We start from the raw sequence: 207422 nt of genomic DNA on the forward strand, positions 1-207422 counted from the left end.
TTTCATGTCTTCCAATAGATTATTATTACAATTATATTATGTATCTTATATGTAAGTCACAGTTGATTTTGAGGGCCAAATGGTGCATGGATATCAGAGGCCTGTAGGGCCTTTATTTGACCAGAGGCAAGTTTTTGGGTTGTGAGTTTGTCCCATTCTTGTGTACGCGATATCTCAAGAATACCTTTCGGAGAATTTCTTCAAATGTCTAGTTTGACTCACAGATGAACTGGTTAGATTTTGATGGTCAACGTTCTGAGGCGGTAATTGTAGTTATTTGTTTTGATGGCATTTTTCTGTATTATATACTTATACTGTAATTTATATAAATATGTTTTACTTGTACTCCGCCACCTTTGAGGAGGATCATACTTTTTTATTCCACTAAATTTATCTGAAAGTTGAAGTCACCAGCTACCAGCTAGCTGATAAAACAACCCTTTATTAATTTATTCAAAGTAATAACATGGAAATGCAAAAAAATATGCACACAAACTATAGATAGATAGATAGATACTTAACATGCATCTTAAAAATCACTAAGAAGAAAAGGAAAGCAACAAAAAACAACAACAACAGACCCACCCCACCCACCCAGGCCACTGCCTCTTACAGAATATCACTGTAAAAGGTTTCTGAGGTTTATTGAAGAGTGAGTACCAAGCTTCTGTCACTGGTTCTTCGCTGCGTGGACTTGAACAGACTAAACTCTAAGGTACGTCATCATCCAAGCAGGAAAAGAGAATGAGCTGGGAGGCTTAGTAGTTAAAATAATACTACTTATAATAATGATTATAATAACTTTATTTATAGAGCACTTTTCAATACAGAGTGCTGCACAGGAAGAAACTAATGGTTAAAATACAGATACGTACATAGATAGTAATGGTAATAATAATAATAGAGATAAATAAACAATAACCTGACACCTGAAGTGAATACAGAGATACACTGGATACTGGAAAAAGTACATTTTTAACTAAGACTTAAAAACATTATGTATTTATTTAACATTGACATTAGTCAAATTCGTGTTTTTGTATTTAATATTTGAGGGTCTGGGGGTTTTAAAATAAATACATTTAAATATAGGCATGGTTGGAATTTATTTTATAGTGTCTTTTTTCTAATTATATTGTTTTATATTATATTATTATAAAGAAGGCTGAGGTGAAAAAGCAACAGCATGTTGGGGAAGTGGCTCCCCCATGACTCTGAGTGATTAAACCCTCCTCCCGCTGGCTCCCGGCTCCTGGTCCCGGCTCTGAGTTCAGGCCTGAGGCCGGAGGTGCGGGTCCAGTTCCGTGTTTTGCAGCGGCCTCTCTCTGTGTGAGTGTGGCAGCGGCGCAGGGTGAAAGCGGTGGGAAACAGAAACACTATGGCTGCCTCGCTGTCTCTTACTCAGGTAACACTGTCTCACAACTCAAACATAACGACCGCAAACCTTCTCCGAGCCGTGTCTGCCCTGCCCGGGGACATTCCTGCGGTGTTGGCGGAACCGGGCCGGGCAGAGAATGCGGGCTCTCCCCGACCCCGGTGGCTCTTTTTCGGGTTTCGTGTGGTCCTGCTGTGACTGGGAAAAGTTTCTGCCTAATCTCTTTGGGGACTGCGTAAGGGCGTAGCTAGTTAGCTAGCATGCTAGCCACCAGCTAGTTAGTGTGCAGTGCTGGGCTGTTTTCGAGCCGCTATATCAGACTTGTGTTAAACATTTCAGCGTCACTTTGCTTCCTTCTCGTTTCTCACAGTGTGTAGCTACGGTTTGTGCTTCCTCGTTTGGCTGCAGGCTAATTGTTCTTGGTTGGAGAGGTGTTGATACGAGAGGAACCCATGTGTGGCTCTGTTGTGGCTCTGCTGTCATGTTTCTGCCAGTTCCACGTTCGCTAATATTGTTTTTCCTCTAAAAAACAGCGAAGCAAGTTCCACACATTCACGCTATGGCCTAGGCTGCGACTGTTCTCCTCTTGCTATGTGTTTACACTGAGTAACCAGTGTGTTGGAGGCTGTAACCAGAGGTAAACAGGCTCCAGGACTGGGTTAGTGGGTTGCCTGTGACCTTTGTGAAGTGAACGTTAACTGTTAGCATGTTAGCTGCTGTGGGAGTTAGGGTTCCATGATACCAAGGGAATAAAGAAAACAACAAATGCTGTTGACAGTAGTTTTGCAACCAGTTAGGGGAAGTGAACCTGAGCAGCTATTATCAGCATCTACTGTCACTAAATGTCAGTCTGCTGCTGCATTGAAACCCACAGACGATGTGTTTGTTTTCCAGAGTAAATGGGCACCACATCACATAATAAGTAGGTTACCGTGTGTGACTTGTTACCTGAGCCACTGCAGCCTCCAGACAACAGACAGGAGCTGTCTGCCACCAGCAGCACTGACAGCTCCACCTCTCTAACATGAGTTCAAAAAGCTGCTGACATCTCAGAGTTGCGACATTGACAACAATGCTTGTTTTAGTTGCTGTCAGTTTTTCCACCTGATCATTCTCACACTGACCCACTGGTTGGTGTTGGCAGTGACATTAAAGAAATACTTCACAATTAAATGTTGTTTTTAGCTGCAAACAAAGTTATATGACTTTTCTTTGATGAAACACATGAATTCTGTTTTACTCTTGAATTTATTACCAAGTTTGATAGTGGCTCATCCCCCCGCCTAGTGTTTCAAACACTCTTGGACCTTGCAGGGCCAATGCTTAAATTAAGCTCAGTCAACTGTTTCGGAGGTTTCTAAGTTATGACGTTTAAGCTGCTCTCAGACATGCACTGAACTCCAGATCATCTCCTGACATTATCTGGAGGGGCTGTTTGTGAGAACGCTCCGGAGTCTCTCTGGAGTTTCTCATGCCAGCCCCCGAGTAAAAACTGTTAGTTGATGACGTTTCAAACGTTTAGAAAAAACTAAAATAATTCAAATATCTCATGCTGAAAAAGTGCAGCCATACACGTAGATGACAGACAAAGAGAAGTTGTTGTGAACGCCTCTGACCGGAGAATCTCCTGCTATGTTCTTCATGTGTTAAAGGCGATCTGCGGAAAAAGACCAGTTCCTATCCAGCTAAAATTCTCTGGTGTTCATGCTTGGAAATAGTTGACACCCTCTAATCACACACCCCAAAAAGTTTAAAATTTGTTGTGATCTTGAAAACAGGTACAATTTCAATTCCACGTTTCTCATGTGACGAAATCATAATGCCAAATGTCATGAAGATCTTTGACGGTGTGGCCCCAAAGTGTGATGATTTAATGCGGAATGATCCATGTGTATTAATTGTTATGGCTGGATTAGGTGGTGCCATATCCAGAGCAAACTAGACTGGCCTGACACCTCCTGCTCTGTATTGTATGTCCCTATGTGCTGCAGTTTTATATGGGCTATAGCAGGGGAATGGTTGATGGGTGTTTTTCTTTTCCAGTGCTCAATTAAAGGGTCACCAGTACAATGAGCACAGTGTTACAGCTTCCAACAGTTCCAGGCACACTATTGTGTCTCGCAGAGAAAAAGAGTTGCAGTGGTCAGAGAAAGATAAGTGTCTGCTCACAGTTATCTCACTGTAAATTGGCAGTTGACGGAGCTGACAAATAACGAAGCAGATCACAGGCTGTATTTGTCTTGTGAGTCGTCTTGTTCTTCGAAGTCTGTAATGACAGACATCCACAACCAGATCTTTACACTCTTCTTGCTTTTTTATTTTACAGTTGACAGTCTATTTGCATGTCTCTGTAGAAATTCAGATTCAGCTTTTACTCACTGGTAAAAGGCCACTCCCCAGTTGATTCACTGGGTCAACTCCTTTCTTCCTACGCTGCAACTGATGATTAAAGGCACAACAATCAGTTGTCAGTTTCAGCTGTCCGAAAAAGGAAATGCTGAGTCTTTTCCTGTTCAGCCAAGCAGTAGACAGTCGTACTTACAGAGTAAAGGGGGGGAGGTGTTGAGGAAGGATATGACAAGGGCAAAATCCCAACATCCACAATCATACATACATTATTGCAAGTTGAGCCATTACAGCATTATAGAGAGAAACCCAACAGTTACCACAGAGAGAAAAAACCCTCCCTTTGAACAGGACGAAATCCCAAGCAAAACCAGGCGGCCATCTGTTGAAGAGAAATGGGGGGGTGAGAAAGAGAGACGAGAAACAGTTGTATATTCAATCACTTTCAGACAGGTTTTTAAAAAGTCTTTGGAATAAAGTCTTTGATGGTGTAAAATGCCACGCTAAGATCTAGCAGGACGAGTAAAGAGAAAAGTCGATTTCCTGAGGACATCAGTAGATAGATAAGATGGTTAGTAACGCTCATCTGTGCTCAGTCTGTGCAATGATATTCTCTAAATCCTGATTGGAAAACTTCAAATTATCTATGGTTTAATTAATTATGCAAATTATATAATTTGTTTGGTACAGCTATTTTCAGGATTTCAGAAACAAAGGGGAGGTTGGATATAGCTCGATAGTTGTCTAGAACATCTGGGTCATGAGTATTTTTTTTAAGCAGAGGTTTAATTACTGCAACCTTAAAACCCTGTGGGAAATAGCCTGTTACTAAAGATACATTGATTAGCTCTAACATGGAAGTGTTAATTAAATGTAAAACAGACACGTTGGAATAGGGTTGAAAAGACAAGTTGGTTGTTCAGATGAAGAAACTGTTGAAGTGAGATCAGAGAGATGTAAATATAATGCAGACAACACATCTGTGTCAGTCATGGGAAGTAAATAATGAATTTTTTTTCTGATGGTTAATCTTTCGCTTGATTTTATTTGTAAAGATAAAGAAGCTTATAAAGTAATTTTGCCTGAGACTTAAAGAATCAGATTAGCTGTTGCCTGGGATCATCAGTATCATCTGTAGCCTTGGAAAATGTAGCCTATATAATGTCCAGATGCCAACTGACAAGTTGGCATCTGGACTGGTCTGAGTCTGGTTTCAGACTCAGACCAGTCATCAGTGTGGTGTAAGATTTACTACTCCAGAAAATCTGTATGGCAAGGAAGCACAGAAGAGAAATGTCTTTGATACAGTCATTGGTGTATTTATCTAAATAGAACTTTGATTTACCCAAGATTAAACACCAACATTTTTAATTTTTGATAAATTGTTAGTCTTTTATCAAACCTCAATGAAAGATACATGTACATCCTGGTTCCACCTTCATAAAGTCATTTAGCTTTTTCTGCTTTCTGTTCACAGGTAGACTAAATGATTCATAGATGATTATACAAATAACAGATTGATTAACTCAGCCCTAATCTGACATTGTGACTGAAGTCGCTCGTCATACCTGTACTGTAGGTCAGGCTTCATAAGATGAATATGTTTTGGGAAAAACTAAGACGCTGTTTTTCCTTTAAAGGTAAAACCGGTCTTTTGAGATCTTTTTTTGCCACAGTGAGTTGAATCCAGTTTTGCACTTGTTCCACCTGTCTGAGCGGTTATCAGTCGCTGTGTTCATTTCTAGCCAGCAGACATTTGGAGAGTTCAGCTGTTTCAGTGTGTGAACTGTCTTTGCATGTGTTAATTCAATTGATTCAGAATTTTACCATATTGGTTATAATCTTTGTTTTTGTCAGCTGCCTTGGCTCAGTGGACGACACACTCACTGTCGCCAGCAAACACTTGCTGATTATTTCATCTTCGCTGAATCTTCAGATCTCAGAAAAACCTTTTTAATTCTAAATTTGTCCTGTCACAGGTTATTTGAGTGTAAGTTTAGGGGGTTTATAAATTTCATGCACAAACCTTAGCGAGCAGCGTCAACTGTGGTTGTAGTTTTACAAAGTTAAATGTATATAAATATATTTAAAATTGTCCAATCATTTCAATCCCACTGTTTTTGACATAGATTTTTTTCTCTCCCTCAACAGCTCTCCAGTGGAAATCCCATCTATGACAAATACTATCGACAGGTATGGAAATATATCTCTCCACAAATGAAAAATAATTGTTTATTCAGCTGAGACCATTAATAGATTTTATAAAACAGTTGTAGTTTTCAGTATATCCTTAACTAGTGAGCCTGTTTTTGTTGTCTGAGCTAGTCACTTCAAGATGATTTGATTTTTTTACTCTCACCATATTGTGCTTATTGGACTGGATTTTCCCTTTTCCCTCTCCCGATTCCATTAACCAGACTTTGTGTATCAGCCCAGTACTTATCTGGTATCAGTTTCAGTTTTATCTGTGTGAAACTAATAGACTTTAAAGACATGGTATTGGACCGGTACATAGATTAGCGTTCTCGCTGGTATTGAAACATCTCTACTTTAAACTATAACACCAGCATTCACTAAATGCAGTATTGCTGTGTAGAGTGATCCATCTTCTCTACTATCAGTTCCAGGCTCTGTGTCCAGTAAAGGAAGTACCTCTATGAATTAATAATGCTTCACTTTGCCCGATGTGTCAGGGGAGCTCACAGTGAGCCTCATGAAAGGGTACTAACACTGCTGGAGACATGGCTTTGGTTTATTATCAGTATTGATTCAAGTGACTGCACAGCCTCTCTCCCTTTACATCACTCACCAATCCAAACACTTCTTTCGTCAGTCTGTGTAATGATGTGCAACCTTTGACACAGCTGACTCACTGATGTTCTGAGATGGAGTGACCTCTTGACTCTGTGTTCTTGTGTGTGTTTATTTTTTGGGTTTGTGTGTTAACGTATGTGATTGTGTCAAGGTTGATCCAACTGGCAGTGGGCGGGTGACGGCAGCCGATGCAGCTCTGTTCCTGAAAAGGTCGGGCTTGGCTGACCTGGTCCTGGGGAAGGTGAAACTTTTGCATTATCAAGAGAGGAAACATTTCTCTCTGTTGTCTCTGCCATTTATTTATATTTTGATGGTCAATATGTACAATATGTGTGTCTCCATAGATTTGGGATTTGGCAGACTCTGAACGTAAAGGCTCTCTTAGCAAACAGGTAAGGACTGCCCTGTGGAGAATAACATGCTTTTTTTAATACACATGCTGTGTTTGTGATCACCAGGTTCATGTCATACACTGTACTTGTTTTCCCCTCAGCAATTCTTTATAGCTTTGCGGTTGGTAGCCTGTGCTCAAAATGGCCTGGAGGTGGCACTCAAGAGCCTTCATGTGGCTGTTCCTCCCCCCAAATTTGTAAGTTTGCAACTATAGACCTCAGCAGAGTCTCTGTCCATGCTGTTAATGCTTCAACATAACATTGTACATTGTTTACTGCAAACTAAGGTTAACTGAGGTTTGTTGATCAACAGCATGACACTAGCAGCCCGCAGTTAGCAGGAGGAGCGCCTGGCGACACACCCTGGGTTGTCAAGGTAAAGCACAAACAAGTTTGTAATCTGTTTTTCTTCGGCTGCCTTCCGACCTGCACTGAACTCCGGATATTTCCCTGAAATTTTAGGGAGCAGCTGTATGCGAGAACGCAAAAGTCTTAGACAGAGCCAGTGAGAGTTTAGCTGGAAAATGTCAGTAAACGTCACAAGGAGCAAGTGGGCATGTTGATGAGATGACATTTCTACCACGCAAAACTGAAAAAACAACACCAAACAAAAATTATACAAATATCTGAGGATCAAAAAGAGGTGCCATACACGTAGAATACACAGGCGTAGATTCAAGAGTGTTTGGTGATAAGGGCGATCGCTTGTATTGATGTGCTGTAAACAAAAACACATGATTTCTGCATCAGAATTTATTTATTATTTGGCGACACCACTCACCTGAATGTTCTGGACATTTTCCTTTTGTCGTGAATGCTATAACCAGACAATCTTCTAGTGCGTTCTTCATATGAGAACGGCAAAGTCTGGAAAATGTATGGTTCAAAAAGTTCCAAACCTTTTCCCAAGGTCATGTCTTATAGTGTACACCAGGAATCTATGTTTATTTGTAATTTGCCTTGATGTATTTTTCTTTTCTCATAAGAGATGACCACAACAATACAGAGTGAATACAGTGTAATTATCACATAGGGGTCTTTAAATTTGTGGTCACGTAAAATGTCAAACAAATGAAGTCAGCTGAAATATGACCCAGATGTTAACAGTCATTCAGTGTCAGTATTGTTGGTTCATAAAAAGTTACCAGAAATGCTGGTGGGATTTTAAAGGTTAGAGTGCTATTTGAGACACACACACACACACACACACACACACACACACACACACACACACACACACACACACACACTGTAAATGAGGCAAAATTATTTATTTTCACAGCTGACTGGCCTGAATATCTCTCTTGTTTGTTGAACTTTGTGGATACATCTTTGTTCTTCAACAAACGCATCTTTTCATGTTTTTATTATTGTTATTCCTCACCCTCTAATCGTTCTACATCTGTTGGGTTTGTTTGTTTTTCTTTTCAGCCTGAAGAGAAGATGAAGTTTGATTCCATCTTTGAGAGTCTAGGTCCAGTAGGTGGCATCCTAACAGGAGACAAGGTTAAGCCTGTCCTGCTTAACTCCAAACTTCCAGTGGACATCCTCGGCAGGGTATGATCCTTTAACAGGACTATTTTCTAATAACATAATAATATGTTTGATTCATTCTAAAAGTGGCAAAACTCAATAGGGAAATCAAAAAATCCATAGACTGTTACATTTTTCACATGTAAGGGTCTAAATGAGGACAAACAACACAATGCGAAAAAAGGGATGTGAACTCGCAAATCAGTTGGGTATAAAAATAAAATCGAAGAGGAAGTGAGAGTGGGTTTTGAATCAGGGCTTTAGGGGGTCTGTGTTGCTGTATATAATATATCATACCGTTGTTATGAGCCGTAAAAAGAACGTGTCTCTGTGTTGAAGGTGTGGGAGCTCAGTGACCTCGACAGAGATGGCATGTTGGACAAAGATGAATTTTCTGTGGTAAGATATGAGCTCATAATATGACCACAAAAGTTAAAGTTTGTTTGCAGATATTTCAACTCATGTTTTTATTCTGCTGATGTTTTCACATCTGTGATGTGTATAGCATTGATCTTTCAATCAGCTAAATCATATTTGGGTGTTCTAGAACAAGAAGTTGTTTTGTTTTGTCTACACAATTTGAATAAGGGTGCATCAGGAATAGATTTCAAAGTTTCTTCATCCATTTTCTCTTCGTGTAAATATCTGTTTGTACAACAGTACAATCTTGGAAGCTCATTAAGGCTGTGAAAATTGCTTCAATGGATCTAGATGCAACAAATTCAAGACATGTGGATGAAGCATAAAGATTGAGAATCCACAGGCTTGTTTATTGGTAATTGACTTTTATCACTGCATTTTGTTGCCCTATCCCAGGCCATGTATTTGGTGTACAGAGCGTTGGAGGGGGAGGCTGTTCCCATGTCCCTACCACCTCCCCTGGTTCCACCCTCCAAGAGGAAAAAACCCTCGGTGCCTCCTGTGGTGCCCCTGTTACCCTCGCCCCCCTCTGCCAAAGAAAGTCGCTCCTCCCACGCTGGCTCTAAGACCATGCCCCCCCCTCCTAAACCCGCCCCAGCTCCTGTCCCAGCACCAGCAGCTGCTTCTGTGAGTACAGGACCCATCTCTCCTGTGCATGCAGTACCTGAAAAAAACCTTTTGGATGTTTTATATCACTACCTTAGCGTAGCTAAGTTAGCTGCAACAGCAAACATTTGAAATGATTTCAAACTGGCTAGTTCAGTGTGTTTTTCAAAAGAACCAGGTGAGAGAGGGTGTGAAGGTAAGTTCATTTTTAGTTTGAGTTAATATGCCACTGTCATAGGTTGTATTAAATCCTACCTGTAGTTATGAAGTAAAGCAAGTGGTAGTTAAGTCTGTCGTGTGGACTTTGCAGTGGGTGGTGTCACCAGCAGACAAAGCCAAATACGATGAGCTCTTCAACAAGACAGACGGTGACATGGACGGGCTCGTGTCTGGACCTGAGGTCAGAGATATCTTTCTGAAGACTGGGCTGCCCTCTGCCACACTTGCACGTATCTGGTAAGAAACGATGGTAAAGCTCCCTTTACAATCCCCTGCCCGTCTATGAGTTACTGATCTGTACGACACCGTGTGGCTTTTTTGGTTTATTTACTTAAAACATTGTGACTTGGTCTTTTTTAGATTAACTGTATTCTGTAGTATAGTATAATTATTTAATCTATAAAGTCTATATAGTTCATCCTTGGATTTTAAATTTGTATCCCTAAGAATCCTTTCATAGGAAAAAGGGAAGAAACTGCAGGAGATTGATTCCTCTTTCAGGATGGACCGACGTGGAATATATTTGTTTTCAGAAAAGACAGAAAAAACAGTAAATGATGGAGAAACAGTATGACAATACTGACAAATTTGCTGGCATAAGGCTTTAAATCACATGCTGTTTTAAATGTGTACATTTAAGAAACATGGAAAAGGAAAAATGACTGAGTTGAAAATGAACAATGTTGAAAAAACATTAAAAAAAAGAAAAGAATTATAGAGATGCCTGGATACAAATGACATGCAACAAAGGGGATGTTGGTACATGATCTGTGCCCCAACCACCAGGACGCCCCAAAGCCTGAGATCAGTGATCTAAAAATAATGTACGGCTCAAATACAGATTTTTAAGTGATAGATAAAAAATAGCTGCAGTTTTCATAGCACCACAGTGCGTGTTGTCCCATCCGACCAGTAGAATATCCCATCAAATAGATTTTTATCCTCACACGACTGATTAGCTGCTGTCCTGTTGTGACCGTGGTGTGTATTGACTTCCATAACTGCAGGACATGATGATCAGCCAGGCTATCAAAAGCACTCTTTGCCTGAGGTGTTTATCGTTATTCTCTTATGTAACATACGTGCGTTCGTTAACAGGGAGGTTTGTGACATTGGAGACATCGGGAAACTGACTCGAGAGCAGTTTGCCCTGGCGCTCTATCTGATCAATCAGAAGCTGACGAAAGGCGTGGACCCTCCGCAGAGCCTGACCCCAGAGATGATCCCTCCCTCTGACCGACAAAACATCAAACAGGTGAGTCGCTCTGAGCGTTTAAGTTCGTGATAGTTAAGGATGTGTCGATCCTTTTTCCCCGATAAACATGATGATGTTCCTGATGATACAGAAAACTGGTGTGTTTCCTGGAATAAAAATGTGATTCCGAAAGTAGAATTGATGATATTAATTAAAACCAAACAAAAAAAACAGCAGTAGTAGTGACAACAGTCATGATGATAAAGTGATAATGGTGATTTAAGAGAGAGACATGGTCAGGTCATTCAATTTACAAATCACTGATTGTCTTAACACTGCAACCTGATATTACTTGTTAATTGTATATATTAGAATCTATGTATTTATTATTAAAGAATACAATTGTTAAAATTTAATACAATGCTGGAAAATCGAATTGATGTATGTTGTAAAGTGATAAAAAATCATTCATATATCAAATTGCTGTACAAAATCTAAAATAATTTTGCGTTAATTTCCTATTTTTAAGCACAACAAACACTGCTGTGTATCTATTTCTTTTATACTATTTACTATATATTATCTTGACAGACATATTATTTATATTATTAATCTAACTACAAATTGAAGAATCTGTTTGCCTGTATTTCAAATTTCTCGACAACTGCTCATCAGATTGACTTCTAACTTGGTGGATGTATTTCTGACATCTTAATTTCTCCCTTTTCCTGTTGTGTTTTGTTTTGTTTTATAGCTTGCAGCTGTGTGTCTTTCTTTTCCTCTCTGTTTGATGCTTTGTTGCTCTTCACATTTTTTACATTTTGCCCTTTTCACATGTGCGGTGGGACAATCCTGAGTGAGTGTGTGTTAGTTTACTGACTCTGTGCATCTCATTACTTTTAACAGGAGGCCTCTGGTTGTTTGTTGATGTTTTAAAATTTTCTCCAAAGCTGTTTCTTTTTGGGGGCTTTTTCACACAAATCTAAATAATGTGTTACATGAGTATTTGTCCCTGAGCTCATCATTATTAAATGTCTAAATATTTATGCTCATGGGAAAGCTGACAAGAGCAGAGGTGGCTGTTTCAAGTATTTAGGACTGCACTGACTTCTCTGTAGATTTAAAAAAGCTTTGGGTTTGTTTTATTTATGTTTATGAAATGTAGAAAAATTTGCATCTACCCACTATCACAACCCTTAAACCACTGTACATCCGGTTTCTGCCAGCTGTCTCCTTTTGTGGCTTCACATGTAGTTTTAGTAATGGTAATAATCAGTGTAGCGCTGTTGTTCTTTTGTCTGTGCTGTAACTTTCTTTTCTTTCTCACACAATGTAAATGTCCTTAGTATGGAGGATTTTTTTATCATCATAAGTGATTTTGCTGTTCTGTTTTGTGTGATAAATCATGTCTATACTTTCCGTATGTGATGAGTGTTAATTCTTAGCGTACGGTAGAGGTAGTTCACCATTTATCTGTAGTAGTGAGTTTATTCTACCTCTTGATTTTCCTCTCCCTTCCTTTCTCTCCAGAACAACTTGCTCAACTTGGCAGCCGACTTCTCAGCCATTAAGGAGCTTGACTCTCTCAGTAATGAGATTGTTGAACTACAACGGTAATATTTTATTCTCATAATCATTAAAAAACTGGAAACACTGCGCACATTGTTGCTGAAACCATATTGGTGCAGGTTACAGCATTTGTGGTGACGAAAGGGGGCCTGTTTTTGTCTGACATTTCCACTTAAACTTATGATAAATTGATCTGATCATCCTACCTAAGAGACAAGAAGACATTTTGGCTAGTTATGACTTTTTTAATCTATTCTCAAAAATATCTCAGTGTATATGTCAATTTGTATCATGTATCATTTTTTTTTTATAAAAACCCAGGACTCCCTCATGAAAGCTCTTACAGCAAGTGATTGCAAAGTATCCCTGTGTCCTATACTGACCAACAGGAGGCAGAGTTTTCCCCAACTGAGAATTTATTTGGCTGTGTGTATAGATACGCTGACACCCAGTGGTCAACTGAAAAAGTGACATCACGTTCACATTGAACGTTTTCTTAATGTAGCTGCATTAATATGGAGTATTAATTAATATATAGAGACTCTTTGGTTGAAATACCAAAATAAATACAATATATTCAAACACAATGAATGATTTATACCCACCGCTCGTCCCACCTAGTTTTCTAGTTTACAAAACATAATTATATCACTCTCACCCTCTCAGACGTTCTCTGAACACTCACAACCACAGCGTCAAGGAAGCATCCTCTGCATCATCTTTAATAGGCTACTAAACTACTTCAATAACAGATGGATTACATTTCTGTTCTTTTTTGACAATTCTGTGTGTTTCATCCTTGTATTAGTTGTAAATATATTTTGCATATATTTTGATTGTAATCTCACTGTCATTGTTTTTATGGATTTGATGTTGATAACTAAACAAAATGTCACTTCCCTATTCATGAAAGACGCAAGTGAGAAGTGAGAAGTGAGAAAATAAGTTTCCAAATCCCCCCTCTACCTTTTAGTTCTACATACACAGATGTCTGTACATGTACACACACACACACACACACACACACACACACACACACACACACACACACACACACACACACACACACACCAGATGACAGCCGTTCTGAGGTAGGAATCAGAGATGAGAGACACTGATAGAAGTTGAAACTAATGATACTAAGAGAGTAGACACAGTGAATAGATAAAGAAGAAAGATGATGCGCTTTTGTTATTGCTTCAAACTGTGGCAGCAACCCTCTGCTCGAGCTGAGGAGGTTGGTGAGGATGAGGATGAAGATGGGTAAGAAGAGATCAGGAGTGATGCTCAACTTGAGTTGACTGTAGATTTGTCCGAGGAGGATGTTATGTTACAAAGGGAATCGTGCATTTTGATGTGAGAGGAGAGCAAGAGAATCTTAAAATAGATATTTGAAGCTTTTTTTTGTTATTTATAGTCATTGAAATGGATTGGAAGGGAGTTTTAAGGTTGATGTATTTGTTATCTTTTGCCATTTTTATTCAGTCATAGAATGAAAGTGAATGGAAAAAATGAGTGGTATTTATTGTTTTTAAAGAAAGAAAATACATAATGCGTACTAAAATGTTCGTTGGACAGATAATGTTTTTCAGAACAGAAATACAGAATATATGTTTTATATATCCTAGCATTCTACTATATGAACAAAACCATTAACATTGATAGATAGATAGATAGATAGATAGATAGATAGACAGACTGTAGTGCAGATTTTAAGGGATCGATTGATAAAGTCGATCGAGCACAATAAGAATCTCCCTTTAAAAATTGAAAAACTAGTATTAAGTGTATTTTTTCCACTTCCATTCAGTTTTACTGAAAATCAAATATAAATCAAAATGTCTTTCATGAGGTATTTCTAATGATTTCCTCAATGTTGTTGGTGCTGTACCTCTACAGTTTATGCTGTTGTACATTTATTATGCTTTATTGTTTATATTTTTGTTGTTTGGAAGAACATTTTGGGGTTATTGCCTTTTGTCAGACAGCTTTGCTCTGTCTCTGGCTGAGTGGATGAAACAGTGTGGTAGAGAGGACGAGCGCACAGGCAGCACGAACCATCAGTGTTGTATTTTTGGCTCATCATCACTCCCTATATCCATCCTCCAGGCAGCCATCTGCTTCTAACTTTTCATCTCCCACACATTTGACTGAGCAGGCAAATGCTCCGTTTTTCCAACACCCACCCTTAACGCGCTCACAGTGCTGTACAGCAGCCTAGTCTCAACACGCAGGCTCTCTTCACATTGCGTCTCTCAAACACACACACACACACACACACACACACCACACACACACACACACACCTGCTGTGGCTGTCCGTACAGTGGAGTCAGGAGTTCAGGACATCATGGTTGTTCAGGGAGAGGAGGTGATGGCGGTTCAGGGGCAGGGTGAAGAAGGCTCAGCAGAGAGCTGGATAGGGCTGGGTGGGATGGGTCTCCCGACTCTGTCCTTGGTGGCTAAATACTCCTGTCTGTTGTGCTGGACCCCCAGAGAGAAGATCACTGTGGAAGAGGAGATCAAGGAGAAAGAGGAGGCCATCAGACAGCGCAGCAATGAAGTGCAGGTAAGGAGTCATCGTCTTACTTCGTCTATGAGTTTGTTTCTGTTCCCAACTCGGTGGACACAGAGAGAGAGGATTTTTACAGACAGATACATTTGATAGCATGGCTGTAGATGTTTAAGATACAGACTAATAACCGTCTTTCTTTCTCACAAACGTTTGATAGGACACACCTGCTCTCTGTTCCTGAAACCAAAATACAGATCAGACAAAACAGACAGTTAGAGCTGTAGGCGCTAAAGCAATTGTTCAGTTTTGTTGTGATGAATATACTGGATAGAACATACATTATGAATATACTGGAGGTGAAGAGATCAATAATACATTTAGCCAGCAGTCCTAGACACTTGTTCAGAAACACAGTTACTGTTTCTCAGAGACAGAGAGGCTGGTTTTGTGTTCGTGTGTCTGACTCGTCTGAGCCTGATAGATGGAGTCTATTTTGGGAGGAGTCAGACTGTTCAGCTTATGGGAAGTGTGTGTGTGTGTGTGTGTGTGTGTGTGTGTGTGTGTGTGTGTGTGTGTGTGTGTGTGTGTGTGTGTGTGTGTGTGTGTGTGTGTGTGTGTGTGTGTGTGTGTGTGTGTGTGTGTGTGTGTGTGTGTGTGTGTGTGTGTGTGTGTCTGGCGGATTTAGCTGAATTTCCTTAGCTGCACTGCAGGGTAGCCTCAATCAATTTTGGCTGTTTATATATGATGTTTTTGAGCTTTACCCCTGGAAATTAGATATTATTGATGATTTATGAATGATGAACTCGGTCAGTTTTCTTTTTGAAGGCAGCGTCTGTCAGTTCCTCCACACAAAACACGAACAGCGATGCCTTTTGTAGTTGTTTTAGGTCCAGAAGATATTTTGGCTAATCTACAGTATTTACAAAAATGAACACTGATCAATAAAAAAATCAAATAGAAGATATAGTCCGTTCCCTGTGTTCCTCCTCCTTTTCTCCACATGGGCTGTTTACCTGTGAGCAAACAAACCCTGCTCAAATGTGATTGGTCAAATTAGAAATGGAAACCAGAAGGCTTCCAGCCACAAAGTCCCTCGCCCACAGATCCTGTATATTTACATGCATCTGTTTATAGAGATTAATTCAGCCTTCAGTATCCTAGGTGTTAGGTTAAAGGGATAGTTCACCCAAAAATGAAAATGTACTCATTATCTACTCACCACTATGCTGATGGAGGGGTGGATGAAGTGTTTGACACTGTAGGATTTTCAGGGGTAAACAGCATTGCAGCCAAATCCAGTACAATTGAAGTAACTGGGGACCACTTCTTCAAACGTAAAAAAAACCCAGCAGAAAGAAAGCATCAAATGTCTCCATACTGCTCCTGTGACGTAAACCAAGTGTCTGTAAGCCCCGACATTCAAATTCGACACGAAACGGTGTAATCTACACCATGTTGTTACCCTAAATGTCCGCTGTTATCCTCAGCCCGGCCCGGCATTCACGCCCACACAGCGCAAAAGCTTGCACCTCTATTCTCTCGCCCAAGGGGCACGTGACAGTTTCTGCTGCATTAACTGCCGCACCCCTCCATCGGGAGATAATGGTAGATAAGGAGTAAACTTTCAATTTTGGGTGAACTATCCCTTTAAGATAATCATGTCCCTGATGGATCACCCATATTCTGTTCTTATACACATGCTCAGTCTAATATAACTAATATCATAGATCTCAGATAGAAATGAACATTAGCTTGAGTATTTTTTTCTATAAAACAAATGTATAATGTTTATTGTTACATTTGCCTCCCACTCTCAGTGGATTTCCGGGAGATTTTGTACGTGACTGGATGCAATAACCATCATTGTTCAGTCCAATGCGACCCATCTTTTCAGGATCCAACTCTAGCCTCATATCTTCCACACACAGACTCTCCCACACCACTTCACATCTGTGTGGACCTTCATTGCAAAGTGTAGTCAGATCTACTGGTTAATTCATGGTGGAGTCAAACTGATACATTTCTCAGGACAGGTCCTTCCTTTCCCTTATTGTAAATATTTTGTACACTGTCAATTCAAACTTTTAAGCCATTGCATCTGTATGAAGTTGAGCTTTTTAACAATGTGGTATCAGGTATAATTAGTTAATCATCTGGCTTACATTAGCTCTTAGTAAAGCCACTCTGATACATTACTGAATTCATCAGTGCCTTTTACAATTTCACCTGGAATTGAACAAAGCCAAATCCTTAAGCGTGGTCTTGAATTTTCTCCTTTGCTTTTTTCTGATTGTCTGATTTGTGTTTTCTTTGCTTTTACCTGTACAGGACTTACAAGAAGAAGTGGGGAGGGAGAGTGAGGAGCTGCAGCGGCTCCAGACTCAGCGTCAGAAGGTCCAAGAGACGTTGGACGAGCTGGACCAACAGAAGGGCTCCCTGGAGGAGCAGCTGGCTCACATCCGCCAACAGACCACCCAGGAGACACAATTGGTAGGTGTTGTTGGCTTTTCTTTTCATGGCGGACTCACTTATGTCAATACAGGATATCTATGTCATTAAAGAAATGGCTGATAACTGGCAGAGAGAGTTCATGATGGTTACATGTATCATAGATCACATCGCTGCAGTCGGAGCATGAGGAGCAGGAACAGATGATATGTCAGTATGAGGAGGAGCTTGTCCAGGCCCGAGAGGAGCTGCTTGCTCTGCAGGAGGAGAGCAGGAGGCTGCAGGAGAAAGTCCAGGCTGCACAGGAGCAGCTCACACCTCTGCAAGAGTCTGTGCGAGACTCATTCAAACAAGTTGCACAGGTTGGTTTGTGTGCATGTGTCATGCTCATGAATATTCCCTTCTCCACAGAAAGTTTTACTTGTGTTTCATTTTTCTATGAATCCCTCCATCTCTCTGCTCATAAGGTTCAACAGAAACTGAACAACCTTCAAGTGGAGGAAAGGTCAGTGACTGCCCAGCTCAGCTGGAAGAGAGCCCTGGAGGACAGCTCTCCTGTCATGGTCAATGGATCAGCAGGTACTGCAGCAGAGCTGCACCAGGGGGACCCCTTCCAACAGGACCTCTTCCAGGAGGACCAGCCTAGAGAGCTGAAGCTAGAAGAACCAACTGCTTTCTTCAGTTTTCAGAAAGAACATTCCGATCAAAAAGAGATAGAAGCAAATGAGAATGAAGAAGAGGAGGAGATGCAGGACAAGGAAGATGAAAGTCCAAATACTCCAGAGGAGGAAAAACCAAGATCTGATGCCTTGGATGATCTTTATACTAGTCTGGCCCCTTCTGATATGTACAATAGTCTATCAACCTTCCCCAAGCCTCTGAACACTGTCAGGGTAATAAATACATGTCTGCTTCAGCTATCAGTCATTATATAAATGGAAAGAAATCAGTGCAACTTCTTACTACAGTTGTACACTGCGTTGACATCATTATTATGAAAACACCAGTTCCTCAAAATCTGGTGGACTTCAGTTATGTAAGAAACCAAGAAATATTCTATATTTAAAATTGTATTTGTTTTTGCCGTCCTCTCTTTTTCCATGTCCAGGAATTCGGTAGCCACGAAGTTTCATCAGAAGTTGCAGATGATGAAGACAAATCATCGAATGAGAGCTCACCAAAGGTAGAGACCCTGACTCACTGAAGTTTAAATGTCAGTTTTCTTACATTCCAGAGTTTCTGTGAATTGTCATTCGACCAAGGACTTTTGTAAGTTGTAGTCAGTATATTTTAGTTCCCTCAAAAACACATTATGGATGCAAGGGGATCCGACCTGATCCTTCATAGGTTTTTTAAAAACACATAAATTCATACATGCAGCGTGGATGCAACCTTCACGTCATGCACTGTGGTGTGCAACATAATCATCAGAGCCCTGTCCCTGTTCAACAGGTGGCATCATCAGACCAAGAGAACAAAGAGGAGCAAGCAGAGACGCCTGAAGCCACCACCACCACCACCTCCTCGGTACCAGTAGGCCCCATGCCACCACAGACCAGCCCACCAACCCTGCCTGAGATGGACTTCTTTCATTCAGACCCCTTTACTGACCGTAAGTCCCAACAAACGTATTAACTGTATGTAACGGCTTAAACGTGAAATGTCAAGCTTCATGCTGAGGTTTCTGGTAAAAAACAACACCTTCAAATAGATTTCAATGTTTTTTCCTTCATAGATGATCCATTTAAAGATGATCCATTTGGAAAAGCAGATGTTGCAGGTACATTCTCTAAATCAAACCCCGTCCTGAAGGAGATGAACACAAGAATTAAGTATTTAAACATTCTGTATCTGTTGCGGTTTGGTTTCATCAGATCCATTTGGAGGAGATCCATTCAAAGGGACCGATCCCTTTGCTGCAGACACTTTCTTCACACAGACCTCCAGCGCCCCCTTCTCCTCAGAAGACCCTTTCTCAGCCCCAGCTGACCCGTTCGTTGCCACTACTGATGTGCCAGAGCCAGACCTGTTTGCAGCCAAGCTGAACAATGCAGCACCCGCTCCTGCAGCAGGCCCCGACCCCTTCACCTCCAAACCGACCAATCCAGCTTCAGCAGCCAAGGGTCCTTTCACCACCACAGAGAACAACATGGCTGAGTCTGACCCGTTCGGAGGCAAAGTCAATGCCACAACAGAGGCAGATCCATTTGGTTCTCAGGACGGAGAGACCGATCCGTTCAGCTGCTCGCCAGTCAGCTGCGATCTGGCAGTGGTGAGTAGTTCTGTAAAACCTGGCCCCAGTGCCCTCACACCCACATTTATCAGGAAGTCATTGGCCAATGATGCATGATTGCAATGCAATAAAGGTTTGTTATAAACATGGCTGTTAATAGTCCAATATTCATGATCTCAGCAGTTGTACATGAGGATATTTTTATTTTCATGACCGAATTAAACACTTGATTTATGCCAATAAACCCTTACAATTTATAATGTGAAAAACTTCTGAATGAAAAACAGAATGTTGGCTGAATGTGTAGGGTTTGGGAGGATTTATTGTCAGAAATGGAATAAAAAGATGTTTTCATTATTGTATAATCATCATAACCTTCAGGGATTGGTATTAATTTGTTTCAATTTTCAACTTCACTGGCACTAAAACCTACACACTGGTCCTTAAAATCATTGAGTTTCAAGTTGTTCAGTTGTCTTAAATTAAAAGGTAATAACAAACATTTTATTACAAATTTTCACATTAGGTATTCATATTATTATTGCAGTTTTAGTAAAAGAACAGAGTACGGTTTAATCTGTCTATTTGATATTGTATTGTTTTGCCTTCAACGTCTTATGCGGTTGTTTAAAATCTCCCAAGCAAAGAAAGAAAGAAAGAAAGAAAGAAAGAAAGAAAGAAAGAAAGAAAAAAGAAAGAGAAACAAATTAAAAAGAAGTTTTAAAAAGTTGGTGACATCTGGTCATTATACACTGTAAAACAAGACAAATAACACAAGTGAAAGTGTGTGTTTTTTAGTTTTTGCTTAATGTGACTGTCATGAGAATAAAATGTGAGTGGAAGTAGTATTATTTTTATTTCTGTTAATGATTTTCTTTTTTAATGCTTTGTTTCTAGAAGGACACTGCAACGGCCAATGACCCCTTCGCTCCAGGTGGTACGACAGTGAACGCCAGCTTAGATGCAGGTATGATGTGTGGTATGGTACCACCCTGTGGGAATACAGGAAACTGCAGCTCTTCCACATAAAAAACAAAGGGATTTTGTTACAGTATACAACATAACAGTATCAACAGTTTGTGTGTGTCAGTTTCATAAAGTCAATCTCATTGGTTTCAGATCCGTTTGCTGCTGTGTTTGGTAATGAGTCGTTTGGAGGGGGCTTTGCAGATTTCAGTGCCTTGACGAAGGTAATATTCAGATCATGACCTCTGCTGCATGCGGAAATGACTCAGTATGTGGTGAAACACAGTGAATATCAAGTGGCAGTCAGGCCATCCGTGCAAATAGAAACTAACTCATAAAAGTAAATATGAATTGACTCAAGCTGGAAGAATGTTGGTGAGTGTGTTGTGGTTTTTTGGAGGAAACCGCTGGAACACTTGTACTTTATTTTCCACCAAGGAAAATAAAGTACAAGTGTTCAATATCCGCTTGGTGGATATTTTTGCCTCTCAACTTTGAATATTTAAAAGGAAAATGCTTCAACAGAGTGTGACTGAATTCTACAAAATGCTGCATTCTTTAACTTTTAATACAGTCATATCAGATTAGTTTTGCATTATATTTGTAAACCACAAATCTTCTGTAAATATGCACAGATGTTACTGTAATGTTCCGTGAACGTTTCAACCAAATGACACCGTATGATGACCACTGCTGTAATTCCATCTCCAGTCTGCAGTGTCAAATCTTCATGTAATGTGTCTGTTTTGGAAAGAATAAATTTGATTCTGTGTTGACCTGTTTCAGTCAAACGGGGCTGACCAGTTCGGCATCAACAATAAGAACCTGTTCGAGGAAGACACTCCGTCTGCCAGCCCCGACATGCCCCCTGCTCTGCCCCCGAAAACGGGTACGCCAACGAGACCTCCCCCTCCACCTCCAGGTCAGCACTGGTTTATTTCACTGTGCACAAATCTTGGACTGTTGTCAAATAAGCTGTGTTGCTATCGGACATGTGGGGGCTATATTAAGAGTGTGTGATGGTTATTAGAAATAAAAGCTTCCTGTGTACATCTGACTGTATCTCACTTGTCCAGGTAAGAAATCATCCATCTCCAGAACAGACTCCTCTGACTCCTTCCATCGACGAGGGCACTTCCTCCCACAGCCTTCAGGGGACTTCTCCTCCTCTTCCTCCTCGCCCTCCCTGCCTGCCAAGGATCCTTTAGCCGACCCCTTCGCCCCCTCCTCCCCTCCTCGTCACAACGTACGGGAAGCTGACCGATTTGCCAGCTTTGACAAAGTGAGCACCTCCCTCTCGCCCTCTCCCTCACCTCCACCTGACTCTCAGTAGACATCCCCTCTTCTCTTTGTTTTCCTGCTAATACATCACATCAAGTTGTTCAGTGAGGTTACAACCACCAAGCAAATCAGGCCAGCTTTATAAATCCCTCCATCCACTGCCACTCAAAGGTCCCGAAGAAGTGAACTATTGAGCCGAAGTAAGGTTTCATATAGTAATACAGTTTCTTGAATCTACATTTCTGTTTATTTGATTACTTAATTTTCCTAAACAAAGTTGACACAAACTATTAAAACTTCTATTTTTGAGTTTGTTTTATTGCATACTGACTACTGCTGTTGTATATAGTAGCTCTTTATAATGAATGATATATTTCCTGGCCTTGTAATAACTCTTTATACTTGAAATTATTTTTTGTTTTTGATTTATATTTGGGTTGCACTTAATTTAAGCCCATGAGGTTGGGCTGTCTTAATTTATGAAGAAATGTATAGAAATGTCAGCATAGTAATTATAGATAGATAAATATATAAACTCTGTAACATATCTGTAGTTACAGACACAAGTTGTGGTGTAATTTAATTCTACACATAATCATACCAAGTCCCTCGTACTGGCTGACAGTGAATGGAGAGATGAGAGGCTGCTTGTATTTGGCTTTTATTCAACATCCCAACTCAACAGACTGACATGTGCATGTGAAATGGGTTTTTCCAAAAATATTAACCGATTGAAAAGTTTGGCTTTTCATGCAGCTTTTGACACTGACATTTTAAAAATTTCATTCCATTTCCTTGCGTATCTTGTGACCACACATTAGCCGTGCAAGTCCTCAGATATTGCATATAGATACATCGGCAATACGCACGATAGTGGCAGTGTATTCACCATTGTCTGCATTGACGTTGTGATCGTTGCTGCCATGATCTCAGAAGTAACCATAGGCTAACCACCTCCAGTGTTTCTTCTCTCTCCGCCGTGTTTTTTATTTACAGAATTCATATCTGGAGGTTCTATATCTGTGATGTGACCTCTAGTGGAATACTCAACATGCGTAGTACGCACGTGGTACACAGGAAGTATGTGAACACTTATGTCACGATGCATTTGGTACGAACGAGTGGCCAAAAAGAAAGTCTCTCTTCAGCCCTCGAGAGATTCAGAGACTGTTTCAGCTTTAAAGTTGAAGTTTTGTGAAGCTGTCATCATTTCACAAACTCATTGACAAGCTAGAGGAGCGCACACCTCAACCAAGGCTATTACACTATCTCGTAATCCATAGGAACTAGGAGACACAAGTTTACTGTTGTTGTGCACTCATTCAAATTTGTGCATTTAAAATATAAAAGAAGCAAAGTTACAACTTTTGGAAAATGAGTCTGTCTATTAGTCTAAATGTGGGTCAAACAAAAGTTTCCATATCAGGAATATAATGGTAGCTGTTTTAGATACTGCACAGAGATGCACTGTCACACTGTGGATTTGGGATGGACGACCAATATTAAGACGGTGTTGATTTTTGCGCTTCTTCCTTAACATGACTTCACCCGCATGTTCCTGTTGAACTCTGACCTGCACGCACCAACTGTGTGTTTGATCGGCTGCCTCTTGTTCACTCATACCACCGTCTCTGCCGTTCCTCACTAGCACCCCTCTTATCATCCCTCTGTTCATCCCTCTGTTCATCCCTCTGTTCATCCCTTCATTTACCAGTTCGCTCAGCCCTTGTCTGGTCATCAGTGTGTTGTGGAGAAACAGATCGCCTGTATTCTCCGTGTGTGTGTGTGTGTGCGTGTGTGTGTGCGAATGTCAGAGTCTTTACACCTCTGTCAAACAAGTTAAATAAAGAGTTGAATCATGGGCATCATCTCTGGCTTCTATGTGCATCCGTGACATCACTTTCTGCAAATGCTTGAGCTTTGATGGACCGAAGTTTCTTATTTTCAGTTTGTTCGTTATGAAATCGTGGCCATAACTTTAGACCATCGCTGAACATTTTACAAAGCCTGCTTTGAATTTAAAGGATCTCCCACATTTCAAGCTGCCCACCTTCCCTTTCATCTCTGCAGCTTTGACATTGACACGTGTTATTAATCGTCATAGATTCATAACAAACAACTTTCATGTCTGCAATTTACTGTAAACCTCCTTTTTCTTTTTTAAATGAATGTTTTGGTAGTATGCAGGGTTTTAGTTTGCAATGCGTGTGAGTGTTGTTCTTTCTCAACAATACAGATATTAACACACTGTAGTAAAACAACAAACAAGACCAACGTGGAACTGACAGCTGTAGTCTACAAACACCCCAGGCAGAATATATCCTGGTACACCCGGTTCTGCTGTGGCAAATGTGGATACTGTCTCTTCCTTTAGTTTGCCAGATAATATGGAGTTTCCGGAGTTATTCTCTACTCGGCTACTACACTACCCAAACATTTTCAATCGTTGGGGTAGTGTAAAAATAGAAAAAATAGACATTCCTTCATGTTTAATTCTTTAAGGTCTTAAAACCTGCAGGAACCCTAAAACAATTTTCCGATGATCTACAATTTGTAATTAATATAATTTCATTTTAGAGTTTTGAAGGTATTGACAGTTTGTCTGAATCCTGTCAAATCGGTTCAGTCATTGAAAGCAAAGAGAGAAAAAAAGAGACCAGATAACAAACATGTGCAGGGTTTTATTTTTTATATTCAGGAACACAATGCATCACGTCTCTTGCTGAAAGCATCATTAATGTCTGATTTCATCACATTTTCTCGCAACTGCATGTTGTCCACTAAATCCATCACATGTCTCTTTAGTCGTCATCATGCATGTTCTGCCTTCTGCACCCTGAAATCATCGGCTCTAAAAAAAATACCTGCTATCGCGATGTTGTCATTGTGTTGTCCTCTTGCATGGGTGAATACACACTGGATGACCTGCGATGCCTCTGTCTGCCATTCATTGCGTATAATGTGTCTGTTGTGTTCCCAGAATAGTGTGAGCTCCCTCTTGTAGCTATCGTGAACCTTTAAGAAGGATATGATATCGGTCACATGACTATCAATTATCCTCAGTGGAGGCACCAGATCTCGTGCTTTTATTCTTGTCACATGTCTCTAAATAATTTGTATGGACAGAGGCCCGAGGGACGAATGTCATTATTTTTTTATTTATTTTCTTGGTTGCTTTGCCTCAAATAGATTTAGCATTTTAAAGTGTCAGTCATGGGGCTGTTCACTGCCATGACTTACTTACTTACTTGTTAATTCACTGTGAATTAGTGTTAATCACAGCATTGTTTCTCCTGCAGTGGCACATAAACATGTCATCTTTAAGAAGGAGAGCTCTGTCAGTGGGTTTTCACTTCAGGTCTTTGAGGATGTGAAACTGAAATGACTGTTTATTAAATCCCACAAAATCTGCAATGGCCACTTTACAATTTCAGTAAAGTCAATAGAAATATTTAGGGCCATAAGCCAGAAAACATGTTATAAATTACAATTATAATAGTGTTGAGGATGCCTTTCACTGTGACCCACACCAACACGGAGATTTAAGCCTTTCACTGATGTATCAGGATATGCTGGTTGATAAGCAGTAAGATATCTGAGGGGGTGTTTCTCTGTCAGGGGTCTCTGGCAAATAACTTACAAATAAACCTCAGGACAGAAATTACAAAGTTTTGTTTCAGTTATTTAGTTTGAGCTCTGAGAGGTTCATTTTAAATCTGTAGAACATACAACAACCACATGATGACAGTGGCACTGGTAAATCATTATCGGAATAATAGGCTAAATTTTAATTTAAATTTTTAATTAAAAAAGGAAATATAAATCGAATATTAAAAATCCTAAGCTTAAGAAATACAGTGTCTGTTGCAGTCTACATCATTGTTCCCTTAATGACAGAAAACTGTTCCCTATATTTACGGTAGTTTTCATGTGTTAGTTAAAAGTACAGGACTTAACACAACAACAGTACTTTAGATATTCCCTATGAAGCTCATGATGATGTGTTATGATTGTGTGTTGTTATTAAGAGTTGTGTGTTCTCAGGCTCTAAGAGCGATTTTCATCTTTAAGAATTTGTTAACTACGTACATGTGTTTGTGTTTGTGTGTCTCCTTTCTTTGCATCTCTGCGTTCTTTCCTCCTCTGTGTGTGTGTCTCTGTGTTCACGGAGCAGTATCCAACAGAGGAAGACATGATAGAGTGGGCAAAGCGCGAGAGCGAACGGGAGGAAAAGGAGCGACTTGCAAGGCTCACCCAGCAGGAACAAGAGGACCTGGAGCTGGCCATCGCTCTCAGCAAGTCTGAACTCTCCTGAGAAGCTCTCCTCTTCCTTTCTTTCTTCCCTCCTTCCCTTTCCTCTCTCCTCCTTTCCCATCCTCCACTGGCCCGGCACGGCACGGCACAGCACAGCCTGGCCCAGCCCAGAAAGCACCAAAGCAAAAGTGGGGACTGTATAGGACTGATTCAGCAACACCCGCTGACCCCATCAGGAGATTTTCTTTCTGAATGAATCCATCTCTGCATCTTTCAGCAGCCTCAGCCCTCCTCTCTCTCTCTCTCTCTCTCTCTCTCTCTCTCTCTCTCTCTCTCTCTCTCTCTCTCTCCTCCCCGAGACTGTTCACTGTGCACTGGCATCGCAGTATAGTGTCTCTCTCCATCCTGTCGGCCTCTGTGGTTGTCGTTGGGTGGAGACGACCAAGGACAAGCGCGCGTGTGTGGATGGTTTTAAATGAAATGCAGTGAATATTGTCAGGTGTTAGGATCGTCACACTCTGTTGACCTCATCACACGGCGACAAAAGGCCACATTAACTCTGCAGAATGTAATTTATTTAAAGAGTAGACTGAAACAGCCTCGTCAAAAGACATCTTTATCCACTAAGTAAACTCACTACCCTTTAATAACTCACAGCGCTCTATAGCCTCTCAAACTATGTTGAGGATTTCAAATATAAGTTAATGATGGACATGACAAAATGCTCAATTTTTTATGTTGTGAAATGGGAGGTTTTGGAGCAGCTGTGACAAAATCTTTGCATTTATCTTTAATATCATCCAGTGTGAATAGAGTAACGATGGCAGAGGGCCTGTGAGATCTTCTTCTTTTTTTATTAATGACAACATTTCTACGTGTTTAACTGGAAGTTATTCATCCTCTGATATGTGAAAAACAAATTGATACTAAAAAAAAAAATGAACAAATCCATTACAGCTCTAATGTCTTTTGAATGGAAGAAGTGCAAAGCTTCGCCCTGCATCTGTTCTGTCTGTGTTATAGAAGGTTTATTTTCTGGGAGAAACTAAAGTTGGAGTGAAGCTACATCTATTTCATATTAACTACGTGTTCATTCATTTTCAAGGCACACTACAACAATGAAATGCATTTTTAAAAACTGTTATTCGGGGACCTGATGAATGGTTTCCTTTTATCAAGTTTGAAACCTTTGAAGTGTTAATCCTGACTCATCTGCACAGAGAACCTGCTGCGAGGTCAGAGGTCAGGGTCGGGCACAGAGCAGCCTCCCCATGTCTTTACTCAATGAAGCCCCAGCAGCGTGGATGCTGGTTGAGTAACTTGTGTATCAAAAAATCTTCCTCAAGTGGTAAATCTCCATGTTAGAAATCTCGATGTGCCTCTGCTGGTGCTTCTCTCATGAGCAACACAAAGTCAGTCAAAGTCTGGCTTTTGTTGTGGAGCACTTCTCTCTCTCTCTCTGTGTGTGTGAGTGAGTGAGTGAGAATCTGGTGGAGCCGCGATATCCATACACTGGACCAATGGAGAAACACTTGGACAAACATCTGTGTGATAAACCTAAAATGACATTTATTTGATGTGATTTTCACTGTTTGGGAGGAGGCAGGGTTCATGACTAATACTGCGGCCAGCCACCAGAGGGCGATCAAGATGTTTTGGCTTCACTTTTGGGGACCTGTAATGTCGTCCATCTCTATCTACAGTCTATGGTTAAGAGTGACACAGCAGGTGGTCAGTCAGAGATGCTTTGTTGTCCTCTTCTCCCTCCTTTGTTCTCCTCATCTTTCTGGTTAAATTTAATGTTTCTCCCAGAAAATAAACCCAGTGACTTCACGCTGATCATTAAACTGAGGGTTTCTGACAAGGGAAAGCTCGACTGAGCGCATGAGGTTTTTGTTTCTTTTCTTTGCTTATTTCCGACCAAACAGAGTTTAACACTTTGAACATCTCTTACTCGTCTGACTCTTTTTTTAATTTTATGTTCAGTGTGATCAGCATCATGTTGTTTCCTCTTGTTTGTGTGTAACCAGTTCAGTGTCTGGTTGATGCAGCACTGCGGTCTCTCATATTGGAGTCTACGTTTATACAGGAGAACCAGAGCCGCCTGTCTTCGCTGCTTATCGTCGCCTTGGCTTAACACATCCGATTGTTTCATTCGCTCGCGTTTAAACGCCTCCAGACACAAGACAGTCGTTTGTACAGGCTCCTTGAATTTTACAAATTAAGAACCACTGATGTTTCTAGGCTGATCCACAATGGCTTTTTAAAACTCAAGCTAATTGTATTTTATTTTGTATTTTCTAACGTGTAATAAAAATCATTATTGGGAGTTTGGCCAGAATATATAATGCATTTAATTGAAACAGAATAAATATTAAACATGTAGTTTTGCAGTTTGTGCGTTGTTATTGTTTTACATTGGTACTTTCCTTTAAAGGGACGATGGTGGATGATGTTCTAACACTAATGATGCCACATAATGAAAACACTGTCATTTCAAATGTGCTTTTAACTGTCAAATTTACTTTAAACTTAATTCAAAAGAGGACTTCACCGAATTTACACATCAACTTCTGTGTCCTCGTCAGAGAGAAAATAATTAGATAATATTTTTCTTGGCTTTAAGTCATTGTTTCATGACATGTACATTTCCCAGGGAAGGTCCAGTTGAGATGCATTGTGGGAAATTAAGGGTTCAGTGCTTTGGGGGTTACATTTGTAATGTAAGACCAAAAGTCAGAATATGTTTCAGTTTTGATGATTTTACTTTATATTTTGGAAATCTGTCTTTTGAATGTCCCTCCACATGGAAGTGTAATAAATCGCTCAACTCTTAAAGTTGAAATACTTACCAACAAAACTCAAAGCATCAAAAATGTAAGTGCTCCTCATGTAGAATAATTCAAATTATAATGTTGACAATCAAGTGTTGACAGCATTCAGGGATTATATAATTATTTGTATCATATTATTCAGTCCAAAAACATCTAAATATTGCATGTATGGTCAGAATGATATATTTTCATGCAAAAGGAAATCATTTGTAATCAATAGTAAGTCACTTTGAATACAGCTAATGCCCATGGTACACTTTTATTATCACTTAACTTTTCACGATGGATTATTTTCCAAAATTGGTTGAAATAAGTGGAAGCGTATTCTTGACCTCGGAGGCAGAAGCTGACGTGATATCTTCTACCACGAGTCTGTCCATTGAGTGGCTGCTCTGGCGCTTTCAGTCCCGTCACATGATCTTCATCAGTGAATGGAATTTGCCCAGATGTCATGAACATGTCAAAACCTTTCATCTGTGTTCACTGATGTTTCCTGCTTAGAAGAAGAAAGATCCAATACAAACTATAAAGGAAACTATCAACTAATACAATAACACTTCAACTGATTGAATGTAGAAGTTTTAATAATTTGAGGGATTATTATTATTATCGTTATTATTATTTACGTGTTCTATGTTTTTATTTACTTGTTTGTTTTCAAGACACGTGTAACTACAGTCTATGAGTTGTGAGAACATGGAGGGTGTTAGGACCTTGGAGCCTGCCGCTACATTCCGTACATTTAAATAGGAGGCTCGTTGAACCCTGATGATCAGAACAACTCACCTTCACAGCAGCAGCAGCAGCAGCTCCTCTTCCTCTTCCTCCTTCACCAGTGTCAGTGGGACCACCTCCTCCTCCTCCTCCTCCGGTCAGTGCGTCCATCCATGCCCGCTGTGCAGACCTCCTCTGTCCGGGTGTAGGCCTCCTCTGTCCGGGACACTCAGCTGTTGCACTGCGGTGGAATGAGTTTTATCACCAACTGGAGACGCAGCGTGAAGAAACATGACGGAAAGACGTGAGTCCCTGTCAGTACATGTCTGATTTTAGCAGTGAGGGGTGGAGGTGACTTGTGCTGATGTGTAGAGCACATCATGTCCAGGACACACACACACACACACTGGGCAGGTTCCGTGTCTGAAACCTGACCTGTGGAGTTGATTCCTGTTTCTGTTGTGTCCACGGATCAGATGAGTGTGTTCATGTCACTGAAACAACAGCACATGTCAACTTTTTACTTTCTTCCATCAGAAGGTAAAAGTCATGTGTGACAGGCCTCAGTTTCTGTTCGAACCTGTGCAGCTTCTCACCTGTGTGCGTTCAGGATTGTGTTTCCTGTAAGTGCTTCCATTACGTGTGCTGTTGCTGTGTGAAGCCTGTTAGACAACATTACAGTCACAGTGTGGTTAAGCAGGAACACAGTGATGTGGCATCAGCCTCTGAGTGTAGAGAATCTATTTATAAGTTTTGATTATGCTAAGATTATTTTATACAGCCTCAGAATCGAAAATTATGTGTTTTATTAATGGACGCTGTTGAATTCTGCTGTGGATCAAATGGTGTAAAAATTACAAAGTATAAAAGCCTCATCAAAAGAAAATTAGGGTCTTTTGAAAAAGAATGCACTTCCTGTACGTCTCGTTTCAATCTATCAGGTTGTTGTTGTCTCTTTAATTGTTCAATGGCGTCATTAGTCATCACAATTTGAAATGCAGACTCCACTTTAAAGTTCAATGCCTCATCTCATTGGATAAGTTTGAATGTGTTAATTTGAACATTTCCAGAGAAATGTCTGACACTGTTCTTGCTTCCAGTCCGAGTTGAGTCTCGAGTCTCCACAGTTCAAGTCAGAGTCCCGGAAGAATAGAGTCTGATTCCAGTCTGTGACCAGTCCCCAGTTCCAAGTCATGAAGTTTATAGAGAAAGCAAAGCGCACGTTTCAGCCTCTGAAGTCATCTTAACTTTAACTGTTACTGATGACATGCATGTTAATCTGCAACTGGTGAACACACATGAATAATGTGACTGTGATAATGTAGCCACGCATATCACATGCCTAATTAATAACGGATAATAAAAACTAACCACAGAAGTCTCCAACTTCTGAGTCAGAATGAAGGTCAGTGCTCAAACTCATGTGTCATGAATAGGAACTCAAGTTGGACTTATTATGAAATAATATAATATAGAAAATATACTAATATATCTTAATCAGGTTTTTACCTAATTCAACTGTGCAATAATACTTTTAAATATCTTTGCAATTTTGGTTTCATACAAGTGCAATCCTGTATTTCTTTGTGTTTATATTCTATCTTTACTGTCCCCTTTGCTGCTGTAACCTAGCAAATCTCCCTATATTAGGGCAAATGTAGGATTAACAGATCTAATCATATTGTTTTGTATCGTATCTTATATTCCATCATATCGTATCCTATCATATCGTATCTTTAGCTTTAGCCTCCACTTATTTTTATCGTTGTCTGTACTGGTAGTAGCAGTGTAGTAGTAGTATCTGTACCAGGCCCTTTGAGTCCTCCTTGAATCTTCAGACCAGACTTCAAGTATCCCAGCTAACACCTTCCTCCTCTCACCATCATGAGATCCATTCATACATTCTCTCTAAACTGACCTCTGACCTCTTCACAGGGATACTCAGAAGGCACAGGACATCCCTGACAGCCCCGACTCCCTAAACCAGTACGTTCACATTACTAACACACACACACACACACACACACACACACACACACACACACACACACACACACACACACACACACACACACACACACACACACATTCATTCTTTCTTTCTTTGTAGTCGGGAACAATCAGCAGGGTCACAAAGAAAACTGCAACCCTGTCCTACTCAATAACAGATTTAATAACATGACAATAATAACATGACAATAATAACATTTGTGAACATACTTTAAATTTGTTATGCTCACGGACTTTTATTTCTTTTCAGGTTGTCCGTCATTAACAGTCCAGACCTGGATCCCATCCTCACAGACTTCAGGTAAGTAGCTGTAAACCACTGGAGGAGCCCACATTGAAGTAAATACAAGAAACAGATAGAATTTAATCAGAGGTACAGTTTAGATGTTGACACCATTTTTCCAAGCCACCACAACCATCAGAATGTTTCAGGTCTTATCTGGAGACAGATCCTCAATAATCAGTGCTGAGAAGGAAGTAGCCTGGGAGTGTTCACGTACAGTCTGAGTTTCTATGGCTCTCACTATCGTGTTGCTTAAACAAAAGCTCTCCTTTCAGCTGGATTTCATCCCTGGAGCTCTCCCTCTTTTCTCTAAACAGCCTCAATTTTTTTGTGTTCCTCTGTTTCAGGTTACAGCTGCCGTACAACAAAGATGCTCTGGAACCTACAAATCCATCTAATGGGTAAGAGTGATTTAGAATATAGGACAAGATGTTGAATATCCCTTGTACGAAATCTCACTGATCGCAAAGTAAAAACTCCTCCACCAATTCTTCTAAATAATCTTGTCATGACACTTCTGTTCCCTCGTCGTTGTGTAATCCAGCTCCTCTGTGAGTCGGTGTGAACTTTACTTGACATATTAGTGACACGTTGCGTTAAAGGTCAGGAGAAGGTCACCGTACCTTAACGCAGCTTCTCCCTGCTGTTCACCTCATTAATAATTCACACAGAGGATGAAATCATCTCCCGACTCTCTCTGTCAACTCGTGACTGGGCGAGTGTGAACACAAACCTGTTGCTCATTCAATTGTCTGCTGTTGCGTGGTGTTTCAAGGCATGTAGAGAAGTTATTGGCAGAGTTCGACCAATTTATCTGTTTGCCAATGAAATCCGTCCGATGTGAGCCTTTCACCGACGTGTCGCTGACGACGTTGACATTTTGCTGATAAGACAACTTTTATTTTGATAGAATAAAAGAAAAGATGTGCATTTTTTTTTTACGTAAAGAAAAACAAGTATTGAAAACAAGTTCAATATTTATTTGGTCGTATAATTTTATTTTTTAATAATAGTTATTTATATTAAAACGTTGTGGTCAAACTGTAAAATATCAAGCATCGACACTTTCTTTGTCTAAAGGGTTTGATTAGGACATTTTAGGAATCATCAATTTATTTTCTAAATCGAACATCGGCTAATATATCGGTATCAGGATTTCCTATTATTAATATCTGTAAAAATCCATATTGGTCGCACTCTGCTCTAGTTTTGACTGTTCGAAATCTGAGGCAGGGAAAACTAAATAGAGGTTGCTACTGTAAATCTAGCATCTGTACTTTACAACTACAATTCGCTCGACATGAAAGCTTTAGAGATTTACATATTATTAGATTAAGTTAAAAGAAAAAAGCCAACATCAGAATTATAAATGATTGTGTGGCCCTAGTTTGTTTGGTCTTTTAATCAAATTCCCTGCCATGAGGACGGCTACATATCAGATCTAGTCAACTCCACCTGAAACTCTGCTCATCACAGCGCACATGAGAGATGGAGGCAACAACCGCATCTTTTGAAACATCTTTACAGTCCAGTGTAGAGACAGATGGATTTCCCCTCATGTTCCCGTGGTTACAATTGTGTGTTCATGGAATACCATGGGGGAGAAAAGGACGAGACAAGCACTTAGACACGGTCACATGAGTGTGAGCTTTATGCTTTCCTGAAGCTAGCAGTGTTACTAATCGAGTGTGTGTGGGCACATACGTCTATCTATAGTTATGAGGGCCAATTTTGCTTCATTGTTGGGACATTTTGGCTGGTCCTCACAATTTCAAAGGCTTGTTTGAGGGTTAAGACTTGGTTTTAGGTGCCTCACAACATCATCCAACTAAATCTTCTGTTGTTGTTTGAAGTAACACAGAGCAGCTGAAGTTACATAATGTGCGTTTAATTAAGAAAACGGAAATTTGTTGAGGCCCTAATGAGGTTACTAGACAACACGTTTGCATGACACACAACAGGACTCACATGGGCTGATTTAGCATTAAAATGACACATTTGTTCTCGGTGCTGACACATCAGAGTGTATTTTATCTTTCGTTCTGACGAGGATTTCGCTTGAGCTCACTCTGATCTGCAGCTGAGCTGAAGCATCTGTTTTCAAGTGTATGTGCTGTAAACACACACACAGCAGAAAGCAGAGGGGTGACTGAGTGTTGAGCTGCTGCGTAGGACAGCCACACTGGCTCTGACTTCATAATTCATTCATGCTTTCATATCAGTTCTGGTTGTATCCACAGTTTCTGCTCTGCTGCATCTATATGTTCTGCCTCTGCTCCCTCTGCTCGCTGCAGGGCTCTGTCTCTGCCACTGCAGCAGACCGGACCACCTGAGATCCCCACCGCACAGCAGCTCTCTCTCTTCTTCTCTCCATCTGCTTTTTCCGTGTTTCACCTTGAGCAGAAGAGAAGCACATGGTGGTCGTTGTGTCGGAAACGAAGGACGGTCTCGTAATTATCATACGACAACAAGTTACATGTCTTTCAGCTTTTCATTCTTCCCTTTCTCCCGTTATTTTGGCAGTTTCTCGTAAACAAATCCCCAAATATGAGTAGTGGACATGTAGCCCCTCCTCAGATTTAGTGTGAACCAATGAGAGCAGAGGCTGCAGTGTGTGTAGCATGAGGGTGATGATCGGAAGAGGTGTGTGTTTGTGTGTGTTTGTGTCTGTGTGTGTTAGCTGCAGCACAGATAGCCTGTGTATTCTCTTCCCATGTGTGGTAGTCATCCCAGTCTTATTAAGGGCTGCTTTTGCTACTGTGCCCTTCCTCCTCCTCCTCCTCCCTCTCTCGCTTTCTCTCCTTCATTCTGTCCAGTCGCTCACTCTTTCTTCTTTCTCTCCTCCTCTCTCTCTCTCTCACACGCCTGCCTTCCTGCCGCTGCTTTCTGCCCTTGTTGCTGCTGCCACAGAGAGAGACACACAGACCGTTACCCTTCTCTGCTGCGAAGGCCCTGCGCTCACTTTCAGTTTGACATTTTTTCTTGTACGCACACAGACACACACACACACACACGCACACACAGACAAACACGCACTTTGCCAGATGAAAATGTCAGAAGAGGATGAGACTCTGTCGAACGGGTAAGACACTTTGTTACTGCTGCGTTTTGGGATGACGTGTGTTTGTCAGCCTCCCTAAGATCGTCTGTTTGTTTCTGTCCAGTTTCAATGATGTAAAGGGACTGTGTGTGTGTGTGTGTGTGTGTGTGTGTGTGTGTGTGTGCGTGTGTGTGCAGCTCTGACACTCAGGCATGTGGATGAACTTGCTTGGGCTATAATAATAACAGTGTTGATCAACTAATGCATCGTCACTCTGGAACACACACTCTCTCGCTCTCTCTCTCTCTCCGTGTGTGTGTGCTGTGCTTGCACGTTAGCTTGTAATGAGCACATGCAGGGGTGTGTTTATGAATAGTGCTTGTGTGTGTGCTAAGTGGTGTTATCTGTGTGTGTGTGTGTGTGTGTGTGTGTGCGCTCATGTGCATTTGCCTGATAATGATTGTCCCTGTGCGAGTCGCTCTCTGGAGAAATAAACCCAGAATTTCAGACTCGCTGACGGAAAATTGAATTAAATTACCGGGACGATGTGTGGCATGCAGTCCGAAACCTCACAGACTCTCCTCATTGTCCCAGTTGTCATGCCTCGTCTCTCTTTCATAGTGTTGTCAATTATACCCTGGATGCAAAGGACAATGTCCCCTGTCTTCAGGCCTCCAATTGTCTTGAAGGTGTCAATAAATCATGTTTTTCAGTCAGATGGCACCAGTTGAGTTGGTTGTCAGCTCAAAGAAAAAGACCACGTCAGCATACTGTAGTTACTACTATGAATTTACCAGTCTGATTATTGGTCCCTTCTGAGTATAAATAATTTGAACACCATCTCAGATATTTCTCTAGCTAATATGCACACGTTGGTCTTTGTTGGATGAGCTCCAAAACAACATCATTAGAGAAGGTTAGAGGCATTTATTATTTATTAGGTTGTACTTGTTTGCTCAATGAAAGAAGTGATTAGACTCCAGCAGAAATGATCTTTTAAATAGGACTGAAAAATTATTTGTGTGAGGTCACGACTTGGTTGGTTGTAAGGTTGTGGTTACAGTAAAGCTTTGGTTAAGATTAGAGTTAGAGTCAAGGTTTCACATTTGTTTTTACTTTTGTTTTGTTGTTTTTACTTTTGTTTGTTAGTTTGTTAGCAGGATTGCTCAAAAACTACTGAACACATTTCAATGGAATCTTGTGGAGGGGTGGAGCATGACGAGAGGAAGACCTCATTCTAATTTGGAGCAGGTCCGAATATACGGACAGATCCAGGATTTTCTTTTTTCACTTACTGTAACATGGCATTATAGGGTGTTAGCCTTGGTGGAGGTATATTCGCTCTCCGATTGCCTTTCTAGTTTGTTTGTTTGGAAGGATTACCATGAAACTTAGTGGAGGGATGTGGTATGGGTCAGAGAAGAAGACAACAAATTTTGGTCCAGATCCACATAAGGGGACACATCCAGGATTTATTTGTTTCACTTTTTTGGGGGGTTTATCAACATTTTTCTTGATTTGTCAGAGAATAATCAATTGATCTTGATTTAAAAAAGATCTGAAATGTTAAGGAAACTAATATTTACGAGTGTGTGTCCAATACAGTGCAGTTGCAAATGAAAATTTGGATCTAGTGAATTTAAATGTGGTGACACAAGGGGACTGTTGGGCCTTGGTATGAACTCATTGGTCAAGAGCATGAATGCGGTCAATGATAAATATGGTTTGAGTATCCAAAGACCAAACGCACATGGCTGTTTGTCTTTTCTTAGTAAGCTTGTTATTTGAGGTTAAGGTGGCAGGAGGCTGCACCTTCACAGAGAGGAAACAGGAAGCTCTGGTTGGATTTAGTCAGTGGCCACTGGGGGAAGACATGTAACTCTACAGCATTATCCTTAAAATCAATGATGTAAACATGTACTCTGTGTTACCTTTATTTCCTCCTGCCATTATTATAGGTCATATTATTGATGCTGTTTTTATTGTCTGTAGGCACTCAATTATAAAACAGCTATAGTGAGTTAAATTTACTATCATTAAAATGATTGTTAATTCTTTGGTGGGGAAATGGTCAGTACACTGTTTGTTCAGCTAAAGACAGACGTACACGGAACATACATGTTGCTCTGACAGCTTGTTGCTGTGCTGTAGTCAGGAAGCTCAGCTTGCTGCCAGTCATATGGTGAACACAGCAGTCACCTGCATGTCATTAGGCAGAGCTGCAGCAGCGAGTGTGTGCTCCTTTATGGTGGCAGGCAGCCGAGCTGGTGGCGTATGAGATTTTATAGCTGCTATGTGTTTCTAAAGGGCAGGAAGTTAATGTCAATGATGTGGTTTAGTCACTGCTGTTACAAACATTAGCTGAAGATGTGTTCGCTCATATTCCTGATTATTAATCTGATGTTTGCAGCCAACATCGTAAAGTTAACGGTTGTAGTGCTTGTGCCCTGGAAAACTAAACTCGACTTCCAGCTTGAAACCAAATAGAAACCTGCTTTCCTTCTCACAGAAACACATCTGTGACGACCTAATGAACAACAACGTCACAAAAACAAGATACGCCACTTATGCAAGCGTTCCATTTAAATAATAACATAAATAGCAAAGAATGAATGTATGAAAATGAAGCATTACTACATCACAGACCAGTCATTATTCATATCAAAGAAACAAGTGGTCTTAATGCTGAAGAACATTTGTCAGACTCAGATTGACCATTTACGCCAATCATTTGTTCTGCTCATGATGCAGAGTGTTTTGCATACACCTTCTGGTATTTGCAGCCTGAAAAGGAAGAATAAAAACAACACATTTAGACCCAGTGTCAGTAGCAGTGCGTTAGCCTTGTGACGGGGGAACAGTGCATACTTCTCAGTCATGTCTTGTGCTCAGTTTGGCCACACTATACACTTTGTCACGTGAGGGTCCTGTGCACCGTGGAAGGAAGTCAGAATACTGCTTCCACTTATCATCAATTATCAGCAGCTTACATAAAGACGGTGCACATTATTCATATCAGCAACAGCATCTGTTCTTCACCTTTTTAATAAATGTGTTTTTAGAGAAGTGTATGGTTGTGTAAGTACAGAAAACGACGCTGAAAACATGCAGTGTAATGCAAGCAGCAACAACACTGAGAGCAAAATGCTATCGGGAGCAGAGTTCCCTGTCTGACCCACTCTGCCTCTCCAGTGAAGCAGCAGCTGATTGGAGAGGATTTAATAAAAGATAAATACATTAAGTGCGGTGGATATGAAGATTCCTTCCCTCTGTTGAGGGTCAGTGTTTGGAGGCTGCCAATGAGAACAGGGTCACTGCAGTAGAAACAGAGCAGAGCAGAATAAAGAGATTTGGGCTGTAGTACTGAGGCTTTTCACACAAAAAAAAACCCAGTTGAAAATGTTTTTAAGGGGTGTTTGTTTTTCAAATCCATGAATGTATCATCTCTTTATTGATTATAACTAGAATGGCACTCAGTAGAGCACATACTTGCACTAAGGCCCAACAGTCCCCTTATGAAACCACATTTAAATTCACTAGATCCAGATTTTCCACAGCAAATATGCATCAGGTTCTTCCCTGGGTCGTGCTCTACCCTTCCTAAAAAATACAATTTTGCGTAATCCTGCTGAAAAACAAGCAAACCCAGACAAAACATAACCCCCTTGGCGGAGGTGATAAGACAGATGCATCATAATGTCTAAGATCAGAAATGTGCTCATGCTTCGCACAGGTTCCACCCTCCTCATCCTTGTCCTGTTTGTTTTGGTTCTGCAGGGGCTCGAGGTCGGACCTGTCTCTGGCTCTGGAGGACTGTACGGCCGCCTTGGACCTGTTTCTCAGAAATGAGTTTGAGGAGGCGCAGACCCGGCTCAGAAGCAGGTAAAGAAACATAACCTGAACTATCTGCTCTTATGTACTGTAGCTGCCGTGTCTTACCTGGGGTGGAGCTCTGATCTAACTGTGCCTCTATGCACAAACACAATGGATGTGCGAAGAGTTTCAGCAGGAAGCTGCATTCACACACACACACAACATTCAAATCAATGATGGCTGGATTCCATTCCGCTGCGTCAGTTCCACGACCCTGGTATTGTTGTTAGTGGCAGACTACCTCACCGCCATGGCTTTACTGGAGGGCAACAGTCATTGTTAATGTAGCGACATGCTAAACGTACTAAGTTTACTAAACTAACCTTGGTTTTGTCAACGTTAGCTGGTCAGTCGAGTTGATGCCCAATACATGTAAAAGTGTGAGGATTGGACGTTTTCGTCTCAATGCGGCATACTCTCACTATAAAAAACTGTCACCCAAGTGCAAGGAATCCTGGGATTACTTGGCTCGAGATCCACAGTAACCTTTGTTACTCGGGGACGACAGGACGACGCATTTGGAGGAAACTCTGAGATGGGACAGAGGAGTTGTGCTGCTGTGACAAAATCAATCATCAGTATTGTGGATTCATCTCACTCAGCCTCTCAGTCTCACACCATCGCCTGTAGTTTTATATTCCAGCTGTGTCTTCAGGTCACTCATTATTGTCTCGTCATATCACACCATTGTTATCATTGTCCTCCACTCGGTGTCTCTTCTCTCTGCAGCTGTGGGCCCCTCCTTAACCCCACTTTCTTCTTTTCAGAGACAGTAAACAAGCTTCCTGTCAGGCTCTACTTTCATTTTGTATTATTGTGTTTGTATAGGCAAGTTTTAGATTTTAGCTTCAAGCTCAGATTTAATGATGCAGACTTTCATTGTAACATTACAGAAATACTCTGTTATATTACATTACATGTCATTAAGCTGAGGTCTTGGACCCTTCGGCATGGGCTGGGATTTGAGCCGCCGACCTTCTGGTTGGAGGAAAACCCCTCTACCCCTCAGCCATAGCCGTCCCCCTGTTCCCAGGTGACTATCCTAAACATGATGTGCCTCAGTATTTAAAACTGGGATTTGTGGAATATTTCCTCCTGGTTTGTTCTGTCAGAACACCAATGACTCAAATAACCTTGGCTGTGTCTCTGGAGTTAGAGCCAGCCGGGTTTAGTCTCGTTCCATCAGAGAGGAGTTACACCTTCCTTAGGCGATCAAATCTAACGGATACTTACCATCATTTGTCACGTCAGGTGGTCAACTCGCCACTGTGACTTTTATTTCATTACAATTTCAAATTGATGACTACCACAGTATGTCTATGTATTTACGTCCTGTAATTATTATTATGTCTGGCCAGTAGCCGGAGGAATTATGTTTTCGCATTGTCCGTCAGTCCATTCATCCATCTATTCGTCCGTCCATCCATCCACCTACCTACCTACCCACTCATCCATCCATCCCTCCATCTATGCGTCCGTCCGTCCATCCATCCATCCACCTACCTTCCAAATGTACCTTTCCCTCCAGCTGCTCTGTCAGTCCAGTGGGTCCTGATTTCTGTCTCAGCATTCTACCCACAGCTCAGTGTGATCTATCTCTTCCTCTTCCAGCTGCTGATGTGCACTTGAACGGACAGTAGTTGCTATTATGTACATATTTGTAGCTGTTATGAGCCCAGATGTTTGGATTTAATTTGATACATTCGGTAGGACAAAGCCAAAAATCGGTGCGAATTCAAACAAGAGGCACGTCTATAGGATATCTGTCCAGATATATTATTATTGTCTTGGTTGAGTGTCTTACTTAGGTGTGAAAGCATTTTGTGTGTTCAAGAAATTATAAACCATGCAAGTCCTTACCTCCGGCCTTTACCTATTTTAACAAAATAAGGAGCCTTTAATGTAAAGTATTTTTACATTTGAATACAGCTCTCTTATCAAATTGAGATGTGGCTCTTTTTTGTGTGGTTTGCACAAAACCCTGTAGCACCCACAACCCTCCTCTGCTCATACTTTGCAGCTGATGACCTGGAGTATCAACTTCTCTCTGTTTTGTTATGTAAGATGTGTTGATATCTGCTGCACTGAGAGAGAGAGAGAGAAGCTGAAAGGGATGTCTTGTAGTCAACAAATAACTCAGAGGAAGCGGAAAGTAGAAATGTTTCCCCTTTTGAAAACTGTGTCCTGAGGCAGTCAGGTGCACACACACACACACACACAGTTGTGTCCCCTAACCCTTACCGCTGACACTAACCTTAACCTAAACCTAGTCCTAACCTAAGCTTAATCTAACTATATAATTATTTACATTATGTGGACCTGCTTTTTGTCTCCATAAGTCCCCATAAAGTGACTGTGTGGGTCACACATCATGATTAATACTTGGAACACACACACACACATTGGATAATATGTAATTTCTTATGCCCTCTGTTTCCTATTTATGTCAAAGACAACTGATGCATATCCCAGCATGCGCTTGAATGAAGACAGGGTCAGCGATTGCAGGGTTAATGCTCTCACGTTAATCTAACCTCACCTGAGCAGTGTGGCTGCAGGAAGAGACAGGCAACGTACATTTTTCACACAGGAGGTGTGGCGCTGGGAACATCTTTCAGTTTTCCACTGAATTAACACTGAATTATTGGCTGTCACTTTCAGAACCTCGTTACATTGTCAGGTTATTGATAAAGGAGAAGAAGCTGAGGGGAAGCTGTGGCTCAGGGATTACAGCATGTCAGCCTCTTATGGCAATTGAGCCTTGGAAATACACCAGGGGTGCTGTACTCTCTTGTAGGGACGATAAAATTCTTTGAGGGATGTGTAGCAGTTTAAAATGCTTGTTTTCAACTGGCCTTGTCATGCTTGATTTCTGTTTTACAAGCTGCTGGCTCACTTTGATATTTCTGACCAGAGGATCTGTAGACTGAGAAACTGTGCGTGCATGAGTATCAGCCAGCGACAAATACATCTATCACCTGAACTGTCTCTTTAAACTTCTGCTGTATTATAGGATTCACATAATTGAGTTTCTCCTCCTCTCTAACATTGTAGAAACATGTCTGCTAAGTAACCAGTCAAGTGGTTTTAGGTGTTTCTTTTTCTCTCAAATCACAGAGGTATCCAACAGCCAGCTTAGTTTTATTTGCCAGCTCTCTGTTTAAACATGCCACCAGACAAAGTACAGCCAAGACGGCGCAATCTTATTCTTCCATCACGCTTTCTGGATGTATTACACACAGCTGCAGCAGGGAGTGGGCACAGGAGGTGTCTGCTAGATGAATAGCTGTATGACTTAAGATACAGGAACTGAGCAGATTCTTGGTAAAATAATGTGATACGCAAACACTCAAAGGTTCAATTTGCCATAAGTTATTTTTTACCTCATTTCAAAATGGAGCTGCTTCTTTGACTTTGATTCTGTGTCATTTATTACAATCAAAACCACAAGGAAATAATTATTTAGAAATAAATAAATAAAATGTGGGGTGTATTGTTCCTGCCATTGCTGCACATCCTTATTGTTACTAACACGTGCAGAACTGAATACAAGGCGTGCACAGACATGTTTCTGGGAAAACACAACACAGTTCCTCCTCATATCATTGTGCTGAAAACATGTGGGGGACGTGTGATCAAAAGGAAGAAGGCCGTCGTATCCCAGAGTTCTCAGATAATGCCGACTAACCGATATCTGAATGCTGCCGTGGAATTTTTGAAATTCCAAACCAAGTTAAGCACAGCTACGAGTGTTTCAATTGACCTCACAACTCCGGCATCACACAGTGAATAAGCCTGATGCAGCCGGCAAATCTGTACCTCTGTCTTCTCTGACTGTCGTCTGCTGCTTCCTGGTTGTTACTGAAGTGAATCTTGCTAACCAGCCTGTCACTGCCTAGGGCCAACAGTCTCCTTATGAAACCACATTTTAATTCACTAGAACCAGATTATAAATATCAGTCCCCTAAACTTGCCTGATTTCTTTCATCAAGATCCATAAATTATACTCTTTCTCACATTGTTACAACAAAAAATGGATCTGCCCCCTGAGCCGAATCTGCACCAAAATTCATTGGGTTCTTCTTTGGCTCATGCCCCAGCCCTCCACAAACTTTCATGGAACTCGGTTGAGTTGTTTTTGCATAATCCTGCTAAAAGTCCAACAAACGCAGATGAATAAGAACCGCTTGGTGGAGGCAATTATATCAATTATTTTAGGTTTAGAGTTAAAACCCTGTAAACTCTGTCTGTTACAAAAAAGAAAAGTTGATTCATCAATCATACTTGATTGATTGCATTTGTCTAAAAGTCACGTGCACCACGTTCTGCTTCTTTTTCTCTATAATGAACATATAAAATCTAAAAATCATTTATATAAACAGTAGAGTTAATCATGATTTAGATTTGATGTCCCGTCTTTGTGGGTTGTAGAATGGTTTGTTTCCATGAGAGAGCTGGTCACATGAGTCTGTGTGTGGTGAACAACAAAGAAATGTCAGCTATGCCGACAAACGACATTCCTCTCCACACACCTCCACCTTTATGTTCATGCTAAAATTCTTGTACTGGACGGTATGTTTACAATAAACAGCTCAATACAAAATCTGCTTTTACAACCAACAAGGCAGTTTATTTCGCCCATTGTACATTAATGCCAAAGGTTTTTGTTGTTGAGTTTGACATAATGATATTTAAGTAATTAGGTCTCATAATGGTTGAGAACTGGAGCGACAGGCTTCTCTAACTGGAACAACAAGTACAACTACTGGAAAAATCCGCCTGTCATCAGACACACTTTTACTCAATCACTTTAAACCCGGTTCTTGTTGAGCAAAGGGTGTGATGAGACATACATGACAACCATAGGTATAAATAGCTTTAACTGTTATCTCTGCAGTGGTGTGGCTTTAGTTTTCTTAGTATTCCATCACACTGCTTTCGTTAGTGAGAGTTGATTATCAGAAAATACAACTTTTCATGTTCTGTGCCCAAGTAGTTCCGTCTGTCTGAAGAAGAGCATGTGGCTCGACACGTCAGGGAATACTCACAATACTTCAGTAAAAGTACAAATAAATAGACAAGTAAACATAAAAGTACAACATTAACTTTTCTTTGAAATACTTCAAAGTAAAACTACTTGCAGAGAGCAGCCTAATCACTAATGTAATGGTCTACTACATCTGTATGTAAAGCAATGATCTAATGTAATGTTCTAAATACATCATTAACTGTGCCTGCTGTATATTTTCTTTAATATAACAATAATACAGACTCTGTCATAATAATAAAGAATGCTGCATATAAATGAATGGCTGAGTCTCAGTCGTGGCCTCTTCCAAATAATTGTAGGTGTAACTCAATGCAATGTTAAACTGTGGTGCAGTAGAAAGTACAGAATGTACAGACAGGAGTACCTGAAAGTACATCTACTTAAGTAAAGTGCAGAAACATGAAAAATGTACTTAAGCACAGTAATGAAGTAAATGTACTTTATTACATCCTACCACTGCATTTATGTTTATTTCTCAACACTATCTTTGGTTCAGCACCTGTTTATTTCTCATGTGATGTTTACGTCTACTACACTTTATGATCATGTTGTTCCATCTCTCGATCTCTGGTTAAATGACTTCTGCTGTGTGAATCTTAAATCAGAATTAGTATCAGGGTTTATTGACAAGTAGGTTTACACCTACAAGGTTTTTGCTGTGGTGTGTTTGTGCAACGTTAATATGAAAATATATATGTAAATCGTTCCTTGTTTAACCAAATGTTATTCTCCCGTCATCATCATTTCTCTCATCACAACAGCAGAGCATCTTTCTGAATCAGTGTGTTGTTTAAAATATATCACACCCTGTTTCATTTACTGAAAATTTAAAATATAAATATTGTGCTTTGTCATTTGTCGCAGAACCAAAGACAGCATGTACCACGCTCTGACCTACGCCACGATCCTAGAGATGCAGGCCATGATGACCTTTGACCCCCAACACATCCTGACAGCAGGAAACACCATGAAGGAGGCCCAGGCTATTTGTCAGCGGTGAGGCTTCCCTTCAGCACCACAGTGAAATAATGTCCAGACGAACAGTTCATCTCAGTATCAGTTCCTCCAGTAGCTGCAGAAGAGAGGTTTGTCTTGTAAAAGCTGTAGACGAGCTTTAATAAAGCAATCAAAAAGTAAATTTTCTTTTAGCTGATAAAAGGTGATTGATCTGCTTTATCTTTTGAACATGCATTATTAACATCAAACCATTGATCCTTTAACCAGGAAGATCCCATTGAGATGCAGCATCTCTTCTGCCAGTCAAGTAAAATAAGACAAGTTTCATATATAAATACAATCAGGGACAAAAACCCTAGAACACAGCAAACAGACAAAAGCACAGAAGAGACACAGGCACATATGCTGACCCACAGAATGTCACACCTGCCTGTCACAGTTTGTCTTTGTGCCACTGTGAGAGTCTGGACCCACAGGAGATCTAATTAGCCCGACGTGACAAACCTGCACTCGACTCTTTCTCTGCAGGTTTATTTTTAATGTTGTGACTGTTAATGCACAGTCAGCAGACTCAGCACCTTATGGGAACTTCATCCTACAGCAGCTCAGCATCCTGTCTTCACTGGAAAGAGGCTGAGTCACTGATGTGCCCAGGAAACGAGAGCAGAGCGTCACTGCTGAGAATCCTTAAGATTGTCAAAGCCACTGACGCCCGGTGATGGTTTTGTGTTTTGTGCTTTCAGGCACCGCAAGAAGTCAAGCTTCTCCAAAACCTTTACGGAAGGTCAGTAAAGGAAATGTGTTGCAATCAGTTACAACGTTCAGGCCGCAATTTCCATTGTGCTTCACGTTCATGCTGAGGTTAACTTGTCATTTTCACCTCAGAGGAACTGCATGCTGAAGTGTGCTACGCCGAGTGTCTCCTGCAGAGGGCAGCACTCACTTTCCTACAGGTCAGGAAAAGTTCTTGACACAGACCAACCACCACTGCATTGAAAACAGCCACCATTGATAAATGTACAGTATGTGTTATTGCAACTCCCCCCTTGTTCTACAGGATGAAAACATGATCAGTTTCATTAAAGGAGGGATCAAAGTGAGGAACAGCTACCAGACATACAAGTGAGAAACCCTACTCCAGAATGTTTATTCCCACTTTCTAATTCAAATTCCTATCTTCCTCATTATCTCGCTAAACACTTTTCTCCCTCTCTTCACCTCTACCTTACAGAGAGCTTCACACAGTCCTCCAGTCCGCTGGCTACACTCATGGTGACAACCACGGCCATTTTGAGGGTGGTGTTAAACTGGGAGTGGGAGCCTTTAATCTAGTAAGTAGAAAGTTTTATGGGGCATTGACGGATTAATGGACTAATGGACCAGTGTGTTTTGAAAACGACTTGTTTGCATTGCATTTTTCATGATGTTAAAGCTGCTCATAATTAAACTGAAACACATCCAGAGCAAAAGATATAGATAGATAGATAGATAGATAGATAGATAGATAGATAGATAGATAGATAAGTGTGGTTTGAGCTTCATTCATGTGGCACTTAATGATACATTTTTGATTATTGCCAAATTATGGGCCTCTTCTACTTGTTTGTTCATTTATGAGCATCTAAGCCATTCAAAATATCCTTTCCATGCAAAGACTTTATCGTTAGATCAGAGTGTACAAAACTAAATTTCAGAACTTGCTGTTTTAAGTGTAGTGTTGCCATTAAAGTCATTTGTCTGGTTCTGTTAGAGGACGTCACCGATGCTTGCTCACTGTTGGAGCTGTAGGGTTTCTCTATAAGTTGTCTAAACTCCTGACCTTACCGTGTAAAGTATGATTTGGCACTATACAAGTATAATTGAAATGAATTAAGAAATATGGTAAAAACATACAGTTAAAAAGTAGTGAAGAAGTAATTATCAAGGGTTGCAGGACATGATTCTGTGATTGTTCCCCTGTAATATTTCCCTCAATTATAAAACCTGTTTATTTACTTTACAACCCATAGCCTTTGTACAGTACATACAGGAAATTCAAGGTCATTTTTTGGAAGAACTTGGTGTTGTAATGATAAAGAAAGGATCCTGTTTTCCTGCAGCTAAACTGTCACTTCCTCTCCCTGCAGATGATTTCCATGTTGCCCACTCGGACACTGAAGCTGCTGGAGTTTGTGGGTGTCTCTGGTAACAAGGTGGGTTCTGTAGACGGGTGAGAGACAGAGACACTTGTCCGTAAAAGTAAAGGGCGCAAAGTGCCAAATCACATTCGCAGGTTTTGGTTGAAATTCCTTGAGTGATTTCTGGTAAAACTCTTCTAGCATCGTGTGTGAATGACTGTACAATTCTTCCAACTTAGTTGTTTGTTGTGAAGTAAGATTCAAGCTTTTGACACATTTAGTTTGTGCAATCACTTTACAAAATAAGCTGAAAACCTGATATTATTTTCCCAACATATTTCTTTTATAGTTGAGGAATCAAAATTCATATACAGACAGTAGGTTTTGTTTGTACAGTCTCAAGAGGTCGTCTGACATGATCTCCACACGGAGAACTTAAATATTTTTTTGTATCCTGCATAGTACAATGTGTGTGTGTGTGTGTGTGTGTATCCATGCAGGAGTTCGGTCTGCAGCAGCTTCAGGACGGCTGCGCGGAGAGCACATTCAGGTCCTTCCTCTGTAACATGCTGCTGCTCTGTTATCACACCTTCATGAGCTTCATACTTGGTGAGCAGTGACACACATGCACACACGCACGTACACACACACACACACATACACAGCTGTAGCTAACCACTGTTCCGTGTTTCTCGTGCAGGAACTGGAGAAGGAGATGTTGAAGATGCTGAGAAACTGCTACAGCCATATCTCAAAAAATATCCCACGGTTTGTCAGAGAGTTTCTTTTTAACTTTACCACATGATTTGAAGTATCATGTTTCTCAACTCATTGCTGACTGTCTTTCTCACAGGGATCCATCTTCTTGTTCTTCGCTGGTCGAATAGAAGAGATCAAGGGGAACCTGGATGCTGTGAGTCCACCAACACATACACACACATCACCTCCATCATGTATTTTTATATTTCATGTTATTAGAACGATGTCAGTGTTTCTGTGGGTAGGTCATTTAGTTTTTTTATTTGAATTTGAGTAATTTATGACTCATGCATTTTGATCTTTGTTGGTCATAATAATTGTTCATACATAACCCTCAAGCACTTCTTAAAAACAATTTAACTACTTTGAGTAGAATGGAAGACTTTACAATATACCAGTTGTTTTAAAACCAAGTGTAATGGGTGTGAATCTTTATTAGTGATGTGCCATATCACAGATTTCCTTTACGATCCGATACAAGTAAAACCAAGCGGTGTTGGTTTCCCGATACCAATACGATACTTTGTAAAAAGGATGTATTGATATTTTTGTATCGATCCGCACACCACTAATATTAATCTGTGAAGTGAATCTCCATAGACATATTAAACAACAATACTTTTCAAGAATCACAAACAAGTCGTCACAAGATTTGTTAGATGGGCATATAATGTAATTACCAAATTAAAAAGACTACATTCTAATAACGTACATCTGCATTTATTTCGTAAACAACATTTAGCAACAGATCAAATCTTAACATAAATGAACATATAAACCCTGCGTTCAGGTTGTCAATCATCATTGATTGATCCACCCATCATCTATATTGTTTATCCTTTGGGGGTCACAGGGAGGTGGAGCCAATCCCAGCTGCTATGGGGCGAGAGGCGCACAGGTTGGCAGCAAATCACAGGGCCACCATACAGAGACAAACACACAGTCACTCTCACATTCACAACTACAGCCAATTAACTCAACCCAAACCTGCATGTCTTTGGACTGTGGGAATGAGTCCTAGAAGACCCACACAAACACAGGCAGAACTTACATTCATTCATTTATAAAACAAGTTTAATTACGCTAAGTCGTGTGAAACATCTATAATTATTCATTGTGTCACCATATGAAGAGGGAATCATGATTAAGACGGTTTAATGTGTGTTCCCAGGCTATCAATCGTTTCCAGGAGTGCTGTGAGGCTCAGCAGCAGTGGAAGCAGTTTCACCACATGTGCTACTGGGAGCTGATGTGGTGCTACACGTACAAGAGAAACTGGAAGATGGCTTACTTCTACGCTGACCTGCTTAGCAAGGAGAACTCGTGGTCTAAGGTGGGCGGTCGCAGATGTTCAGGCTAATGCTGAGTTAGTCATGTCTAAATGTGGTTTCCTTTTGTCAGCCTTTCACAAAATAAGAGCATCAACCTGATTTTCAGCTCTTATCTGGAGTTTTTACTAGGGGGCTGCAGGAAAAATATCTGGTAAAGTCTGGAGCCTGTCACTCGGACATTTGCTTTCTCACATACTGACCATTATCTGGAGTTCAGTGCATGCCTGAAAGCAGCTATACAGTATTTCCAGCTTGGCCCCTTTTCTGTAAGTTAGGCCCTCTCTGTCTAAACTGGCAACAACAGCACACAAGGAGGATTCTGTTAAATGTCTGTTAATGATAAATAAATTATATTTCAGCTTCTAGTGGCTGAAAATAACACACATCATGAAACTCAATACTGAGAGTGAATTTGAGTTCTGTCTCTGACTCCAAATTCCACACAGTTGTAGTTTTATTTTTCTCTGTTCATCTCATTTGAAAAGGAAAGACAGCTTTGCAGTAGTAATCACCTTTTTTCCACTCCTCAGGCTACCTATGCATATATGAAAGCATCCTACCTTAGCATGATGACGGAGGATGACTGTCTAACCTTCGGGGAGACTGCGTTAACTCTGTTCAGGTACGAGGAAAGGAAATAATCTCACAGTTGATTTTCACATGCCTAATGCTGGTGCCAAGCTACACAAGTTTTTTTATTGATGGTGAACTGCTGCACAAGTGCTCTAGTAATTCAGAATTTGACGATTTAAAGTGACGATGCAAACAGACATAATGTGTCACGTGTTATCTCTTGTTTACAGTTAGTCATGTGTGTGAATTTAATTGTATATTGTATTATTTTTCAGGCAAGTTCCAGAACTAAAGCAGAAAATAGCCGGCAAGTCTTTACCAACGGAGAAGTTTGCGATCAGGAAAGCCCGCCGCTACCTCGTAGATAACCCCATTCCTCTTCCTGCCCCTCCATTGGTCAGTACTGGGTGATGCCTGCTTTAAAATTACATCTTGTAATATGATTTAGTTTTTGCACATTTTTTACATGGCAACTGTGTTTATATAGCTTTCGAAGTGCTTTACAGTACAAGTCACTTTCACCCATTCACACATTCATTCACATGCTTCTACAAACAGCGCTTTTTCTATCACGCACCATTGACACATGGACGGTACAGCTGTCAGTAGCAGTCTGGGATTCAGCATGTGGACTGGGGGGCCGGGGATCGAACCACCAACCATCTATTTAGTGGAACGACACACTCTACTTGCTGACCCACAGCTGGCTGTGTGTTGTGTTATCACATTAGGGAGATTATGTAGTTTTGTTACATGCAGACTTTGCCCTATAAGAAGCTATGCAGGCCTCCCCATTAACCTGGTGGTTGACCAATCAGAACAGACCTACCACCTCTCATGGATCAGGTAGCAGATGCTGTGATTGTACTATTTGCTTTGTAAAAGACATTGACACAGAACTAATGCTCATTGACCATATTGTGACATTTCCCAAGTCTGGAATCCAGCTAGGGTCCCTCAGAAAGAAAGGTTTTTTTCTGTGTAAGACATATGTCCCCTGGGTCCGTGTGCTGAGAGGCGCAGCTTTCTGACCTTATCATTCTGCCACAGTTTGAGTTGTGGCCAATAGATTAAAGTACTGTGGGCGTTTATATGGCAAGTATACAGTATTTCAATAATAATAATAATAATAATAATAATAATAATAATAATAATAGTTAAGTTAAAAATGAGCAAACCAATATAAAGATCACACAGTAATAGAGCACAAATACAGATATAAAACATTGTTACAGATGAGAAAAGAGTAAAAACAAGGTAAAATAAAACATTATAAAATGATTAAAATACATGGACTAGGAGAAAACACACCTATAAGAATGTGTCTGTAAGAGAGATTTTAAAGAGGATAAGGAGTTTGCCAGACGGATGTCCTCAGGGAGATTGTTCCACAGAGTGGGAGTCCTGACAGAAAAGGCCCAATCACCTCTGGTCCTCAGCCGGGACTGTGGAATGGTCTTCCCTATGGACCTCAGGTTACAACCGGACGCATAAGGTGTCAAAAGCTCTAAAGTGTACATAGGTGTGAGGCCAGAACAGGCCTAGAAAGTCAGCAATAATATATCAATTCTTAAATTTACCGGATTTTGTTTTTGTGTTGTGTAGGAGATGATGTACATATGGAACGGCTACACGGTCATTGGAAAACACAAAGACCTGACGGAGGGCATGCTGAAAACACTGGATGAGGCACAAGCTCAACTCGAGAGCAGCCAAAGTATGCAAAATGATTTACTTCATTCTCAAAGATCTTTCTAATAAATAAGAATGTCATTGTCATTTATCATTTTCTCTTCTTTAATACTAATATGCTAAGGTGGATTTCATTTATTGTAGCTGCTATATGATTGATATGATTTTTTCCCACAACTTTTGTTATCTCCTCACTGTCCTGTTGTGTGTTTGTCAGGGAGTGAGTTCTCCATGGACGATCAGTGTCTGCTAAGCCTGCTGAGGGGCTTGTGTCTCAAACACCTGGGGCACCAGGAGGAGGCAGAACACTACTTTACCCTGGTGCTTTGCAAGTACGTGTCTCTCAGTTTCAGACACAGACATGTACAGACAATATATAGAAACATAATCCAACCAGAAACAGACATATGCTCCAGTTTCTGGCAGGGTGCCATCTCCAATTAGCGTGATCATAGTCATTGTGCATCCTCTGATTAGTAAAGGCAGTTCTGTTTTGATAAACTTGCAGCACAAGAGTTGAATTGTTGACCCTGATTTTATGAGCCACACATAATGTAACCACTGAGTTTTGACATTGTTTGCAGTGAGACTCAGATCAAATATGACCACTACCTGGTTCCCAATGCCCTGCTGGAGCACGGCCTGCTGTTACTGGAGCAAGGCAGAAAAGATGAAGCAATCAAACTGCTAGAAGCAGCAAAGTAAGTCTTTTAAACACCACACACACATATTCAAGTCATCAACATGCCACACCCAATCCTGTTTGTGGTTTTCAATAAGTCTTACAGCATCACTTTATTTCTCACGAAACTTGTCAATGACTCCTCTTGCTCTGTTTCAGGCAAAATTACAAAAACTACTCGATGGAATCTCGGACACACTTCCGTATTCAGGCCGCTCTGCACAAGGCCAAGGGCCCCGCGGAAAATGGCATCAACGTTCCCTCCAGCCCATAACAGACAGAGGAGGGCACACAAGAGCAGCTCTCTGTCTCTGCAGTCCCACAATGCGACACATACTCCTGCCCATCCAGGCAGGCTATTTGTGTTTTTCATCAGGAGGACATGCTTATGTTTTCTTGTGTGTGCCACCCTCACGGGCAACTGCAGCTCTGTGTGGCCCTGACTGGCTTAGCCGGGTTTGATGTGCTGTCTTCCAGAGCTTCGTATATTATGATGAAACTCATTTCCTCGTCTGATTTGAAATAGAAACAAGTTGAGAAATGTGCCTATATTTAAGAAACATTGCTTCCAGCAGGCTTATTAGTCCAGCACTGTGGCCAACCATCAGGAGCGCTCTAGGGTAGAAAACAAGGCTGTATTTGTGTAGTACGTGCTGCAGAGGGCCTCCACTCGTACCCCTGGATAAGAATGTGCCAAAATTCAGGGTGATGTGGGTGTGGACCCTAATGGAGCCAGATTAACAGAGGGCCCACTTTAAATTACTGACACTAACTCCACCTGGACAGCAGCACCATTTGGCTGCTACAAAGAAATCCTACTTTTTTAATTTAATGTAAATGAGTGATTATTGATAAAATTGACCTGACTAGATGGGAGATGCACATCATTATGTGTTGACACCAGTTATCATATTATGTTACTCGCCAAATATTCCATGAAAACTACGAGACTGTTTTGTACATTTGATAAATGTTTGTTGTCAGGGTTCCGATTTTTGATGACCTTCATTAACACTACATAATCTTTGGTTCTTTGTGTTTCTCACAGCAAATGGAAATTTTAATGTTTATTCCAAGTTTTCCTCCTTTCCTCGAAACCAACTTAAACACTGAAAGACAAAAAAGAACATTTTAATGTGGGATTCTTTCTTTTAGTCTCATTTTGAAGAATTGATCAACTCTACAATCCTGTTGTATTAACAGTCACATGTAATGGTTCTTGCAAAAAGCTTTGTAAATCAGCAGGCTGTGCAATCTCTCCATAGTCGTAAAAGAATGCCTATCAGACTTGAAGCGGAGAGTTTATACACTGTAAATGGCATCGTTTACACAAATTGTCCTGTTTTAAGAGGACAGATGAATGTGTCTTTTAGAAAGGCAGACTCCCTCCTTTTCTCCTCCTGGTGTGTGGGACAGATTCCAACAGCACTTGAGCTCGAACAAACGGGCCATTCACACCGAGCGGCGAAGGACTGCGTGCTTGTCTGCTTGTAGCATCCCTTCAGTGGGTGAAGAAGCTCTGAATGGCAATGACCACAGTCCTGCTTTGTGAACCCCCTCCGCTGCTCATGTATCTGCCATGCTCGGCCAGAACCACCAATTGAAAGACTTGGACATCATAACCACAGTTCTCTGTCAAATAATAATAATAATAATAATCTGTATAGGAACAAGTACTTGTAATGATTGAAATGATAAAACAAAGACAGATGACCTCTGAATGTGCTGGTGGTGAGGTTATTTGAAGGGCGAGAAAACCCCAGAAACTCACCATGTCTCAAGTGCTGGAATTAGAGCAGCGCTGATTTATTCATGATCAGTGCAAGGTTTGGGATTCAAGACGATGACTGGGAGTCAGTTTCAATATTTTTAGTGGTGGAGGAAATGTATTCTTATTACTATTTCAACAACAGTTGCTCTCTGTAATATTCAAATAACATATTGTATTTTCTACTCATAATCAAGCTTTTTTGTCCTTTTCCTCTCTTTGGTTTTACTTGTGTTGCTGTAAGAAACAAACTAAGTTTAGTGGGAAAAAGGAAGCATAATCCACTGGGCTCAGCTACCACTGAGCAGAATGACATTCCTGTACATACTGAATGTTTCTATTGTAATTTAACATGAAATGTTGGTGAGCAACTAAAGAGCACATGCCACTCGGTGTTATCTGTTTTGTTTTGGGTCATGTGTGCACCACAAACAAAAACACAATGTGCAATGTTTAGATTTCAAATGTGCAGATCAAGAGGGGCAGCGCCTGCATGAACCTGCAAAACCTCTGTGATCTAATCAATAGGAAAGGAAGTCAGCTCTTCCTGATGACATGCAAGGCGATGGCAGCCAGACAGAGGAAACACAGAGTGAGCACATCATGACAAGTTCACCAGCAAGAGAAAGAGTCGCTGATCACGCCGCGTGTTTTCAAAAATGACAAATAATGAGTCGAACTCGCAAATAAAGCCTCTGATTCATCGATTTGAACTCTGTGTTTATGTTTTTAGCGAAGGACAATGTGATCGCGAATCCGATTGGCTGCGGCCGAGAGCTTCTCTGACGCAGTGAGAGCCGATTGGTGCAGTCGCCCGACGGGGGCGGTGCCTCGTGTGGCTACGTCACCACCTTTTGTCGTTGTCGGGCAGCAGCTGCGAGCTGGGAAGTGTCTGACAGCTTCAGCCGAGACCTCCGCCGCTCCGCTCTGTGCAGACAGCGACACGGACATTCCCTCCGCTCCGCTGCCTCCGCGGGTGTAAACTTCCCTGAGGTCGCTGCACTCGTTGCTTTTTTTTTTAGTATTTAGTTTTTAAGCTAACCGAGAGCCCAATGCTCCCCTGCCAGTGCTAGCTTGCGTTAGCGGGCTAGCTCTTTGTGTGGCTAGCTCGATAGCTGAGGGATGTTTTGTTGTTATTGAGCCCGAGCAGCCCTCCCGTCGTCTGGGGAGCGGAGCTTCGTCAGCTGTGTATGGGAGAAACAAACTAAACAACAACCCCTCCTCCGCTGACATTAGCCTCCTGAAACCATCTGTTAGTGTAAGCGACAGGGAAGCAAAGAGAGAAGAGTTTGACCGAACAGGAAGGAGATGGGAAACTGTCTGAAATCTCCGACCTCGGATGATATTTCTTTGCTACATGAGTCTCAGTCGGACCGGGCCAGCTACGCAGACGGTGCTGACCCCGACCAGGAGCCACCGCCCCCATATCAGGTAACTTTTACACCCACCAGGCCAATGTGTTTGTCTCATGATCTGAAACAATCCATTGAATACCCGAAGTCCTGTGTGACCCAGTGTGTCAGTCTTTTATTTTGGCAGGTGCATTATCCAGGAATCTGTTGGTCTCAGCAGTATGTGAGGCGCCATCAGCTGTTCACAGATCCAGCATCACCCTGCCCACTGAGCCTGTCCCGTCCCGGCCTTGACACTAATCCTCTTTTGTTTTATCCCAAGGTCCTGACTGTGCCTGCCATTTCCCTGAAGTTATTATTATTATCATTTATACGTTTACTTAAAGTGACAGCATCACCGCTTGCTTTAGTTCCAACTCTGCACTGAGCCATGTTATTTTGGCTCCTGTTCAGTGGAGCTGAACTAAGACACAGGGACTCTCTGTTATGGCCTGTGGTTCACTTTAACAGCATGATCTGTAATCCCAATGGACTTGAGACAGACCCCCCTTCTCCATTAAAGAGGGGAGTGTTTGTAGTTTTTTTGAAAACAACTTTTATTGCTGCTCCCCTTCCCTGATCTCCTCGAGGTACACCGGCAGCTGCTTTGTTTGTCTAGTGTCCTTATTTCCCGAATTAGATCATCCACAAACAGACCAGGTCATGTTGTAGCTGCAAATATGATGTGTGGTGTTATCGTTCCTCCTGTGTGTTTTTCTATGGTAAGAGGCGGCTGCTACGTGTTATGTAAGGCCTTGGCACAGAGTTGGCTTTTTACTAGGTTAAGCCAAGCCTTATTTGTAGATTTAAGATAGGTGCTTTTAAATGAATGGCAAACTGAAGGCGATCTCAGGTCAGTGCAGCATAAGAGCTCTCATTACAGAGGAACTACATACTTATACTGTGACCAAGCCTTGTAAACTCTTAACAGCAAAGATAGAAGCATAACGTGGAAATGTGCTTCTTGTCATCATTTCACTTTGATAATTCTGTCACCATACTTGATTTTAATACACATAGAATATTGAAATGTCATAAACACTGATGATTGGTTTCCCATTTGTAGATCTCACATTTCATTGCCGTCATTGGTGAAGTCATTGTAGTCTTTCTTCATCACCTCTGCCATGGAGGTTATGTTTTCACCACTGTCCCCTGTCAGGTGGTTTATTTGTTTGTCTGTGAGCAAGATTACACAAAAACTACTCAAAGGCTTACCACAAACCTGGTGGAAGGATGTGGTATGAGTCTGGGAAGAGCCCTTTAAATTTCAGTGTGGCTGTCCTGCGGATCCAGTATTTCTGTTTTTGCATTCTTTGGCATTGCGAGATATGGTGTTTTCAGCATTTGCACTGATTTCCCAAAGAATTAGTCATGGCCCTTGATGAAATAAATCAGGCACATTTAGCGAACCGATATCAATGAGTGTGTGAAATTTGTTGCATCTTGATTGCTGAGGGGACAGTCATATGCTGAGATATCCACTTGACTGAGTGCCATTCCAGTCTTTGTGATATTATTATCAGCATGGTCCCTGAAAACAATGAATTTGTAGTACTTACAATCCTAAATCTACTGAGAATCTATAACAGTGTTGTCTAGATACTGATCACATTGAAGATATTTTTGATCTTTTTATATGATCTGAACTTTACTTTTTATATAATTTCCATGTGCTAGTTGTTTTTTATGGTGTAAACGTTTGCTATGGATTACCAGTTGAAACAACAGTTTTTTTCTTTTAGAGAAACAGATTTAAAAAAACATTGAGAAACATTACTAAGACAAGACCGGGTCAAGTTCATATCCATGTTTTTTATTTATTATCGGAGCGGTGTTTTTCACAGAAGACTTGCATCATGAGTCAGTCAAAGATAACATCTGAGACTGAACATAGCAGGAAGTCCTTGACATGCATCTTTGTCCGGGTTGATACAAGTGTGTCATGTCTGGTGTACAGCACTACAACAGTAATTAGGTCAAAGCCGCCAGCTCTGGTCTCACAGTGGAGAGATGGTGTAATAAACAACACAAACACTGTATAGTGTCTTTCCAGCCATGACTAAGCTTTCAGTTGTGTACATGAGCCGTTTGATTATACTGGCAGTGCAGGACAAGCTGGTTAACTAACCAGTTAAAACCCTAGTTAAAGAGCTCTTTTAGACCTGCCAGTGCTTTTCTCCCTGGTGACCACAGTAATCAGCACCTTCACCAGCTGAACCCAGTCTGAGAACACAGCACACATTTTTGTGCGATCACAGTTCGGCTTAACCGGGCTTTGGAGGAGCTGTTTGTGTTAGAAGTGGGACTAAAGGCTCCATTATACGCAATTTGAAATTGAGATTGCTGTGTTCATAAAAGCTATTGGGTGTGGCCCTGGGTGCAAATGCCAGGATATGTACTGCGACTGGAGGTCTGTCCTTCACACCAGAGGGTCATGGTGAAAAACATGGTGCTGGAAATCACACCAGTGAAATCCAAAACAAAGACAATAATAAGCTCCAGCTCGGCTTAAGTTTCAGGAAATGAAAACAGTAGAAAAATGGCGATTTATAACGATTTTGTTATCACAGCCAAAAACACAAAGAGGACAGGGTGGATTTGTCATTTTATCAAATTGTCTGGTAGCAAATGAGAATAGACATTTTTCAAATCCAATCTCCCAGCCATTCATTGTATTTAAAAAAAAAATCATCCATGTTGAAAAAATACTATTATATTATAATAATACAATATAAACCTGACATTATTTACTCAAGTAGAATTGTATTTGAAGTGCTGAATTTAATATATGGCTCATGAATCAGATGTTAACATGGGCTATTAGCAGGTTTCTGTTGTGATTCTAAGGAAAGAAAGATAATGAGTTAGATCCTGTAGCGTCCAGGGAGTTGGTCCAGATGAGTTGCAAGCAATTGACTCATTGTGTAACTATTATTCCGAACTGTAACTTATGTAACCGGTAAACCGGCGACATGTGCTCCAGGCCGATTGGAAAAAACATGCAACTAATCACACCACTGACAAATTGTATGAGACAGTACATTGGGGAGCAGTGAATGACACTTTATGTCTGTCTCAACAAGTTGTGACTGGAGGCGTGCATGCGTTTCTGCGTATAGCGTAGATTCCTTGTGCGAACATGCCAGTTTTGATTTAATTTCAACCTTAAGCTCCACAGATTCCACAGTGTAGACGTTTTCCCACTGGGTAATAACTTGTGACACACAACGTCTTTTCTTGTGAAAGACATCATCATTACACAAAGTTTACAGCGTCTTATTAATATTTAAGGCTGAAGGTTTCCTTCTTAGTACCCAAAGGTACATTTGTTGTTCAGACAGGGGGTTGAGCTTCCCAGAGTTCAAAACAAGCTCCAGGAGACATCAAAACAAAATACATTAAAGATGTTTATGTTATCAGGTTACATTTTGGCATTCAGGTTATATCTGAAATCCTGCCAATTAAGCTTTTTGCTCTTCACTTGACACCAAATCCTCCTCCCCATCCTGTCAGAGGACTCTCCGACTCTGGGATGTGACTTTGCTCTGCTGCTGACTCTTCGGTTTATAATTGTAGCGTCTGACTTAAGTATTTACTACCAAATTTATTTATTTTTATTTGATTACGTGGATGGTACCACTGATTGGTGATTGTGAACCAAATGGTTTTATGTCTATAAAAAAATAAATGGTTATCTATGTATTCCTGAACACCATGTAACACCAGTAACACTGACTGCATTTTAACCCAAACATCTAAATTGAATTCTGAAAGTACAGAGAAAAACTATTTTCCTGCATTAGTAATTTAGTCTATAGTTATTTATATATAAGTTCATTTTGATAGTATTTTAAAAATACATCAAACAGGTCAAAGTTGTATCCAACCTGCAGTGGTTCACTCTTCAGACAACTCATCATGAGACTTATAAATGTCTGCTCATCCTGAGTTTGTCAGGTCGTTTCTGATCAGACCGTGTTCCCTGAGAATTCAGAGTCAGCAGTGAATTCCAGGAGTGTGAATTCCAGCCTCTGCAGATGGGTGTGTCCACTGCCTGGCCGAGGGCTGCACAATGGCAGTGATGAATAATTTCCTGGCTGAAACGAGGCAGTGCGTGGACTGGCATCTGCAGGGCTCAAGGCCAAGTCCTATGATGGACAGACGGGGCAGTATATGGAAACTATTCACACAAACTTAGACTGTTTATTCTAAGACAATATTTTGATAAAGTTCTTACTTCCTAGTCCACGTGAGCAACAAATAGTCAAATTTGTAACTGCCTTTATTGCTGTTTTTATTGTGACCACCATATATTCTGTGCTACTCATTCATACATTATATCTTGTAATAAAACACTTTAAAATGCAAACGCATATCTAACATGACTTTTAGCAGCTACCCGATTGTAAAGTTGTCTTATACTTGATCATTTACCTGTCATTGTGTGTTACAAAATTAACTTGTTTAATTCGTATAGTCCATATATATATTAGACAATATAAATATTGTCTAATATTTCTTTTAATTTCACATGAACTGGAATAATCTTAATTCTGTTATGTGTGCTATGACAAGAACTTTGAGATAATTTATCAGACCTTAAATGATCTTAATAACAGACTATTACACATATAGAATATAGAAATGGCCGACATAGAGACAGGATGAATGGAGGAGTGGATGGATTGATGCTGAAAACGAAGTGGATGAGATCAGACCACTGAGCCGACCATTTAGGTTAGTGGACCATGGCCATGTAATGTGTCGTCAAAATGTTTTCAAAGTGATCAAAGGGAGGCAGTATTGTGAAGGCTGATGTGGCCTGTACCCTGTGTATGTGTGCCGACCCATGTGTTGTCATGTGTTGCAAACAGCACGTTGTGTGGGGATTTTGAAAGCAGCTGGTGAGACGAGTGCTGAGTCATCGCTGTGGAACCGGGCTATGGGAGGGAGCGTATACGTGTGTGTTTGACTGTGTGTGAGTGGGTATGAGAGCCCTCTTGTGCATATTTTGCACTCTGGTATGACTTTTAATGCCCCAGTCTCCCTGCTACGTTTTCTGATCACATTCAGTTCAGCGCAAAGGTCTCGATTCTGCTGTCAGCTACATGGTCTGTCCTCAATACACTTTTTGACTGTTGCCGTTACCTCTGTGTCAACATGCTAAAGTAGCATCTGCTGCTCTGGTCAAAGTCAAAGCCCAATCTCCCTCAAGACCCGTCATGTCGTCCATCTTTATATAAAGTTCATGGTACACAAAGAGGTGAAGAGCAGGGAGTCGAGATGAGAAGGCTCGCAGTCAGCGGTTTGCTTTGAGCTCAGCTAGCTCGGTCAGAAGAAACAGGGAAAGCAAGTTTAGTTTTGTGTTGGTTTCTAATTAGCTTTCTAACCTGGAGTGGAAATTTGGAAGAGCAAAGGAGGAAGAATGTGAGAAAAGAGGTGACACTGAACAACAATTTTCTTTTTGCTCGGTTGCTGTTAGAGTAACAACATCCATAAAAAGAAATAGAATGCCAATAAGACACCTTCATAAAGTTTTAAAGATACGAGGAAATTCTCTTCAAAACTACACTTGAAGATGCAACAAAAACATGAGAGGAGTATGGACCCACTGTGTCTGTGTGTCTGTGTGTCTGTGTGTCTGCGTCTGCTGACAAGCAAGCCATTGTACTGACAGTAAGACAGTCTGTGGGCTGTGGCTGACCACAGAGGCCTGGATGTATATTCCCTTGCCCTCTTCAGGACTGGTTCTCACAGTCAACTTCTCATTTTCCGACAGCTGCCATTCTGGCCCCATGTGATCAGAAGTCAGGGTGGGTTTGGTCACTCTAGCTGCTTTCAGATATTGAACTCTGGAAAAAGAAATTATCTGGAGGGGCAGTATGTGACATCGCAAATGTCAGAGTTATTTGTTGTGGACACTTTTCTGAGTTTCTCCTGCAAGCCCCGAAGTAAAAACTTGTGTCTGTGTGAGCCCATGTGTAAAAACAGCAGGAGATTCTGCGGGGGATTCACCACGTGCAAGTGAGCATGTTCACGACCTTTCTTAGATGTGACGGATGCAAAACGGAAATGAAATGAAACAGAGGTGTCATACACATAAGACAGAGGAAGATTTCAACTAGGAAAGAAGAAGTAATACGGGCCGTTGTCGATATCCTGTTAACAAAAATGCATTATCTCCACAGTGAAGTGAGTATACGTTACGTCCTTGCCTCCAGCATGCCTTGTCTGAACGCTCGAGAGATTTCTGTGTTGTTGTGAACACATTTGACCAAAGAATCTCCTGCTGCGTTCTTATATTAAAAGCTTGAATTAAATAAATGAGCTTATTAACTTATAGCAATTTGTGAAATCCAAATTTAATAACCTACGTTTTTACTTAACTTTTTAACTCAACTTTTTCTCCCAATATTTTTACCTTTTCTTTATTCCACCCAGAAGGGGTATTATGTTCATCCTCCATGGTTTGTATGTGGCCCCTGGGAAGGCTTTGTATGAGCCTCTTTAACAATACTACAACTTCCTGCTGAAGTGAAGCATACACAGTACACATACCGTTATCATCGTGTTGTCAGCCTATCCTGTTCTCACATCAACAAGCACATCCTGTTAATGTGCATCCATCTCCTCCTATTGTTTTCTTGGTATTGTGTGTAGGTGTCTACAGGTCTGTTTTCAGAGATTTAGTTACTCTGCAGTCCCCAGACAGAGAGCTAAGATTTCAGAGCCTGCAAACGCTTCATGTTTCTGGTGTTGCTTCCCTTTAAGTGCATATTGACGCTGCTGACATATACCAAAAACTGGGCATTGTCACTAATGAAAGGGGGATTTGTCTTTAAAACAGGAAGTGCTCATCGCTCATACTGGGCTTTGAGCTCATTTATTTTGCCGCTTCCTTACATCGGAGTGCTGCGGTTAAGAGTCTGCAAAGTGTCTGTGTCACTCTGCTCGGAAGACTCAGGTTTCCACATCAACTTTCCTGATTTCGCTCACATCTGTGTGTCTCCATCTGCGTGCTTCTCTCTACCCAGCAACCTACACAGTGTATGAAAGCAACACATAGGACCCGCCCTGGGCTGGCGTCATTATGCCTGATTAAAAGTCTCTTAAATGTCAAACAAGGCCGCCAATGTTTTTATTTATTTTGGATTTATTTATTTTTGATATAAGAAGAGTTGGGTTCCGGATGGAAACCTCTTGCGGTCCGGATTCGGACCGGAGTCCGCCAGTTGCAGACCCCTGCTCTAACCCGTTGGCCCATCTCTCACATGTCACACCTAAATATCAGGCCTCTGGCTGCGGGGAGAATCTAGGCCGTTATTGAACTTGTGGGCAGAGAGTAACTCCATATTTCATTTCCCGACTCCTCTTTCCTCGTAATTTCTTTCATTTAGTGATGGATGATGGAAGACAGAGGGTAAATGCCTCGCCACATTATTTGTCTTTCTTTCTGCACTCACTCCTGCCTCCCTCCCCCCCTCACTATTAGCAGCGCTGGCCTGGCTCGCTGACAGGTCCTGCTGCTGTGTGCCTGGCCCAGAAGCAGCCTACAGCATGCTTGGCAAAGGAAACCAAGCTCTGTAATTTGGCTCAGCTCGCCACTGCCCTGCACCATCCGTCTCCCCTTCCTGAGTTGCCCTCTCACCCCTGCCGTCTCGCTCTCTATCTCTGTCGTGCTCCTGGTCGATCTGAGGTCACATGATGGAACAGTTGTCACGGGCCAGTTGGCACACTAGCTGTAAAAGAAAGGAGAGGCATATGACAACAATGACACTGCTGACCACTGTGCAGTTGACCATCCTCACACACACACACACACACACACACACACACACACACACACACACACACACACACACACACACACACACACACACACACACACACACACACACACACACACACACACACACACACACACACAAACACACACAAACACAAACACACATTGTACAGCAGCTGCCCCCTCTCAGGCCCTGTCTGTAGCTTTTATTCCCGCTGCGTGGCTGCATCAGCTGTTGAAGTTACGCTGACTCATGGCTTAAAATGCTGTGAGGCTTATCGCTAGCTAACATTGTAATTGTTGTTCTGCATTTTTTCTATGAAAAGCATTACTTTTCAAGAAATAAAAAAAGTCACAAAAAAAAGGTTTCAGTGCCCATTATGGCTACTAACGCATAAATAATATATCATATCTCTGATTAACTCGCCAGTGATGGCTATTAGGAGAGCCAAAAAGGAAGTCAAACAATTGTTTTCAATAGTTGGCTTTATCATGACATGAGTTCCCATTAAAATCTTATGTCACCGTCACTTCAGTTTGGTTGGTGGACTCTCTTAACAGTCAACAGAAACATATTTGTTGTAGTAACAAATAAGCAGCAAAAATCACACAAACCTTTACGCTCGTTCAAGAATTCATATTTCCATAACACAAGTCATTGAATGATAAAAATATAGTATAGTTTTTAAAAAGGAAAGTGACAAAACTATTGGTTAAGAAATGAATACATTCTTTAAACACGTGCTAATTAAAAAAGCTTGTGAGTAAGACATGTCTTTATTCTGCTTTTAAAAGAAGACACTGTTGTTGTAGACCTTTGGGCAGGCAATGAGTAAACACATTCTCTGATGGCTCTTTATTTCGGTTTCTTCCCTCCTATTGGTCTGATCTGCAGCTTCATTCAGGTTTGTGGCGCTTTGTGTCAAAAGGTCGTGGCTACAGTGTCGGTATACAGGTGGTTAATCAGAGAGCTCGCTTAACAGCATTAGAGTGGACTTAGCCTGATCCATGACATGGCTGTGGGATCCTTCAGTTGCCTGACATAAAGGTCTGGCACATTGGAGGAGGACGAGAGGAAAGAGTCAGAGGCAGAAGTGTGCGGTTGATGAAGAGAAAATGAAGAAGAGAAACTGGTGCACACACAGTCACTGTAGGGAATGTATGAGAATGAACCCCAGACCTAGACCACAAATTGAAAGAGTTGAGTGAATAGAGAGATGCTTTTTACAGAGGAGGAAGACACTTGGAGACCAAGGTTGTACACAGATATAAAGATGGATGCAGTTCTGTAGAAAATGACCTGTCCTCCCTGATGACCAAAGTTTTGACATACAGACAGACATAGAGAGAGAGACAGACGGGCAAATATACAGGCAGACAGACAGACCGAGGGACAGGCAGACAGGGAGACAGATGGGTGGATAAGACAGAGACACAGACATGCAAAAAAACAGACAGGTGGCTTTGGCTGCTTTGTAGTTTGGTGCAGGCCAGCCTGAAACTTCCACATTATCATTAATTCCCGTTAAACAGAGTTTCCATGAGTTCTTAAAAAGTCAAAAATATTTAATTTGAATGTTCATTATCTGAATTTCAGGCCATAAAAACTCTTAAATATGTTAAATAACACGCAATAGAGAAATGTTTGGGCTGGATGCATTACATGTCTGTGTGTTGTTCTCTCTCGATGATACAGATATTAGCGCACTGTAATAAAACTACCTTAGACCATTTCCCCTTTTCTTCTATTAGTTGGAAGTGTAAGTCATTCTGGGACTAACACAACCTGTGCTTTACATCGGTCTGAAATTTAATTCATTATCCATATAGATTTATCAGAATTAGTTTTTCTTTTCTTTAAATGTGGCCCTGTCTCATTTTCTGTAGGAGCAGATCCATGTACCCGTCTATCACCCAACACCCAGTCAAGCCAGACTGGCCACTCAGCTGACGGAGGAGGAGCAGGTCCGCATCGCTCAGCGCATCGGGCTCATACAGCACCTCCCGAAGGGCGTGTATGACCTGGGGCGGGACGGCTCAGAGAAGAAGATCAGAGAGTGAGTAGAAACCCGTCAGAAGATGCAGAGGAAGTTAACTTTGTTCAGAGCAACATGGTGGCACCGTCAAGAGAAATACTACTCCATCAAAGTGATCTGTGTATAAGCAGGGGTTCTGCAGGACTTTAAAATGCTTTAGGTAGAAGGTATGGAAACAGGATCGAAATGCTAATGCTTGGTGTTGTTTCTGAAACCGTTTCATTCAAATCACGTTTGCTCTTCTTTGAGTAATCACTTTGATGATGGGACAGCATCAGAGTGACATCACACAATGTTGCTTTCTTTGTAAATAGGACCCATCAACCCCATCCGTCTATGTCTATACACTATGTCATGCACCAACAGGCACATTTTAACAGGCAAAAACATTGTGACTAGTGTTCTCCAAGTCAATTAAATTAAATGAAGTATCATGTGAAAAGATCAAATAATTTTTTTACTTAATATTTCGGAAGGGCTGTATGTGAGAATGCAAATTTCCAAGTCACGCAAATTTTCCAGGAACTTTTCCTGCCAGCCCCAGAGTAAAATGTCCAGAAATTTTCAAATTTACAGAGTGTAGCTGCTTTGTACCTCTTCTTGTCTGCCTGTATATTGCTTTGGACTCTTTGGTTGATTTTGTGGATATGTCCAAATGCTTGTATGTTATTAATGCAATAATAAACTCCACGGCAGAGTCAGTAGCTTCTTCTCCCACCATCTTTGAGGTGTTGTAAACAAAAACACTGAGCTCTCTGCAGCAGAATTTCCATGCCAGACATTCCGGACATTTCCCTGTTGTTGTGAACACATCTGACTAGGACAATCTCCTGCTGCGTTCTTCATATGTAAAAGTCAAAGTCTGTAAAATGTCCAAACCAGACATTTTCACAAGTTAAAACAGTATTTTATTGTTCTCTTGGTTTTGTGTTCTTCATTTCCAGTCCAATCAAAGTAGATTGCAAATTTAAAGGGAAATAGTCATTGTCATTGTTTCCTCTGCAGGTGCGTCATCTGTATGATGGACTTCGTGTACGGAGACCCCATCCGGTTCCTGCCCTGCATGCACATCTACCACATGGACTGTATAGACGACTGGCTGATGAGGTCCTTCACCTGCCCCTCCTGCATGGAGCCTGTGGACGCCGCGCTGCTTTCCTCCTATGAGACCAACTGACACGCACACACACACGCACATATGCCCACAGATGCCTGTGGACCAAACTGGACACACACATACAGTATGCACACACTGTATCCTGGATTAGTAAGGTGGCAGTATCAAAGCTGTGACTGTAAAAGATTTATTGTGATCTCTTATGTTTGAGTGTGTGCACACATAAGCACGCATGTGTGTGTGCTTGCGTGTGTGTGTCTGTATATGTGTGTGTGTGTGTGTGTGTGCGTACCTGCACAAACACAAGTTCCTCACTTGGCCTGCTGGACAGGACTGCATTTGAGAAAGGATTGGAGGAAAGAACAGAGCGATGATGTTCAGGACGGGCAGGAAGGGGCTGGGTCGAGGGGAAGGAGTCGACGAGAAATGACAAGTGGACAATTGCAAATAAAGAAGTCAAGGAGAAACACGACAGAGCTGAAGATGCGTGATGTAAAGACTTCTATCAGAGTAAGAACATCTGATGGACTCTGCAGAGGCCTCCAGCTGTCCGTCTGTACAGATCTCTCACGATAAATTAAGATAGGTCGGTGGTTTGATCGATTGTCCAGTGTCCTGTGTTTGTTTGGTCAGTCAGCATAAGGGCTCAGTTGAACCAGTGTTTATTAACAACACAGACATGGCAGAGGAAAATACAGTCACGTGCTTTAGCCATTAATGTGACGAAGAACTAATGCCATCAAGCTTTCACTTCCTGTGACTCTGTGTGACAGTGAGATCTCAGATTATTGGTTAAAGCACGAGTAGATCAGTTAACGAACCATTAATACAAATCAGAGATATTTGCACTTCTTAATCAGAACTTGTGACAGGAGTTGTGACCATATGCATTCAGTAATTATGTCAAAGTGAAGTATGTGATTTGTTTGACCTACATTTTCATTAGCATTGATTCGTCTCTGTGAACCAGGAGTGTAATTTATTACCGGTAACAATAACCAAACTACTAAATTAATTCTAAGAGCGATTCCCCTTTTACTGTCCAAGTCGTGTAATTTTAAGGACAAGTAAAGAACTTATTTAAAAACATACACAAGGTTACGATCATCACATATGTCTTTACACACGCATATTTATATATATAAATTATGACTTCATTTCTTCATTTTCTTCACATGAATTCGATGTCTCAATCTCAACAATCTCTTCGCCACATTTTACGTCTGTTGCCTCGGGTCACCCAGTTGATGAAAGCACAAAGAAATGACAACTGTTCTGTTTTATTTTCCTTCTCCCTGCAGACTGTCGCCTGCAGGTGAGTCAGTGAGACTTTTGAATTACTTTTGAATTATGCAGGTCATGTTTAATTATTTGAGTGCCCCCTGCTTTGCAGGCATGATAGAAATCCAACAAGAGTTTGAAAACATGCCTTTTAGTGAAGGTTGTATGTGTACGTATGTGTGGGTCTATGTCCGTACAAGGCTTTGTGGCCTTTGTATGAGGTGGTAAGTCAGCACCTTAGTTTTTGCACAGTACTTTAATCTACTTAACTTTTTATGTTGTACTTTGTTCGCCATCAGTGAGGTGGAGTCTCATGGCCTATCAGCTGCTAAAACGTGGAGCAGAGTCCTGTTAACTTCAAGAAAACAAGGGGTGGGGGTGATATGATACAGACAGTCAAGGCTGCAGATGCTGCAGTCGTGCTGGAAGTCATTGTATGTGTGATGTTGTGAAAAAAACAAAAGATGTGTCTTTCATTGTCACAAAACTAATAAATTGTCAGTGTATCGTGGTGTTTGGCTTGGGTTTCTGTCTCCTATCACCTCGCTCTCTTCATCAGGAGGTTAGCTTCTGCCCACTTCTTTCACCTGCAACAGTCCTGTGGTCACACTGGTGGATGACCTGGATCTAATCGAGGCTGAGTGAGTGATTGGATTGTGGGGATAAACAACGTTAAATCCTGTCTCTGTGAAAGTGTGTTGATATCTTCAATAGTTCCTCAAAAAAAAACTTCAAACATAGTTCCTTCTTCTAGGGAAGACACTCCCAAAGTTACGTCTTCACAGATACTACACAGTGCTTTGGTTGTGACTTTGAACCAGAGACTTATTTATTGAAAAGATCCACTACCCACACAGGGAGGGTAAGTGACCACTCTTTTTTTGTTTGTTTTGTTTGTTTTAATTACAGGATTGAAGAGCAAGGTTTGCTCTTATTTGAATTGGGTGTGAGTGTTGTATGTTTGTTTATGGATGCTTTTGTAAGCATAAATATGCATATGCTATGTACTACAGGCAAATAATAAATAGACATCGCAACAGACCATACCTAATAGTGGGTGTTATCAATTTCCCTGTCAAAGAATTTAGATTTTATTATTTCATTGTTTCGTAAAATAAAACGTGCACTATAGTTTTACTATCAATAAGTGATATTTAAGGATTCATTTCTCAATCAATTACTAAATTGCTTAGTTGGTGACATTTTTATCCAAAATATGGAATCAAATTCTTTTAATATATTGGTTTATTTATTTGGTTTTTGAACTAGCCTGATAACAAATGCTTTTAAAAGTTTGATCTGGGGAGGGAGTTTACAGACTACACCATTCTTAGAATGATTTGTGGTTTTAGAAAGAGGTGGCAGGAGCACTACTGGGGTCCCTCAAACCACTGCTGCCCATGGAAGGGAATAAATGTCAAAAGATTCAAGGAAAACCTATGTCCAGAAATAATGGCATGAAGAACCCAGGGCCAGGCACTCAAAAATGTAAAAGGCCTTTATTTCAATGGGCTTTCAATGGGTATTTTACCTGGCCTCTAGGGCAGAGGCCTTCCCTAGAGTTGATTAGACAATTTTTTTTTTTTTCCCACAAATTTAAATGTCTTTAAATACACATTAACATCAATCCAACATATTGTAGCGAACGGATTAATGGAGGCAGAAGACGTTATCTTTCTGTGTATTATTTGAATAGCTTAGTATTGAATGCACAATAACAGGGTAGCTATGTGTATACATGGCACTAGGCCCAGTTTATCATATAAAACACATTGTTATACAATATATATAGTAGGGGGTCCCTGCTCTATCTCTCCATCAGTTTGGGGGTCCTTGGCCTGAAAAACGTTGAAGACCCCTGCTCTAGGGGCACTGCACTCTAATCTAGAAAACGGAAGAGATAAGGTCCTCCCACATTAAAACAAAATTCTTGGCCCCTAGGGGCATGAATGAACAAAATGAACAAAATGGAGAAAGTCCCCCTGCTGGCTGCCAAACGCCATGGTTGTTAAGGACGGTGCAGAAAGAGGAGAATCCACAATAGACAACAGACATTAAAATGCAGCAGTTAAGTAAACATATCAAACAATACTATTAGACTACAAGTGTACTCAAGTGATAAAAATATATAGTATCTACAATGAGGAAACCAATTTGAGCAGTTTTACACCTCCCAGAATGATCAACTGATGCCTATAACTGTATTTTGATGGTACCAGACTTTGAATGCAAAATTGGGACACCATTGAGAGCGATTCTATGTAGGCCTCACTAAAAGGAGGCTGAGGGATGGCCGAGCACAGGTATGCCATCCGTACAGGGAATCTGAATTAGCCTCTGGCCAAACACTAGAAGCCCAACATGGGAGCGATAAAACTTGAAGAGTGTCAGGTTTTGAAGTAATCAGCTCTGATGCAAGGGGCGGGGAGAGAATCAAACCCCTGAAACAAAGAGAGTCAAACTGGATCTATGTCCTTAAAGGTCCAGTGTTTAAGATTTAGGTGAAAGGGATCTATTGACAGAAATTTAATATAAAATAATCCATGTGTGTTTCATCTAAATTATACAAATTGTTGTTTTATTTACCCTAGAATGGGCCCTTTATATTGAAATACTTTATATTTACATGGGGGTCCTCTCTATGGAGGTCACATTGTTTCTTGTAGTAGCCCAAACTGGACAAACTAAACACCCTTTGTTTTTGTGAAAACTGAAGGTTACCACAGGTTCTCTGTCATGTTTGGAAGTGGAGGATGAGGTGAGGGGTATTCAGCTGCAACATGCAACTTCACCACTAGATGTCACTACATTCTACACACTGCAACGTTAAAGGCACCAGTTACCCTGGTCTCAACGAGGACTTGAACTTCTCATCTTTTTTATAACAGATCACATAGTCATCAGTTGATCATTCTGTGAGGTTTTTAGCCTAAATGTCCGCTGTTCTCCTCCGATAGTTATGTTCATGTTCTTTCAAACACTCAGATATGGGAAACCACACACACACACACACACACACACACACACACACACACACACACACACACACACACACACACACACACACACACACACACGTTGATAAATGTGGGAACAAGCAGGGATTCATTGCTGTCTTTTATTGTGTATTTTTTCTATAGCAGATTTCACAGAAAGAGAGAGAGCAGAGAGCAGAGAGAAGGGAGTTTGTCCATTTCACATTTTCTTTCTCATTCAGGGTGACCAGTAGGAGGCTCTGTCCTTAAAAGGCACAGTTAGGGTTGAATGAATGCCTCTTTCACACAGTGTCATGAAACTCTCAAAATTCCACATAAGCTACTTTCAGACTTGCACTGAAGTCCAGAGATCCTCCGGTCATTCTGCACAGGGGCTGTCAATGTCCGAGTGAGAGCCTCCAGACTTTCTCCGGACTTTCTCCGTCTGGCCCCCTAGTAGAAAGTCCGCAGAAAGTCCAGAGAAGCCGATATGAGAAAAACAGCAGGAGATCCTCCACAGGATTTTACTGCAAGTGTGTGGGGTTGTTGATAACGTTTCTAACACGTGAGAGATACAAAAATGAAAAAAGAAAATTACAAAAATAATACAAATATCCCAGAGTAAAAAAGCAGTGCCACACACTCATTAATTTTGACTCACAGTATTCACAAGTCACAAGGTACTGATGTGGGGTGTTAATGGAACACAGCAGCAGTAGTGACACCTCCTAAATGTCTCTGCACCCATAACAAATATCTGTGTCTGACTGTATGTGATGTTCTGTGGCTTACTGGTCACACTATGAGGCATAAGTAAAAAAAAGTATGAGACCTTGGCTCTCAGATTATAAATTATTTTAAAAATACATTTATGCGGCCACTTTATTAGGTACATCTGTAAAATCGAGTGAAATCCAAAACAAAAGCTCAGCCAAAGAGTTTACAAAAGCTAATGATGTTCAGTTTTGATTGACACTGTTAAAGGGATAGGTCACTGAAAAATAAAAAATTCACTCATTACCTACTCACCACTGAAGGAGGGGTGGGTGAGGTGTCCACAAAAAACTTTTGGTGTTTCAGGGGTAAACAGTTTTGCAGCCTGTAGCAGCCAATAATTTAATAACCGCCAATTATGTAGTAACATGCCAATAACGTAATAACATTGTTTCATTATTTGCCGGGTTTTCAAAAATCCGTTAAAAATGTAATAATTGTAGCCCATAATATAATAATAAATTAATAACACTTTCTTTAAAATTGATTTTTTTGGGCTATTGGTGTCACACTTCCATGACACTATTTCCTCTTTCAAATAACTATTATAATACAAATGGGATACATTATTACACTATGGGCAAAAAGTTATTATTAGTTTTTGTACTGGATTGCACTAGAAGGTATAAATGTACCAGATTTACACAGGGTTTATATTACAAGTATTATATTATCAATTAAGTGGGGGTAATTTTAGAATAAAATATAAAAAAAATTTAAAGTCCAAGTAAAAGGAAAGAGCAGAGTAGTAGAATCATAAGAAGGTTTCAGCCAATCCAGATTGTAAAACATTGAAGTGGGTGTCTTCATCATTTAGTCTGTAAAAGAGAAAACAAATAATGAGTATTTGACTAATTTATCCTAAGTGACAATAATGAAAATAAATAACAGCAATTATAGAGGGACAATATGAAACATCAGAAAAGATTACAGTAGTGCATATTTTATTATGGCACAGGGATCCATTGAAGTAAAAGAAAAAGTAAGATGATTTTAAATATGAAAGAAAATGAAAAGATAACAGTTACAGTTACAGTACAAAGCAAACACTAAGAAACTATTTAAAAGCAATTCGAGGATCACACAGCAGCAGAGCACATAAACAGAAATAAAAGTAATGTTACAGATGATAAAAGAGTAAAACAAGATAAAATAAAACATTATAAAAATATTCAAATAAGATCAGAACTATAGGAGAGAGCTCACCTATAAAAAAATGTCTTTAAGGGAGATTTATTATTTATATATACATATTATTGTTTAAATATAAATATATCATATTTTACTCTTGTGTTTCACCTCAGATAATGGTTTTATCACTATTCCGTTCTTAGTTTTTGCCTTTTCAACAAGAGAGAAACTTTTTAGAATAAAATGTATATTTATTTTAGTGTGTTGTCTTTACACTCAGTCCTGGGGCGTATCTCTCTGTATCAGGAGCCTTATGCCAATGCACTGCGCTATAAAACATGTACAACGATGGCCCACTGCACGATAATAAAGCGAGTGAAGCTGGTAAAATACATTTTATAGGTCGCGGTTTCTTTTTCTCCATATATCTGTTGCGCTTGTGATAATTTTGTCTCGTTGCCTTGGATGAATAAACACGAACGGCTGAGTAACGAAACCGATCAGATGATTGATCAGTTTCCAATACACAACCAATAAATACGTTCACAGCTTTGCCCATGGTGACACCGCTCCTCATCACCAGCTTCACTCGCTTTATTATCGTGCAGTGGGCCATCGCAGTGCATTGGCATAAGGCTCCTGATACAGAGAGATACGCCCCAGGACTGAGTGTAAAGAAAACACACTAAAATAACTATTAGTTTTATTCTAAAAAGTTTCTCTCTTGTTGAAAAGGCAAAAACTAAAAAAGGAAAAGTGATAACACCATTATCTGAGGTGAAACATAGTCAAATATGATATATTTTTAATGTTTTATTTTCTCTTGTTTTTACTCTTTTATCATCTGTTACATTTGTTTTATTTCTGTGTATGTGCTCTGCTGCTGTGTGATCCTCGAATTGATTTTAAATAGTTTCTTAGTGTTTGCTTTGTACTGTAACTGTTTCCTATTGTTTGCATTCAATTCTTCATTTAAACTTGTAATGCGTTGTAATTGTGTTTGAAAAGGTGCCACATAAATAAAGTTATTATTGGAGAATTAGACATATAACAAGACATATCAGAACGTTAAACATATTAATGTATTGATGCCCAATTTATTAAACATATTAACTTAACTCAATACGATGTAAACCAGCGGTAAAAACTGTTGAAGCTTTAAAATAAATCATGAATGTCTTTATTCATTCATTTATTCTTAAGATTTTCGCAAAAGTACAGTAATGCAGTCGGCTGGAAATGAAGGCATGAATCCGCTTTTCAGCTTGTGTCTGATTCATAAATGTCCGGAACCTTATATGGTCATAAATCTGAAAATGAGGTTTCGGTTTCGGTGACTGAAACCTTAATGTGGGCCTTGGAACTCAGAGTCTAACACAATAACACAACACCCACACTTGTCACTTCTGATTTAATCCAAGGAGTTAGCTGACCCAGATTATTTCCCAGCATTTCTCAATGTACCAGTGCCACCTTTCTCTAAGTCTGTTCCCCATCATACATTTTCCAGACCCCCTCCCACCAGCAATAAACTGAGCTACTGAGAGACATCTTGAAATTAAAATATTCTGATATAAAATCGACTCACTTGCGCTCAGATACTTGTCGATGTATTTGGCGGTGTCCACCCTGCGGTGGAAGTGCGCGAGCTGCGCGGCGGTGTATCCCAGGCCGTTGGTCGCGCGGGGGTGCGCGGTGCGCGTGATCAGCAGCTGCACCACCCGCAGGTGGCCCCCCTTGGAAGCCAGGTGCAGAGGCAGGTTGCCCTGGTCGTCCACGAGGTTCACGTTCGCCTCAGCACGCATCAGCGCGCGCACGGTATCCACAGACCCTTCGCGCGCGGCGTCATGGGTCACGGTGCGGCCGCTGTCCGGGTCGCGCACGTCGGGGCTCGCCCCCCCACCAATAAGAGCTTCGACCACGGCGGTGCTGCTCATCTTCACCACCTGAGAGAGAGAGAGAGACGTCAGAGAGAGACGTCAGAGAGAGAGAGAGACGTCAGAGAGAGACGTCAGAGAGAGAGAGAGAGAGAGAGACGTCAGAGAGAGAGAGAGAGACGTCAGAGGGAGACGTCAGAGAGAGAGAGAGAGAGAGAGACGTCAGAGACGTCAGAGACGACCACTGGGAGCGTCTCTGTGACGTCAGAGGCGACTTCTTTGCAGTCTGAGAAAGTTTTCCATGCTGGGATGGAGGTGATTACCCACCGCTAGTTTTCTATTATTTTTATTATTACTATATCTTAGTAACTTTCTCAGGATGAAGTGTATACTATATGCTGTAGCCTGCAGATTCACTTGAGAAAAGAAAAGAAAGATGTTATTTTTCCCTCTAAAAAACAAATAAAGCAAAACGACGAGTTCCTTTTTTTTCTTGGTATGAGCTATATGTCTCGCTTAGGCCACATTGTTCAATTTCCTCTCTTTCACAGATTCGATGATTCATTATCAATCTTACATGTATCAATGAACAAAGTCTCCTGGAAATATATGACAGCAGAAAGTAAATTAAAGCAGTCAAACTGGATGCAGCGTGATGGAGGTCTGTACCCACCTGGAGAGCAGTTCTCTTGAATGTATTGAATCCGTTGACTTCTGCTCCACTTTGCAGCAAAGACAACACTTTTGATAGATTTCCAGCGGCACAAGCATCGCAGAGCTCGTCAGTCAGACGCCGGTCAGTCATTGTTGCTGAATGAAGAAACCGACAGAAGCCAAAGCTTTTCAATGGGGAAGGATTTCCTCAGCCAATAGGGGGCTATAGTTGCATCTCAGTCTAACAGGTACCTCCCTTCGCGCTCTCATTGCCACTGGCACATTTGACCCTCTGTCTTGCAGGAAACATTCTCTATTTTCTCTTACACTATCCCAGCTGCAAATTGGGGGCGGGATACAACAAGAAATACATAGCTTTGACCGTGTGAACAAATCATTTGTATCCAGTTCAATAGCAGGTGTAAGCATATTGAGTGTGTGAAAGAACACTACAGTAGGCAATGCTTTTTAGTGGGGAAGGATTTCAACAGCCAATAGGGAGCTTGTTGCATCTCAGGATTTCAACAGCCAATAGGGAGCTTGTTGCATCTCAGGATTTCAACAGCCAATAGGGAGCTTGTTGCATCTCAGGATTTCAACAGCCAATAGGGAGCTTGTTGCATCTCAGGCTCCCTCTAAATGAGCGCTCTCATTGCCTGAAAAGAAGAACTTGAAGCGCTGACATTTTTGTTACATTACATTACATTTCATTTAGCTAACGCTTTTATCCAAAGCGACTTACAATAAGTGCATTCAACCATGAGGGTACAAACCCAGAACAACAAGAATCAAGAAAGTACAATTTCTTCAAAAAGCAAAACTACAAAGTGCCATTTAAATGCTACTAAAACATTATAAAAATATTGAAATAAGATCAGAACTATAGCAGAGAGCTCACCTATAAAAAAATGTCTTTAAGGGAGATTTATTATTTATATATACATATTATTGTTTAAATATAAATATATCATATTTTACTCTTGTGTTTCACCTCAGATAATGGTTTTATCACTATTTCGTTCTTAGTTTTTGCCTTTTCAATAAGGGAGAAACTTTTTAGAATAAAATGTATATTTATTTTAGTGTGTTGTCTTTACACTCAGTCCTGGGGCGTATCTCTCTGTATCAGGAGCCTTATGCCAATGCACTGCGCTATAAAACTGTAAAACTGTAAAATGTACAATGAGGCCCACTGCACGATAATAAAGCGAGTGAAGCTGGTAAAATACATTTTATAGGTCGCGGTTTCTTTTTCTCCATATATCTGTTGCGCTTGTGATAATTTTGTCTCGTTGCCTTGGATGAATAAACACGAACGGCTGAGTAACGAAACCGATCAGATGATTGATCAGTTTCCAATACACAACCAATAAATACGTTCACAGCTTTGCCCATGGTGACACCGACGAGGCCGAGACTGCGTAAATGTCTCTTTACGCACCAAAAGCTGCGCGTTTAAAATCACCTAAAGCTCCTCATCACCAGCTTCACTCGCTTTATTATCGTGCAGTGGGCCATCGCAGTGCATTGGCATAAGGCTCCTGATACAGAGAGATACGCCCCAGGACAGTGTAAAGACAACACACTAAAATAACTATTAGTTTTATTCTAAAAAGTTTCTCTCTTGTTGAAAAGGCAAAAACTAAGAAAGGAAAAGTGATAACATCATTATCTGAGGTGAAACATAGTCAAATATGATATATTTATATTTAAATAATAATATGTATATATAAATAATACACGTGTATATTTAAATAAAACGCATCCTCTTCTTTTAACCCTCTCTTAAAGACACATTTTTATAGGTGAGCTCTCTCCTATAGTCCTGATCTTATTTTAATATTTTTTTAATGTTTTATTTTCTCTTGTTTTTACTCTTTTATCATCTGTTACATTTGTTTTATTTCTTTGCTCTGCTGCTGTGTTAAATAGTTTAAATAGTTTTTTAGTGTTTGCTTTGTACTGTAACTGTTTCCTATTGTTTGAATGTCTTTATTCATTCATTTATTCTTAAGATTTTCGCAAAAGTACAGTAATGCAGTCGGCTGGAAATGAAGGCATGAATCAACTTTTCAGCTTTAGTCTGATTCATAAATATCCGGAACCTTATATGGTCATGAGTCTGAAAATGAGGTTTCGGTCACCTTGTAAATGTGGGACTTGGAACTCAGAGTCTAACACAACAACACAACACCCACACTTGTCACTTCTGCTTTAATCCAACCCTTACTCATCACTCCTCTCTCTCTTGCGCTCTCTCTTGCGCGCTCTCTCTCTCTCGTACCCTTACTCATCACTCCTCTCTCTCGCGCACTCTCTCGCGCACTCTCTCGCGCGCTCTCTCTCTCTCGTACCCTTACTCATCTCTCGTACCCTTACTCAAGGTACGCCCAACGACCAGTGCACCATTACGACAGGGAGGGAGCGCGCATCTGGCTACACTGACATTTTTGTTTGATTGCGCCACTTCACCTCTCTTCTCTCACACATACCCGTACTCATCTCTCCTACCCTCACCCCCCTCTCTCTCTCCTCTCACACGTACCCTTACTCATCTCTCCTACCCTCACCCCCCCTCTCTCACGTACCCTTACTCATCTCTCCTACCCTCACCCCCTCTCTCTCTCTCTCTCACGTACCCTTACTCATCTCTCTCTCTCCCAGTGCGTTTATTAGAGACGAGACTCTGATAAGAGAACTGTCCAGACACGGAAAGATAGTGTCTCAAGTAAAGAAAGTGTCCTCAGGATGCAGGTCCCCTCTGTTAAAACACGTGGTGTCCCACAGAAGGCATCTATTTATGATTCTGAACAACAGGACTGAGGACCTGAACCTGGTGTTTAAACTCAGAGTGGAAGAGTTTGACTACGTGATTTTTGTGACATCAAATAACACAAAGTGCTTCAGCTGTGGGAAGGAAGGACACCAAGCTAAAGTATGTCCACAGAGAAATAAAACAGCTGACACTCAGGAACAACAGGAGGGGACAGGGGGCGTCCAGCAGGAAGGTCAGGAGGGACAGGAGGGGACAAGTGGAGTCCAACAGGAGAGTCAGGTGAGTGAGGAGGGACAGGAGGTCACAGGGGAGATCCCAAAGGAAGGTCAGGTGAGTGAGGAGGGGACAGGGGAGGTCCCAAAGGAAGGTCAGGTGAGTGAGGAAGGACAGGAGGGGACAGGGGGGGTCCAACAGGTAGATCAGGTAGGTGAGGGGGAACAGGAGGAGACAGGCGGGGTCCAACAGGGCCAAGTAAGTGATATTGACATGGAGAGAGATGAGGAGGTGCTTAAAGTTCCTCATCTGAAAAGAAAGACCAGAAGCAACAGTGGAAGCTCAAAGCCAAAGAAAGGAACAGTGAAGAAAGGAGGGAGAGGAGCAGCAGAGTCCGAGTCCAACATGGAGACCGACTCTGCTGACAGTGAATCCTCCGACTTCAGGTCAGGAAGCCAGAAGAGCACAAGAAGCTACAGTGCGGGGAAGATAAAAGTGTTTCTCCAGAAAACTAAGAATATGAAAGGATTGAAAATAGAAGATTATTTCTCTGATAAAGAGCAGCTCTCAAACTCTGCCCGGCTGCACATGAGCAGCAAAGGCAGAGGAGGCTTCATCGACCAGGAAATGTATAGACTCAAAAAGATTGTTCAAAAAGTTAGGCAAGAGAAAAACAACGATGAAGATGATGAATAAAGTTTTACATCCTGATTACCAATCAGTCCTGTTTTTGTGTGGGGTTTTTATATTTTACAACATGAGTCTTTTAAACATTAGCTCTTTGAATATAAACGGAGCCAGAGACGCGGTGAAGAGGTCCCTGATGTTCCAGCAGATAAAACTTAAAAGAACTGAAGTGGTGTTTTTACAAGAAACACATAGTGACTCTAAATATGAGAATGACTGGAAAAGAGAGTGGGAGGGGCAGGTGGTCCTGAGCCACCTAAGCACAACCAGTGGGGGGGTGGGCATCATCTTCTCCAAGAGCTTCACACCAGTCTTTGGAAGTGGAGGAGGTGGTGGAGGGCAGACTACTGGTGGTGAGGGCAAAGGTTGAGCAGTTTTATTTTGTTTTTATAAATGTTTATGCTCCGGTCTCAGGACCCGACAGTCTGTTTTTTAAAGGTTTTAGACACAGTTTTAAGCAAAGTTAAAGTAGATGATTTTTTATTTTTAGGAGGAGATTTTAATTGCACAGAAGATGATGTTTTAGACAGGAACCACCTAGAGCCCCACAGAGCATCGCAGCGTGCACTGAGGCAGCTGCTGCAGGCCCATGACCTTTGTGATGTGTGGAGAAGGATGAGTGACAATAAAAGACAATACACCTGGACTCATTGCCGAGGGAATCTAATTTCCATGGCGAGATTGGACCGGTTTTATTGTTTTAAACATAATTTTAGCATCTTCAAAAAGTGCAGTATACTCCCTGTAGGTTTTACGTATCACACGCTGGTTGTGTGCAACATTTTTATCTCTAAATTAAAGTCCAGAAGTGCATACTGGCATTTTAACACGTCTCTTTTATGTGATGCACATTTTAAGGATGTTTTAAAGTTTGGAAAGTTTAAAGTGGTTTTAAAGAAAGAAAAAATGATTTTACTTCTTTAAAACTGTGGTGGGACTATGGGAAGGTGGAGATAAAGCAGCTCTGTCAACAGTATACTCTCAATGTCAGAAGAGACATAACCAGATCTATGGAGGATCTAGAGACGGAAATTGTGGAGTTGCTGAATTTAATAGATTCCACTGGAAATCAAGATCATATTAAAGATCTCAAGTCTAAAAAATCTGCTCTTACAGACCTACTGGGCACTAAGGCTCAGGGGGCGCTGGTCAGGTCACGGTTCCAGACGGCAGCGCTCATGGATGCACCATCGAAATTCTTCTTTGGACTGGAGAAGAAGAACGGACAAGGCCGACTCATCCACACTCTGCGATCTCCTGAAGGAGAAGAACTCAGTGACAGCAAGGAGATCCGGAAGAGAGCCGTGAGTTTTTATAATGATCTGTACAAAAGTGAATACACCGAGAACAATGCCATGTATGAATCTTTCTGTGGAGAGCTGCCCAAAGTCCCTCAAGACGTGAACACTGGGTTGGATGGCCCCCTGTCGATGCAAGAACTCTACACGGCCCTGCAGAGCATGGAGGGGGGAAAGGCCCCTGGCATCGACGGGATTCCGGTAGAGTTTTTTAAAGAGTTCTGGAACGAGATGGGGGAAGATCTTTTATCTGTTTTTAACGAGAGTTTTAGAGACTTGGTGTTGCCGATAAGCTGCAGGAGGGCGGTAATAACTCTCCTGCCAAAAAAAGGAGACTTACAGGAGATCAAAAACTGGCGTCCTGTGTCCCTCTTATGCACGGATTACAAGATCCTTTCTAAAGCGCTGGCAAACCGTCTGAGAGAGGTGATGGAGGAAGTGATTCACCAAGACCAGACCTACTGTGTGCCTGGTAGGTCTATCCTGGACAATGTGTCCTTAATTCGAGATATTGTGGACTTCTCTAGTTCATTAGGCATAAAAACTGGTCTCATTTCTCTAGACCAGGAAAAGGCTTTTGACCGGGTTGAGCACCTTTACCTCTGGAAGACTCTGGAGAGGTTTGGCCTCAGCCCATGTCTCATAGCTATGATCAAGGTTTTGTATCAGGACATTGAGAGTGTACTGAAGATTAATAGAGGCCCAAGTGCACCTTTTAAAGTGTACAGGGGGTGGGACAGGGCTGCTCGCTCTCAGGGATGTTATACGCACTTTCGATTGAACCAATGCTAAATAAGATAAGAGCTAACATTGAGGGTTTGATTTTAAATGATTTTAAAAAGAGCCACATTTTATCAGCATATGCAGATGACATCCTCGTCTTTGTAAATAATCAGAAGGATATCCAAGAACTCGGAAAAATTGTCAGTGATTTTAAAACCATGTCAGCTGCCAGAGTGAACTGGGGGAAAAGTGAAGCGCTGGAAGTTGGGAGGGGGGGCTACCCAGTCTGCCGGGGGGGTTGAAGTGGAGAAGAGATGGTCTCAAGTACCTGGGGGTATATGTCGGCAATGAGTCCATAGTTCAGAAGAACTGGGAGGGGGTGGCTGAGAAAATACAAGGGAGGCTTAACAAGTGGAAATGGCTGAAGCCACAGTTATCGTACAGAGGCAGAACATTGATAATTAACAACCTAGTAGCTTCTGCTCTGTGGCATCGGCTTGCCTGCATGGAACCACCGAAAGGACTCACACAAAAACTACAAGCCATTTTAACAGATTTCTTTTGGGACAGATTACACTGGGTGCCCCAGTGTGTATTGTTTTTACCAAAGGAGGAGGGGGCAAGGGCTGGTGCACATTCAAAGCAGGGTAGCCACTTTTAGATTACAGTTTATCCAAAAGTATCTTGCAGGTCCACAGGATGTTGTTTGGAGACAAGTGACAAACAGCATCCTGAGGGGGACAACTGGTCTGGTTTTAGACATGGCACTGTTCTTAATGGATTTTAAGCTTTTAAAACTGTACGGATTATCTCCTTTTTATCAGTCACTTTTTAAGACATGGAACCTTTTTAAATGGAAAAGGCTGGAACCTGCAAACTCACTGCACTGGCTATTGGAAGAGCCGCTAATCAATGGAGCCAGGCTGGATGTCCAGAGCAGCTCAACACCGGGCCTCACCAGCATGCTGTGCACCACCGGAGCTGTAACCCTGAGGAAGATAGTCGATGCAGCAGGTCCTGGACTGACCGACATCCCGGCTGTGGCTTCCCTCATCAGACAGAGGTCCATGCGACAGGCAGGAAACATTTTAAACTTATGGATTAAGAGACTCACAGACGAGGAGGAAAAGATGCTACAGGAGTACAGTACTGGAATAGAAACCCCCGACGACAGCGACCCTTTCCCAGAGTTGGGTTTTACTCCGAATCTGGACGGGCTCACAGGACCTTTTTTAAGTTTTTCATGCTTTTTATGACTGTAGAAGACTCTGTTCCCTTTTTAATACACTTCAGAATGTTTTTAAACAGTTTGATGAGCCATGGAGCAAGAGTGCCTTCATCCTAGGAGTTGGATATAGAAAATCCAACCCTAGCAAGTGGAAATTGTTAAACTGGATAGTAGGAGAAGCCAAACTGTCCATCTACAGCAGCAGAAAAAACAGAGTAGAGGACAGGGCAGGACAAGAAGCACTTCCTGTTTTTATCTCGTTGCTGAAGGAAAATCTCTCTCACGTACCCTTACTCATCTCTCTCTCTCTCTCTCTCTCGAATCACTGCGCAAGCCAAACAGCAGGTCCATCTGCAGCTTGGTGGCCAATGACTGCCGACGAAGGAGCAGGGCCTCTAGGAAGGCGAATAAACAAATTTAGTAATTCAAAGGACAAAATAACAGAATTTGATGATTAATGGGACCATACGCACCACCCTGTCAAGCCAAGGTACGCCCAACGACCAGTGCACCATTACGACAGGGAGGGAGCGCGCATCTGGCTACACTGACATTTTTGTTCGATTGCGTCACTTCACCTCTCTTCTCTCACACGTACCCTTACTCATCTCTCCTACCCTCACCCCCCTTTCTCTCTCCTCTCACACGTACCCTTACTCATCTCTCCTACCCCCCCCCTCTCTCTCCCGCAGCGGCAGGGAGGGAGCGCGCATCTGGCTACACTGACATTTTTGTTCGATTGCGCCACTTCACCTCTCTTCTCTCACATTTTACCCTCTGTCTTGCGGGAAACATTCTTTATTTTCTCTTACACTATCCCAGCTGCAAATTGGGGGCGGGATACAACAAATACATAGCTTTGACCGTGTGGCTCCTTATCACAATCGACGAAGATGGCGAAAAGATTCTCTGCTCAGAGGGCCTTAGAAATGATTTTTGAAGAGAGAGAAGCTTTGAAAGACAATGAAGAGGAAGAGTTTTTAGAATATGAAGATCATATTTGTGTCAATTCAGAGTCTGACAGAGAGTTTGAAGAAGAGGATGAGATTGACCATCAGCTCCAACAAAAGTCCGTCAGCAGCCAGCATGTGGAGAAAAAATGTAATGGTCTTTTTGCCCAAGGAATGAGCCACCCCGCATGGCTACCGATGTAATAAGGATGCAACCAGGGCCAACACGAATAGCGGTCACTCATGTGCAGAACATCAAGACTTCTTTTGAACTTTTCATCCCAGATTCCATCCAGAAAATCATTCTGGATTGCACTAATTTGGAGGGAGGGGGAATGAGATGGACCAAACCCATTTATTTGCATACTTTGGGGTTCTTATCCTTGCTGGAGTTTTCAAATCAATTTTTTTTAAATTTGTATAACTGTATAGAGATGATAGACAGACTGCATATGGCAAGGGCTAAATACATTTTATAATAAAAAAAATTAAATTAAATATATATAAAATTCAGCAAAAAAATTCCAGCAGCAAATGGTTTCAGCAGTTCACACAATCACACAAGGCTTTGGGGTTTGACTTTTTTTTTTTAAGTACCATACATACAAAACAAATGTGACTTCATTCCAAAAATACAAAGTTAACAGTAAGCTTAAGAAACAGCAAGATAATATTTTAAATTAAATAAATATAGATAATATTATATATATATAAGTAATATAAACTTACAAAAACTTCGAACATTTTATGTGTGTATGTGTTTTGTGTGTATGCATATCAACTCCTGGTGTTCTCCTTTGGCACCCACTGCAAGGGCCAAGTCTTCCCACTGTAATTAAATGCAAAAATCTTTTTTACATTATATTGAATGAAATTCAAAACTTGACAAGGGAGAAGGGCAATGAGACACAGCGAGCTATATATGCCATACGCATTAAATATTTTAACATGCACACAGTAAGCTGATTGGTGTAAATGACCTGATTATTGTAATTTTAACCAGCAACATTTCATCTCATCTGCTGATGACTTCAAACCCATCTACTAGTCAGCTGGTTGGAAGAAATAACCACTAGATGGCAGCAAACCTTATTTGGCATTTAGAACATAAAATTTCGTGCTGCCTCATAAAAAAAACCTAGTACAGTGGAAACTGCTAGTAATCACGTTAGTCCCAGGCCAAATTGAGCGGTTGATTATGTAAAAGAATTGCACATCTTCTTTAATATAGTCCCAGAATCCTAGGGAAAGGTAACAGCACACACACCGACTCACTGCTCACTTTTCTCTCTCTCACTCAGCTAACGTCTCTGATTTTCTGAAGTTTAAACATTGATTTGTTTGAAATGACGCCAGAATATCAACACTGATCATCACAAAATCCAAAAAATTCAAATGTCAGTGTCTGCATAGGCTACTCACTGTATGGGGTCTAATTTAGCAGTGAAACCAAAGCAGTTTGTTATTTAGCACAAGTCATATTGTTATCGCAACATTCAAGAAGTATATGTATAATACTACAATTTAATACCACAACTCTAAAAACAAATATTTAAATTTACATAATGTGATGTAATGTCATGCCAATTGTAGAAACAAGGTTCACCAACATCAATCATCTTTATGGAAGATTTCCAAGGTTTGTTACTCTGACCTATGTATTACTTACTTGTATAACACCTTACTAAAAATACATCATACACATATCTGGATCTGGTTGGTGAGTGGAGGGATGCTGGTTACTCCAACCTCAATAGAACAAAAACACATAACTGTCCGAGTAATGTTTTGTGGTGCATACTAGCAAATTCATTATTTGAAATATATATTAATAAAATACATCCATACAACTTTATTTTATCTATGCTTAAATGTGATGTTTAGGAGTTTTAAACACTGTGATATGGGCGGCACTTAGACAACCAGAGCTGTGTGCTTTGCTGTGACTATAAATGACTGAAACCTCTGATGAAGAAGAAAGTTATTTTCTGAGTACTCTCTTGCATGTAATGTGCCCATTATACTTCAAATCCATTTGATCCTCTTGTGTGTTTATTTGGCTTATAGCAAGGCATCCACTGCTTTAACTCAATCAGCATCTTATCTGCCAATAACATGGTGTCGACGTGCAAGGAAATCCCAATATGTTATGATCAATGTCATTTATTATGCACAAAAATTACATTAAGGCAGTTGCTGGAAATGATATGATCAACAATGCTCATGCAAAAAAAAGTTTGAAAAGTACAAAAATAGTGGAGCAAAATAAAAATGAGAAACATTTGAAGCACTTTAAGATACTCAAAGACACTTTATACAGGTTAAAAAAATATATATCAAAACACAACATAGATCGGTAGTTCTGAATAAGTGGGTTTTAATTAGTGATTTGAAAGTGGACAATTCTCTGCATTCTCTGATGTGTTTGGGGAAGGGGGGTTCCAGAGGGAGGGGGCGGCTATGGAGAAGGTTCTGTCACTCCAGGTGTGCTGCTTAGTGTGATGGAGACAGTAGGTTGGCATCAGGAGCGGAGGCTGCTGGAGGGAGTGTGGTGGTGGAGCACAGTGGTACAGCTTCACTTGAGAAGAACTGAAGGACACACAAAGCATAGTGTTAGAATTATGAAGATGGTTCCCTTTGGTTGATTTTTTTAAAGATAAATGTCAGACAGGCAGCTCAAAACTAGATATACTAAAGCTAACAGCTACCCAACAACAAGCTCAGGCCTTCTTAAGGCAGAGGCTGTTCTCTTTTCTACCCACATGTTAAAATGACAGTGTTGGGAAGGCATACAAATTATGTGGTAAAGGAATACATGACACCTTCTGACCTATACAAGAGTGGGCATGTCAGCACTTTGATCTTCCTCACAGACCAGCCACTCCCATGACACAGACAGACACAGTGAGGCATATTGTACCGACATCATCATACAACAGGAATGTCGGCCATGTTTTTGTTTTCGCAGACGGGAATTTGAGGCACGTGATGTGGGCACAGGCCAATGCAAAACAATGGGCAGTCAAAAACGTAGGCATCTCACAATTTGAGAGGCCAAATTGTGAGATTACTACGTTTTGCCCAGTGGACCAACGTAGCTATTACACGTTTCGAGACGAGACTGGGTTGACTGAGCATAGTATTAAGACTGTTTAACAGGGTTTGGGATACTGTAAAATCGCCCTGCAGTGTGGAAAGAAGCAACAATAGTACCTGTTCTAAAATAAAGACCCCTCAGATCCTTCCAGCTATAGGCCTTAACTTCCCATTAATGCAAATTCATGGAGCGAATGGTAACAGAAAGGTCGTCATATTTCCCAGAGAGTAAAGCACTTCTGTCTCTTCATCAAAGTGGGTTCTGTAGGGGAGCTAATACAATAGACTCTGAATTGTGCTAAGAATCAGATATCAGAAAAGCACAGACCAACAAGGAAGTAGTGATAGCTGTCTTCCTGGATGTGGAAAAGGCATATGACATGCTCTGGAAAGAAGGGTTATTTATTAAATTTAAATCTTTTGGTATTGATGGTAGACCATATAATTGGGTTTTGGACTTCTTACTTCACACGAAAAATACAAATAAGAGTAGGTGAAGAATAATTCAGTGTATATACAGTGGAGAATGGAACGCCAGCATGTAGTCCATTGTTATTCAACATAATGATAAATGACATTTTCTGTCAGGTCGATCAAAGCGAAGACAAAATCTTTGAATGCAGACGACGGGGCTCTGTGGATAAGACGTCGTAATGTATCATATATAAATAAGAAAATGCAAGCTGCAATAGTTGAAGTCGAAAAATGGGCACGTAAATGGGGATTTAGAGTTTCTGTAGCAAAAAAACCCAAGTAATTAGTTTTTCAAGACGGCATAAAATCACACACATTTCTTTGAAACTATAGGAACAACTTCTTGAGCAAGTAAAAGCAGGGGTTTGGGGTTTGGTTTGATGAGAAGTTGACATGGGATATTCATTTAGAGAAAGCTCAGAATAAATGTAAAAAGGTTATTAATATATTTCATTGTTTGGCTGGGCAGGAGTGGGGAGCAGGTGGAGCCTCTCTTCAAAATACATACTGGGCGCTCATGAGATCTGTCTTAGATCATGGGTGTATTGCTTATATTTCAGCGGCAGAATCAAATCTTCGGACGCTGGATGTATTACAAGCGCAGGCCCTTATAATCTGTAGTGGATCCTTTCGATCATCCCCTGAGGCAGCGATGCAGGTGGAAACGGGAGAGATGCCATCAGGGAAATAGAAGAGTCAAGCTAATGTTTGCATACTGGGTCAATCTCCAGGGGCATTGTAATATGCATCCTGCTAAAAACATTCTAACAGACTTGTGGGAACATAATGAGTCAAATTTCATGAGTTTTGGGTGGATTGGTGATGTAAAAGTAGAAAACATAGGATTATGTCATTTAAAACACAGCCCCACAGTTCCAATCTCTTCCATTCCTCCCTGGTTATTCCCATTGTCAAATATAGACGTCAACATACACCAGGAGTTGAAGGATAAGTCAAAGCAACTTCCAGTATGACAAATAGTCCTGAGCTATTGTGATCAGTATTTCTTAGAGCGAAAATATACAAAAGACATGCAGGGAGGAAGGTAGGCTGGAAACGAAGGGAGGAAAAGGTGTCATCACTTGTTTGAAAGTAGGTCATACAGGACTCAAGCATACATTGTATAAAATTGGCAAGCACCCAACTGGAAAGTCTCTACGGAAGGAAAAACACCATGACTTTTCATTGTCAGGTGTTTTAGGAAAAACAGCTGGCAAGATTTACCATGAGATTATTAAATTCACAAGAGACACAGATTTGGCTAAAAGGATATAAGTTTTGTTGTGTTTCTGCCTAATCTCTCGTTCCACACTCCAGTTCAGCTGGTAGCGGTTATGCACCTCTAAGCTGGTTTGCTGCCAATAAACACTGAAGACGAAGAAGAAGTGTTTGGTGCAAGGCCTGTGTGGAGTTCGCATGCTCTCCTCGTGTCTTCCTACAATTCACAGGCATGCAAGTTAGAAGAACTGGAGGATAAATCATCCATAGGTGTGAGCGGCCTGTAGTTCCTTCCTGTAGCTGTCTCACTGTACAACCACCTCTGCTCCCAGTCAGGGATAGTACTATAAACCCACTCAGGTTGAACTTATTTCAACGTGCAATTCAATAGCTATGTGCAATCCTGTTACACTGCATATACTACACACTGAAATAATACTTATAGCAGTCCAATACATCAACATAAATAACTCCATTATGCACAAATAAAGATTACATCCTCATGCAATCATTGTGTGCCACTGCACTGTACTCAAGTATATTTCTCTATTAACAATATTTCCATAGTGAAAGGTGTATATGATGTGCATTTATCCTCTGCTCATACTGTATATATATATATACTCTGTTGTATGTTTAAGTTCTATTCTATACATCTTTTTACATTTCCTTGCGTTTGCATTGCATGTTTACGTAGGTATTACTTTTACTGAAGTCTATTTTTTGACTGTCCTTTTTGCTGCTGCAACACAGCAAATTTCCCCATTGCGGTACTAATGAAGGATTATCTTATCTTATCTTATCTCTGTAGGCATGAGGCAAAGAGGGTCGTCCACTAACCAGAGGGTCTCCTCCTCCAGTCTGCATCCTGAAGTGTCCTTGGGCAAAACACTGAACCAAAATGCCCCTGATAACTATGCACGACTTGTGTATGAATTGTGTGTGACTGAATAAAGCACTGCGTATTGAAGCACTGTGTGAATGTGGCTGTAAAGCACTAACCATAAACAAGAAATGACTTAAATGTGCACCTTACTGAATCAGGAATTGTGCTTAGATGTTGGACATATAATGGCCTCTCTGTGTAAATTGTGCCCCCTGCATGGCCCCCCCGATTAAGAAAAATGCCAGTTTTGATACTGGTTTACTTTAGTTAATATTCTGTAAGCCAAGGGTCTATTTCTGTGCCCAATATTCACGGCAAGTTGAATCTTCAAACTATGTGAGTTAAGTTAGGGTTAACAACGTTTCTTAGCAGATTGTTACGGCTGGATGACATGTTTTCGTGTTAGCAGCATAAAAAAGGGGATGTCCATGTTTGTAATGCTGCAGCCATATATGCTAAATTGTGATGGCCCAGATTAGGCCCTCACTGAACACATACTGTGTGGAGTGATGGCACATGTGCGCTCCGCTCCTGTTTGCCAGACTGAGGCCACAAGTAAGCCACAGTGATACTGCATGTCAACCAACGGTGGCCCAAATTAGTTTTGTGCGATTTGGGCCATATTCACCCTTTACCACATGGGCCACTTTAGCCTCACTTCCAGATTACACTTTACCTAGAGCACCGCATGTTTGCCAAAAGGGACCACATTTTTGAAGGGATATTTGGGTGCCCCTTTAAGCTCACATCCATTTTGGCCAGGCCAGAGTTGCCACACCATTGCCTGTAGTTCTATCTGCGGCGAGAGTCAACTGAGTCTCACGTCCTCGTCGCCTCCAGTTTTTCAACATCTGCGGCCGCTTTACGACAGCCGTAAAGCGATGGACTAACTGACAATAATGATACGCGATAACTGAGCAGTGCTGCGTTACTTCACGCATTCTTGTCCGCCTGAAGCTGTTAAATCCCGACAAAGTTCAACACCTCTGGTTCGCCAACTTCTCAGTCGTCGCCACGTCTGAGCCAAAGAGTTATATCCGTATTCGGTGTCCCTCTGTGAGGCGAGAGAGCGACGAGAGCCAGTGGGAGAAGAATTGCTTTTAGCCAGTCATTGCCATGGCCTCCGAGAGCGGCGATAGCAACATGGACAGAGAGATGATTCTGGCCGACTTTCAGGTGTGTCTCCTTTGTGTGTCCCGCATGTCGTGTTCAGCGGTTAGTGAATGTGTCCGCTGCTGTGGACGAACCCCGAGACGGTGTCAACAACCGTCCACAAGAGCTGACCGCAGCCGTAAACAGCAGAGCTGAGCCGAGCTAGCTCCCCGAGCTAACTCACTGACAGCTTGCTAACTGACTCTCAGAGCAGTTATTAGCTGAAAGCTCGCTCGCCGGGTAACGCTGCTCCTCAGCTGTCGGTGTAAACAGAGGCATAATCTGTGTTTACAGCTGGTTTTCCACGTGGGCTCGCTCCTCAGATAACGGTGATGCAAAGGGGATCCACTGCGCTCATGTTAACTGTCAACTTGTTTACACTTCGCCTGTTGTTGTCAGGGTTTTCAATCCCCGTCACAAACGGTGTCGCTCCATGATAACACGTTTTTAACCCCGACGTGCAGGAACCAACGTGTGTTTTGATAGTGGGGGGAAATTCAGGACACCAACAATGGCAGTAAAGTCCTGTATACTTGCTCTGGGTGGTAGACTGAGTGTGGATGTGAAATATATTCCCGTGAGGACAGGCCACAATACATTTGTTGTTAAATTAGTACTTTTAAGCTTCAGTGTGGAGAATTTAGTGGTGAAGTTGCTGCTGAATACAACTCACCTCGCCCTCCCTTTCCAAACATGAGGAAGAACCCATGGTAGCCTTCAGTTGTCATAAAAGCTCAAAAGGTGTTTTGCTTGTCCAGTGTGGGCTACTGTAAACAAACATGGCGGCCTTCTTAGAGAGGACCAGCTCCCAGTATAAACATTAGGTATCTAAATATAAAGGGCCCATTCTAGGGTAAAGAAAACAACAATTTGTACAATTTAGATGAAACACACAGGTGAAAACATCACTAGGATTATTTGATATTCAATTTCTGCCAATGGATCCCTTTCACCTAAATCTTCCACACTGGACCTTTTAAAACCTCCACTTAATTACACTCTGCACGGTCAGTTCACAGGGCTCAAATTTAGATTCAGAACTCTATTTACAACTCATTGGAAACATTTTGGGCTAAATTCCTGAAGGAGATACTACACCCTTTATAATTGTGAGCTGCGTGCACAACATAGTATAAATATATATAGCTTATCATGCTCGCTACCTCTGCAGTGAGTGTCATGTCTTTGCGATTGTGTTGCAGACACATGAGATCAGATACTGTGTGATGAAAAGTACTTTGTCTTGAAGTGGACGTCTGGTTAAGCAACGTGCCACAGTTTTGCCCCATGAGGTGGATGAAGAGCACACAACCAAAACTTAATTAAAGCTATCAGTGATTTCTCCTAAACCATCACAGTGACTAAAGTACCATTACATGGCCTTTAATTTGTTAGGTGAGCCACCTAGTTAGTTCTTTCTTGCTTAAGCTGCCTATAAAACACCTGAAAACATACAGCATATACTAGAAGACACAACTAAGAAACAAATAAGCAAGACATACAGATACAAAGGTAGATCATGTTTTGCTTTGTTTTGAAAGAAATAGGTGCAATTCTAATGTTTCCAATTTGTAGGCAGTTAAAGTCATCATCACTTTAAAGATAAAAACTTAAAGAATGATATACAATCTACATAATGCTCCTGGTTTTGTGAATTACATTTTGCTCAAAGGCGACATGAGTATGATACTGCTCTGTTTTACGAAAAAGAGATTGCAACAGATTAAAGACAGCAACAGCGCTGATTCTGTCAACTTGTAACACACAATGATTCTCTTGGTTGTTTGTCTGTTGCCCTCTACAGCTCAGGAAAACCAGTGGAACAGGAGCAAGTCTCTAAAAATACCAGTGACTCAACCACTCTGTGTTCTCCCTGGAAAACTTCCCACACTCCATCTAATAATATTAGCAAAGCAGTTGCATCATCACCTCCTGAACCTGCCCCTTAGTGTTATTGCCAAGCCTCTCAAGTGATTTCATGAATAAAGAAATTATCCTCTCTAAATTCATTAATCTACTTTGGAACCGGTGCCACTAAATATTGCTCCCACAAGTTGGGATCCAGATAGCAGGAGATGGAGCTCAGCTGCTCAGCGCAACATTTCAACTTGTTTTATGTATGAATGTGGGATAACAGTTTTTCGACACTGTTGTCAATGCCCAATAAATGTTCAATTTATTCTCATGCTGGTTTTGTGTTTTGGTACCTGGGATCACATGTTTTCATTTAGCGTCAGTTACACTAACAAAAGGATCAGTTCAAAAATTGACACGATGCCATTGGCTTTGGATCCTTTGCCCTATTTTACCCTCCAAGAAGAATACAAGAAGCTCAATCTACTGAAAGCTATAATTAACGCTATTATTTGAATTGGTCTTACTTTTTGGATTGCAATCATTTTATATTGCAGAGAACAGATAGTTTAACCTGTTAAGCAAGAGTTCAAGGTATAATTTTGTAGATGATACAAACAACGAAAATAAAAACAAGTTTCGCTTCCTCCTTACAATTGAACACAAGGCTTTTAGAACCTTTGCCAAGGAGCATATATTTTCACCTTTTTGTTGTTTGGTTGGTTTGTAAACAAGATTATGCAAAAAAGCACTTTACCGATTACCACGTAACTTGGTGGAAATCCCATAAAATTTTGGGAAGATAGGGTGTTTTTTAAAATTTGTTAATTGCTCAGAGAATTATTCATGATCTTGATGGAAAAATAAGGCAAGTTTTGGGGACTGATATGTATGAGTGTGGGTGTAATTTGGGGCATATGCAAATAAAAATCTGCATTTAGTGAATTAAAATGTGCCTTCATAAGGGGGCTTTTGGTGGAGGTATAGCCTATATAGGCGGCATTGTGGTTATCATTGTTATGGGTAGTAGCATAGTAATAAATGTTGAAATGTTACTGTTGGTTTTTATTCTTTTGTGGTGAAATGTATCTTTTTCATGTAGATCAAAATCTCACACATTGCACTTCACTGTGGTAATTGAGTTTCCTTTCTTGTTTTCCTCTCACAGGCATGCACTGGAATCGACAACATTGCAGAGGCAATCACTCTGTTAGAGCTTAATAACTGGGATTTAGTGGTAAGTTTGTTATCTGGAGGCTTTGGACCTTGCTCTTTAACAGACAGGCTTAGTCCAGCTAGAGTACAAGTTCAAGAGGGCACTGGACACTCAATAACATACACTGTGTTTTTTTTATAGTGGCCAAATTATTTCTTCATTTTACCTGGTGTGTTTTGTGAAGCAGGCAGCATCTTCACGCGAATATCTTTCTACTGCAGTGACTGTGAGAGTAAGAGGCGTCCTGAGTTCATGTAGAATATAGACTATGAGAAAGTATGAGTCCCGCCAAGTTTGTTTGACGTCCTGATGAGTCTGTAAAACAAGCAGCCCGTTTCAGCGAAGTGCATACTGTAAGAGGTCAGTCTATAATTAGACGGATGCTGGCAGGAACTCAAAGCAGCAGCAGCAGCAGCAGCAGCAGTAGCAGTCCAAGCAGTGGCAGGACAGATGGTGGGGCCTGGACTCACCGCACCTGTAAATCTGATGACTTGCAGTTCCTTTGCAGTAGCTTGTAGTTTTTGTAAACATTGACAAAACAAATCTGCTGCTCTGTGTGCGAGTGTATGCTGGGTGTGGGTGGGGAGTGGAATGGTAGGGTCTAAAAACAATAGACACATTCATTGATTGTAACATTTATCACTTTAGCTCTTTACCAATTAATGCTGATTGGGGAAAAAATAAACGTTTTTATTCTAGGTGGGGTGGCCACGAGGTAAAAATATGCAAAGCATAAGTAACAAAAACAGAAGAACTTCTGATAACACTTCAGCAGTATAATATACTCTTCTGTCTAGTCCGTAAGTCATTTGTATGCCACAATATGGCTAAATACACTACAGTACACACTATGCTATTCTAGCTTTTATTATTAGCAGTCTCAATGAACACATTTGTCTTCTTTGGTGTGAATTATTGTATTTTTATCTGGATAAGAACCAACTATTAACTTCTTACATACATGTTTACAGTGAAGGTTTTATACTCGAATGTTCGAATTTTCTCTCAGTAAGAAAAGAACAACTGTTACAGATAAAAACAATAGTCACTTTGTGATATTCAATGTCCCCATTAGGCTGTGACAGCGAGGTAGTGTGTATGATACCAATACCTAGAGAATGAGGAAGCTAAATAGAATTCAACCATCATTATTGTATTGTGTACACCCCTGCTTTTCCTGCTGTGATATGTACGAATGTTATTCATGAAGAAGTCTGATCTTCTTCCTTTTTTAAATGTATATATAATACTTTACATTGACAGTCAATTGAAGCAATGGGATAGAAACCATGAAAACCACTGTTTAATACACACAACAACCAAATCGATACATGAAATCTACAGTCACAAGATTCCTGTCCAGGACACTGGACTCTGTTTTGTCCTGATAACCACCATCACACACGTCAACACACACGTGGCTAAAGATAATGACTGCATGCTACATTTAGAGGTCCCAACTAAAATTGATGCTTGTAGTGGCCATGTCATTCATTCATTTTTACCTTAATGTTTCTTGAACTTTTCTGAACAATTCTTCTTCAATTATCTTGTTGAAGATATTAATCCAGTATCTCATTGGTTACAGAGTATGAACACTTGTTTTCAGTGTTAATGTGAGACCCTCATTTTTTAGTTTTGCCATTAAATTGTTAGTTCACTCCATACAAAAGTAAAATGTGCAAAATATCACACACTTTGCCAGTTTGACAAACATAATCTTACAGAATCAAACAAAATATCACTGGTGCATTTTGCTAAGTTATAGATCAACTGGCCACCAGTCACATCTATAGGGAATAAGCCACCATGTAGAGGCACCTTAAAAAAGAAATAGTAGCAGGTTAATTTGGGGATTTGATGAGCACTATTATCAAATGAGTGAAAAAAGACATTATGGTCCCACAATATGAATTTACCAATGAAGTCTGCATTGTTTATTTATTTATTCAAGTATTTTTGTAATTGTGTTATCAGGTTATATAGCACCATTATTTTTGTATGAAGCAGTATGTGGCAAATGTAGGACATATGCCTTGTCTTGTTTATAGCACATGATGGATAAGTTGTTGGCATTAACCTTAAACAACAAATACTTTTTAATTTTGTTCCAACAGAATTGTTGATACACAGTTTATTGAGATATGTCTTTGTATACACAAAATACATGTGCTACTATTTGCTTGTCTCTTTTAAGCTAAAGGGTTATGATTAATGTTTTAGTTTTTTTCTTAATTAACAGTGTGATTGGTTGAACTTTACAGAGCAGAGTTGGCTAGTCTCAGTAGCAAAGAGCTGGTCATTGATGCAATGCAACTAAAACTAAATTGTATTATACTGTGATGTATAATTTATTCAATTTTTATTACAGGCAGCCATCAATGGAGTGATACCACAAGAGAATGGGATCTTACAAAGGTAAGAACCATGTTATCACATGTTTACAGTAAAACAGAGGACATGTATCATTTTACCTTACAACACCGAACGAATGCTGCCTCTGATAATTCAGGTTATTTATGACTTTTCAGCCCAGTTTTGTTCTTTAGGTTGTCAAATGATCATGTAATGAAAGTATGGGAGACTACCAAGTAGAAATATGAATAGTTGGAGTGGGAGTGGGGACCTGACATGTGAAATACGTAGCAACATTCAAAGGCCACAGAAAACATGAAACCAAAGCCTGATAGTTTTTGGAGTTGGAAGTTGAACTCCTCACCTCAGTGTTGACCAGGAGATGTGAACCTGCAGGTTCAGTGTCTGTTTTAACTCTTTCTTAACAGTGGGTATAGTTTTTGCATTACTTGAATAGGTCGGAAATTATTTGAACACATTGTCAATCACCCACTTCCATGATGAAATAACATTTTGGTGTAAACATGTCTATATACATATTCAGCAAATAACACTAAATTAGATGGTATTGGGTTGGAGGTTATTGCGACTGCTGTGGTTTCCATGCTGCTGTTTAAGAGAGGAACAATATAAAAGACACTGCAACTGCAAGGAAACTTTCTGCCAAGTATGGAGTTGAACACAGTGTCTGAATAGAAATGGTTTCTTTAAGAGGCTTTGTGCCCAGCTCTCCCCTCCAACGGTTAGTTGACACTCATGAATGCAGGGAGCTGATCTTAGCCCACTCAAACTGTAGATGTTCTGTTAAACCGCTTTATTTTGTGTACACACTTGTGTGTGCGCATGCATGTGCTTTAGTATGGCCCGGGCCATTGGGCCATGAGAATATTGCTGGTCTTTCCTAAGAGGCAAACATTGCTGTGAATGGAGGATAGCTGGCAGTGGAACCAGTAGCCAGCACATTTTTGAAGTGGCTGGCACTGGTAGGAGTGAGCTGGGGTTGCCCAGTAAACAGACTGATGATGTGACCTGAGCTCGGGCCAGTTGGAGGCCAATGCTCTTGTCTAAAGTGCATTTCCTTCTCCCTTCCAGCCCTTCTTTAGTAAGAAGAAAATTTAATATTTATCATTCAATATTGAATTGAATATTCAAAGAAGCTTGCCTTGTTGAACAGTAACACAAATCCCTCAGGCCATCAAATCATTACCTGATAGGACTTATATACATAAAATAATATAAAATCGGACTCCTCTATTAATGTCCCACCCTGTTGGCCCAGTGTGTGTGTGGGGAGTCTTTAGCAACTGTTGACAGTCGACCTACGCCTCAGGACAGTGGCCTCTCTAATGTGGTGGGCCAAATAAAATACAGCCTTTGTTAAAAAGCCTGGATCTGGCACACAGCTCTTGTGATGCAGTTGCTGCTTACACTTCAAGGAACAAAGGGCACATTTTGTTCCGGGTCAAGACAAGAAAATACATTATTTACTGTTTTATGTGAAACATGGAACACAACACTGAGCAAGAAGCAAAGAGACAATAAAATATTGTAGGAGAGGGAAAGACTCTGAATTCTGTCTTGTTAATGAGAACATCTTTTAGTGTCAGTTGTTTCTTCTAACTTTCCTCTGTCCTTTCTTTGCTTTATGATCTCCACTGAAACATGACTATTTTTTGAGATATTTTACAAATACTGAAAGCTCTATCATCTTTCAAATCTTTTTTTTTTTTACTTCTGTGACAGTAACTTTTCCAGCGAGGCAAGCCAGGCCAGCATGTTCGGACCTCCTAGCCAATCTGAAGCAGCTGATGCTGCAACAGCATCAACAGCATCAACAGCATCAACAGCAGCAGCAGCAGGAGGCGCGGTTCCTCCCGCCTCCTCTTCGTCCTCTTCCTCCTCTCCCCCGTCGTCCTCGGCTTCAGCTTTTTGCCCTTTCAACTCCTCCTCGCGACACATCGTAGAGCGTCAGCCCCGGATGCTCAACTTCAGGGTGGAGTACCGGCAGCGCACCGTAGAGCTGGTACTGGAGGAAGGCAGCACAGTCGGTGAGCAATGCACACATACACACTGACTGACATACTATGTGTAACACTCATCATAATACACTGCCTTTGGTGCTTAAATGTCAAGCTGAAATAGACATTTTCCTCTGCATAACTTTACAGGAGAAATCAAACAAATCCTCGAGACAGAGCTTGGGGTTCCAGTGTCCAAAATGCAGCTGAAGGGATGGAAGAGTGGAGATGTATCTGATAGTGTGAGTTAAAAGCCCTTAATAATATTCCTCGCCAAACATAAAGCAGTGGACCATGAAGAAAAGAAAAATATCAATGGTGATCTTAGCTAAACTTTTTTAAAAAGTTTGTATATTCTCTCTCTGTGTTGTTTTTGCAGTTTGACTAATCTAAAGAATTGTGATTATTTAAAAATTAAAAATTTTACTTGCATGTATCCTAACATTTGCACCGTACAATGTGCCCTGCCTGTGCACAGTTAACATGTTACACTGTTTGTTCCTATTCGGAGATGTAGAACTAATTCTTTGACGAATCTGAACATGGCAAACACAGGATGCATGATTTTATCTGGCCATGGATTTGCTCGGCGTACAAGGCTGTCTTGCTCACAGGCCTGTAAACTACTATCCTATAATCCAGTTAAACAATTTGATCTTCCTGAAAACAAATTCCCCAATTTTGCCCAAGTAATGCAGAGTAAGAAGCACTCGAAACATTGGGTAATAGAATATAGTTTCCATTCAGATGTCTTGAACACAGATTTATTCCCTCAACAAATCATTACCTTCACAGCTATCAATATTTCCATTAAACCGTAACCATTTTGAAGATGTTTATGTGTTTGTGTGTGAACAGACGGTGATGAGGAGTTTACACCTGCCCAAGAACAACAGCCTCTATGTCCTCACCCCAGACATCGCCCCGACTGCCAGCACCAGCAAAAACAGGTACTCAGCCCAGCACTCTCTTTCAGACACGAACTCTGGAGAATGTCCGCACAATGGGGTCCGGACTTTCTCTGGAGTTTGCCTTTCATATATGAAGAACACAGCAGGAGATTCTTCGGTCAGACATGTTCACAACAACAGAAAAATCTCCTAAACATTCAGGCGAGGGGTGGCTCAGCATGCAGGAGGCAGGACTTAATTTAAAAACTCAGCTGCGGACATCACATGTTTTTGTTTGCAGCACATCGACACTGGCATCGAACCGTATCACCAAAAGCTCTTGTATCTCTTTTTTTTTTTAAGTTGACATCTTCTGGTGTCTTCTATATGTATGGCTTCTTTTTTTGTCATCCTGAGATATTTGTATTATTTTTTTTCCCCCAGTTTTGTGTCTGTCATGTGTCAGAAACATCATCAACGCATTCACTTGCTCACAGTAACTACGATATTCTGCTGTATGTCTCTCATGGACACGTTCAGACAAAATGTGTAGTGACTCTGACATTTGCGTTCTCACATACAGCCCCTTCGGATAGTTTCAGGAGAATATCCGGAGTTCATTGCATGTCTGAAAGCAGCTTTAATCGTCTCTTTTTTTATGTGTAATCTCACAGTAAACCCTCTTCCCATTCTGCACCTACCTACACTACTAAATATTACTGGTACGGACATAAGTGTAGTATGCACTAGCGAACACCAGGTGGCGATCTATATCCAGTTATGCAGAAGTTGCCTAGAGAATCCAACCAGCAAATGTAATTTTCATTGATATATTAAGAGACATTTGACCTGCCGCTGCACATTCATTTTCTCACATCCATTGTGACATTTTGAGAGGAGTCTGCCGGCTCAATCTCTGTGTGTTGTGTAAATAATCATTTTCTCTCCCATCTTTGTATCATTAAGCCTGGCATTGTTGCTTGCTGAAGGTTGTTTTGCATATTATTATTCTTTATTTCTTTCTTTGCATAATAGCCACATCATATCCATTATTATTTGGGCCTTTCTCTTAAAACCCACCATCTGTCACATTATTGATAGTACCCAGTGACAGCAGAGGTTTTTTTGAGAAAGCGTTATTAAGCCAGTGTTTGCCATCCAAAGGTTGTTCTGTTCATCTCGGTGAATGCGGGGCAGTATTAGCAACCTTTTCTAGTGAAATGTCAGGCAGCTCAATGTCGAGTCAGAGCGGTAATACAATCATAGGTGGCAGCTGAATGTGTGAGTGTCCTTTCATCTGTGTCAGGAAAACATCCAAAGAAAGTAATATTTCTCCCTTCATTTCACCGGCTTATTGTTGGCTGACCACAAACCTTTTTATTTTTAATTTGAAGATAAGGGAATTGGAAGAGTAGAAATAAATATGAGAGTGGTCATACTTCAGTGCATGAGCTATTTTATATTTGTGAGAAGACTTTGTTATTGTCAAGTTTGAGGTGTGTGTGTGTGTTTGAGGAAGACGAGGGAGGATGTACTGTTCCACTCCTGTAGTTATTAAAGGAATGATTCATTCAAGAATCCTATGCTGCTCATAGTTGATCGGCCTGACATTGAATCATATTATTTTATTTTATTTATTATTTTTAATTTTAAATCACAAGCAGGGTTGTTTAACTGTTGAAGTAATGAAAGTAATATTTTATGAGAAACTTTAGAGAATAAGAGGCTAACTACAGCCTTCTGCCTACTGTTCAAGTAAAGTGTGACCATTATGATCAACCTTTTAAAATTTAGGCATCAGGGATTTCTCAAAATATATAATTACTGTAACTGTCTTACTTAGTAGTTATTTGGCAGCAACATGATTATTAAAGAGACAGTTGTTAAAATCTCAAATAAAAGAAACAATCTTTCATTTTTAAAACCTGCTTCTGTTTAGCAGTGTGAAATGAAGTTTAAAATATTTTTTACAATATAATTTGAGGATTGTCAGTTTAGCTATTAATCATTTAAGTTTAATAAATTAGCCTCTTATCAAAATAAATTAGATGGTTTGATAACAGGTCTTTTTTTAAGGACTATTTTCAGTTGTACCTCTATCAGATCCATGGCCTTGTTTAGTGAGAGTTGTTTATAGTCTCAATGGTCCACGTTTGTTTGTAATCAATAATAATTACACTGTAGCTCTCCTCATATTTCCTTGTGTTTGCAGCCAAGCAAGCATCCGCATGTCACCAGCGCACTTGCAAAAGAAGTCATTTGGCAGTTTGCCGCTTCGTCCGCTAGTCATGCTAAGTGGTAGTTATATTGTGTTGGCAGCTAATGGCCCACATCTCCCCAGTCATCCCTCCTCCCTCGCTCTCACTCCTCTGCCTCTCCTCATCTTGTCCTTGTGTGTTCACTCCCCCGCTAACCGCTGTCTTTTTAGCAGCACCATTGCCAAGTGTTATCGATATAATTTTGGGTGTCAGGAGCTCATTATTTTGTGTCAGCTATTTTCAGTCGAGGCTGAATGGAGTGGGTCGGCTCCAGTGTGTACGCTCATGCATTTGTGTATGAGTGTGTGTGTGTCCACGGTGACCCTGCTGTCATACTGGGAGACGATAGGTGACATATCACAGAACATGAGGGGGGAAATGTCCCCTGTAGCGGGACCAGACAAGCTGTTAGCCTGCAGAAAAAATAAACTGTGGTCACACCGTATATCCACAGTACATGCTATGAACATGCAGTGTGTGCTAATTTGTTGCAGTAGGCAGAGCTCAGTGCCAGTAAAGGCCACAACCTAAAGTTCGCAGGTTGGGAAGTACACATTATCAACACCATATCAACTCAAGGTACATGTGTTATGATGAAGTTAATCATCTGATCTGGAACCTCTACATACTGATGAACCAAATTATCTTGCGTAATATTACAGCCATAATAGTAAAAGTAGTCAAATTTATATGTCACCAAAGTAATTTTATTTTTACAGTATTTGAACTTAAATGTGTTTTTCTCACATTGTCAAATACTCTTGTCAAAAATACTTCTTTATACTTTGTTTTGCTTCGTAGAATTTGTAAATGTCCAAATTGTACATTGATACTACCCCTAGCAGGGGTAGTATCAATAGACAGCCTGCATGACGCTGTATTGATTGTAACTCAGTTTTATTTAACAATGCAGAGATTATAGTGTTTTTCCATTTTTAGATGTTAAATGACTGGAACATGACTGCCATTCTGTATTAGGACACCAAGATTATCATCTAACATGGAAGGAAAATGTGGATATACTTTTTTATTTTTCTCAGTAAAAGCGCTCTGGTTACTGCTGCTATTGTCCAACAATTTACCAAAACTCCCATCTTAAATTTTGAATTGGGTCTAATGAAACGATCCCTATCTCCTCAACTTTAATTGCCAGTTTGTAGCTGTATCGTGGAACAACCATGATCCAAATAACTTTTAATTTCACAATGTTTATCTGGTTCAAATTGTTGCTGAGTAAAAATGCAAATGTGCCATAAATGGTAATATCCCTGGCAATTACTTTGTGGAGCTTGGCTCTTGCAGCACACACACACACCTAAACCAAACCGACTGATTAAATAGTGCTGCTCTGTCATTATGATCCTGCTGAGTAAACTTCTCCTAGTTTTCTTGTTTGATTAGAAATAAATCTCAGAGCTTGGGGAGATTTTCCTCTGAGCACCGATCCATCTCACGTAGTTATTTAGTTAGCGATGTGACGTGCAGTTATAGGACTGCGGTGTTAAAGCGCGGTCTGAAGAAGGTTTTTTTCTCTGTGGCTATGTCTGCTTGTGAATACAAGAGGGTGTTGAGGAGGAGCTAATCTCCTGCATAAATGATGATGGCCTGATGAATATTTCAATGGAATCGGTTTCCGTCCTCGTTTATTCTTCGCTTCGGCTCTCGGCAAGCATGTTTGCCAACGAAAGGTTATTTTAATTTGAACTCTCCCAAAGAAATTTCAAATTGCAAAAATGATTCATTAGGTTTTCTGTGTTTTTTATCGCGGCCTCCTGTTCCCCCTGCACCTCTCTCCCTCTATGTGTCAGCTGTGCAATAGCAGACACACAGATGCTTCAGGGAGCATGCTAACTGGTTAGCTAAAGCAACCCTGATGGGAAGTATGTCATGGTTATCATGCTGATTAACTTTGGGACGAGATGGCAGACCAAAACCGAGCCGAGCGGTTTCGCATCCTCCTGCTCTGTTGTGGATGCAAAATGTGGAGGAGGTAAGGTGTGTGTGTGCTTCATGACCTCCTCTGTAGGTAGACAATTCAAAGCGATAAGTTAGAATGTCCTCTCCTGTGTGTGTTTGTGTGTCTGCAGTTAAAACTTGCATTATGGCAATAAGTATACATGGGTGTGTGTGTGTGTTAGACTGCCGAGAATGTGTGTGGGTATTTGTGTTTTACAGGCACGTCGCATTGTGTGTGCACATGAGTCCCTGTGTCTGGCAGTGCTAGTTTAATAAGAGTCTGCTCTGTGCCATGGGGACTTGCTGCTTAGGCGATAGGCTTACCTCAGAATGAAACCAATCTGTTTAGCCTGCTCTTCTCCCCCTGCAAAACGCTCCATTTCCTCCGTCCATAAAGTTAAATGACATTTCCCTCCCAGCACCCTTATGCCATGTCAAGTATCTCCAGAGATGTCGCAGGCCGACCTTGATGTCACAGCGTGTGCGTGCTGAGTGAGAAAGAGACCTCTGAAGGCAGAGGCAAACACTGAGACATCCACATGTCAACCCTGCACCGCTTCAGGGGCCTGCTTTTATCAGAAGACAGCAGCTTTGACAGCATCAGTCCAGACAGGGATATTACACTGGAAACATGGGGTGCTTTGTTTATATGTCAACTAGCAGGCCTCATCAGACAGATGGGAAATGACTCACTGTGTATGGCAGATTTTTCTGAATTCATTTGATGTTATGAGTTACTATATTTGTACCATAGAGCGCAATAAGTGTTTTTTGTGATTTTTCAAAGTACATCTCTCGCAGATACCTATCCACACACAAAGCAAATGGCCCGTCCGTCTGCCAGAACTGACTGATAAGATGTTCCCTCTTTGCTTGGAAGGACAGAGTAACACTTCCACTCAGTTTACCCTCTATCCCTGTCTATTTAGGAGTCGAGCTGCCTGCCAGCAGTAGCTCGGGACTGTGTCCAAACATAATCATGATATTAGCTAGATCCTTATTTATGTGTCCCTACCCCTTCCATTTTCTCTCTCTCTCTCTCCCTCTTTCTCTCGCTCTCACACAAACATGCACACACATTTCTCTCATCCTTCTGCTCAGCCCTATTACATATGCATCCATCCTGCACTCCACACATTTCCAATCTTCCCCAGTTAGCTACAACAAACATTACATTTACATATTGATTTCGCAGTTTTAGTCAATGTAAATATGCTGTCATTACAGTAAATTTGAGCTTCTGTTAACATAAGCTCGTCCAGATCTGCACAGATTAAGGGTGTGATTGCATAATTAATGTGTGCGCTACATATTAATTCCCCCATCCCTCTCTTTCTCTCAACTCTTCCATCTCTCCTTGGGTTCTGAGCCCTGATTAAGTGGCTGCTTCGGCCCTTAAGCCTCCCATTGATATTCAGCCTCACAGACCCAGCGTTTGCTCAAAACGCTACTTAACCTCACAGCTTATTGTAAATGAAGCTTCCAAAAGTTGATTCCCCCACCTCCTCCTCTCTACGTGAAGCACACAAAGTGTCTACGTTTGCATCATTCACAGACAGTGTCTCTGTCACTGCGGTATGGTACTGAGCAGGTCTACTGGACAGGTCAGGTCTCCGCAGTTTTCATTTAGCTGACACTTTTATCCAAAGCGACTTACAATAAGTGCATTCAACCATGAGGGTACAAACCCAGAACAGCAAGAATCAAGTAAGTAAAATTGACTTCGAAAAAGCCAAACCACAAGAGTTGACGATGGTTATTAGACAACATCTTCTTGACCAAGGTGTAGTCGGAAGAGATGTGTCTTTAGTCTGCGGCGGAAGATGTGTGGACTTTCTGCTGTCCTGATGTCATAGGGGAGCTCGTTCCACCATTTGGGAGCCAGGACCGCAAACAGTCAGGATTTTGTTGAGTGGCTAGCTTGCAGTGAGGGAGCAGCAAGCCGATTGGCAGATGCAGAGCGTAATGGACGGTTTAACCAAGTCATTGATGAAGACTGGGCCCGATCCGTTCGCAGCACGGTATGCATGTATACATGGCCTCCACTGTGAGATGGCTACCATCTCAGACCATTGCTTGCACGTGTGTGCTTTCTCGGCCCACCAGTGTTGCATGTTGCTCATACTTTTAGTTCAAATTAAGTATAGGAATTATTACCATTTGGAAACATTTGTTATGATTTAACAGACAGATAAATAGTTGGTTTAGTCATCCACTTTTTCATTCAGGTTGCTATGGTGTGCCACATCGTCTTTTTTTACCTCCGCCAAGGAGGTTGTGTTTTCTGTTTGTCTGTCTATCAATGGGATTATGCAAAAAGCACTGAACCAGTTTTCTTCAAATTTGGTAGAGGGTTGGGGTATAAGCCAAAGAAGAAACCATTAACTTTTGGAGTGGATTCAATCAAGGGGGTGCATCCAGGATATTCTTTCACTTTCTTTAACATTAGAAAATAGGGGGTTCATTGATATTTTTTTTATTTCTCAAGGAATAATGCAGGCATATCTAGAATGCTTATATCTATGTACAGGTGAAATTGTAAGCACTTTGCAGAAAATTACAGTGTACAGGAAATCTGTATCTGATCTCAATACATGTATCTGCTGAAGAGGTGCTGTATTATCATGCACAGTAATATCTCTATAATTTGCTTCAGAATGAAAATAGCTGAATTAATTGCATCATTGTCCACACTCCAGGAACAACTGAAAACTGTTTCCCAAAACAATCTAGCACCAGAAATTTGACTAAATTACTCAGGAGTCACTGGTAAAGGTCAACAACCCCATCAAACTATGCTTATGTGATGAATTGTGTTATTCCTTTATCATTTGTTACGGTTAAATCTTTGTTTGTTAGCTCAGTAAGGCAGATTGCTGGCCCTCCCTGCATTTACTGTGCAGGTGGTCATAGCTGTGGTAGCATGCTGTGCTGAGCGCAGCTCTGGCCAGGCTTGTTAAGACATAACCAGTGAAGTGGGCGACGAGCCCCCTGAGGAGGCACCCACCTCCCTGTGGGCCAGCAGGCTGCCACTAGTTGACAAGTTTCAGCTTGCCCTTTACTCGACTCAGTCGCTCTTAGTAATAATGTTTGTTTTTCTTTGCCGCCTTCTTTTCTTTCTGTTGTGCCATTATTCTGCCTCTCCTCTTTAACATGTCCCTTTTCCTGAATCACTTTCTAGTGTTTTATTTGTTTTATCATGTTCATCCCTGTTTCTCACCATTTTATCTTTCTCCCTCCTCATCCAGTGCTCTCGAAGACTCGTTAAACCAGAACTTTCTGCTGGTCATCAGCCACCGCGAGGCCCAGAGGGACTACAGCCTCAACTTCCCCGGCTCCAGAACCATACAGGAAGTATGACACCAGCACTCATACAGACACAGACCACACAGGACATCAGAAAATCAGTTACAACGACACACACACACACTCACGAAAACTCTCAGTAACTCACCCACAGACTCTCACATACATAATATTATTGTACCTCGTTCTGGTTTCCCGTACCACAGCTTTCATTCCATTTGCCAAACATTGCTAGTCTATCTCAGCCATCGATTCATTATTCATCACAAATGATCACATTTCCGAGCACATAATTACTCTCACAGCTGCGGTCTGGTACAACCCCCTCTTTTTCTCCCCATTCCCCCTACACTGCGTCTTTCTCTCGCTCTCTCTCAGCAGTCTAGGAGGCGGCTTAAATGACTGAACATTGTTTGATCTAGGCATGCGGGAGCAATGGAAAGAGACAGAGTCCATTCATTTCCCTCATCTGAAACTAAGCAGTAGATTTGGCAGCGTATGAAATATTTATAGTTGCTCGTAGTTGACCCAGTGTGAAGCCAGTACACCTCTCTGTCCAGTGGTTATTGCTATCACAGCTGCAAATGTATTTAAGAATGAAGACCATAAAAGGTAGATAGGTAAGAATGTGTATATGTTTGTGCTCATGTGAGTTGAGCCCCCAGGCCGAGGTAGACCTTAGCAGGCATCATTTATTATTCACAGCGGGTAGCCTGCTGTCACAGGTGACAGGAAATAAGCTCCCCAAAGACTGATCATAGCCACTCTTGATTTTACCTCACATGTAAATGAAGTAGTCATCATTTTCACCTAATACCGTATATGCGATTGTAAATATCAGTTTGAAATTTATTCAGTCTTAATGAAGTTGTGCATATTTTAGATTTACGGTTAACCTATGGCCTCTAAAGCCCCTTTTTCACTGGCCCAAAAATCCACTAACACCCATTAACATCCTGCTTTTGTCTGGAATGGGAATGGATTAAATCAGAATTTACTCCCAGGTTAAATGACTCTGCAGCAGACTCAGGTTTTTATTGGCTCCTATCGGCACTTATATAGAAGTGATAATTCCAGGTGAATGTACTAATTTGTCAAGACAGCGAGGTGAGAGACTGCCTCAGTTTTCGTCATGTTGGTGACGTAGAACATTACGCATCGGGAACAAAAAAAAGAAAGGCAAACTCCTCTGCTGGCAATGGGAAAGGAGTCGATTGCCTTTTTTGTTGTGGGTTTACCCTCATTTGAAAAAAAACTGTTTATACATGCTAATTTTGGTGTATACATTTTACATTGAGTTTACCAACTCCCATGCAGCAGTGAAAGGTGTCCGACTCAGTGTAGGTGAAAGTGAAGATTACACTAATAATAATAATCAGGCTACTAGCCAGGCTTGTAATTGTGATAATTGAGCAGATTAGTACAACCAACATCTGAACCAGAGGAGGCAGTTTGCCTCCCCTGGTTTTTTACTTCTCCTCCCTCGCTCTTTGCTTCTTCTCCTCCCTCCATCCTCTCGCCCACTCTCCTCTCAGGCAGATGGTTTTGATGAGCACCCACTGTGAACCTTAAGTGTTTCTGCTGGGATTACAAACACTGGGGAGGGGACCCTGCAGTGTGGGAGGGGGGGACTGTGGACGCAGAAAGGAGGCAAAGGACTGTTGGCTTGGTGGGGGTGCTGTAAGAGGACATTGGGGATAGAGAAGGGACAATATGGGCTTAAACAGGCCTCCATGTTGTGGTCTTTTCCTTACGCATGCTTGTCTTTAGGCATCTCAAGGCCCCCCGCAGTGAAAATGAGGCCCAGAACTTTAACCTGCATAGATCTGGACTCTGTTTGCCCCATGTTGATCATGCTCTTTATATATTTACTCTTTAGCTCTGGAACAGGCTTATTATGTGTTCGGAAATGCAAGGGCGGAATGAGATGCTACAGGTGCAAGTCATTTGGGCGACCTCGGTGATGTTGGAGTTGGGGTGTGAAAATCTGAGATACAAGCTAGAATAAGACACATACAGGAGGTAGAGTTGTGTATTTATGTCATCAGTGGAAGACTTGAGAATGCAACAAAGAAGTAACAGCATATTCAGCCTGACCAACTCCCCTTTCTCCTCATACTGTGTCCACTCACAGACACATATGGACTCCACTACACAGCGCCTTTTTCTCCCCATTCTCCCTTTTGTCTTAGATGAAGACTTGCCGATGGTCCCTGCTTGTGCATATCAATAGGGATAGAGTCCTGTCTTCTTGTTTGTCTTCCCCAAAGGCTCTGGCTTTGCCTTGTGGCTCTCAGGGAACTGCCCTTGCCCCTCCCTTTCTATCCCTCCATTCTCCATCTCTCTCCCAGTGTCCCCTCTCAACCTTTTCTTCTCCCATCTCTGGTGCGCAGGGATGCGTAGACTCTGATTGGCATTACCAGACAAGAGTGTGGGGATAAGTTGCTGGCTAGCTGCTGAGCTAAGCTGGAGAGCAAATGTTTGCCAGGGAAGTAGAGGGTAGAATAGGGATGGCTTCTGGGTCCTGAGCTGTCCGTGACCAGACCAGTTGTCCTAGGGATTTCCCTCTTCTACCCCCCCCCCCCAGGGCTGGTCCTGGGCCCCCATCCCTGCCCTGCAGCTGGGAGACACATAGGAACCAAATGCAGACAGAGCCGCAGAGCTGAAAAATAGAGGGCTGGATCGAAAAAGCAATGAAAGAAAGGCATCTGGTGCCTAGGGGAGATGAAGAAAGAGAGGGAGAGAGAGAGCGCTTGTGACTGTTTAATGGAAACCTTTCCTTCTCTTTGATTTGCTTCCAGCCAGGGATTACAGGCAATTGGCATTTACAATGATTGGATCATTAATTTTGCCGCGAGGTGCACTGCCAGGAGCTCAGCTTCACAGCCAGTGTAGTTAATGTTGTGAATAATACTGGCTTCTACACCTCTGCCTCATCTCAACATGTACAGCTGCAGACAAGCAAGCAGCACTGTTATTTGTCATGAAGACATTTATTTAAATTGTCCTCTGCTGTGGTAAAGATGTTTCCCTTTTACATTTGAGCATCTTTATGTACAAGGTTGATGGATACTTTTCACTGGAGTCTTTTACCATCAGGATCATGTTCTACTTTTTGAACTACCCAGTATCATTTATACACATTATAACATGACTCAGCTCAAACAAGTTTTAACTGGTAATTGTGAATCGGCATTTTCTATGTAAAATTAATTACTTGGAGTCAAGGTTTTAATATAATTGTTTAAATTTGTTTCAGTGTATGTAACCAATGATATGACTGTTTCGGCAGACAGGGGGCAGCATTAGACAGTATTGCTTCCTCTGTGATGGATGCTGTGGACAACACATGCATTGCATTGTAGCTGGGGACTACAAAAAATACTTTGGCTACCTGGAGGTGCTAGGGCAAGGCGTGTTATCCTGTTATTTAGCAGCTATAAATGTCATACCTTGTTTTTCTTTGATATGGTTGCGTCAGATTTTCATGGCTGCGCCATAGTTTTCATATGACGAGCAGACCAGTGTAAATTTCTGTGGTGTAGTTTCAGGTGGGCAGGCGCTGCTGTGTAGCTGTGTTTTCTTTCTGTGGTGAGATCAGGTTAACTTCTGCCAGGTGTGTTTTGCTGTCCATCTCCTCTCTCCTCCTCCTCCTCCGCCTCCGCCTCCACCTCCTCCTCCACCACCTCTTACCTCAACTCTCCCTGTGGTTGGTGTTAGTTTGTTGTTTCTCTGATGCTGCTTTAACCTCTGACTGCAGCCTCTTCATTACTAGTGTTTATGCCTCTCCTTTCCTCCCTTTTCCCCTCTATTCATCGGCCGGCCAGCCGGTCACTCAAATCCCTGTAGTCCGGCTGGTCAAACATAGATATTACACTCTGTAATAACACTGGCCACCCGCTCTGACCCCAGACTGGTCATAGCTTCTCTTCATAAGGATAGGTACCGAGCAGTGTGGGATTTACGATAGAAAGACAAAGGATGGACTGTGCCACTCATTTATTAGTGTTCTTTTATTTTTTTCTCAACTTGTTTGTACTTCAGATTGCTTTGGCTTCGCCAGGCCCAGAACAAAACCAGCAAAGTGGGCGTCTAGTTTCTTTGAAAGATTTATAACTTGGACAGAAAATGTACTGTTTCCTCGATAAATGGATGAATTCAGATTCAAATTTAATTATTTCTTCTGGGCTCTCTGACACCCACATCACTACATATGCACGTGCAAATAGTCTTAATAGAAGAGTGTCAAGGTGCAAGTGCCTGAGCAAAGTCTGCCCCCGCAGTCTTCATAGTTCAGTGTTTTGCTGCCGCTTTCCTGCTTTGCCTGACATTGGCTTTGACTTTGTGTTTGTAGCATTCTTTAAGTTTCCACCTCCATGATCAGCAGCCCTGCATATGCCCAAGGATCCATCTCTCCTCAGTGCTTTTTACAAAGACAGGATTTGGCCCGTGTGCGGAGGGATCTTTGTTCCACAATAGATAGTTTTCTCAGCATCCATGTCCAGCCCTGCGGGCCCAAATGGCAAAATCCTGCCGAACAAATGCACACAATCCATGGCCGCCAGCGCTCAGACGCCGACGGGGCTTTGATCAGCTTCAGCTGGCGCACATCAGGCTGGCGTTAGGGCTTTAAACCAACAACCCACTGGACGGTGTAACACAGCGCTCAGTGGGACAGGCGCTGCTGGCTGCTAACTGTTTAAAAGCAAGGAATGTTATTAAATGATGCAGATACAGCGTCCGCACATCAATGGGAGAAGAGAAATACTGTTCATTTCAGAGCGTGGGGCTGTTGTTGCTGGGCATTAGCAGTGGCATCTGAAGAATGCTGATAACAATGGCTGTCTTTTTTTTCTCCTCCACTCTCCTTTTGACTCATCTCCTCCTTAGTTCTTTGCCTCCATCCCAGTTTTTCTACATGCTGCTGAATGTAGAGTACTTTGATTTAGATGAAATATTTTCCAATTATAATGATAGAAAGACAGTTACTTTTATGGACATGATGTAACTGTCATAATACATAATGATGTAAAATTATAGCGTAGTCTGAGTTGATGTTGATTTTTTTTTTTTTAACCTTTTCCTTCTGATGTGGTGTTTATCTTATTCACGTATGTTGATTACACTGTAATACTTTTTCTTTGTTTGCAGGTGAAGAGGAACATTTCAGACTTGACAAACATCCCAGTCCGGCATCAACAATGGGAGGGATGGCCTGCATCAGCAACTGATGACTCTGTAAGAGACACACAAACATAAAAACCCATTCAAAAATTGAGACTAGGACCAGTAAAGTCGGTATGTTGCTTTCACTGGTTCTTTGGTCTCAGACTTTGGTATTAGAGATACTTAGTACATTAGAATCTATGGTTTACGTACATTATTTTGATGATAATTTCAAAGAGCAGTGGAAACAGTTTGACACTCTGTCTGTGTCTTTGTAATCCATGCCAAAACCATCTGTCAGAAGCATGAGAGTAAGATGTTGAAGCTAATTAAGATGTCAAAGACGGTTCCCATCCTGTGTCCTCTATCTGTGGACATTAAAGCTCACATCATTGAGTCCCGCTGACCTCTCTCATCCCAGGGTCGCTCTTCCCAACTATTCACTCTGCCCACAGTCAAGCTGATCAGAAGTGGCCCTCATACAGAACCTTGAGGAACCTCTGACCCCCTTTGTCTCACCCCTTCTTTGACAGCATATGTGTTCCCATGCTAATTGTAGAGGATGGTTTATCATGCTACATTGAGGAGCTGTTGTGCACACATTCTTCTGTTAACCCCTAGCTAACGTTTTCCTTTTAGATCTATGTGATTGCTGTTTGGTTGGAGTATTGACTTTGTTTCTTTTTTCCAAGTGTTATTATACACGTCCTATTCCAGATACCAATTTCATACCTGGAATTAAAATGGATTTTGGGTGATTGGCTTGCACTCGGTTGAAGCTTGACCACATGAAATTACAGGTGTAAATGCACCCACAGGACACGATGAGGATGGAAACTTAGCTTCTCATATTTTTTTGGTTTTTTTCCTCCTCTCTTGCAAATGAGAAGATGTGACATGAGCTAGACGGAACACTCTGATCTCAATGTAGACACTGGAGACACATATTAAACCAGGTGTAAATGTAATAAGGTTAAAATTATATCTAGTGAGACACATGTTAATGGAAGGTGTAAATGAAGTCAGACTTGATGATGACCCATTTTCTATACACAGTTTATCGGTATTTATCCAGTCTATTCTATGTGTCATGTTATTTAAATTTTTTAAAAAAGTGAATGAACATTTACTATACCCAATTGCAACAGAAAGTGTAGTTAAAATTTTCGTAACACAACGACTGATCTCAGTTTTGAGTAAACATACACTAGTTATACAGCAACAAATGTTCTACTTTTCAAGCTTTCACTTGTTTACACTAACAGAGCTAGCCGCAAATATTTTTTAAAGTGTGTTCAAGTCTCTTTTTCATAATAATTTCATAATGCACACTTTTGGAGTTAATTTTCTTATTTGCCACGGATGAAAGGAAACCATTGAAATATCTAATTAAATGTTTGTCTTAATAATTATTTTCCTTTACAGTCCAAAATAATAAGACTGTCAAGAATGAATATTTAAAGAATCTTTTGTGCAGTCACTTACAACATTGAAAAACACCTATACAGTTGCTTATTCATACAATTATCCAATCAGCCAATCATGTTACAACGGGACAATGCAAAACACCTGGCAGATACAGGTCAGGATTAATGTTTACATGAAGCATCAGAATCAGGAATAATTAGATCTCTGTTAAATGCAACAACCTATGAATTTTTGCTGAGCATGTGCCTCCTTTTATGACCCAAATTTACCATTTTCCAATGGTCACTTCCAGGACAATTATTTACTGTGTCACAAAGCAACAGTTGTCTCACATGAACATGAAAACCAGTTGAGTGACTTTAATTGGCCTCCCCACGCAGACACCACATCTGAGTCCAGTCGAAGACATTTGGGATGTGGTACAATGAGAGGTTTGCATCATGAATGTGCAGCTGACAAATCTGCTGAAGTGATGCGATGCAGTCATGTCAGTATAGACTGGAATCTATTCCATGAAGAGCTGAGTCTGTTTTCAGAGTAATGGGAGGCTCAAGCCATTATTATTTAGTGTTCATAATAAAGTGCTCAGTAGGTGTATATTTTCCCGATGGAATAAATACTTACTTACATCTTAAACATGTCACACATTATTTGGTAGATTTATAGGTGGCGTTAGACTATTCTGGTGTATTTCATTTGTACAAACATGTAAGCTAACCTCTAAAAAGCTTTGAATAATGTAAATAGTTCTGGTCTTTATCTTTGTATTTTTGTGTCCTTGTCATCGGTGAATCTCAGTCCGTCCCCGTAGGTAGCTATGGAAATCTCGGATAGGGATCATGAATAGGTTGCAGCTCATCGTGGCATCACAGGCCCAGTCGGCACCTGGCTAACACACATCTGCAGCACCTGTGTTTCCTGGATGAGGAGATATTAAAAAGCACAGAGACAGAAGTGTAATAATGGCCTCTGCTCTAGCCACCGCTCTCTTATTGAAACGTCTAAAGGTATTAGCAGAGAAAGCCCGGGGCTTGGCCGGCCTAGCAGGCGGGTAGGGAGCCAGTATTAGTGTCTAGCTCATTAGCCCTGTCTCATCTCCTGAGGTTTGGGCCAATAAACATGGCAGCCAGAGGCCCCAGATTACGCTTAGCTCTGCACACTAGCCCCCTTGCAGTGGAATCGATTACTACTTAACTTTGTTTTGCCTTTGAGTGTGTGATATAACTGTGTTTGTCTGCTTTCATTTTCATTTGTGTGTGTATATTTTCATTTGTGTGTTTGTGAATGTGCTTGTCTTATAGTACACACTGTGTCTATGGCTATTTTAACACTTGGGAATAATATAAAAAAGTATGGTTCATACCACTTAACTGGGTATTTAAGAATTTGTTTATATTTGGTTCAAATTGGAAACATTAGTGTTTAGATCCATGTTCAGTTCTAAGACACGATTGGTTACTTCTAAGTTGGATGAGAAGACCAAAAAAATTGTAGACTCTTCCGTCAGTTGTTTTAGTTTTTTGAGGTTATTTCAGTTGTTTAATTGTTGGTTAAATCATGTCCTGTATTGTAAGAGCGTTTTGGAAATGAGTGTGTTTTAAAGACATTCTCACCTTTCAGGGAAACAAGCAGCCATGTGTTGCATCCCCCTCCCTTATACAGTCCACTCAGTGTGTTTCATTGTTTATTGTGCTCTGAATTATTCAAGGCCTTATGGAGAGTTGAAATTGGATCAGGATGGATAATGCTCAAATAGCAGTAAGCGACACATCAGTTTATTCAGAGCACCGTGCTATTGTAAGTGGTGTCGCACTAAGCAATGTAAAAGGAAGTGTAATTAAAGCAGGAGGCGATGGGAGCTGTTGCTCATTTCTCGCCTGGTAGATTTGTTGACCTTGGTCAAATATTAATTTTCTTAGTGTTTATGTAGTGAAGATGAGTCACAACACTGTAAAAACATGAACTACAACAATCAGTTATCTCTGTTACAACACATTTTTAATGCCCATGAACTTCTACATTGTGGATTCTAGAAAGTAAGCATCTAAAACATTGTCCCAGTTTCATTCGTCTTTCTTTTCATTATGTGTGATGCTGGTGGAACATTTACCCAAAGCTGACCTCACACATGAAATTACACATGTGACTCATTTGTCAGCAATTAGAATTTTTCTTGAGCACATTTGTAGGTGCTGTAATTCCAGTGTTCCTCACAGATTAATTACAGGTAATTAGTTTGCACTATTTAGCATAGTAGAGGATCATGTTGGGACTCACTATATTTTTGGTTTGCTTGCTTTGTTGTTTCTGCATCACAACAGTCTTGATAGTTCTCCTTGAGAGATAACTATTCTTGTTGGATTTTAAGGCTATATTAAGGAAAACAATTATTTTAATCTGAGTATAATGTAATATTACAGGACTAAAGATGTAATTAGTCATTATATTAAGGTTAAAGCTGTAATTTAATGAAAAATAAAGTCATAATATGTCAAGAATATAGTCATAATTTAATTAAATATGAAGTCATAATAATACAAGAATAAAGTGATATTAATAAGAAATAAAGTTATAAAATTGTAAGAATATAGTCATAATTTAATGAAACATAAAGGTATAATATTACAAGAATAAAATGGTAATTTAATTACAAATAAACTCGTAGTATTGCAAGAATATATTCATAATTTAATTAAGATTCAAGTAATAATATGACAACATTGGTGGTAATTTAAATAGAAATGACATCATAATATTACAAGAATATAATTGTAATTTAATTGAAAATAAAGTCATAATATTTTGAGGATAAAGTTATATTTTAATTAGGAGAATAAAGAAACACTGTCGGAAATAACTAGCACTTGTATATGTTTTGTTGTCCTTAATTGTTTTGTGAAAGGAAATTACACTTGGTGGATTTTGCCATAGCTAAAATTTTATGGAAGTAATTCTCGTCGATGAAGATAACAGCAATTACTCTTAGCCGTGCTGAAGATGATGACAGAGGTCATGGCAGCATCTGTTTGAGGGGCCATCGTCCTAAGACGTCAACTTCCTGTATTGGCTGAGTCTCTTCCTCTCTCCTCTGCTCCTCCTTTTGCTCCTTTGCCTAAACAACGCAGCGTGGAGAATTTCTCAGAAGGCTTCATTTCATTGGAGCTGTTTTGATTGGCAGTCTGTCTTCCACACCTGTTGGAGTGATTGACAGCCGGTGGGACATCCTTATTAGACCCCCCTCTCATCTCTGAGCCCACCTCCACCACCCTTCCTTCCCTCTTGCCAGTAATTGCTGACATTTATGCAGTGTTTCATGGTGTTTGCTAATGTATTAATGCTGTGGAGCCTCGGAGAGGTGCCTTGCCTTGTAGGCCAGCACCTCCCTCCGCTTCCCATCTGGCATTAATGGAATACTCCTCTACCTGAGATGGGCCTATGCAACCGAGGGTTTATTGAGGGCGGCCTCGTTGTTTCCTTAGCAACAGGGCTCAGCTGTAAGCTCAGGCAGAGCCCCCCCTCTCCCTTGTGTAACTGGCTGCCTTCAGGTGACATTCAGGCAGCACTGAGTTAGTCTATCCGTCTCATTTTCCAAGTTATTTTTTCTTTATGTGAAGCTCCCATCTTGCTGGGTTTAGGGATGTCACGATTTCCAAATTGTACTCAATACCGATACCATGAAATTTCCATGATTCTCGATAACCATTTTGATACCACAGCAAATACCAAAAACAGAATAATACATCTCATTTACTTCAACACACAATCCATAAAAATATTTGAACATACAAAAACAACAGTGGTTATATAGCCTTCGAGTAATAAATAAAAAGAAAAGACTAGTTCTAAACAGAACAGTGGCATTAAGGAAATTATGAGATTTCAGTTATCAGGTATAGCTCAATGACTGTAAGAAAACAGCAGAGGCTGCACACGCTTTACTAACAAACAGACCTATATATTCAAGTGCCTGGGTATGGGTCCTAATAACCTCTGATTAGTATTGGTGTGTATTGCTGAAGTGCAAAGTGAGCACTGGCCAATGAGAGAGCGGGGAGGAAGGACACTCCAACAAGATACTCCTGCATGGTAGAAGGCATCTGGGCCAAATGTGCATCTGCCATAATCCTTAAGTAGCGGCGGTAATAATATTGCAATGGCAGGCTGCATAGCAAAATCAAGAACGTAACATAAATACTAATAGCAAAACTGTGTGCTCAGAATTTCAGTACTCACCAATAAGTAACTGGTACCAATTTAGTACATGTTCTTGAAAACCCCTCCCTACATACTAATAAGGAGAGTTTCATCTTCAGCAAGGCTCAGCCTGGACAAGGTGACCAACAGGTGTTTAGGGTGGGCTGCTCTCTGCCTTCTTTTTGGCCTCTCTCATCTCACTGTTCTTCTCCTGCTCCATCAAAGAGAAAGTGGGCTAAGGTGGTAGTGTGGTTGTGATTGCCGTCAGTGCAGCTGTCAGTAGTAATTATCTCACACTCACAGCCAGACACCTAATCCAAACACTGCCTACACTAGAAAAGAAAAAAAAAACTGAAACACAGAGAGAATGAAGGGAGGGAATGGGAGGAAAAGAAAGGTAGAGAAGGGGAAGAAAGGGTTGAAGGGGAGAGAGGCAAAGAAGGGAGGGGGGGTTAAGCGAGAGAGAGAATTCTTTCCCTGTATCGGCCTCTGAATGCTTCGAGCCTCAATGCAAGTGTTAATTAAAAGAATCCAAAAAAGAAGAGCCAGTTCCTTTGTGTGGAGATGGGGGAGAGGGTCACTTAGGGGGGTTAACCTCACTCCCTCCCCTACCCCCCTTTACCCCGTGCCCTGCGGCGCTTTAGCCTTGTTTCCACGTTTTACCACTGAGCCACCAAGCTGCACTTGTGTACCTCAACATCGGGAGAAGCCGTCGGGTCAAAGTGAGGAAGAGGATTGAGAGGCACTCAACTCATTTTTTTTCCCCTTTCACCTCCCCTCCTTGAATCCATGTCAGCCCGAACCCTCCACGCCGTCTTTGACAGGGGACGCGATCAACTTTATTTATACACTTATTAGACCCTCAAATGAAAGCCTCTCATTGTGAGGAGTGGGGGTAAAGGGTTTATGGGGATCCTCTCTGCAGCCGCTGTTAAGACTCTCACGTTTGATTGCCACTCGATCGGGGAATAGGCAGAATTTATTTAGGGCCATACCTTCACATGCTTCAGGCTCAGTTAATCTTTTTACGGCTCAGTACCTACAACTCTATCCAGGCTTTCGCTTTCAGACCTGGATCCCATCATGTCCTCAACTACCTTAACTTTTATTAAGTCCCAGTTGTTTGTTTTTCTCTTGTCGAAAAACTTCAGCTAACTTACATAAATTTTACTGTTCGAAGATGTTTTTACAATGGCGTATTAGATCCATACAAAATATTTTAAGGTTAAAGTTTTTTAAAGTTGGAAAGTATAAGAAAGTCATAATATTACAAGAATAAATTCGTTATTGAGAAGAAAGTCATATTTCATAAATAATGTAATAATTTTATGAGAAAGAATTCATTATTTTTTCGAGAATAAAGTCGAAAATTTATTTGAAAAAAGTCATAATATTTCGAGAAAAAGAAAATACATTTTTAGGAAATAAGCAGCAAGGAGAACCTGTGCGCACCAGAGTTCCACTCCTGGATCCAAAATGTTGAACCAATCTCATTGTTTCGCAAGAAACGACAAAACTCTTTGCATATCACGCAGATGTAACCATCGACTACTACCAAACATTTCCTCCTCCACAAAGTCTGTGGTTGTTTCCTCAGATTAGAGACAGTTTCTAACACAATCTTTTTAAAGTCCTGACTTTATTATCACTTTATTCTCGTAATATTATGACTTTATTCGAGAAATATCCGATTTTCCCCCTTAAAGTGGTCCCAATACTCTGTTGTAGTTGTTGCTCCATTACTTTATAATGGAGAGAAAAAAGAGAAATTAATACCGTGGGACCAGAGCACTAAATTCGTTAGAGTTGAGTTTGGAGTTAAGTGTTATTCATAGGTGTCCCTGGGACACTGAGCTGCCCTCGCTGTGACACTTGCATAATTCTCATGGTCAAAAGCACCTCTGCTACTAATTGGTAATACACAAGAAACACTATCTCTCTTCTATTATCAGTGTGCACACCTCTGTCATTGTGTCTGGTGTAACTGACGGTTCCTGGCCTCTAGGAACGGTTTTAATTCAGTGAGAAACAAGAGTTGTGTTTTCTTAGTCTGTTTTTATTCCCAACACATTTAACCTTTACAATGAGTAAGATGTGAGGTGCTGTCAGATCCTTTAGAGGTGATGTCACTCTTGGTTTGTTTAATTTCCACATTGCACATCAGTCTAGCCACTGTGTTTTTGGGAGTTTGCTTTGCTTAAGACAACATGGAAGACGAGTACTCATCAGGATATTATTCATTCTCCAACCTTCAGGGGAGATACGGCCTTTCTCATGTGTCCTCTTGGTTACTGAGCTTATGGGAATTTAAGACACTATGGTCAGTATTATAACCAGTTTCATTATATCCCTACTTAACTATTTTTTTTAAATTATGAAATGTTTGTTCCTCTGCTGGCAATCACTTACACAGTTTATTAAATAAACCCATGTAAACAATAACATTTTGGGCTATACTGTGTATTAGAATTAAAGAGACAAATCTCTGTCTGAACCAGACAGAGCCTGAGAGAAAAACTTACTGAGCCTGCCCCGAATCCAACAGGCATTTTTTGAATCACCAAATGTTTGTCACAGTCCGACCCGACCTGTTGGGTCCCAATAGGTCCCCTCAGGCTCGGGTTGGTTATCCACGGTCTAATGTGAATGGATATAGGTCATATCAGGGATAATGAACATGGTAATCAGGCAATCTAATGTTGCATAAACTCCTCCATCATATATATATTTATATATTTTTGTTTTGGGGGAGCCTGACAAAAAAGTCCAGCAAATTAATCACCTGATACATTTTAATACTCCATTGTTTTGTTTAAACACTATGGTATACTCATTTGAACAAAATCTCTGGTGGTAGAAAAATAGATCAGAAAGCCTTCATCTTAGCCACAATTGTTTTTTTAGTCCAAATATGTTGGTCTTATGGCGGCAACTAACTTACTTTCTATTGCTTCAAGGATAAAATGGTGTGAAAAGATGAAAAATCGTAGACACAGTACTTTGTCAGATACTTTGCTTCTTATCAGTGGCAGGTACACAGCGGCACTCACAAGTGAGTCCATGTTGCTGACAAGGTCGAGTGGTTACACTGTTCTCTGCTGTTCCAGAGGCCAGCATGAGGGACCGCTCTACAGAGAGAGAAACTCCCTGCACACTGTGTAGCCCTTTTCAGACTCAATTGGCGTTGCATGTAATCGTCTCCCGATTCAACTGCGTCCAGCTGCTCTTTGTATTCCGTGGCACCTAACAATAGAGCAGATCACAGGACCTCTGCAGGGGACGAGCAGCTTCGCTGCCTCTTATCACACCCTGCCTGCATGGCTGCCCGGCCTGTGTCCTGTAGTTTAGAAGTTCACTCTCCCAGAAAAGTATCTGCATCTGGCCTTTCTGCTCTGCTCCTGACAATTAAAATGTTAATTCATATATTGTTGTGTTACTGTGACAAGTATCAGTGTATTCGGGCTATAAGTCATGGTTATATGTTAACCAGTCCTGCTTTTAAAAGTCACTGTTGAAGGAAATGAACAAAGGTGTGTTGAGTAAAATAACCTTAAGATTTGGTGTTATAAAGTGGCTCTGCATTTATTATATGTTAGGGATCGATCTAAGATCTGGCACAGGGCTCTTTAAAAGTGAGGTATCTTCCATTTCACACTACGTCCTGCAACAGCCTTGCCTGTACTGTTGATGTCCCTCGAGGTCTGAGCTTGGAGTCATGAACTGTAATGAGTCCCTGCTGAATGCTGACATTTTCAGCCCTGGCTACAGATTTAGGGAGCTCATTAGTCAGGTGTTCTCTGCAAACCACCATCACGCTGTTAGCTATACTGCAGGTGTACAGATACCTCATCAAGGTCTCCCCTTATTAGAGCAAGTCTATGTTCAAAAGTCAGGAAATATGTCATGATACATGCTAGGGCTGTGCAATTAGCCAAAAATGTATGGAAACTGAAATGTATTAACCTCTAACCAACTTAATTTTGCTCATGTCGTTTAAGTCATTAATACTTTCCCCAATGCGTGCATTTACAAACTCTCAGATTTACTCTACGTTCATTTTGCAGCAGCGGCCCGGGTACCTTGTGCCGAGCTGTATTTCCGTGCTGCATGTCCTCCCTCCTTACTCCCCCTCTGATCTGCACTCACTTTGCACTTTGCACTTAAACAATAAACACCAAAACTAATCAGACGTTATTTGGACCTGAACAGTACTGACGTTTGCTTTGTGTTTGTGGGACAGAGACGAGCAGACACACACACGTGTTCATATAAATTTCCAGGATCATAACTACCTGATGGACTTAGTAAACTAAATAGGACTCTTTCATTATGTTTTCTGTTTTTAGATGACGCTAGCTGTCTCTGGAATCAGCTACCCCTGCCATCACCTCAGTGTCTGTCGCAGATCCTCCACAGCAAATACCCAGGAGCCCACAGAAGAGGTATATCCAGGAATACGTGCATTACCCCCCCCCCCCCCCCCCCCCCCCCAGGCTTTGTGTATACATGCTGACTAATACAGCATGGTAACAACAAGTGCTTTTGTTAATTACTTCTATCTTGAAGTTAACTAATAAATTCTGTTTACAGTGCGCAGATGTCCACATGATCAGTGACAGTGAGGGGGATGATTTTGAGGATGCGTCAGAGTTTGGTGTGGACGATTCAGAGATGTTTGGAATGGGCTCCTCAACCTGTCGGAAAACACCCATGAGTACGTACAGTGGAGCAGCATAATGATGATAGGTTTGAGCTCTTAAAGGTCCCATACTCTAGAAAGAGAACTTGATATTTCCACAATTTTTTTGATTATCAAATGGGTCTAGTTGCTATATATATACTGGAAAGTATCAATCAATCCTCATACAAATGTACATGTTTTCAGAAACTGTGCCTTAAGATGAGATGGCAGGACCCCTTCTGCCAGGAAGTCAAATTTGACTGTATGTTCAGCTCATTTCAGAGCTGACTGACAATATTAATTTACCTGTGAGTTTTACCAAGGTACAGTCATAGGGTAGAATTCATCACCTGTGTTCTTACTGGTGTTCTTACTCTTAGAGAGGAGATTTAAAACTATATTCAGTTGACTTTTTGTACTTAAAACCACAAATAATTCTTCTCATGTCTATCAAAACTTGAAAAGTGAGAGTGAAGTGTATAAAATGGGACCTTTTCTTGCTCCAGTGACGCTGTTAAATTGTAGGACTGCACAAGCAAAACTTGACCGTGCAGTATTTTTTGGTCATTACAGTGCCAGAGAACAGTGAGAATGAAGCTGATGCCTTACTGCACTTTACTGCCGAATTTTCCTCAAGGTGAGCCATGCGTCACATACTTCTCATATTGACTCAAAGGACTTTGGAATGACACAAGGCTGGAATGTAACAATATGTTTTTGTGGACTGTTCTTTTGTTGTGTGTTTTTAGGTATGGAGAGACCCACCCAATGTTCTTCATTGGGTCTTTGGAGGCAGCGTCTCAAGAGGCCTTCTACGGCAAAGCCAGAGATGTAAGTAAGCTAATGGGCCTCATGGAAAAAAGTAATTTACAGAGAGACTGTAATAGCTGGCAAAATCATACTTATCATGTTGCCCTTATATTTCAAACATCTAGTTCTGACAATGGGTGAGATAAACGATCCTTACCTTACCAGTGTTGGCTTTTCCTTTAACACACTGATGTCATTCTTGTCTAGTCGTTGTTTTTTTTAGCTGTTTTCTTTGCTTAAGACAGCACTGACAAGAAACAGACTGAGCAGGATATTATTCATCTCCTGTCTGTCAGGAGAGATGCTGCATTTCTTATATCTTCATCTTCAATACTGATCTGGTGGGAGATTAAAATGTTCATAGTCGATATTCTAACAGATTTCTGTATATGCCTAATCTGCTCTTTTCCAATAATGTAGACTGGTTCTTCCCTGTCATGAGGACCACTGAGATGGAGTTCATTAAGTTTGTTTACCTGAAGCTCTATGTAAATACACACAACACAACGTAAAGATAGATTATTAACAACAGTGTTGTACAAAACCATAAATGACCTTCGTTTAGAACAAGTAGAAGTTGTAATGAGTTGCATTTATGGTGTGTTGGCACTGTCAATTTATTTAATCCAAATTATAAATCCTTTTCAGACAGTGTTTACTGTTATTTGTCTTCTCTACATGTTTTGCTGTGCAGAGACGACATTGATATCATTTCATCAAATTTTCACACTGACAGATGAGGCTTTATTTTTAGCTGTCCACTCCCCCCCCTTGTTTTTCAGCTTTTGTCCTTTTAGGGATGCTTGTATCAATTGACAGCTTGTGTGGATTACAGCCTTATTAGACTGTGAGGACACCGCAAGATGTGAGGGGGGTTCAGATCACCCAGCTCACAGAGCCGGATGACAGTAGAGGCACAGTGCAGATAACACAGTTGGAGAGGAGTGTTAAAAAAGTAAAGGTTAAAGGAAGACATGGAGAAAGGAGAGCAGGAGAGGTTGCAGCCTGAGAGCAAGGCATATGGAGTGTGTGAAATAAACTGAGATGGAAAAAAAATCTAAAGTGGTGCCTGGCGCCTCGCCTGTTTCCCAGCTGATCTCCTCGTCTAAGCCAGCACAATATGGCCGAGGTCTCCCTGGTGTTCACACACTCAGTACTGTACAACTGAGCTCCACACGGCGCAGGGGCGAAATAGTATTCATTTTCACTGTATTTAGTTTTTATTCTGGGCGAGCTACATTTAGCCTGCCAACTGTGCCGTGGTTAGCGTGGCTTTAGGGAAGCTGAATATGTGCAAAGAGTTTTGCGTGAAAACAGAAGCTATTTGATCTGTTCTGTGTTTGTCTTGTTTTATCACAAGCATCCTAGATGACAGGCCAAAACATGCCGCTTTTGACGGTTTCATTACACAGTAGCATATGTGCACTGCTCCCCCCCTTCTGTCAATCGAGTCATCGCATCCTTTGCTCTTTGGCTCCATTCGAAAAAGAGATCTAGTTTTTGTGTCCTTGTCGTAGAAAAGGCCCACTTCATTAAGGGGATATTGGAACAGGGCAGATTTCACTGAAGGGGGTTTCTCAGTGGGTTTATAAACAGAGGAATCAGTCTCACTCTCTCAAAGCCTGGGAGAGGCTAATCACTAAGCACAACACTAAATTTGATGAAGTGTTTCTGAAGGTGTGTGTTGGGACTGTTGAGATTGACTCAATCCATCCTTAATGAAAATGCTTTGGGCTGCAGAGCTGAGCTGAGCTGAACCCCCTTGGGGATCAGTGGTTAGTCAGAGTGTACAGAGAGATAGGCCACCCATCACTAACCACGATCCTCACTAAATCCCCATCAACGCAGTGGTTAATCACTCTAACCCCACTCTCCTCCACTCTCGACTCTGCTCTCCTGTCTGCCACACACAAAGCCACATCAAAATTCATAGCCTTGCTTGAGAGGAGAGTTCAGGGATTTATCACTGCCAAGTATCTGCTTTAAAACCCAGAAATAGCCTCGTGGAATCGAGAGAAAAGAGCACCATCGAATCAAAATGGCAAATGGCATATAGATATACGAATATCTATCAGATCTAATCACAAGCAACACTCTCATGAGTTATAGACTGATTTTACTCATGCATAAATAGAGTGGAAGTGAAAAATGCAGAAAACCTCACCAACCAATCAGTGGGTGATCAGGAGCTTGCATAGCCAAAAGACTCCTACTTACCTTTTAGAATGTAATTTCAAGCTGACACGTAATTTGATTTGTTTAATCACAATTTGAAAAAAAAATCCGATGCTATTTCTGTCATAAAGAGTTAATGTGTTTTCCACAGCACGTGGAGAATATCCTGTGTGGGTTGTGGTCAATCTAAATGTGTTTTTCCCACCATGTGATTAAGGTCATTAGATCAGTCATATGAGCTCTTCATTTTGAAGTATTTGTTTTTCTAGACTGAGCCTGCCATCTGTAGAACAACCACTATCTGGACCTCTCTGTTCTTCTTTCACTCTGTATGTAATTGCATATATCTGTATCTTATTCAATGGTATTTGAAAAAAAGAAAACTTGTCCGTAGATGAGGTTTTGTCCTTATTTTCTATAAAATTTGAAACCGTAATGCTATGAAAAGAACGCCTCGACCATGATTTTCCCTTAAGACGGGCTAAATGTTTCCAAAATGACACTCTGCGCTGTGTGTGGGGAGGTTGGAGAGTTCGTCAGCTTGTGATTGAAATTGACACCATAAACTAGGACACAGTCAGAGAAAAACATGCAGATTTCCCTTTCTAAGTCCCACAAATTTCATATTTAAGATATTGAAACACAAGAAGGGCACTCAGTAGAGTGTATACCTCCACCAAGGCCCAAAAGGCCCCAGGCCCCACAGCTAAATCTACTGGATCCAGATTTTTATATGAATCTGCACCGAATTGCATACACTCATACATATCAGTCCCCTAAATATGCCTGATTTTGTTATCAAGATCTATTAATTATTCTCTGAGAAATCAACAAAAAAACATTTAAAAACATCTCACAATGTTAAAGAAATAAAAAATTAAGAAAAGGTTACGTAGGATCTGGATGTATCAGTCTTTGCGATATTTTTATTGTGATATGAAAAAAAAAGAGAAAATTTTTGTTGTATTAATATTATCTTTCATCTAATGACTTCACGTTGAGTCATACTTTAGTCAGTAACTAGGGCCAGAGAAGTAAGATTAGTTGGTTGCATTGTGGGATTTTAAGCTAAAAGTAGTTTTTGTGCTATGGACACAATTCTTTATAGCGCTGTAAAATAAATTTATAGGGGAACTATGAAGCTGAAAGTAAATATAGTATAGTGGACAGTAAAAGTTGAGCAATTTCAGATGCAGCCTCTAAAGCCCCTTTTCCACTGGTCAAAAACATCTAGCTTTTGTCTGCAATGGGAATGGATACAATCGGCATTCACTCCCAGGTCAAATGACTCTGCAGTAGACACAGGTTTTTATCGACTCCAGCTCCAATTGGCACTGATGCAAACATGACACGCACTAATTACTTCTTTGACTTCTTTATTAGTCTTTCTGATGAGATTTTTACGCTTTGAGAACAACATGCAACTGCGTTTGTCTTTTTTCTTATCGTACTAGATTTAACACAAATCTTATTGAGGCATTGGTTCCGGTGCATTTTTACATCCAGCGTGACTCACGGGGGTGGGAGACGAATGACAAAATCCTCTACTGGCAACGGGAAATGATTAAATTGTCTTTTTCAGTTTAAAAAAACCTGTGTATAGCTGTACATTTTATTGTAAAAGAGCAAACATGATACCTGTCATTTTAAAGCATTGTTTTTCGGCCTGCATTGATCCATCAATATTTTACAGAAAGGATTTATGAAAATTTATAAATATTAGCATTGTAAACTTACTCAAACTGTCTTTCCTGTGTAAAAAAAAAAGCATTGATTGCTGAAGCCTCGCTACGTGCACACTGTTCTGCTCTGTGAAATCTCTATTCTCTTTCATGTACACAAAGCAGGCTCAGATTCATGTGAACAGGTGTGAGGAAGGACTATGGGGTCACTATCTCGCTCAGGTTGGACCTAGTAATTTAGCTGAACTGAGGGATTTTCTCCTCCCTGCTACGACAGGCAAGACAAAAGAGCCAACTTGAAAGTGGAGAGGGAATAGAGGGGAATGGATAGTTTAACTAAGATGAAGGAGTTCAGTTGGCCAAAATGCCCACTTTGATTAGTCTTTACACTTGCTCTAATTGAGCATGCATGTGTGTGAGTGTGAGTCCTCCACTCGTGCGAAGCAGACAGTGAAGTTTGTGCATCTGTGCATGTGTGTCGGGACGTCGGTGTTTTTTTGTTTTTTTTCATGTTGTAAAACTCACCCTCCCCTCACCCTCATTCCTCTCTCAAGACTGAATTTGCTTGTCTTCTCAGCATGAGTGTTTAATCTTTTCAGGCTGTTGAATCGGCCCAATGAATGAGTCCCCGGGTCCTTCTCTCTAGTAGCCCTGGAGATTATTCTAAAGCACTAATCGTTGAGCAAACACAGCAGTGTTCTCCCATTCCTATTCTACACAGGCCACAGTATAGCACAACTTCGTCTTTCACTTCCCTCCACGTTTTACGCCCTGTGTAGATTTTTTGCTTTTTGGCCTGTGTAGCCTAGATTACTGCTCCTGAGAAACAGATCCCTTGACTCCCCCCGTCACAGCCATGGTGGAAAAATGAACCAAGCAGATACTGAGAGTTTTTTTTATTTTATTTGTTCTTTTATAGTAAGCGAGGTGACATGTAATTTAGAGAGCATTATTTCCAACATTGTCCCCTGGAACCTTTTATGTTTGTGGGTGTGTTTGTTTTTTAATTAGATTGTCAGTAGGGAGAATCTGCCCGGCTTATATGATGGTGTCAATATCCTTGGATTTGGAGCTTCGTCAATATTGTCTGGCCCTGCAGCTACTAACCTGAACAGGCTGCTGGCATTTGGTGTAAAATAAATAGAGTGATTTGTCTGTTTTGTTTTCTCCATATCTTCGTCGCCTCCAAGAGAAGTTTTATTTACACGTCTCCGCATTTGATTTTGTGTGGTATTTGCTTTTTTTGCCAGTTGTGGCCTTGCTGTGGTCTTTAGAAGTCATGTTGGCTCTGCACCCGGTGGTTGCTCATGTCATTTTATAGTCATATATTGTGGAAATATCTCTCCAGTGATGAGACACTGGTACGCTGCCGAGAGATTGAGACCGATCATCAGAGGAGTGGGTGTTTTCATTTCAGGCAAAGATTACATTTTGATGATTTTCGAATTTTCCGGCATGCTTGTGCTCTAGCTCGTCATCAAAGTTGTAATCTTCTGGGAGATCGCTCTAAAAAATTGCACTCCTCTGTTAACAGCCAACAATTCATTCTATAGCTTGCACAGTAAATCACCTCCTGATAAAAATCAATCTGTTGCGACAACCTTTTTCTTCCCTGGCTTGAAAAATGTCCTTAGAAAATCAATTGTACATTATACTCATAACTTTCCTTTTATATATTTTCTGTTCTCCTCCACAGAGAAAGCTGCTGGCCATCTACCTCCACAATGACGACAGTGTTCTCAGCAACGTCTTCTGCTCCCAGATGATGTGCGCTGACTCCATCGTCTCATACCTGAGCCAGAACTTCATCACATGGGCATGGGATGTCACTAAAGAAGCTAACAAAGCCAGGTACTGTACTGAAGCCAGTCAGAGGGGTGGGGTGTGCGACTGTTTTTTCATCAGGTAACCTGCTGGTCATGGAGCTGCGGAATTTATCACTGTTGGCATGATGTTGTATTTTTTTCCCCGGATCTCTGTGTATCTTACTGCCTTTACTCAATATTGGAGCCTGTGGAATAAATTAAGGCAGAAATTCGTTTTTTACTACATGGGGTGGACACAGTATTAGGAACACCTGTAGAATATACGTAATAAAAAACAAATATAGATAATCTTGATATACTAATTAACAAATTAGGTAATCCCTCCATGCCCTGCCCCCAATGTGAATTGTGGACTGGTTAGACCTGACAGCCGCTTGACTGAGCAGATGATGAGTCCAACTAGTACAGTAGCACTGCAGGGAATTTTTTCAGCAGCCACCTGTATGGGAGGCAGTATGGGAACCGGATGCTTTGATAACGCAATGTGTCTTATACAGTTTGTTTAAGAGCAAACGTGGACGTTCCACGTGCTCTCCGAGTGTCATAATGAAACCAGTGAGAAAACTGTTTTGTTAAGAAATTTGAAAAACGGCAAAAACTCTAAGACCCAGGTTGTTTCAAAAAATTGAAGTGCCCTTTAAACACTGAATTAATTCTCAGTCCCTCTCAGAAATCGTGGCACCTGTGTTAAGTATTGCATTTACCCAGCTGTAAAGTTTACTGGAGCAATAACTGAACGTCTAAGCCCGGACTACATTCTTAATCCTTATGTTTTATTTATATGTGACTCCCTGTCTGGAGGAGTGGACTGTTTGCATAAATACTGAGGTGTATCTAATAAAGTGGATATTAAAGAGGATATTAAATGTTTTCAGCAGGAGAGCTGCTTCGAGTGTGTGCAGAAGCAAACCACCACAAAGCCCTGTGAAGAAAGCTGTTTGGAACATGTTACTGTCTCGTGCCCATGTCATTGTTGATGTGTTCATTAATACCTGCTGCACGACATTGTTTTTTAATTTTAAAGTCCGTAGACCTTAAAGTCAAAAGACTGTAAATGAAATCTTCTTCCATGTCGTGTCACTGTATGAGACGCATTTAGAAAATAACATAAAATTGCCAATTTGAACTGAAGCCCGTTTGACATACAAACAGCGTTTTCACAACTATTCGCATTAAAGTAGACATGTCCTTAATTGCTGGCATTCAGCTCTCACTCTATCGCTCACACCCTGCATCTCTGTCTTCTCTTTCTCTCTTCAGCTTTATTCTCTTTCTGAGGCTCCGAGGTTGCATGCTAACAAAAGGCGTTGTGTTTGCATGGTGAGGCCCCTGATTGGGCAATCTTGACTAAGCTGTCTGAAAAGAGGGTCAGTGGGAGATGAAGAACTCCCCTGGCGTCCAAACATCTCTATCTTGCAATTTATGCTCAAAAGTCCTTGTGCCTCCTTCAGCCTGACAGTTCTGTGCAACACCGTGTAATCACACAGGTTCTATTATTGGCATTAATATCTTTCATTGGATTGTAATTTTTGGGGGAAATATTCTATATTAAGTTAAAAATAAATGTGGTCTGCAGTGTGTGATAGACAACTAGATCCCATGCAGGTACACGTTCTGAGCAGTGGTGGTAAATGTGGACCTGCTGAGGGCTTGATTGGGTTTACTCATTACATTGTGCCCCTGATGAACTAAGTCCTCTCCTACTTCCTCTCATCTTTCTGCTACATCTTTTCACTCTCTCCATCCCCATGTCAATTTTTCTTTATTTTCCCTCCTCTTTCCCTCTTTCCCTCTCCCCAACACCTCCAGATTTAAGCCTGCCCTCGGGTAGGAGCCATTTAAGAAAAGACTCGCACCTTGACCTCACCCCTCTATTATTTCTTTTAAGGAAATTCCCTCTTTCCCTCATTCCACTCTCCCTTCTCTCCCATTAGCCTCCTTTGCTTTTTGCCCCAGCTGAGCCTTTTTATTGCACATTAAAAGGCAGGCAACATCTGGAGCTTTTCATTGCACACAGCTAGTCACAGCTTCGTCGCTAACGCATGCATGCACATGTGCACGCTCACTCACTCACACACAACACTGCCTCGCCGCATTCTCACGCTCTCTGGTTGATCCAAAGTGACTGGTGATTGGCAGCAATCACACAGGCTGTTAGAGAGGTATCCTGAGTGTGTTTGACGAACCTGCTGATATTGGAATGTGCCTGTTGCTTTTCTTTGGTATTCTCTCAGGCCTTCCAGTTAAATGATTAATTATGCATAAATATAGTTCCGCTGATTGGATGTCAGTGTAATTGTCACCCATGGGAAATGAATCTGATATGTTGGACAAGCGCTGTGCTGTCGTGGCACATGGCAAATATAGAAATCCTCAGATAAATGCACTGAAAGTGGATCATTTTATAAGGGTGTCATTCTTCTTTTAACCAATAAACATTGTATCTAATGCTTATTTAGGGCCAACATCTCTAAAAGCACTAAAAAGTTTATTTATGTTTAACTAACATGAACACCTGTACCATAGACTGCTGCTCTGGCTGGAAATTTCTGTCCAAACCTGACTGAGCTCAACAGTTAATTGACCAAGCTCCCCCTGAACCCGACAGGCATTCTGGTTTTTGTGTCTAAACCTGATGTTTTACGCAGTTACAGGCAAGTGCAGTGTAAAAAATCATGTAGATAGCCTGATAACCAAACCGGAATATAATTTCAAATTTTTTGTCTGAACCCGGCCCGACTCACTTGGGTATCCTCACTCTACTGTACAACAGCACTGTAATGCACGTATACATGTTATTCATAAGGGGTCAGTTTGTGTTTTGACCTCTTAACTGGTTTTAGAGAACTATATGTCATTTTCAAATCAAAACACGTCCACGTTTGCTCTTAAAGAAACTGTGTATGACACAGTGCGTTTTCAAACCATCCGGTTCCCATACTCCCTCCCATACAGGTGGCTGCTGAAAAAATTCCCTGCAGTGCTACTGTACTAGTTGGACTCATCAGCTGCTCAGTCAAGCAGCTGTCAGGTCTAACCAGTCCACTCACATCTTCTCACACGGCCTTGATGTGAAGAAATGTTATGTGACAGTCCAGGGAAACATTAACTGTTTTCGCTGTCTGGATGTGCAGCGAGGGGTTGGGAGATGGGATGGGTGACAAATTAGAAGCTGTCAATCCCATTTACCAGCGGAGCGGAGTCTTTAACTCACATTAGTTGCAAGTTCCATGCAGGTGTTTCCTCTACATGCAGTTACCCCCTGAAGGTTTTTAAAAGGCCACAGGTCTGGTACGGACTAGGCTACATTCTTTATCGTGTTATGTCTTGGCTGGATGAGACTGTGATGAACTGTTCACCTCAGTTCCTGGAGTAGCTTGACTTCCTCCTGCTCTCGGTGTGTTGTGTCCCTACTTGTTCTATAGGCAGATTCACAAGTGTTTCATATACTGATACAACTTGATTGAAGGCAGATATGTAAAGGATTCAGGAGTTTTCAGATTGAGCAGTTTTTATGTTGTCTGATGATTTTTTTACTATGGTGGAGTGACTTCCTTTATTTTGAGTTTGAAACTAAAGCGGGTTGGTTTGTGCTTGATGGGAGATTTAGGATCGGGTTACCCTTTAAGTTGGTGTCCATTGTTCCCTGGCCTTTCATTACAGGTTAGAGTTTCCCTGTGGGCTATTGTTATGGTCGGCCTCGGTCAAGGTCTGAACGGGGACAAATGTCAGGACAGAATGATCAGTAGGATTTAGGGTACCCAACTTTTTCATTGCAAGACGTGGGTCATTCAGAGTTCAACATTCGGAGAAGTTTGAATCATGTTCCGACAGCATCTTAAATTCTGTTCAGATGCAGTCCCTTCCCCTGTTTTCACAATCTTGTCTACCATCCACCCTTTTTTCGTCTGTACCAGTGTAATTATAACTTTAGAAAGTACCACAATGAGCTCAAATACACAATTTCACAGTTTGAAAAGTCTGAAAGTAGCTGCTGCGGTTTTGGCCTCGTGTTTTAATGAGTTACACCCCCTCTCAGATAGCATCCCTTCCATCTATCTTCTTCCTCTGACCTGCTGTCCCTCCATCCATTCCATTACCTCTCTATTTTACCAGCCAGTTATTAAAGTAGATCTTATTAAAAGGCGTGAGAAAAAGCTAATCTATATTTGCATTCAGTCTATAGCAATTCATTAATATTATGACATTTACAGGGAGCTTGGCAGTGCCCCGGCTGCCTGCTACCCTTTTCCCTCTCTGAAATGTTAATTTAAAAAGTTCTGTCTTTGTAATGGAATAAGAAATCCTCTCTTGCCCTATCAATTCTGGGGGTCTGGTGAGGAATACTAATTTATCTGGGGTTCCAATTGAGATAGCATGTCACTCTGATGGAATAGGATAAGAAGGAGATATTGGTTTATAAGTCCAACGCCACAAGTTGTGTATATTTCTCTTTGCTGCTGAAATCTGAAAAGATGACGATCATTTCCATACGTTGTAAAAAAAATATGAATGTGTCTTTGAAGTGTGTTCACATATTTTGTATGAATATCTTTCATGTTCTGTATTTTTTTAAATTGCAGGCTGTAAAATATATGTTTGCTTCTACAACAGAATTCAGGTGAATCCAAAAAAAAAAATTTGATATTTAAACTGGATTTATTTTTCTTCCAGACTACTCACCATGTGCACGAGGCACTTTGGAAGTGTTGTGACACAAACTATACGGACATACAAGACAGACCAGTTCCCCCTGCTCCTCATAGTAATGGGAAAACGAACGTCCAATGAAGTTCTAAATGTTATTCAAGGTAATTCCTACTTCATAAATAGTCTGATAAAATGTATAGATATATTTGTCTGTACTTATTGGAACAAAAAGATAAAATTACACTCTGTAGATTGTGATTGATAGTTTTGTTATCTTTAGGTAATACGACAGTGGACGAGCTGATGATGAGGTTAATGGGAGCCATGGAGATCTTCACAGCACAACAGCAAGAGGACATCAAAGATGAGGTGATGTCTGAACTCAATCTGGAAATTGTTGACAGCAGCCAAATACAAATGTGATTCTTCAAGATGTAGAAATTTGTTTTGATTGACTTTTAAATAGGGTCTCTTAAAAAAGATGTAATTGATTTCTCCGGTTTAGGATAGGTTTTGTTTTGGACACAAGAAGAAATCTAGTAACAACTCAAACCATCCTCAGCTTGATGACTGAAGCTACAGTCAGTTGAGCCATTCTTTAACATCCTGCTTAAGTAAAAAAACATGTTGGAACAGATCAGACTACATTGTTAAACTGGGTCACACGTGTAATGACAAGCAGAGTACTTAATCACTCCACCTCTTTTGCATTTATCTGTAGTTTACTGTGCTAACTACAGTCTTTGATTTTGAAAAGGTACAAGATTCCTATTCACTGCTGTGAAAAGGTAACACAGGTCTGCTCTGTGTCTGTCGACTGCCTCTTTGACTCCAACAGAAAGTGGACAAACACCACTGAAGGATACAATCCTCCCAAAAATAATGAGTGAAGAGTGGTGATGGTGTTTCATGTCATGGACATGAATGTGGGCCAGAATGACAGACAGCTCTCCACACTGTCAAAGACTTTCACCTAAACCCCTTACCCATGTGTTTACCCAGCAACATCACACAAGAGGGTGTACGACACAATAAGTATTTTTGTCCAGGCAGGTTTTCTATCTGTGTTCACATAATTCAACAAAGTTCTCTTTTTTCTTTTTCATTTGAATACCTGTAGGTCAAAGATTTAGGGATTTAACTCGGTGTCGAATTAACAGCCCCCTCAGAATAAGATTCAAAGAGGTCACCATGTCCTCTTTGACCTCTGTATGACCACTGTTTCTGTAGATGACAGATGTCACACCGTATTAGGCACTTTACAATCAGTCAACCAAATTACCTCTTAAACAATACTGATGTGAGAGTCATAGCATCTCAGTTATGGGAACACTTGTTAAGTAATTAATCTTAGTCACTCATACACACACACACACACACACACACCCTGGGGGTTAAACATCCTCAGTTGGTTACTCACCATTGAGTGACAGTTATTGTCTCAGTGTTGTTATTATTGCTACAATTCTCTAGCTTCGTTTTGGATTCACTGCTCTTGTCACATGAAATAATCAATAATGACAGGAAGAGACGAGAAGTATTTAGGGTATGGGTATGTGCATGTTTCAGGTCAGACTGCGTGAGTCATAAAGTTGACTGTAGGTTCAGATTTGAGACTGGGTATCATTTGAGGCTTTTTTGAATGAGTCCCAAAATCTTTTTAAAATTGATAACCAAAATATATCTTTTTTTAAAGATATAAGCTAGTTTTCCTATAAAGCCTCTTTTTTTTGTGCATCTTTCTTTTCTTACATATATCAACTTGATTTTTGAACACATAACCACCAGACAGTTTTTCTTTTTATGGCCTCTGCAGAAGATATTTGTATTTCCTTTGTGTAATATTTTCTTTTCTTTAAAAATCACTATATCAAGTTGTTTGAGATGTGTCTGAGAAATAGGAAACCAAATATGTTATAGTATAAAAGTGCAGTAAAGCTCCAAAGTGGGATAAGGACCCAGAAATGATGATGAAAGCATAAAGTTCAAAGTGATTATTCATGATTATTAAACTCAGCCTTGACACTGCAATAATCCCATCGTCACTGTAACAACTCTCGAACGTTGGAGAATTTCCTTCTTCCCAAGCTCCCTTCCCTCTCTCTTCTTTCTCTTCTCCTTTCTTCCACCTCCACCTCTTCAAAGGCGAAGGCAGACACAAAACGCAGACGCCCACCCAACCCAGACATTCCACTTTGACACTGACTTTTGTGTCTGTCTGGAAACGGAGCAGCTGGACGGCCACATTGTGTCTTCAACCAACCGTCACTGACTCGCCAGTCATTCCAATGGTTGTCTGTGTTATAGCTTAGTACTTACTAACCAACTGACTACTCACAGCAGGTTTTGTGGTTTGTATCTGTCAGCGTCTAGGGCCATTCCCAGGATATTTGACTTTCATTTCATGTGAAGAATTGCCAAAACTGGCCCATGTCCCTTTTTGGGATAAACAGCTGGTTTTAGGAAAATACTGTGAATGAGAAATGTCGTGGTGTTGAGGCTAGCACCTCGGTCAAGGGCGCCAAACATACATTAACCTGCGTCAGGGAGCATGCACAGTCCACAGTAAGGAGATCTCACCTGACTGTAAAGTGATAGCAAGACACTGAGCCATAGTTGTGCCCAAAATGAAATAATAACATATAAAATTCGCTCCAGGTATAATAGTTCTAAAGGCAAATTCATAGTTGGTCCCTGTGAAGTAAATGTCGTCATCCACCCATGTCCACTAAAGTACGCACTGACCCCTGTGCAGATGTCACGTGCAGCCCAGGACTTGTGACCTTGCTGACTGAATGCCAGTATGGTCAACCCTGGAAACCATTGATTCCTAAATTCAACAGCAAATTAAATACAACTCTTAACACTATTTGTTGTTTGTGAACAAACCTTGAATTCATTTCTTACTTCTGACCCTCTGAAATTACAGTTTACCTTTATGACCTGATGACCGTACGTCTCACCACCTCTATCAGTTGCCAAGATACAGAAGTATCTGTTTCTTTTTTCCCTGCAATGATGAGGTCTTTAAAACTGCTGTCTATTGAGAAGCTACATGGTAGATTTATAATTTGCTGCATCCCTGTGGCGCAAGCAGACATAGAGTTGAAAAGGGTTTTACATCAGGGCAAAATGAGTAATATATAAGTTTCTGTGCAACTTGTTTGCGTGACTCTGGGCCAGTCCATTGAAGGGTGCCACTTTTGATGCTTTTGTCCACGTCCACCATTCTTTTACAGTTTCCTTTCAATGTTCGTCCATTATGCAGACCAAAAGCACAAATGTATCCTTTGCATTTTTACTATTGAATGCAACAATACACACTGTTCTTTTGCTTAGCCACCGCTTAGCCGCCCAGTAGTCCACTGATCATCACAATAAGCTTCCTTTGCCATATCCGGACTGGCACACAGCATGGGCCCTCAGAAAATCGAAAACTAATGGCTATGCACTGTTAGCACAATGGCCACTTGTATTTGGTCCCCAGTCTTTATAAAACACTTTGTAGCCACAGCAGGTAGAGAGAGAAAGGCCGCCTGTCCCCGTCCCTCTGTACAAACAGGAAGAGAGAGGCAGAGTGAATGAGAGAGAAAGGGACGGTGAAACTGAGATGAGGAAACATAAAAGAGGCTTGTGGTCTGGTAAATGACCGCCCGGTCACAATGAATTCCCCTCTGGTGCTACTCTTTCATACCTGGTGTTTGTACGTAACCACACGCTCCATGCTGCATTTTCCTTTGCTCGGTTCTTTTTGGCTCCCACACCCATCACCTCAGCTTAGATGTTTTGTCCCCATGTGTATCCTTTATTATCTTGTTAGTTAATGGACCCACTTTCTTTTTTTTCTCCTCCCTCCACTCAGGACGAGCGCGAGGCGAGAGAGATGGTGAAGAGGGAGCAGGATGAGGCCTACAGTCTGTCTTTAGAGGCGGACCGCAAGAAGGTACTTTAAAAAATAACAAAGAAGATATGTCTGGATTACTGGTTTTTAAATAATATCTTTGTTTCCTAACATCTCTGTCAGCTCCTGGTAATGTAATTTTTCAAGTAAAACCAAAAGTTTACAGTATTTCTGTGCTCTTGAGTTAGAGGCATTATGTTTAATGGCATATGTACAACATCTAAGATCAACAAAAACTTGGGGTTTTAAAAAAACCCACTATTCCTTTAATTTTAGGTTATTTTAGTTAAAATGGTAATCACATCTGTTTTCTCACTGTGAAATAATTTCTCATGCTAACAACCCTTTTATCATATTTAAGCATTAGGCTCTGAGTTAGCTGTTGTTGCCTCCAACAACGAGGTTTGGTGGAATTTTCATTGATTTCTCACAGAATTCATAGATCTCAATGAAATATCTTGCATGTTTAGAGGACTGGAAAAAACATCTGGATCTAGTAAATTTAAAAGTGGTTTCATAAGGGGACTGTTCGGCCTTGGCAGAGGTCAGAGCGCCATTCTGGCATTACTTCTGGATTTAATGCCATTGAGTGCCAAAATCATATTGATTCAAAATCTAAGACCATTATTTGTGTATCTACAAAGCTGCTCGTTTTAGCTTTCATGTGCAGTTGTCCTGACACAGTGAAAATGGAGGGGCAGTTTGAATCCCACTTTGATAATCAGCTGTTCAGTATTTAAAACTGCAATTCACAGAAAATCTAGTTAATTGGTTCACTGTCCACAACAAGTCATCAAAGTGAAGGTAATACCTGTGGGCAACAAAGCAACAGTCATCAGCCTCTTCTTGGTTTGATTCTGGTTCTGCTGTTATTTTTAGAGAGAAGCCCAAGAGCGAGAAGAGGCTGAGATAGTTCGTCTGGAACAGATGAGAAAGGAGGAGGAGGATGAGAAGGAGGTGAGAACACAGCCACACACATCGCACTCACATTTTTCAAATTTGTCAAATTAATTTTCCATCGTGATCAGTGCATCAGGCTGATTCATTTTTGCCAGCGCACAGTGGATTTGCCATCGTTCTGTCATTATTTATCCGCCTTGCTGTCACTTCACAATAATGAGTCAATTAGATCATGGTTTTGGTGCAGCCTGCCAGTCAGTGGAGCGTGTGCAGAGTGGATGAACAGGCTCACAGCCATCGAACAAGAATGAAATATCCTAATTACAGTGAGGCCCATCCCTGCCAGTGTCACCTGACATACACACAGTTTTTGTTCTTTTTAACTGCTGTACATTGGTATAGCACGTATTCGCATATTGAAACCTAGCCAAACAAAAGACTGAGGCAGTTCATGTACACAACGTGCACAACCCAAGCAAACACACACATTCACTGGAAAACAACTATTGTGTGTGAAGAGGGGGTGAACACGGACACACACACACACACACACACACACACACACACACACACACACACACACACACACACACACAGACTGACACACTGTCACGCATGCAGGAAAACAATAATCGTCTGTGTGGACAGCACCATTGTTGTTATACAGTCTATATTAATACAGTGTAGTCCTGGCTGATGGTTGTTTACTCAACAGCACAGAGCCTCTGGCACTGAGAGGTATTGGGTGACCCGGCTCACTCAGGTGATTTGTCTCTTTTCTGACAACAAAAGAGCCTCGGACCAGGGGCCGTCTTAATTATATCACTGTTGTCCAAACTGTGTGCACGCTTGTTTATTCCACTGAAGAAAGGCCACCATGGCCTACTTATATGGCCCAAGAACCATCGTTTCTATGGTGTCATCTGCCAACACACTGCTGGGATATTCATTAATATATCACAATGGCAACTGGAGTTTTTAAACTTGAAACCGGACGTGAATACAACTTTACCTGTGTACAAAAGTACCTCCACAGGTTGACAGATAGATAAGTTATATAGAAAATCAAAGGAAAGTATTTACACAATTTTAATTTAATTGATTATTGTTTTTGATATTAATTTTGGTGCATCACTGTGCAATCACAATAAAGGCATTAAATTGAATTTGTTTCTATTCTCAGTCACTGCGAAATAATATAATCCATATAGGAAACCAAAAAAGTTTACAATTAATATTTACTGCTTGAATCTGTTTATCTTTATTTGCATGAGGTAGAAACCTGATAATGTGTTTGATTATAGTATTATATGAGATTAAAATGGAGCTCTTCCATCTAAACATTTAAGAGGATACTGTTTTTTTAATCCATCCTTTCTATAACATTATTTTTTATAATACTTAGTGGATGGTTTTATTGTGGACAGATTCACTTGTGATGAGAAGACAGATCCATTTAAAGGCCACAGACATTTTGTTGCTTTAATTTAATGTTTTTAAGTATCCAATCCCAATTGTTGTTGGACTGAATCTGAAAACTTTAACGCAATACATCTGTTTTTAACCTATCATAAGTCTTTTTTGTTGTTTACAGTTTTCCTACAAGTTAGTAACCTGGTAGTGAATATGGGAAAAAAAATGTAAAGAAAACTACAGACAACATAAACACTAGTTGCCACCAGAGAGAAAACAATGCTAGAGGGAACGGGTTCTCTGTGAATTTGTGCCTTTGTGCATAGACGAGCGGCGGTGGGTGGGGTGCGCGTGTGTTTTATGTACCTGTGTGGGTTGACTTTACTATTTACCTCCTTCAGGGGGGTCTTAGCATACAGTTGTGTGACTGTCAGGTGCACCTCCTCCCCCCCAACCCGTCCCCATCATCTGTTTGCTTTCTGTGGTTAGTGGCGTGGAGCCGGAGAGGCAGATAAATGGACGGATAGATGCATCTGATTGTTTGCGCGGAGCAGCCGGGCCCCAGGGCTCAACAAGACGTGTGTCCTGTTGTTTCTTTAGGGACGCTACCTCTCACTTGTGTGGGTGTTTATGCTTGCTTCTGTGGTTGTCAGTCTGTCTGCATTTATATGTCCACCACCACACACACTCCTTCCAGTTATGTGTGTGTGTGTGCGTGTGTGTGTGTGCATTACTTTGTCCCTGGGGGTGCCTTTAACTCAAGTCAGCATCAGCTCTTACACCTGAGGGAGCTGATGGCGGAGTGGCACGCGCCCTACCCTGCCCACCCCAACACCCGAAGCTGCTAATGAGCTACTGTTGTACACTCTTATGAAATATAATTGCATTATGGTGTGTAAATAAAGCCGGGGCGTGTTGTCACAGCATATGCTCCCAGGCTGGCCAAACAGGAACAACAAGCTGGGGGGAGGAGGAGGCGAGGGGCAGGAGCAGAGCGAGGAGGAAAGGCTCGGGGGAGTCGCTGAGGCTCGGATTTTCAGAACACAGGAGAGCTGATTAGCTTCGCTGCGTTGGATGACAGTTGATGGTTGTCTTTGTGCCATGTAAACCACCCTTATGATTGGGTGTAAACACTATAACCAATTTTAGGGTCCGTAAGATAATGTATTAGCTCTTATGATACAAGACTTGAAAGTATCTGAGATAATCAGCAGGCTCAGTCTCAGATTCCCCCTCAGTGAGCAGCAGAATAAGGCAGCATGAGAAAGAGAGCGAGGAGCACACTTGGCTGTTTTTAACGTATTGAAATGCTACTTGGCAACCTTCTGGGTGACACCAGGCTTCAGGGAGCAGGGTGAGACGCAGGACAACTAATTTAATAATATTCTCTGGACATGAAGTTGCTTTAATTAACGTGAGGCAACAGTGCTGCAATCAGACTCTGGGAGCAACTCGTTGGCTTCTCCTTCGTACTTATTTGGATAGTGTGTCATCATCTTCATCGCTGCCAGTGTTACCGTCGAGTCTTTGGTTTAAATTTTCTATAAACAAGAGAGAGAGAGAGAGACGGGGCTTCGTTTTTATAATAACACTTCACCAAATCTCTTGATTATTTTTTTCTTGCATTGGGGAGGACTGTGTATAAGCTTCCTGGCTTCTCTCCTCTCCTGCACTAATCCATTTAGTTTTATTCTAATGTGTCTATTATAGGGAAAAAATGTGATGTAAAACCAACACAGAGAAAAGAGTTGTACAGAGGTGCTGTTGTGTAAAGCTAAATTACAATAATGTATTTATTAAGTAGGAATTTGTCCTTGTTTTCATCAGTGTCTCACTAATATTATCAATTATTCCATTTAGTTTCTATTACTCATTAATACAAAGTCTACATTAAAAATATTTTGTTGAAATTTGATTAATCTAAATGTTATTAATTTAAGTTATATATCACATTATTATTCATAGTCTCCTGTGAACAAAAGATTAAAAAACTATTAGTAACTTTTGTAATGCAAATAGGCTTTAACAAAAAGTACTGCAGCTCCAGTGATGACAGCTGCACCTCACTGGCACCTGTATGTAAACATTCAGTCAACAATGAGAAGCTCTATGTATAGAGCATTTGTTCTGTTGTGTATTGTTACTATGCAGTGACTAGAATATGGATCATCTTGTGAAGTGAAAAAACACATAACTCCGACAGTTGGAGGAATTTTCACAGATTTCTTGTGATGAACATAGTAAAAATCTGCCCAACTCTAGTGAGATAATGTAGAGTATCCAAAATTGTCAATGTGCTGTACTGACCACTAAACTGGATTTGTCCCACCCTTTCTTCCAGGCAATCCGCTTGTCATTGGAGAAGACGCTACCGCCAGAGCCCGTCGATGAGTCTGGAGCGCAAATCAGCAAACTGCGAATTCGCACACCAAGCGGCGAGTTTCTGGAAAGGCGTTTCCTGGGCAGCTGTCAGCTCCAGGTCCTTTTTGACTTCGTTGCATCCAAGGGGTATCCCTTCGATGAGTTCAAGCTCCTCACCACCTTCCCTCGTAGAAATGTAAGTGGAATATCAGATGCACACGGGCCCCAAAATCACCCACTTATGCTCATATACATTCATACCAGCAGTGAAAATGCTGCAAAGACCAACAAATAATCTTTTAAATTTACAAGTGGAGGGGTGAAGACTACTTTTTTTTTTTTTTACCAAGATGGTAGTTGAATTATCCAGTTGTTAATTTTGTGCTCACCTTCATAACAGTTCTCTGCCCCCACACACAAGCACTAAACTGATCCTTGGCAGAGAGGAGCAGCGGCAGGTTATAAAGTCTCTGCTGGAGAGATCCGCAGCTGTAATTGGCCTGTAGCTGTAAATGGGCCTGTGCTGCAACTCGGGTGGCAGCTGTGAGTGGAGACAAGCAGAGACAACAGTTAAGACTATATGTTGTGTTGATTTGGCGATTTGAGTTTTTCTTGCCTTTTCATCATTCTTGTTTGCCGTGTTTGTGCGCTACAGCAGCCCCTGAGGATCACTGCCTTTGTTTACTCGTACCTGTGATGGGGCAAGTTAAGCCGCCTTTTTATCCATCCACCTGCGCACACGTAATATTCAGTGAATATTAATTAGGAATCAGTCCGTTGTGAATACAGTACACTGTGACTGTGTGAGGATACAGTTGTCAGCACTGACAGTAGTATTCTCTGTGGCTCTTCTGCTGACGCGCGGCAGCACTCACTCAGCTACAGCCCGTCATCTGAGGGTTTGGTCGGCGCGCTCGGTGGTAACGAGCTAATGAGCACTGTTTTAACTACCAGTTTAATTAGCCATGCTGCTGGAAACAAAAATGGGATTTCCATTAATCAAGAGAAGAGTGCATGTGGAGGAGTGGGTGGTGGTGGTTGTATAGTGGTGTGTGTGTGTGTAGGCTTGCCCAGGCAGTGTGCCATCGCAGTCTGTAGAGACCACTGGGGCACAAACACCTCAAACTAACACACACATTAACACGTAGCTCACACTCTTCATTTCGTCACAATCACACACTTCAACACATGCACAAATATTTTCAAGCAAACAAATGCCCCGCTCACAACTTTGTCACTTAAAGGATTCACAGTTGTCTCTTTATAATCAAGAGTAAACATGTGTTGGAGACAGAGATAAAGATGTGTCTGCATCGCAGATGAAATTCCAGCAAAAACAGGATGGGAGGATTAGAGGAGGAGAGGAGAGGGAAGAAGGATGGCGACTGCAGAACTATAGTGGAAAAGAGAACAGAGAAGACAGAAGCTTAAACAAAGAAAAGATTTAATCAGAGAAACAGTCTGAAAGAGAAAAGGATAGAGAAGACAAGTGGAGAAGATATTAAAAAAGAAGATGATGGGAGATAATTCCAGAAAACAGAAAGGCGAGAGATTTGGGGGGAAGAGAGAAGTGAAGCAGCTCAATGGAAGTGCCAGTATGAGGCTGTGAACACAGGCCCCTGTCTAATCCCCCAGCTCTGTGTTGTAATTAAAAGAGAGGGAGCATAGAAAGCCTCCATCCCGTCCAGACGCTCTCACTGTTGCTCTGCCAGGATCAGAGGATAGAGGATAGACCACTATTGCATTTGTAATACTGCACAACTGTTGAAACCTTCTTTCCCTTTTCGAGTTTTCTGTGGCTTTGTGGAGTGTCACTCTTTCTTTTGTGATTTCCCTCCTCGTCAGCCCGCTTTATTTAATTTCTACTGGTTCAGCAGGAACACAGATCAGTGGATCTTCACAATCCAACCTGAGAACATCACGTGAAGTTTATTAAAATACTCTGGCCTAAAACTACAACATTATTAACCAGGAAAAAGGGATGCATTGTTAATCTGTACATCTGGAAACATGAGTTAATTCTCATTAAAGATAAAACATCAGAAGCAGTTCTCCTATTTGTGATTTGTGCCGTTCCCCACCTTCCTGTAGTTTAGCCAATAAGTGTCGATTAGTCTCTAAAATTTGGACTCCGTCGTTTCCTCAACATTTGGTATCAGTGGCTTATCTCTTCAGCACTACAGCAGGCCTTACACTGGCATCATTTGTACTAGGCTTAGCCGTGCTCAGGGAACTAACCCTTTCTCCGTTTCTATGATTGTCAGCGACTTTGAGGAGGAGGAGGAGGAGGAGGAGGAGGGGGGGCGTCTAGTGTTTCAGTTTTCAGCTTTTCATTCAAGAATGTCCTCCTTTCTCTCTGATACGTGTCACGCTCAAACCACCGCTCGAAGGCCTGAGGGTCTTCTTCTTCCTTCAGCTCGCGGTGAAAATGTTTAGACTGCCGGTATAATAATCGGCAATGGGCTCTTCCTGCCCGGCTGCTCGTAGACACCCAAACACTGTCAACCCGGCGTATTATTTTCCCTTTACAGTGATACTGTACTCTATTTCACCTTCGCTTAATCCTTCTTCCAGCTCCGCGAGCGAGTTTGCAAAATTGATTCTTAGACAAAACCCGAGATGCAACAAAAATAAACAGTGGCACAGAAGAAGCCGAAATAGATTTTACATCTGTTGCACTGGCGTGTTTTGCTTTTCTTCTCCCACTATCTGACAAGTATTTTTTTCACAGGAAGAAGGAAGGTAGTTTATTTTGAAAGTAGTTTCTTTCAGAGGCTCCGGAGGACTGTTCTAATGATAAACCCACTCCTTCACAAAGATGTGTGACCCCACGCTTCATCTCTGAAGCTGGATTCGTCTTAGGCCACATACACAGGGTCTCACTCGGTTAAAGTCTCCCTGCACTCAAAAACGTTTTTTGCTTATGTGTAGAGTTCTAAAAAAAGAAGATCCACACACCTAAAGATCCCATTAATGATTTATTTTCCAGTGAGTCACCATCTTACATGTTGAACAAATCCTGTGATGTTTCAGTAACAAAGATTAACTAGTAGATATCGTAAAAAAAATAGCAAATTCATGTCACATCAATAGTTGGTATTCCATAACAGGTTCTGGCTAAATAGCTGAAATATATACTAAATATTAGAGGTGTCTCTGTCTAATTATCTGTTCTATGGGGAGAGTCAGTAACACCATGGATCTTCTTTCAGGGGGATGTAAAGGTAAAAATCTACAATCGTTATCAAGAGAAAAGCCTCAGTGAAAATTAAATTGTTAAATGGCAGCTTCAAGTGTGCGTATCTTTTCTAACATTTTGTGATGTTTTGTTGATCCAGCATCCAGCAAAAGATGTTTTTACTGGATGCGCGTGTTGGTCTGATTTCTTTGTATGTGCACAGTTTGACGCCAGGGGGCTGTTTTTACAATCTACTCTGCTGAAGTCCTGAAGTTGAAACACCTGAACGTACAAGCAGGGTTTTGTGAAACCAGTTCAGAAGCAACTTACACAAGTTAGAGTTGGAAATGTGAAACTTTCCCTGCGAGACTGGACTTTTCACAGATGATCAATCAAAGCAAAGATTTTTAAAATAATTTAAAACACATTCAGAGCGAATCTTTCAATGTTAAAAGCTGCTTGTTTGAGTTTTTCCCCTGAGGGTCCCAGCCCCCTCCTCACCCTCAGCCCTCTTCCCTGCAGCTTTCCCTCCCTCCGTCTCCTTTTTCCCTCCTCTTTCCGTCTCTTGCTGCCTCTGCACCTCCCTGCTTACACAGTACCCGTCCCTTCCACTTATACTTTCTTTTTGTTGCAGAGTCTTTGTGCATCCTCATTTTTTCCCCACTTAAACCACATTTAAATATATTTAAGCATAAACTACCCTCTCTTTATTTTCTCTCACTTCACTTGCTCTCTCATTTACTTCTCCTCTCCATTCCCCATTTTTCTGTTTTACCCCTTCCTTTCCTCCCTCCGCCCCCCCACCTCCCCTCCTCAAAGCTGTGCGGTGCCTTTCTGTCTTTGAAGTACCGTATTCGGCTCTGTTCTTTTCTGTTCTGTTCACGCCCCGGCGCTACGTGCTGTCAACGCTCCTGGCAGCAGATAATGATCTCCCACTGCTTTTGTAATTGGCCAAATAAACACTTGACAACACTAGTTTAAAACAGACAAGTTATTTGGTTTTAATTAACATAGTAGGGCCTGTAATGGCTTCATTAAAAATGCGTTATTTCAGCTGCACGTTTGATTATATTGGAAGCGGACATCTCGAGGGCCCTGTGTTTATTTTCCCTTTCTTTTCTTTCACGGCCGAGCGTTGCTTAGTGTCGCCTCCTCTGTTATATCAGTGTGTTTTATTCATTTGAATCAAGTGGCTTTACAATTGTGGTATTAATTCTCAAACTTCACGTTAAGTGCTAATGGTGTGTTTTTTTTAACCGTGGGGAAATTTAATACCGCCAAAACACACAAGGCTGATTATTTTATGTCGCACAATTTTTCATAAATAGAAAAAGATAAATTATTTAAGATTGCTGAGAAGCACCATCTGTCTTTTTTTATTCATTCCAATTTTAAAATTACTGCCTCTCCTCTCGTTTTCTCTCCTCTCAAGATGAAGGCCGACCCCGAGTTTGGTTCTGCTCGAGGTTTCTTCCTGTTAAAGGGAAGTTTTTCCTCTCGTCAAGTGCTCGCTCTATAATAATGTAAAGTCTCCACCATACGATGTTAAGTGTCGTAAGATAATGTGTGTCGTGATTTGGTGTCGACACAAATACAGGCGATTTGAGTTTCTCAAAGTTTTTTTTGGCGCTGAGCTTCAGTTCAGTTCAGTTTTTATTCTGTTCATTTATGTGTTTTTAATTAACCAGCAAACCTTTTATTTTTCCACAAATGCTATTTCATCAGATGAAAATCTTTTGAAATGAATTTCATCTTCTAAGTTAGTCAGACGCTTCCCTAATTCAGCTGATTGATTTGATCTAAATTGGCTGATGGAAATTATATTGACTCAAGGTTAAAGACAAACTGCAAGCAGAGAGCTAGATTGTGTCTGTCTTATGTATGTATGTATGTATGCATGGCTGTGTAGGCACAGGAGGAGAGAATATGGCTTAGGCAGAGCAGAGGAAAAACAACAGCTTTGTTTGTTGACAGATGCCTCCATGCTTATGGTCTGTTAATTGGATAACAATGTAAACAATCACCGATGGCGCCCGTCTCCTGTGTCAGTGTGGCATCTTGTTTCCCTACTTTCTTCTTCAGAGTCAGATGCTGCTCTCCCCCCGTCGTCTCTCCCTGGTGCACGGCGAGCATAAACTCTCATCCCAATTTCAGTCACAGCACACGCACGCTTATATGTCGTCCACATACACACACCTGCTCCACCCCAAAGCCTCATTTACTCCTACCTGATGCTGTGGTGTCATAACAGCCTGTCGGGTTCATTAGCATGGCAGCCATTTGCGACGCGCTGCTCCTGAGGTGGGAAAAGGAACCCAGCAGCCCTGTCGGTCCTTTTCCCCACCGTCGCGAAGGAATATGTTTGCAGCAAACACACACACACACACACTCATAAAAACAAACACGCACCATTTTACCTCTCTTCATGGCGTCTCGCTCCCTGCTGTGCTATGAGGCAGTTGACTAGGTGATGGGCATAAGGTTGATGAGGCAGCCCCTCCCTGCCGGCACGGGGCTCCCCAGGACCCCGCTGAGAAGTCAAGAGTCTAAATGACACGTTGAAATGAGGATCAGGAGAAGACGTGTAGTCAAAGTGCACGCACGGTGACATTTCCAAACACCCTTGGGAGATGGATAGTTTGCCGGATGCTGATATATCCTCCTCACCTTTCCTTTATTCAATTTTTTTTTTTTGTCACCCTTGTCTCACAGTCTTTGAACCCCCTCTTGTTTCACCCTAACACGAGCTTCTATTTGTAGATTGTTTTGATTATTTTAAACGTTTGCTGGTATCACAGTTTTCTCCTAAATAAGTTTTTCTGGAGCTAACATGGACTATTATTACCATTTATATATTGTTCAAAGTTCAGATGAAATTTCTTAAATGTTTCTTTAGAAGTTCAAATTAAACTAAAATCTAAATTAGAGGTCCTGGGTATTGAGCGAGATTTACACTTTTCATACCTGATTGTTCCGACACCAAAAAGACTGATAAGACACAAAAGGAGAATGTAGGTGAAGCAGTTTTTTTGGTTCATGTTCAGAGTTCAGACTTCTCACTGCGCTTGTTGTGAGGTCGACCTTTAGTGCGCCCGGCTTGCCCTCCGACCTTCTATGGCAGGTACAGCGAGCTGGTTAATTATCCCACCATGAGGTTAGAATAGGATCCCTAATCAGAGGGGTTGACGCAGCAGTCACCAGATAAGCCCTGGACACATCTCGGTGTCACACCACCTCGCCCATTCAGCCCAGGTGTTAGATTGGCCCGATGTAACACAACCCTGCCAGTGATTAGCTCACATAAGCTAAGAGGCCCACAGGGGTGGTGGGTGTCAGGGAGCGAGTCAGGTTGTCCTGTTCAAAAAATCAACAAAAAAAAGAAAGAAAAACGCAGGTCAGACCTCCTTCGTGTCGGCTAACTCAATCAGCTCCGTTGTGGGTGGTACTGAATTATTCCTCTGCTCTTAGACAATCGCTGCAGTTCCGAGTGTTGAAAACAGATCAATGTTTCTCTCTTCTACACCATCAGCCATGTTTCTGTTTGACCTGTGTCACAGATGAAATCAGTCACTATTAGTCATCAGAAATGTACAGCTCTCTAAATCCCTGCTTCTCTCTCTCTCTCTTTCTCTCTCTCTCTTTCTCTCGCCTCACACACACACACACTGAGGAGCTTTTATAACACACACACACACACACACACACACTCTCCTGTCCTGTAGCCTTCATCAGTTTGTTCTGGATCGGAGCCTCTTCATGAAAACAGACCTGATGTTCCTCTTAGGGAAAACGAGGCTCCAGCTGCTCAGATTACTGCCTATACGTTGTTTTTAAAAACAATGTTAGAATAATACACACTCTCTTACACCGTCTGGTTTTTCCGTCCCATGTTCACACTTACAGGAATAAATCTGTAAATGTAATTGAAAAAGTTTAGATAATATGATTCAGCTGACTTTAAAACGTTTGCTCTTTCCTGTGGAATCATCCATAACATGTTGTCTACCAGAGTTGCTGCTGCTTGAACTGTGTTTTTTAAATCGATGCACTTTGCAGAGGAAGATCAGTTGCGGGTGTTTTTATCGGCAGCTCAGATTGAGGGCCGTGTAATGAATTTAATGCTCCTGCAATCCCTGGCAGATTTCATTTAATAGTCAATTGTTTGTTATGTGGTAGCAGGATGGACCCATTATATTTTGGAGCAGATCCAAATAAATCAGTGGATCCAGGGATGTTTTATTCACTCTCTTTATCATTGGGAGATAGGACGTCTTCTTTGTCAATTTTGTCAATTTCTCAGGAAATATTTATACTGCCGAGATATTTATCAAAAATTCAGGCCTGTGTAGAAAGCTTATCCCTATGAAAGGTTTTTTTCGTATGTTATGTTTATTCAGTTACTTTACAGTAAATACTATAGTAAATACTCCTTACCACTGTATCAGAGAATGGATCATGTAATGAGAGCCGTTTACTGAACATGTATCTCAATATGCAATATGGTGTTAATGTGGCCGGTAGCCTTGGCGGAGGTATGCACTCTCTGCATTCAAAACCTTTACTGGTTGCATCTTCTCAATGTGAGAATATAATAATTCTCTGCTTAATATCGTTGTGTGTTGGTTGAACTCAAAGACTTCTGAAATTGACAGTTAATTACATGTCAGATTAATCACTAATGAAAATAACCATCCGTTGCAGTTGTAGCCTCAAACCACTTTTTCTGCGACGGTCTAACGTTGTCCCTGTACTTTACCTTTGTCTCGTCTCAGATCACCCAGCTGGAGCCAGGCTCAACTCTGCTGGAGGCCAAGTTGTTTCCACAGGAGACGCTCTTCCTTGAGGCTAAAGAATAGGAACTGTCCCTCTGCCCACTGAGAGGACCCACTCATTGACTGACTGATGAACTGGCTGGACACACAGTAGTCACCGAGCATGACCCCCCACCCCACCCCCACCCTCTCTCCCCCCAGTCTCGGCCTACAGTACACGCACACACACACACTAATACACAGTGATGACATATACACAAATACACTGGCATGCACATCCAGTGACACACAAGTGCAAATAAGCCTCCCTGCCCTCGGCCTGGTCGTGCTACACGATTACCTGGTGTACACGTGTTGCACAGAGGAGCAAAGACAGCATCACAAGCACACAGCCAAATATTCACCTTAACCCCTCCCCCCCACATCTCTCTCTTTTTCTCTTTTTCTCTCTCTCTCTCTCTCTCTCTCTCTCTCTCTCTCTTTCTCTCTCTCTCTCTCCCCCTCCCTCTCAACTCCTTTGACACACTACACAAATTCATCTTCCCGACTGCTGTCATGGTTTTCTCTCACAACACACACGCACACACACACACACACACACACACACACACATAGTAAAATAACATTGTTGAGAGACACAAGAAACCCCCCCCGCCCCCTCAAAAAGAAACCAAGGACTTGGCCCCCTTCGTTTTACACATTCAACGCACCAAGGCTGCTTTTTTTAGAACATGGTTTTTGTGTTTGAAATTTAAAAAATAAAATAAAAAAGTATTAAAAAAGTGAAATAACAGCAAGAAAAGATGTTGCCCTGCAGAAATCTGGGCTGTCTCATCTCCACCTGTACTTACCCCTTCTCCCCCCCCCTCTCCCCCAACTCCTTCTCCTTTGCCCCCATCCTTTCCTTTCCTTGCACCCCCGCCACCTGATGTCCGCCACCGGAGACTTGATGTGACGGGAAGCCCGCGGCATCTGCTGTGCCCCCAAGTGTCCCCTACCCCTGGTTTTAACATCCACTGCTCCACAAGCCAATGGATTGCTCAGTTTTCAGGGTTTTTTTCTTTTCTTTTTTTTTTCCTCTTGATCCTTTTTAAGTTTGATGCTGTATTAGTTTTAGTTTGATATACATTATATAAAATATATGAATATGAACATCCACTTGTCTCACCCGCAAATCTGTTTTAAAGATGTTACGACACTCGCACAAAGGTCTTTGAATACAAGGATTTTAAGGTGGAATCTGTTTGACTTAGATTCTCATTTGTAAAGGTTTGTTATGAAAGACATATAAATCTTTATAATAGGGAGTCCAGAGTAAATAATCAACTTTAAAATCAATATATCATGAAACTGCACGTTTTTGGTTCATATAGATTTTTGGAATAAACTAAGTGAGCGGTTTGCTTGAAGCTGAAGAGACACCATCATGGTGATCAACTCATGTCTGAGCTGTGGGTGAAAAACAAGAGGTTCACACCATCCTTTGATGACAGTCGATGGAATCTTAACACAGTGTCAGTCCTGCTCCGACTGTCCAGTTTCAGTTTTTTAAACATATCGAAGTTTATCTGTGCCTCGTCTCATCTGTTGCCATGGCAGACCTTTTGCGTATAAACACAAATGTTTTAATATTCCCACTCCCGTGCCACATGGTAATATCAGCCTCACCGCAGCTAATTTCCTGCCTTCAGCGGGGAGAGTTTACGCAGGCTTAGCCCTCCATCTGTAGCAGGGCTCCTCTGTCAGCTAAAGGCAAAGTTTGAGAACCCCAGCAGAGCGACGCGCCACAAACAACTGCTACTCCCTCATCAATTTACAATTTACAGGCAGGCGGGGTCACGTGCAGCGGCCTGGACCGGGCCGACCCAGACACAGTGTGGTGGGACGAGAGGGGACTCGGACATTGGCCTTAATGATATGAAAATAGATTTTATTTATTTCTTTTAGTGTTGACAGTGGACCTGACAGGAAGCGAGAAGATGCATGTAATATTTTTGAGTTCCAGACATTTCAGTGAAATACTTGTTGTCGTCTCATGTTAAACTTGAACTCGACAGACAGAAGTTTCTTTTAGCTGCTATTGTGTAAAGATCGTCAGGGTGCTGTTTGAAGGAGACGTCGCCGAGTAATTTTGGAGAAAAAAAAACTAAGTACTGCAAATGTAATGATTTCATAAACATTTAAAGTATTTATGAACGAGACCGTTTGAGGTTTGAATTTCTCCTATCTTCATTCAAGTGTCTGCTGCTGCGTTCAGGGACACAGTCTTAATGCTGGAAATCGTAACATTGGAATTTTCACTCAACAAAGGTAAAAAATTTCCTTACAATAGTTATATCTTTTTGGGATTTCCTCAGCGAACAGTTTAAAAGAGGAATAATGCTGACATCCTAAATACTGATTTGACATTTCAGCAGTTTACTTTAAGGATGACAGCTGACATTTAGTAATTTGTAATAAAAAATAAAAAAATCTAGATAATGTCGCTGTGATCAAAAATATCAACTTACAGAACAACGTTAATGTCAGAAAATATTTGCGATTTATAATTAATCATTGGACTTAATCACAAACATTCATTACAGTGAAATTATTCAGTGTGTCTCTGCAAAATTACTGTAAACCTCACACTAATCGTGAACAAAACATTTGACAACCACAAACCTGAAAACCCTGTTGAGTTCCTAAGTGGTTTAAATCTTCTTTTTAAGCTGAATTAGATTAATCAAGACTAAATTAGTGGAGGAAACTAAGTCTGATGTTTTCTAATGGGAATTCAGCAGGATTCAACTTAATCCTTTTGGGTGGAACAGACGATCACCTCGTGAATCTTACTGTGTGTGTTGCCATCGAGGGCTGTGGTGTTTATCGGTGGGAAACTACGAGTCTTAATATGCCTCCAAAGTTCATTCTGAACCATCTGCTTATGTAAGTTATGCTTTTACCAACTGGGGCTGCCTGTGCGAGTGTGTTACACAAAATTCCTGGTGTGCGAGTGTGTACTTTAGTCGGTTCCTGCAGTGGCTGTCTTGTTTCTCACGCGAGGAATGAGTCGACCTAACGCGCTCAGCCAGCCGCACTTCCCCAGGTCTGACCAGACAGGAGAGATGTTGCTGAAGGCATCGAGTGAGAGGTTGAGAAAGAAACATGGCGTGACACACCCTCTGAGTTTTCCTGCCTCGGCTCAGTCAAAACTATTCAGGTAGTCAGATGTCGAAACCATAAACAAGACTCGACAAAAGCGTCCGACAAAAACATCCAGATTTTTCCATCATTGACATTTGTCACTACTTATTTCAAATGTGTTCAAATGAAAGGTGAAGAGAAATCAAACCTAAACTGTGGCAGTGAAGGTTTCTGAAAGTACCTCAGTGTAAGAAAAATGCAGATTTTCATCAAAATATTTAAATGTAGAGCCAGGCTGGTATGGACTGATATTAAGGAGTAAAAAGATACAGATTTATCAGCCATAAATATCGACTTATACTAGAAAAAATATAATTATCATTGTCATTATCAAACCCTTATGTTATACAAATGTTATTTTACAGTTTAACAATAAACTTAATTCAAAATTACTATAAATAATAACACACAAGCAAATATATAAAGTATGAATTAGAAAAAAAAATGTTTAAGTGAATTATGAACATAAATGCACATCTTTCCTGCATTTATTATTCTCTAAGATAAGAATTTTCATATTGGTGCGTATATTTATACATAAACACAGATACCGAGATGTCTCTGAAAGGCTCACGTCGGCTTATTTTTATCGGCCAGCAGACAAATCGGTCGGGCTCGTTCTAAACGTTCCCTGCCACTGACTCAGTCCACGATGTCGGTGTGTAGCAGACTTCTGAGAGATCACCCGCATGAGACACTGTGGACGTGGCCTCGGTGGAGCAGCGAGCAGACGTGTGAGCCGCAGGTAACATAAAGTTCAAATGTCCTTAAGTGAAATTTCACTGTTCATTGGCTCACAGAGAATATTTGCAAACATCTGTCAAACAGAACAGAAAGAAGTTGATGCTGGTGATAGGATCCGGGGGCGCTGTGGGCCTCTGGAGATCAGATTCAGGCCTTAAACCTGGAGGACTTTCAAATGACATTGCCATGACCCAGAAGGGAGCTGTAATAAGGGCCCTTATGATGAAGAGTAGAGTGGAAGATTCTGAGAAAAAGCTCGACCAACCTTTGTATTTGCTTACATTTTACATGTTTACGGACTGAGTGTTTAAGTGTTCAGTCAGTCGGGCTCGTCTAAAGACCCTCTGTGTCCCACAGACCCAAACCAGAGGAGTGGACAAGCTGACAACTGTGGAAACCCAGTGAGTTTGTTTCTGTTTTCATGAGGAAATTACACAAATGTTCTTGCCTGAAGTTGTGATGAAAGCACTTGAGCCTAATCCTCATCTATGTGGGTGTTTCTCTTTACCAGGCTGCAAACTTCCATCCTAAGGAAAAATATTTAGCAGCGTTTGTGTTTCAAGGTTATTCGGCCTGAAGTTAACAATGTAGGAAAACTGAGCCTCTGCGGTGCCTCCTTTGGATTCCAACCCCCAAAACATCACAACATTAATCATTTTTGAAAGTCAGTGAGGAGTGTTTGAATTTGACCAGTTACAGTAAGACAACTGGCTAAGTAAGAAATATTTCCTTTAAGAATGATGTTGAACTTTGTTGTAGCTCTGAAGGTCAAATGTTAAATATCCAAGAAGGATATTTGTGTTATTTAGATGTCTGGTATCTGCACGGGTCTGAAAACTGAGTCGTCCGCGGAGACACCTGCAGCTCGGGGCGAGGGAGAGGTCGGGGCAGGGGCTCAGTGAGCGTAAAGAACCAGGTGTGTTTATGCAAAGAGACAGACAGGTGCACCTCGTGCTCGTCTGTCAGAGTGCGTCGGCTTCCTCCTGCTCGTGTGCATAGTGCAGCTCCACTCAACTGTGACATTACAGTTTCTATCACGGCAGCTTTTTAATTTTTTTATTTTATGTGCACAGGCATGTTTCTTTGCGCAGCTGATGATGCTGATCGACTCGGAAGTGCCAATGAGACATAGTGATATTCCTGCCACCCTTATACCTTTCAGCAACTATTTAGACAATCGGGTAATTGTCTAAATAATTCCCAGAATAAAAAAGCCAAATAATCTCCGGATGCAGCTGCTCACATGTGATGTTTTGCTGCTTTTCTTTCTCATATACGACTGTAAATTGAACATCTGTGGGCTGCTGTGGCTCAGGAGGTAGAGTGGCTCATCCACTAACCAGAGGGTCAACGGTTCGATCCCAGTCTGCCCTGTTCAGTGTGATTGAGTGAAATGACCTTGGGCGAGATACTGATCCTGTAATGTCTGTGCCAGCAGCGTGCGTGTGTGCGTGTGTGTGCTTGTGTGGCAAAACTGCTCTGGACCTTTATAGACTAAATAATTAAATAAACAAAATAATTGAGAAATGAATCTACAATGAGATATTGTTATTTATATTCCTTCTACACTGCACACTTCAACAAAGAATAACTTAGAATATTTCTTCAACTTATGTGTGTTTGAACATCAGTGTGTTTATCAGTGTGTATGAACATCAGTATCATCAGCCGTTCTGTGACGTGTCAGCTGAACTTTGGTGGGATGTCTTAATCAGCCTCCTCAGCAGCTCCCTTTGACTCTGACCCAGGAGTGATGGGTGGGGGAGAAGGTGTCTCGTGTGGTAATGAGCTTACTCTGCCGGCCACAGATTCACTGGTGGCAGCATCAGGTTGCTGTCTTGATTCTCCGGCGACAAAAGAGGCAAAGCGTCCGTGGTGTTTAACCAGCTCCTCTGGGGTCAAGAATGCAGCCGGCTCGGTGAGGGGGGGAACTAAATTCCTGACACAAGCGATCTCTCCTCCCTCCTTTTGAAGTGGGACCCACCGAGATCTCGGAGCTGCGGCTGGCTCCCGGAATCCCAGCTCAGTCTCAGCCCGTCTCCCAGACTGGCCTAACCCAGAGGGTCACCCCGAGTTTACTTTCTCAGACGCCGGCCCTGCCCAAAGAAACAGAATCTATGCAGCTTAAACTGTTGGATGTGCACAAAGGGAGGGTCACCTCTGCCTCTCCGTCTCCCTGCATTCACACTACTGTTTGTTAACCACACAATGGACACGGAGAAGACTTTGATTCTTATCTTGAAAAACAAAACACATCTTCCTTGCAACCATGTTACAAATCTGATTATAGAAATAAATCTGGCTTTGAAATAGCTCTAAATTCTTAAAAGGGTAAGATGTGTAGCTCCGGGGCCTTTTTTCACAGCTTTTTTCACCTAATTCATGAGAGATGTTTTTATGCAAACAGCTGCAATGATAAATGAAATTGCTGTTAATCCGCGGCTTTAGGAAATATAACGGTCTATAATTTTATAAATCAACAGATAATTCAGGGGAATAAATATAGGCACTCAACCAGAGTGAAATATTATGAATCTGAGCGAATTACTTGTTGTTATAAATTTGTTCTATAGTCTATTTTTTATATAAACATATATACATGCATGTTAAAGCAGAGCCAGGCGTCTCATTATGTTTATTGTGCAGTTTTATTGGGTGAACTCTTTTTCACAAGAGACGTCATCACTGATGTAACCTCCTACACAACAGACCTGTGGATTCTCCCTCAGGCCGTCTGCTCCCAGTGTTCATTCAAAAACAAGCCAGCAACAAAAATTACTTTACCATTTTTTCAATGACAAAAAAAAATGTTTTTATAGCCTAATAGGTAAAAAAGGTCTTGATTAGTTTTTTGATAGAACTATGCAAATGCTGCCATTAATTGTTCACTGAGGGAAGTAATCTTTCCTTTTCAGGCGTTAAACACATCAATAAATGACGTTTAATTCCCGTTGATACGAGTAATAATTTGGTTGTACAGTAATTAAAAGTTTTTATATCGATGAGAATTAAGTGAAAAAAAATCATTAGTCATTTTATTAGAAGATGCATTGGTTATATAAATATATTGAGTAATTTCATAATAACAGGTTGTAGTGGTGTTGACTGCACCAGGGGGCGCTCTTACTAAATGTCCCATAACAGCCATATCATTTTGTGTTTAAATGTGACTGTATAGAAGTGGTGTAAGCTAGAGAATAATAAGAATAAAATAAAGTTAGCGATGTTAAAAATAAAAAAATGTCTATCATAAAATATTTCACGAGACCATTTAAAATGTTAGTGTAGCCATAAAATAAAAATAATAATAAATAAATAGGTTAGCCTATTGATTAACTGACACAGTTAGTAAGAGTTTTGTTCATAAGAAAGGGTCTATTTTCATTTTTCACTTTTTGAGTGTGAAAATATAAATACTCATTTATTTAATATACCATTAAAGGCTAATTGTATATAGTTTATATAGCCTGTTAATTAAACTTTAGACAGAAATTAACTTTAGACCTTTTACTAAAAATAAATGTGTTAAAAAAACACAAGTATTAATTAACAGACATATAGATATAGAAACAAATAGAACAGAAAGAAAACTCCTTTCTAATTTAGGACTGATGTGGTGCGTTCAGGTCTCTTGGATATTACAGTGTAATCAGTGCAGCCCTCTGTCTCTGCCGGCTTGTTGCTCAGTTTATTTATAGTCCTGTCTCCTTTAAACACCACAGAGGCCTTCATAATAAAAAGCTGAGGTATTCGGATTATCAGCCGCATGGGATAAAGCAATAAATGGGCCAGTGGGGTCCTGAATGGCTGCAGTGGCTGGGAGGGGAGTAATTACAGCTTCATATTAATTGTGTTTTTTTTCTTCTTCTTCTTCTTTCTGAGCAGTCACACTGAAGCGAGGCGGTGGTGACATCTAGGAGGACCGGGCCTTTGTGCCCAACACTTCAAGTTTCAAAAACAAGGCCAATTGAAGCGGCGCGGCTCAAAGCAGGCCCCATTGTAGGCCAACACATTGAGTTTTGATTGGGGACAATGGTGTTTCTCAAATTTCTTGCAAAGAGAAAGCCATACTCCATCTGTGATCTCAATGAGCGCCTATTCATGAGCTTCCTTCTTTTCTGAGCCATTCGTCGGTGGAGAAAAGGAGGCAGATGTGGAGGGATAGAGCAGGGGAGAGTGCATTTTAATTGGCTGCAGCAGTTTGTGTGTGTGTGTGTGTGTGTGTGTGTGTGTGTGTGTGTGTGTGTGTGTGTGTGTGTGTGTGTGTGTGTGTGTGTGTGTGTGTGTGTGTGTGTGTGTGTGTGTGTGTGTGTGTATCTGTCTGTCTCTCTCCTCTCACACACACACACACACACATTGGAGTTATATATGGGCCTTGCAGAAGGGAGAGAGCCCAATAATCTCGCCGTGTTGATGAATACTTGTAGCCCATTCATTAAACAAAGATAATCCCTGCCAAACTACCTCGGGGGCACAAAAACGGCGGAGTGTGTGTGTGTGTGTGTGTGAGAGAGAGAGAGAGAGAGAGAGCTTGCCTGAGTGGTGCTGGCCAACAGCTCTGGCAGAGAGGGACCCTTCACATCTTTGAAATATTCATACGCCACGGCAGGGTTATCCCCCCATTTACAAATCAGTGTTATTCTAGCAGGCGAGGGGCTGATGCTTGAGGGACCGTCTCTCTCAGCCTCTTCAGATCAAGTGCCTCTTCAGCACAGGGCCCTCCTCAGCCTGCCCTGCTCAAATTTAGCCCATATGTATGTTTGTCTTTGTGTGTGTGTGTGTGTGTGTGTGTGTGTGTGGCTGCAAGCTAAGCAGCCACACTTTCGTTTATTCTCCAGTGCTGGAATGTAATTAAGTGAAGTACTCTACAAGTGCACTCTTATCCGACTTCTATATACTTGACTTGACTGATCCCGTTTATGCTGCTACTATGAAACATTGTGCTTGTTCCTCCGCTGCATTCGACAGCTTATTATGATGGATTTCATATAAGATGATGGATTATTATAGATCAGATCGGACAATAACATTTAAAGTTCGCTCAGTCTCAACCAAGAAACAGTAGCATTATGTAAATGTAGTAAAGGTAGTATTTTACTGTTATGAAGATGGCCATTGATTAATGTATAATTAAGAGGAAAGTAGGCCAATGGGATGCCCATCTGTATTTATGTTATTTATATGAAAGGTGCAGGTAATACAAGATTTCTTCTTCCTGCTCCCTTCATGGTTCATGTATAAGTGTTTTGTCTTTGGATGCCTCTCAGAGGAGCGAAGTGAACTAAACTAAACATGTGGGACCAACATTTAGGTCTTTTTTAAGGTAATTTGTTTTTGCTGTCACTGTTATTTTCATGCTTACCAGAGGTGTGTTTATAAAACTACCCTCACAAATCAAAATGTTATTTTCTTCTACAAAGCCACGAGTCCTTTAATGTGTTATCACTAAAAGTCAAATTATTTAAAATAAAAAGATGAAGAAAACCCCACTTGATAAATGTGCTTCTTAATAAAATGTTGGTTTTCATCATTGTCAAAAAGATCAATCAAGTTGTTGAAGGTAAAGAAACATGCAGAATTTGAAAATATGTATTTACTGAACATCTTTAGGTTCTGGGCATTTATAGACTAAAAAACATTCAATAGAAAATATTATTCAGAAGTTAATTAATATTGAGATACTGTTAGTGACGTCCCCTTTACACTGCTCACTATAACAGAAAGAACTTTAATATTTCTTTAACTTATAAATCATCAGTGTGGGTCCTCAGCTGGTCTGTGACGTGTTAGTCAAACTTTGATGTCTTAATAAGTCTCTGACTCAATTGTTTTTTAATGTTTAAAATTAGAGCCCCACGGGAGAGTATTTTTGGGACTAATACCGATATTAGAGAGCAAAACAATCCTTAAATCTCCCCATCTAGTCCTTGTATTTATGAATTTACATGTCATTGTTGTATGGGTGTCTAAAAATCAGGCTCTAAACTTGTCCCTCATTGTGTGGAACGTGTGTCCAGCCCTCTCTGCTCCCCTGACTCTGCCTATAAAGGAATGCGCTAAGCCTGATCCACGTCCCCGGCGCAGTGGAGCTGGTGTGAAGTGGCAGGTTAACAGCCTCTTGTCCATAAGCCCGGGCCTACACTCGGTGCGCCCGTCAAGCGTGTAAATACTTCTGTGGAAAAAACACTCCCCTTGCGTCTCTTTTCTCCGCGGGCCCTTGTCTAACTGCTACTCTAACCTCTGCCTCTGTGGGACTCAGCCCGGCCGCTGCAGCGGGAGAGCGCGGGAGGGGATCCGGGCCCAGCCGGGCTGCAGGCGGGGCAGCGGCGGTGGGAGAGGCCGCTAGAAAGCCGCGCTGGGGTGCAGGGGGCAGCGGAAACATGCTGCTACATATGTTGGGTCAAGCATGGCCTTTGTTGTGATCTTAAAAGGGTGTTAAAAACCCACTCGTCTGTAGCCTTCCTCAAAGAAATGAAAGCATCGCATAGTTTTTTTTTTTCATGCATAGGCCTAATGAAGTGGTTAAAAGAATGCTGGGGTTTTTCTAAGTGCTGCACAGTCACTTTTAATTGCGCGGGGGGCATTTTTAATTGGACCAGGAGGAATAATAGTGAACTTAATCCCTATCATAATGCATATCTTTGGAAATAAAATGGACTTTCCGTTATGGCCCCCAGCTAAATGGGATAATATAACCCAGAACAGAGACGTTTACGCGCCTTGGAGGAAATCGGTGTAACTAATTTCGCTAGAGCTGGTGTTGATTTCAATCAAATTCACTTGTGATAATATTAATCAGCCGTATCGGCTCTCTGTGGACTAATGTAGCTCGATAAACGCATTCAATCCAGGTAACTGTCACTTAAAATCCACTCTTATCAACAGTGGAAACTGTGCGTAACCGTGCGTAAAGGGGAAACTTGGATCGTCTAATTGTTCTCCTCTCCTCCTCCTCCTCTTCCTCTTCCTCTTCTTCTTCCCCTGTGTTATCTTGGCCAACACAATAAGAAACCAAACTAATGAAGAGAAGCAGGCTGGTTTATTTTTAAAGCCATCCGTGCTGCAGGTGACAGCCTGGGCCCTAATCTCTGCCGCGCAGCGCACGGGGCCTTTTCTCCGCACTTTTTTTATTCGCTACTATCACTTTACCGAAGCAGCGACGCGAGCAAATTCTCCATTCGTCGCCCGCGCAGATAATTACTTTGAATGTCAAAAAGATGTAGTTTTAATATCGTCTCTATTAGCCTGTTGGCTAGGTAATTAAGGTGCAGATGACAGCGGCGAGGGAAACAGATGGCATTTGCTTACAGTGATTCAGAAAGTAAACAATGAGGCTGGGAGGGGAGAGAGGCAGGGCTGCCACACACACACACACACACACACACACACACACACACACACACACACACACACACACACACACACACACACACACACACACACACACACACACTCAGCCATTTCTCTCTCCAGCATCAGCCTCAAGTCGGAGTGGTCGCCTGGTTCTTTTTATTTATGCCCATATTGTTGTGGTCCTCCAGGGAGGCGCTGACAATTGTTGATTCAAGGAGGAAAAAAAAAAAAAAAACACGTATAACTTTTTAATCTGAATTCAAATATGTGCAGGAATCGTGTGCGCGGGGAACAGGTGAGGAAGCAGGTGGTGTGAGCGCGCGCTGCCCTTTTGTATTTCTGTGTGGACTTTCTAATTACTGTCATTGTTCAGTCAGTTTATTACAGAGGCGATGGAGCGACGAGTCACCTCCGATCAGTTCAGTTTACTGAGAGGATTTACTGCGGATACAGACCATTAAATCCTGTAGTTTCCTCTATGTCTGATAAAGGTAGAAATAAATAAAGGTCAAATTTAGAATGAAGATAAGAAGCTGGAGCCAAAACACGTCCTATAATTGTCTTCAGTAGGCTACATATAAATATGATTATTAGATCTATATTAATATTAATATTATATTAAAGGTGATTAATTATAGTGTGTTTAATTAATTAAACTGTGCCTATTTAAAAAAAGATTTGTAGTCATTTTATTATTATTAGTAATTGAATTGCTTAATTCAAATGTTCTATTTATTCCATATATCTATCTATTGGTTATGTAGCCTTTGCTTTAAGCTGTATAAAGAATACACGTTGAAATAAGAATAATAATTTCTAAACGTTCTTCTAAAAATAAATAATACACACTTCACAATAACGATTATTATTTCTGAAATTATTTTGAAACTGTGATCAATTGAATAAATAAACGTGCGGTTTATAATTACGCACAAAAGCGCATCAACGTATTTTCTCGTAAAGCGACGCGGAGTGTTGGACTGATGAGAGGAAAATAATTAAAATAATAGGGTTTTTTTCAGCACAGAAACGATCGAAATAAAAAGTAAATAATCATAATTTGAAATTATTTGATATTCAAGCTTGATGTGACGAGAAATAAACACAGTTGAAAAAAACAAATAAAGACAAATGGTGCTTATAGTTTTTTGCGCATTTAATCCAAGACTCCAAACAACGACCAACAGGATTTCATTCTTTCATTTCGTTTTCCAAGTGTAACGATGTTTGGTAAATTATATTGTTCTTTGTAACAGGCTGCATGGAACATCAATATGACATCAAATAACATAGATTAAAATGTCCAATAAATTCCCAGACGACATAATAAAATGTTAATAAATCTAAACATTTAATCACCACTTGTTTTCCTGTATCGCTGCAAGTGAACCATTTAACATCATCGCTTTCTTTGTGCCGAAAATAACCTGCTGCAAATATAGACCGTTTATCCCACCGAGTAAATTGAACTTCTTCTTGAATCAATCAAATAAATGAGGCTACTTACCCTACCGGCTGACGTCACTACAGTCACGCACCATCTTTATTTTGGGGGGAAACATGAGTCTGTAATTAACACGATGTCATGTCCTGACAATGATACAGACTATTTCTGAAGAATAATACTTAGAAATGATGCAGGTTTTTGTTCATTTTATGGCCTTTTAATGTCCTGTACGGCAACATGCAAGTCTACGATGAATCAGATCTACCTCCATAAATTGAATTAATATATGCTATTGTTTAAAATCTATTTAAACTTTGTCTATTCTGGAAATACACTGCATCGATTAGAGCTTTCCGGGAAACTCCCTTCAGATTCTTAACACTTGATATTTGGAAAAAGAACTCAGGTGGACACAGTTGGGGAAAAAAAAGAAGAGGCAAGCCAATCAGAGTGCTCCTTCCCCCTTTGGCCAATGACAGACGCCACATTGTTGTCAAATTTGTCTAATGAAAACGTAGGAGCAACAATAGAGGGGGGGAGAGGGATCTGTATCCACTGACGATCTCTGGAGGAAGTTAGTGTCTCAGGCTGCAGCGAGTAACCAGCTCGGCTCCTCCCGGACACTCTGAGCTGTGCACGGGGAGGAACGGTCGCTGCTCTCCGCTCCTGCGCTTCACGGATTTAAAGTCTGCTTCTTCCACAGACTCTCCAGACAGTGTCCGCCAGACTTTCGCTCATAGATTTATATTTATATATTCGTCTTGCGCGGTAATCTCTGTACAGACGGGGATCGTTGACTTCACCTGTTGCCCACAGATGTTGAGAAGCACAGAGCAGATGTGATCGTCTCAACATCCGTTTCATTTACGCACAAAGTTCAGAGCCACCTAGTTTTCTTGTTCATAGTTCGTTTACAACCAGTGAGGAACACGGGCATGGATCTGAGACCGGAGCACCCCTCAGTCTCCTCTGCCTCGCAAATCCACCCGGGAATGGCGGCGGCTGCAGCGGCCGCGGCAGCCTCCATCCCGGTGTCCATGGCCAGCAGCCTCCTGCGCGGCCCTCAGCTGATCCTGCGCACCACGGACAAGTACCCGCGCACCCCGAAGTGCGCCCGCTGCAGGAACCACGGCGTCGTGTCCGCGCTGAAGGGCCACAAGCGCTACTGCCGCTGGAAGGACTGCATGTGCGCCAAGTGCACGCTGATCGCCGAGAGGCAGCGGGTCATGGCCGCGCAGGTGGCGCTGCGGCGGCAGCAGGCGCAGGAGGAGAACGAGGCCCGGGAGCTGCAGCTGCTCTACGGCACCGCGGAGGGACTCGCCCTGGCCGCCGCCAACGGCATCATCCCACCGCGGGCCAACTACGAGATATACGGTTCTGTCAGCAGCGAGAGAGACTCAGGTGAGGGCAGCAGGTGTCGATACACAGGATGAGTCCAGTTGTCTGTATGTTCAGTAACACGTGCGCAAGAGAGCGGCGAAAATAATGAAGTTTAACTTAGTTATTTCCATAATAAAGGTGTAAATATTATGCTCCGTTTACATGCACCTGTCAGAGGTACATTACAGTGTGACTGAACGCGCTCATCTAGGTGTGGGCCATTGATAACAGTGTAATGTATGTAATGTTGTGGTAACATTCTTCTAATCAGCTGTGATTTGTGTCATCAGACTCCAGCATCCAGAAGTATGAGCTGTTTGCAAAGAGCCATCACTCCGGCTCCGCCACCCCGCAGCAGTCCGTGGGCAAACCAGCATCCACCGAGAGCGACTCAGCCCCGGGCATCTCGTCTCCAGACGGCCGGCGTGGAGGCTCAGGTTCGGAGAACGGAGACAGCGAGTCTTTCATCGGCTCACCCGTGTCCAAGCCTCTGAAGGACGGAGGGGAGACTCCAGGGTCCGTGAGTTCTCTGGGTTCCGATTCCGGCTCCGAGACCGACAAGGACGAGCAGGAGCCCTCCCCTTCCTCCGCGGCCTCCCGGCACATGAACGCCATCGACATCCTGACCCGGGTGTTCCCCAGCCACAAGCGCAGCGTCCTGGAGCTCGTGCTGCAGGGCTGCGGCAAAGACGTGGTGCAGGCCATCGAGCAGATCCTCAACAACAGCGGCGCCCAGGGATCCAACAAGGCCGGGCCCGAGGAGACGTGGACGGCCGAGAGGATGCTCCAAAGCGCGCAGCCGCCGCCGTCCTCCGCATCCACAGCCGCCCAGACGAGGCCCTTGTTACCCGGCACCATGACGCTGAGTAACCGCTCCGCGTTTTCCCCTCTCCAGCCCAACGCCCCGCACTTCGGCGCCGACCCCAGCACCTATCCTCTGGGTACCCACCTGGGACTGAACCCGCTGCGGCTGGCCTACTCTGCGCACAGCCGGGGACTGGCTTTCATGACGCCCTACTCCACCACCGGCCTGATGCCCACCCTGGGCTTCAGACCCCCGATGGACTACGCCTTCAGCGACCTGATCAGGGACAGGACAATGTTGCACAAGGAGCAGGGCTACGCCAGCGGCCTGTACGGGCCCTTGGTCAACAACACGCCGGACAAACAGTGAGGCGGGCGGACTGACCACACAGACACGATCCGTTGTATTTGTAGCCACAAGTGTTGAATGTTCTGGCGAAAAAAAAAAATCTTGTGATGTGTGTTTGGCTGCAGGCAAACTGTACATGATGGGATTATCTGACCTGTAGTCAGAGGGGGAGAAACTAAATTCACTCATGTGTAATCTTCAAAAATAATTTTATATGTTACACTTTAAAAGTTTGGATGACAGTCCCCATTTATAAGCCTCATTGTGCCATCAATAAAAATTAATGTGAAACTGAAAAGGATATTTTATACATTCCAAAATAAATCATGAAAACTGGGAATTAAATGTAAAGTAAACCCAGGCGCACAAAAGGCTGAAACTACTTACATGCTTTTATTATCACTGATTTATTTGTCAGTTCTGCAGGAAAATAAATTGAAGTAACAAATAAATGATTTATTAGAGTTGCTATTATTGCTATTAGATTTTTTTTAAAAGCACACCAAATTCAAATGAAAATATGCATTCCTCTGACACGCATCGAATAAATAAATGGGACAAAATTAAGTTATTAAAACACGTAGTTTACGGATGTTAACCCTGTAAAAGTTGAACTAATGTTTTGTAAATGCCATCCCCTTTTTCCTTATGTATTATTTTACTTATGCCACCTTCTCTGTTTTTTTAGTTAATTTCCAACTACCTGTATTATATATTGCATTTGATAATATGAAATGCTATATGCTATATTTGACTTTTCATTTCTCTGTTCTAGTCAGCTCCGATATTTTGTGACAACGTGCTGGATGGAGTCAGTTCCTCTTCAGATGTTACAAACTGTGCTGTCACATTGTATGAATATGCTGGAAATAAATGTTATTTTAAAGAAAATCTTCAAGCCTATGGTTATTAAATGCTGGAATTGAAATAAGTAAATATCATACACATGTAAAAATCCTCCAGATGGGTCAGATATTTGAAGCTTAGACAGTTTTTTTACACATGAACACATCAAATATAACCAGTGAGGCCTTCTGCTGGAAGATAGACAGATAGATAGATAGATAGATAGATAGATAGATAGATAGATAGACAGACAGACAGATAGATAGATAGATAGATAGATAGACAGATAGATAGATAGACAGACAGACAGATAGATAGATAGATAGATAGATAGATAGATAGATAGATAGATAGATAGATAGATAGATAGATAGATAGACAGACAAAATATACTTACAGAAAATGTACTGATATATTATAATTTTTTGTAATAAAGTTAATTAACTATATAAAAAATGTACTTGTAGGCCTACGCACACACAAACACACACACACACACACACACACACACACACACACACACACACACACACACACACACACACACACACACACACACACACACACACACATGTATGACATGAAGCTGCAGTGAGGCAGCACATTACACAGATTTCATAAAGTGTGTTTGTCTTGGCTCTAAAACCTTTCATAAAAGAACGGTCCTCGTGGGATTTGACTCCGGAATGGACTTGATTGTTCTTTCAAAATGTCTTTTTAAGGCTGGACAGACACAGGGACAACGTCTGTTTTCCTTCCTCCCCTCAAATTACATAAACCTGATTTACAGATACACGGTGACAGGCGTGAAGGAGTAATAAAATACTTACCTTTTAGTATAAGGGTATATAGGCCTACACTATGCAGCAGAACACATCCCTCTGATGGGCGTTCCATTACTGGTTTGTACATCAGTTTCTGTCATTATATGCAATAGATTAACTCTTAATTATCAGATTAGACAAACTAACCTATTTATAAAGTGGTTAAATGTACAAATCAAATACAATTACTATAATTGCAAAGACAATCCTGTAAAAAACACAAAGATGTCAGGGAAACATGTGAAGTAGAGGAGACAATTAGATTGGTGAGGGAATTTAAAATAAGGCCAATTTTTAAAAACGAATTTAGAACTAATGGTAAGAATAATAATCTGAACAGTGAAAATCTGCACAGTCTATAAACATCCAGATGTTAAAAAGGTTATAATGGAGAAAAACATAAACAGTTTTTACAGAGAGGAGACAGAAATCCTTTAGTGTGAATCCTCCGTCAATTACATTTTAAAATAACATTATTGTGTTAATATTAATTTATAATATTGGACTGGACTTGAACAAACGATCCACTGTGTTGAACCTGTGCAGACACATTCTTCATCCTCTCAGGAAAACCTCTGCCTCCATTCAACTGCTGAGCCTCTCCATAGAGCAATGACGCCGTCTGCAGGTCAACATGTGTCAGTACCTCTCAGTTATACCACGAAGACCAGATTCAGTTAAATGTTTAATGCTGATTTGTTGTGAGGAAGATGTGACGTCACAAGGTAAACGTCAGAATTTGCTCTCCACTGGTGTTTTCTTGTGAGATCTGTTGAAGGCTTTATAATATGATTCCTGGAGTTTGGTGGCTCTTTAGTCACCAGAGGTTCATTTAAAATATCAAATTATTTAAATCCAGGTTTTCCTCATGTTCTCACAGATGCCACACGTGAAATACACTTGCACACAGACGACGGCGCGTGGACAAGAACAAAATTGTGGACGGACTTTTAAATATTATGAAAGACTCCCTGGTCTCTTTGTGTATGTTGAAGGGGCCATTAGGCTGGAGGGATTAGATTACAGACAGCAATCAGATTCTTCTAGTGTCAATATATAAAACATTTATAATTCAGGGTCCAGATTAAATACAGTAGAATTGGATGGAAAATAATTCATACAATTGCACAAAAACAGATTTATAATAGTTATAATTTGTCCCTTTGAGATTATTTCTGGATTTGATATTGTTTCCTGTTTTATTTTGTAATTTGATTCCTCAGGTGTGTAATGTTATCTTTACTTCCGGTTCCATCGTGTTTCCCGCCCCCAGCCTCGGTGATTACCTTCTTACCTGCGTGAGTATTTAAGTCACGTGTTTCCTCCTGCGCGTGTTTCCGTTTCCTCCTCTTCCTCCAGCGTGTCTCTTCCGCACCCGCACACCTGCAGATCAACGTGCTTCCACGTCACACCACGTGACACTGTAAGTCGGTAGTTTTATTCTCAGTATGTTTACAGCTCAGACATGAATGTGTTCACCTGCACATGGGACCACAATGCATTGCACTGTAACTATGTTGTGTGTAACTCAGACATCACCGCTAGATGGCAGTCTTGTCCAACAAATGGCACATGCGTTACGGCTATTTAATACGACTGACATATATAATAATAATAATAATAATAATAATAATAATAATAATAATAAAGATAATGCTATATTTATTTCAAGGTCTTTCTAAATTTTCGACACTAATCGTTACAATTAGATTAAGATCAGATTAAGAGGTACAGACACTTTACAATACAATATCTATAAACACAAGGATATTTAAAAGTAAACCAGATTTACAATCGGATTAAGATATATAGACACTTTACAACACACTACATATAAACACAAGAATAGTTAATAGTGAATTAGATAACAATGCATCATATATATACACAGTAATAATTTAAGTACAACCAAAGGTTCAAATCAAGTTAGAGCAAACAGGGTGAAATGGGATGGTTGTATACTGTGTAAACAAACAGATTTGATTTAGATTTGAACAGTCCAATAGAATCCATTATTAGACATTATTAAAGGGTTATTTATATATGGCTTCATAACGATAAAGTTTATTATGAATTAATGGTTGTAAGAAAAACTGCGTCAAACATGTACCACTTGTTTAGACGTGTTTCCCTTTTTATTTGAGTGAAAAGCCTCATCAACATGTACACAACACACCTCACATTGGATTTAACTTTAACACCCATACTATGGTGCCCTCTGCTGGCCATTTGTGTGCAGCGCAGCGAGTGAGAGCGTCACAGCTGCCAAACCTGAACAGGATTATTGTGTGTGTGTGTGTGGCTAACACATGTGTGGTCAAAAGTGTGTTTTCATCAGCACACAGCACCTTCAGGTACAAACCCTGGTTTAGCATTAAGTGCTTTAACCATTTTATCATTTTATGTATATGGACACACTGGATCCACAACATGCAGTACGATAACAGATGTTCGGTCCTTGACCTCTGTGACCTCGGTGTGTGAAATGAAGCTGAAACAGAAGAAACAGAGTCTGGGGGAATATGGAGGAGGAGGAGGAGGAGGAGGAGGCAGCAGTAGAAACGCTGCTCTGCTACAGTGAATGCACAACTATGTTTTCCATGCTCCTTTCTCTGTGTTCACTAATGAATAATTAGACACAGGCAGATAAATAGCCACAGGCTCCCAGAGCGCTGCAGACAGAGAGAGAGAGAGAAAGAGAGAGAAATCCATTTAGGTTATTACTCCATACATAAAACCCATTTTCATTTTCAGAGGCGCTGTTTGGTTTACTGTCAGAATAACAAATAGATAACAGCAAAACAAAACAAACGCGCAGACGAAAACAATTGAGCACATTCCGGACTGAGTTTAGAGTGTTGTCTCTTACAGCTCAGTAAAGTCACAGGGAAACATACAAGTCTTGTGCATTTTACTGCTGTGTTGTCTCAATTATAAAAAGAGCAGTTTGTATCTACACTAACATTTTCTCATCCTAATCTTGAGAATACATCGAATTTATTTCAGAGGTCGATCCTTAACCTTCTAGCCTGCTCTTAAGCTGTTTCGGACATGTGCGGAATATTGGGTCCTGACATCTTCTGAGGTTTAACGTGAACATGTGAAGAGGGCAGCTGGAGATTGTCTGCGTCAGATGCGTTCACATCAACAGGAACAGTTCCCTTCAGGTGTTGGGTAGCGCCTGGGTCAAGCGTGCAGGAGGCAGGACAATTCTGCATGTTTTTTTTGTTTGCAGCACATCAACACCGGCGTCTGCCCTTATCGCCAAAAGCTCTCGATTCTCGCTGCGTTTCCAAGTCACCATCGTCATCTGAGTCTTCTACATGAACATTACATCCTGTTTCATCCTGTAATCTAACTTGTTTGAAACGTCATCAGCACGCCCACTCGTTGTGAATTTTCTCAGAATCTCTGTGCATTTCTGAAAGCAGCTTTAAACTCAAAGTTTTGGTCGGTTACTTTCAATACATTACCTGCTGTTTTGCCATAACATTATATTTTGAGTATCATGCACCATATGCAGGTATAGAGTATAAAAGGAGTGGGGCCCATGACCGTTGGGTTTTTCTAGTTTAAATCAAAATACAAGATCTATACTAGATCCCTAACATTTCAGATAATACTTTGTCGAGCTTATTGGGTGTTTGGCAGTTTTCCTTTGAGAAGTAAGATGTTTCTCACTGTCAAAAAGTGTGACTGAGGAAGAAGGGGGAAATAAGAACTGGGAAAAAGGGTGAATGTGTGATGGGTCTTGAGTCTGAAGACTCAGGGGAGGAGTATCGGACATTGGATTCCCTCTGTATGCGTTAATAACAAAACACCCTTGGATGGTATTGATTCAGGAATCTCATTCCCATCTGTCCTTGGAAGGGTCCCTTCATCATCCTGGCCTGGGAGTGCACTTTACCCCCCTCATTTTTCTCAAGGTTGGTTCCAGTCCTTTTAGGTCATTCTTATCACACTGATGTTGCATTTTTACTTTAACTTTGGTTTTAATTATTTGAGGCTGGGTTAAAACGTCATGATTGACAGCTGAGGCTGACTTACGATTGGTCAAGGGCATGTACTAACACAGGATATTCAAACTGGAAAAAAACCAATGACATCACATCAAGTCAATTTTATTTGCATTTAAAAACATATGTTCATGTTGTTAGATGAACATATTCTTAAGTCTTGAGCGGACATGATGCAACGTTCCTCTACACCTGATGTTTCAGTGAGCCAGAAGAGGAAGGAAACCTGTCCCAGGTCTGAAGGTAACGAGAACACTGTTGGCAACTGGAGAAAATCCCAGGTAGCAGAATATGTTCAGCACAGCAGTGACATGTGATGAAGACACCGGCCCTTCTGCTCACTGGAGCTGATTATTAGCTCAAACTGGCTGAATTCAGTTGCTGTTAATCCCAGTGAAATCTGGTGGTCCTGCTGTATATCGGCCTGTTCTATTGTTGGATTAACTAGTTTAGGGACTTTGCTGCAAACAATTTGCTGTTGTGACCCAGTTGCCTTCAAGTTCTCATCATACACGGAGCACACAGCACAATAGAGAAGGCAGCTTTATTGTCATGTGCCCAGATACTCAGAAACCAAGCCAGCAAAATGAGCCAACACATGAGCGGCTGTGGCTCAGCAGTTATTGCGGGTTGTTCACTAACCACAGGGTCAGTGGTTCGATCCCCGGTTCCCCCAGTCGGCATTCTGCAGTGTCCTTGAACAAGGTATTGCACTTTACGTGCGATAAGAGCAGCAGGTAGTCGCACTGTATGAGTGGAATTAACACACTGATATTTAAGATTATGCACAAACTGAAATTAGGAAGATTTCAGAAACCCATCTTGACACAGGATCTGACAGAATCACAAGAATATTGAATAAATCCAAACCTAACTGATATAATTATTGATCCTGGAAATTCACAAATAAGTTAGCAGGCAGTGGCCAATCTAGGACTTTTCTAATTCAGGTGTTTAGGGAAATTTACTCAGAGGGGCCAGTTGTATAACCAACATCCTTCAATAGGGTGCACATTTAAGACATTCCTTGCTCCTTGTGAACTTTAAAGAAGCTTCAGGGGCCAATCAGATTTCAGCTGGGGCCAGTGCCCCCCTGGCCACACCTATAGGTCCGCCCCTGTTGGCAGGTAATCAAATCTCCAAAAACCAAAATGGCAGACTGTGAACCCCAGAAAGTTGTTATCTCTGCCCAGGTGGTATTCCAGCCCGGGCCACATGTTGTCCTCAGATGTCGGGAAAACATAAAAGTGGACAAACACTCCACCACAGTCAGAACCCATCTTAAGTAAAATGGTTGCAAGTAATCATATACTAATATTAGTAGGCATAACGGGAGCGCAGCAGCAGTTGCCAGCGAGTTATCTGTACCCGGCAAGTACCCAGATGGCCTGTGTGTATTTATAGAGTATTGGTTAAATCTGCTGCTGTTGAAACCACAAACGCCACAGGCTGCTTCTCTCTGCGTGGCAATTAAACGGCACAAAGCTGATGCTGGATAAAAAACACATACCTACAAAATGTTTTTAAGAGCAAAGGAAATGGGCAAATCTACAACTGGGGCTTTTCTTCTTTTTTTTAAAACCCAGTTTCACAGTCCCAGTGGTCCCGGAATTACAAGTGACCATGTAAACAGCAAAACTGCAACTACCTAGTTTTTAATATTTTCTCCAGCGACTGCATGTGATAATAAAGTAGCAGGTGTGTACAGTAAAATTGGGAACGTGCACGTGGTGTGTGCGTGGACGTCCTTGGCACGGAGCTCACAGAGACGCTTCATATGAGTTTTAAGGATAAATGGGCGTCAAGCTGTGCCGACACAGCATGAGCTCACTTAATCTCCTCAAGTGGAGAGTGTCAGTCAACACTGCCAGGGTAGATAAGGTGTGTTGGAATGTGGAGGTGTGTGTGTGTGTGTGTTTGTGCATTGGGTTGTCTGAGATTTCTATTTGCATGTTGTGTGTACATACTGTATCTTTGTGTGTGCGAGCGCGTGCATGGACAAAATCCTACAGATGTAGTGTGTCTATCCTGTTATGCATGATGAGCTCAAAAACCTCAACACACACACACACACACACACACACACACACACACACATTCACTTTGTCGTTAAAGTGTAAAGCACAAAATTTAGATATTTTCTTTAGCTATTGTTTGATCTTCACTCCTTCACACACAGCTGACAATTTTGACAAGTTTTTCTGCCTTCTTATATTTGTTGTTTATTGTTGAGTTGTGCAGGTATGACGGAGGTGTGTGTGTGTGTGTGTGTGTGTGTGTGTGTGTGTGTGTGTGTGTGTGTGTGTGTGTGTGTGTGTGTGTGTGTCAGCAGCTCTGTGCTGATTCTTCAGCGACATGCGACTGACTGACAGAAGTAGGTCTGTGTGAGAAGCGCTCTTCCCTCTCTGGCTCGGTTCCTGGTGAAATCTCCTCCTCAACATCTCCTTCCTCACACTCATCGAGTGCTTTTCCACTTCTTTACCTTTCACTCTGTTCCTTCTTTCTTTTCATTTTTTTTCTTTCTTTCAAGTCGTGAAGTGAAGATTGAACATTAAAGATGCCTCTGTTGTCACTGACACATATGAGAGGCCCCCTTGAGAGATAATTCATACCTGATCTCACACACTGCATCAGAATCTCACACACACACACACCAGTATACTCTTACAAAAACACTATTTTACTCTCTACCATCATACTTATTTAGTATCATATATTCTCTCTCTCTCTCTAAACACACTCATTACCATTTACTACAAACAAAAACTGACCTTGAAAAAGAAGGTAAACAAGTAGAACTACCATGGTTATCCCCCTGCCATTCTAACAAAGCTGTAAAGTCGTCCTTAAAAGTGCTGTTGCTTGATTTAAATGCTAATTTAACTAGCAGTGCTTTGAGCGGGTGCAGACTGTAAGCCAATCGAGGAATGAGAATTTAACCTGTCTTCCTGTTTGGTCAAGCTCACTTCCTTTTTAATCATACTCTCTCTCACACGGAGGGTAAAGTAGTGTGTGCAAGACTATAGTGACGTGCGTGTGAGAGTATGATGGTGCATGAATGAGAGATTATGATGCTGTGTGTGAGCCCAAGTATGAATTATTTCTCATATGGCCTCTCATGAAGAACAGTCTCACACACACACACTTGGAAAACCGCACTTGGACACACAGATTGGAACACACACACAGTCAGGCACTAGGCACATACAGACAAAGACACACATACATGCTGAGGTACATGTGCAAAAACTGTCAACACACACACACACACACTCACACACCCTTCTGGAAACCTTACACAATTATGGTTAGAATGAGATTCATTCTCAGCCTTCAACAGCTCATTAGCTGCATATTGCAAATCGTACGTTTCAGCAGAAAGCATTGATGAGGAACAGCGAGGACGGGGGCTTTGGGAGAGGCAGGCATCATTTTAACGTGTGTTCGGAATTCATAAGCACATCACATAGTGCACTGTATGTATATTATATATGAGTGAAAAGGGGTGGAATGGTTTGAGTTAAACGTTAAACCCACAGGTCACATGTGAAAATGTTAAGCCTTTTAAAATAATCAGCATGAAATCCCTCTTAGCTGTTCAATACAAATTCACACAGCACAAAATAAAGAAATGTAATAAAGGCATGAAATAGACATACATTTATATAGCTTATATAGATTCTAATTAAATGCATGTGTCGACACTTTCTGGTTCTGATTTGTCAGGCGAACCGCACCAATGTGAGGATTAAGAAGGCGAACAGTAAACAATGACATTAGTTCCAAACTCCGCAGGCTCAGAACACCAGCCTGTGAAGTAAATATTGTCATTCAGATGTCCTTGGCTTTTGCGCAAAACAAATGCTAGATCTCGCGAGAGCAGTTAGCAAGACGAGCGCGGGAACCTGAAGAGGACAAGCCGAATGTATCTTCATCTTCAGGTGCGTTTCTCTCTGTGATCTCGGTTGAGAGGTTCCGACTTTGTTCATCGGTTGGGTTTCACCGGGGAGAGAAGTTTGTGGTACAGAGGTGCAGCTGCAGCAGGCTTCAGCTGATACGTGACCAGCTCATTAAAGTTTCATTGGCTCTTTGTTTCCCCTTTGGGTTATCCTTCACAGACCAGTTACTCTGACTCACAGGAGCTCAGCCAGTGCCCACGCATCTGTGTGTGAGTGAGAGTGTGTGTGTGTGTGTGTGTGTTGGGAGAGTGTCAGACAAATTTCTGCTCTGCCAAGAAGGGTGTGTCATAAGACGCAAACAAATATTCTCGACACTCGCACACACACATTCTTAAATCCCCCTGTATTTGAGTCGTGCATCAGTTTCTAGTTTCAACTGATTATACTGTTCAGGAGTAAAATAGAAAAAAACTGTAAATGTCTTCCTCCGCAAAAGGAGCCACACTGATGAGTCTCAAATTAGCCCATCCTTTCTTACTGCTGTTTTAATTCAGGATGGGAGGTGGGGCAGGTTAACAGCGTTGTTAGCGCAGCGTGCCGGAGAACAGGGGGAGCGTTTTCTTTCGAGCAGGTGAAAGAATTCATGTTGTACAGCTCAGTGGGGACCGAGGAGCGATTGCATGCATTACGTTTTACCTGTAACACCCACTTAGTGTCAGACCTGCAGAACCTGACTGGACCTTGAAGCCTGCGCTGGGGATTTACATTGATTTATACTGCCGACCCCGGCTTTAGACACATGATGATGCACTTCAAGGGAAATCGGATACAGACACACACATTTTAAACGCTTCATCCAGATAACCAGGACCACAGGAGAGGCTTTTTTACGCAAGTTTACTATTTATCACCGCCTGTCAGTTACTAATGAACTGATCGTCACGCTGTGGTGTGAATTATGTTGTTTACACATCCCTCAAGTGGGCGAAAACAGGAACTACACAGGTTTTTAATTCCGATGAAATCTAATGAGATGTCTCTACATACAGGATGGACGACTCTGGTGCACACATTCATGTGAACTCTAATAACTTTGGATGATCCCTTCACTTTTCCTCTTGTGCCATCATCTGGTCAAAAACTCTTTGTCTAATACTGGGATTTTTGACCTAAACCCTGAAAACTGATGAGACGGCCTCAGCTGTACTTTGTTTGGTGCTAATGACAGAATGCTAACATGCTAAAAATGTTGAATATGATAAACAAAGTACCTGCTTGAAGATATAATATCCAACAATTTCCTTAAAATGTCTAAAAACAACTAGACCTATGTTATATATTTTGTTGACTTGTGTACTTACATCCAAAATGTTTCCAACAATATTCAAACCCAGAGAAATCTCCTGTTTTATTCAAGGAAATGTAAAGGTTTCATTTTGGTCACCTTTTTAATTAGGTCATATGCTTAACCTGTGGCTTTACCCGTCTCTAACCCTATCAGCAGTGTGGTTAGGTCTCCCATGATCCAACGCTGATTCACAATGTTATTTAAACCAGGTCTTTTTCTTACTGTTTGGATTGAGAGACCCCTATAGCAGCAGAAGTTACATATTCACATACGTTTTTAGCATTGTAATTCTGAGTATGTTAATGCGTTGTTGTGCAGCCTCAGAGCTGTTGGCACTCCTGAAAGTCTGAGCCAAGGTTCATGTCTTTGTTTCATTGTTTAAATTTGATCTGGTTAGTTGTGGTTTCACGTTGTAATTTACGGAGCCGACTTAGGACTTTTGTATGAAATGTCCTGTCATCCTCACCAACGTGGGCTGTGTCTACCTTTACTATTGGAAAAAAAGCAGTGTTTCCGTTTGAATTGAGAAAATGAACCAAGAGGAAGGAAACTTTGTTAATTTAGTTGCCACTGTAATACCCCTACGGTATAACTACCAGCAAATGATCATACTCATCGTTCAAACATATCATCGATGGTGAGGACTACAAACAATCCTGCGAGCCGCCTACTTCTTCTTCTTCTATTGTTTAATGGTGTGTCAGCTTCCGGAAATTGGTCTGAAAGTTTGAACTTTCCAAAAAACGCTGCAAACAAACCCAACCACGGTTCAGTGAGACCCTCTCTTTTGGTCAGACTGAATTTTGGTGCGTTGGTCTTGACTGTGGTCTGAGGCACCTTTTCACACCTGTTCATTTGGTTCAGACTAAACCGAAAAGTCCAAAGACCCAGATCAAACAAAGTAAGTGTGAAAGGGAGCTTGGTCTCATTTATCTAAATGAATCATGACATTTATCACAGAAAAACACGTTTTCTGGCTCAGTGAAAATCTCCTCCAGTTACTAATGAGGAAACTTGATATCCTGCAATAAATGAAAACAAAATGTATGGATTTTTTTTTTCATACATACTCATTTGGATCAAAGAAAATAATGAAAAAAAGAATGTTATGCTGGGTTTAAATAAACATGATGAGAAGAGCACTGTATACTGCTGGAAGGGCTTCACAGCTGCTATCACATGGCTTTACCTGTAGGTAATGGTGTGATCAAATTAGGAAGTCTAATCTCCTCTGGGTCTTGGCAAGCGCGGCGCAACGTTGTGAAGTGTATTTGCCGATTCGTTTGTGCATCCAAGAGTTATTTCTCTGCAGCAGGTGTTTCCAGGTGAGACCGTAATCAAAGTGGCGACCTTCTCCTCTGATGCAGAAAGACTCAAACCGATGTCAGGTGCACCCCAGATGCTGAGGGGGGGCGTCGCTGGTGGACAGGATTAGGATAGAAAACAAACTTTATACGTGCACACTACAGAACTGCACACACATAAACAGACAAACACACAGTAAAAGGAGTGCGCTGTTGTTTTGGTCCGTGGATCTTTTTAAATTGAATTGAGAAAAGTGAAGACGGCGGGAGAAGACAAAGACGGAGGGATGAAAGAGAGAAACTGGGGCAGGCAGAGTGGGGAGGTGGAGCACAGGGGGAGACTGGACTGTAGAAACATTATTGACACTCGCTTTCCTCCCCCCTCCCCCGCCCCTCCAGTGTCCACCTCCAGTCTCTGAACAGCAATTACACCTCTCCAAATTATGATCTATACCGGCAGACTGGACCTGACCAAGGATGGAGATGGATTGAACTCCATGTCTTCCCTCTTCCCTCTCTTTCGTTCTCTCTCTCTCTCTCTCTCTCTCTCTCTCTCTCTCTCTCTCTCTCTCAGGTTTGCCGATGGAGACAGATGGCGCGGGGCCCTTGGCCTCGGCCCCTGCAGATTGATTATTGATCAGGAGGACAGAGATGGATCGAGGGGTGGAGAGGATACCAAGGAGCGGAGAGGGGGCCGCGGAGGTGGAGAAGTGGGAGGATTTCAAGGAATTTATGTTTTAAAAGTGCAGGATAGCAGGAGGAGAAATGAAGGGGGTGGGGGGGGATGTTGGCACGGCAAAGGTTTTCTTTAGCTCAGCCATCACCGAGAGAGGGAGAGAGAGAGAGCTATCGACTGAGCTACAGATTTATAGCCAAAATCTAAAGTGTTTTGGATTCTCTTCAGGATCCCCAAGTTATAGCTCATTCTTTGTCAATGAATGTCCCATTCTCACTTTAAATAGATGTTAATCATTGCAGCGGCTCCACACGCTGCATATCTAAAAAGAAAAGTTTTTATAAATGAAGAAAGGCTTTCTGCTGGGACTGAAGGCCACGCAGTTTGAATTTAAGGGGCCAGAGGATTCATTTAGCAGATAAAGAATCACACAAGTCTTCATTTCTCTTGGATAAATGAAAACTAAAGCAACAAAGTCACACTCAAAATCGCTCTTTTTAAATTTTCTTCCATTGTCTGCGTAGCACCTCTGAGTGTCGGCTTGTTGTGTGTGAGTGCCTGCCCTTGTGTTTGTGGGATAAAGTGTTTGTGAGCATGCTGATGTGTTGGGGAAGGTGAAGCTGTCTCTGCTTGCCAGACAGATGGCTATCAGCGAGGCTCCAGAGAGTGAGTGCTGCTTTACAGTGGAGCCAAGAGGTTAAGCTGCAATCTCCACTGTCTCTCTCTTATTTTTTCCCTCTCTTGCTGTACCTTTCATCTTCAGTGTGTTTGTGGCTGGTGTGTGTGTGTGTGTGAGCGTGCACATGTGTGCTCATTTACTCCCTTTGCACTCCTATGTGTGAATATCAGTGTGCGTGATAAAGGAACAGAAGGAGCCTGTTGGCTGGTACGAGCGAGTGTGCTGGAGGCAGATAATGGAGGAAATAAACAACATGCAGGCAGCTGCCCAGCCCAGAGTTTACACTGGGTGCCATCACTGATGGCAGTTCCTGACTGTGTGTCCCCCTAAAGTCATTATTCAACTTAAAATGATTAGATTAATCTTCCAATAATTACCAAAGCACTCACAAACACTGGGGAAGCTCATGATTTTCAATGTACTAACTCTTGTTTTTACTGCGTTCGTCTCGTCAACTTTGTTCTTCGTCTGTGCGGATACTCCAGGTGCGTCACTTCCATATGTGCTCCAGCCCCCAGGCAGTGTGAGAGTAGTGTCTCAGGAGGAGGCCTCTCCACGGGCTGCAGGGAGGGGGAGGACTGCATGGTTGCAGGACGGAGTGGCTCAGTTTGCCTCTGGAGACTTCACAGCCTGAAGGAAAACTGCTAAATTGGGAATTCTATGTGTACATGTATTTTTTTGTGTAAGATGTTTTGATTGCAACAAATTATGTATCTGCGAAACGAGCACAAGTTTTTGCAACATGATCACCTCACACAGCATTTCCAGCTCACTGGAGCATTTTAGCATTTTTAGCTGAAGGTTTTTGGCCCAAAGAATTATCATTTAGTCTCATGGCCCTCAACCACCAGTCTTTTTCAGTATATATACATAAAAAAACTCTAACTACTCTAACTGCCAACAGGCAAAGTTGGCGACTAGCTAGTGGAGCGGTTAGCATTCATATGCCACATATTTATTTCAGTAGTTGGAGACCAAAAACAGAGGTTAAATGAAATATATTGAATTTGTATTCCCATGGTAAATAATGAATTGTAATGTTTCTCTAACAAGTTGTGATGTACTGAATGCCAGATCAGTTTGTTTATGCTGCCCCCAAGTGGCCAAAAAGCAGTTTATAACAGATTGAAGCCAATTGTTAGACATGAACTCCAGAAAATGTCCGGACCCAATTGCCGGGACATGTTTCGAACTTTGTCTTTCACACATATGATGAACACAGCAGGAGAATGTCCGGGTCAGTTGGGTTCACAGCAACAAGAAAATGCAGCGTTCAGACGAGGGGGGTGGAGCCTGGGTAGAACATGCAGGAGGCAGGACATGATGTTTAAATAGCACTGCGGAAATTATGTGTCATTTTTTAAAGCACATCAACACCGGTGTTGTTTCAAATCACAGCTCTCAAATCTCATGGTCTTTCCAGGCTGACACCCTCTTCAGTGAGAATGACACCTATTAGCAATGTCGTCAACACACCCACTCGCCCCTTCAGACAATATCCTGCTGCATTCTCACATGGGCCCACTGGGGCATTCTCCGGACATTTTACCAGGATGCTGGCAAGAAAAACTCAGGAGAATGTCAGGAGCAACTGACTCAAACATTTGCGTTCTCACACACAGACTCTTCCTAATTCAGGAGGATGTCCAGATTTCAGAGCAGGTCTGAGAGCAGCATGACAGATTCATCTGAACTGATCAGAGAAAGACAATCCCAGGGTCGCAAGATGTTGTGGACATGTGAACTTTCACTTTGTTGATGGAAGTCAACATGAGTTCAATATATAATCTGAGTGCGTTGTTGCTGATATCATCCATTCACCTATACCACTTATCATTTGAAGGAGGAGTTGACTTGCTTGCTCAAGACTGTGCGAGGAAGCCAAAGTACCTGAAGAAACCTGTGTTCAACCCCCGAAGCTTTGTGCTATGAGCTAATGGTGCTAACCACTAGACCACTGTGCCGCTTATCTATCTTATGAAATATAGGATTTATTGCATAAATGTTGCATGTATCCACTGCCCATGAAACACAAGCTGGCAGGCCAGCTCTTTATGATTTAGCTGGAGTGTGTAATACATAATGACGTTTAGCAAGTTAATGTTTACAGCGTTAAAAGGCTGCTTTCAGCCACATTACACATGCACATCTCCAGGATTGGGCTGTGTGGCAGTGGGGTTAATGAAGTTTCTCTCCGCTACGCCACAGAAGAGAATTATCTAGTGAAGCAGGAGATGGCTGGCTCTCCTTCTGAGTGCCAACAAAGAGTGGGGGAGTCCTCCATTAATGACAGACGTAGACAACCATATTTAGCCATATTATGCTCCTGTTTCACCAGTATTTTGGGGGAAGATGAAATCAGCCTCACCACACAAGCAAATGGGTGCGGAAAATGAGAAGGACTGTTTGCAAAAACATTGACAGAAACACACACCCATGAAAGAGTTCCACCAGCATACACACAAGTGCATCCCTGCACATGTGCAAACAAACTCATAAATGCAGACAAATGCTGGCCGGCTCATGAAAACCTTCCCCATCCCTCAGATCACAGTTGGGGGTTTGTAGATTCTCCCCAAGTCACGGCAGTCAGCGGAGGATGAAGGGAAATTGTGCAAATTAGGTGAAGAGAAGAGGAGGATGAGAATATGTGCTAAAGTATTAAAAAAATCTAAAATATCCTCAAGGCCTCCTGGTGTATCAAAGAGCACGGCCAGATGTGTGTTTACCAGCATCAACAATACACATAGTCGTACACACATGAAAAGCTACCTTCCACAACCATTGAAGATCTCTCTGCTGTACAGTGGATAGATATGATTTATGTTGATTTAAGCGCAAGTGAATATTGAATATGTTTAATTTTCATGGATAGTATGTTGCAAGAGGGAAGATGCTCTTCCATGTCTGTGTACGTGTGTGTGTATGGATACGTGTTTGCTATCAAGAGTTTGTTCCGAGATAAATGTTTTATTTTGTTTCTGAGAAACAGTGGTTTTCTGTTTACTGAGAAACAACAAGCCTGACCTGAATGAGACAAATAGCGAGAGAGAGGTGAACATGAAGCGAGCATAATGATAGACAACATGGAATAACTGTGGGTTTATGTGTGTGTTTTTGTCGTTTTTGTTCTGCCTTGCTGACTTTTTCCAATTTAAGTGCTGATCTTGTCAGAACCAGTAGACCTCGTGGGGACCAAAGCCAGGTCCTATGAGACAAAACTTCATTTCTAAGGACCTGGTTATGGTTACGAGTGCGAAGATCAGCCATGTATTGATCCTGGTCAAGGTTAGCAATACATTTTTGGTTGGTTTGATCACAATGAATTGAAATCAATGCAATGTCGTAATAAGCATAGCTTTGCTTCACCCTCGTTTGATGTGTGTGTGTGTGTGTGTGTGTGTGGGTGTGGGTGTGTTGTTTAAGTGTAAGTGTAACTCCCTATCTGAAAAAGACAAGGGTTTTTTCTCTTTTCAGGAAGAACAGGAGGGAAACACTCCCTCACACACACACACACACACACACACACACACACACACACACACACACACACACACACACACACACACACACACACACACACTGTCAGGACCACAAAAAGTGATTCACAAATAAATTGCAGTGTCCTAATGCAAAACTCAATACATCCATTCTGGGGGAAAAAAACACCTTGTATTTCATCATTCAAAATATAGACGATCCCTTCAGTCAAAACTATTTTCTTTTGCAAACCAAGGACTCGGGTTAATGCGATCATTTATAAGAGTGAGCAGTAAACACCAAACAAAACCAGACGTATTAAGATGTATTATGTTGTGAGAGTGTAGGAGTCTGCCTCCTTTTTTCTCCATTTCTGATGAATATTTCCAATAGAATTCGGTTTGGCACTGCCCTTCACGGCAAATAGTTGGAGAAGTGTTGCTGTTCGCCGGCCCCAGAGATACACCCAATGTCACGACAGTTAATGTTCACATCACCACGAAAGCAATTTGCCTGGGTCGCTCAATGCATTACAGATTCCTCAGTCTTGGCAAACATGTAGGAGTGGGTGAAGTTCAGCTGACACCATTCACACCTCGCCTGCTTCCACAGGCACCTCTCCCTCACACCTCATCTCTAAAACGTTGGCAGTGATGAATGTCCTTGATAGACGTTTGTACTGCCTGACGATGTGAGAAGAACTGAAACACAAGCCGATCCTCTCAGTCAGAGCATCACTGTCTCCCCCCTTCTCTGTCTCTCTCTCTTTCTTGCTGTATCCCCTTCTTTCTCTTTTTCCTTTCTCTTCCTCCCATCTACACACCGTTGCCTTGGGAGGGGGGGGGGTACAGATGCTCCTCTGAATAAGAATTTAGGAGGAGCTCGATATTGTCAGTGAGCTTGATGAAAGACGGGAGAAGAAAGACGGGGAGGGATGAAGAAAAGGGTGAGCAGAAAAGAAGAAAAGGGGTAAAAATAAATTGTGAATAATGCATATTGCCGGCCTCCTAATGCTTTGCTGTTTAATACTGGCCTAAATCCCTCAACTTCTCGTAAAAACTTCAACAATTTCGCAGTCGAGTAATCTTCCGATTTAATAACCTTAAGCTTCCCTAGCTCCATAAATCTGACGTTCTTACGCCTTCCCTCCCTGGCCTCCCCCGCCACCCCCCACTCCCCTCCCCATTCTCCCTCCTTCCCTCCTTCATTCCAAGCCTCTGTGCATTTTATCTCCATAATAGCACAAAGCGGCGCGAGCTGCCTCGGTGGGAGAGATAAGGAAATTCCTGCCCGTATTTTAATAGCTTCGCTCAGCTATCTCTTCCTACCAACTCCTCAGGAGCTGCCAGCCATTGCACTCACCTTGGATGCAGCACCCAGAGGAGAATCCTACAGAAAGGCATGACTGCTGATCGCCTGGTGTGTGTGCGTGTGTGTGTGTGTGTGTGCGCGTGTGTGTGCGTTTGTGCATGTGTGCATCTGACGGTGATTGGGAATGCATGCCTGTAACTATGTTTGTGTGTGTGTGTGTGTGTGTGTGTGTGTGTGTGTATACAGTATATGTCTGCCATTTAGTGTGTGAGCTGAAACTGTCACTATCTCTTTCTGGATTTCTTTTCCTTTTGAATAAAAACTTCCAAACCATCTGTAGAAAACCCCAGATTATATCCATTATGGTTTAGTAGACGCCTTCCAAACTGCAGATTTCCAAAATTTCTGTGTCACCATGTGTGTACATGAAAAAACAGAGCGTTGGGAAACGACGATGTCACAGTTTACTTCGTGAAAGCCCACTGTTGCTTTGTGTAATAAACTTGCACCAGACTCAAGAACGACAATGACGACTGAAATTGGTTTCTCTACGTTTGGTTAGCACAACTCAGTTTAATTCCAAGTTTGCAGCTAAATTTAGCATCACTGCATCACATTACCAGCATTCACTAGCGTCTGCCTTGCCCAGTATTACTTGGACCTGAGCTGAGCATGCTAACAATGTTCTTCTCTGGTTTTTTGACTGATCATTGATGCAGACTTTATCACCACCTACTGGCCCGGCATGCGTTCGTAGTCATTTCTGTGTTCTCATTTGGACAGAGATATTTTGTAAAAAGGGGAGGGGAAGATATCCTTAAAAAAATATCTGTAGTAGTTTAGACATGATCTGAGTTGAGGTGTCGCTGTCATCTCACCTATACATTTTTAAAGCAGCCTCGCCTTCATCCACAAAACCTCCTTCCACTATGGATGGAAAACCAAAATGGTTCCACATGTTAAATGTCAAATGGTTTGTGAACGTTCATTCAGGTCCATGCATGTTTACAGGGTTGCAACGGATCAGAGCAACACTTTCTGAAGTTTCTGAAAGCCCCCTGTAGGAGTACATAGTGGAGCCTGTTGCACTCACACGCTAAATGTTTTCATTCTGTCAGATCATTGAAGATAGGATTGTTATTTTAGAAGCTCCTAATGCAGTTAAGAGAAAACGATCCCTCAGTGGCTTCACAACTACACTGCTCCCTGTCTTCAGTGCAGCTCCAAGACGAGCTGGAAGCACCCGGGAGTGATCAAGTTTAAGAGTGAAGGACAAAGACATCAGCGTTCCTTCTAGTTTTTTTGGTCTTGTGGGCCAAACCAGGACGGAGGTAAACAGTATTTTGTCCCAGCAGAATGAGCCGGTAATGGCCTCGTTACCTTCGGGGACCACTTACAGTTAAATCCAGCACCTGTCTTTTATCTGGAGCCCGGGAACTTAATTCAATTTCATCTCCAGCGCTAAGAAATTAATGAAATCATCAGAGAGAAATTGTGTTTTATACTTTTTGGCAGTGCTGATGTTATTTTCCACAGTGGTTTACTGTAGCCGGGCAAATAAATGACCTGTTCAAGGAGACTCTTTGTCCCACATCTGGACAAACAGCTGATAGTGGGCAGATTGAACTTCAGGAATTAAACTGCAACCTATTGATTTACTGGATTTCTCTTCCACAATATCAACGACAGATTTCTGGTCTGAATCATAGATTGTTTATAAAGATGGATGACGTGTCTCCACTTTGTCCCGTCCAAAGATTAAGCTACAATATCCAGCATATGGTTACGTACATCAACCAATCCCAAGTCAGTCTAAGCTGTCAATCATGATGTTTCATACTGTTTATAGCAACAAAATTGTTGTAAGAACTACCTTAAATGACAGAAACCTTCTTTAAGAAATAAGTATGGCAAGAATGTGTTTAGGCCCATGTCCCAACCGCATGGGTTTATGACCATTACTGCATCCATCCACCAGGGGGCAATCTAGATCCTTTGGCCTCACTTTTGGCTAGTTGTTAGAAACCGTCTTTGAGAAAACATTTATTTACCATGCACTTTGACTTTTTCTGTGCTCCAGGTTCCATCCACTTACATTGAAGAGGCAGGGTTTATGACCTGTACTACAGATCAAGATGATTTGGCGTCATGTCATCCATCTTTAGTCCATGGTGTGAATGTACAAATGGTTTGGAACTCCCAGTCAAATGTATCATATCAGTTGATGAAATACAAAATACCAAGTACAATACAAAATAAGAGACTGAATGACAGAGCTGAGTGTTTGACATTGTTATAGCTCCATGTACTGCAGGTGATATGGATTCTATTTACCTATAGTAATTAACACTTCAAAGGGAAAAGATTTAAAATTTGTATTTCTCTGTCAGAAAATCCTATTACATTGTTTAGACGTGTGCCTGCCAGAAATGAGCTCGGCGCACAAAAGCCCAAATGTTCTAATGACTTTTAATCCATCTGAGTCAATAGCCACCGAGGTGTTTAGGAATATTAGCATCTTCTGTCGGAGAAAAAATGCCTGACTCCAGTATTCCTGACAACAACTGCTGGATGGTTTGGAAGCAAGCAAAAAAAAAAAAAAGAGGAGAGGAGCAGGCTCAATTCCATCACACCAGGAAGTGTGGGCTGCTGCGTTTTGATAGGCTGGTTGCCAGCGAAGCAGAGTGACAGAGTGTGGCGCTCACACACTGTGGTGACACTGTCGCCCAGCCAGAGATGCTGTGGGATCACTGACACTGTGTGTGTGTGTGTGTGTGTGTGTGTGTGTGTGTGTGTGTGTGTGTGTGTGTGTGTGTGTGTGTGTGTGTGTGTGTGTGTGTGTGTGTGTGTGTGTGTGTGTGTGTGTGTGTGTGTGTGTGTGCTCTCACAGGCTATGTTTTGTGCATATGGTGGGTGTGTGCATACAAAAATGTCTGCATAAATTTGTGGGAATATTTGTGTGTGTGTGTGCTCCTTTTTGGATGTCTCTCTGCATTTTTCATATTTGTGTACCTACAGTATGTGCGTGTGTTGGCCTTGTCCTTAATGCATTTTTCTGTGTGTAAACAAGTGAAAGATTTGTCATTGATATTTTCATCCTTGTGAATCTGTGTGTTCTTATTCCAGTATATCTCCACAGGAAACACACCCACACCCACCCACCCACCCACCCACACACACACACACACACACACACACACACACACACACACACACACACAAAACAAATCTGATGTAGCTCAAACACAACTTCATACTTAAATGTGGCACTTTTAGCTGCTTGCCCAGAACTGGTGAGAATTGGAGGGAGATGCAGAAAAACACAGGAGCTGAAGCAACAAACGCAGATTTGGTGTCTGTGGGGGAGCCAGATTTTAAAGCAGGCGGTAGTCGCCACTGCGCACGCACATACACACACACACACACACACACACACACACACACACACACACACACACACACACACACACACACACACACACACACACACACACACACACACACCTGCCTTTTATGATGGGTTTACATTCCTGGTTTGAGTGAAGAGATGAACCTGCATTGTGTAAAGACAACAATATAGAATGAAGATATGTGTGTGTGTGTGTGTGTGTGTGTGTGTGTGTGTGTGTGTGTGTATGTTTACACATTATGGGATCTTGTCTTCCTTATGGGGACAGAAAGAATGTCCCCCTAATATAAATCATTAAATGTTAAGGTGAAGACATGTTATGTGTTTGGTTAGGGTTAAGGTTAGGCAGGTACTATGGTCAAGGTTAGAGTAAGTCCCTGGGAAATCAACGTAAGTCAATGTAATGTCCTCTGCCAACTGTGTGTGTGTGTGTGTGTGTGTGTGTGTGTGTGTGTGTGTGTGTGTGTGTGTGTGTGTGTGTGTGTGTGTGTGTGTGTGTGTGTGTGTGTGTGTGTGTGTGAAAGAGAAAGAAGTAGAAGAAAAAAAGGAGGGAGCTGGGACAGATTAAATGCCGACATTCAGCAGTTCTCAGTGCCCAGAAATACACCCTCTCTCTCTCTCTCTCTCTCTCTCTCTCTCTCTCTTCCCCCCCCCTGGTTTGGCAGTACGCTCTGGCAGTTTTGGGGTAGAGAGGATTTGCCTGTAAGTCACTTAGCTTTTATGTAATAGCCGATTGCAGCGTTCCAGGGAGGCATCTGTGGAGATGCGACTGAATCGAGAAGAGTTTCAGGCGGGCCGCTCCGCCGGCTGCAGCTGCCGGGGCTTGTGTCAGGAAGAAGGTCCCAGAGAGCGGAGAGAAAGAAGGGTAGAGAGAGAGAGAGAGAGAGAGGGTGGAGGGGAGTGGGAGGCGGCGGGGTAGAAAAGCCTGTGAAAAGCCAAAATATTTCTGAGAGGAAGACTGGCTGAAAGATCATCCTGTGGCTGCAGGCCAAGTCTGTACCCTTAAAACTTCTAATCATTCGTGCCTCCTGTCCAGTCTGCAGAGCCGCTCCAAGCTGAGGTAGTGGACACTCATCTCATTATTTGTGAAAGCTACTGTAGATGAGATGTAATGATTTAAACCCAACGACCCACTGAAGACTGGGTGGACTACAGATACAGTTAGAAAAAGCTAAATTATATTTTCATGATAAAACACAAATACCATTTAAAAAATCTGACAATTTTCATTTACACCACCACCACAACGACATTACTCCTATTTTATCTGTTAAAATTCGAAATCTTTTCTTACATCGACTACTCGTACAAATACTCCCTCTCATGTTCAAGGCATTTAAAACAATGTCTTATTACTCTGACTATTACTTTGACCTTCTCCTTGTGGTTAGAGCATTTAATCAAATAAAGGTCTCTTCAGGAATAATCCAAACCTCCAGTACAGCAGTTCCACGGATCAGTCTGCGTGGCAACTAGACAAAATTGAGAATTTGTTAATATTGTATTGATGATTCTAATTGTTAACAATTATTTTGCCTGTGTTTTTGTGCATTTGAATACACAAACTCACTTGGGCGTATTGTATTGACTCAGAGTTGAAGTTTTAAGGTAGTCAACATTATAATGCTTTATACACAAAAACTTCAAGAAACAATCTTGGTTCAGTTTTAAGCATTGGGCAGAAAATCTAACAACACATAATTTACTCTGTTCTACTGAGTGCTATACTAGTCTCCCTTATATTATAACAAAATAAAACCTTGTCAAACTTTTTTCAGATCATCTGTGGCAATATGATCATCTCTCAGTGGATGAGTGTTCAGATAAAGAGCACCGTGAGCTCACAGTAATTAATAATAGAAAGGATGATTTGTTGCTGGTTAACTGTAGAGCTGCTGAATGTTCTTAATTTCTGCTAAAGCTAATCACGCAACACAAGTGTTAGCATGGAACCGCCAAGTGTTTATTGACTGGGTACAGATATATGATGTTGAGGTTTTGGCTTTTGCTCAAAAGAAGCTGTAATTTGACAAAAAAAACAATTTCCCCTTTCTGCTTTCATCCTGTTTGTCTTTGTGCATTTACTGGAAAGTCTCTCGGAGACATAACATGGGAGGAGACAGTTCCTCCCAAAGTGCTCATCAGCCTCAGCTCCGAGGCCAACAGTCACACACTGTGCCACTCAGCTTACTTTGTCAAAGAAAGTGTGCTTCATGTGTCTGCTGCTGTTGTTGTTGCAGTGCTGATGTTTGATGGTCCAATTACAGAAAATGGCCGAGAGACAAGAGAGCTGTTCATCCAGTGTGTTTCCAGAGTAAATCCAGACGTTAAACAGCCTCAGATAATAGTGCATGAATTGTGAGCTTTAACACTTCCTGCTGATATTTGTGTTCGTTCTGTCTGTTAAGTCCAGATCGGCTCAGAGCTTGAAGAGATCACAGAATATAAAGCATAATTTTCCATTCAGGAGGAAAACTTCGCTATAATCCACGTGCTGTCTCTGAGTCTGATGCATTTGACCAGTTGCACCAAGGAAACTGGGGAATTTGAAGACATTTGTTTTGAAAAGGAAACGTCGGTCTTTTATTTTTCTTCTGACCCCCAAAGTGAACGTTATTCAAGCCGAACTCCAGAATCCCTCTGACTTCTCTAAACTCACTCTGAACCCAATCAGGGACTGTGACTCTGGGCCTGGCTAATTACTGGTTAATTACATTTTCAGACACAGGTCATACTCAGAGCCACAGCCAAATATTAACGTTAGCTCGCATTTGCTGACAGGAAGTGAACCCAAACATTACTCGACTACTTTGTTAAACTTTATCAAAGCCTTTTGAGTTATAGGGTTTTATGATATATTTTTTAAATCTGTGGTTTTCACATCCTAAAATATGATTAAATGTTCACCTCTATCCCTGTATTAAAACCATATCCAGCCTCAACAAGAGAACAAGATTTATAATAACCTTCATGTGCAAGAAAGGTCTGGGTCTGAACCAGGCGGCCGGGGTCTTTCAGTTTGGGGTCTGCACCTTCTCCTTGTGTCTGTGTGGGTGTTCAATGACAGTCCAAACACATGCACTTCACACTGCACCAGGTGAACTGGAGACTCTGAGTTGCTTGTAGCTGTGAATGGTTGTTTGTCTTTGTACGTTAGCCCTGTGATATGCTGGCGACCTGTAAAGGGTCTATGTATGAATGGATGATCCCGCCTTTTGCAATGCAATCAGACCCATTAGAAATCATTTGACATGTAAAGCTACTGACAAACTGAGTGCTTCCTAACTGCAAAAACATTTACGAGAGAGCATTTCATTTTATAGCACTGACAGGAAGGGCTGTCTGTGTGTGTGTGTGTGTGTGCGTGTGTGCGTGCGTGCGTGCGTGTGTGTGTGTGTCGACCGATGCACTTCAGTAAGTATGACGCTGAATGTGGATTGTTTTCTATCGAGGGGTACAGTACGTTCAGACCATAGACTGTGTATAGAGAGGAACGACGTGTCTCCACCACCTCTCATTGTAGCTTAAATATCCTGGATATGGGAGCTGACATCTTGTTTTTTAAAATAATTTGGAGCCAGCGTCCTCACAGCAGTGTGCGGGGTGTGGAGCTGCAGTATCAAGGTCCTCCCCATGCACACACTTGACCAATCAGAGTCAGTCTCAGCTGTCAATCATGAGGTTTCATCCTGTTTGTAAAGCATCAAATAACTAATTCAAACCAAACTTACCGGAAAAATGAACAAATATCAGTGTGATGAGAACTTCATAAAATGAAAAACGTATTCAACGTGTATGTTTTTATAGTTTGTTCTGTGTCCGATCCACTTACATGGGGGAGGCAGGGTCATATTGCAGCAAGCCACCAGGGGGCGATCAAGATGATTTGGCTTCACTTTTAGAGCACTGTCATGTCACAGTCTATGGTTCAGTGTCAGTAGATGTTGATTTGCTCAGTCCAAAGTTAGGCCTAGGAAGCACTATGGGGTAAATTGTTCAGCAACCATTTATTGTCAATGTATCTGCAGCTCAAACAGTCTTTTAATCGTTTTTTGATAAGAAAGTAACTCACTGTGTATCATAGCTGAGCTCACGATGGTGCTCAGCATCCAAAGGAAGTGGCGCTTCGCTGATTCTGTCAGTGACGATGGCGGTTCAGTTGGAAGAGGCTGTGTTAAAGATTTGTTTGTTAAAACCTGCATACAGTAAATAAGAAGATAAGTTTGTGTATGAAAGAACTGGCACAGCAGCTTGGTTGTGCTTTACAGGAGCAGCATATTGATTGATTCATTTAAAACTGGTGTAATCACAGGGTGGAAAAAGGCACATGAGATATGAATTCACCTGCGGCTTTGTGTAACGTTGGTATTGGAGAATATGCCCTTTTGTTTTTTTATGGAACAAAATTCCACGAAGGACACAGTCCAACAGTCGTGACAGTCACGTTAGCATGGCCTGAGACCTGTCAGTGTAAAGAAGATGAATGGCCCGAGGAGAAGCAGGAAAAGAATACATATGAAAGCTTATTGTGCACATATGGTCCATTAAGCACTTTCCTGCTTGTTTTTATGGTTGGTTTAATCTTTTTTAATCTGTCAGAAAATCAATTTGTTCACGTCGCTGCCAGGTTGCTGAGCAGAGCACTCCATCACGCATCCATAGACCTTGCCTGCCTGAGCAAGGCATTGTGCTGGATGCTAGTCATCAGAAACTGCAATACAGAGATAAATGAATGCATTGATGGATAGATAGGGCGGAGGAAAAGATAGAAGGGGACCGAGAAAGAACGAGCAAGTTTATGTGAAAGTGAGTGGGAAGATATATGGACAGACAAAGAAGGAGACAGACAGATTGCCCTATTTACAGTATCTGGAGAACCATGAGAATCCAATAAAAAGTAAGTAAAAGTAATAATATGACAATGTGAGAAAAAAGTTTGGAGAGTTTAGTGTTTTATAGAAAGTTGATTTATAAACAACGGAACTAGACAGTAAGACACAGGTTGGGCCAGTGAAGGAGCAACAATAGAAAGGGGAAAGAATAGCATAATAAAATAAATAGATTATACATAAAAATAGATGATAAAAATGAAAAACAGAAGAAGGTATGTCAATATTACTGATTATGAATAATGACATTTGGCTAAAGGAAGAAATGCCCTTAACTTTTGTTATGTCAACCTAGATTATTTATTTTTTTTCATCTCTGTGTTTGAGACATTACATATTGCTGTCCACAACCTGCAGTACACTATACAATACAATTTTATCTAGACTGTGGTGGCCCATCATATTCTAATTTGTCCTGCAACAGTTTCATAATGAACCGAAACATTTTTTACACGCAACATGCAGCTCGCTTGCTATCGTCCAAGTTGTTACCGTCCATGCAGACAGTCACATTATACCTTCAACTGCAGTTGGCTGCAATGCAGTTCTCTCTCTCTCTCGCGTGAACTTCTCTTTCACTCTTTAGTCTGGGTACCTGTCACTCAGAATCAGTTGCGCGTTAGAGTGGCATTCGAGGGCGTGCATGTGCACCCCCGCTCCCACCATAGATTGAATGAATACTGTGGGAAATGCTGCAATATAATGCATATGCCAGAATTGTTTCTCACTGAATAAGTTATAGGTTTAAACATGCAATAATGTAAATAAACCGTTCTTTAGCCATATGCAGAATTTTACTGCCTTTAGTCATCGGATCTGTCTGTGAATATTTGAGACTATAAGCTCGGTGAAATAGACAGGAGAAGAAAAAGAAGGGAGATAGATTGAGCTTCATTCCTAAAAAAAAAGTCTAAAAACCCCACAGTGAACCGGTGGTTATCCCTCATTCAGCAAAAACCAAATAAGTCTTGTAATTCCTCCAAAGGGCCAGGATGCTAAAAGAGCTAATTTGACAGAACAAGTATAAGAGAAAAAAAGTATTTTCAGTAATAATCTGTGGATTTAGCAGGAGAAAGGAAGGATACCTGGGATAAAGCAGGGGTTTGGCTGAATCCATTACACCAGTGCTGTGGGATTATTAACACAGCCAGGAGTCACTGGGGCTGATAAATACCCAGATGAAGACATTGCAGGGGCAGTGAAATGTGTCATTTCCACTCACAACAGCACGCAAAGGAAGAAAAACCATTAAAATTGCATGCAATTTATTTGTCAGCTTAGAAAGAAAAAAAAGAGAAAGTCCATATCTCGTAAAAATGTTTTTTTTTTTTTCAAAGCAGGAAGGCTATTTTCCCCTTGAGCTGCTCGGTAAAAGGAATACGCCTTATTAGCCTCTGCGACACACAGAGCGTTATTTGGTTATGCAGTGAAGCCTAAAACAGAGTGTGCGTTTAAAGCTGCCTCGTCCCTCCATCTCACTGAGTGATTACCTCTGTCAGGCCTTCAGCAGACCACGCAAGACGCACACAAACAGCCACGTTCACGTACACACTCCTCATGCCCGTGCACATGCCCGCACAGGACATAAAACACCTGTCCCCTAAAACGCCCAAGAGCTCTCATCCTGCCTCTCTGCCACACCTCGATGTGCAGTAATTCTAGGAAAAGGGGGTCTCTTTAAGATTCGCTGCCATAAAAGCTTGGTGTAGACTGAGCCGTTAAATGGCTGCTACGGCTGCTGGGATGCATCTGCAAGGGAACGTTCCCAGACCATTAGACTAACACTCAGATCTGTAGACAATTTTTTAAAAAAAGGAGCCGGCAATGAAAATGTGTTTTATTCTTTTGTGATGCAAATACGGTAAATGAAAGGGCGTGGGTGAGAGACACTCAACAAAAAGCTATTTCTCGGGATGAATGGGGTGAAAAGCACGAAGCTGAAATAACTAACAGAGCATCATTAACCAGTTTTGTTCAAGAGCAGGAAGCGGGTAGGTTGCAGTCTCCTCTCCGGCAGCTCTCCTTCACGCTCTCTCCTTGAACGTGGCAAAGCTCAGGAGGAGGAGGAGGAGGAAATGCAAGCCATCACTGGTGGACGCTGGCGTTCTGTTGAAGCCCGTCTTAATTAAAACATCTTGAAAGGACAACAAGAAAGCAGAGAACCCGAGGATACGCTAGCTTACTGTTCTCTCCCTGAGCCCTTTCCAAGGACTCTCACAAAATGTTTAATTTCGCTGCAGACAGTGACATTTATCAGTGGGCTTCCAGTGGGGATGCTCATAAACAGCCTGTTCCTGGACAGAGGCATCTGGGCCTGAGGGGGGAGGCAGACGGAAACGCAGACAAAGAAGAGAAATGGAGCATCATGACTTTATGACTGGAAGAGATAGAGACTAAAAGAAGAACACAAAGTAGTTATGCAGGACTTCCAATTTGGTGCTGATCATCTTCTCCGTGTCTGTCGTCAAAGGGTTTGCTGGGATTAAATGAGCAAGAGAGGCAGCCGCAGCCTTTCATAGAAATATTTCTCACAAGTACAGCGACCTCCAGAGATTCATTAGTTGAGCTTCATCTCTGTGGTTTGAGAATAAAGAGCCATCGTTTTAGGCCAAGTATCTTGGTGCTGCAGCTCAGCAATTGACGTAAAGACATATTAGCCACTTTCAGAAGGTCTTTTTTACTGTGAGTTCCAATGATTGACACCTTGCAAATACAGTATATGGACATTTAAAGCAACTCTAGGTAACTGTGTAGAACCACTGTCTTGATCCCTGGCTGTAACAAATACTCCCAACTCTGTTTAGAATTCCTCATATTTTCAAAGTTTCTTGGCTGAATATCAGAGATAGAGGCTTGTTTTTAGTCACGAATATCCTGGTCTCCAAAGCTGAACTTCATGCAAAGCCACGTTGCGGATTGGAATGTTATTTATTTTCGCCACTGATACGTTCACATATGTGTGACCGTGTGCGTTTGCTGTTAAACATGGCATCACTGCGGTTGATTGGCTATAATCGCTAAGGTTCAGAACGATACCTGAATTCCACCACTAAATCTTTGTCTTTTAAAGATCTTATATAAATATTTTCACTGCCCAACTACATCCAGTTGCAGCCAACACTGTTTCCATGTTGTCACTCCAACATGACTTAACCTACCATTGTGATAATCAGGAATATGTTTATGAAACTTCAAATTACTCAAATTCAAATTCATTTAGCATCCTATGGCACTTCCATCTTTACACAGATTAAATGTACAGTTACACACATGACATTTTCTCCAGTCCTACATCAACAAAGTCTATCCTCTGATTCAGATCTCAACTAGCACACTGACACACTGACACTCTGATCAAACAACAGTATAGTGGGATGTGATGTTCAACCACAGGACTGTACACCACCTGCTGGGAGGCAGAAGTTGTTTTCTTCTATCTAAGATAAATGAGGAGTCCACAGAGATTGTTAGCAAGTGTGAGAGGTTCTTGTTTGGAGCTGCTTGAAAAGACTCTTCTAGAGGTCGGCCTTTATCCTTGAACCGATTCTGAGTTAATTACCCAGTTTAGTTTCAAGTTTCACACACAGGCTGCTAGACCAAGTGATTTTAAGCACAGCATGATATAGATGTTGGTTCCTAAGGACCTAAATCAAAGAAAGCTAGAAAAATACTATAAGAGGGGTTTGGGCTTTGAACTAAGAGATTGACTTAGTTTTACATGGTGAATTGTCACTGGAGGCAGCTGAAAACCAGGAAGAAGCTCAAATATAATGTCCTGTTAATATCTACTTTTGGAGTTAACTTGAAAAGTTCTGTTTCTCTCTCTTATTAAAAACATTACTGGTTTCCATTGTAATGAACGCTGGTAGAAAAGAAAAGAAAGAGGAAGAGAAAGTTTTTTCTCTGTTGAGAGGGAAATGAGAGCAGAACTATCATTACCTGTCAGATGGAGGAGATTGTTCTTTTGAAACAGAGAAGGCTACTCAAAACGACCTGTGCTTACTTGCACCTCCATACTCCCTCTGTCGCTCTCTCTGCTCTCACTCTCTCTCCTCCTGTCTCCTTCCTCCAGGCGCACATTTCCTCCTCTCCATTCACATGTCAGTTCCTCCCTTCACAATCCTTCCCCCGCAGATTTATTCAGGAATACGAAATGAAATCCTCTCACACTTTTGACTCGTATTAAACCCTTTCATTCAAAATGAGGCTTGTGAAAACGACTTTCACTGAGGAGGTGTCAGGAAACGGAGTCTGTTAACATGCAGCCTGTACAGTCGACTTAGCCCCTCGCTCTCTCACACACACATGTGATATGACCTGACCTGTCAGGCAGCAGGGTAAACAAAATGAAGAGAGCAGAGGAGGTTAGAGACAAGAGGCTGATATTAATCCTCACGGCCCCTTCAAGACGACACAAAGAGGCCGGCTATGAGGCCGGTTAAGCAAAGACCAACTAGCTGTTTTCAGACATGAAGTATCAGGAAAACTGGGTCTCGACATTTTCCAGAGTTTTCCTTTTTCGCATATGAAGAACGCAGCAGGAGTTTGTCAGTGGGTCAGATGAGTTCATTACCACAGGAAAATCTCGGAACAGTCAGGCAAGGAGTGGTGCCTGGGTAGAGCATGTAGGAGGTAGGACATGACGCATGAATTCTGCTGCGGAAAGCTCAGTGTTTTTGTTTACGACACTTTGACACGTCTGCCCAAAACCTCCTGAATCTCGTTGTATTTCCAAGTTGACGTCTTTGCCAGCGTCTTCTGCACATAGACCTCTCTTGTTCATCCTGAGATATTTGTATTGTTTTTGTTTTTTTCACTATTGCATTCGTTATGTCTTAGATATGTCATCGACATGCTCGGACAAACATTCTCACATCGGCTCACTTAGACATTTTCTGGACATCTGACCAGGGGGCTGGCAAAAAAAGTTCTGGAAAATGACCAGAGAAAGTGACTTTGTGGTCTCGAGCTGTGTTTCTAAACGCGACTATTTTTTAACACTGATTGGTTTCTCGACATTGCATCACTCCAAGTTTTTGAGTTCAAATATTTAAACTTGAGAGAGTGACACAAATTATGATCTATTCACGTCTTTGCATTGACTTTGTATGTAGTCTCATCGTGCAAAATATTTGCTGTGAACGCACCACCAAAGTAAGGCCCCTCCGGAAAACTTCAGGAAAATTTGTCTTTCATTATTTCAGCGCATGTCTGAAAGCAGCGTCTGATGTTCCTCTGTTAAAGGTCACATGCACCCTCTCCTCCGAGCGTCACGGAAAACTTTCAGCGAGTTTTAAGTTTTGGATGTTGAGGCATTGAAATGAAATGGCTGCAATTTCTTCTCCTGGTGGTGAATTAGCATCAGGCTGAGTGTCCTTCAGAGTCGTCATAGAGCAGCTTTCTGCTTCAGAGCCAAATCACGATTAAAGATACAGTCATCAGTCGAGCAGCATGAGACCAACAAGATCTCTTCCTCCTGTCTCTTAGCATCATGTCTTTGCTGTTATTTATGATTATTTGTGATTGGATCACCCGTTTGTGCCGGCGGTTATGGAACTTGATCGACATTGAATTAAACTCACCCCCTCGGTGCATCTCTGAGACGTCTAACTGTGACTTTAAGACGAGGTGTGTTTGTGAGACTGATGAATCAGCGTTGCTTTCAGCTGCCAAACAGATGTTCTTCCCCTCCTGTTAACCGAAAAATGCCTACAATGTCCTGCACGGGACATTTGGCACCCTGATGCCTGTCATCATTCATTGTGAGAGGGTTTCCAATAACAAGGTCAGGCAGGGGGCATTTTTGAGCCCATTATCCACAGAGCGATGCGTACATAATGCATAGCGCCGCCATGGGGCACGTGAGGCAGAAAGTGGCCCCCGCTCAGCGTGATCGTGCCTTGTGTAGCTGAACCACGGCTCGGAATAAAGAGCGAGAGCTGGAGCGAAAGAGTCCTTGGAGAGAATCTGGTCATCAAGTGTTGGGATGCTGTTCCATAAGTTTGAGCAAGGCCTGTGGGCTGTAGATGTCATGTTGATATACAGAGCTTTCAAAGTCGTGAGGTTTCATATTATGTCTCGGCGTGACCTCGGAGAAAGATGAAGGAGGATGTAAAAGCCCAAAACTTTCTCTAAATCCTTTGCAGTCGCAGCCTGTGTCCGCACTCTGTAGTCGAAGCAGCGGGCGCTGACTGCAAAAGTGAGCAGGAATAATTTACCTCATACTTTTTCATACAACCGCGAGGGAAGCTGTATTAATGGGCCAAAAATGGAGCAACGGTTTAGACGGAATGAAAAGCATCAGGTATTTAACAGAGGAGTCCTCCCATGGGGAAATATAAATAATTTCACTTAAGTGCTTGAACTAAAAGTGAAAGTGAGTCAGAGCGCTATTAGCAGGGAACAAGGTGTGTGTGTGCTGGTAAATAACTGTGCAGCTAAAGTACAGATTTCCTCCATCATCGTAACCTGTCATTTAATGGTATGAAAAGCCTCCTTTTAAAAAAATGAATTCACAAAATATCTTTTGACTATTATTATTTAAAATCCAACACGGTGGCTGATCCACTTTAAAACCACTTCCTGCAACACTTAAAATTATGAATATTCTTCTGTAGTCCTTTTGATTCCTGTAGTGCCTCTTACAATTGAAGGTATTTTATGTCCTGGAAGTATCAGGAAATCGGAGTATATGTGTAATCCAGATGATTAGTGAAAGTGAAAGAATTTGATCAGTTCGGATGCTGGATTACAGACGGAGCCGGCGGTAACAGGCTCCGTTTCATCCAGGAAACTGAGTCACAGTTGGACTTGGACACCTTCGTCCTCTTTTGCATCTTTTCTTCATTTCTTTTTTTCTGTATTCCTCCCTCCTTGTCAGGGCTGTGACAGGGTTGTGATGATTCAGCTCAGCGTGGTGCGGCTTCCCTGGTGTTGTCTAATAGAAAACATCAGGAAAAAAGAAGACACCTTCAAGTGGTCTGTAAGGAAATGTATGCAGGGGCTTACTAGCTGTCTGCCATTTGAATTAGTCTGCATGTCTGACTCTGATCTGTCTGCAACTGTGGAATATGTCTTATCTGATTTCTACTGGACTTTTTCTACACCAGTAGTTATCTGGTGTTGGTGGTTGGACCTGCAGACGGAGTTTCCAGGCCAGAACAGGACCCTCAATGTTCACGAGGAACTAGTGTGGAAGGCCCCTCTGCTCACTTGCTGTTCAGTATGGCTCAGGGCAGCCTCGATCCTGCTCTTTTCAGCAATATCCCCCCTCTGCTGAGCCATCTGGGAAAATTCCCCCGCACCTTGTCGGACTTAAGAGAGTTTTCCAGTTTTTTTTTATGAGGATTAGGAGTGTTTCCAACTCCTCTGCCTTGAGCGGCGCCGCGGTGTCGATGCTCTTCTTCTCACAGTGCCGTAAGTTTCTCCCCCTTCCAGGTGATTTCAGGGCTCTGACTGCTGGCTTTACCGTAAACCAGCTATAAAGTCTATACTATAAATTATATATATTTTATTTTACCAGTTCAATGACCCAAACCTGAATATGTTTTGCTCTGACCTGGCCTCATACAAAAACTATATATATACCATGAGTGAAAAACCTTATCTGAATAACAGGAGACTCAATTCTTGGGACTCCTACAACAGGTACGGCCCACTTGCAAATTCTGTTCATACCTGTCCAGAAGAAATCTCAAAATACGAGAAAATTGGTAAATGCATCAAGTTTTCCTATAAATCACTCATACACACAACTTAAGAGCAAATCTGTGCATAAAAATGGTTCTTGCATGAGACAAACTGCTCTTTGCACATTTCCCATAACTACATCTGATAAACCAGTTTATTTGCAAAATAAAATCAACATAAATGAAACTATCTGATATTTTTTTGTCCAAGTTACCATTGTTTCCTTCTGTCTCGATCGCCACATCAGCACAAACAGATGTTCTCCTACTTTCTCCTATTTCACCTCTACCTGTAGTAATTATTGGGACCCGGGGAAGGTCGACCCAGTAGCTTATTAGCTTTCACTCCGACTCTGAGACTTTCTGTCCAGCTGACTTTAATGTTATGCATGCAAAGCTAAATGCAGCATTAGCGGAGCCCCAGAGAGCGGGCTTTGACATTGATGACTTTGTTAAGGGGAACATATGTTTGAACAGATCGCCCCCTCTATAAATATAGGCTGTATTGAATCCCCATGGCCTGAAGGCTCGCGGCAATGTATGTCTGCATGACATTATACAGAAAGAGAGCAGGGGAGGTAGACAATGTGTGTGTGAGTATGCATGAGGGATAAAATTAATGCTTAGCTCCAGTGGAAAATTATAGTTTAGTTTGTTTGGTGCATATTTTGTTACATTTAGCTTTGGACATTTTTATTCTAAATTCAGCTGGAATACAAAAGGGCAAAATGCACACACTTGACCTTCCTACAATTGCTCTCTGGGCAGGATGAATTCATATTAGGGGTTATTGTTCATTTGATCAATTTCTAATTAAAAACTAAATTTGCTTGGCCGGACAATTGATTATTGATTACAAGATTTTTGGGGACTAAATTAGCTGTTGAGCGATCCCTGCTCACATTTCAATGTGTCAGTGTTGATTAATGTGTGCTGTTGCCAAATAATCATTTATTGATAAGTGCAGGGATATCAGAAGATCTCAGAAGTCAATACAGCCTATAAACTATTGTTGAACAGTGGTTTCATACAGATGCACACATCTGCATTACACACCCATACATTGATATGAAGGTGTCATTTCGGTTATAGTCCCAAAACATAACACATGTTATTTTAGGGCACTTTTCATATAGAGCAGGTCTAGACCGACTGAATATAAAGATGGACGATAAGACAGCTCCCAAGAAGTGAAGCCAAAGAGCCTCAATCTCCCTCTGGTGGCTGGCCGCAGCCATCAACTCTGCCTCCTCCATGTTAGTGGATGGAACATAGACCAAACTACGAGAAAGTACAAGACAAGAGAGCAAAAGGATGGAGCACATGGCACAATGTGTGTGGAGTTCCATATGTAAAGTAATTATGGTAATAGAAATGCTAGAGGTGGTAATACTACTACTACTAGTACTACTACTAATAGTAGTAATAATAATAATTGTAGCGTAGGTGTTTAGCAGGATTATCACAAGATGGACTCCAGTTTATCATTTCCATTCAAACACTGTCATTATGTACATCAGTAGCTCTGCTTACCTCTCTCTCTCTCTCTCTCTCTCTCTCTCTCTCTCTCTCTCTCTCTCTCTCTCTCTCTCTCTCTCTCTCACACACACACACACATGCCAGCAGTGATGATGAATATGGTCTTTCAAAAGATTCCTCTCAACCTCACTGAGCATCACCAGGCGATTATAACATTGTTTTAATCAGCTCTGTGCCCTTTTTGTTCCCTTTTCTTGTGCAGGGTATAGTTTTTGTTTGTGTGTGGGGGATAAATAAAGAGCATTTTACAGTGCGAGCAGATGGTGAGCATTGAAGTAGCTGTTGACAGGTAGCCTATAGCTTGTTGTCTGAGCTGGCGTTATCACACACATGCAGCGAAACGCACACAGAAACGTACACACACACACACACCTATGCGCACACACGCTGCAGCAGCTTTGAGTCCTAATTGGTACCCAGAAGGGTTTGATGGAGAGAGACAGAAAGATAGAGTATGAAAGAGGAAATGAAGATCAAAACCACAGACCAGCTGGTCAACTATTTACCTCCAAAGCACTGAAACCCTGTTTAATGTTGAATTTTACTGAATGAAAAATTGAGAAAAGGAAATTAATCAAGTCAGCAAATGTGTGAATTGCTCGATGAAATAATAGTTGTTTATGCTTGTGTGTGATTGTTTGTGGAACTTTCTTTTTTCAAACGTTTTTCATCACAGTCACTCAAAGTTTTTTAGGTCTAACTTTTATGATTTATTGATTATATCTATTTGCATTTCAAAGTTTTAACATAAACTAACCAATGAACTTAATGTGATGCATATTTGTCAGTCAAATGTAAATGAAAGTAATAACAAGATAATTTAAATACATTTAACATTATTAATTTGATGGATCCCACATCAGGGAAATTCACTTGTCACAGCAGCAGGACGACGAAATGAGGTAAACAAGAAAACATGTGAAAGTATAAAATAGAATCAAAATGGACAATGAAAATAAAATAAAAAAAGAGTCAAATAAAATACAGAGAAAATGCAGAAAATATTTCACTTCAGCCCGAATATTATTTGCAGAGAAATGTACTTGAGTAAAGTGCAGTGGCACATGAGGATTGCTTGAGAGGATGTTAACTTTATTTTTGCATTATACATAAGGACATATTGAAATATGCTCAATATATATGCACATATAGACTGATATAAGGCAGGTATAGTATATAATATAAATATGAGTTTAAAATGGTATTGGTGTATGTATATAGATATCACTGGGTATAACCTCATGGTAGTATACAACATATAACCATATATTTTCGCAATACTATAAAATATGATATATTTTTTCTAAATATTCAATATTCAGCAAACTTAGAGCACCTACAAGAAGTATTTAATGTATATACAGTTTCTTTCTCTCCCTCTTTTCTTCCTCCAACAATGGCGCTCACTGTTTTTGCTAGTTAGTTTCCACAGTTTCTCCAGTTGTTCCTCTGTTCAGTATTTCCTTCAGCTCGGCCACTGATTAAACTCAAAGCACCGTCCTTTTCCTGTTTTGGTTTTGCAGTGGCAGACCCACTTCCTTTGTGCTCTAAATCAAGCCTTCATTTTCACCACGAGATTTCATTTCCGCTGGCTGACAGAACTGCCATAGTGAGAGCCAGGCTTATAGGCAATCAGTCTATATGCTGATAGTGTCATTATTCTATGGTCAATTCATTGTGCAGTCATAATTTACTCCGTAATGATAAATTGATGTAAAAATCGTCTATTTCCACTTTCATTTTGTGAAATTCTCAGTGATAATTGGATATGTCCGTGGTGTTCCTGTGAAAGAGCATGTCACTCAATTAGAGAACAGTATTAGAGCATGTTTTAACCTTGTGCTTTGGCAGGGGGGCGCTCTTTTCTTTGCTCCTCCTTTGTGGCTTTTGCTACCCAAGCTAACTATCCATTATTTTTGCAAACAATTACTGTTATACACAGTAATATATCTGTGTGTGCGTGTGCATGTGGTGTGAGCTATGCAAACCCAAGAAGCACTCGCAGTCCAAATGGCACATGCAGAGGCTTCAGCTGTGTATAAGTAGCCACCGGGGGCAGTGTTAAATGTGTTGCAGGGTCCCAAGGTCATTATACACACACACGTACGCACACAGAAATTCAGAAATGAGTGTGTGTCCTGGAGGGACTGTGGGGTCGTTACCGTACTAATGGGGCCATATGGTCAAAATACAAACACAAACTGTTTCTCCTCTCCGCCCGTGATAAGGTCACAAAGACGCCGGTCTCATTCAGATGGAGGAACCAGCCGAGGAGAGCGTGCCAGCGGATGTGGACTGAACTCGCTGTGTCACAGGAGGTGGGTCAGGAACCTGCAGCATCTCCACAGCAGCCTGCACACTGGGCTTTCAGTGACATCACAGGGAGGCAAACAGTCGGATTAATACATCATTGTGTGATGGTTTGGTTGTGGTGGTATAACCTAATGTTTTTTTATTTGATATCGCAGCTCTACCTGTATCATGTCAATGTAGCTGCTCCTGTGTTAATCGGTCATCAGCATAGACCACTGACTGTATATAAGGATGTAAGACAAGACAGCTGCCCAAAAGAGAAGCGTGTAAACTGCCCCCTGGTGGCTGACTGCTCATGTATAGCTCATAAACCCCGTCGCCCTGATGTTAGCGGATTGGACAACGACCAAACTAATTCAAAGTACACGTCAAATAATTTTTTCTCAAAGTGGGTTTATGTCATTAACAGTAGTTGATGCTGGTCTGATGCTATGAAAATGGGGTGAAACATTATGATTGACAGGTGAGACTGACTCATGTATCGGCTGCACCTCCTTACTGCGCCTCCAGCCCCCGATTTATACTGGCTCCAAATTAAGTGCAAGATGGCACTGTTCATATTCAGGGTATTTTAGCTTAATTTCTGGATAGTGGGGACTCGTTGTCTGTCCCTATATACAGTCAATTGCATTCACTGAATAATGAATAAATTAAGCATACCTGTAAAGCACAGAGACTCCAGACGTGTCTCAAATCCATACTAAGCCTACAATTTGAGCATCTCTTAAGCATGTTGACTGACTTCACAATTGACCAAAGTAAACATCCATTCCTGTGATATGTGCAGTTTGTTTGACGGCTGTGTTCTTGTTTATACCGGCAGTATTTTCTGTTTTGCCTCTTTTCACAGCTTGTGACATCTTTTATGTTGTACGTTCTCGTCTTTTCATAAACCGCTGTTTACACCACGTCATCACACTGTTGTGTTCTGTCGCTCCGTGGTTGGTCCGATTGCTCTCGTGTCTGAGTTGCTGAGTGGAGCTGCACCGTTCAAGGCGCTAAAGCAGAGGTGAGCTGCAGCAGAACTTATATCTGTCTTCATAGCTGCCATAGCCATTTCACATTTTCATGTGTGTACAGTGGGAATAGACTGTAGCAGTTAACATGATCGTATTTCTTTGGTGTGTGTAGACAATATGTACTTATACACACAGTAAGTCTTGTGTATCTATCTTCACACATTGTACAAGTGTACATAGAAAACTGGACTTACTTGTGTTTCTTGAAACTCAAGTAAGGACACAAGCAACTCCAGTTGAAGATACCATGACCTGGACCGAGACCTGGATGACTGGGAATCTTCATAGTTCTCTTGTGAATGTAGTAACTATGTTATTTTGCACATCTCAGTAAATACTGTATATCTCTATGTGTAATTCTATTCATCATTCAGTTATATTATGATATATATGATATATTATATTGAAGTAAGGTGATAGAAGTTTTTTTTTCACAGTATGTGGTATTGTGGTACATAATGTCATCACTGGTCGTTTAATGTGAATTTATTTATTTATTTATTCATGTTGTACAATACTGTGGAAATCCAGACCTGTTTCTTGATGAAAAAATGTGATCAAGTTTTATGAAAAATATTGAAAGTGTCCTGTCTTTTTTAAAATCCATATAGTGGATAATGTTGGATTGGTCTTTGTGCTTCATGAAAAGTCTTGAGAGAAGAGAGAGGAAAACAGTGGCTGCTTCCTCCAAAAGGGCCTGAAACAACTTCTTAAAGTTCCCATATGATGCTTTTTAGATTTTCCCTTTGCTTTAGTGTGTCAGATTGTTTTTTTGTTCATGCACATAAAAGGTCTACTAAGTTACATCAGCCCAAGACTGCAGCAAAGGGAGACCTATACTCTATACTGATACTATATTATACTAAGACACTCTCCTTTGTTTGACTACCTGGTTCGATATCTGTAAAGTGTCTGCGTCACACACATCCCCACCAACCAGCTAGTTTGGCTCAAAATGGTAAACCATAAATCTTTGCGCACGGCCAAATATTGGGCACTTTAAAGCCAGTATAGTTTTTATAGTTTTTCACTTTCAAATACACCCTTTTATCCTTGTGTACTCCTCAGCTTGTACAGTTGTATACTTTGTTCTGTGGCACTGAAGCAAGATTTTCCAAAGTCTGCAAAAAATAACTGCTGATTATCTCAAAATTGTCACGATCTGGGCTTTGGGAACAGCAGCTTCTCAGCGAAATACCTACATTACAAACTAAAGTGTGGATGTTTGCCAGGCAACAAGGGTCCAGTGAAAAGAAGCCATTAGATGCATTTTGAGAAATGAAGGCTCCGGCACTTTAGAGGCTTCAGCCACACAAAGCATTAAAATTAAGTACAAGGTTATTTCGGCTGCTGTGATTTTGACCGTTCTTCTATAGAGAACGGAAATACAATTGTTAACAGTCATTTGTTATTGTTGTTGAAGGAGTCTTGGTGGGTAAAGCTCGGTGGGCCAATGGTCAGGTAATGTCAGTTCCATTTGGGGTGGGTTTGAATTCTCCAATTTACTTCGGAAGTTTCCTAACTTAGTAAAATGAAGTGTCAGTGGAATCTGATCTCCCTTCCTGACTCCTTACGGCTTCTCCTTCACATCTATCCTTGACTTTGTGATGTATTCCATCGGGGGTCAAGGAACAGTGGTTTGGAAAGGAGATTATTTTGTGACTTTCTGACCGTAGCCCTGGTGTTGAGCTAGAATGAGCTCAGCAGCATTTTTTGTGAAACATGATTTCATATTGAGTAAGTACTGTTGTAAAACCTGTGATTAACCTCTGTTATTTAACATAAATAATCATAAAAGAGCCTGCAGCTTTAAACTTCACATGTTTAAAGCACCTTTTGCAAAACAACATAATGTGACGATCATGTGTCACTCATACACACCGTTTCTGGATATGTGTATTAGTCCTCATGTGTGCACTATGTCATTAATCATTCTGTGATGCAGTGCAACCAATAATTTACCTCCTCTTTGCCTTCATAATGCCACTGACAGAGCCCTCAGTTTTGTGCTGGTACAGTAAATCACCTGGATGCTTCCAAAGACAGTACGGCTGTGCTCCAGTCTGCTGGGAGTTAGGATCCATCGTAAGATGAGCATCTAAAGTAAATCACAAAATATAAGTGAACAGAACAACCAACTGAATGAATAATTCATGGGAACACATCAAACTCTTTACTCTTTGTGAGAGAAGATGCGAGAGATTAAAATGGGAATGTGATTCAGGTGAAAATGTTCCTCTTTTCCCCCAAGGACCTGAAACATGGTGTTTTTGTCATACTCACTGTCGTTGTGGTAGTTTTAGGTGAGTTCACAAACTTTGTAAGAGATCTGTAAGGTGTAAAGTAAGTTTAGTTTTTAAATCCACATAACAGAATACCTTTTATATTATCTATTATTATTATTATTATTATTATTATTATTATTATTATTATTATTATTATTATTATTTTGTCTTTAATAAGAGTTACTCACTCACTAGAGATAGGATGAGATGAGTCAGTTTTAGTACCCAAACTTTCTGTTGTTAACTACCCATCACTTTTTCTTTCTATTTCCAGTTTCCTGGCCATTATACACGTCATTAATCACAGATATTTTACGCTTTATATATTATATTTGTTGCAGATTTATTTGGAGATTAAATGAGGCACGAGCAGATAGAGTCTGGATATGGATATCACACACCTGACCACTTGGTGGGGTTGTTAGTCCAGCTATCATGTGGCAGGTGAAAGGGCAGCATGGGTTTTTCAGATAGTGGTTGTCAAGTGTGTGAAAAGAAAATGGTTGCAGTTAAAGAAGGTAAACTGATGTTAATTGAAACTGTATGTAACCACACAATGACCGTCCTCAACACTGGGAGGAAACGACAACACAGCCACAGCCGACATCTCGACTTTCACTGTTCGATTGTTTTGTCACAGCGAATCCACAGACATGAGCGCCAAATTTTTTTCATAGTTTATGTATATTAGAGCTTTTTGCATCAACGGACCAACTGTGACATCCTCTCAGGGATAATTATTTAACGTGGCTTGATACCATCTGCTCCTAAAAACACAAGGTGAGAATATCCAAAAAGGACACATGAATACATTTAATATCACAGTCACAGAGATTAGTGGTGATTAATGTGCGGTGACAGTAGATAATCATGTCAATATTCCTCTATTCATATTTAGATTTTTTGCACCGTTCCAGACCTGGAAGAAAAAACAAAGTGACTAATCATAATGTCAAAGGCAGACTGTAATAGATGCATTAGGATTGATATACTGGTTCACCAGTGTGAATGGGTTATTGCTCATAAAGTAGAATCATCCGCATTGGCAATTAAATCAGATAGCATTACAGGTTCATTTAAGAGACTTGCAGCCATCGAGAAAATGGTCAAACACGGGGTAATTGCAGCAAATTTAAGAGTTTGAGCGAGAATACGTTAAAGAGATTATCAGAGTGATGTGTCTGTGCGGAGCAGGATAGACCCCGGCAACTTTTATGACATTTCATCCATTTTAATTAGAGTCATATTAAGATGAGTGAGGGGATCCTAGACACTTTGCACAACATCAGAATAGCTAATTCCAGTGTTGTGTAATGTATCCTGCTCACTGGTAGACACTTTAAATTCTAGGGGGCTGTATTTTAAAAGGTTTTACTGAATTGTTTGATCTACATCTTATCTATGCTGGCAGCTAAACACACACAGACATTTTCCTTAACCCACATGCACAAACACACACACACTAACAAACGTACAGGAAATTCTTTAGTAATAATAGACTTTAGTGTGTCCTAATATGGTCACGCTACTAGCCCAATAGGAAGCCTGTTAGCTAACAGTTAGTGTGTGCATGGGTTTGTGTGTATGTGTGTGTGTGCAGGTGTGTAGAAATATAGAATTAGGTGTGATGGTATATCTTGTTGTGATGGTATATCAGACTGACCACAGGTTAAGTAGGGACAGGGCTCAGTTTTTCTATTGGGGACAAAAGCCGAGCCCCTAATTGGTAAAAAGCTGATCTTTTACATCAGTGTTTATAGTTTGTGTTAGGATAAGTCTTTAGAAAATGAATGCAAGTCAATGTAATGCCTGCAAAAGTTACCTATATGACGATGTATGCACACACACTCCAGCTGCTGTTTCACGGCACATTAAAGCCTCCTGTGGTCAATTTGCTCTCCCTAATGTCAGGTCCCCTCCAAAGGCTGGAATCACCCGTAGCCTAGCAACCGTGGCCACAGCTAAGGGAAGCGCGGCCATGCATGTAAAGTTCCACCTGCTTAGGTGTGTGAGTGTGCGCGCGTGCTCGTGCATGTGAGAGTGCGTCTGCGCCTGTGCCTATATATTTT

The 207422-nt window shown here is 41.3% G+C and overlaps 6 protein-coding genes across 9 annotated transcripts; 5 read left to right on the forward strand and 1 right to left on the reverse strand.

Moving 5' to 3' along the window:
• The first annotated feature begins 1245 nt into the window (after window positions 1–1245).
• Window positions 1246–28559, forward strand: eps15 (epidermal growth factor receptor pathway substrate 15). Of its 2 annotated transcripts, XM_035175973.2 has the most exons (25): window positions 1247–1405; window positions 5873–5914; window positions 6687–6776; window positions 6880–6927; window positions 7029–7124; window positions 7241–7303; window positions 8359–8484; window positions 8800–8859; window positions 9277–9507; window positions 9797–9942; window positions 10804–10960; window positions 12431–12513; window positions 14966–15038; window positions 17313–17474; window positions 17597–17794; window positions 17900–18325; window positions 18541–18615; window positions 18885–19044; window positions 19168–19212; window positions 19307–19704; window positions 20563–20632; window positions 20785–20855; window positions 21418–21553; window positions 21708–21913; window positions 26087–28559. In XM_035175973.2, exons 1-25 carry the CDS (start codon window positions 1379–1381, stop codon window positions 26225–26227), a joined length of 3330 nt encoding a protein of 1109 aa, XP_035031864.1. In that variant the 5' UTR covers window positions 1247–1378; the 3' UTR covers window positions 26228–28559. The 2 variants fall into 2 exon arrangements, with proteins under 2 accessions (XP_035031865.1, XP_035031864.1); XM_035175974.2 differs by lacking the exon at window positions 21708–21913 and having other exon boundaries at window positions 1246–1405.
• Window positions 28560–29787: 1228 nt separating this feature from the next.
• ttc39a (tetratricopeptide repeat domain 39A) lies at window positions 29788–54242 on the forward strand. 3 transcript variants are annotated; one of them, XM_035175977.2, is made up of 21 exons: window positions 29788–30018; window positions 31650–31700; window positions 31975–32025; window positions 32355–32408; window positions 38825–38929; window positions 44835–44966; window positions 45671–45711; window positions 45813–45880; window positions 45985–46049; window positions 46159–46258; window positions 47054–47119; window positions 47545–47653; window positions 47745–47812; window positions 47898–47957; window positions 48975–49136; window positions 49665–49756; window positions 49983–50103; window positions 51313–51424; window positions 51617–51731; window positions 51984–52100; window positions 52241–54242. In XM_035175977.2, the coding sequence occupies exons 1-21, from the start codon at window positions 29966–29968 to the stop codon at window positions 52353–52355; spliced, it is 1857 nt and encodes a 618-aa protein (XP_035031868.1). In that variant the 5' UTR covers window positions 29788–29965; the 3' UTR covers window positions 52356–54242. The 3 variants fall into 3 exon arrangements, with proteins under 3 accessions (XP_035031868.1, XP_035031866.2, XP_035031870.1); XM_035175975.2 differs by lacking the exons at window positions 29788–30018; window positions 31650–31700; window positions 31975–32025; window positions 32355–32408 and adding an exon at window positions 34623–35089; XM_035175979.2 differs by lacking the exons at window positions 29788–30018; window positions 31650–31700; window positions 31975–32025; window positions 32355–32408; window positions 38825–38929 and adding an exon at window positions 39822–39953.
• Window positions 54243–54695: 453 nt separating this feature from the next.
• Window positions 54696–67975, forward strand: rnf11b (ring finger protein 11b). Its single transcript, XM_035176646.2, has 3 exons — window positions 54696–55280; window positions 64917–65086; window positions 66071–67975. Exons 1-3 carry the CDS (start codon window positions 55158–55160, stop codon window positions 66240–66242), a joined length of 465 nt encoding a protein of 154 aa, XP_035032537.1. The 5' UTR covers window positions 54696–55157; the 3' UTR covers window positions 66243–67975.
• Window positions 67976–71283: 3308 nt separating this feature from the next.
• On the reverse strand, window positions 71284–75025 carry cdkn2c (cyclin-dependent kinase inhibitor 2C (p18, inhibits CDK4)). Its single transcript, XM_035176863.2, has 3 exons — window positions 74894–75025; window positions 73932–74289; window positions 71284–72030 (listed from the first exon to the last, which is right to left on the reverse strand). Exons 1-3 carry the CDS (start codon window positions 75023–75025, stop codon window positions 72026–72028), a joined length of 495 nt encoding a protein of 164 aa, XP_035032754.2. The 3' UTR covers window positions 71284–72025.
• Window positions 75026–89249: 14224 nt separating this feature from the next.
• faf1 (Fas (TNFRSF6) associated factor 1) lies at window positions 89250–149723 on the forward strand. The gene is made up of 19 exons (XM_035175900.2): window positions 89250–89599; window positions 92598–92666; window positions 95017–95063; window positions 96744–97048; window positions 97169–97260; window positions 97877–97968; window positions 105371–105476; window positions 110580–110666; window positions 120563–120658; window positions 120807–120930; window positions 121471–121534; window positions 121647–121728; window positions 127261–127415; window positions 132065–132201; window positions 132321–132409; window positions 135903–135983; window positions 136821–136898; window positions 140596–140811; window positions 148566–149723. Exons 1-19 carry the CDS (start codon window positions 89540–89542, stop codon window positions 148647–148649), a joined length of 2064 nt encoding a protein of 687 aa, XP_035031791.2. The 5' UTR covers window positions 89250–89539; the 3' UTR covers window positions 148650–149723.
• Window positions 149724–161869: 12146 nt separating this feature from the next.
• dmrta2 (DMRT-like family A2) lies at window positions 161870–164528 on the forward strand. Its single transcript, XM_035176842.2, has 2 exons — window positions 161870–162696; window positions 162966–164528. The coding sequence occupies exons 1-2, from the start codon at window positions 162231–162233 to the stop codon at window positions 163847–163849; spliced, it is 1350 nt and encodes a 449-aa protein (XP_035032733.1). The 5' UTR covers window positions 161870–162230; the 3' UTR covers window positions 163850–164528.
• Window positions 164529–207422: the final 42894 nt, after the last annotated feature.

This window comes from Hippoglossus stenolepis, chromosome 14, assembly GCF_022539355.2.
Source record: "Hippoglossus stenolepis isolate QCI-W04-F060 chromosome 14, HSTE1.2, whole genome shotgun sequence".
Lineage (NCBI taxonomy): Eukaryota > Metazoa > Chordata > Actinopteri > Pleuronectiformes > Pleuronectidae > Hippoglossus > Hippoglossus stenolepis.

Bases quoted from the DNA above. Each gene is read 5' to 3' on its own strand.
- ttc39a (XM_035175975.2), top strand. From the start codon at position 34,629: ATGAGGGTGATGATCGGAAGAGGTGTGTGTTTGTGTGTGTTTGTGTCT. The intron at 47,813-47,897 runs GTTTGTCAGAGA...TCTTTCTCACAG, and splicing joins ATCTCAAAAAATATCCCACG to GGATCCATCTTCTTGTTCTT. The intron at 51,732-51,983 runs GTACGTGTCTCT...CATTGTTTGCAG, and splicing joins TTTACCCTGGTGCTTTGCAA to TGAGACTCAGATCAAATATG.
- dmrta2 (XM_035176842.2), top strand. From the start codon at position 162,231: ATGGATCTGAGACCGGAGCACCCCTCAGTCTCCTCTGCCTCGCAAATC. The intron at 162,697-162,965 runs GTGAGGGCAGCA...TTGTGTCATCAG, and splicing joins CAGCAGCGAGAGAGACTCAG to ACTCCAGCATCCAGAAGTAT.
- cdkn2c (XM_035176863.2), bottom strand. From the start codon at position 75,025: ATGACTGACCGGCGTCTGACTGACGAGCTCTGCGATGCTTGTGCCGCT. The intron at 74,290-74,893 runs GTGGGTACAGAC...TCTCTCTCTCAG, and splicing joins TCAAGAGAACTGCTCTCCAG to GTGGTGAAGATGAGCAGCAC.
- eps15 (XM_035175973.2), top strand. From the start codon at position 1,379: ATGGCTGCCTCGCTGTCTCTTACTCAG. The intron at 6,777-6,879 runs GTGAAACTTTTG...GTGTCTCCATAG, and splicing joins CTGACCTGGTCCTGGGGAAG to ATTTGGGATTTGGCAGACTC. The intron at 9,508-9,796 runs GTGAGTACAGGA...TGGACTTTGCAG, and splicing joins CAGCACCAGCAGCTGCTTCT to TGGGTGGTGTCACCAGCAGA.
- faf1 (XM_035175900.2), top strand. From the start codon at position 89,540: ATGGCCTCCGAGAGCGGCGATAGCAACATGGACAGAGAGATGATTCTG. The intron at 89,600-92,597 runs GTGTGTCTCCTT...TTCCTCTCACAG, and splicing joins TGATTCTGGCCGACTTTCAG to GCATGCACTGGAATCGACAA. The intron at 97,049-97,168 runs GTGAGCAATGCA...ATAACTTTACAG, and splicing joins GGAGGAAGGCAGCACAGTCG to GAGAAATCAAACAAATCCTC.
- rnf11b (XM_035176646.2), top strand. From the start codon at position 55,158: ATGGGAAACTGTCTGAAATCTCCGACCTCGGATGATATTTCTTTGCTA. The intron at 55,281-64,916 runs GTAACTTTTACA...CATTTTCTGTAG, and splicing joins AGCCACCGCCCCCATATCAG to GAGCAGATCCATGTACCCGT. The intron at 65,087-66,070 runs GTGAGTAGAAAC...TTTCCTCTGCAG, and splicing joins TCAGAGAAGAAGATCAGAGA to GTGCGTCATCTGTATGATGG.